Here is a 288,358-nt window from a genome sequence, read left to right on the forward strand (position 1 = left end):
ATTGCAAGTGGGCCGCAACATCCGTTGCCACTGTCAATGGGGTGTTGCAACTACTTTGCTTGCCACAAGTCATCTGTATGTTGCGCGTGCAAATAATTTCCGCGAATTTGTTGTGTTGAATTGATTTATTGTACGTAAAATGGTCATCGCCACGACAGGACGGTGCTATGTTTGTACATGCAACATACACAGCAACTGTAGTTGTATTTATATCGCGACAGCAAAATCTATAGAAATTGGATTGTTAAATGAAATCATCCATTTTTGTTGTTGCAACATATAAGTTGATGTTGCAACATGTTGTTATTGTTAATTCGCTAGCGAAAAAAGTACATTGGTTTATAGCAAAGTAAATGGGCTGCTGTTCCAACTTACCTTTGTGGCTATAACGGTGATTTTCTCCTCTAAAAACTCATTTTACGCGCTAGAATCATTTGCAAGAACGAAACAAATGACCTTGGTGGCAGTTAATGCTTGCAACTGCGGAATTCATAACTAGCAAACAGCAAAAATAGCGTTTAATGGTGCCACGTAAAAAAATTCGTACATGCAACAATGAGTTGCATACATTTTCACATCAACAAACAAAAATGTGCTTAAAAAATTTTCAAAAAGTCAGCTGGGTTTTTGCAACAGCCAGCGAATGCCACTGATTTGCTTGCCGCATATCCATAGCCGCAGTAGCAAAGAAATAAATATAGAGTTTTATACTTGCCACTTGTAAACTATGTTTAGGGAAACTCAAAATACACTTGCAACATCAACAAAATCGCGACAGCACCAGAAATGTATACAGCTTTTCACCCTGAAACAAAAAAATCTTTATGTTCATCGGCATAACACTTAAAAATCTTATTTTTTCCACTTGCAACATCCGAAAATTGCTAGCAAAAACCGCAATGCTCGTAAAATATGTACGAGTACTTACTACTCGATTATCACAACAAAAAGGGAAAAATCCATACTCATGGCTATAAAAATCCTGCATGCCACATCGAAACCAGTTTGCAACAATCGCATTAAGCACACCAATCGCGCTTGCCACACATTAGTTACACCAATATTGCTAACAACGCCAATAATTTTAGGCCCGTTTGATGCATTGCCATTGCTGCCGCAGCCGCAGCCGCAGCCGCTGCAACCTTGCTTGCAACCCCCTACGCACATTGGCCACACAAGCAAGCAAGCTTGTGTCGCTGATCGCGATCTGATGTACACTGTGTTGCTGTTTATGTTGTACACATATTATTGTTGTACTTGCATTTGGTTTGGTTTTTGCTGCTATCGCCAATACTGCTGCTGCCACTTATCTTTACCGCACATCATTCTGCTGCGCCATCAACACAAGCCTCCACACAAAACTCAACATTACTTCGATTTCAATTGCTGCTATGTAGCTGCCTGCCGTATCCTCTTGCAGCCTTGTTGCAAGCAGCAGAAAAAATAAATTGCCTGTTGTTGTTGTTAGTGTTGGTGCGACGATTTATGAGCGTCTGCTGGCTGTGATGACTGTTATTAGTTGTGTGGCAGCCGTTACAACAGCAGCAACAAACACACTATGCCCCACTCGTCGACTCGACGGATGCTTGCCACACAGCCAACACAGACGCTCTGGAGCGCTGCGTGTACCCGTACGCGCTAGGCAGGCTGCGGCGCCTTTTTTGCCAACACCAATTGCAACTTTTTACCAGCATTTGTGCCCGAGCATTTTGGTGGCATTGTGCGCTCTGTTGTTGTAGGGTCTCCCGCTGTTTGCCACATGCGTGCAACGCATCCGCTGCGTCATGTAGGTGTTCGTGCGCCCACTCTGCCGGCCGGTAAGGCCAGTGTTGGCTGATCTTGTTGTTGTTATTTGTGATAGCGCGTTGTGCCTGACTCCTTTGTTGTTATTGTTTTTGCATGTCGCATACAGTTGGGGCCTCCCGATTGCTTTCCGTTTTCCGTTTTCGGTTTTTTCTTTCGTTTGTGCACTTTTTTCGTATGTTGCATATTGCACAATTAACAGCAACTGCGCATGTAAACGATGTGATAATATTGACGATGACAACAATAACAAAAACAAAAAATGCGAAAAACCCACATATAACTTGTTGCTGTTGTTGTTTCATGCTCGTTAATTTCTGTTCATCGATCGTCGGCGCTGATGAGATTCCGCAGCTCAGTTGGCTGTTGGTGGTCGTCTGTGCATACCTCGACGTCCTCCCCTTCTGAGCTCCATCTTGCTAGGCCACCACTCTGTGTCCTCCTGTTCCTTTTTTATTCATGCTGATATAGGTGATCGTGTCGCGGCTGTTTGGCCGCAGGCGCACCTGTAATTTTCTTTGAATTGCCCGGATGAGCGTTGCATCGCCCAGCGAGGTGCTTGCCACACCACATGCCAAAAGAGCCATCTCCTGTTTATCGATGTTGTTTTTGTTGTTTTTGATGTGCTTGTTGACTTTATAAATTTAGTCATTCGCTGCACTAATGCCAAATTACTGTAGGCCTGAGGCGTCGTGCCACAGTTGGGCATTTACATAAATTTTAATTAAAGCTAATTATTTGTTGTAATTTGGATTTGTGCGAAGTGTGGCGAGGTAGAGGGTTTCAGGAAGCTAAAACCGGTTGACTTGAGTGATGCGTAATAAATACAGCGGCCTTTCAAAACGTAAAATTGCATACTTTTAAAGCTTCTGCTATTACTGAGCGTTTTCCTGCTGGCATCAATACGCATTGTTGGTATGCTTGAGGGTAATTGCTGGCATGCGTGATGGTGATTGGTGGCTCTGTAGTGCTAAAAACAATCACATAAGTATTGAATGCGGATCGGAGCATAAAAACTGAAGTTTGTCGTTATAAAAAAACACCAAAAAGGCAAAAAAATGTGATGATTGATGATTGATTGATGGATTTACTAAAGCGATTTGTTTTTCTAACAAGCATTAAATGTTGGGTATGCAAGTCCCATGATTAATACTGGCTGATAAGTTTATTTTTTGTTTTTTTTTACGCTCACTACACCCCCAGTGAATCTTATTTCAATATCTAATGAATAATTAGGGATTGTTGAATTTAAAACCATTAGATAAGAACATTTTTTTTTATTTCCAGCAGAAAAATCAGCAGCGTATGTGAATTATGATTGACTGACTTTGCATGCTTACATCAAAATAGGCTTGCCAATTCATATTCGGGGATGAAGTTATCTTTATATCATAAAGTAATTTGAATTGATCACAAATTACTTGTGACTGACAATGATTGTGGGCTTTCGAATTGTTCAAGCTTGCTTTGCAATGACACAATTCACTTTGAAAAGGCTAGGTGTTGTAACTGCCGAAATTACATAGGTCACATGGTATGCGTTTGCTGTGATTGATGAGTCTTACAGCTTAGTTTAAAGCTGGTGCGCATTCAAACCGGCCTAGGTGATGTTTTATTATACCCCCTGAACTACTTGAAATGTTATATTTACATTAAAGTGAATAGCAAATTGGGCACAACTAACTAATGATTGATGGCGTTTAATTTGTTGAAATTTAATTAAATATTTGTATTAGCAAGTTTAATGAAAAATTTAGTAATAACGTTTACGGTTGTGCTATTTACTTAAACTAATACATGCTTGACAATTAAATACCGAACTAAATTTAATTGAGCTTACACTCTTCAGCTTTACAAAGACTTACACAAGCGATTTTCTTTCCATGATTGATGGTGCTTGAATATGCTTCAAGCTTTATTTTTGAACTATTTCGTATCTTAAAATGTGAACTAGCCGTCAGTACATGGAACTTGATTAGTTCAACCATAAAATAGCTGTGCATTGGTGATTTTGCTATGGTTGGCGTGCTTGAGATAGCAAAAATCAAAAACAAAATTATTGCATTTAAAAATCATTTAGCGTTTTTTCGTTGCTGAATTTAAAAATTATATAATTAAGTTGCGCCAAAATCATTAGCGCGCTACACCTATCATTTCGCCCTCTCCATGCTCTAGCAGATACGTGCAAAGCAATACTTTTTCCAACAAATCTGCGCTTCAAAGTCAAAAACTACGTATCAACAAAATTAGCTTTCTATCAGTGAATCGAATTGGATAATCAAAACCTTTACACATTTGCAGAAATAATGGTGGAGAAAACGAGTGAAAAAAAAAACTCAATTCAAAGCAATGAAAAAATTTACCACCAACAATGGGAAAATTCAAATAAATGGCAAATCACATAAAACCACTAGGCATCTAGCGCGAAAGTGAGAAAAAATATACCAAAGAAATTGAAAAAAAAAAAAATTTAAGCAAAATTCATTAACGTGCAACTTAAAGCACCACCCAAAAAAAAGCAACACGAAAGGCATTGAGAAGAACCATATCAAGCGAGTAAAAATTTTCAGCCAACTGAAAATTTGATTAACAGCGCACAAAAAAAAAGAAAACTCAACAAGCGGGCGAAAAATGTTAAACAAATACGTAAAAAGAATGTGAAAAGTGAGTAGAAGAAAAATAAACAACGAGCGAAAATGTTTCAACGCAAATGAGTAACTGCAAATGACAGGCAGTTTTTGAGCAGTGTGGAAGGAGATACCAAAGAGGGAGGCGCAAAGCGAAATGACACAAAATTAAATTATCATAGTGAATGTACTGAGAAAAATCATAAGTTGTTTTTTAAAGCAAATGTTTAGTCAGTTGGCTGTGCTTGATGAGTATTTGACTCGCTTGCTTGCAATATAAACGTGCTTGATGAGCCAAATATGCTTGCTGGCAATATAAAATCTAGTAAATACTCTTTAGAAATAACACTGAAACCATTTTTTAGCAAATTTTATTCACTCTGACAAATTTGTTTGGAATTTCGCGTGTACTTGAAGACAGTGTCTTGCAAGCTGGAATGCTATAAAAAAAATTCAAAAACAGTCATTGCGAGCACTGTTTGTATTGACTCAGAATAATGCTTGGTTAATTATATCGCACTGGAATATGCTTGGTACAATGATTGATGGCCCAAAATGTACTCAGTTGCTGCTTCGCGTAAGGCCAGCGTTTTTGTTATTATTCTTAACGTAATTTGTCCCATTGTGGGAACCTTCTGTAAGCCGTTTAATGTTTTTAGTGGAGATTGCGCTCATTTTTCCTGCGGCCAGCATCTCAAGCTCTTCGCATTCACGTTTTCCCATGCGCTCTTTTTTCTTTGAATGACGCAAATGCAGCGGGCCCGATTCCTTTTTTGGCGATGGTAAATACAAAATTATCAGAAACAACGAAAAATGTATGAAATAAATGGCCATGCTTGATGATACTTGAAAGTAAACCAGAAAAATGTCGTAATAGTTTGGAAATGTAATTTGTCTGTGCTTGATGATGTTCAGAGATACAAGTTTTTTTTAATAAAGTGAAATTAAAATTAAAATTTTTCAATGAATGAACCTTTAGCACTTTTTCATGCTTGATGATGCTTGAGAGAACAATTTAGCTTGTTCAGTCGCGAAAGCAAATGATTAGTTGTCAGGGAACTAATTCGCCAGTACTTTTGCCCAATTTTTCAGTATCCGAACATGGTTGATAATGATTGAGTGTGCTGGTGTTTCAATAAGTTTGTCATTGATTGAACTATTAAAAAATTCAAATTTATTTGAATAGAAATAAAATATTACTGTCAATTAAATTGGAAAAAGTAGAAAATAATGCTGAAGAGTATTTTACAAACAAAATTCTTCCATGTTTGATGATACTTGAGAGAACAATTTTGTTTGTTTAGTCGCGAAAGTAAATTTTTAGTTTTCTGGGAGCTTATTTCCTAGCACTTTTACTCAAATTTTTAATATTTCAACATGCTTGATTATGATTAAGTGTGCTGATGTTTCAACAGGCTTGTCAGGGATTGAACCATTAAAAACATTCAATTTCACTGAATAGAAATAGAATGTTATTGCCATATAAAATGGAAAAAGTAGAAAATAATGCTAGAGAGTGTTTTACAAACAAAATTTTTTCATGCTTGATGATGATTGAGTTGAGAAAATAATAGAATTCTTCTTCCCCAAACTAATATATTGTCGGAGATCATTTTACAAACAAAATTGCTCTAAGCTTGATGATGCTTGAGAGAACAATCTTGCATGTTTGGTCGATAAAGTCAATGCTTTTCTGGGAACTAATTCGACAGTACTTTTGCCCAATTTTTTAATGCTTGACATTTTTCAATATGCTTGATAATGATTGAACATTTAAAATTTTGAATTATTGATTAAAATTTCACAAAAAAAAAATTGCGCTTTTAAAAATTCTTACTGGACCAGCTTGAATGGTACTCAGCGTAGATTTTTCTCACAGTGTGGCACTTCATTTCATTTTTTCGCTTCAATGGCGGCTGCCAAAAATACGCGACGCGACAGATATGCCAAACAGCCAACCAAGCAGCCAGTCAGCTAACCAGCCACCCAACCAACGAGCCAGTCAGTCAAAAAAAGCACGAACAATCACAACAAAAACACTAACTTAGAGTAAGTGCTTACGCGACGTTGCCTAATGAATGTGCTGTGATGCGCATAGATATGCGTTAGCAACAACACAAACAAAAGCAACTAAAAACGCTAACTGTGCGCGCGAATTAAAAGCGACAAGCAGCGAATAAGCCAGCCAGTCAATAAGGCAAAAATACATGGCAAGCACACACACACAACTGAGCTTATCTGGCAGCGTTGAGCGTAAGTGTATTTGCGTGCTTATCAGTGTATGTGTTAAATTATTTTAATTTAATTTTTTCGGCTTAAATCTGTGTGTGTGTGTGTATGTATGGGTGTAGTTGCGCTCACAGTATACAGCAACAGCAATGAAGTGTATACATTTTTTCGTTCTCCTACGTGCCATACAGCATTAAATGTGCGAGTAAATTAAATTTTGCCAGCTATGGCAGACAGCAAAGGTATAAAGAAACAAGCTAAATCAAAACTAATACAAACAAAAAAAAAAACTCATGTGAATAAATATGTATGCATGGCTGCGTGTATGCGTGTAAATAAAACGCGCTGAAAACGAGAGTGAGCCTGCACTGCGAATAAATTGTGCTTGAGTATTATTTATGTGCATGTGTATGTATGCGCAGTGGTACATAGGTGTATAGTGTATGCTAATATACACGCATACACCCGCATGCACACATGTGCTTGCCTGGCTTTTATTTAAACAGATACTGGCATGGTGCACCATATAAAATATGCACACACCCGAAAAAGGTGGCTGTGCTATCAATTGATTTGTATATTTACATACCCATTTATGTATGTATGTCGGTATGTGCTTAAGTACATACAGATTCTATGTACATGCATGTGTACATATTCTTAAGCGCTTATGTACATAATGCGCACACACGGTACATACACTTGTCTGTCCGTGTGGGTGGTAGTTGAAGTGGTTGTCATGCGCAGAAAAGCGCAGCTTCCAGCATCCAGCAACAAAGCAACCAACAGATGCTGATATTTTCTTTGAAGAATTTGCTGGCTTTTTTTGGGTAAAGAGGTTTTTGGTACAAATTTTGCAGGTAAAAATTTTTTTATGAATTGTTTTTTTGTTTTTCAACTTCTTTCCCCACGCTATAAAGTTTTGCACTTTTTTTCAGCTTACACCAAAGTGGGTTGAGTGGCAACTTTTTTTTCGCAAGTAGCATTTTTTACATAGCTGTGCTTTTTATGCGACAAAAATGTGTATATGACACTTGTTGTTATGTACACAAACACAATCGCGAGCAGGTACATAAGTGTGTTCATTAAAGTATGTACATGCCTATGTAAATATATGTATATCAAGGGATGACTGCATACATACAAAGGCATTAAAAAGGTAAAGTCACTAATACCTAAAAATATTTCTATGTATGCACACATCTGATGCTGGCGACAGGTTACCACCCAAAATAAGTATGTGTGTGCTGATGATGGGAATAAGTATACGCGTATGTGTGTGTGATGGGAATAAGTATATACCTGCCGCTATATATGTGCATATATGTAGGTACATATGAATATTTTTTTTTAATTAGGGTCTTCTGTAGCATATCTGAATAGTTGTGGCATGTAGCACGGATGCAACTGAACACAAATGGCATATGGAACAAGTGTGCAAAATATATATATAATTTATTATATAAGTGTAAAGAAATAAATACAACAAAACAAAAAATAAAAATTAAAAATATAAAAAAATGAAAAAAATATCAAAAAAAAAAAACGGGAAAAAACAATTAAAATAACGAAAAAATTAAAATAAAAAAAGGCAAAAATTAAAAAAGAATTCAAATAAAGAAAATAAAAATAATAAGAACAACAAAACAAACAAAAACAGAACAATTGAAATAAAGAAAATAAAAAGAATGAAAATTAAAAACTACAAAAACCGAAAATGAAAAAAAAAGATCAATTAAAACAAAGAAAATAAGTATAAAAATGAAAATAAAACTGAAAATAAAAAAAATTGAAAAATTAAAATGCAAAGAATAAAAAAAACATTAAAATAAAGAAAATAAAAACAATAAAAACAACAAAACGAAAAATTGACACGAACAAAATATAAAAAAAATTAAATTTAAGAAAAATATAAAATATTAAAAAAACGTAAGAAGAAAAAAAAAACAATTGACATAAAGAAAATAAAAAAATTACCAAAACGAAAATGAAAAAAATTATAAAGAAAGTAAAAAAAAAGAACAATTAAAATAAAGAAAATAAGTATAAAAATTAAAATACAACCGAAAATTAAAAAAATTGCAAAAACTAATAAAAAAATTAAAATCAAGAAAATAAAAATAATAAAAACAACAAAACAAAAAAAATTAATATTATATAAACAAAATTTAAAAAGAGATTAAGAAAAAAAATTGAAATAAAGAAAAAAAAATTTACAAAAATTAAAATGAAAAAAATAATAAGAAAATAAATAAATTAAAATGAAAAATATAGTTAAAAAAATCTAAAATGAACAAAATAAAAATAATAAAGAATTGAAAAAACTAAAAAAAAGTTAAGAAAAAAATAAAGTAAAACAAAAAGTAAAAAACTTAGAAGAAAAGAACATACAAAAAAGTAAAAAAAAAAAACATAACAAAAACTTAAAAGAAAAGAACATACAAAAATGTAAAATAATCAAAAAAATAAATAAATAAAATAAAAAATTTAAAAAAATTAGAAAAATAATAAAAGAGTAAAGAGAAAACTAAAATAAACGTTAAAACATTAAAATAAGGCAGAAGAATTTTAAATAAAAACATTTGGAAAAAATAAAAATATATATCCCTACGTACCACGTAAAGCGTAGTGAATGCTAACTGGAATTTGTATGCAAAAAAAATTGTGCATTGATTTAATTAAAAATAAACAAAATTGAACTATTGACAATAAGTAACCTGAAATCGATTCACTTCCACGGATCAACACAAATTTTAAACCAAGAACAAGTACTTTAATCTATAACCCGTAACCTATCACATATAACCAATAGCCTAACCTAAAATCTATAACCTACAACTTGTAACTAATAACTTATACTATAACTACAAGGTGGTGCAAAATTAATCACCCTATCAGAAGATTTACAATTTCCGAAAGGAAGTAATGGAAAAATCGAGGACGACTCGGTTGGCTATACCTAAAATAGAGTTCCAGAAATGTTTCCAGCGCTGGATCACACGCTGGCTGAAGTACGCTGCAGTTGATGGGGAGTACATTGAAGGAAGTACAATTTTGAGGATTTTGTTTTTTGAATTTTCTAAACACATTCCGGGAACTTTTTGGTAAAGGATACATTCGAATATAATTTTGAAATAATTACATTTACTTAGCAGCAACTTTCTGATAGTTATCGATCTAAGTAATAAATATTCATCAGGTAAAATGAATGAATTGCTCGAATACTGTAAAAATTTAAAAACAATAGTTTTTGAAATCTTTTGCCGATCTCTGAAACAGAGTAGCTTTCAGAGTGGGCGCTCATTTCAAAAATACATTAAAACCTATACAAAATTTTGTTCCTCGGATACAAAAAAAAATGTATCATGGAAAATATGAGTGAAGTTTAAAGTTTTTGTATTTTAAAAAGGCGCATAACAATTCTTTTAGTTAAAACAAAAACATACTTGCATAATAAATCCCTCATGGCATCGACCTTAAATGCCGCTTGTCCCATAAACTATTACAGCGCAGAATTTACTTTACGTCAATGGCGAACGCTCAAATTTTTCTGTAACGCTCCTAAGTGCAAAATTACGCGTGCTAAGCCAAAATTGTTAATGGCTGCGGATAGCTGCTAAAATTTCTTCTCGAACTGCACAGTTTTAATGCACGACATTTAAGAAATTTATTCACTTTTCCTGACTCAACCCCAAACCAAAAGAGAATTCGCGCAGCATACGAACTGCCACTCACCTACCATCTCATAACGGCTAGGCGGGAGGTAGGACTATGGTGTGTCGTGTAGTGATTTTAATTATTATTATTGATAATTATAATAATTATTAATAGAATTTTTTTCATGCGCTTTTTTATGAACTCTTTAATTATTCAACGATCGCCAAACTCTCGCCTCACTGCCTACCAAATTGTGCGCAATTAAGCCACTAATTTACCTTGAATTTGCCAGTCAATGAATTTTTTATCAGCGCTCACACATACACGCACGCGAGTGTGCATATATTTATTTTACATATTTACTTCCGCATTTATGTGCTTTTTGTGAATTTCACAGCCCAAATGTTTTTCGTTTTTTTTTCGTCGCGCACACACATTTTTTTAAGTGCACTCAACTTTGTTGCAACTTTTTTGTTTTAAACACTTCATATATAGCCAACGTGCATACAAGACATACATTTATGCTTCCGAACATATTTTATTTTTTGTAACACCATTAAATTACGGATATTTTTATTTATAATTTAATTTTTTTTTTAATTTTTTGCAGACCACTTTTTTATTTTTCATAAACTATTTTTTTACGGGCTGCATATATTTACTTGACAATCTTTTTAACATTATTTTATCGCCATTTTTATGCGTGTTTCGCAAAGTTTTACACACCTTTTCACCCCCTTCGTTTTCTCCACTTTTGCCAGTCTTTTGTTGGCGCATCGACTTTTGCGCCCGTTTATGTGTTGCATATTGCGCGCAATTAATTAAATTGCACGCCTTGTTTGTGTTGTTGCTTTCCACAACTCTTTCTTTTATTTGCCATATTTTATTACCTCCTTTTTGTTTGTTGTTATTGTTTCAATATGTTTTTATTTGCCGGCGGCGCGTTTTTATTAGTTAATTTAGCATGCAAAGTTCTTTGTTTTTGTTGTTTTTTTTGTTCTTTTTTCTTTTTTTTTTTGTTTTGTTTGCTTCTCTCTGTGACAGTGTGTGATTTCTCACACACACTTGCCCAACCATATGGCTTAAGAGGGGTGTTATTGTTTTTATTTTCGCGCTGTTAATTTGCGCTCAGGCGTCAGTCAGTACGCCATTTTGAACGCCGCCATCGTTTACGCTCAATTGGCGTTAGTACGCCGCTGTTCGTCATGGTCGGCATTCGATTCCATTGCCATTTCTCACACATTCACACCGCGCAAGGCATTGGTTGATCAGTCGAAAACGCATTGACCTCCCCGTAGGAATTGTAGCTTTTGGCTTATTAAGCTGTACTCGTAACTAAAGTGCGTGGTGTGCTTTGCCCAGCCGCTCTGGCTTCCTTTTGATTTTATTAACTCCTTCCTGCCGTAATTTGTGCAACCGCGCCCCTCCTTCTTTGCTGGCGGCCTGCAGCTCGCAAGTCTTCATCAGTCGGCAATTTGACATTTCAGCCACTTCAGCCACTTCAGCGCCTGTGTGATTGTGTTGTTTGTCAAGTGTTGTCCGATTTTATTTGTTTATTTGTGTATTTATCATTTTGGCATTCCTTTTCCTTTTACTACATTTCATTTCAACTGATTTAGTTGCATATGCATTTGTATGCGTTTATTTTAATTTAAAAGTCACGCGTTCACCATTTGCCACTTGGAAAATTGCCGGTTTTTTCCACGCTGTCGGTTTTTTATTCAATTTTTTTCGCATTGTTTTGCATTTAAGCGCGTCAAAAAGTGTTTTCATCCTGTCTGTGCGAATTTTGACTCTTCAAACAGCCCTTTAAAAACAGCCCACGCCAGTGCAACAACAACTACGTATTTATATGAATTTATAGTTTTTATTTCATGCTGTCCCTTGTATCATAAATATTTCGCAGTCACAATTTATTTAGCTTTTTTCATGCACTCACATTTTGCCGCTTTTCCTACCTTTGCTACACTTAATTCACTTTGAAAGTTCACAAAAATTGCGAGTTGGTCTTTCATCGCTGCTTGAAACCAAAACAAAACAACAACAACTAGAAACATGCATGCATATAAGCGCCATTTTATTTTTGTGGATATTTATTGGCTCTTTTTGCTTCACAGTGGCTTGTGTGATTTTTCGCACAATAATCATCACCAGCAGCGTTGACTGGCAATGAAAATTTCAATTTTTATTTATTTCTGTTAACCTTTTGCACCTACAAATGCGCGCGCATTGCCACTTCAATGTTTTTTCTTTACTTTTATTTCTATTTTTATTGTTGTTTGGCTTTATTTTATCAGCGTCAGTTTATTATTTGCATACAAACTTTTTGCACTATTTTTTATTTGCTTGCAGATATGAAAATAGGGTGTTGAAAAATATTTTAATATCAAAAAATATTTATATCAAAAAATATAAAAAAATATGAAAATATTTTTTAGACAAAGCCAAAATTATTTACATAGAAAATTTGCTCATGCTCTGTGCTAGCTTAACTTTTTCAGTAGTGCTAATCTAAAGACTTAACTTTCTAAGGCTAAAGACATAGAGCCAATTTACACTATGACTTTTCACCCTCGGTTCTTTGCACATTTTCTTTTAAAAAAGCCTTTGGAAATCTTCGTGCACTTACACGATGACTTTCTGTTTTCGGCTTTCCTTGCGTCGTTTTGACGTCTAAGCGGACAATTTTCCTTAGTTATGCGGTCGTTGCGCAGTAGCCCAAAGTGCACTTGAATAAAAATACGGAAATGTGAATACGATGAAAGCGAAATGCCAAAATAACCTCCCGATTTCATTGACCGTTCATTCATATCTACTCCGTTGACTTTTGTACAATTTTTGCCTCTATACTAGACACTCATGACTTTCCAACCAGGATCAAAATCTGGTAAATTTGCTCTTATTTTCCTTAGCAAAAAGTCCCAAACTTCTAGTTTTTTTGCATATTTGCTTTTTTCACTTATTTTTATGCCATTCTGCTCGTAAATAGTTCGTGGGCACTACATATTTCGGCTCGATTGAGTTTGGTTTAGATTGTTGCGGTTGTCTACTATGACGCATAGCTCGTAAAGCCAGTGTGAAGTGATCAAAAATGTTAGAAGATCTCTGGTTTCCACAGTGCTGAGGTCTTCCAACTCATGGATGAATTACTAATTAGTTGATATAGTGCGGTCTGGTGGCGCATAGTGACTTTAGAAAATTATCTAGCTAAAATTTCGAATCTTCAGTTCAGTGGCCAGAGGGTACAAAATCGTACAATCTCGACAGCAACTGCAGAATTCATGTGTTTGCGGGTCTAACCTCTGAGCGTATTTGGCTTTTAGACAGTGCCTCTCAGTGCCTTTTAACAGAAATCTGAGTGCCAAGACTTTGCTCATTTGCTATTTTGGCTCAGCTGGAGTTCTGTGCATTAAACATTAAACGGCGGCCACAATTGCGGTCACTTTCTCTCTCCCTCTCTCTCTATCTTCGCCTTCTCTTTCTCACTCTAACTCTCGCTCGAAGTAAACGCTCTTTCGTTCTTACTTTCTCACTCTTTCTCCCTTCGTAACGCTCTCTCCTTTTGTCACCCTCTGCATCATTCTCTCTCTCTTTAGCTGTTTTACTAATGCGGGCGAGTATTTTTCTCCGTCCGTCGATCCCGTTTTTTCTTTTTATTTTATTTATCTTATCTTATTTGAAGAACTTAAAAACTGCTCTATAAACTTTTCGCGCACCTTGCTGACCTCCGGTAAAGTAGATTCGACTGTCGGTGTAATAGCATACGAGCCTTCTTTGCTGTTTAATCACAAAAAATTTTTCAGAGAGTTTACCAATTCATGGAGGTTTTGACGTATTCGCTAATTTCAAATATCAGGAAAGGTTCTGATATATATTTTATTTTATTTTACTTTTTGCATTTTCTTGCATTAAAGCATGCGGAGAATATTCTAAAAAAGCATATTTAAATTAAAATTATTTTTCTATAATAAATATTCATCCCCCTCAGCTACTAATTTTTGTAATATAGCTCTTGCGTTAATTATCTCCTTGTTCATTGGGAAATCGGCGAACCGCGTGCATTCAATTTTTTTACTGATATGCTGGTTGTCTACAAAGGAAATAAAAGTGGTTCGATGAACTTGGCTTACAGATAGCTGATGATGCATCCAATATTCAATTCATTGCAACTTTCCCGCGGGAATTAGAACCATTGCAGCAAGTCTCGGAAATCAGAAATCGAGTAATGGATTCTTGAAGCTCATTCGGGACCCACAGCTTTAAATAAAGAGCATACTGCAATGAAGGTGACGACTAGAGACGTGATGCTGAATACGAATAAAATTACATCGGAGTAGGCAATACCAGCATTCAATATGTATATGCTTGAATTGGGCAGTGCAAAACATTGCGATGCTATGACGCTGTAGAGGCTTAGAAAAATTTGAAGAACTGAGCAAGCGACTGTGTACAAAACAAAGCAAAATCGAAAATTTATTTAATTTCAAATAAAACTTATCGCTTTAAAGTGTATTTAATTAATATAATAAAAACAATTAAACATGGTTTGCTATCACTAAAAACTATTTTAATTTGTATGAAAAAAAGCCTCAACCTTGAAACTTGCATCGAGTCCGGTTTTCATCACGTGCAAGCATCGAGTTTCTACTGTATTTATAAGTGCGAGCGCACTGCTATCTTCCAGCGCCGTAAATCGCTAGCCGTGCAAACACCCTGTTAAGTGTCAAAATCGACGCTACGCTTGATTCATTGTGTGGACATTGTCCCATCAGCTACAATTTCAGTTTATTTTCTTTGATGATTTCACTATTTATTTATATTTTTGCGATTGCTTTTTGTCTGTTGTTTTTGTTTTTGCGCTTTTAACGCGTTTTATGAATTTTATACGCCATTTAATTTAGCTCGTGCAGAAAAAGTATTTGCACAATAAATGAAATATAAAAGAGTTTTGCCCTCCACGGAAACAAAAAATGCTGTTAAAAAGTTTTTAATTAAAGTGGCAGTTGCTAAGTTATTGAATGAGTGGATTTTTAAGAGAGGAGATATTCAAGAAGCTTAGAAATTGAAGTGGTATAATAAATTCAAACATTAGCTACTCTTAGGCACTTACGCATCCAGTAAGATTTTTATACGGAATTTCATATGGAAAATTTAGTTTTGAGTTCTTTGTAGTTTTTACATTTCTTACCATTCATCTAGGAGGAGGAAGGAGGCCTTGAGAAATTTTGAGAAATATTTATGGTTGGATTTGGTATATTTAAGGTACGTAACGGCTGCTATAGCCGAATGGATTGGTGCGTGACTACTATTAGGAATTCAGAGAGAAAGTAGGTTCCGAAATTTCCGTGACGCACCTAAATGAAGAAAACGTTTTTTCTAATAACGGTCGCCCCTCGATAGGCAATAGCAAACCTCCGAGTGTATTGTCGGCTTAAAATTTAAGGTTCTCCTATTTATGATGTTTTGTTGGGCTCGATCAAACGCCTAACAGAAGTGTGCATGTCAATTATTTATTTTTATTTTTTTATTGCTTACTTCAGCATTTAATGAGTTTTTGTATAGTTATTTTTGCAAAAACTGTGAGCGTGCTAGATGGCGGTGGGGTGAATTCTTAGCAAAATCGTACGCATAAGTCGATTTGGTTCGAATTTGGAATATATAAATACATTGTAGGAATTATTCTTGCGGAGTAGATCCTGCTAGATGGCGCTGAGGTTGAGACGATCACAGAAATCACATTTACGGTCCGATTTATTAGCAGGGTTTATAAAGCTTTTGTTCTTATTCGCACGAGTACTTTGCTGATTTTTATTTGGACTGTGCTATTCATCCATTCAGTCCTGTTAAGCCCAAGAGAAAGTTTAACTTATTTACTTATTTACCAAGAACCTGGTTGAGGTTGATGCGGCTTTAGCGAGTCCTCGCAGACAATAAAATGATGCTCAGTTCATATCACACCTTACGGAAGGCGCCTTCGATTCGCCACATCTCTGCTCGCTATATTTGAGCCCTGCTTGCTTGACCAAAAATTAAAAAAAAAACGAGTATGGCGAGTACCTCATAAACCTCGGAAATATGCTGTCCCCCTCGCAAATGCGAGATATTCTCGCTATTCCAGAAGCAGGCCAGATGGACTAACGCGGATATCTGCAAAACAACTAAACAAACGTGACCCAATTTCAATAAATCCAGAACTGACAAGCTGTTAAGAAACCCGCGAGCATACATATTCAGAATTACGACGACATAGAATGCTGGGGAAATTCTCGATTATTAACTTGAAAGAAATTGCAGCAAAGAAAATAGACAACATAGGCAGATTCACACGCAAATCAAAATTCTTTGGCTAATAAAAAGTAGTTCGGTTACAAGTCGTGTATCAAAAAGGCATCTTTAGTGCTAATGGGGTTGGGATGTGCCACGCAGACAACACCATCGGAATTCCATCCTTGTAGTGAGAATCTGGAAGAGCTGCAAAATATGCTGCCACAGCTATTATGACCTTATCATTTGATGAAAAACGCTTTCCACGCATGAATTTTTTTAGATCTAAAGGCAGATGGAAGTCGCTAGGCGCCAAATCTGGCGGATCCTCCAACAATTCGAACTTTTTGCAAACTGTCCTTTTTCACGAATTTTTTCCTTCAGCCGTTCCAAAAGGTGTCAATCATATTCAAAATTTATTGTTTTACCAGTTTGCAAAAAATCCACAAACAAAATTCCTTTCGCATCCCAAAAACTGATGCTAACAGCTTCTTGGCTTCTTGCCCGTTTTCTGGACACCAACTCGTTTCGGAGTTGAAGAACCAGGTTCACGCCACTCTTTAGCCTGTTGGTTTGATTTAGGATCACGGTGATGGACCCAAGTCTCATTTCGTAGTGATGAATCGACGCGCAAAATTCACTTTATCTTCTCCAAAACATTCTAAATGTTGCTGAGGAAGTCGCATTCGAATGCGTTTTTGTTCCATTGTTAGCGAATGCGGCACCCAATGTGTACACAGCTTCCTGAAACCCAATACTTCAGTCAAAATATTGCTTACATGGCCCAAGGGGAAGCCGAGGACTTTTACTAAATCTCTTTCAGTCACTCGCCTATTTTCCAATAAGATATCCTGTATTTTTTCTATGACTTCTGGTGACGTGGATCGTCTTCAAGGCTAGTACGACCACGTTTAAATTCAGACACAGACATAGCGCAGGGAGTTAAGTTTAAGTTCAAGCGGCTCCCCTGGCGCTGTCATGTCATGGAAATGGCTACAAAAGCTTCAGTACTGAAAGTATTCGATGCAATTCCGGCTGTTTGTGGTAGAAGAAGCGAGAGATCCCCTGTTTTTTTTTTTTGGTTTTTTAAAGGATGACGACTTATTTATTTTTATTTTATTTTATAAATGTTTACATAACAATAAAATTATTATATAAAGTGCTAGTAGTGCAGCGCTAACATCGGAGGCTTTCGGCTGGCAGGTTAATTATGGCTCGATTAGATCCGACGAAGTAGATTAGTGTGTTTGAGGTAGTGATGTAATGTAGTTACTATGTTGACTTCGGTTGGGTTTTTTATGGAGATGTTTAGCCGATGCAAGATTAGGGCATGAAGACAGAAGGTGATTTATACTCAGAGTGGAGTGGAGTATATGGGAGTGTGTGAGTATTGTGTGGCCTAGCCGAAGGCGTGTGTATGTTGTGACCATATTCGTTGGGATTGATTCAGTAAAACCAGGTTTTACACGCTTAGGATTAACTAAGGACTAGGGATGTTTATAGTTACTCCACTCGCGTAGGAGATCACTTAGCCTTTGTTGTTTTATGAGATTGCAGATGTCATGTTTAAAGATGATATTGGCTGTAATAGTAGGGGTGATTCTCATTTGTTTTGCAATTTGGTCAGCATGTGTATTACCATTAATATATGCGTGTGTATTACCATAATTTTTTTTTTTTTGTGGTTTGATAGTTAGTGTGCCTCTTATAAAATCAATTATGTAGTTAGAGTTGTTGTAGTTCTGGATGGCCAAAAAGTACGATAAGCTATCAGTGCACACTATGAATTTGCCCTTGTTTTGGATGTGTACAAAAAAGTGTTAAAAATTGCAACTGCTTCTGCTGTAAAAATAGAGCAAAATGGGAAAATGTGGCCCATATGTGATTATTTCGATAACGACTTTTGCTTATTGTTCCTAATTGTGGTCGGTTACTAATTCTCGAGTATTGATTTCTGACAAAATCCCTTTGCCGAAATTGCTATTAAGAATAAGAAACACAAATTCAGGGATTTCTTGAAAACTGACATATTTTACTAATCAGAATGCTCGTAAACAACTCATTCAGAATGAGGATTATGTTTTTGATTTTTTTTTTTTATTTTTTTTCGCAACTAGCGAATCGGAAATTTCAACTTGAACAATCAATAGAAACAAATTATTGCCAAAATAATTCAAAATTTATTTACGCACACATTTTTGCGAACAGTTTTTAAATTATTTTTTTTTTACAAAAATAAATGCACCTTGAGCTTCTTTAAATTTGTTATAATTCATTATGTGCCTCATCATTGTTTTGTTCGTATTATCATTCATTTTGTTTTTTTTTCGTGTCGTTGGTGTTTCTTACATTTTCGGGATATTTCTAGCTGATAAAGTGCCAAAAAATAACCCGGGATCAAGCGGTATAAATAAAAAAGACAAACCGAAACATGACATTGGCCGAAAAGCAGTTTGAACCGATAAACTCATAAATGTTATTTGCGCTCATAGCACATACATACAATATTGTGCAAAATTTTGGCAACATAACAAAATTTAAGTACATACATAGATGTCTTATATGTAATACAAGAGGGCGCAAAATTAATCACCCGTATAGTGGTTAATTTAAATTAATCACCCAAAATCACTGAAAGCTGGTTAACGGTCTGATGTTGGCTACAGCTCTGCATTCTGTACATCGTGCCGGGGCCGCCACAAAAGTACGAGCATCAAAAGAGATCTAAAAATGGATTTTTTTTTCATCGAGGGAGAACTGTACACCTCAAATACCTACATACTTAGTCCATAGCAGCTTTCATTGGACTCTCTCTCACCATGTAAACGACGTCCTCTCTCAAGTACACGAAGCCCTTCATGGCATCAAAATTATGACTGCCAACAGTGACGCGGTTTTTACACTTTGGTGTGTCACCTCAATGTGAACGAAAACCCATCAAAAATGTTTTCCAACTATTAAAACACTTGCCTATAATGCACAAATATGTAGTTGCTTATGTTAGGCACACTACTGTATATGTACATACGCACAGAGATCATAAATATGAGCTGACATTATTCATTTGCGTTGAAGTTGCACGTAATTAGGGTGGACAAGTGATGTTCGACAGGCTGTTCGGCGTTCTTATCAGCATTTGAGTGGACTGATCTTCGTCAGATCGTCTGCTACTTCTACTATGGTTTTTTTTTTGTTTTATGTACCCATTCTTGCACTTGCTGTAGCCAAATTACGCTGAAGTTGTTTGTTGTTGTTGTTAACGACGGCTGCTTACAATGATTTACGAGCTTGTAAACATGCGGCAAACGATTTGGTGTAAAATGTCTCATGTCACATACGCTTTTTGCTCCTTCTGTTTTTATTTCCTTATGTGAGTGCTTAGAATTTGGTGTTGTCAAAAAAAAAGAAAACGTAATTTTTTTTAATTTTTCTTAATATTTTTTATTTGCTTATTTTGTATTTAAAAAAGTGACAGTGTAGTTCAAAGGGCTAAAATGTGTTTTGTATTGCGTTGCCTCTCGCATGCCGGAGTCTGTCACTCGCTTATGTTTCTGCGTCGCGTTCTAGCTGCATTGATCTTTCGCTTCGTGTTATTCGTGATTTATGTGACAATTTTAATGAATTGTTTTGTGGATGCATTTGATAAGCACGTAATTGTTATATTATATTTATGTTTGCTACGCAATACTTTGCCCATAAACAAACGCTTTACAAGGCGCGTATTGTTCGCAGTTGGCAGCGATAACGGCGCAGAATTATTACTGTCGATAATTTGTACGGCGGCTGGAAAAGAAGGGACGAGTTACAAATTTCTTTTTAATAAATAGTTTATTGTACTGTATTTCCTTAAAATATTTTTATATCTCTTTTTGACCTCCAAATATTTAGTTTTCGTTATTGCTGGCGATAATTTGTATGGCTGCTGGAAAAGAAGGGAAAAGTTACAAATATTTTTATAAAAAAAAAACAAAAGTTTTATATGCACAAGTTGGCGCAAAATTAATCATTCAATTTTGATTTTGAATACCTTTTTTACTAAATAAAACAAGAAAAATGCTTAGAAGTGATGGAATCTTCGTTTCGTCCTTTACGCGCTTCTTTGCTGTCCGGTTGTAGACTGCAGCTGTTCAAAAGCGCCAAATATGATAGACGCACAACATCATTTGCAAAAATTATAAATCCTCCGATGGAGTGATTAATTTTGCGCCACCCTGTGTTACCAAAAAAAATTTTTTTTTTGGGAAATTCATTTATAAGGAATTTTAATAAATGATGATTTTATTAAATACATTTTTTTTATCAAACAAATGTTTTTGATAACTTTTGGTTTTTGTTTTTAGAAAATTTTATAATATCAGTTATATTTGTTTTAATTATTAATTTTTTAATTTTCATTTTATTAATAATTATTTTACTTCTTAAAGCTGCCAATAAATGGAGAAGGTCACAAAATTCGTTGAGATATGAGTTAAAGAAAATGTTAATAAATATTTTTTTTTATTATTTTTATTTTTATGTTTTTTCTGATTTTTATTAAAAAATATTTATATTTATTTTATTTATTAAATTTTTTAATTTTTAATTATTCGTTAAGATATGAAGTAAAGAAAATTTTCATAAATAATTTTTGTTATTAAACAAATTTTTTTATTATTTTTATTTATTGGTTTTATTAGAAAAAGTTATATCCAAAATCTAATAAATAATTTTTGTAATTAAACAATTTTTTTTTAATTATTTTTATTTGTATGTTTGTTTTTTTTTTTTTTTTTTTTTGGTTTTTATTAAAAAATATTTATAATATATTTATTTTATTTATTAAATTTTTTAATTTTTAATTATTCGTTAAGATATGAATTAAAGAAAATTTTCATAAATAATTTTTGTTATTAAACAAATTTTTTTATTATTTTTATTTATTGGTTTTTATTAGAAAAAGTTATATCATTTTTATTTGTTTTATTTATAAATGTTTTTAACTTTTAATTTTATTAAGAATTTATTTAAATTCTTAAAACTGCTAAAAATGAAGAAAAGCACACAATTCTTTAAGATAGTCATTTAAAAAAAATTTTAATAAATATTTTTTTTTTATTTTAATAAATTCTAAATAATTATTTGTTTTGTTAAACAATTTTTTTTTCAACATTTTTTTTTGCTTTTATTTGAAAAGGTTATAACACGATTTATATTTGTTTTATATATTATTATTTTTTTTAATTTTTAATTTTATGAATATTTTTGTTTTAATTCTTCAAGCTGCTAAATACAGTTCTTTTTTGTATTTTTAATTAAATGTATATGAACAAATATTAATTAAATATATGCATAAGTAAATTTATTCATTTATTTCTGTATACTTTTTTTATTTCTTATTAACTTTTTACTACAAATAATTTGTTGATTTAGTTATTTTATTTATTTGCCTTTGTTTTTAAACTCCACTGATAGCGTATTCCTATTATTAATATTTTTTATTAAATGTTTTTTTTTTTTTTGTTTTGTGTTCAAACTCCACTCTGATAGCTTCATTGTCTGCCGTGTGGGCGTCAACGCGCTCATTACAAGTAATTTTCAAACCCACCATTGCTACATTTCGACTTACCTACCTTAACGCACTCACCTTCAGCTTATTGCAAGGCATAAATCCTTAATTGTTATTAATTTTCACTTTACTCGTACAACCACCACCAAAACTAACAAGCGCCTGTCGTCAGCGTCATAAATTCATGTACAAGTACATACACACACACACAGACGCATATGCATTGTAGCATTCTTCGCCATTATCACTATCAGCATCTTGCATCATTATTATCGGCTAAGTATATCTGCTAGCCGCGCTGCTTGTGGCTTCATTTCGCTTTCATTTCACCTTCACTTCACTCATGCGGACATACACACACCTCTACACATACATACATATGTACACACACACACACACGGCATGTGCGCATTTAAGTATAATTTATTGCCTTTTATTTTGTTTACTTTGTTAATTAGCTGTGTTTTCGTTTGGCATCGTTGCCGTTATTAGTACTCATATTAACGTTGTTGTTGTTGTTGTTGTTCTTGTGCCATAAATATTGCAGCTGCATTTCACTTTTGAGCCAAACGCATATTTCGTACAAGTTAAACGTTTTAAGCCATGCCAAGCAAACGTGCGTGCGGTCTCAATAAAATTGTTTTCTTTAAAATTTTTGTTTTTTTGCTTTTTTCGTAACCAAACTGCAGCGCTGTTGGCTGCGGCACATATTTTATTGATAATTGTAAATGAAATTACCCTTTTTAGCTTTAATTTTATGAGTATCCTTTTTGGTGTAAGGATTTTTTCTTTTCAGTTCTTTCATTTTCTGAAATCCTCGACTTCGTGTCCCGCCCATGAGTCCTTAAAAGTGAACGTCTACGAAAAAGGATGAAGATAATTTATTTTCAGCTTCGTAGATATCTTTACATATTTCAAGATTTTATGCACCCAACGAATATGTTCTGCTACGAAGTGGCACAAAAATGTGGTAGATTTATGATATTCAGCTTCACTCCTTTTTATTGCTTTGTAATGTTCGAATTCTACTTAAACAAGTTGGAATTTTTTTTGAAAAAAAGAAGCATTGTCTAAAGCAGAGATATTAATTAAATTAAAGTTAGCTGGCAGTGGCTGTCACCGACAAAGGTACGCCAAAACTTGAGTCCCGTAGTGATAACCCCAGTTTGGCTTGCGAGCCCCCTTCTTCAACCCCTTTGGTGCCTCTGGTAAAGTTTATCAGTCCGCGGAGAACAGCGGCACGCTCATACAAAGACAGTTTCCTTAGGGTTTTACTTAGCTCGCTAGCCCCTCTTTATTTGGTTTTTGTTTTTAAATTTGTTGAAAGAGTTTTTTGTTTTCCCAAAGTTTTTATAATTCTTTTCTCTGACCGATTTAGAGTATCTAAAATAAATTTTACGATATACAAATACCTCTGCTTCTATACAGTGCGACGTAGTAATAATTAGATGAGAAATTTTTGTACTTTTTTCCGCAGCTTCTTCAAAAAGTTACCGCCAGCCTTTCCACAGATTTTTCTATTAGGCGAGTTCCTGCAAGAACTCTTATATAAAACTCTTGTAAAAAGATGTAATATTTTCTAGGAGATAAACAGTTCAATACAAATTTTTATTATTACGAAAAACCTCCGACTACTTCCTCTAGTTGCCTTTTGGAGTTCCTTCTGGAGAACTCCTGGAGTTGACTTCTGAGTTCTTTTTAACTGTAATACCTTCCTATTGCATGCTCTAATTCGACTTTTGTAGTCCATTTCGGGCGACTGGAGGACTTCTGGAGTGAACCAAGCGACTTCTCAGTTCCTTCTGGAAGATTGGAGAACTTCCGAGTCCTTTCTAACTGCAATACCTTCTGATTTCATACTCTAAGTGGACTTCTGCAGTCCCTTTTGGGGATTGGAGGACTTCTGGAGTAGACTAAGGGGTTTCTGAGTCCTTTCTAACTCGAATACCTTCCGATTGCATCTTCTAAGTAGACTTCTGTAGCCCTTTTTTTTTTGAGACTGGAGGACTTCTGAGTCCTTTCTAACTGCAATACCTTCCGATTGCATCCTATAAGTGGACTTGTGTAGACTCTTTTAAGAGTCTGGAGGACTTCTAGGTGGACTAAGGAGATTCTGAGTCTTTTCAAGCTGTAATACCTTCTGATTTCATCCTATAATTGGACTTTTGGAGTTCCCTTTGGATGGATTCTGTAGGGGACTAAGGGAAAAAGTTGTATATACCTATTAAAGAAAAAAAATATTTAGTAATTACTGCTGTGAATCAAAGGGATTTGCTTCCATGCCTCCTGGACTGTGTTTCATAGATCTGTGGAGTTTGAAGTCGCCTGGCCTCAATTCCCTGAAAATGGCTGCTCGTATCACTGCCAACTACCCTGCAAGCTCTTGACACAGTATTTGACTGGGTTCTTCAAATGTTGATTTCTGATATTAATTTCCGATTTTTTCCTCCCGGCTGGGTCGCTCGTTGCCTGCTGGCCACTTTTATGGCGCTAAAAAGTTAAGTTCATGTATCAAAAATTTGCAACAACATTCGCTGACCTTTTATTAGCATTTTTTCGAAGGTTCCTGGTAAGCTGAAGGAATTGAAAGCTCTCACGAAAGCTCCATTTTATGTGCTCCGATTGCGCAACTCGTTAGCGCAGTTTTCAAAAAAATTCGCAATTAGCAAAATTCTCTCAAGTCTCTCAGTAGCCATTGTGACATCTGTAGCAGCAAAATTTATGCCTCACAAGCTTATCTTTTTTTAATTTTTTTTTTGTATTCCATTGTTATCTGCATATTTCCCATTTGCTTTCTCATTGGAAATGCATTTTTATTGTGCCGCTGTTGCCACTGTTGCCACTGCTGTCGCTTTACCGCTCAAATGCAATGCCAATTTCCTGCTTCCTCACATACATTATTTGTCAAATAAATTTTTGCATATCTGCTTGCGTACCTTGACGAAATTGCTGGCTAAATTATCGCTGATAAAAATCCAATAAAATTGCAGCTGTGCCGATAAGCAAACAAAAAAAACTGTTAAACTCTGTCTGCTCCCCAACGAACGACGAAAAGTGATCTTCAGTCATTTGCTACTACACACAATTTGCATTACTCCCTCTGCTCTGCCGCAAATTCAAATTATTGTCAACAACAATTTAAACTGTTGCACTGTTGTGTAAGAGCCGCCAAAAAGCGAATCTGCATAACGATCTTTCGCATTGATCGCGACCCTTTACTTTTGCGGGTTCCAAAATAGCGACGTTGGTTCATCAACGACATTGGCTGCTTGACTGTTTGTGTCAAATTGCACACATTTTATTCACAGTTTGGCGAACAAGTGGCGTCAGCAAGGCGGAAGAAGGCTGAAAAAAGGTGCGACGCCAATTTCCGTTTTCAACGATCATGTGAGATCACCAATCACTTGTGACCTACGCTGTCCATTAACCTCCATCAATTCGCTGTGCTGGGTATTTCCGTCTGCATACATTTGCTTAACCCTAAGTGGCTGGCGATCACTGGTTGAACGCATTATGCGATCGCCATGGATCAACGTACTATGGAGCGATCATCATCATCATCATCAATAGCCAGCGTCTGCGCCAACAGTTTGTTGAAGTTGTTGACAAACTCTTGAGTGCATTACAAACAACAGAGAAAACAAAAAAAATAAACATTTGCTTTCAGCAAGTGCAACAATTTTTTGTGTTAACGGCAGGTGCATTTTGATGAGCGGCAGTTAAAAAAATATATATAAAAAAATAAAAAATATCATAAATAGTTACGCTCCTTTGTAGGCTGCTGCCTGACATTTTGTCTTAAAAGATCACACGCTGTACAACATGGAAAAAAATATATAAAGTAATAAAAAGAGAAAAAGAAAAGCTGCTTAACCGCACAGCGCATTTTGTGTATAAAACGCGCTGCTGATATTTGCGGCTCTCAAAATGATTGATCGCTTCATTTAGGGACATAGACTGAGCTGACCTTTATAGCGAACGCGGTTTGCTCAAAAACAGGTGTGTAAATAGTTTTGCGTAGGTTTTTGGAAATTGTGATCCCTTAAGCAGGATTAACAAGATCGTTCGCGCAAAGTGATCTATTGATGGACCACCATGAAATAGGTTGTAAAATAGTGCGTAGAAAATTTTTGAGAATTCGATAAGATCGGTGCCTTCGAAGAGTTTATGTGCAAAGTGATCTATCAACGAATCATTTTGAAAGGGCCACTTAAATAGCTTTTGAAAGAAAAGAGGATGTTGAAGATCATTAAAAAGTGATATGAAATTATTTGTAAAGTGATTTTGTTGTAGATATTTGCGTAGCTTTGGAAGGCGCAATAAGACCTGAGTAATCATATGGAAGATCGTAGAAAAAATATATGAAATTCAAGTTTGGTTTAGAAAGCTTTGCCAGCAATCCCCTTAGAAGCAGTGGGGCCTATAAATTGATTTTTGTAGCTCTTGAAATGCTTGACCAGATCTGAGTGATCAAATGACAGAACATTAAAAGGTTGTATGAAACTCAAGTGACTCGCAACTCTTTCCCTCTGAAGGCAGTTTTGAGCTACTTTAAAAATATAATTACTTATTGAGCATTTGATAATAAATGAAAATTCGAAACTCTGTTTCAATAGCCTCTTATAAACTCACACCCTTTCTGCCTTAGCCTCTGCGACCATACGACAATTCCTGCCTTTGCAAAATCTCCTATTTTCAACTCAACTTTCAGTCACACAACTACATGGACTTCTCCTTACCACCTCTCCATACAACATTTTCTCAGCTTTTTATTTTTATGTTTTCCTGATTCAAATTTCCATTTCACCTTTTGGACATCCATCAGCTCTGTGCTGCAACTATTTTCCCGCGCTGTGCTGTCACTGGTCGTCAACAACCATAGTCATTCGGACAAATGACAAACGTTGGTGGTCCTTGCGACCAAGTCAAATCGAGCACTGTTGAAGTCCCGGAATTTCGATGTCACTTTTGATTTTCAAAAAAAAACTGGCCAAATAAATAATTGTGCGCTGCAAAAATATGACTAGGCATACATACAAGCTTACATATATGCGTCCCTAGTAGCCACTACTGTGCAAATGCATGACAATAATGATTAGACAACGTTGATGCGCGGATGGTCACAGGTAGCAGCCAGTCGCTTGTTATTCCGTGGCATGCAAAATGTGTGTGAGTGTGTTTGCACAATGATTGGAAAATCGTGAACCCCTTAGGAAATGACAGCGGAAGGTGCTGAAAATGTGTGAAATGACTCGTTGCAGGACATGTCTTCGTTGGCGAATTAGAAAGGTTTTGTGGGCAAGTTTTTGCTCATTTTTAGAACTCCTGAAGGGCTATGAAAGATTTTTAAAGATAAATTCAAATACTTTGTTAAAAAAAACACAATACGGGGTGACTGCGTGCAAGACACGTCTTCGATGACGAAGCTCAAATGTTTTCTAGGCAAGGTTTTGCCCATTTTTTGAGCTCTTGAGGCGATATGAAATTGTTTTTAAGATAAGTCCAAATACTTTGATAAAAAAACCCAATTTGGGGTGACTGCTTGCAAGACATGTCTTCGATGATGAAGCTCAAATATTTTCTAGGCAAATTTTTGCTATTTTTTTAACTTTAGAAGGTTTATGAAAGTTTTTTAAAGATAAGTTCAGACATGGTAGAAAACAGTCTATTTGTGGAGACATGTCTTCGCAGAGGAAGCTAAAATCTTTTCTTGGCAAAATTTTGCTAATTTTTTGAACTCGAAAAGGGCTATACAAGATTTTTAAAGAGATGTAAAGACACTCAATAAAAAATATTGATATGTGGTGACTGTTTGCAAGACATGTCTTCGTTGGCGAAGTTAAAAGATTTTCAAGGCAAGCTTTTGCTATTATTTGAACTCATGAAGGGCTATGAAAGATTTTTAAAGATAAGTAAAAACACTAAAAAACAAAAAAAAATTGATATGTGGTGACTGCTTGCAACACATGTCTTCGATGATGAAGTTTAAATATTTTCTAGGCAAATTTTTGCTATTTTTTTAACTTTAGAAGGTTTATGAAAGTTTTTTAAAGATAAGTTCAGACATGGTAGAAAACAGTCTATTTGTGGTGACAACTTACAAGACATATCTTAGCAGAGGAAGCTAAAATGCTTTCTAGCCAAGTTTTACTAATTTTTTGAACTCGAGAAGGACTGCGAAACATTTTTACTGACATCGAAAGGGAGCCAATAAGTAGTGAATACTACCAAGACGCGTTTGCAAAATGTCTAGAAGGTGGGATTTGCCTACGCGTACGCTATGCAAGCCACGTCCAATGATGCTTCTTTCAAAAAATCCAACGCGCTTGTCATAATTTCTTGAGAAAGTGACAAAAATGAGCTTCAGCAGCCATTTTGTTTTTACCTTTTTTCTAAACAGCGCACATGCTGCATGACATGTCTCCTCAAAGTCATCTATGCCTAATTTTTATGCCGGAAAACTGTTTCAAATGACTTCAGTTTTCCATATTATCAACTTTTGCGTATCCACTTGGGTCGCTGCACACCAATGCGGTGCATAGGGGTGTCACACACCACCTACCATGCTGTGGTGAATTCTCACACATTTGGTATGCAATAATGGTTGGTTAGCTGTCGGTATATATGCGACTTTGTATGTCTGAATATCGGCTTGGGAGCGCACTACCTGCAACACATACGCAGACAGGACGCGCTCAAGCACGTGACCAGCATTTGAAGTTATGGAATATTAGTTTTTTGTTTATGAAGCAGAATTAAGATGAATGATCGCGCAGCAAGCGATGAGGCCAGCAGCGGCGCGCAGCAAATGGCAGTTGCGCGTTTTGTGCGAAGCTTTAAACGCTGAAGCGCGGCTTTCTACGTTAATTAATTTTAAAATATTTCGTTTTTACAATTCGAAAAAAAAATTAAATATAATAAAATAAACATTTTGTTTTTCTTATTTGCTGTTGCGAAATATTTGTCTGTTGTTTCTGCTTAAATGCGCGCTTTTTTTAATTTAAGTCGTTAGCTAACAAATAATTCCGAAATTAATATGCAATGCCATACTTTATAGATTTTTTCGAAAATCTTAAATTTTAAATGAATATTTATAAAAGCAGTGCATGAGAAAAGGAGATTTTATATTGTCATTTTGAATTCATTACTGATTTTTATATGGATTGCCATTCAAACTGTTGGCGCGTCGAAAAAAGTGAAATGCCACAAACGGCAACATTCTTGCAACGCTTGTCTCTCTTTGTGTTGAAAACGCCACGAAATTGTGCGACGAATGATGTCATATTTGGTTAATGGAAGAAAAAGTGTTGCAAACACACACACGCGCGCGCAACATAACAAAAAGACAATAAAAATGTTGCGCGAACGAATAAAGAAAGGTGCCACAACAACAAACTGGCCGGCCGGGCAGTCAGACGCCCGACAGGACAATTGAAACGTGCAACACGCAAGGCCAACACAGCAACAGAAAAAATCGCAGCTTGTTAACAAACCATAAACAAGACGAGCTTGAATGTGTGGCAAAAGCAACAAATCGATAAAAAAAAATCTTTAATGAAAAAATGCATAAAAACATCAACTAAGAGGCGCCTCTTTATTGGCATTCTTGTTGCTGTTGCTGCGGCAGCGACGGTGATGGCGCTGGTGGGAGCAACGTCGGCGCTACCAACTTTGAAAAGTTCTGCACTGTGAGCGCCTGTTGCCAACTGTTGTTGTTGCGCTTTGCTAAATGTGCCTGCAGCTTCTTGGTGCGCCCACTGACGTTGCTGTACTGGCATTTTGGTGGGTCAAAAAAAAAAAAAAAAAAAAAAAAATTCCAATACAAGAAAGTGTAGCGCTGATGTGCACGCATTTTTGATGAATTCCGTTTGCGTACGAAATTTCCGCGGCGCCTGCTACACATACACTGCACCTCGCAGCAAAAACAAAAAATAAAAAATTATAAACAGAGAAGACAAGTTGCGGATTGTGAAAAAATGACTTAAAAGTATAGAAAATAAATTGCGTATGAAATGTGCTCAGAAGAGGGGAGGAGAACTAGCAGAGAAGTGGAAGAATCAATTTATGTTAGCCTGAGATCGCTAGTTTAATCATTGATTGATCGAGATGCCTACAAAAGCAGCAGCAAAAGTCGCAAAAAATGAGTGGAACTGAGGTGCAAAAATATAGGTATTTAAAGGAAGTGATCGCGAGGTGTCACTTCACCCAAAAAATCGAGCGATCATGCCACTTTTAAGACCTTTTAATTAACTTTGGCGTGGGATCGCTAAACTCAGTGCCAATGAATGTTTTGCCATGGTAATGCAAAGAAGGGCAACAAAATTGTGAAAGGCTCAACTTAGCAGCTGAAAAAGTCACAAAAAATCAGATGTACTAAAATAAAAAAAATTTGGTAGTTTAAGGAAGTGATCGCGAGGTGATCGCAAGATGGTCACTTCACTCAAAACCCGGGCGAAACTTGGTCAGACATATTCTAAGTTTCTTCTATTCAGGTCCTGTAAATGAGTTTAGCTTCAGATCATTAAATAAACTGCATATATATCAAGGTTTTTGCCAAAATAATGGAAAGAAGAGCGGCAAAGAAGTGAAAGGATCAACTTAGACCCCGGTAGCAGCAGCTGAAGAAGCCACAAAAAATGAGGTGTTCTAAAATGAAAAAATATAGGTAGTTAGAAGAAGTGATCGCGAGGTGGTCGCAAGGTGGTCACTTCCCTCAAAACCCGGGCGAAGCTTGGTCAGACATATTCTAAGTTTCTACTATTCACACTCTGTAATGGATTTCGGCTTGAGATCTATAAATAAAATAAATACTTATCAAGTTTTTGCCAAGATAGCTAAATCGACAGCGTAATGATCTATTCTTCCATCTTATCTTCTACAAATTTTGTGATCTTTTGTGTTTGAGTTTTATAATATAATATTAACCTGAGTTCGCTAGATGAACTGAGGATCAACCAAGATCATGTCTTTAGTACCAGCAAAACTTACAGAAAAAGCATGGCTGATTAAAAGGAAAGGATTGAGAGATGTTTTCTTCTACTAAAACTTAGTGGAATCTGGTGGGTAGAGTTGCATTAAACCAAAAACTGTTTGCACAGGTTGCAACAGCTACTACTCAGTTTCTTTCTGCTCTGAATATGAATGATTTCGATTCATGTGCGGGTGCAGAACCTTTATTTTTTGACAGAGCCTGTGACTCTTTCTCTTAGTCAATATCAGATTGGTTTAAGATTCCTGAGTAACTAATGATCTTCTGATATTCCTCTATAAGTAAAACGATCTTCAGTTAAATTTTTGTTAAAAAAACCTGCGGCTGTATATGGAATGCTGAGATAGTTTGAGTTACAATACATGACCTTAGTAAAAAAGAGTTTACTAATATACTTTTTGATGACAAATGTTTTGCCAGCGAGGTTCTGTAAATAGTCGATCTTATCTCATATCACAACTGGCTATGATCATTTCGGGACAGTCTCTGAGCGAACCTCCACAGGAGATCCCAACATATGTAGCTGGCTCCAAAAGTTAAACGATCGAAGTTTTCTTCACTGTGTAGATAAAGATTTCAGTCAACCAACAACAGCCTCCGAAATGAAGATGCAGACCATATACCAAAATCGCCCACAGGTAAAAAATGGCCCGAAAAAAATGAACTGCATCCAGTTAGCTAGGCAACAAGACAGTCAAACGAACGGAGAGATAGACGGACAAACATACAAATGAACCCACAGCAGCAGCAGGAACGGCAAAGAAGCAGCAGACACCGACCATCGGTTGTGGCCGAGCGCCAGACTCATGAATCAAATTTAACGAACTAACTGCACGTGCAGCACAAATGATGACAACGGCAACAACAATAACAACAACAAAAACACGAGCAATACAACAAAATATAAGAAATATGCGGTGATGGCAACAAAATTAACAACAGAAACAAAAACGCGCGCCGTCGTCATCATCAGCATCATTATGAACGGTAACTGGGTTGTTCAATGCTTCGGTTGTTTGGTTGTTCGGCTGCCCGGTTAACTGGCGCTACAGCGCGTCGCGAGCGGCCCGCCCAGTTGACGATCGATGGGACGTAGATTTATGTGTTTGTGTGTTGTTGTTATGCTGGCTATTGCTGCTGAGGGTGATGAGGGTGATGAGGTTGATGATTATGAATGAGTTGTTGGGCAATGAATGATGCTGCTGCTCAAATTTTTCTCGGTGTTGTTGTTGTCTGTCTGTAGTTGTTTGTTAGCGTTTGTTCGCAATGTTGTTGCTTCCCTACATTGCGTTGTTTTGTTTTCCTTTTGGAGCAGTACTTGATTTGTTGCTGCTTGTGCTGGAAAACAAATAATGTCAGCCCACATAAATTTCAGCTTTCAATAACTTGAATTATGCTGTTCGGTACACAGTTTATCAATTTTTTTAGAAATATTTTTTTTTTAATTTTTATTTTTTTTTGCTTTTGGCAAAGAATTTCTTAAAAGTAGTCTTTAAATATAGATGACATTAAAGCACTTGAGGGTTATAGCGTATGATTAATAACTTTGAGTAGCAAGTAATTAGACGGACTTTTTTTTAAGTTAAAAGAAGCGAAGAATGCATGAGCAGAAAAATTAAGGGTTAATGAAGAGTTAAATGAAACATGTGGAGATGTAATCTTACGAAAAACGAACAAGAAAAATTGTTGATTACTGGTGAAAGTATCGAAAAGTACGGTTGATATGCCAGTATTTGTATGTATGTATGTTTTGCGAAGGTTTAAACAAAAACCGAATGTTGAAACTAGTCAATGAAATTAAAACAAAAAATTGTTTTAACTGTAAAAAAAAATATTAAACAAATATGAAAAATATATGAAAAATATGTAAAAAGGGTTACAAAAATATTTAAAAAAAAATAAGAAAAATTAAAAATATACAAAAAATATTAAAAAAAGTATAAAATACATTAAAAAAATATAAAATATGTATAAAAATAATAAAAAAAAAAAAATTTAAACAATATTGAAAAAATTAAACAAATATAAAAATTATGTAAAAAAGTATTAATGAAAAATATTAAAAATTAATTTTATAAATAGATATATCGCACCCTAAATACAAAAGGTTCACAACTCAAAATGTACTTCTGCTCAAATATGAACGAGACGTTATCAATAAAACGGTCCGCGGATGACATATGGCAAAAATAAATTTTTTGTTTTTTGGTAGAACTGTTATAAGCTTACATGGCAAATTTCAGCGTGATATGTCACATATTTTGTTTTCTGTGCTACTGTAAACAAATCAAGCTCGACTGTGGAAAATTTTGAGTTGTGACCCTTTTGTATTTAGGGTGCGATATATATATAACATATAAGAAAATATTGAAGAAAAATAAAAAAAAAATTAAAAGTATATAAAAAATATTAAATAAATATGAAAAAAAATTTTAAAAATATTAAAGCAAAATATTTAAAAAATATAAAATATATGTAAAAATGTAAAAAAAAAATATTTCAAAAAATATAAAACATGTATAAAACGATATATAATATAAAGAAAACTTATAAAAAAAAAAATATTTAAAAAATTATTTAAAAAAAATATTTTAAAAATATTGAAAATACATATGTATATAAAAAATATTGAAAAAACATAATAAAAATGTAAAAAGTAATAAAATAAATATCAAAAATATATGAAAAATTATTTAATAAAATCGAAAGAAACTCAAAAATTAATTTTTAACTTTTTTTAGTTTAAAAAAATTCACAGAATATTGAAGTTCACAACTTTATTAACTTCTGAAAAATGCAAAAATTAATAAAAATATTTTTAATTTTCTAAAATTTAAACATTTGTAGTTTACTTGGAAGTTGTGTCCAATTTTCGACCATTTTATTTAAGCTGCAATAAACCTCGATTTGTTTTCTTCATGCTTTATTTTTTTCTACTAGTGGTGTTTAATTTTCCAAAATTATATTTAAGCTGCAATTAGCATCGAAGTTTTTTCTTCTAGCTAATTTTTTCTTTATTAGTTCTGTTCAATTTTTCAAAACTATTTTCTACAATTTAGTTTTTCTCTATTTATTTGATTATTAATTATTATTATTAAATTATTATTTTTGCTTAAAAAAGTGTTAAAAATTTATATTATATTTGTTTCAATTTTCGAAAATTTCAACTAATTTCGAAACTTATTTCGATTTTTTCCTAACAACTTAAAGAAACTTTAAATGACTTTAAATGCAATTTTGTTTTTCAATTCAAAAGAAGTTAATTAACTTCTTTTTTATTGCAACATTTCTTAGATAAATTTTTTTTTATTTTTCTTTAAATTTATAAATACTTTCATTCACTCTTTTCTCTGCGTGTAGATTTTCTTTGTGGATTTTTGCCACTTCCATTGTTGTTGTGGTCGTTCTTACCCTGTTGCCCATTGCCGCTGCACAGATTGAGTGATTGCTGCCTAAAGTTATAATTTTCATATTTGTTGTAAATGGGCGAGCGCAAGCGCCAGTCCGCACCGCATAGCACAGCGAAGGGCTCGTAGGCTCCAAATATATGACTGTGTGGCGCATTATGATGAACTTGCAACATGTAGTCCAAATAAAAATGTTTGCTTTTGGATTTAATGGTTTGTTGGTTTTTCGGTTGGAGAGCGCCTGTAGTGGGCAACCGTGCACACATACACACACACAAATACATGCACGTAGTCACAACCATGCCACAAAGCTGCAACATTAGCGCGATCAGCCCACATAATGACCGCTAGCGATGGAGTGCCCTAACCACTGCCTGTTTGTTGCCTGTTTGCCTATCCAATTCTTCTGCGTCCTAGCCTTGTGTGGCATGACTTCCGATGGTGGCAGCATGCAATGATGTTATTGTTGTTGTGCTGTTGCTGCCTTTAGTGTGTGGTGGCAATTTTCGAGTTTGCAACTTTTTCTTCGTAGTTATAGTAGTTGTTGGTGTTGTTGTTATGATTGCTGTGGCTGCTGCAGCCAATTTCAATTTAGTTTGCTTCAAGCGAGAAGTAAACGTCGTTGACGTCTTGGGTGAAAATTTGTAAATTTGACTGGTATTTCGTGTGCTTGTGTGTATGTTTGTGTGGGGAATGTATGGTGTGTGGCGCCGCCAGCAGGCGCCATTTGATGAGTAGTAAGAAAAATTGTTGAACAGAAATTATAAAGCAAATTGAATGAGATTTTGGTGGTCGAATAATGAAAAAATGCAGATTGATAGAAAAACTTTAATTTGATGTGGTTAGTGCAAATATTTTTTCTTTAACTACGTATTTTACTGCGACTGTGCCTACAAATTTTCTAATTTAAAAAATGGTAATTAATTTAACTTTTTTCTTTCATTTCAGACAAATGTTTCCTCAAATGAAATTCCGCGTTTCGGGCCTGGATGCCAAGGCGAAATATATTTTGCTCTTGGATATCGTCGCTGCGGACGATTACCGTTATAAATTTCATAACAGGTGAGTCTTATTGATTTTTAAAATTAAAAAAAAAAAAAAAAAATTAAGCACATTTAAATTCGAAAATTTTCCCCTTTTTACAAATTTTTTTATATTTTCCAATGAAAACGAAGCGGAAGTGCCATTTTTCATAGACATTTATAAGTGTATTTCATTTTAATAAATTAATAAATAAATTGTTCGTACCGAGTATTTTTAACAGGAAATATTATTGAATAAACAAAAAAATTATTTAAATTTTTGTTTTCAGAATGTTTTTTGCTTACATTTTTCTCCACATTTATGGTTTTAAATTTTTTACTATTCTCTGACGGACTACAAAGAAAATTGTCTTATATTTTTAGTTCAAAATATTTTGTACAAAAAATAAAAAAATGCGTAGTCAAATTAGGATCAAAATTTATTATTAAAAGCTTACGAAAATTAATTAATTAAATTATAGAAATTTTCTGTGCTTTTCTTATATACAAAAAAATGTTCTAAATTTTCTGCGAAAGCAAGTAATTTTTGTAAAAAAAATGATAGTAAAATAATAAGAAAATTTCAAAATTTCAGAATTTTGTTTTGTTAACTTAATTTTCTTTTACCTTTGCTTGCGAAAATTTTTCTAAATAAAAAGATTATAATAAATAACAAGAAAATTTCAAGATATTTTTTTTAAATTTAATTTTTTGCATTCCATTTGCTTTTCCTTTTGCTTCAAAAATTTTTATAAATAAATATCTGTCGTTAGAGAATATTTTGCACTAAAATAATAAAAACGCAAAAATTAATACTCAAATTAAAAACTAAAATTTAAACGCGATTTTCTTTCTATCAAAATTTTTTTTTAAATAATTTTTTTTTGCGCGTGAAAATATATACTGGCATAGAATATTTTTTTATTGATTTTGTTTTTTTAATTTTCCTTTTAAACATTTTTCAAATAAATTTTAATTTTTTTCCTTTCCTCACAGCCGCTGGATGATCGCCGGCAAAGCGGATCCAGAAATGCCAAAACGCATGTACATCCACCCCGACTCGCCCACAACCGGCGAACAGTGGATGCAGAAGGTCGTCTCATTTCACAAATTAAAATTGACCAACAATATTAGTGATAAACATGGATTTGTAAGTACTGTACGTCTTCTCTGTTTACCGAAAATTTCATGACAAAAAAAAAATCACAAAAAAGAGCGTTCAAAGTCGAGTTATTTTCGATGTTGAAAACAGAAAATAGCCGCCTTACTGTTATACGAAAACAAAAGTTTGGGAAAAAATAAAGAATTTTCTCAATTTAAAATTTTCGGCATTAAAAAAAATTACAAACAAAAATTAAAAGCATTTAAGGGAACAATTTAAATTTATTACGAAAAAATACAGAAGAGTAAAATTAATTAATAGAGCAAATAATTCTTTTTAATATTGTATAATAAATCTCGCAGAAAATAAGAAAAATATTTAAATTATTGAAAATTGGAAATGTCATATTTTACCCAAATTTCTTGCGGTAAAATGTCAAAAAAGAAGGAAAATATTTAAGTTATTAAGAACTTCAAAATATCAAATTTTATACAAATTTCAAATGGTAAAATGTTAGAAATTTGTTTTATTAAAAAGTGTTAAATTAAAAAAGACTAATTTTTTTTGTTTTGCAAATTTTTGTTGTGTAAAAGCTTAGATTTCAGATTGAGAGAATTTTTTATCGGCTCATTTAAACATCTTTGCATTATCAATTAGTTTCCATATACCAATACAAACATATATCTCTTATTCTACATATTTATGTAATAAAATTTGGTGCTATTTTTTTGAATTTCTTATTTATAATTTATGTTTCAAGTATTTTTGCTATTCCTCAAACAATTTTTTTTCTCCTTTATTCATACGCCATTTCGTGGCAAAAAGCCGCTCATCAATCGCCGCCTCTGAACGGCGCCATTTTTGTCGGCAACTTCAATCGTTTTCTCGCTAACAACGCGCGTTGTTTGTGTTTGTTGTTATTGCTTTTGTTGTTTATACAATTTATTTATTGCTATAAGCGCTTAAAATGTGTAAAGCACCAACAACCACAGCAAACAAAAAGTAGCAATTGTGTGGTAAAAAAAGCTAAGAAATGTGAAAAAGAGGAAAAAATATATAAAAAATTCGCTTGTCTATATACATACATACATACATATATGTACGGGTGTAACCGCCATAGGCTACTCTTGCCACACATGTTGCACCCAGGCTTAGTGCGTCTAGTGGCGGAGGCAACCATTGCTGCTGTGATAGCTGTCGTTACAAGTCGATATTTATGCTGATCCCAGCATCAGGTAGTGATAGACCAACGCGAGCGAGCAAAAGCTACACGTCGGTGAATTGGCTGACTCGCAGATAGAATGACTTAAGCTCGCCAAGGAATTATTAACCTCATAATCCGTAGGTCGTAAAATCCGAGGAAAATCAGAGGAAAACTGAGGGAGTTATAGAACTTTGACTGAAAGAATTTCGCAGGGCAACTTATTCCTAGTGCGGCTTTAGGCTCATTTGACCGATTTTTTTTACCGATTTCTGTTTTTTTTGCATATTGAAAAAGCTTAACGCTCTCGTAATTTTGTGCAAAAGTTTCAAGCAATTCAGAGGAAAACTGAGGGAGTTATAAAACTTTGATAACTTTGAACCAATTTTTGTTTTCTGACTGATTTGCCAGATAATTACTGGCTCACCAAAAATTGCATCGCTCTATTTTTGGCTTCAAAGAGTCGTTGCATGCTTTGGCACTTTAAAACGTTAAGCTTAGCTCAGCTTTGGATAGCTTAAGATACCTAATGACAAGATTATGTGGAGCGTCACGGGACCAGTTCCGGTATAAAAATACCCATTTCATCCTGTGTGTTTGAAACGCATAGTTTCGCGGAATATTGTTATGACTGAAAGAGCAATTCACAAGTTTTAAAATAAATGCTCGAATGTTCGAATTCGATATAAGTTCATATTTTCCATATTTTATTTAATAATATTTTTTGGTATATAATAAAACCAACAATTTGCTATAGAAAGGTAAGTTCGAATATTCGAACATAAATTAAAAAAAATAATTGAGTAGTATTTGATTGGCACGCCTAATTTTCGAACTCGACTTAACTATGTTTTTTTGCGTCCTCCAGATTTATAAGGCAACTGCGTTCCAAATAGCAGTATTTGCAAGCTTTAAAATTTAAGTTCGAATTTTCGAACATAAATTTTTTTCTAAAATTTAATATAAGTACTTGCAAGCTTTAAAATATAAGTTCGAGTATTCGAACATAAAATAGTTTCCTAAAATTTATCACTCTTATTTAAGTATCAGCTAAAAAATTTGGTTTTCAACTACATTTTAATGTTAGAATGCTCTTATTGCTCTTTAGAAGCGTATAATTCTGAAAAGCCTATAATTCTTTCAAAATTAGAATAGCTCGCTATTTTTAATGCGCATTTTTTTCAAATAAAATTTTTTGATTTAAGCCTTGCATGAAAGATGATAAAGCAAATATCCAAATAACTTATTTGAAGCTCTTCATTTTCTCCTCCTTCAGTCTATTTTGCTTTCTTCACTATGCAATCGAATTTCCTGGTTTGGTATGCTCTACTGTGACTATCATTTAGCTTGCTTTATCACTGGAGTGGCACTTTGTTCCTGCTCGATCCCACCACTGTAAGTTTAATCAGTAAAAGTGTCGCCTCTTGAACCTTTTAGCGCATACGAGTATTCCAGCTTCCCTCATTCCGCCGATTGTATGCATGACTCATTAATATTACATGTGCGGCCAACTGATCAGCCGCAATGGATCATTGCGCGATCGAACGCTTCATTTAATAATGATTGCCATTACTTCCAACATGGCTTGTTACTTTTGAGTTATAAAAACGTCCACTTCCTCATTCATTTTCCATCCAAAGTAGGTATTACTTATTCATTAATTATCTGCGCACTCTCTTCATTTCCACTTCCAACTCCTGGCCTCCATACGTCCATCAATTGATATGAAGTACTAAGTTCTGTATTGATTATCAAAGTGAAGCGTTAATAAAAAATCGAAATAATCGCATGCCACTGCATCCTCAATGTGGCAGCGATGCGGCACGAAAAACGCAAGACGCCGCCGCACACACCAGACGCAGATAAACGATCGACGCTTGGCTGCCTGTTGGCTGCCTGCGATTGGACAGCGACAGTGGCGATTGGCGGTGGCGATGATCATAACGATTCATATTTGTCTGCACGCCAGCATCACCAACAGCAGCATCAGCTTGTCCACTCCACAAAAATGATCTCGCCTCAACAGCCACCCTCTACTGCGCACTCCATGTGCCCCATCGGACCACCACAAGGCCCCCACTAGCATGCGCCACGTTTTCTACTTGTTTTCCAATCAGTCTTTTGGCTAATTCCGCCTGCTTTTCGCAACGTCTTTGAACTTTGCCGCCAATGCTACAATAAACTACGAATACTGTGATGCTGTTGGCGTACAGCAAAGCTAGTGCCATGGTGGGACTGAATAGGTCCGGTTAGTCCGGCTATGTCTAGTTTATTGTGCGCATTTGCATGCGCGCAGCAAAGCTCAGAAGTATGAACAGCCACACGCTCGCCGCTTGATTCGATTGATCAACGTTGTAGGTTTTTTTTTGTTCCTACTCATTCGCTATTTCGGATTAAATAGCGCAATAAAATGAGTATAAAACAGCAACAAAAGGCGCGAGATTACCGCCGTTGCTGGCGCAATGATCAGACAAGAATTTATTTATTGATGTACGCCATCAGCAAAGTTGGCTGCTGCGCGAAGACGACTGGGCATTGGCGATGGCGATGGCGACGGTGTTGGCGGCAATTTGCAAGCGATGCTTTTGATCTTTGCGAATTGCATGGACGGACAAACGGTTGATATGTGCGACTGGGAGAAGGTGATGGTGGATGAGCGCAGGGCCAGCAAGTTGTAACTATGTATGTGGTGTCGCCACCACCCGTCGCGCTGAGCCTACGGCAGTGAAAGCCACTAGAAGGAGTCAAGGAGGTGAAAAAGGAAATTGACATATTGGCTTTTTTTTAGCTTGACAAGGGCATATACCACTTGCCAGTCTTTGCACGCTCTTCGGCCGCTAAGGAAATTCGCTCGTGGTACAGCTAATCATAACATTTAGCGGCATATGCCAGTAGACTGGTGCACGCCGAAGATGACCGATCGCTGCGCTAAACGCACGAACTTTGACACATACAAGGGTAGCGACGACTTTAGTAGGGCGGGGCGGTTCGTAAACCCATGGTAATGGTTGTGTAATTTTTCACGCGCTACAGGCGGAAAACCCGCCTGTAGTCGTAGGTGAACACTACAGGAACGTGCCACAGCAAGCACTACTAGCAAGTGCAGGGTAACCCGGAAAAGGGTTAGCAATAGCAGGACCTTGGCACCAACTTAACATAGCAAGAGTACCTATTACTACTTTTAGTTGTTAATTTGTCGCTTTTGTATTGGCCTTTACTTGACGCCCACCGTCAGTTGTGGCGCTTCACACGTCGCGTCCTACAACCACTCACGAGGGAAATACCCAAAATGTTGGTTTGCTACTGCTATTAATTTTTTGAGGTACGCGTTTGTTTGCGGTTTCTTGTGGCAAGCAATGGTGGCACGCCCCACGCATACACTCACGCTTACTCTCTATCCACTCCATATGTTTGCATTCCCAGTCACGGAAGCACCTACGCCCACTAGCCGCTAAGGGCTACGCCCCGTCGTGGACGCTACATGGCCGGCCAAAATGGTCGTTGAACTACACGCACGCTTCCTGATACCTCTCCAACTTTAACGAAATAGAAGAAAAATCTAAAAAACGTTGCAAACCGTTGAACTGTTAAACTATGCGACTGACTGCGTGTCAAAACATGTGACCTATGATGGAAGTGAAAAAGCGTAGCACATGAATTTGGCTGCCCACAAAGACACGCAACACGCGTCCGATACACCATATGGCCAATTTGGTCTTACTCGGCAAGCTATTTCTTTATTGAGTATCCTTCGATTTAAAAAAAAAAATGTGTGGTCTAATTATATTGAGATAATTACAATAATCACTTTTTCAGCTCACTTTTCTATTTTTTAGATTTAAATTTATAATTTCGTTAATTAATTCGTGTTAGAAAATCAACCAAGGCAGACGTGCAACATGAAAATAAGGCGTAGGTGATGTATTTCAGAGCGGGTGAAATGGTGTTCGACAGCTAAAGAGGTGCTTATGAGTCCAGCTCGATTAAGTGACTGTCTTCCTCCACCTCTCTTCATCTGCTCGTTGTGCACTTCTTACTTATCTACAGGCTATATGCCCTTCCTTACAGTGGACTACATGAACCTCTGCCCTTCAATGCTGATAGTGTTTTCCCAGAGCTTAATATCTTCGCCATCAATTCAGTTCATCTACAATTGGACATATTTATTTGCGCATCGAAATTTCAAGTTACCCAGCTTTTATTTTGAAGTTCCCAATTTCACTTGAACTGAAACCGGCTCTCCCTAGGATAGGATAAATGACTGCCAACGCGAGGAACCCACTTGCACACCGAATCAAAATCTGTCCATTGGGATTTCGTACAGGGGCAAAGTAGAGGGAAAAGAACCAACGAGGTGGAAAAGAAAAAGATGGGTCTTTGGATTAGAGGAGGCTGATTACCACTAGTGGCTAATTACATTTGTATTAACCACTTCAACCTGCTGATGAAATTCACAAAGCTGCAACATCCGCAGGTGTACCAAAAGACTTGAGAACCCAGATGTCTGACTATTTGCCCAACGAAAGCACGGCAATTGAGAAGAAGGGGCTGGGACGATTCCATCTCATCCTTCAGACAGCTTCTGCAGAAAATAATTGAAGCAATCGCAAGTCTCATTGCATGGACACCTATAGAGCAATGCCCAGTAAAGATGCCCAGAAAGTTCGAGAGCTGCGGCTTTGTTAGCCTTCGAAGTTCCCTCGAGCCCCGCTGATATACCCCTGGCCAGAAGGACCTCTCGATTTTTGTAGACTCAGGTTGCAATTTCTAATAAGTTTTGGAATTTCAGCTTCTCTACAAGTTATCCATTATTAGAACTTGTAAAACTTGCTGAGTTCTTCGTTTAGCGCTCCAAGCTCTCCTGTTCAAACCTCCAAGTTAGAATTATACATCTCCCTGAGTAGAAGCATCCACCAATTCCAATTGCTGCTTCTATCTGCTCAGTTTGCTCATCATTTCGTCGAGTTCAATAAAATGCTTTGCTTCTCGAGCTTGCCTGTCTGCTAGAACTGGGTTTTGGTTCAATTTTCTAGGCCAGTGTTAAAAGAGCGCACAACTTTTCTTCGACCAGGAATTCTACTAATGAAATCTGATATCCCTTCTACTCCATCTTCAGATTTCAAATCTATTAGCACTGATTTTCGCGTGGAGTTATCGACTTATTAAATACATAAGCTTCCTGCGAGCTTTGTATTCTTCTGCGATTGACCTGCGAGTTTCGTTCTGGGGTTACCAAACCGAGCAATCCGAAATTTGTTCAAATTTTCTTAGACTTTCTAAGACTAAGTTTTGGATTGAGCCATCGAGTTGTGAAATAAATTTATTTATTTATTCAGAATTATTGCTTCAAATATTCCATATTTGGGGTCTTTCATTAGTTTGTTGCTCTGGGTATTGCACTTGTGTAGTTGTTATTCTTCTCAGTTTCTAAGGTAACTATGGAATTTAGTTTTCTTCAAATTTCCGTCGTATGTTACACCTTTATATTTTGTGTGTTCTGCCCACAAAATTCGATGATTCCTTTTACTAATTTTTCTCTCCGTCTTGAAGTCTGCAGGAGTTACTACCAGGATAACGCAGGGTAAGCGGAGATCCCAAAGGAAGAAAGAGTGTTTGCCATGAAATTCATTAGAGTAGCCTAGTTTTGTTTCGGTTTGTGGCCGCCGTAGTTTGTGTGAGAACTATCCGGATTGCAAGAACTGAGTATTTACATCGTTACTCCATTCGATAAAAAAATATAAAAAAGCAAAGAACAGATTGTTCAATGAGCCGTCGCTCGTCCACTACAGCGAGGTGTTACCACCACATACTTCCTCGTATTTGTAAAGCCATAAATAAAAAATCAAAGCCACAAAAGCCGGCTGTCAAACTGCATGCGGAATTAAAAAGAATTTTAAATAAAACGCGCTCAGCGTAAAAACACAAAACTCCAGCAAATCATCGGGTCTAGGTGGTTGCGGTGTACGCTAAAAATAATCGTACTCGCACAACAAAGGGAAGGCCATCATTAAAAAATTACAAAGCAAGAAATTAAAAAAAGAAAAATAATGAAATTAAAAAACTACTCTCGCAGACTACCGAGAGCACAAGGCGCTCACCACAAAAGCAGAAAAAACGAAAAAACAACTACAAAAATCAACAATAAGTAAAGTGCATAAAATATACACGGACATCGCACCACAAGCCGCTAATAATGGTTGTTGTGCGAGAACGGCCATATTGATTTGCGCGTAGTAGGACGACTTTCGCACCCCTGTCTCTGTGGTTTTATAGAGCGAGCGCGCGCCCTCTCCACTGTTCTGCGCTCTATACAACTCCTTCCATTGTTACCCCGACTAGCAGCCATGCTGCTGCTTGCAACAGCTGGCGGTGGGGTTGAAATTTTTCCATGCATGTCGCATGCAACACCACAAACTTTGCATTTAGTTTTTTTTTTCATGCTCTTTATTTATTTGCTGGTATGAGTGCTCCACAGTGTCAATGTGTGTGTGTGTGAATGTGAGTGCTTGTTTGAAGCACACACTTCAACACTTCGTCGACCGGGCGAGCATTGCCGTTGAGGTGTGACGTACAACATATTGCGTCAAGTGTTAAAATTATTTCCTCTTGTATGCATTCGCACAATGCGCTCGAAATCAGTAGCTTCAGCTCTCACCTCTTATTCAGGCGCGTCAAAGAAGAGTTGTATTGAAAGAGACTCGCTGCGCTAAATTTCAGCCTTACCGCCCAGAGGTGGTTACGATCAGAATTCTTCTACTTTATTCCTTCATTATTTGCCGCATATGTTTCTTGCGCCAAAGGAAAGGAGTACCAAGCAATGAAACTGACTTCCGTATATAGTCGGAAGGTTTTCCACTTTGAGATGAAATGATTAAAAACACTTTAAAACTAAAGCCTTAAACGCGACTATCTAATTTGATTAGGTTTGTGCTGTGAGTCTTGTTTTTTCCTACAATTAGAGCATCTGTCTCAAAGCAGATGGTTTTTAACTTCTTGGCTTGGAACCTTCTTCATTGCTTATATACACAGCGACTTGCCCGCTCAAAAAGGCTTTCTCCTACGTGCTTGACTGTGCCTTTCTTCATATCAAAAACTCAGCTCCCTCCTATGATTTAATCTTTAACTGAACATGCAAAGGTCCAAAATTTTTCCGCAAAATCTTTCTCACAAGCACTACAAGAGACGCCTCATCGGATATTGCCATCGTCCAAGCTTTAGCTTTACTACTCAATTGCCTATTTAGTCCAAAGTAGCACTTTTTGAAAATAGAGCTTGTGCGTTGGATTTCGTCCCTGTAACACATATCTGAAATTTGAAAAGAAAAAAAGTTATTGGGAGCACCGACTCTGCACTGTAGGGTGAGCAGTAAATTTAGCTTTGAATAAAACAAAGCTCTTTGTTCACTTGTGTCTACTGTTTAATCATCAGTCGAGGCCACGGCTAGTTGGCATGATTTGAATAAAGTTTCGCTGAGACTATGTAACCGAGCCAGATAACGCGCTGTGAATAATCATATCTGAAACTGGAGCTTAATGTTCAGTGGAGATCTCGTCTAGTAGGGATAGTGTTATAGAGCATTAGAGCTCTGAAATTTGTTGGAACCATCAAGGTATGGAAGACTTACATGTCAAACATCATTAGTTTGGCTTATATAAAGTAATATCTGTTTCCATAATGGACCTGGATCGCAAAATAAGGCTTCCTAGAAGCCAATAGGCAATTTTTTCCTACCCAAGTAGGTATGCCTGTTGTCGCTTTTCACAGGTATGCATTGGATGAAGAAGCTTAAAAAGTTGTGGGTCTACTCTTCAGCAGAATTCCATTTATTTAGAAGACACATTTTCAAGATAATCTAATACTAGAAAAATTTCTACTCTCTACTTCACAAAAATTTAAGAATAGCTTTAAAAAAAGAGCTAAGGGACCAGCATCGCGGTGTCCATTCTTTTGCAATTTTCAAACGTGTCAGTCCAATATTTCCCAATTATTTTGAAATTAAGTGTCAATTTAGATTTTTGGACATACCATATTTCACTCTGAATCATTATGACCCACCAAAGGATATGTGGCGAGCGTACTTAAGCTCGTGTGTAACGAACTAAAACATTTAACAATGCGACACAAACACTTTTGATTAGTCAGAAAAGGCACATACACATTTCCAAACATGTGTTGCATCTCTAATGGCAACCTTTGTACCACTTTCGTATGTGTGTGGCATGTTGCATACGGTAAACTATGCAGTTAATGTGACTAGTGGCAAGTGGAAACTACCATTTCACCATTTTACCACTTACACGAAGACTCAAATAGTATTTTAATTTATGCTTATATGGTCAAAGAGCATTGAAAAGGTAGCGCAAAAGTGGTTGGTTGGTTGGAAAGAGTAAAATCGGTGGTATACAGCGAGTTCTCGCCTTTGGTACCGCTTAACGTATTGGTCGAAACGAACACTTAATTTTCTGCGTTTGTGCGCAATTTCATGAAATTTTACTCATACATTTTCCGATTTAATGCAGACTTCAAAGAAATTGGATAGTTCGGATGGACTTTTTGGCAACAGTTGCCCAATAGGAAACTCCGATGAGTTAGCGGCTGACTATCGATGGTGTTTTGTGACTAATAGCTAGGTTTGGGTTTCAAACTTTCGGTCAAGTTTGGGGCAAACAAGTGTAAGCACGAAATGCCTTCTCAATAGAGCGTAAACAGATATGTAGCGCTGGAGCCATTTCTTGCTTGAAAAAAACTTCAAAGTTATTTGTTGTTGATTGTTTTTAATTCCTCTGTTTTTTACACAAAATAGTCGACCACTCAATTAGACAGTTTTCCCAAACCCACCCGGACTTTTTTTCTGAGCGACTTCGAGCCACAACTTACGCTCTCAAAAAAGCTCTCTACAGGCCGAGAATCGACTAACAGCATAAGAAAAAAGAAGAAAAATGGACCGTTCGGGGGATCCACGGGCGCACTCGGGCGAGCAAAGAAATACACTGACTACCAGTAAGGACTACTGACTCCTTTTCTGTAATCACTGGCAGGTTTGAATACCATCTGGGAGCGTTAAAATACCTCTATTAGCGATTCCAGATAGCGCCTAATGACTTCTAAGAAGTTTTAAAAACGACTTTTTGTGAATGGTTCGCGTGAGAGTTTTCAATGGCTAGTGACACACTGACTTAAAAAACGATGCTTGGCTTAAAACCGCTGGTAGCTGTGATTTTAAAAGAAAGCGCAAATCGATCTAAGTGGCGCCAAAACGCTCAGCTTTTCATCCCAGCTGATACTTTTTCAGATAGTTTGGGGAACCTAAGGCACCAAACCAGATTTGAGCTTGAGCTTGAACCAGATTTGAGCTTGAATTTCGAGATAAAAATTTAACAGAGCCGCTTTTCCGCAATCGGCATTCCAATCGGGATTCTCTTGCTTTCTCGTTTGCTTTCTCGTCCACTCTGGCCATAGCTTGAGTGCTCAAATCAAATTAATTGTTGCCCAAAAGGCACACACTCACTTCACAGCCACACACACACCTTCATATTTCTTCGCCTTCTTGCACGCCAGAAGATGCTCATCCCTACCTTCTACCCTATCCAGCTTCTTTAGCACTGCTGCTGTCTTTAATATTGCTCAATCTATCCACACACCTTTCCATCTTCGAAAAACTTCGCATTCAAACTTACTCACGCTCATTCCAGCCATTATCCTTGTGTGTGCTTTCAAGTGTGAGCGTGCGTGTATCGCTTTAATTTCAGCCCACATGCACACAGACATGTTTTGTGCTTCCTCCTGCTCCACCACCTTCACAACTTTTGTGTCCGACGCACGCCTCACAACCGCTTACACCGCTTACTTGTTCATTTATAAGTAATATAGCTTTGTGAGTCCTTTCTTGTTGCTTGGTTCACCTTTTTGTGTCCTCCTGCGGGAGACTTGAAACAATTCAGATAGAAAATCAAAAGCATCTGGCCAATTTTCGTTTTTGGTTCGTTTGGTAGTTTCATGCGTGCGCAATGCATGAAAGTTAGCAAACACATACACGGGTGCATGACAGAGGGCGATTCATGGGATACTATTTTTCTTTGAGAGTGCAAGCACATACATGCGTAGCACATTTATTTCTTTCTATGTGAATTTAATGTGAATATACGTTACACTTAGAGAAATAAGAAATTGACAATGCGGAGAAACGTGGTTTCATTACCCGACGACGAATGTCCTTTACAAAATTTGACAAAGAATCTGTGTAAAAGGTGGTGCTCCTCCTTAAAGAATTTAAATAAAGTCACTTCCGCAGCTTTTGAGTTCAAGGACATTGATGTCCTTGTGTAAAAAAATTTGCTAAATGCTTTCAAAGCGCCCCATTTTTGTAAATATTGAGAATTTGCGTGCAAACACACCAAATTTGTTTAAAGGACATCGATATCTGTTAACAAATTTTGCATAAAACCTATAGTAAAGTCATTAACTGGTGAAGTATTCGCAAAGAAATTGAGAAATATAGTTTACGACTTCAAGGATCAGAGTGTCCTTGCAGAAAAAAATTAAAAATAAGCATTGTTATGGCAAAATGAGTAATTTAGTTTGCATAATCGTGAAGCGAACAAATTTCTCTATTATCCAGGTAGTTAATTGCACTTATGTATACTTTTTTGATTTTCGTGGCTTAAAAAAAAAAAATAAAAATAAAAGATTCAGGGCCTAAAAATTTGTTCATGTATACTTTTCAAAATATTACAAATATTTTTTTATCTGTGTGCCGCTGATATACTTAGTTTCCTCTATACATACATATATTTTATGTTTACATATTTATAACTTTGCTTGCCCCACAAACATCCTTATCTTGCTATTTCGCCTTTGATTACCTCGTTAGCTCACTTTCTTTCGTCCACCTACTTTCGAAGTTGTTAAGCCCTGCTCGCAGGACATGCGTAACCCTCTCCTGCTGCGTTTTACAGACGAGCAAAAATAGCTTACAAGTTACTGAGCTGGATACACTTCTTTTTGGTTCACAAGTTTTTATTTTTGCTACCAAAGATGCGTTGAATTGGAAAGAAACAAGTTCAGTTAAAAATTCAAGATTTTTGTATGTCTTAAAAAAGTATATTTTTAGTTAGGTCGTCGGTCTTTAAATTATTGAACAATTTCGAATCCAATCTTTTGCACCAACTCCTTCCTTTGTTGTGGTGCACCTGTTTCAAACAAACGAAAAGAAAAAAATTGGTCGCTAATTAGCCGCCCACTTAACACCTACATACAAAAACAATAAAAAATGGCTGCTGCACTGAAGTTTTTTTTTTTTTCTTGAGAAGAAATTATAATTGACTGCCATTGAAACGTGAAAACAAAGCAAAGGCAAGTTGAAGGCAAATCACGACTGTAGAAGGGTCTGCCTATGCATTGTGCATGGAAATCTGAAAGGGGTGGCAACAAATGCACATGCATTTGTAGATGTGTGTCACTTGAGGGCATTTTTCACACCACGCTTGACACTTCACAAATTGCGCAAACACCTACAACTTTGAAATGTATTGTATGAGGGAATTGGATTTTATAGAAAAATGTGAAAGTAATGCGCACATTCACAATTAATATGGAATGAAGAAAACAAAAGACGTGCTCATTTCTATGGTACAAAATTGTGTTCAACGACGAAGCTGAAGGTGCTTGCCACCCTCGCATTGCCATAAAATGCACGTATGGCGAAAAAATGCAAGAAATTATAGCATATCCGCAGGCGCTGTGTGTCATTGCATGGTTATAACTTCGCTAATGATTGAAATGTTTTAATAAAATTTGATTTGCAGCAAGCAGAAAACTTAAAGCATCGAGTGAGAGTGGAATTTCGCAGCAGCTTCGTAGAAAATTTCCGAGTAAATATCGCAAATAGAAACTTAAAGTAACAGCTGGAGCAAAAGTGGGTCTTTTTTGTTTATACATAAGTATACATTTACGAAATAAAATAGTCAAGCAGCTTAACATGCGCGCATTTTATTAAAATGTATTCCTGCGGCCGCCGTAGCCGATTGAGTTGGTGCGTGACTACCATTCGTAATTCACAGAGAGAACGTCGGTTCGAATCTCGGCGAAACACCAAAATTAAGAAGAACATTTTTCTAATAGCGGTGGCCCCTCGACAGGCAATGGCAAACCTCCGAGTGTATTTCTGCCATGAAAAAGCTCCTCATAAAAATATCTGCCGTTCGGAGTCGGCTTAAAACCGTAGGTCCCTCCATTTGTGGAACAACATCAAGACGCACACCACAAATAGGAGGAGGAGCTCGGTCAACCACCCAAAAAGGGTGTACGCGCCAATTATTTGTGAGTATTAGTATGAGAAATTGTAAAATATGTGCTCAGAATATTTTTATAAAATAACTTTTGTTTTTAATTTAGATTTTTTTTATATTAATTTTGTGTTTCATTCAATTTGCCATAACTTAAGAATTAGTTAAGTGAAAAATTCTGTATATTTCGTTCTACGTATTTTTTTTTATTAAATACATAATTGTAACGCAAGTTTGGTTTTAAGCACTTAAAGACTATTTAAATTACTTCTCTGACTTGTTCGCCTTTAAACTTCACTCGAGATTTTTGCTTCAATATTTTACAATTGCACTCGTGCGCAAAAATTATTGTATAAATTGTATAAAAATCCTGACAAGGCGCCTGTGAGGAATTTCATTATGACATCGCATTGCGCTTGTGCGTTTGTAACTGTATGTGTACACTTGTAACTTTTAAAGAAATTCCGACTAAAAACAATGAATAAGAATTCCATTTTTGCATCTCAAATTAAATGCGAAAAAATTCCATATCAAATACTCCAAAAACGAGAAAAAATACTTTCTCTTGAGTGCGCTGTTATGCAGTAAACTGTAAAAAGTATATGTATACAATTTTTATGCACACAAATTGTGGAGCATATTTTTTGTGAATTGCAAATTGTGTAAAAAATAAGCGGTAGTACAAAAACAAAATATAAATGGTTGGGGCTGCTTGCAAATTATTGAAGAAAAATGCGAAAAAATGCTAGTAACTACAGAATGCGTCACTAGCGTGGTTTGAATGTGTGCGTGCGACACAAGGAGTGCAGGAAATATTTAAGGATATGTAATTTGTGCTAATGCAAGCATATACATCCTTATACTATGTATTTACTTATATAAATGGGTGACTGAAAGCATTCCAATTGATCTTTATCTAACGCAACAACTGTCGTTTCGCAGCAGCAGCAGCTTCCTTGCGCCCATAGGCCGCTTCCAGGCTTATACTACGCTACCAAATGCTACCCTTTTACTTGTGTACATATACAGTTGTTGCAAAACAAATAATCGAAAAGTGCGCACTATTCAATGCGCTAACATTCAGGGCGTGTATACAAGTAAAAACCGCAGCGCCTGACGGGAATTGAATACGAAAAAAAACAAAATTCAAAATTTATTCCCAGCCATTATCTTTGCATCCTTCTACCCTTGCCTATTACACTTATGCTCGGCAATAACAATCCATGCCATACCTAGACGCATTCACATTTATGCTTGTATGATATCCTGCATATCTGCCCTTTTTTGATTGTATTACTTATCAAGATGTGCGGAAAGATACTCAAAAGGACCTTTGGGAGTATCGGTTACGATCAGTTTTAGAGATTAACGAACGGGCGATGTTGCACGCTGAGGTTAAGAGGCAAGAGAAAAAGTGAAAGGAAGAGCGTTAGGGTGCTTTCGAAATTTTTTGTGCTGGCTGTCTAACATTTGATGAGATGAAAATTTATGGAGGGTAGAAGGTTGGAAGTACTTTTACAAATATTCTTCAACATTTAATCATACGCAGATATAAACACTTAGCAGTAAAGAAAAAATATGTTTTTAGTTTTGTTTAGGGCAAAAAGGTGGTTAACTACCAGCTATTATTAGCGAATAATTTCTTACGCCTAAGGCTTGTATGCTACTTGTATGACAGACTTACCAGGCTCTCTAAGTATTTAAAATTAATGCCAGCACCGTTACTTTGTTTTCTGCGCAAAAAAATGCTATCGGTGACATGTTGCAAGACATGTCCGCAAATTGTCTTGCATCACAAGACATTATGCGTTTTATGTCGAAATAATACTTTTCAAGCCTTTCTAAATGTTTTACAAAAATTTCGGTTGTTTTAACACGTATGTAATTTGTGTTGTAGGGCTCAAATAGATTTAAATGAAACTCTTTCATTTTCTACGCTTTTTGTTCTAGTGCTTATTTTGAATCTAACATAAATGAAAAAACTTTCTACGTAAATATCATTTTTCTAGTTACTTCGACGTGAAAATTACAGTAATGCTATTTTTTCCCGTTTTTCTGTTTCTATAGGCCCGCTTTTTCTTGTACAGTTAAAAAAAAACAATTTTTCTTTTTACAATTTTCATTTATTTGTTTTGCCATTTATTTCATTTAATATTGTTATTCAGCAATTTTGGCCAGCAACTGTTGCAAACTGCTTGCGTGCATTGCATTTTCATGACTGCTTATTAAACCTCTAATATAGCACATTTATTTCATAAAATTTTATCTAAATTTCCATTATTTGTGGGTGACCCAAAAGTATGCGCTCAGACTACGCATAATCAACGCCTTTTAAAATTAATGAGGCATGTTCGGGTTTTATACCTTTGGCATTTCAACAGTACGCCTTAGTGGTGCCAAAACAAATATTCGAAATTGCATGACAGGGTAAAAAATAAAGTTGCCAGACTTTTTGAAAAGTTTAGATTGGTGCATAAGTATCAGAAGATATTAGAAATGCACTCACCTCAAGCATTTTTTTTGAAAAAGGTGCTCGCTATTGGTTTTTGCATTTAGTTTAAATGACCGCTTTTAGTTTTTTTTTCTAAATATCACTTTTTGAAATTTGTAAATTCGTTCTTTCTTCGAAAATTCCACGTGGCAAGATATTATCCTCTACCCATATGCGTGCTTGCCTTATCCGCTCGATGAGGGTGTAATAAAGCGCATAAATTAAAAGGCACCCCACACCACCGCATACTTTTAACTACTTACCTTCAAACCAAAAAAAAAATATATATATAAAACAACATTCACATTTGTTTTAATGGCGCGCAAATGGCCGACGCGGCGCTATAATACTACTAATGTCACCAACAATTTCTATGAATTTCCTAACAGCTCAACCCTCCATCCCTACCCAAAGGGTGCTTTAACACTACACGCTCGCGCAGTTTTCTAACGCTGATAGTGTCAAATGTACGCGCTAAAAACATTATGTAAATTAGATTTGAGCCACTTGGTTGAATGTTGTATGTATGTATGAGTATGTAAGTGCACACAAACAGTAGTTTCATTGTTGTTCTAACTACTAAGTCCTAATACTATTTTAGCGTTTTCCTTTTCCTCTTGGCGCGACTGGTGTCATGTCAGGAATTTCGGACCTCTTTAACTTGGCCATATTTCACTTAACACGCCGCCAAAAAAATAAAAAATAAAAAAAAGTAAAGCAAAGTAAAAGAGAGAAAATGCCAGCAGAAATGCTGCTGCTGCTAGACACATAAAAAGTTAGCTAAAACTAGCGTAAAGGTGTGTAGACCAAGTGGCAGGTAGTAAATAGTTGTAGATTGCAATAAAAGCTGAGGAATGGTAAAAAATTCCAACGAAAGAATTTCACGAACAAAACAAAACAAGGCGCAAAAAAATTCAAAAATGTTAGTTAAAGCAAAACATGGAAATATTTTCGCGCATGGAAAACTTTTCCACTAACACAAACATACACACACAAGGGAGGGTTTTCATAAAAACATCAAAAATAGTGGTATGGAGTAGAAAATGCAAACAACAACAACTCCTAGTTACAAAAAAATTGTAGTAGCCACCTAAGCCACTTACTAAAAAAATCCGAAGGCAGTACTTAGATACTGTTTCAGAGAACCCTCCCACCTGCTCGCCAATACAAGTACTTTTATTTTTTTGCTCCTTTTATAGACTTATAAACCCAACCTTCCAACCATTACAGTGCCACCGAATTTTCGACGCGCCTGCCTGCCTGCCTGCCTCGTCGGCTCAATTTACTGCATCTCGAAAAGTGTTGGCTGTGGCACCTAAAATAAGTCTCAATAAAACTGTAGAAAGGTTATTAATAAAAAAGTAGCCACACCAACTATAAAAGTATTTTTATGCAAATAAAAATATAAAAAAAACCTAGGTGTGACTTAGCTGAAAATTTAATTTTGTGCGAACTACTTGTTTTGCGTAATTTGCTAGCACCTTACTTCGTCGCCCGTGCTAAAGGCTGGTGCGGCATGCAAGACTATTTTATAGTTGATAAAAAGAAGTATTATATTGCACAGCAAAAGCAATAAAAATGGTCGTCAGGGTCAACATGGGGGTGCTTGCATACTTGTAAATATTTTAGCCTTTTTTGGCATACAAATTTCATTAGGTACTTGTATGCTAAATATAAAATCATTATCCTTTCAACAAATTTCGAACGCCAAATTTTTCCTATTGTAATTCTAATTAATTATTTGTGTTTTACCCTCAAATAAACCTGCGGTGACTTCCTGCAAGACATGTCCGCCATATGCCATGCATTACTAAAAATGCATAGAAACGCATAAATCGCGCTTTTAAGCAAAAATTCCTTTATGGTCTGCTATGTGTCATGCATTAATAAAAATACATAGAAACGCATAACTCGCGCTTTTAAGCAAAATTTCCTTTACGGACACCGTGCAAGACATGTCCGCTATGTGTCATGCATTAATAAAAATACATAGAAACGCATAACTCGCGCTTTCAAGCAAAAAATCCTTTACGGACACCGTGCAAGACATGTCCGCTATATGTCATGCATTAATAAAAATGCGTATAAACGTATATATATATATGCTTTACTAAAAATGCGTATAAACGTATATATATATATGCTTTACTAAAAATGCGTATAAACGCATATATCGCGCTTTTAAGCAAAAATTTTTGTGCGGATACCGTGCACGACATGTCCACTATATGTCATTCATTACTAAAAATGAGTAGAAGCGCATAATTCCCTCTTTTAAGCAAAATTTCTTGTACGGACACCTTTGCAAGACATGTCACAAATGAGTCACACATCGCCTAAAATGCAAGAAATATGTAATTTTGGGCTCTGCGTGAAAATTAACGATCATGTATATCATGCACAACATGTCCGCAATCATATAAGCCTGAACGCTTTTATTTTTTACGAAGAAAAAACCACATATACGCAGATTAGGTCTCATTCTGCGCCTTCAGCTTTTATACCTTGCTTGACTGCCTATGCATTTGGGCAACTGGTCGTTCACTTTGCCCACCTTAATTACCGCATCCATTACGATGCTGTCGACTTGTACTACAACTCAATTAGCAGAAGAGACACAAGCATACGAGCGCATAGTTGTAAGCAGGAACATCAAAGGCGGAGGCTTTGAAAGCATTTGACATGAGGATGAGCAAGAACGTCTTAATATGCCACAAACTGCAACAACAAATTACTTTTGCCATTACACACACACTGCTACATTTATGTGCATGTATGTGTGTGTTCTCCATAGGCGCCGCTTCCTAATAGCACCGAAAACAAATTTGATTTCACTGCGTGCAGAGTAATTGTTTTTGTGTAGGTTGTGTCAGAAGAAGAAAGTATGGAATGGCGAAAAGAACCGTAGATACTCTGCAACATATGAAAGCGGTTGCCAACAGGCAGGCAAGCGCACAATCAGCTGCTGCTGCTACAATAGAATTGAATAACCTCCTGCGGCTAAAATGCCACAACTGTCTGTCGCATGAGCAGCTCATTAAATGGATCCTATTTTCTATTATTTGTGCCACAAAACAAGCAGACCAAGTGATTCTTAAACAGTTAGAGCCGACTACTTGGCTATTACCGCTTACTCATAGACAATGCGGTTTATTGTGGTGTGTGTTGGGTAATTTTTGGTTGAACGAGGGTGCCTGTTTGCGGTCGCCGCTGATGAGTATCAACAATGGCTGAGTGATAATGAGTGTAGGTGAATAGTGAGGCTCAGCGTGAATGCGATGTATGATGACAGAAGAAGACAAATTCTTTGAATAGTTGGATAATAGGTAATAGGGGGAAAACTAATAAAGACTCTTCTGCGGAGGGAGCAGTGAAAGTAGAGAAAATGCATGCATACCTTAGAAACAGAAGGAAGTCGGCAGAAAACTGAGTACCGCATGCTGGGAGAAAATCCCTGCGCGCCCACAACAATAGCGCCAAACTGTGGCATACTTGGTTCGTAGTATCCTTGTAAATACAATAGCATCCTTCAAGACATATCTTTACCACAGCGTAATTATATGCGCGAGTTTACAAATATCGTGTCTCTAAATTGTTGCCCGATCCTGGCGCAATGAAGCGTGTGAACAATGCGCGCTACACGCCACTGAGTAGCGAAGATAATCGAGTTGAAAATAATGTTAAAAAAATAACAAACAGTTTTAAAAATTTTCTCTTTCGAGTTCCTTCAAAAAGCGGATGTGCCTACCTTGAAAGCAATTCTAATAAAAATTAAATTTCGAAGACGCATACTTAAAGGCGTTTGTGAACTTATTCCAGCTTACTCGTATAGTTAGGTAATACGTAATTGTAGTCACACGCACACACACATGTCAGCTGTATGTGTTTACATTGAAATTAAATGGCACAACAATAGAAATTAATGTCAACTATAGCAACCCCCTGTTGTTATGCGGTGGAGGAGTTACAGCCACTGAAAGGTGGATGGAAATTTTTGGGGTAAATCAAGAAAAAGGAAAAATCGAGTTAGAAAATTACGTCCCAAAATGCGCAACAAAGCGCAAGACACCAAAGGCAGTAAGAATTGAAGTCTCAAAGGCGGCTAAGCAGATTTTGTTGAGTATTTTGAAGGCGTTGCTGAAAGGCGGACGGCCACAATGGGATTTGGGATTGCCGGGGAAAAGTAGGAATAATTTCTCAAGAAGACAAATGGGAAAAGGAAGATGTAACACAAAGGCTGTAAGTAGTAGAAAAAGTGTGGCGTTTACTAGCGTCTTAGAAATTAAATGTGTATGCATATATTGAAGACGGCCGCCGTAGCCGAATGGGCTGGGGCGTGTCTACCATTCGGGAGTGCGTAGGTTCCAATCTCTGTGCATGAAACACCATAAATGATAGAAAAAGGTTTTTCTAATAGCGGTCGCTCCACGGCAGGCAATGGCAAACCTCCGAAGTGTATTTTTGCCATGAGAAACCTCCTCATAAAAAACGTTTGGCGTTCGGAGTGAGCCTATAACTGACGTACCGTAAAATGAATCACCCACAGATATTTACAATTTTTTTAAATATCAGATCAGACGTCGCTAATGCGTATTTTAAGGTATTGTTACACAAAAAAAAAGTTAGATGGTTGATGACACTCTGCAAGACATGTCTACTAAGTAGTCTTGTGTGACATTTCTAATCTTAAATGGTGAACTAAATATTCTGCAGTTGAAGGATTTATTAAAATTTGTTGAACTTTCAGCTTAGAAACATGAATGAGTATTTTAAAGGGCTGATTCGGAAAAACAAAGTTAATTGGTTGCTCCCATTCTACAAGACGTGTCCACTAAGTTATAGAACTTCTACTGCATGAAGTTAGCCATGACAGCTTGGTGCTAGTGAGACTTTAGATTCATTTGACCGATTTTTTTTAGAACCCATTTTTGTGCTTTTGCATACTTTAAGCTTTTTTAAGGCTTCCGTAATTTTGTGTAAAAATTTTAAGCAAATGAGAAGAAGAATGTAGGAAGGGAAGCTTGGTACTAGTGAGGCTTTAGGCTCACTCAGTCGCTCCACTCTTTTGTTCCCCTTTCACATGCAAATGTTGACCCAAATATGCTCAAGTTCAAGTATTTATTAAAATTTGTTCAACTTTCAGATCAGACAACTTTTTCTTCATAAATGGCGCGTTAACCGCTTAAGCAAATTTTTGCCGAGTTTAACAAAACGCGTCAGCCGTTTCTTTGTCGTGCTAACTGGCGTCAGTTGGGTACACCAAGTGAAATCAAATCCATCTCCAACTGATCTTTCCAATGTAAAGTAGGCCTTCCGCTTCCTCTCCTATCACCAGCTGGTACCGCAGCGAATACTTTCAGAGGCGATGAGTTTGTATCCATTAGGACGACTTGGACTGGCCAGCTGAGCCGCTGACTCTTTCTTTGCTGCGCTACGTTACTGTCGCTCATTGTCTTATCGCCTGCGATACTCACCGTCGCCAATGTACTGAGATCCATATTCTTCTGCAGAATCTTTCTCTCAAACACTCCAATGGACCGAGTTGCTGGTACAGCCCATTGCGCTACGGGTGATGCGAGTGAAAATCGTCTCTCATTATCGCACGTTTTTATGGGAATAGCTATTTGAATCATTAATAAATCATACACTTCAGCAATGCATCTTTTCGGTACAGTTCGAAGGCTTTGAACGCTGTGAACGCTTGACCGGCTTTGAAGACTTGACCGTTGCTCGAACTTCATATTGGACATTTTTGTTACCACAGATTTAATACCATGGGAACTTCCTCAAAATCTCCAACTAAGTCACTGCTATAAAAAATATAATTTTTCTTTAAATTTAGTTTACTTTATTTTGAATCCCAAACCGCAAATTTAAAATAATTGTATTGCTTAGTAAAATACGTTTCCTTAAAGAAAGAAATTTATGAAAAACCCACTAGAAGCTCAAAGCACAGAAATTTCGTGGACATACTGCAAGGCGCGTCTATAGAGAAATTTGCTTGCGATTTTTTAGCAATGTACAGTACTTTAGTAAACTCAACGCATGGCTCAGACAATATCCAAGTGTATTTTAAGTAAGAAATAAATAAAACACAAATTTTAAATATTCGCAAATTTAATGCAGTGTCAAAATTGTATGCTTACGATTTACTTTTTTCACTGAGTTCTTATCAGCTAAGCGCCCTCACTTTCTTTCGGTCTTACTACACACTTTTGTCTCACGCCATTTGGAGTCTTCCTCTGTTAGATTCTTAAAAAGATTTTCCCGCTAAGATGCTTAACTGTGCGGTTGCGCAGTTACCACAAAATAAAAACGAAAAAAAAATTCTTTTCCTACAATTTTTCTTTGAAGAAAATCTCTCCAAAAAGGCACACTCAATTGTCAATTGACAATTGACAGCCGCTTGAGTGCCAGCGCACAATGGCGAGCAGTTGTTGTTGGCGTTGACAATTGTCGGCATCGGCATTGACACTCGAGTACACGTGTACTGACAAATGTACGAGTCTGTAGTAACTGATATCTAAGATATGGGACTGGAAGTGGCTTAGCAGCTGGAAGTGGATTACGGCTGGCACAGAAAAACCAAAAAAACCAAAATAGTAATATATGTCAAACGTTTTTGTGTAACTGCTCATAGTTGTCGCCGCTCGGCTTTAGCATGCGCTGAAGCGTGTGAGCAGGTGTTAGACTACATTTTGGATATGCTTCGAAGGGTTAAGTGACAAAAAAGATTTTTGTATTAGACAAAAAAGGCAGCATTGTTTTGTTGGTTGAAAGCAGATTATTAGCTGGTAGCCTCTGGTGCTTTTAGCTTGCAGATATGCGCGCATACAAATAAAGTTTTATGTAGATACATATATTTTTGTAATACTATATTTTTTTATGAAACACACAAGTGTCAGCAAACTAACCGCAAATTAACGCTCAAATACAATTTTTTGATAAAAATGTCTAACTAAGGCGACGTTTGTTCGAAATCAAAAAAGTAATGAAATCACTTTGTGGTTAGAAAAATGGATGTGGCAGCTAAAAAGACATTCCAAAATTACACACACACACCTACATATGTACATATTCATACACACACTACACTTGTTTGTGTGAGTGCGTGCAAGTGTTTGGCAACTTTGTTGTTATTTAACAAATATTTGCATAGCCAGCCTGTTTACTTACAGTTGTGCCTGATGTTGTTGAGGTTGTGAAATTTAAGTAGCTTAATGGCGCTACAAAATCAGCGTGCCACAAACAAAAACAAAACGGTCAATAAAGCAAAAATAAAAGCAAAATAGAGGAGAAAAGAAGAGGCAAATACACCGAAATGGGGGGAAATGTCAGTGCACTTGCACGCTAAGCAAAGCAACGTTTGCATTTGTGTTGAATGAAGTTGGCTGCACGAGTGTATTGAATGAAACGCACAAGCAAATATTTGATGTATGTAACTAACAAAAGCGGCTTGGCCGAATGCGAAAAGTGTTTCGAAGCTGACGGTTTTATAGGTGTAGAAGTTTTCACCGACTCATAAGGGCGTAAATAAAGGCAAACATATTGTTAAAAATATATAAAATGTTATGTATTGTGAGTATGCAACGTTAAAGTTGCTTGCTATTAGATAAAACACCACAAAAACCATGCGAGACATTGCGCGGACATGTCATGTGAGATGTCATCGATACTGAAAGTTCATATTTTTAAGTGAAGTATCTAAAAACACATAAAAGACACATCGAAGACATGTCTTGCAAAGTGTCATCGAACTTAATTTCGCTTCTTTTTTAATAATATGACAAAAATGCCATGCTTAAAACTCTGCATGCGTGTCTTACAAGAAGGCAATAGCGCCAATTTTATTTACTGCTCAGTAGGATGATTGAAGAATTGGAAAAACAACAACACGCAAGGAAAAACAAAAATAATAATTATGGAAGGGCCGCTTTTCATCCGAAAATGAAAAAATGTGACCATTATTTAATTTTTCATAATTTATAGAAAAAATTTCTATTATTGCCGCCCATCCATTCATCAAGAATTGGTATTTTGTGAATAACTCTCACAGCCTTCCGGCTGAGGTGTAAAAAGTAAAGACCAAAGACAAGTTAGCGCAAAATTAATCATCAGGCTTGTGTGTGCATAACCTTTTTAATAAAAAAAACAGTATTTTGAGTGATGGAAATTTTTATTTTGTTCTTTCTGCCTCTATTTGGTCCGTTTTTATAGTGCCGCTGTCTAGTATACAAGTGTCAAATAGGATTGAAAAAAAATAGCGCTTGCGTACTATTTGGAGCGTGACGTACTGGTATTTTAACCATTTCACCTACCACGAAATTTGCAAAAATTATAAATCTCCCGATATGATGTTTGCGCCACCCTGTACTCATGCCAACTTAAGTAAAATAAAATATTTGCATGCAGCAACCATTGTCAACTACAATAAAAGCCAAAGACGTCCCAAATACAACAACTGCCTACATTTTCTTAACCAATACTTACCAATACAACAACAAGAACACAGTGGTAAAACCAAAGGCCAGTAGCTGTTAATGTTTAAGTGATTTTCGCCCCTTACCACGGTTAGACTTTAGGTAGTGAATGAAAGCGATTAATACGGTGAGGAGTAGAAGATGAGAAAAATTAATATACAGCAGCTGAACAGGCAGTAAAACCAGTGGCAATGGCGGCTAATAATAAACCACTGTGCATTTGCGGCCATATAAACAGTAAACGACGAAGGAGAAAAGCCAACAAGAATCTGCTGAAGAAGCTGAAACTTAACGACAACAACAAAAACAACAAACATCAAACAACAATAAAACAAAAAAATCAAAAATTAACTACAAAAGCGACATTAATGCGAACAAAGCAAATACCGCCACGCTGAGGTTGACATAAAAAGAGGCTGCAAAGCTGGAAACGGCAAAAAGTGTAGAGTAAGCGAAGACCAGAGGCGAAGAGCATGGGCAAGTGCAAACAAATGATGATGGAAGGCCGAATTACGACGGCGCCAACATCACCGTACCTATTAAAACAACAAAAAAAAAAAAAAAATTAAGTAAAAATCACAAATGTGTTTGAGCGCGCGCAAGAGAGGTGGTAGTAGCAGTGGATGTGTGCGAGAAAGTGATGCGCTTATTTACATATACATATACATACATACATATACATGTAAATATGTATGTTTCATATGGCAGACAGGAAATTTTTATTTGTCAACTATTTGCCCAGCAGATAAAGTGATTTCCCTGAGTGCATTGTTGTGCAGAAGGCAAACTAAGCGGTATGGGAAAAAACAACAAGTGACTAGAAACACTCACGGAGAACAACAAAAAATTGAAACGGTACAACAAATATGCCAAGCATTAGCAGAGCAAATAAAAACTTTGAATTTGAATTCCTTCAGGCACTTTTGGTTGCAACCGCGCAGCAGCTACCCATATTTGAAGAAAAAAAATAAAATAAAAAAAATGCAAAAAACAAAAAATAAAAAACAAGCATCACTGCAAATATTTAACTAGAATAATATTATTTATTTTTCTGCCTAATTCCGTAGTTTTAGGTGCCAGTGAGGCGCGTAAAGCCTGGTAGCCGGCGTGAAGGTGTCCAACTGTCACCTGAGCAGCGCTTTTTATAATTAAAAGCAAAAACAGGTGCACGAAAGGGAAACTGAAATGAAATAACTTTTATTATTTATGGTGGCACCATGTGAAACCGACTATTGTTTGATAATACGCCCTTTCAGGTATGCGCAGATGCTGTAATTATTTACATAGTTGCCACTCGCTTGGCCATAAGTCAATATGCTATAAGCGTTTGGCGCCACTGTCAGTTACGTAGCTACCACATTACACAAGGAAGGTTGTAAATACTATTTTAGGTATTTAGGCACATATTAAGTACCATTTAATAACTACTATTATGGTAAGGTAAGCCGTATAGTTAAAGTAGAATGTCTTTAACTCTCTGCGGTCGTAATTTTTTTTAAGTTTGGCGTAATACATTGAAAAAATTTGCAATATTTTGTATTTCACTTCTTATTGTTTACCGCTTAAAAGATATACCTAATAAGTTTTCAGCATTGCTAGTTTTATTTTTTCTAGCTTAAAGTGGGCAAAAATTGACTTTGATTATTGAAGACATGTCTTTCATGATGTCATCGATGGGAATTTCACTTGTTTTCGTCTCGAATGTCGAAAAATACATGCATGATATGTTGAGAACATGTCTTGTAAGGTCTCGTGCATAGCTTATTTGGATTGAATTTGTATGAAATATCGAAATGTCCATTTTGACTATTTCGAAACTGACGGAGAAATTTTTGGGAACATTGAGTGGAGATTTTTTCTGAAATGAAATGTAATACAAATCATTTATTTCCTTTTTTATGGAAAACTAAATTTAAAAATTTGCAATATATTTTAATTTCACTTTTTATTCCTAGATACAAGTATATGTGTTTGCTGCTTAAAAGATATGTGTAATAAGTTTTCAGCATTGCTAATTTTCTATTTTCTAGCTTAAGATGGACTAAAATTGCATGTGTGACATATTGAAGACATGTCTTGCGTGATGTCATCGATGCTAGTTTCACTTCTTATCGTCTTGAATGTCGAAAAATGCATGCATGACCTGTTGATGACATGTCTTGCAAGGTGTTGTGCATAATCTTTTTTGTTTAATGTATATGAAATATCGAAAAGCACATGCATGGCTAATTCAGAACTGTCAGAAATATATGCAGCAGTGAGTGGAGCTATTTGCTTAAAAGGAAATACAAGGAAAATATACGAATAATTTTTTTCGTTTTTTTTTTTAAACTATATTTAAAAACTTGCATTCACGGTTTTTAAACTAAATTTAAAAATTTACATCTTTTGGTTTGAAAGCGTTTTGTATTGCTACTATCGCCTCTTCTGGCCATGCCGCTTGTTATAATTTTATTTGCACTTCGTTCACATACGGAATGCGATACTTTTTCTTTAAAATTTTTTGTTAACCGCAAAGTACAATCAGCTTTGGCGTATTATTTTGCGTGCATACTTGAAGAGAAAGCTGAAGGAATAAGCAATTGTTGTTGGTTGACATTGACCACAAATACAACTTTTTTCGCTTCAAATTTATTTTGATTTTTTACTGCGTACATTGAACTTCCGGTGGGTAGAAAATAAAATGCAAATATTGAAATAACTAAAAGTAAGATATTCGACTGAAGGTGCGAAAAAAATTAATGAAATATAAATTTGCCTACTAAAAACTGCTAGCGAGCGTATGTGCTACGCTCTGCCTTTGGGATCACCCACTTTTTAGTAGTCGTAATCTAAATTAAATCACCTAAAAGTTCACTAACCCTAGTGACTGAAATTAATCGAGTTTAATTAGTTTTAATTTGATTGCATACTTATCAGCTGAGCAGTCGCATGAATCGAACGCAAGCGAGTGAAAATTTACAGAATGCCAAATAGCACGCAAAGCCAGAAGCAACAACTTTAATAACCTAATAAAGTACAATATTAACCGAAGTAGCAACAACAGACACAACAATAACAACAAAAACTCTAACACACAAGCATTTCAAGTTAATTAATTGAAAATATTCATCAAAAAAGCAGAAAGCGAAAAGCGAGAAAAGTGGGGCGATATGTGCGAGTGAGGTATACTTACGGGCGGCGGTGGTAAAGGGATTGGGTGAGCAGTGCAAATTAATTGCTGTCAAATCAACGCATTACGTCAAAACTACAGCGGGCACAACAACTACAACACGCGCTACTCAGGCGGCAAATCTTGATGTCATATCACTGCTATGCAACAATTTTTCCCCCACTCACTACATTCACTATTTGGGAGTACCGAAATTTATGCAACGCAAAATTTGCGTTGACATTTTTATTGACTGACAAATGTCATTTACGCGCAATCTCATGCATCCAAATGTATTCATATGGGGAGCACACAAATTTGTACTACAAAGCAAATGTGATTATGATTTGTGTTTGTTAGAAATTCTAGATAATTTTATGTGGGTGTATATGTGAGCATATATTTGTGTATAGTTATGCAGAAAAAAGAAACGCGCAATGTAGCTTTGACACGCAAAATTGATGTCAGAACTCATTAGCCTAGTAACGCATTAGGTGGCAATTGCGTAGTGCGCCCAGCGGTAAAGCATAAAGAAAGGCATATCCCTGGGGTGACTAACACTTTAAGACCCATAACTATGGCAATAATGCGAATATTTTGCTAAACATTTCTGAAAAATAAGCCTAATGCTTATGGAAATAGAAAAAGCTCGAAGGTGTCTGAATGCGTGGAAATGCATAGGCCTTAGTAATATGAAAGTAGGTTCAAAATTAAAATAGAAATAAAAAAATGTTAGTAATTAAAAAAAAGAAATTGAAAAAAAAATTGTTTTTGAAAATAAATTTTGAAAATAATTTTTATTTATTTATTCCTGATTATCCAATACAACAACCTTTCGCTATATTTTAGCATTGGATACAAAATTGTTGAGAGCTAGATTAAGACCTTTAATTTAAAACTTAAAATGAAAAAAATAAAAAAAAATTAAAATGAGGAAAATATTTGAAAATATTTTTTTATTATTTATTGATGATTATCCAATACAACAACCTTTCGGTACATTTTAGCATTGCATTCAAGAAAGATAACATAAAAAAAATATGTTCCGAATCAAATTAAGGCCTTGGTAATATGAAAGTAGGTTCAAAATTTAAATAAAAGGTAACAAAAAAAATTAATTTTGAAAAAAGATGTTGAAATTTTTTTCGAGTTACTCAAGGCCTTACGTAAGTAGGTACAGAATTACAAAAAAAATAATAATAATAATAAATAAAACTAAGAAAAAAATTTGAAAACAAATTCCTTAGAGAATAAGTGCTCAAAAGCTTGTTTTTATAAGAAGAAAATATTTTTTATAAAATTAAAAAAAAAAAACAAAAAAAAATCACGTAAGAAAAAATTTGGAAAATGCACAAAAAACATTAACAACGCTCTTTAGCGCAAAACAAAATAATCTGAATTAAAAATAAAAATTTTAAAAATTCTAAATTTTTTTTCGTAACCCAAAAGATGAGTAAAGATGCTTCAATTAATAAAAAAAATAAATAAATAATCGGCGCGTACACTTGTGTTAAATGTCCGGTCGAGCTCCTCCTATTTGTGACGTGAGTCTTGATGTCGAGGTCCCACAATTAATGCCACCTATAAATATGCACAAAAACAAAACATGTAATTTTTCAAAGGTTTTCTCAAGCATTTTCTCAAAGCCTTAAAATTTGATAAATCTTAAAAGCACAAGAAAAAGGCTTTTAAATAACTTTATTCAACATTAATTAATACTAAAATAATTAGAAAAATATTTCATATTTAATATAAAAATAAGAATTTTTAAAGAAAACAAAAATACTATTACACATCTAAATAATTTCTCAAGCAATTTCTCAAAGACGTCTCGAGCTCTACCTGGACTGTGCGCTTAGCACCGGAACTCACACATTAGCGCTTTTATTTTTAAATATGTTTGAGATGTTTTTCTACAATTTTGATCTTGCCTGTTGCCGGCAGTTTTGCTGTATTTTTGTTCTTTTTTTATTTTTTTATTTTTAAGCCTCAATTTTGTACGAAGCGCTACTGCTTTTGCTACTTCTTCTCATTATTTACTGTTTTTTTCTTTGCTTCACGAGCTTTTGACATAATTTTAGCGTGTCGGCTTGCACTTCGAGTGTAACAAAACAACTAAAGCAGCAACAACACAAACATATAAATACATACTTTAAAAGCGCAATTTGGCATCATGAAACAACAACAAAAACAATAACTGTATAGGGTAATAGCTAAAACAATTTGTGACATGCGCTTAGGCGTCGTTGCAAGGCGAGTGAATGCAACGAAGCGCAGCAAAATTCAACAAATGTGCACAAAATTTACAATAATATAAAAAAAATTACTTTACAGGCCTTAGCGAAAATTCTTGCTATATAACAAAATGTTTGCTTTATATAATAACAAACATTTTCAAGTATTAGAAATCCAATTGCCCTTCATTTTTTCGTAAACTTGTAGTTTTTTTTATTTAATCGAAATTAATCTTTTGTATCTAATGCAGTTTTTCTACTCTTATCCTTTGAATTTTACTCGCTACACTCCTTTTTTCCTCAATCAAACTTCATACGCCGCTTGAAACTTCAAAAATTGAAGCTTACGCACAGCCGATGCCTGCTTCAAATTGCAGCATCTCCCTCAATTCTACGCTCATATGCCTGAAATTTGTTCTGTAACTAATAGGAAACTTCAAGATTAATCTGGTATTCCTTGTTTAGTAGCTTCGTAGCGAAATTTGAGAAAATTATGACAGAAATAAATCGGAATGCATGAGACTCTAAAGACGATAATAATTTGATTTTAAAGTAGTGGTGGGTAGTGCAAGAAAAAACGGTAAATAAACATTACAGAAAGATAAACGTTAAAATAAAAAAAAAACAAACGTTAAACATTTATTTCAAAATGGAAACTAATACTTATTTCATTTAAGTGTTCTTTCCAAATTTGATTATTTTTTAAATTTATTCTTTTTAAATTTAGTTATTTTAAATTTTTATTTATTTTACTTTATTTTATTTTATTTATTCAAAAACAAAATATTTTGGTAACTTCAGTTCTTATTTTAATTTAAGATTTTTTTGTTTATAATTTTTTTTTTAATTTAATAATTTTTGGTATTTAATTTTTTTTAATTTAGTAATTTTTCGTATTTTATTTTTTATTTTTTTAATTTAAATCTTCTTTTAAAATCTATCTGTTTAAATTAATTACACTAGTTTACACCAAAAATGGTCCTCGACCAAAAGGCGTTTTTTAAACTAATTTGAGGTCGCTGAAACCAAAAATGAATTTTTTTTTTTTTTTTTCAAAGAACTGTTTCCGAGATTTTCCCAAAAAAACCTGTTTTTTGGGCAATAGTGCAGTTATTACCTGCAATCTCGTAAACAGTGCGCGCCATTTCTTTCAAGTGCATAAATTTCGAAAGGCACACATAGGTATAACCTACATGGCAATATATAATTCGTGTCAATGGAAGTCGTAGTTTTCGCAAAACAGCTGTTGAAAGTTAAACGTTTTTTTACTAAATTATCAAAGTTTATTAACTTTTTTCTAGAACAAAAAATTTTTTTATATCGACATAAGATAGGTTTTCTGAAAGACAATTTTGTCACCTACATTTTTTTTAGTTTGTGTTTTGTTTTTAATTTAATAAGTTAACATTTTTATTAAATCTAATTTTTTTCTTATTTTCGTTTTATATCTAATAATTTCATTAACTTATTTTCTTTCTTATTTATTGTAATTATTTTTTATATACTTTTTTTTTACTGTTTTCATTTAATATATTTTTTTGAATTTTTTCATTTAATAATTTTTTTTGTATTTTATGGTATTTATCTTTTTCCTTATTCCTTTTATTTTTATATTTAATTATTTTTTAAATTTATTGGAAATTGAATTATTCTTAAAATTTTAGTATGTAATAATTTTTTAATTTTAATTATTATGTCTTAAATTAAATTTTTTTTCTGTAATTATTTGTTTCCTTTTTAAATGTAATTATTTTGCTAACCAGTTTTTTTAATTTGATTAGTTTTTAAATTTTGTCATTGTATTTTTAATTAATTTATTTAAATTTTCTGTAATTTTTTTAATTTAGATTCTTGGTAAATTTAATTATTTTAAATGATTATTTGAATTAAAATTATTGAATTAAAATGTTCTGTGAACTTTTTTTATTTAATTATTATGTTTGTAATTTAATTAGTTTTATAATTAAATTCTTTAATTAAATGTTTTTTTATAATTTTTTTGTATCTTTTTATTTTTTTAAATTTATTTTTATTTTAAATAACATTATTTTTTAGTACATTTTTTCCAGAAAACAAAATAAAATCTTTTTCCTCCGTTTTTGTGATTTAAGTTTTTTATTATTTTCAATTTTTTTATAATATTTCTGATTTCTATTTTCCCCTTATTTGTTAAACATAATTTTCATGCCACCTAGCGTGTTGCAAGTGTGCTAAATTTTTTTTGCCACTATATTTTAACGTTATCTGCCTTTCGGTGTCACAAACATGCACAATCGCACTCACGCACACTCGTGCTGCACAAAATTATCTATATATCTAAATATTTTTGCGCGCTGAAAAATGTTTTGCGCCTGAAAGCGGCAGATAAAGTTGCATGTGTTGCATGTTCAACACTCTATCGTCGCGACAGAAATAGATCTACATACAAACCGAGTAGTACATGGACACCTGGGCGCTGAAGCATTGCAGTGTTTGCATGAAATTTTCCAAAAAAAGGCATGACACAAAAATACCCGAAAAAAAAAACAATCACAACAAAAACGAAAAAGTACTCTAAACAATAACAACTGCACAATGATTTTTGCGCGCGCCAAATGGAACGACAACGAAAAACACTTTACTTAATCACCTCGCTAATTAACGCAAATAACCGTGAGCGACAACACAACAGTGGCGATGATAACAAAACAGAAACAGAAACAAAAATGGCAGCGGTAGCAATAACAACATGCAGGCACACATTTGAAAAAACAAAAAATTGTAACATAAACAATAACACTAAGCTGGAAAATCGCAGAGAAATGAAAATCAAACTGAAAAAAATCTGAAAATTTTAAAAGCGGCATTGCTTACATGGCGGCGATTGGAGAAAAGAAAAGAATAATTAATGTTTTTTTTCTGGCATAAAGTCCTATTTTGTCAACTAGGTAATTCGTGGCGATTTCGCGTTCTTGAGGGATTTCGTAAACGTTTTTAGTTGTCAAGTGAAAGCTCAAAAGTTTTGGTAAATTGAGTAGCTGTGACTGAAAGCTTTTTGAATCGCAATTATTGCAAATGTGTAGTTCAAATGCATTAACTCAGCCTTGGCGATAATGAAAATTTGAAAACACGCAAAACTTCTTTTACTTAGAGTTAGTATTTGACATCTGAAAGCTCATAGTCCGATAGTTTAGCTGTTTTTATTTGTATTTATTTCCAGAGGTGCAATATTTGAGTGGTTTTAATGTGCTTTTCGAGAATAATAGTTTTACTTGTAACACGTCGTTGCTATTTTTACTCGCTCACTAGCGACTGCCGCTTTTCAATCCTCTCTATGCCTTCTCTCTTGCTCTTTGCCGTCAACCAGCAGCTGCTTTTATTTATGGATCCTTAATTAATTAACTTATTTTACTGCGCAGCTCGAACGAAGCTATCTTCCCTTTAAGTTGACATTTATCTCTTTTTTCTGTGATGTTAATGACTTTTTTAAATCACTGCACCTTTCTTTCTCTATACAAAAACAAACACCTGAATTCTCTACTTGTTGCCTGCAAGTCCCAAAGCCACTTGTCACACGACTATTTTTTCTTTTTATTTTTTTATTTTATTTTTTTTATGCTTTGCTTTTCTTTTGTCAATAAAGGTCACCTTCTCCGGGCACTTATGTATTTAGTCATAAATATTTAAATTTTCTTCCTCATAAGCTACACTAGGCTGAAAAACAACACACATTGAAAGAAATTTATAGATAATAAAACAGGCAGTTTACATAGATTTTCCTTTGTTCGCTGACTACCGTCAAATCATTTTCGTTAATTTGGCTAGCGATGCAGCGGAGATTATTATTAGTTGTGTTGCAATGGTATGTGGAACACACGCACACTAGTATGCATGTCGACCGCCGAGACCGGGTGGTCTTCATTAGTGGTTCTAAACGAAAAGTTATTGAAGAGGGTATAAATTAAAAAGGCAGTAAAATGTTGAGGTAGAGAAGGTTTCAGAACAGGTTTCAGCGCACTGGTGGTCAATCTGAAAGGGGATATCCCCCTTGGAAAATTTTTGTATTATTGAATTTTTGTATTTCACAAATTTTTGTTCATAGAAAAAAATGTATGTATATCTAAAATTTTTTACCAAATTAAAATAAAAATAAAAACATATTTATCAAAATAAAAAAAAATAAGAACATATAAAAAAATTAAATAAAAATCAAAAAATATAAAAAATAAAACAAAAATAAATAAATGAAAAAATAAAATAAAAATAAAAATAAAAAAATAAGTATTAAATTAAGTAAAATAGGTCAATAAAAAAAAATAAAATAAATAAATGTAAAAAAAAAATCAAACAAAAATATATAAAAAATTAAATCAAAATAAGTAGATATAAAAAAATTAGAAAAATATAAAAAAATAAGAATTGCGAATAAGTTAAAACATTAAAAGAATAAAAAAGTTTTTAAAAAAATTATTGGAAAAATTAAAAAAAATGTATATCAAATAAAATTAAAAAATATGGGAAACGTTTGTTTGCTTTATTTTAAAATATTTGGAAAAGTTAGAGGAAAAAACAAAAATTTGAATAAACCAAAATTTTATGTGAAACAAAATTTAGAAATATACGGCCTGTTTTTGTGTTTTGGTTTTGTAATTTGAAAAATTTAGAAAATTTAGAGAAAAAAACACATTTTTTTGTTAATTTGAGCTTTCTTTCGCCATTTTGAAATATATCTAATTTCGAATAAAACAAAATTTGATATGAAGTAAATTTAAAATATTTTTTTTTTATTTGAATAATTTTGAAAAGTTAGAGGAAAAAACTAAACTTTTTTGTTAAATTTGTGCTTTTTTTTGCAACTTTGCAATAAATCAAATTTTGAATCAACCAAAATTTTATGTTAAGTAAAATTTTAAATTATTATCTTTTTTTTATTTGAAAATTTTTTGAAAATTTAGAGGAAAAAACCAATTTTTTTTTGTTAAATTTGAGCTTTATTTCGCCATTTTGAAATAAACCAAATTTCGAATAAAACAAAATTTTATGTGAAGTGAAATTTAAAAATTTTTTTTGGTTTTTTGAAAAATTTAGAAAAGTCCGAGGTTGAACCAATTTTTTTAATTCTGTATTTTCTTTCGCTACTTAGGAATAAAGCAAATTTCGAATAAACCAAAATTTTTGTGAAATAAAATTTGAAAATATATCAAACTTTTGTTTTTGTAATTTGAAAAATTTAGAAAAGTTGGAAGAAAAGACCAATTTTGTTTTTAATTGCTTTCACTACTTGAACTTTTTTATTCTTTTATTTGAAAAATTTTGAAAAGTTAGAGGAAAAAAACCAATTTTTTTTGTTAAATTTGTGTTTTTTTGCCATTTTGAAATAAATCTAATTTCGAATGAAACAAAATTTGATACGAAGTAAAATTTAAAACAAATTTTTTTGTTCTTTTTTTAATGTGAAAAATTTAGTAAAAATGGAAGAAACAATCTCCTTTTTTAATTTTGTATTTTCTTTTCCCACTTTGAAATTAATCAATATTTTGAATCAACCAAAATTTCATAAGAAGTAAAATTTAAAATAAATATTTCTGTTTTTATTAATGTGAAAAATTTAGAAAAGTTAAAGGCTGAACGAATTTTTCGATTTTGTATCTTTCGCTATTTCGGAGTAAAGCAAATTTTAAATAAGCCAAAATGTTTGTAAAATAAAATTTAAATTAGAAAAAGAAAGGTCGAAGAGAAAATCCATTTTATTTTAATTATATTTTTTTGAAGAAACCAAAATTTCATGTGAAATAAAATTCAGAAATAAGTGAACATTTTCTGTTTTTTTTTTTGTTTTAATTTGTTTTAATTTGCATAATTTTCAACAGTTAAAAGAAAAAACTAAACTTTTTTCTTAATTTTGTGCTTCCATTCGCCATTTTGGGATAAACCAAACTCAGTTTTTATATTTCAATCTATTTGATTCTCTGTCGATACATTTTTTTATTACAATAATTTTGGTTATTAAAATAATTTTTTTATTCCATAACTTTTTTTTTATTAAGTTTTTTTTTTTTATTTCTGCTTGTTCCATTCTTTATCCCGGCATAAAAGATTTTTTTTTCCATTTCCAACTGCGTTGTGTGCAAATAAAAAGCAATTTTAATCACTTTTCATTAAAAAAATGTTGAAAATAAATTTATGAATGGAGCCGTACCTGATTTGTATCATGTAAATTTGTTTTTTGAAAAATAAAAGCTAGTATTTTTTAAATTATTTTTTTAATTTGTTTTATTTTAATTTTTTTTTTGTTTTGTAATTTTCAAAATCGTATTTTAAGAGTTTTTTAATTATATGCACATAAATATTTATTAATAAAAATTGAAAATCAATATTGGCTTGCTGGTAAATAACCTTCAATAAAATCATTTATAATGAAGTTATCTTCGAAGTCTTGACAATCCCTTAAAAAGATCCAGCCACCAATCCCTTTGCTGCCACCAATCCATCATCCAACTGCTCAGCGTACGCCCGCTGCACACAGCCCCTTAAGCCGCTGCCGAAAATAGGATTATCTGCCAGTACGGCTTGCAAAACGTCAATTAGTTAAGGCCATTCAGTTTATGTGATATTGATAAGATTGAAAACGAGATAATAATCGGCGTTGTTTAGTAAGAAAAAAGGTCAGTTGCGCAGAGAAAAGGAAAAATCAGGAAAAAGGTCTACTTTAAAGTAGGAGAAATGGTAGCGGGACAAATCGCTGGTTCGCTACCTTAAAAGAATTTTCTATTTTAGTCAAGGAAACAAAGGGAAATAATAATAAATGGAAAACTGGTAAAACACAAAAAAAGTGTACAAAATGAATCAGTAAAAAACTGTTGAAGAAAAATTTGGGCAAAACTCATTTACACGCATGAATGGCAGCTCAAATGCAAGTAAGAGTCCACACCACGCCATCAATGTGCGCTCCAGCTCGCTAGCTACCTGCGAGGCATTAGCCACTAACCACTCCTCCCCCCTACCTCTCTACCATGCACCACCACAGCTGTGCCATTTACGCGCTGACGTTGAAGAATCACCACACGCGGCCGCTAGGGCAGAAGCACCTTTTTGTGTTTTTGTTTTTGTTCACTTCTTCTATTTGTTTGCATTAACATGCGTCTCATTAATGATATAACTGCCATTGTTGCTGCTATTGTTGTTTGCTGTTTGTTGTATATTTATATATTCTTATTTTTTCTGGTTAAAATGCGATTATGTGGCGATTACATGCTGCAGCAAATAAGCGCCACACACGCCAAGTCACCTTCAATTGTTGCGTCGTCGCACTTTGTATGACTGGCTGTGTTGGCGGCAGCAGAGTAAGCAGTAGACTCATTTACAATGCAGCGCGTTGTTGTTGCTTGGTTTTTTTCTTTCTTTCTTGAGTGGTAGTAATTTTCTGTTATTCTACTTGGATCTCACATGTTGTACATGCAACATCGTCAATTCATAATTACCAAAATATTAATGAATTATTTGGAAAAAATTATGTTATCCATGTAAAGTAAGGGCGGGCATGGCGGTAACGCGCGCGTCCGCGTCTCAATGACGCCTCAATCCGCGCGCGCACGCTTGCTCAAATGTATGTATGGCTTGGCTGTCTGTCCGGCCCTATATTTATAGCTGGCGCTACATGCGCGGGCGTAACGTCCGTCTGTCGAGCGCGGTAGAAGATAGCGCGCTTGTCGCTCTGCCTGCGCGCCGCGTTATAAGCACGCGCAATTGCACGAGAAAATAATTTCGGGAAGCGCGCTCGTGGGAGCTTGTTAATCTGCTGATTTCGCTACTACGTGCATTTTGGTGGCGCCGCGCAACTAAAAAAAAAACAAAAACACAAATGCATTCATTGTTAGTCGTCGCGCGCGCTGCTATTGCACATATTAATTTATGCTCTTGTTGCATGCACAAAATATTTTTGAAATATTGCTATTGTTTTTGTTGTTGCTCATCACGTTTTTCCCTTTGTTGGCGAGTGCGTTATAAATTCATTAACGAAACGAACGATTTTTACCTTACCAAAACGCGCACTTCATTGTTGCCATCCACTTTCTATCTAAACCTGCAACTTTTTTCTCGTTTCATTTATAAAAACTAACTATTTATAATATATTTCCAATTACAACAATGCGAGTGGTAAATATGATTTTTCATACAAAAAACGCCGATGGCACTTGGCGCGTATATGCAATATATTTTTATGGCTTATTAAGTAATTGCGGCACGTCGCTTCAAATGAATTTTGTGCAACCGGCAGCTACATACATATAAAATATAATATATGCACTTATGCGTGCGTGTGTGTGAGTGCTTGGCTTGCAGATAGTGGAAGTTATATGCGGCTATGCTTACCAACATTCTCACCTGTACGCTTGTTGCACGTACGGGCACTTAACGATTATTACAAATTAGCAGAAATGTGTAATGAGAATTATTTTGTATGAGCAGTAAAAATGTAAAAAATTACTTGCTACTAATGACGAGATTTAAAATATACTTACCTGCAACTAAAATACAAGTTTATGATAAACTAGAGGAAGTCCAAAAAAGTCGACAGATTTGCACGTCATTTAAAATGAAACACCTTTCGAATAATGGGGCTTTTAAGGCTCCTAATTTAATAAACTAATTGCGACCGTCTGCCTTGCTACTAAATCAATCCCTCTTCCTCTTCTGGGGAGACTCAATTTCTGTTACTACTTTTTGAATTACTTCGGCAGGGCCCAGAACGACGTCGATGAAATGGACCAGTTCTATTCACTCACGCCTGGGTCCACCATATTTGTAGCCAGATTCATGCAATAGGCACGTCTTCTTATGTCTCTGTCTATGAGGCTTCGCATTCAAAATCCTTAGCAATCAGGTTTTGCTGAGCTTCCACATAAGCGTTCGATAACGAATAAGGACTCTAAAAAAGTGATAATTTAAAAAATATATTTATTACATCATACTGAGCTTTAACAGAGCGGCTTTCACATATGAAAGCTTTGCGAAATTGATAAAAACAACGAAAGTTTCTTTTTAAGGTTCCGAATTCTAAAATCGTATTAATCAGAATAAAACGATTAAAGCTAATTTCACGAAAATAGTAAGAGAACTTTCACCAAGTGAAAAAAGAACTTTCAGTTCGTAATTCAAGATAGCTATCAACAAATATTTATAATAAGATTTAACAAAAGTAGCTTTTACGTATGAAAGCTTTAGAAAATAAAAACTGCATAAATGCAAGTTTCTCTTTAAGCTTCTGAGTTCCAAATTCGTACTAATCAGTAAAAACAAAAGAACTTCCAACAACTGATAAAAACCATGGAATATCATTCATGATGTTTACCTAGCCTTTACTGAGCTTCCACGTAAGCTGTACAAGAACTTTTACCAACTCATAAAACGCATGCTTGATTTTGACCCTTTATTAGTAAAAAAAAATACTTCCCTCAAGTAATTGAATGCTTAAAACTATTCAAATTTCATCTTCAACTGCCGTGGAAGCTGTCACTCCCTTTGACACGCTTAAAATCAGCAAAGGCTCCGACTTAATTTTTGTGGAATTTCCTCAAAGCTTCCTAGTTTGCCGAAAGGCTTCTCCAAAGTGATAAAAATGTTAAATATTTTATTTGTAAGCTGATTATTTTTGTTTTCAAGCACGATTTTAGGTAGAAGCTTTTAAGCATAGAAAAAATACATGAAAGTTCTTCTCTAAGTGAAAGCTCTCTCCACGAAAGAGTTTTTAAACTGTTTTATGAAGGTTTTTTGCCTTTGAATGAAATGCGGGCGCCGTAGGCGAGTGGATTGGAGCGTGACTAGTATTCGACCATGCACTATAGGTTCGAAATCGCGGGCCTGAAACAACAAATGATAGAAAAAGTCTTTTTATAAAGCGATCGTCACTCGGCAGACAATGACAAACTCCCGAGTTAGGTTCTGCCATGAAAAAAGCTTCTCATAAAAGACCATCTGCCCTGCCGTTTAGAGATGGCATAAAACTGCAGGCCCTCCGTTCGTGCAAAAAAAATCATAGCGCACACTATGAATAGGAGGAGGAGCTTGGCAAAATACGCATTAAGAAAACATGAAAGCTCTTTATTTAAGTGAAAGCTTTCCCCTCGAATGAACTGTTGAACTGTTCACTGTTAATTTTTTGCCTATAAAGCTCTTATCTAAATCTGAAACTTGAGGGCCTTTAAATTAGAACTGAGCTCCCACCAAGGATTCAATTGAAAAATAATTTCTTTTGTGTAGTAAATCAGTAATTTTTCTAATGAATTTGCGTAGGCATTTATTTTAATTTATTTTATAATTTCCTGCAAGCCTCCTGCATTTATTTGAAGTCATAAATAATTTATTGTTCTCGAAGACATAAACACTTGTCAATGCGTTAGTAATTGTTTTTGTTTGCAACGAAAACTTCTAAACGCATTTACACACTCCCACACACACACACGCACACGAATCAATTGAAATTACATAATCGTCAATTATTGTTTGGCATAATTGTTTAGCCATGCCACAACTTGTCAGTACAACAATCAGTTATTGTGTCATTTGCCAGCGTTGCTGTTGTTGTTGTTAGCAGTATTGTTGCCAAAGTGCATGGCATGCTTGCGTTGCTATTCACAATGCTATGCTTTTTTCAGGAATTGTTTTTGTTTTTGTTGTATTTATTGTTGTTGTATTGTGCGTATTAAATTATTATGCTACGCAACGAAGAGTTGCAAGTGAAACGTTGTCAAAGCAATTATTGACAGCTGCATGCAACATATGCACACACAAGCATAAGTATGAGTGTTAGCTATGCATGTGGCATGCAACAGCCGGTAAACATGCACACATTTTAATATTATATAGGTATGCATAAGTATTATATTCACATTTACAAGTAATTGTTGCTGCTGCTGCCAGTGGCAGATGGCTAAAGTTTTATTATCCATTTATGATTGCGAAACTCTCGAACTTTGCCGCCTAAGTTGCAACAAACCCCAAACAGCAACAACAAAAACAAGTAGCCGAGGCCCAAAGTAGGCAAGTGGATTTATCAGTCGTTGGACGAGGGGTGAATAATGGACACAAACAATTGTAATGTTGCAAAGTTGTTAGTTGCACGAGTCAGTTGTGTCAAAGCGTTTTGCCTGCTCGAAATGGGGAATACCCCTAAACTATGGCATATTGACGTTGTATTCGTAGTTGCAGTTAGTTGCGAGCGGGTGCGGCATTCACCACATGAGGATATTTACTTGATCCAAATTGCTTTATAATTGTCATCGATAAATCAAATTGTCGTTAAACTCACTACAAGACATGTACGAGTAGTTGTTGTCATTTGTGCCGCTCAATTATGTAGTTACAGCACTGCTCTTCCTCTACCTCTTCTTCTTAGTAGTTGCCGCTGGTTTGACGTCTTCTACTTTCCGGCCACCCATTTTGCCAAATTGAGTTATTAAAACTTTAATTGTTCGGCGATTTTAGTTTCAAGTGGGCGTGTCCACTGTTTTGTTGCAACTTGCAGGCGTGTGCTTGCCAACTAATTGCTGACGATTATTGACTTTCGGCTTGCGTACACAAACGCATATGCACCGGGTGGGCCGCTATTAGTGTGCAGCAATGCAGTGGACCTGTATGTTTAAAGTGCTTTTAAAGTGGGCGTGTCTGCAAATTTCAAATGCCTATTATTTGTTGCAAGTTATTTGGCTAATTGAAAAATTTTATGTGAGGAGTGTCACAAAGTTTGTGCCATAATTCGTGGATACGGTAAAAAAGCGCTCTTAGAGCTTTTGCATAAAATTATATGCTGAAAAATAAATTTTTTCTATTTTAAATTTTGTGTTTTGAATAAATTATTTTAATTAGTAATTTCTTCAAAAAACTTATTACCAAAAAAAGCTTTCCTACAGCTTTTGAACACATTTATTTTAAGAATGTGGTTAAAAGTGTTTTAACAGATATTAGCAAAAAAGCTTTCATGAAGCTTTTGCACAAAATCTCATTCTTCGTACTAATTACTTTCAATTTTAGCCTATTCACCATCGAGTAAGCGCTTTGAAGAGAAACTTTTTTAAAAAAAAAGCTCCACTGAACTTTTTACCCCAAAACATACACTCTTTATTCTAACAAACTTCCCGCTATATTCATAAATACGGTTTACGAATGAAGCTTAGTAAAACAAGGTATTGCCAAAAAAACTCAACTCAAGCTTTTATAAAAAACTTTATTTTGCTCAAAACTAAACAAAACAGTATTTTATCAAACAGCTCTGCAGAAACTTTTGCTCAAAATATCATACGTCGCATAATTACTTTTGAATTTTAGCCTCAGCAACGTAGAGTAAACGCTTTTATGTGAAATATTTTTTCTTTATAAAAAGCTCTACTGCTAACTTTATTACTAAGCTCCAAAAACTAAACTATTTTATTCTAACAAGCTTTCTACTGTATTCTAGAAACGAGTTTTGGTTCAAATTTAAAAATTTCTTAAGAAAAAACATTGCCAAAGAAGCTCAACTCAATCTTTTATAAAAAATTTGTATTTTGCGCAAAAAAATTAATCAGAACTTTGTATCTGTATATTTTCCATACCAGATTTGTTATACCTTTTTTTGATGACATGGAATAAATAAATAAAAATAAGTAAAAAGCTCTCCTGAAGCTTTAAGAAATTAAAAAAAATTCCAAACTTCTTATTCCTTAATTTTTATCTATGCTACACAAATGGTTACTTGTGCTTTAAATATATGTCTTTTAACTTTAGAAATTTGGTAAGAAAAGATTTTGCCAAAAAAAGCCCAAATCAAGAAGAAAGGAAATTTTATATTTCTAAAAAAAATGTTATTACAGTTTTTTTTACAATAAATAAATAAATAAATAAATAAAGAAGCTCATCTGAAGTTTTTGCAATAATCATCCCAAAAAAAGGCCCCTTATTTTTTGTCTCATCTGCACAAATGATTAGCTGTGCTCTAAATATTTGTGGTTCAAATTTAGAAATATTGCCAAAAAAGCTCAACTCAAGCTTTTATAAACAATTTTTATTTCTCTTTAAACAATTCGTCTGAAGTTTGTATCCGTACATTCTAAATAACCCATTTGTTATAAGTTTTTTTTAATAAATAAACAAATAAAAAAGGCTCCGCTGAAGCTTTTGTAAAAATAAAAAAATTCCATACTACTTTTCTATTTATTTTTTTATTTGTATCCGCCTAAACGATTAGCTGTGCTCTAAATATTATGAAAGAAAGCGTTCTTAAAGCTTTTGTAAATACTTGCATTCCTCAAAACCTTTTTTTTGTAATTTTAGTCATTTCAATGCCCGATTGGCCTTGTCTAACCTCTTTTTTTAATATGCGCTGTGTGCGTGAAAGCTTACTTAATCAGAGTGAAAGCTCTCTTGCTGTAAGTGAAAGCTGCACTCTGATTAATTTTAAATATTTTTTCACAATTTAATAACCTATTTAATTTTCTTCATTTCTAGTTTTCAGCTATATTATATACTTGCCACATTTCCAAAATGTGCCACCTGCATAAAGTTAGTTTTATATGCAACAATTTCTAAGATTTCATATATTTTCAGTTTTCTTGCATTTCTTGGCACCACTTGCTATTTATTTGACAGCTGCAACATTTGCAATCTTCTTACTACCAAGTGCAAGTGAATTGTACTCGTATGCTGGCTAAGTGACAGCTGCCACACTTTACTGCACGCATAAAAGTCAAACATTTCTTTAAGTTTGCAATTTATTAGATTTTTGTTGCGAAACTCCTTCTTATAGTAATTTTGTGAGCGTGGATGTCTGTGTGCGTTGGAATTTTATGGCAGCTCAACTTTTTACCTAGCTAGCTTGCAACATTTTCGTGCGGCTGCTTTCGCTGTCAGTTGCAGGTGATGCTTATCGTAAAAAGTGTTCTACACGTTTCAAGGTGTTCGAAGGAGAAGAAGGAGAATATTTAAAATAGCATTAAATTGTGTTTTTATTTCCACATTCTGACGTCAAGTGCGGCTGATGTGCTACACGCAACGTTTGAAGTTTAAAGTTTTAAACTGACTTTCATTTCCTTCCAATACATTTATTTGCCTTTCCTTTTAATCCTTTACTTCGTTTTTCTTTGTTCTTTCTCTGCTCTCTTCCGCTCTTTTTCATAACAAATTCTGTACTCCTTCACTTTTCCCTTTCTTTTTCTGTTGGTAGCCATTTTGCTTTCACTTTCTTTGCAGACCTTTTACCTTCAATACCTTCCTAGTTCTTTTTCATTTTATTTGTTTTTAATTCCTTTTCGTTTCCTTTTTCCCCTCCTGCATCTACTTCTTGCTCCACAGAATTTCTGCTTTCCCAAACTGCGTCCATTTTGTGCCTTTTAATCCAGCCTCTCACCATAAAGCCAATATTCTGTGCGTGTCTGCCACCCATACTCGCTTGCAATACGTAGATTTTTGGCCCCAACACGCCTTCTCCAATTTTTCGCTTTTTCACCTCACTTGCTGCAAGCACTTCCTCTTTCTTCGCCTCTTCAGCTGTTGTTGGCTTCCTCTTATTTGCCACTTCAAACACGAATTCTTTCTCTCTCTTCTTTCTATTTTCTGATCTTTCAATACTACACTTGTATCACACACACACACACACACATGTTAGGCATGCCCGTGCACCTTCTTAACATGCAGCACATGCAACGCCAAATCACACCAACACTATCAACCAACTCCAACTCCACTTCGCAAGCTCACACTCTCATTCGTTCAGCATAGTTTGGTTTCTTGTTTTTGTTTGCATTTGTTGTTATTGCGCTAATTATCGCGCCTTCTCGCACTCAAACGCATACATGCAACACGCTTGCCACACCTCATCTGCAACGAGAAATGAAAAAAAAAAACTTGAACGCAGCAACTCTTCAACTGCATTAAGGCCATGCTGTTGCAATGGCCATCATCTGCTTGTTGTTGTGAATGTTGTTGGTCGCCATCGTGCAACATGATGCTTGCTGCGTTTTTTCTTCTTTCTTCATTCAACATACTGCTGCCATTTTTCGTATTTTGCTTTCTTTGCCATTGCAGCAATGACGCAGCGTTGCAAACACTGCTGTTGCTATAAAACAGTATTTTTTTCTACATTTGCTGAATGCAACAGCTACGTCTTCTACGCCTGTATACTGCAATTGCCATACTTGGTAGCGTTACGGCTTGTGTATAAGTGATATAAAACCGCGCTGAGGTACTTATCGAGGCTAACCGTCCCAGTAGAAAAAACAATGACAAGGCGCGCGCCGAATGTTAAACAAAAAATATTTTGTTTTTGGAAAATGTTTTACTAAAAAATTTATTTAAAGAAATAAAAAATTTATTAAAAAAAAAATAATAAAGGATGATTAATTTTTCGCCACTTATTATTTCGCTCTAGCTACTTAAGAAAGCCACTAATTTCTAATTTCTCTTTCAAATTAATCTAGTTTTATTTACTAAAAATGTTTTTTATTAAAAAAAAATATGGATGATTAATTGTATGCCACTTATTATTTCGCATAACTATTTATGAAAGACACTAATTTCCGCTACTCCCCCAAATAAATCCTTTTCATTTACAAAAAGAGTTATTGAAAAAAAAACAAGGATTATTAATTTTGCCCCACTAATAATTTCACTCTAACTACTTATGAAAGGCACTAATTTCCGCTACTCCCTGAAATAAATTTGAAATTTTTATCAGCAAGCCTCAGTCAAAATTAGGGGGCACATTTCCTACAGACCTTTTTGCCATCAAATTCTTAAAAATTTCATATGCAATTATGGCTGCATATTTCGGTGCCTCTTCTGCCTTCCCCTTGCTATATTTTGCATGTAACTTGACACCAATTCAACAATTCTTCTGCAATCGCCATGAGTGTATGTGTGTGTGTGAATCGGTGTGAGAGGATTGTGGTGATTGATGCGGGGTCAGGAACCGTAAAAAGTGCCTTTAATACAGTTGAAGATTACTTCATTGAGATTTTTGTGGAATAAATTGTGGCGTAGCCGCTGGCTAAGCAAATGGCTGAAATCTGAAATATTTATCAGGCAAAAGTATAGCTAATAAAATAGAAAATTTTGAACTGAAATCCCAACTCATGCAAAGGAGCTGCTTATACAAAATTTGCATAACGAGGCGAAGATGCTTGGAAGTAATTTTGATATTTCAATTTTTAATTTGCTTACGTCATTGAGCTTACGCGGTCTTCGCATCGTCGCTCATCATATCCAGTCTCTTAAATCTTAACTGCCTGCCACTACGCGTGGCCTTCAGCTGTTTCTTCTGTCTATAGTCCCAACGAACATACAAAATCCACTCCCTATCCATACAAAATATCTGAATTCGAATTCTTGAAGAATTTTATTGATTTCTGGAATATTTATATTCCTAATCTTTGCTTCTAAGATCTAAAATTAACTCTATTTGTTGAAATATTTGGTTGTAATACTCTTTTATATGACCCTTTTGCTTGTCTTTCTCCAAACTCGTTAATATCTGAAGCAAATGAGCGCTAAAGCCAATTCAAAATCACAATAATGAAAATTCTGAAGTACAAAAACAACAAAAAAAGGTGCAGCAACCTTGTAATACTGTTAACCATATCAACAACAAGCGAACGAGTGAGCTCCAAGCGCAAAAGTGGCGACAAGCTTGCCATACAATCCAGTATTGGCGTATCTTGCCGTTGCATGCGAAGTTGTTACATGCAGTGCTGGACTGCTAAATATTAGCGAACACCCAACGGGTGAGCACTAAGTACATACCTCTGCACATGCATATGTATGTAGATGCGAAAATAACTATTATTTGAAAACAACAAATTACTACAACAGCGAGAACTACAAATAACTAAGTAGCAGAAGAACAAGCATGGGGCGTGAAGTGAGCTAAAGTGTGAGAAAAAAATCTTGAGTTAGCAGCAAGGTGAGAGATGGCAATTGATGATTTGTTACTGTTTATTGTTTTTGTGCGATTTGTTTACTTTTTCATTTATACACTTTATTACCAACACAAAGTGTGCAAAATTCCGACAAATACAACATTAGCGAGCGCCAAAGTGCGAGAGAGATGAGAAGAGCATAGCAAAAGCGCAACTGACCAGACTCAGAGTGGGAGTGGGAGTGGGAGTGTAGCGGTTGGCTGTGGCTGTGTTCGTATATATGTGCGAAAATGCAAACAACAATAAGAGCACTCTGTGTAAATAAAACAACGAGTGTGTGGAGTAGCGAGTGAATGCGGAGCCAACCGACGACGAACGACGAGTGCCGCCGCTATGGTAGCGTAAGTCCAACAACTATTGGAATTAATGCGTAAAAGTACAGGGAAATATAAAAAAATGAAATAAAAACAAACCAATATGCTTATTGTAGGTGTTGATTTCACGGCCGCGCACTTGCACTGAGTGTGGCGGAATGTGTTGTATTTACGGCGAGTTGGCGCGTTTGAAATGGACGCCATTATTGTCGGGTTAATGAGAGCGAACGCGAATTGCTTATAGTTTGAGATATACGAAAAGTGACACAAAAGTTAAATAAAGTTGTTAATTTTATAATCATGTTTAAGATAAATATTTAGAAAAAATGCGTGGGAAATGCAAAAAGTAACGCAAAAGTGCCACAAATATATGTAGAATTGCTTGATAAATAGGAGAAAATATAAAATATCAATAAAAATGAGAGATAATGAAAAAATTATTGCATTTTTCAGTGAATTACTTCTCCTTTGAACTGCCTTAAACTTTTGAATGATCTTTTCCAGCTAACTTGCACCGATCTAGTTTGATTGTATGATTTCTTCTCTCTATACCAGCGCTAGACACTACGCTGAGGCTTAATAAATATCTTGGACGGCGGTATGCCTCTATTTCCTATATTGAAAACCTAGACTTTAAAACAATATTTCATTTCTATTATTACTTTTATTTGAGTTTAAATTTATTGCCCTATACTGCAAACATTTTTTTTTATTTCCTTAATAATTAAGGCCGTCGCCTCATTTCAAATGGTGTTTTTTGGGTGTTTCTTTAAAAGCGTGTAAAACGGAAACGAAAAAACATATTTTGAGTATTTTATATTGAGTATTTTATTTTTTGATTTATTGTTCAAACATAAAAATTTTTTTTTGGCTATACGAAGTTCGTTCACAAAGTCTTCAAAAACAGTCTTCACATGGACAATGGACACAGATATGACCCGTTCTACTGATCCGATTTTGATAAAATAAAATGCAAATGTCGAAGAATTGATATTATTGTCGTGTGAACTACAATCATTCGGGAGAAAAATTGTTAGTCTTTTTTTTCGGACCTTGAAAGTCACAAAAAAGTGTCAAAAAACGGGTTTTCATTTTTGAACGTCCGCCAAATTGTGAAATTTCTTTTTTTTTTAAGATTGTAGTTCACACGTTAACAGCATTCATACTGAACAAGAACCTTTTTGTCTTTTTGATTTCAGACACCTATGACTCCCTGAACCCGTGTCGCCTGCGACATACCTTGTTTTGGAAGATCATTTTTTAAAGGCTGACAACTTTTTGAACAAACCTCGTATGAGCAAAAACTTGTTTCTATTTTTTAACAATAAATCAAAAAATAATATACTGCAAACAAAATTAAAATACCTTTTTTCGTTAATACAGTTATATTCTTTCTAGTTAATTGTTTCTTCTTTGCCGCCGTATATATTTTTGTTTTGTTTTTATCTTACTAGCATTCATATTCGCTTATTAATGTTGTATTTTCATGCATCTGCGTGCTCAAGTTTTTCCATAACATTTTCTCCCCCACCTCTACTACTTGGCAGCCAACATCCGATTGCCGGAAATCCTGTTTATGAAAAGTATCAATAATCAAAACAATCAATACAATGCAATACAAAGTACAATAATAATATTTCACTTACTTACCTACCCATACATTTGGTTCAGCTAAATCTACTGCAGCTTCCAAACGAGTATCAGTCGATCACAATCCAATTTTCGCGCCCTTCAATTGCTTCACCTAATAAAAAAAAACACTAAAGTGAGTGAACTCACTTCGATTGCATTCACAATTCCACTTAACCGCACAAATGTAGCGGCGCGTTTTAAAATTAAAAGCTGCAATCCTCCATACCGTTTCCCTCACTCTCTCTCTCTCTCTCTTTCTCCTTCAATCAGTTCTACAACAATCGCAGACAGCTCGAGATTTCCAAATTCAATACTGGAAGCGTCCTGATTACTTTCATGCCTGCAGATTGAAATTTTCAAATGCTCCATCAACGTGCTTTCGTCATACTGCGTGAAATCCACCCTTGTGCTTATTATCCTTGCGCCAGTCACCCTGTTTAATGGCGCGCTATCGTCCGGGTCGACCCTCACCTTGCCTTTAAGTACAGCCCTTAAGCAAATACCCATACAACACTTGGCTTCACAACAATACGAGCGTAGTGTATCAGCTGTTTGGGTTCTGTGTGCAGGCTCTCGCCATCTTCTTCTCTCTCCGAGCGACTTTCTCTTTCTAGCGCGCTGCCATGCCCGAGGCTAGCGTTGCCGCTTCGCTTCAAGTGGGCTAATGTCTTTCGAGTGTCATTGAGTACGTTTTTGCACCCTGAAATTTCCTTCTTATGCCAATTTCCTCACTTAAATGGCAGCATTTTTTTGCGCAGCAAAGCTTTTGAGTAAATTTTTTTTTAGCGCGCGTCATTAATAGGATTCGCTGTATTATTTAGATAAGTTTTTTCTTTAATTGTACAATTCTTTTTAGCTGCCTTTAGGTTGAAATACTTCAACTGCGGAAGATGCTTTTGTGTTCGAGGGGGGGAAATTGAAAGCCCTAAATGGTGTTGGAAATGAAATCTAAGGCAAGTTGCATAAATTATAGAAAACCTTGCTGGGAGAGGCCAATTGGCTGAAGGTTAATGCAGCTGATTACAAAGAGTTCGCAGCTTCCTCATGAGTGCTATTTTCTAACAATGCAAAGAGGGTTAAGGCTACTTGGATATGAATGCTGGGTGTATATGAATCTTTTTATGCTGTCAGTTGTTAATAAATCCATATGAAGATTACAAGCTTGAGTGGTATTCGATATGCAGTCATCTCATACCATTTCACTCATCTTTAAAGCGCAGATATTGGGAGATTCCAATAAATAAAGCTGCCAAATGCCTTTTATTTCTAGATTCCATCTAAATCCTTAACGGATTAATAGGATCTTGATTTAATCCACTTCGCGACGCGATTGCAGATCCTCCTAGTGTGTTTCTAAGCAGATCCGCCTGGTTTCGTTGAACTACCTTCTGTTGTTAGATGGGCTCGCTCCAATTAAGAGAAATTTGAAAAGGTTTGCGTACTAGCTAACCCCGGCAGGAAGCTATTTCCGAACAAAAACCCAAGAACTTGCTTTCTTTTTATTTCCCCGTAGCTCTTATTTTCATATGTGTTGCCCGGAATGCTGCCGAAGTTAGCCAGACTCAATCCGCACTTACTACAGCGCCGGTTTCATGGCCTTAGCGACGATGGATTTGAGCAGATCCGAATAATATAACGGCACTCTACCGTACACTCGGGATCCCTCCCTAAGACTTAAGACTTAAAGTAGTCATCATCATCATCGGTAAACTTCAGAGCTCGGGGTGAGCTTTAGCTGCGTTCACTATTCGTTCCCATGCATCTCAATCCTCGGTAAGTGTTCTGTAGTTTCTAATACCTATTGTCCTTAGGTCTTTTTTCCCCTAGTTCACTCCTCTCGGGAGCATAGGGCCTCGACAAGACTCTTCCATCGTAAACGGTTCGCGACCTCTTAGGTCTCTGACTAAGACGTCCGAGACTAGCGTAGCTTAAAGAAATATGTACGTGAAAACCAAAAGCAGCTTTTAATTACTCCTCTACATATTTCGCTTAATTATCTTAAATCTGAAAGGAATGTCGAGGATACATTATGCCTTTCAGTGGTAAAACAAAGCGATTTGGCCGCGACTCTTTTAAGAAATATGCTTTCATTTCTGCCTAAGTGACTAAAAGGTGTGATCGGAGGCGGCTTCTTCTTCTTGATTAGCGGATCAGGCCAGTTTGGCCGAGTTTAGCAAATCGCGCCAGTCGTTTCTTTCTCGTGCTAACCGGCGCCAGTTGGACACACCGAGTACTACTTCACCTGATCTTGCCAAAGCAGAGTAGCCACCCTCTTCCTCTGCTACCACCATCTGGTACCGCATCGAATACTTTCAGAGCCGGCGCATTTGCATTCATTGGCAAGACATGACTTAGCCAACGAAATCGATTGCAATAGACTTATCTCGGAAAAAACGATGCAAAAGGAGGTTTCGCTTATTTACAGCTCTTTAAACTGTCCTGACTTGACTCCTTTCGGAATACGAAAAACCTAGCCAGAGAGAAAATACCACAAGCTTAGAGAAGAATGGAATTTAGCTGCGAGTCTTGCTTACGTACCAAGATTGTCTGTGTCCAACTCACTTCAACTCAGTGAGACGAATTGATTTATGTACCTTTGAGGTTGTATGCCTTATCCTTGTTTTTATTATATCTCTCAGTTTTGTGGATTAGCAATCAATTAGATTTCCGCTTCTTACACCGTTCGACGATGTGGTTTTTTTCATTGCTCACTTCGTTGCTTAGGCGTGAGCTGGTGCGTTGCCGTGATAGAAAAGGAAATTCAGTCGACTTCCTCCATTCAAACGAATGTCAAACTCAAAGAAATAGACCGATCTAGCTGAAGCTTGGTGTGTGCTCTTCACAGGAAAGCTATTAACTAAACATAACCTCGATACGTGCCAGTAGTGGCATCTCTATCACTTTGCACGGACTTTTCAAACGGCCCTTCGTATATCGGAAAAAATCGTAGCCTTTAAGAGTAAAATAAATTACTTACACTTCACACATGCAATTTTGTACATCTATGCAAGCAAAAAATCTGTATTAAAACTTCCAAGCCTTGGCTGGATCAACCTGCGCTCGTATCATCAGATTGCAACTTCAGGCACCACTACAGCGAACTTATTTTGGCGCGTCGGCAGAGGTCTTTGCACTTAAAATTAATTACTTATGTATCCAAATCGATAGCGCTTTCTCCTCATAAACATTTGCGAGCCATTTCTTTTTTAATTTTTTTTATTTACAATATAATTTTAGCTTTGCGATTTCTCACCATCAATTTCGAGTCTGCTCATTAAGTATGTCAATTCCACTTCCAAAAATATCTGCTCTTCTCCACACACCTGCTGCGCTTCTCATCGCCATTGCTTTGGCTTCATCAATCTTCCAGTTAATAAGCTCTTCAGTTGCTTGCCCAGCGCTCAGATCACTCAATTGATTTACTCATCATTTAAATTCATTTCATACCCTTTCATTTATTTACACTGATACAAACACACATGCACACACAAACACATATCAATGCTTTGTGACACTTTTGCCACAGCTCTTCAACGATTAGCACGCATATTGCCGGCGGGTAATTTTCAAAAACCAATAAGATTAATTAGTAGCCTTTAACATTTCACTGGTGCGCAGGTATCTTCGTTAATTCGCTGAGCTCCGGCGCATAATCCCTTGCCACTGCAAGGGAAGCGGCGGAAAAAAACAATTGGACTTATAAACTTATTAATCATAATAAATTGGACAAACAAATTAAAATACGCATAATTGCCGCCAGTGCTGTTCCAAAAATACAATCATAAGTATCACCAGCCTCGCTGGCTGGTCATGCCGTTTGCTCTACGGCGCCGCCTGCGGCTTGCACCGTTTTCTATTGTCAGGTGGGTTTGTTGTTGGTTTTTTTAATTTCATAAATTCGATTTTTTTCTTACCGCATAGGTGCATTCATACATGTGTATGTGCTCGAGGCTCAAACTGTTGCTTGCCCCTGGCTACTGATCGTTTACATTCGCCGCTGGCCTGTTGACTTGGTGGCCTGCCTGTCGAAAAAAACGATGCTCGTTTTAATTGTGCATGGATTTTGTATTTGTCGATTTTATTCCCACGAAGATTTTTATGAAATTTAAATTTTTTATTGAGCCACTGCTGCTGGCGCTGTTGGCTGTCTGCCGCGATTGTTTTCTGCCATACTCGTGCATCATTTTTCCTTCTTTTTTCTACCTTTTATTCCGATTTAATATATTTATTTTCACATTTTTTTCATTTATTTTTTCCAATTTTAGTTTGTGTTATTGACCAAGTTAAATGACCAATTTCGTTAGTGAAATTGTGCGCTGAAATGCCATAAATGTAATATTTTACAACTCTGTGTGCTTCCCCTTCGCTGCCTAATTTACTAATCTGGCGTTTAGTTGCCTTCCTCTTGCCTAATTAATGATGTGAGAATTTGTTAAGCCGTAGCCAACGTATGTAGGCGTACGTAAGGAGAAAGAAAAAAACATAAGTAATTATAAGATTACAAAAAATTAACATACAAAATGATAAATCTTAGCTGCCAACGCTTTTCTCTTGCGCTTGTTTGCCTAATGAAGTGATACCCGAACTTTCTCTCGTATCGCTTGCAGCCTCTGCACATAACTGAAGAACCAACTAACTGTGGATGGTGCACTAGAACTTGATGTTTGTGGCATGGCTGCATTGAAATAGGCGCCACTAGCGAGGGCAATTGCGGCATGTCTGTCAGTTCGGCTTTCATAGAACTCGGGCATGCAAGGTATCAGGGCTCTTCTAAGGTCAGGTAGGTAGGTAGGTAGATAGAAGTGGGAGTCGGTCTCTAAACCAACTCACTTAGACCATTGCCGATCTATTATGATACTACAGCAGCAGTTTATCGGCTCCTCCTCGTTAAACCATTTTGTTTTAAGTGCACACCAATTGATCTGGCTGACAATTATATCCATATCGTCATCAGTATCATTCAAAACGTTGACCCAAAGCATCTAAACCTAATAGCATGCCACGCGGGAGAGTAAAAAGAGAAGATGCCTGACGAAATGAGGTACGTTCAAACGTTGAGCATGTATGTCGACCCAGGAAATAGTAGCCTGTGATCAAGGCAACTAACAGAGACATTTTCCTTGACCGATTAAGTAGAGCCTTTGCGTGCCTGACGTCTAATTTTGGCAAAATTCTTTTTGTGTAGCATTACATGCCAGACTACTGAGGCTAATGAAGACGCAGTTCTCGTCACTGGTTAAGGTCTCAACTGAAATCTGCCCGACGGCAATCCATGAATTGCGACTCAACATAGCTTTTGAGTATCTTACGCTCTTCTGCCGCAGCTCTCTAATGGATGCCAGAGCCAGAGTTATGTCAGCAACTAGACAGGCCTCTATTGTGGTCTTTCATCGTGCATATAGAATGAGTGTTCGCCTTATTACCATCAGCCTCCTCTTGTTCTTGAAATTCGGGTCACCTCAGCGAGTGATTGGCGAGAATTCTGGCATGTAAAGTCTTACAATTCTTTTGGCCACGAATGTAGCAGAGAAATTGAGAGAGTTTCTAAGCTAGTAAAGTCGCAGCTCTCGCTGGCGCTGAAGGCCTCAACTGAACCCTATCCGACGGCTATACTTGCGTGGAGTTTCAACATGGATATTAAGTCACTTCAGCCGTTGCTGTGTGAAAAACGATGAGCTGCATTCAATTCAGCAACTAAACCTCAGCTGCACTGGTCTCGCGCGCCTAAGATTCAGACGTACTGGTTCTCACTTTAGTACAGGTTTTCTGGGACTTTAAAGGAATTTATAGATTAACTTTGGTTCTCATTTTAGTGGTGGTTTTTGTAAAAATGCATAGAAATTCATAGACATGTTTTGACTAGAATTAAAAAATTATTTCTGGAACTAGCACTAAAGGTATGCTGGGAATTACGATAATAATCCGAAAACTCGAAATATTGCCTCAGCAATCAAACAACTTGTTGCTGCCGAGAGGTTCACACGAGTAGTATTTACCCCCAAGGTTAGCATCTCCATACGATTCAAATTCACACATATTAAGCAGAACTCAATTATTTAGTGGGTGTTAGTTACCTTGAAAAGGAGGCTGGTAAGCTTCCCCATATAGCCATCTTTATGAGCTAATAACTCCCACAGGCTATCATCGCAGCTCAGCGCTGAGTTCAATGAAGAGGTGTGTAAGAACGATTACCCAATATTTTTCAAGCCTGATGGAAATTTAACTCGATGGCTCTGGAATTCTAGCAGTCCAAAGGTTTTTTTAATATGATGAAAATTGTAGACCAAGGGGTGAGATTGAAAAATAGCATTTGGTCTGAATAGTTTACGATTCTTTGTCCAACAGTTTAGCTCGATGGCCTTTGAATTCTACCTGTCCAAAAGCGTTTTCCTCTGCTGTATTTTGGTCAGATATTCTTTCAATTAATTCAACCAGCTGTCATTTGTCTTATTTTATTCGGCTGTAGTACGCTTTGCGGGTAGGCATTCAATAAATTTGATAAGTTTGTTCAGAATGGCAGTTGTATGATATCCGAAGGAAATATTAAAAACATGTGGCAGCCAACTCAAAGCAAGTAAAAAAGCAGGCAGCATTTTTTGACCAACCAACTCCCGAGCGACAGAGTCTAAGTGAATATTAGTTTTGCCAAGAAGCTGCAGTTCTCTATTTCCGGCAAAGCTTTTCCGATGATTTCGATAGCTTCCGATATTCTCCAATGCAAAATAGTTTCCTTCAAGAAGCCTACTAAGCTTGCTTATAAGTAGACAGTGGGATCCATAAGATTTACATAACCAAACGGATAGCAAAAGTTATCTTTTTCAAGCTGGTTACCTCTCAGGATGTGCTGCATAACCTCCGAAAGCATTTCGGTTGTAAAAAAGTTTCTCATAGAGGTCCACTGCCTTTCGGCATGAAATAGCATGGCATCCCAGTTCAACAATAACCAAGTACGGTTTGGAAATTACTAAAAATTATTACCGAAATTTTGAGTCGGTTAATTTTGTTTTGGGGGTGTGATCCCAATTTTTCGTATGTAGTTTCGCTTGGTCCTAATAATCATTCCAACAAATAGACTGTGAATGCTTTAGTGGACAAACTCGAGTCGACATATTCGTTATTGAATGTTCCTGTGAATGTTAAAGGACAGTCTGCAGGCTGAACTACCGGAATAGAGAAGATTCAGTTTAGTCAAATCAACAAAACAGTTGATTCCACGCCATTTATCAGAATTAATGATCTCTCAGCTAACATTTGGGGAAGTTTTGTGTGAAAAACTCGACCATCTTAAAGCAACAAAACCATTCAAGAGCATCACTTCTTGACTCTTGAAGCGACTCTTTGAAGTATCAAAGCTTTTTTACAGCCAACGCAATCGATTCCCTGATATTCACTCGAATTATGAACCTCTTAGCTAACATTGGAGAAAATGTTTGGTACAAGTCTCCACCCATAACTTTAAAAAGACGACCATTGAAGAATTGATGCTGCTCGTTTTATTGAAGCACCAAAGTTTCTTCACAGCCAAATCAATCGATTGTAAGCTGTTCACCGGAATTATGAATCCCTCAGTTCCCATTATGGTGAAATAAAATAAAGATCTTAACTTACACCCTTAAAAAAAACAAATTAAAGAAATTATGGCGTTTGAGCTGTTTCACAGTAAAATCAGTCAATTTCACACTGTTCACCGGAATTAATGTCTCAGTTCACATTGGGGTGAGTTTCGCTAGAAGATTTTCGCTTACACCTTAAAAAAACATTACATGAAAAAATTATGCCGCTTCTTCACAGCTAATTCAATCAATTATCAACTGTGGTGTATTGAAATAAATATCCTGACTTGAACCCTTAAAGAAAACACGAAAAAGTGTAGAAAGGATGCCGTCTGATCCTTTGAAGCATCAAAACTTCTTCAAATCCAACTCTGTCGGTTCCATGCCGTTGACCAGAATTTCGAATCCTTTAGAATCTTCCGCCAAGATCTTGTCTTAAACCGAAACACATAAAAAAAGTCATTAATCGTTTGAAGTTCCCAAATTTCGACGAAGATCTTATTTTAAACCCAAACACATAAAAAAAATCATTCATCGTTTGAAGCTTCCAAATTTCCCCGATTGAGCTCTGCAAACATTATCCTACCTCCCTTTTGAAGAACTCTATCATTTTGCCGCTTTTTCCTCCATCACCTCCCATTCATAGTTTTCCCACTTCGTTCCACTTATTTCATTCCAATACATTCCCTTTGATTTCACTGCCAACTTGTTCCGCTTCGCTTTTTATGCTACCATCTTTTTCTAAGCTCAGCGCCAGCAAAGTCTTCGTTCCGCAATTCAATTGGCAACACCCAAACACTCACTTACTCTTGCGCCACTGTCATCACGCCATCTCTCCCTGTTGACAATCAAAAATTCCATTTTCATACCTTAAACAATTTCATTTCATTCTTCGTGTTTACTTACCTTTGCCTTGTTTATTTTTTTTTTGTATTTTTTATATTTTTTATGTGTTTGTTTCTTTATTTTTTATTTACTTTTAACAACTGATTTCCAATTTGCGATAAGCGCGCTCGCTTCTGCGTCAATTGTCTTATTTTGTGAGCGTAACGAACGAATCGCAGCGCGCAGCGTGACAACTAAAATGGCCAACCAGCAAACCATCTAGCCCAGCCATTGTGGCATAGCACGCCCTCTTCCGTTGACTCGAACTTATTATTCGCATTTGAAATAGAAATAAAGAAATTATTACAATCGTGGTGCGACATATGTTGCAACACAAGCAACTCAAAAGCGTTACTGCTGCTGGCAGTAGCTGTTACCCATTTTGCTACAGGCATTAGACTTGCACCCGTTCGGCTGCCCAAATGCAGCGCCGTGGCCAACAAACTTGCCGCACAAATGTCACTTGTGCTTTTGTCTCTCGTTTTTGTTTTGTTTTGAAATTCGATTTCCATCGATGAGTTTCGCTACGTTTCAATTTTTTTTGTCTACTTTATTTTATTTGTACGTAGTTTTTTCTCTTCGTATTTCGTTTTACTTCATTTCATTTGTATTTCCATTTTCTGATAAGCATCTTAAATGCCTGTTCATTCCAATTTGTTGCCAAGTTGCTGCTGTGCTGTTTGGTGGTGGCACTGGTGCTGGTGCTGCTGCTGCTGCTGTTGTCCCAATGGTCGTGTGCTCGCCAACAAATTCCAATGAATGTCGAGCAGCCGCCGCCAGAGACGCCACAGTCGGTGGCACCAACAACCGGCGAGCGACCACCATTGTCACTGTCACTGCAGCCACAGACTGGTTTCTGCTGCTGCCACTGCTACTCCTAACACTCCTCTCTGTTGCTGGCTGTTTCTGCTTTTTTTCCTAGTTGCCGTTTACGAGCCGTTGTTTATCGCGCACTGCAGATATTAAAGAAGCCTCGTAAAAAAAAAAACAATTGTGGCGTCCCAAGCACGATTTGTCTAGAGAAAAGCAGATAAACGCGAAGCATGCAGTAAATAGTTCTATTGCGATTAGTTAGCTCGGCTACTTGCCGATACCTTCAAGTGACTTGCTTGCGCCAATAAGTAGCCGTTTCGCCCACTGCACCAGCTTGTTGAATCAGCCTCGCGTACCACCGGTTCGCCTTGCCCTTGGCTGCGTCTACGGCAGTGCCTGGCTCAGTGTGTGTATGAGTGTCTGTGCCAGCTTCTCTGCCTATGGCACTGGGTGTCAGCGCACTTGTTTTTTGACGTGCAGAGTTGACACTGTCGCCATCGCCTTTGGCCGCCTTGTGTCGTCGTCGTCGTCGTCGTCGTCGTCTGTTATCGCTCTGTCATCGGCGGCTCGAAAGGTCAGCGCATGTAGAAAACGTGGCGTTTTTGGCAGCAGTGGCTAGAAAACAGCAGCTGCCACCACCACCACAACCACCGATTAGCTGTTAAGATATCACCAGGTAAAAGAACGGCCAAGGGTCCTGCTTAGTTATGGGCGCAAGTTTAGGATTATTGTTTGCAGATGCATGAAAGACGCGAAGTTTTACAATGCTGAAAAAATCTGGAAAATGAGTGGCGGTGGGGGAGTAATCCAGAAAAGGGTAGCATTTGGAAAGCAACTCTGCTTAGACGCTCAACGGATTTAAGCCCATAAATTAGAGAGTCTTTTCTTTATGCCTCTTTATTTTCTTTCTTACACTAAATAATAGTCTTATAACGTTTTACTGCGTATCACTTCTCCCTAAAAATATAACCTCCATCATCGAGCTCAAGTTTTTACCCGTCTTGAGCTACTTGCAAGCTTCATGTTGATTGAACTTTTAGTTCACTTTCGAATCGCTTGGAAAGTTTTTAGTTATTGAGATACGATTTGTATAACGGGGAGTAGGGACTTAATGGGATATGGGTATATAAGTTTCTGCTCTTTCAGCTCCTGCGCTCATTTCTTAAGCGCAGATAGCTGGTGTCTGGTGTTGCTGCCGAAGAGCAGCCGGTTTGTTACCTGAAAGGCTAATAAGAGACAGTGATAAACACCTAAATTGTCACATTCGTATATCATTTCATCATGGGGACTCCCAGACAGAGCTCAGAGGTAAGCTCCCTAAAGTTTACTGAGTTATATGAGTTCTTAAAAAGAGTGCACTCAGTGGCTATAGGAACCCACTTTGTTGTTAATTAAAGATTTTCTCAGTCCCATCCCCACATGGGCCTAAATCATTCCGATCTTTCGGCGAATGTAATCAGACCATTCAACAAAACTCTGCATAAGCCTTCCACGTTAAAGATTCCTGAAAGTGGTTAGCATTAGTTCAGAATGAGCTGAATGAAATCTATCCCTTTTCAACTCTACAGCTCATCTCTATAATTCGGTTCACGGAGCTCCAAATCCTACGGTCATACACCTAATTGTCTAGCGCCCATTACGGTTCCCGTGAGAAACTGACCATATGTTCATTGTTGAGAGCCTCACTAAGTTGCGTGAGAGCATTGCAGATTGCCCAGTCATCTGACTTTTGTCGTTTCTATGATCAATCGCCGGTGACTTCAATACACCTTCTCCCGAAGTGTAACGCTATATCAACAAGAAAACTGGGACATCTCGGCTAATGACAGCCAGAAGAAAGTCACATACGCTCAATCCAACACAGCTCTATCTTAAGTTTCCTAAGCGAACTGGGCTTGGATGAGGTACTGCGATCAGTAGAGTCGAAGTGCAAGCACCAAATTGATTCTAATCTAAACTGAGTTGCATGTTCTTCCTTTATTGTGCAGCGGCCAAAGCGAATCCAATTTTCTGTAAGTGCCGAGTTGACTTCCCCTGCTGGTAGTAGCTTCTGCAAATCTCTACTCAATTTGCAAATACGGCTTACTAAACTAGTCCAACTGTTAATAGTAGCTTTCGCCTGAGCTTGAGAAAATAGGCAACCCTCTGTGGCTCATAATCTTCAGTCATTCGATTCATAACCCCATTGAGAATTGTAGATGCTTACAACAGCAGGCTAATGAAATGACAGCGCATAGTGAAGATAACTGGCACTTACTAAGCAGCTTATAAGTTGAGTGGGTAGGATTAGCTTGCTTTTAAGGAGATTTCATTGTCCAAGGATTTAGCTTAAATGCCAAGCTCGACCAACCATCGATAAAAAGAGGAATGTAGCATATTGTTTGGTTTTAGGTTGCCCGAGGTAATTCAGGTAGCCTCAAGTGGACCTTTAAAGCCAGCATAAGCCTGTTATTTCGTCTAAGTCCGCAGTCCAAGAAAATAAGCCATTACTAAGTCTTCACCTTTTTAGGATTCCAACATTATTCATTTCGCCATAAATGTGCTGAGAGTTGCAGAATTAATTAAATGAATTACTGCATGAAATATGAAGCAAATAGCGCCAGACTCATGCACAAGACTTCTGTTCAATTAAATTCTTTACCTTGGCACCTTTTTCTATTTCGCTCTACACTTTCATCACCATTCCATCAGCTCGGCCGCTTCAGTTTCCCATGTCACTTTGATTTCTCGCCTGCGTCTTTCGTCTTCAATTTGCGTGACAAGCTTGTCGTCAATTCAAATTTTTTCCTTACTTTACATTCGCAAATCTCAAACCTGATTAGCTTAGTTAGTTTCCGTCATTTGAGCGCCATCTCCAAAACAATGTCCGCATCACTTTTGAAAGCAACCAAAAACAAAAGACTTCACCTTTTCCGTCACACTTTTCTCAAACTAGTTTATATTCACTTATCCAGTAATCCTTTGCGCTTCCCATGTCAACCTTGTCTTTGCAAAGAGTTTACTCGTACGCTTTTTGCCTTGCTTTTTTTCGTTTTGTTTTTGTTTTTCGCTGCCCTTCATCCATGCTGTGCGCTGATTTCACTACGTTGTTCGTCTTCATTGTCGTTCGTTCATCTTCAAGCTCGCCCATCTTTAGCCGCCTTTATCTACGCTCAGCGCTGTGCGGCGCGGTTTGTTGAAAGTGTGTGCGCGTCTGCGCAACATTCAACGCATTCAATTCGCGCTTAGTTGCGCGCGCGCGCCTCAATTTGAATTTTGTGCGCCTCGTTTCGCAGATTTGGTGGTACTTTGTTGGTGGTTTGTCGTCTTTTCGGACAACCTGCAGACAATGCTCCGCACATAACAAACTTGTTGTTGAACGTTTGCAATCGTCACAATCATCGTCATCGTCGCTTCCTCCTCCTCCTCCTCGTTTCCCTTCCCTACTCGTTGTCTGTGTGGTGCACCCTTCTTGTTCGTGTCGCTGCTCCTATTTTCATTTCGACGGTCTTTCGCGCATCTCTACAGCTCTTGCCTGCCCGTACCGTCCTCACTGTCCATGTCTCATGCTCGTTTGCGTTCGTTCGTTCGATCTTCTTGCGAAATCTTTGCCTTGCTTTGCATGCGCGCAAAGACAAAAGTTCTGACCGCACATCTCATCAGACAATTGTCGTCTGCGCATTCAACTCGGTCTTTATGTACGTCCGTCCAACGATACGTTTGTTCCGTACTCTGAATTACTTCGGCTACAGGCTGGCACTTCCCTTGCCTGTTTGCCCATTCAGTTAGTGGCGCAGCACTCATCCTCGCCTTATTTCGTTTTTGGTGGCTGGCGTCTGCGGCACGTTTGCATGTCGCTGCTTACACACCACGTGGCGGCATCTTTCGCTAGATCGGCTTTTTGGCGACGCCACTTGTCATCATCATGACTAAGGCAAGAGTTGTGTATCGATCGTATGCATGTTCAGCCGCAGCCTTCCAACATTGTGTAAATGTTGTAAATGAGGCATCTTTAATTTTCCACTTGTGTCGGCCGTCTTCTAGGACGTGAGGAGTCGTTCGCGGCATGGTCTGCATTTCGCTAAGTTCGGCTACTTTTTGCGTTGTTTGTGGCGCCAGGACAAGCGCCACAAGTGCCGGCGTAGTCGCGGCCGTCACCAGCGGAGCTTACAACATGTCGTTTGTAGCTGTGAACTCCAGCAGCAGCCAGCCAACCAGTCAGCTAGTCAGTGGCACAGTCGTACAACCGGCAAACTACAGTCCAATTATCACTACGGCGAGTTGAGACAATATTAGTCGCATTGTTTGTATGTAAACCGGTGAATTTGTTGCTGGCATTGCCATCTATGGTAGCAGCAAATTTATGTCGATAAACTGCTTAGTTTAAGCTTCTTAAATATTACGACAAATATTTGTTAGTATTCATTGCCGTTTTTGAGCTTTACTGGTAATCTTTAAATACTTCTAATTATTTGCGAAATTACAAATTCTCATTAGTGTTTTTCAATCAATTATAATTTGCATTCTTAGTATTCCTTCCTGATTATCTTAAGTGCGCCTTTCACCACTTATTTGCAGCTTGATTGTGAAAAGGTGACTCGCATGGGTACGATTTGGTCCATCTAAAAACACGTCCACCTATATATTACCTCCAATGTCCAGTAGTTCAGTTCGAAGCATCTACTTTTTTCAAGAACTAGCTCACAGATATGTCTCCTCCCAACTGGTATTTTGAAGTAATACACACTTGGTTAGTCCGGCTCAATTATCTATGTTTTTCTTCAACTAATCCACAGATTTGTTACCTCCTTCGGTTTGGTCTTTTAAAGTATACCAGATTTTGGATTAGCTGTACTCTAAGTACCGACGTTCTTCTTCCATTAGTCTACATATCTAACATCTTCTCCACTCCAATGGTAGACAGAACGGTCTGAACTCAAAAAGTAGTTCGATTCAGAGCTGCCTTCCCAATGTTTCTCTTGCTCTTTCCTGTGGTCTGAATTTCGCCTGCTCGTTTCGCTTGTCACCATATGGTATGTAAAAATATTCCCTCAAGTGTATTAGTAATACCGGCGAGAGCTCAAAACTAAGTTCAGCATGTGCTTCACCACAAGGAAACACCCTAGGACGGCAATTCGAACCCACTTCATTATCTTTCAGACAAAAAATTATTTTACTTATAGCCAAAACACGATTAGAGCTCGTCGCAAACTTGGTGACATTGCCAAGCTTCAGTCTTAAATTGGGAGTCATTCCGTAGTATTGCACAAAATATTTTGCCTGCACTTTACTGATTAGACGTTCTGCTGGACTCGCTCAGTTTCTATGAAGAAATTAGAAGAGCTTACGTCTACCTCTCAGCTAGTCGAGTCGCTATTCTGGTGGTTATCGATGAAATAGGCAGACAGATACCTTGTTGGTTTCATGTGAATAACGGATTTCATATCAATTAGTAGCTCTGCAATCAGGAATTCTTATTTTAACCATCCTACAATCAAATTTACTTGACCCAAATGCAACTTGTTGCTGTGCTTGCTGTGAATGAAGGACTCTCCTTCAGAGGGCAGAATCTCATGTACTTAAAGACAATGGAAACGAGCTCCCCGCAGTTAAGCATTTTCTGTGTAGAGATCCAGATCTAGCGAGGTGGTGGCTGCTCATTCTAAGGCGAAGAATTTTAATATTTTAGAAAAGGACAGGTCTACAAGTGGTATAGATTCAAAGTTTTTCATGGCGAGGCAGATAAGAATTCTTTTTATAAAGGACCATACTTCAGCGCGACTGTTTTACAGAGGGAAGGGACTGTTTTACAAAGCCTATCTGGGACACCCGCTCTGAGTTGGGTATATGGAAATCTTCTACAGATATCACTTATCTCTTTAAAGTAAAAAGACGCCACTCTTACGCCTTCAAATTCCAGTTAGAAGCTGCAGCAAGCACTCCTAAATTCTAAAGACGATAATAAGCCACTTTAACGCACTAAATGGCCCGCCCATGAGGGTTGGCATGACAATGTTCAGTTGCCAATGGTGCCATGATTTTGCCATGAAATATTTATTTATGACCTGTACATATCAATCCGACAATTACAATCCTACGCACCTAAAAAAACCGGTCAAGGCTCCACGCAATCGGTTTCTCCTCCTGCGAGAGTGTCCCCATGAAAAGAGGCAATAAAAAATCATTACATACGATTGCTAGCGCCTGATGTAATTAATTTAAACCGCCAACCACTACCGTCACCAGTAAACTGTCATTTGGCTGAATAGGCAGCCGAGTCTATTAACGACCGCACGCTTGCCACCAACCGCGCACAACAACAACCACAACGGCGATAACCAACAAAGCAATGTTGCAGCCTAACATAAATTGATAGGCCTATCATGGAACGCTATCAGCAGCACCAACAGCGGCAGCCTAATGAAGGTGGATAATTTTACGAGCCTTGAGTAAAAATGATACAACCATTGTGCGAGCGTCAGTGTTGTCCTTGGAACACTGAACGCGGTACGCGTAGTTGTTTTGTGCGCTTGTCATTAGCAGCGCACAATCGCGCCGCCAAATCTACCGGTGTGATAGCGAACGCCGCGGCGTTATAGCGCGCGTAGTAAAATGGATATTTTTACGATTGTGCTGATGAGGTTGCGTTATGAGGACGAATGCATGGACGGACAGACGGACGAACGGATGAACAACATGAAGAACACAATACGGTGGCAAGGCCGCGTTCGTTGTCAACACGCTTTGTTGACAAATGTGGCAATCATATGCGAAGAAGATACAAGCGCGCCAAGAGTGAGAATATTCAACTACTGGTAATGTGAGGAATGCGTGTGTGTGGCTAAGCTATTCACATCGGTAAAATGTTTTACTTTAGCGCATTTTTATTCCTGTTTTTGTTTTTTATTTTTGGTTTGTGCGTTAATTACCCTGCCAGCCTGGGAATTGGTTATTTGAGAAGCGCGAAGGCTGACCAATATTGCGATTGAACGAACGCCCAAGCTGTGCACGAACACAAAGGATGTGCGCGCTTATAGCGCTTTTAGTGTACGCGCGGGAGAGATAAGCGCCTGCCTGTGCGCGCGCTGATTGTATGTGGCCTAGAAGAATAAACATGTCCTGCAGGCATTCAGATTGAGGGCTAAAAGGAAGTAGCAGCAATCGCAGCCACGCACAAACATAAAATAGCCGCGAGGCGCCGCTAAAAATGGGCAAGACAAATAGAGACGATGGGTTGGTTAGTGTGAGAAGGTGGGCAACTTACGCATTGAAAGCGAAATTTGTTGCATTGAACGAATGGAAGTGGTGGCGCGTATGTAGAGCAGTGGCAGTGGCAAAGTAATGTAATTCGATTGATGAGAAAATAATTTAATGCCATAAATGCTTTCCGATAGGGAGGGTCAATGGTGGACATTTTTAATGTACGAGTAAAGTTGTTGAAGATATTGTGGGGTGAAACACCAAACAACAGCTTTGGAGGAATACAGCTGCAGTGGACAAGTGCGAGGTGATTACATGGGTAGCCAACGAATTCGGCTTTACCGCACGCTGTACAAAAGCACAGTGGATTAAATCAGCACTTTAATCAGTGGCGCGAGCTAATTAGTCGTTAACTTTTCGCAGCGCGTAATGATCCCAGTGGCCAACTCGACAAAGTTGATCTAGCGCTGCATCGAGCTGACACATTGCTTCTGCTTGTTTGAATACAGCCTGTATGAAACTCCAAAAAGCACCGCTCCTGGTGGGCAGCAGCTGAAGTACATTTGCCTGTAATTCCCAAAACTATTATCACGAAATAAGCTCTTCGAATGCAGTAAAACTTGTGCGCTCTTCACAAATTTCAAACCAAGAAAATCAAACATTCACACTCGACCAAAATTCAACATCCTCTTAGCAAATCACAATTAAAAATTCAATAAAATATGCAATACCCAAAACGCCAAAGTCGAAGTAATCGGTAAAGATGAATCAAAAATGTGTAGCCATAAAAAATATGAAGTGAGCTCGCCCTAGCGATTGCATTTAAATGAGTTCACTACCGAACTGACCCCGAAAATCAACCGTGAGATGTGCCACTTCGAACCCCTCCTTCACTCATTCATTCATTCATTAGCGCGCTAAGCCATTCACAAGCATACACACACACACACTTTCAAATACACACTCATTAGCATAACTCCACACAAAAATGGATGTAAACCGTTAACCTCTGTTGATTACCATTAAACATTACCGATCACTGATCTCTGATCACCGCTAATCGGCTGATCTGTTTAATCGAATGATCGCCATAGTAATGAACATAAAAAGTTGCTACATATCCCATGCCACAAAACATACTCGCACACTGACAAACTTAATTAATTAATAAAATGTGGTAATTAACTATGGACCAACAACACCAAAATGTGATTTAATCATTTACAACATGCGATTTAAAAAACCAAGAGCAAAAAAAATTATATACATACATAAAAACAAAGAAGACAAATGCAGCTACTTACAAAATGAATTGGAAGCTTTTCAGTAACGGAATTCGAGTTTGGAGGTCGCATACGTAGCGCAAGACTACAAGACTACAGCTGGGAGAGTTGCAATAGCACTTGTGGCGGTAGAAATTTCAAAGCATAAAATGGAAATAAAATCTTGTTCATGGAAGTTCCAAATCTTGGATGGAGCACTGCGTGGATGATTTATAAAACCAATGACTGACTGCCAACTTAGCTGCGGAAAGTCTCAAGCGATTTAAGCAGTTTAAGAAAAGTTGATTATTGTGGCTGTTATGCTTAGGTGACTTTGGACCCTAAAATACTCGCCTAATTCCTGCACTTGTGGTGAAAAGCGCTTAGCTCCAAAGTGCCACTGAGATACTGTTAAGATATCTTCTCTGTTCTTCGGAAAACTTCTGATTCTTAAATGTATTTGAACACTTACTGTAATGAAAGATTTTAGGCATTCTAAAACATTTTTTCTCTGTTTCTGCTCAAATTTCTGATTCTTAGAAACATTTGAACACTCACACTTCTAAAACAAAGCCAAAAATGTTTGTATAATCAGGTAGTGGAAACCTCAAGAATTTGCTACTGGATCTGCTATCGAGCATATGCCTCCCTTTTTTCTTTCAAAATCTCCCTTTGCTTGTTTCGCATACTTCGCAAACTGCTTCCTAACTTTTAATTTTCATGAAAATCCTGCTGATTCTATCAAAGCTTACCGAGCAGAGGTAACCAAAAACTCTTGCCAAATGTTTGAAATGCCTGCCGGTATTCTCTTGAGTTAATAATTCCTATAAGACTCTTGCCGTAACTGAGTAGAGGTGCTCAGGAACGCCCAAGCTTAGCGATTCGATTTTTTTTTTTCCAAAAATTTAAAATTTTGAGGCTACCACGTTGAATTTTTTTTTTTTTTTTTTTTCCCCCTTTATTTTATACATCTGTCCATTGACATTAAGTACGTTGTTTAACAATTTGGCCAGGATTTACATACATCGCTTAATGACCAGTGCCAAAGCGATACAAATTAAAATACATGAAATAATACTATATACAATTAAATAATATTCAATACAAGTTTTACTCTACATAATTACAATTTTACAAAACTTTAACAGCAATTTAACCCCTTTGCACATTTATTATTTTCTAGCATTCATTAAGTCGCTTGGTCGAGTTCTCTTTAAGCGTCTTTCAGTGTTTTTTTCCCTTTCCAGAAGTTTGTTGATTTCTGCATTATTGTGTTCCTGTATTTTTTCAAAGTGGCTTCTTGCTATTTTTTTGGTCTCTTCTTCTACTGTTGCTATATTAAAAGTCCTGTGGATGTCATCATTTTTCGTGTACCTGTCAGACATGGTCAAAATTCGAAGAATCTTCGATTGCTGTCGTTGAATTTTTACTAGGTGAGACTTTTTAGCCGTTCCCCACACCTGTAGTCCATATAGCCAGATTGGTTTAATCATGGCTTTGTACAATAATAGCTTGTTCTGTATAGTAAGTCTGGATTTTGTGCTGACTAACCAATGAAGTTGTCGAAGTTTTTCCTTTATTTGTTTGACCTTTTGCTTTATGTGGTGATTCCAATTTAGTTTCGAGTCCAAATGTATTCCAAGGTATTTAGTAGTTGGTTTAATTGTAATTGCTTTGCCATTTATTTTTATTGGAACTGCAGTAAATTTTGTTTTGGTAGTAAATATAACCTGTACGGTTTTGTCTTCATTTATTTTTAGGCACCAATTATCGAACCATTCCTTAACTGCGTTTGTGTATCGCTGCAGTTTTTCAGTAGCGATAGTTAAGCTTTTATCCGATGCCAGTAGTATTGTATCGTCTGCGAACGTAGCAATTGATGAATTAGTTTCGTCAGGAGGTGGTATGTCTGCGGTGAATAAAACATATAGTAGAGGTCCAAGAACGCTTCCTTGCAGAACTCCAGCAGTTATTTGATGAATATCTGAACATTGATTGTCATATTTAATATAGAAACTTCGGTTAGTTAGGTAGCTTTTTATGATAAGATAGTAGTCAAAAGGAATCATTATTTTTATTTTGTGGAGTAAGCCTTTGTGCCACACTTTGTCAAACGCTTTAGCTACGTCTAAGAATACTGCCGCACAATAACGATTGTTTTCAAAGTCTGACTGGATTTTATTTGTAATTCTGTGGATCTGTTGGATAGTCGAATGTTTTTTTCCAAATCCAAATTGATGATCCGGTATTATACGTTTTTTCTCCAGAAATTGGGTTAGTCGATCATGCAGTAATTTTTCAGCAATTTTAGATATTGTCGGTAATAAGCTTATTGGTCTATAAGATGATACGGTAGTTGGATCTTTACCCGGTTTTGGCAATGCAATAATCTCTGTCACTTTCCAGAGTTTCGGAAAATATTGCAAGCGAAACATGGCATTGAAAACGTTTCGCAAAAATATATATGCCTTGGTTGGTAGCTCCACTAATGCTTTTCCTGTTATCAAGTCATATCCGGGTGCTTTTTTATGTTTTAGTCCTTTTTTGATGCAACCTATTATTTCGTGTGTATTCGTCCTTTTTATTTTTGTAAAGTCATAATGATAGTTGTTTTGGTTGTCAATTTTCTTTTCTTCGTCATTTGATAGAACCTCTTCAAAGTATTTTGCTAAAGTTTTCGCTTTTTCCTCTTTTGTAACAGCCCATGAATTGTCATCTTTTTTTAGTGGTGGTTGATGTTTTATTTGAGTTTTTAATTTTTTAGTACATTTCCATAAAGAGTAGTTTGTATCTTGATAGGGAGTCAGATTCTTCAAATAGTTTTCGATTTCTTTGTTATTTCTCTTATTTAAGGTATCCTTAAGAATTTTTGTAGCTAAGTTTAGTTTTCTCTTGTCGTCAGGTGATCTAGTTTTTTGCCATCTTTTTCTTAACTTTCTTTTTTCTATAATTTACTGTTTAATAGTAATGTCAGTTGTTGGTGTATTTGCTCTATTTGCTTGCTTTGGTGCCGATCTGATCCCTGCTTCTAGTACTACGTCATTAAAATGGATAATGGCATGTTCAATGTCAAGTTGCGTTTTTAATATCACATTTGGTATAAGTTGATCGTCAATATGGTGGCGGAATTTTTCCCAGTTGGTTCTGTCATTAAATATGCGAAAAGATGTATCTATAGATTTTATATAACTTACATATTCAAGTAATATCGGCGAGTGGTCAGAAGAAAGTTCACCACGTTGAAATATTTGAAAATTTCTTTGGAAAACTTTAAATTTAAAAAATTTGATTTTAAAGCTAAGATATTTGAAAATTTATCTTCTCTCAAATATTTAAATCTTAGAATATTCTGCTGTGAAATATTTAAATTGTGGAATATTTCAAAGTTTCTTACAAAAATCGTAAGTTTTGAAGCCATTGCGTTAATTTATTTGAATTTTTTCTTAAAAAATTTTAAATTTTGTAGCTATTACGCTGACGTATTTCAAAATTTCCTGCAAAAAAATCATGCTGAAGTATTTGAGTACTTTTTTGAGAAATTTTAGATGTCAAAAATTTTAATTCTAAGTTTTGATTTCAAAAGTTTTATCATAAAGCTGAGATATTTGAAAATTCCTACCGAAAATTGGAAATTATGAAGCTATTGCGTTGAAATATTGTAACTTTTCTCTTAAAATCGTAAGTTTTGCAGCTACTACGCTAAGATATTAGAAACTTTCTTTAAATATTTTTTTAGAAACACTTCTTATTTTGAAGTTTTTGCACTGAAATGCAAATTTTCTTTGAAAATCGTTTTGTAGCCTGGAGTTTATTTGAAACATTTTTTTTTAATTTTAAATTTTTTTAAATTTTTTTTATTTTGTTTTTAATTTTTTCTTAATTTTTTTTTTATTGTTTTATTTTTTTTATTATTTCTTTAATTATAAATTCTGAATCTATTACGCTGCGATAGTTGAAAATTCTTTCCAAAAATTTAAAACTGTCTTAAAAAAAAAGAGCATGTTTATTTATTTGAAATTTCTTTTTCAAAATTTTAAATTTTGAAGCTATTATGCTAAGTTATTCCAGAGTCTTTTCCAAAAATGTTAATTTTCAAAAATTTTGAATTTTTACAATAAATTAAAAAGTTTCTTAAAGTTTTTTTTTAATTTTTGTTTTATGTTTTTGTAATTTAAAGAACTTTTAAAATTTATTATAAAAATTCATTTTTTTTTTTAATTTTAATTCAAAGAACTTTTATATTTTAAAGCCACTATGCTAAGATATCATATTTGAAAATTTATTTAAAAAAATATTAAAAAATGTATTTCAAAAAAGTTTTCAAATATTGGAAATTTAATTTCAAAGCCACCACACTAAAATATGTAAAACTTTCTTTCAAAAACATAAAGTTTTGAAGCTGAAATGCTGAGACATTTGAAATTATTCTTTGAGAAACTCGAAATTTTGAAGCTATTATGCTGAGACGCTTCAAAATGCCTTTATACAATTGAAATTTTAAACCCACTTCACTAAGATATTTGGAAATTTCTTTCAAAACGAGCAAGTTTTGAAGCTACTGGAAATTTGCTTAAACAAGTTTTTTTGCAAAAATTTTAATTTTGAAATAGTTTAAACATTAAAAAACGAATCGTAATATTTGAAACGTCTGCATCGATTTATTTCAAATTGTGTTTTTGTTTTAATTCTACATTATGAAGATATTACGCTAAGATGTTTGAAAATTCCTACCAAAAATTTAAATTTCAAAAAGTTTGAATTCAAATTTTAAATTAAAAAAAAATTTAATTGTAAAACCGAGATATGTGGAAACTTCTTTAAAAATTGCTGCTTTTTATGTTACTACTGTCAAATCTTACAAATATGCTTTCAAAAACTTAAATCTGAAGCTGAGATACATGAATTGTTTTTCGAATTTTTTAAATTTGCTTTCAAGAATTCAAATTTTGAAACTAGTACGTTGAAATACTTGAACCTTCTTTTAAACATTTTTTAAATTGGAAGCTACTGAGTTCAGATATTAAAAAAAAATTAAACACTTTTCTTGAATAGGTTCAAAAAACCTATGAAGCTGAAATTAATAAACATTTCTTTCAAAAATTTTAAATTTTGAAGCTATTCGGCTCAAACATTGGACATTTTCTTTGAAAAAACTCAATTTTGAACCCACTACGTTAAAATATTTGAAACTCTCTTTTAAAATTTTAAAGTTTTGGCGTTGAAATGCTGAAATATATTAATATAGGTATATATATTATTTTGAATTTTTGAATTTTTTGAATTTTATAAAGTTTGAATTTTATATAGCAAAAATTTAAATTGAAAAGCTACTATGCTGAGATATTCGACAATTTCTTTCAAAAATTTAAAATTTCATAAATTCGTTCATTAATTTTAAATTTGGAATCTTTGAATTTTTTTCCATTTCATAAATTTTGAATTTTATAACGTGTGCCAATAAAGTAATATAGCTAGACAAATTTTGATTAAAAATAAAAAACCATACTACTGTTCAAAATTGTTTAATTTTTTTTATTTATAAAACATATGATTGTTACACAAAAAAAGCATTACTTGTATAGTTCTAAAGGACCATGGTCTTCTATTTTCCGAAGCTTTGATTTGATACCTCCAATCATCTTTTGGACGACCTTCATGTCCACTTTCCTTGCACATAATTTGATCCTGTTCTTCAGCTGTTGATTTGATTTAGCTTCCCAGCCATCTTCGTACACTTTCTGGCAAAGTAGAGTCCAAAAATTTTCAATTGGTCTGGCCTTTGGGATGTTTGGTGGGTTAGCACATTTCGGAACAAATTTTATATTATTTTCTGACATCCACTCTAAGGTCTTTTTAGCATAATGACTACTTGCTAAGTCAGGCCAAAAGATGTAATTACCATCAGAATGCTCGGATTTGATAAATTTTTTAAGTTTTGTAAGGCATTTTTGAATGTAAATGTCACTTCTTATGGCAGGAGCTGTGGAATCTTGAAGATAAAGTTGAGAGAGTCCTTTGGAAGATATGGCAGCCCAAACTAAAACTTTCGGTTCAAATTTAGCTTTAGGAGCAAACTTAATATTATCAGGAGTATTCTCTATGTTGTTTGTATAAAATCCACAGTTTTGGTCTCCGTTATTCCAAGCAAACGTAAAATATTTCTCATCATCGAGAATCACCTCAACATCGCCAACAAAATAGCTACGGCGGAGCAATCTACATTTCTTTGGTATTTCTTCTAGTTGTTTATCACTATATTTTGGAACCGTTACCCTTTTGTGATAATTAATACCACTTTTCAACAAATTTTTACGTACAGTCTCTTTAGAAATACCAAACTTTCGACCTAACTTGCGGTTTGATGCACCTTTTTTGTCAATAGCAGCTTTTTGCAGTTTTTTTAATTGTTTTGCGTTCAGAACTTTTGGGCGACCTGATTTTTTCACTCCTGAGGGAGCTATCCCACTATCAAAACGTTTAAAAATTGAATAAATTGTTGAACGTGCAATATTTTCCAGAAGAAAGTGTTGCAAAACCTCTTTTTTTGAATGCTGTCCAAGCATGTCATAAATGCGTTGACGTAAATGGTCTTGGTTTGCGACCTTCATGATAAAAAATTAATTTAAATAATTTTTTAATTAAAGGCCATAAACTAATAAATAATTTAAGGATTAAATGAAAAAGATATTATTCACCACTCTTAGGTTCTAATAAAAAGGAATTTGTCCAGCTACTTTATTGGCACACGTTATACCAAAAATATAAGTTTTAAACCCAAAAAATTTCTTTTAAAAATATAAAATTAGGTGCTACTACGTAGACTTGCTTAAAAATTTGTTGTAAACAATATAAAATTTTGCAGCTACTGAACGTAGTAGATATTATAATAGATATTTGAAATAAAAAAAAAACTAAAAAATCAACTACGCTGAGTGCTTTAAGACTATTATTTGAAAATAGGCTAACCGCCATATTTTAGTTGTGGAAAGGGTTTATACTAAAAAGGGAAATAAAATTTTAATTAACGAAATATATATTAATTATTGTATTATATTTACTAAATATACTCAGTAGGTCGTAAACTTTATTTATTTAACAAAAATTATTAATTACTAATAAAAAACAAAATTATTGATATACAAACAGGCAGAGAAAGTTGTGGGTACCCTCACAAAAGAGTTGTTCTGCAGCACAAATGCAGTGGTAGGGTCTGCAAGATACTCATACACAATCGTAGCGTGTATAAGCCCCAAAATTATAACACAACCATTATGTAGACTGAACGCACAGTCAAAAACTTGTCTCGCCACTAACCCAACAATCACAGCTGGCATCACATCTAATCAAGATCAAATTGTTGGCGCTGTATCTATTACCCATTGCATACAAAAACATTTCCAAAGTTGCGCGCATTTAATAATTTAAAATTTCGAACATGTTATTAACCAAATTAAAACAAATTCACATTCACGCTGCAGTGATGAAAGCGAAAGACTTAAGCAACGAACTTGGCACGTCTCGTCGCCGTCACCATCGCCTTTACTCCCTATTTGCTTATCGTGTAAATCGTGTACCAAAAAAGCCATTCGAACGAGATGCTTATCAGTCCGACGAATTTATTTTGCTGTCAATTTTGCGCTTCAATTTCTAGCTTTTCCCTCGCCGACTCGTTTCTATTGCTTGTATTGTGTGTTTGTTTTTGTTTCTGTTGGTTTTTGGCAAACAAGGTCGGACAGTAGCCGTCGTTATTGGTGTGGCGATAAGCATCAAATCAATGTTTTCATAGCTACTGAATAAATGAATGCTTGCATGTTTGTTTTTTTTTCTTTGTTCTTTTGTGTTTGCTTTTGGATTAAATTTGTATTAAAAGCTAATGCGGGCGCTTATCTAACGGATGCGCCTTAAATGGCGCGGCACTTTTACAAAATTCAAAACGCAATAAAAGCAATAATTTTAGTATTTTTTTTACTTGTTTAATTATTTGTTTGCATACTGAGTTGCTTATAAAGTTAGCCGCGCCAATTTGTGTTCATTAAAATGCGACGCATAAATTTTTACGCCAACACCATAAATGCCAAACGGGTGGTGGCAGAAACGAGGTGACAATAAAATAAAAAAGGCGACTGGCATTGCAATAAAAAAGGTGAAAAATTAATTTTGTTTAAATGAGTGACAACGAAAAATATGAATTTCAAAGAATAGCTAAGTAAAAATGTTTAATGAGTTTGAGAAATTGATTGGCATAAGTTTTGGTGTAGCCGAGAAGCGTGCGCTGGGAAGAGGAAGGAAAAAGTGTAGAAAAAGAGCAACGAACTTATGTCTAGATGTGCGATATGAAGTAAATTTTACGTCGTTTTTAGTAGTTTTAATCCTTTGTGCGATTTTCGTATTTGTAAGTGGAGCAGAAAGCAATCAATGGCTGGTGGACTACAGCTAGAAATGAGAATGAATCGAGGATTAAAAATAGAGTGCGCTTCCCATGCCTAGTTAGGCCAGTTTATTAGCTTAAACAGCTTGATCGTTTTCTGAGAACTACAAGATTAACGGATGGGCTATGGGTTGGCTTGCATTTGAAAATGTTAAAGGAAACTTTATCAGCGGAAAAATCTCAAATCAGAGTTGATTTGCCTGAATCGTGTCCGAATTGTCAACATAACATCGATCTTGAACGATGAAAGTTGAAAAGACAACGTCGCATGGTGTCAAAGTGACTGTCATGAGGCAAACAGCTGATGATACAAAAGCAGCTGGTTACATACATTTCGAGATTAATTTTAAATTTAAAAGAGTCAGGAAGCACCGAGAGATTTGGTAACTCCTAAAACAGATTAGTATACAAAAAAAAAATAATTTTTGTACCACTTGTACGGCTTGCTACAACTAGAACGCGCTTACATCCAAGTCTTCTATGTATTTCCGAGAGAAAATTGCTTAGCAATGCCCCTGTAGAACTCTCCACTCACTGCAACTTTTCTTTTGCCATCGAAGAAACTTGGATGAAAAATACTCTTACCACCGCTCCAAAGATCTCTCTAACCAATCACAGGCTCGCCACTGACTACTCTACGTCTACACATTTTGCGAACACCAATTTCGATTTTCGTGCTTATTAAAGTGGTAACCGAAATGGGAATGCGACTCAACCGCGGAAATTATTTTTTTAAGCGTAATTACCTGCACTTTCGAGCTATTCCAACGCTTTGCAGAGAGTTTGAATGTAATATTGGGACGGATGGGTATTCGTCTTCTTTTTCTGAGCTCACTGATGCCTATAAGTGAACGAGTGTCTATACATGATTCTTCTAAGTTCTAATGTTAAGTCGCTAAGGTCCACGACGAGTTGTTCTTCTCGGCTTCACAGGCGCACTCTTTCCAGCAGAACCAGCAATAATCTCTCTCACTGACGAACATGAGCACAAGTTATGGTTACTCAAATTTTTTTTTTGCAAAATATACGCCTTTGGCGCTTTATATTTATTGAAATTTCCTTTAAAAATTCACACTTTGGGCAACACAGCGCCTACTTTGGAAAATTTTTTATTTTTTGAAATATCGTTCAAGCAATGCATTTCATACGGCGAAGATGAGTTTATGGTAAAGTTTCAAAACAATATTGCGATCTGCCGCTTGTGAGATCTGCAATCCTGAGTTACTTTAGCTCAAATATACCCATTGCATCTTGAGTTTTTCTCTCACCTCCTTGGCTTTTAGTAAACCCAATATATAAGGCTAAGGAAGCACCAAACTAAGTGGCTGCGTCGGGCGAAGTCCGTTTACTGGGGTGGTACAACGAAAAGAGATTTAGAAAACTCACAACCCTTCCCCAGTATATTTTGAGAACTCTCACGGGCATACTCACAGGGCATTGCAGATTGAGCAGATATTTAGAAAACCGAAACCCTCCCAAGGATAAACTCGTGTCGTTTCTACAACGGATTTAATCATTCGAAATTCTCATTGAGTAGTGATCTTCTCTGCAAATATGTCGTTCGATTGAAGCTAAAACTGAAAATAGTTGAGAAAGACCGCCTACTGGTCGAAAAAAGTGCACTACTCTCACATCCGCCTCGTAAACTGGCTATTTACGGATTAAGATGCATTAAGCAACTAAGCTATGTTTCTTCTGAAATCCAAATTTGACAAGCTTTAAAATCCTTTGGTAATAAATTTGTGAACAGCAGTAAAAATTTGTGGTGGCTCTCACGCTAGTCGCCTCCAATTCAATATTCCATATACAGGCACTTCAGTTTTGATGCCTTTTAAAGTGCCCTGCAAGTTGTAGTGGAGCATCATCAAAACCCACAGACATCATCGGCCTTGCCGTTCCCGTGGGAACTTTCGCCAAATTAGTTACACACAACAAAGGAAGAAAGAAGAAAAGGAAAAAATAGAGTCTACTTACTTCCTTCATTAAGTAAAACTTACTGGGCCCTATAGTTTAATCACACGATCAATCGAATCAAAATCAACACAAACAAACATTAGGTCAGTCAATATTTTGCAAGCAATAAATGCGGAAAATCATTCAATCGATTGTTTTAAGTGAACCAAATCAATGACGATGCCGCCACCGTCGCCATGGCGGCACTCTTTATTGTAGCGCATTATGACTTTTTGATGAGTTTTGGTTGCCATATTTGTTGCTGTTGTTAGTGTGTGAATTAAGTAGGTTTTGTTGCTGTTGTAGTCATTGTTTTTATACACTTGTAATTCTCAGCGCTTTTATAGTGCAAGCAGCAGCAATTTAATCGTTTAACTGGCGTCTGTTTGGGGCGAGCGATTCATACACTGAGCGAAAATGATTGCGTTTTCAGCAAAGATAATGTTATGAGTGCACTGAAGCTCACTCAAGCTACATTACAGCTCTTCTTCAATGCCCAGAAACTTCTAGATCACTGCTTAGTTGCATTGGTACTGCGTTTCTCCCATCTTTGTGGGAAGTGACGTATTAAAGGATCCGCAATTAACTAACGCCAACGAAACTTCACATTACGAGTAGTGTCAGGGGCCTATACTTTCATACACACTCTTGGCGATATCAGCGATCAGCTCCGGTTTATTGATATCATTTCCAGTTGGTTACTTCGAGCGCTCCTAGGTCTTTTTCTATGTAGTCCATTAGTTCCTACGCGGCCGATCCATACTTCTTGCTGTCATAGCTTTGAGCTGTATTATTAGGTTTTGAACGCGCGTGTCTTCCATTCCTGTGACATGCCCACCTTAGCCTTTGCGCTTTGATGAATGTGGAAATGTCCTCGCCATCTATAAATTAGAGTAACTCCTACTTGTTTCGTATTATGTAATCACCTCTTTCGTTTAGCCTAGGGCCATATATCCTCCTGAGTATCTTTCCCACAAAAACTCTCAGAGATTCTTCTTCCAATATCTTCAAGTTTCTGATCTTGCAACGATTGAGCTCGAAGTGGATGTCGCAAGTTCCGAAACTGATAACATTTATCAAGATATTTTCAATTATCTAGCAGAGTACGTCACTTTGTTGAATCAAAATTTTGCTTTAAGTCCCCATACGTATAGTCAAGCCAGTTTATGTGTATTGGACACTTCTCTTCCTAGGTTTGATTCTGTGGCAGTCGGACCATATAGGTCCGTTGTGGTGCCACTGTGTAACACGGAAATCTTACTGTTTATTTCTCATGGAACCAGTTAGACTCTCTTTAGGTTAGGTTTCATCCCAACACCAGATAGTTCCTGTAAGAGAGTCTAAATGGTATTTTCCTAACAACCTTGCTCTATTCCTAGCTAAGGCTGGACAATTACAGCGAAAGTGTTTTACTGTTTCTTCCTCTTCCTCGTTTCTAGAGCTTCTGCAATATTCGTGCGAAAATATTCTTAGCCTAGAAGAGAACCTACCTAACAGCTAATGACCGGTGACACAAGCCACGACCTTCGAGATGTTCTCTCTTGAGAGGTTAAGCCATTCTCTTGATAGTTTCTTATCTATTTGCGGTCAAATTAGCCTGGTTGTAACACACATATTTTCCATTATTATATTATTTTCTATCCTTGATTTGCAATTTATATTAAGATTTGCCTTCCAATTCACAAGGCATGGAATCAAGCAGTCATCGACTCCGTAGGTACTTGTAAGTATTCTGCTTTATGATCAGTGTTCTCCCTTCTTGAGCTCTAGTAGCTAATTGAATACAGTAGGGAAAAGTCTATATAAAAGTACGTGGAAATATGGACTTAAACGTTTTAGCTGTTGTGAGTTAAAATCTCCTTTCTTGGCGCTGAGGTTTCTGAAAAATATTTATTGACATTCAAACATCTAAATTCTATAATACTCCCAATCGACGCCGATTTCTTGAAAATTAAAATATTTAGAAAAACATTTCTCTATGAAAATATACTTAGTAAATGCAAATAATTTTGCAAGTGTACGATTTGTTCATTCAACTGCAAACTGCTTGAATTTATAGCACATTTTAATTATAATATGCATGGCACGGCATTTTCACACACACACACACACACACACACACACGCGCGGACGAGCACTTGCTGTCAGGAGAACACACTCCTCTCACATACACTAATATGGTTGTAAGTGTGTATGCGCCTGGACATTAAGCAACTGACAAAGCAGTCATCAGGCTATCAGCAAAAGTAGTGAGCCAAGCAGTCCGCCCAAGCCGCGATTTCTTGCGTACGTGCGAGTCGAGTGTGCATGTATTTGTATTGCGCTATCCGCTCTGTCGCTACCAAATGAATTAGCCACTTTATGACCAATTTTACTTTGGCGGCAAGGACATTAACGCAATTTTATGACCGACATCTGCCGTAATTTCTTGGTGCGCCAAAGGTAGCTGCAGCTACCACTCACTACCACTGAAGTGGTTTATTTGTGTGCAAATACATACACCAACAAGTACTCGTATGTGTATATGTATGCATCTGCGTGTGTGGACGACAGCTTTTTGTGGGAAAGGGCTTTGGGATGGAAGTTTGCGCGCGCATAAAAGCCGTGCAACAAAAATTAGGTCAATCCAAGGAATCAAGGAATTGAATGCGTCGCGGGAGTGCTGTTTTAATGAGAGCCAATTTCTGTGGATTCAAGCTAGTTTTCCAAAGTAATTTTATTTTTTACTTTATTTATTTTTTTTTGTTTTTTCAAAGTCGCCAACAATTTTCTGTCTCACCAAAATTCCATGCAAATGCTTTTTTCATTTCATTCCAATGGAAATTTTTGCATATGGTATTTGGTGGCTATGAACAAATAAACAACCTTAACTCTAGCTGGCTGGCACACAATTGACGCCATGCTTTGACGCTTTTGGTGTTAATTAACAGTCACTTAATGTTGTGTCACAAGTAAAATAGACAAGCCAGATTTGGTGGCGGGCAAAATAGAGAAGCAGCACAAGTATGGGCCGCGTGTGGTGAGGTACCGGAAGCAATATACAAACAAATCAAAAGTATGTAAATATAAACGAAGTTAAAGTGAATTAAAAACAAACAAAAAAATTTTTAAATAAAAAATTAAAAAAATTTGTAAAAATCAAAATAAAAAAACAACAATTGAATGCAGAAAAAAAATTTAAAAGTGATAAAAATATCAAATAAAAGGGAAATCGTAAAAAATTAAAAAAAGGAAAACTAAATACAGGAAAAAGTTTTGAAAAGATATAAAAAACATAAATCCTTTTAAATTAAAATTAAATATTAAGAAATTTGATGAAAATTTAATAAGCAAAACAAAAAATTAAAAGTAAAAAAAACTATAATTAACTGCAGAAAAAAAACTAAAAGTGAATGAGAAACAAAAAAAAATATTAAATAAAAATTAAAAATATAAGAAAACATGAAAAAAATTAGAAAAAGTTAAATTAAGCGCAGAAAAAATATTAAATAAAATAAAAATAAAAAATACCTAAAAAGGCAAATAAATCAAGCAAAAACAAAAAAAAAAAAACTTGGAAAACAAAATTTTAAGTTATTCACTCTTCGCAAGAATCAAAAAATATTATATACAAATCAAAAATTAAAACAATTTGTTGTAAAGCAAAATAAATAAAACGAAAAATTAAATCAAATTAAACTAAATTAAAGTGCAGATAGAAAAATTTAAAATGAATAAAAAAAAAACGAAAACAAAATTTTAATTAAAATTAAAAATTAAACAAAAATATAGAAAAAAAATTAAAAAAAAATTAAAAAAAAAATACCTGAAAAGCCAAATAAATTAAACAAAAATTACAAAAAAAAAAAAATTTAAAAAAAATAATTAGAGGACAAAATAAATAAAACAAAATATTAAATTAAATGAATGAAACTAAATTAAGGTGCTGATAAATAATTTTAAAGTGAATATAAAACGAACGAAAAAAATTTTTAATAAAAATCAGAAATTACAAAAAAAAATTGCTAAAAAATAAAAAATTAAAAAAATACTTGAAAAGCCAAATAAATGAAACAAAAAATTAAAAAAAACCAGGATTTGAAAAAGAAACTTAAGAGTGAATAAAAGAGAAAGAAAAAATATTATACAAAAATGAAAAATTAATTGGAAAGCAAAATAAATAAAACGAAAAATTAAATAAAATCAAACTAAATTAAAGTACAGATAAAAATTTTAAAGTGAATAAAAAAAAAACGAAAAACAATTTTAATAAAAATCAAAAACTAAGAAAAAAATAGCTGAAAACCACAATATATAAATCAAAATATAAATCATCATTTAAAAAATAAAATATATTATTCTAAATAATGCGAAAAAAAACAAAAACTGAAGAAAAATTAAATGAATATTAAAGAAAACTAAACAAAAAAAGAAAACAAAATAAATAAAAGATCTAGAATAAACTAAATAAAAAAATTTAAACAAAAAAACTAAAATAACTTAATTAAAAAAAATACAAATATAAACGAATTAAAATTATTTAATTAAAACAAAAGAAAAAGAACCTCAAAAAATTAAATATGTAAGCTAAGAGGACAGATATAAAATTAATAAAATAATTTATTAAAAAAAAATAAATAAATTATTAAACAAAGAAACAAAAACAAAACAAAAAAATAATAATTAGCCCAAAAAGTAAAAATATATATATAAACTAATAGGCCGATATAAAATTAAAAAAATAAGCCTCAAAAAGTAAAAAAATTAGGTGAAGAACAAAACAAATAAATTAAATCATTAAGAAAGAAAATAAAATAATCTAAAAAAAGCGAAAAAACAGAGGAAACAATAAACGAAGATTCTAGAAAATTACATTCATTAAATTACCAAAACAAAAAAAAAACAAATCTAGAATAAACTAAAACTTAAAAATACATAATAAGTATTTAAAGAAAAAAAAAAACAAAAAATTATTTAAAAAAATAATATTTTAACAAAAAAAAAAAAATTAATTAATATGCACAAAAGAAGGAATGGCTCAAAAAATAAAATTAAATACATAAACTAATAATAGCGGAATTAAAATTTTAAAAATTAACCTAGCACAGTCAAGCTACGAATTAATAGTGGCTAGGGCAACTATTAACCGGACATCTGCTTATGTTGCTTTCAGAGAAAATAAAGAAGGACATGAAACTCATCATAACGGTTTAACAAGCGGCTTGTACAAAAATAGTTTTCCTTTAGAGATATCTCTAAAATTAATTTAAAATATATGTATATGAATATCTTTAGAGATATCTCTAGGACTAATTTGAAACATTTTCATTTAAAAAATACCAAAGTGTCGGATAACTATGGATCTTACAATGGCTATTACTTTATACAAAATATATTTTATTATTTTCGATTTTCTTACTACAAAAATTCCTGCTTCATAGGTACGTCGACAATTTTGCTGCTTTTTAATGCTTGTTGTTTTTTTTTATGTTCTTTTAAATTCGAATTATGTTTTTATATTTAATCTTTTCCGCAATTTTCAACTGTTTAGGCACGTTTACTATGTATATACCTAACTGGGTATAATTTACTTCGAGTTAAAAAAAAAATATATATATATTAAAAAAGCCAGCACACAACACAAAATAGTACGCTTTCTATCTATTAAATTAAAACATGCAGTTATTTGGTGATTGCTTGTAATTAATAGGAATTATAATGCATTAAAAGCTTTAAACACATTTTTTTAGTTTCTCTTTTCCATTTTTTTTTTCAATATATTTTTTTATCTTTTTTATTTTTTATATAAATTCACAGCAACAAACTCGCTAAACAGTTTTCCGCACAGCTCACCGTTTTGTGCTTTAACATTTCCCCCACAATATACACACACACATCAGCACTACAATCTACGCAACGCACAAATCAACGGAAATCCGGCGTCAAGCAAAAGACTTAAGACACGAACTTGACAGCGCACTACTAAAAATTGTCAAATTTAAGCTCCAAGTGTGTGGACAGTGAGGGGAAACAAAGAATGCTTCGCTCAAAAACAAGAAGTGTACGCCAACGCATAAATCAATCACTCAAGCAATACTTGGAAGCTAAGCGAAAAAAACAAAAGAGGCAGCAAATAATTTTAAGGCAATCAATACACGCTTAGCTAATACCTTTTTTATTTGAGTTAAGCCAGGCTGAAGTTCTCGTAAACTAACTCCGCGACTGTAGACACTTAATGCAACATAAATTATATGTAGGAAAAATTAAACGAAACAATGAAAATGCGTCCCTTTTAGAACATTTTTTATGCAATTGATTGATCGCCCCAAATGACTCAGCGCTGCAACTACTAATGAGTTACTAAAAAGGGGTTTAATTAAAAATAAAAAAAAAATGCTTATATACTTTTCATTGCTTTAAGGTCTCGCTGGCAACATACATATGTACATACACCACCACTAGAGCATCTCCCTATTTGCCATCACTGCCCACACTTGCGGCACTTAATGCTGATGAGCTATAAAAATGTTGTCACATCCGCTCTCATTAGTGCGACAAGCTAAAATAAAAGATGTTCAAGAAATACTCAAAACAAGAACAACACAGAAATACGAGTATAAGCATTTCGAAAACCAAATCAACGCCGCCGCAACATTAATATTTCTACTCGAAGCAATGTCAACAAGGTAAAGGTAGAGGCAAATGCAAAGGCAAAGGTGGGCAATGTATTTGTATGTAGTAGCTGACGAGTTGGCAGTTAAAGTGCTACTGTTTCTATAAAAATCTTTGTTTTGTTCTCATTGTCATTGTGTCTTTGATTGCTATTTAACTTACACGCCCTTCAAGCTGTCCCCGCACAACTTCCAACTGTATCAATCGTTCGCATTAAAACTTCGGGTTTGTTTTGTAAGGCGGCGGCGTCCAACACTTCTCCCACCAAATGTGTCTGCATGTGAATGTTCTATGTGTGTGTGTGCGTGTGATTTTGCTTCTTTGTAGCTTTCACTTTGTCTACGCACACCTATCGGTTGGTGTCAGCGCCAATTTTATGGTGCCATATTGCTGCCAACACTGTGGTCTTTGTATGTGTTTATTGCCCGCTGCTGCTGGTGTCCGGCTGCTGAGCTGGCTCCACTTTAATTCTGGTATTGCCTTTGACACAGGCGCAGACGTTGGCTCTTGGCATAAAAATAATTTCCATACGACATCGTTTATCTTAAGTGATCTTTTATAGTGTCACCAACACAAACACACTAACATGCATATATTTATATGGTATACTTAGGAGAATAACTATAGCTTAGACCTTAAGCAAATATGCTGATGTTTGAAAAAAATTTTATAACGACTTGAAAGTTTATTTTAAAATGAAGTAAAAAAAAAAAAATAAAAAAATTAAACTAAATTGTATAAAAAATAAATAAAAGGCTTAAACAAATTTTTTTTTTTGGAAATTACAATTAACATTTCTTGATAAATGTATTTTCTGCAGTAATTCTTAATATTGGGTTTTCTTAAAATTTTATTCACATCTTTGCACCCTTTCCAATATCATTCGAAGACAAACTCTCTGTCTTTGTCAGCTTAAAAGCTTCCGAAAAGCCAAGCAAAACAAAAAAAAAACTAAAACATTGAGTACTGAATAAATAAACGCATTAAAACATCAATAAATTTGTAAAAAATAAAAAAAAATATTCGAAAATTTGACAAAAACTGGCTACTGCACGCCGCAGTCACTCGAACTTCAACTTCTCCCCAACAGTTACCAATATTAGACCTAATGAGTGAAGCAAAAACAAAAATAAAACAAAAAAAGCTTAAAAAAGCCAGACAGTGGCCTACGTCTGCGCGTTGTGCGCGGTTAAAGCCGTAAGAAAAGCTCGAATCGACATAAGTCGCCCGATGGCTTGATTGGGTTTTGTTCACTTAACTTCAGTTGACTTGGTGGCGAAAAGTGGCACCTACACAACAGTAACAACTAACAATTACAAAGGCAAGCAAGCGAAAAACATTTTACTAAAATAACAACAATATGAGCAAGGAGCAACAAAACATGGCAACAGGTTAATTTATTGTCACTTAATGTCAAAGCGGCATTTCGTTTCAATTAAAGTGTTAAGTTGTATGCCAATGGTTGCAGCAGTAGCAACAACAACAACAACCATGACAGTAACCGGGGGTGCAGCAACAATGTACGAATACCAAAACAGGTATAAATGAGTTATAAAGACAATGGGGAGCATAAATATTCAGTTAATGGCGGCAGAAAATTAAAAACTAAATTTAAAAAATATCTAAAAAAATTATTAAAGACTCTTCAAAAATTATGGAAATTTTTTTTTATGACCAAATACAGATTCGCAATTATCTTTTATTAGAAAAAATACCATTTTATAAAAACTTGTAAAGAAACTGTAGGCAAAAACTAGATTGAAAACACAATTCGGAATTTTATGCGTAGAGTAAAAGTGCATCTTTTTCTTGCTTTTTATAAATTTTTTTTCATAAATTCAAAATTTGGTATAAGATATTCATAAAAAATTAAAAGAAAGGCGAGCACACACAAATAAAAAACCAATAAGTATCAGGAACTTTCGTAAAAATTCCAAAAGTAGCTACAAATTTATACAAAAATTAAATCAGGCAGTCAAAAATAAAATAATTAAAATTTAAGATTTGAAAACTTTAGATTTCAAAATTGAAAATTAACGCACTTTCCTTCTTAAAAAAAAATATCAAAAAAATATTTAAAAATAAAAAAGATCACAAATTAAATTCAACTTAGACTTAACCAACCAACCAAAATCAGCCAATTGCGAAAAACAAATTTCAAAACCTTAAAATTTGAAATTTTAGATTGAATAATTGAAAAAATAAAAAAATTTTTTTTACAAACATTCACAAATCAATTATTTAATTTAAATTCGTAAATACTTCTTAATAAAAATTTTCAAAAAAGAAGTAAAGGGTGTTTTTTTTAGAGGTTAGGTTTTCAAGATGAAATAAAACGTATATAATTTAATGTTATGGCCAAGAATTTAGCTTTGTTATAAAGATAAGGGTTTGCTATTATGTTTTAAAAATGATTTCGGGCAAGTGGCCGCCGCGGCTGGCTCGAATAAATTCCAGCCGAGAGGCCCAATTTTCGACCACTTTTTGCAGCAATTGGGGCCGTATGTCAGCAATAACGCGCCGAATATTCTCTTCCAAGACGTCAATCGTCTCGGGCTTATCTGCGTAGACAAGCGACTTCACATAGCCCCACAAGAAATAGTCCAGCGGTGTTATATCGCACGATCTTGGAGGCCACGCCACAGGTCCACGGCGCGAGATAATGCGCTCACCAAAAGTTTCCTTCAATAAATCGATTGTTGCGTTGGCTGTATGGCATGTAGCGCCGTCTTGTTGGAACTAAAGGCCGTCCACATCAACATCGTCCAATTCAGGCACGAAAAAGTCATTAATCATGGCTCTATAGCGCTCTCCATTGACTGTAACATTATGGCCGGCTTCATTTTTAAAGAAATATGGACCAATGACTCCCTCTGCGCATAGAGCACACCAAACAGTGACTTTTTGAGGATGTAACGGCGTCTCAGCGATGGCTTGTGGATTATGTTCACTCCAAATGCGACAATTTTGCTTATTGACATACCCATTCAACCAAAAGTGAGCTTCATCCCTGAACAAAATTTTCTTGTGAAAATCGGGATCGGTGGCCATCTCGTTTTGGGCCCAAATTTGCACGATTTGCAAATGTTGTTCAGGTGTAAGTCTATTCATTATGAAATGGCAAACCAAACTGAGCATAAATCAAGTGACAGCTGTCAAAAAGACCATCACGAAAAAAGTAGTGCCAACTTGAAAACCTAACCTCTAAAAAAACACCCTTTACAATAATAAAATAAAAAACCAAATTTGATATCACAAAAAACCTCTTAAAATATCACGAAAATAGTTAAAAATAGATTAAAAAAAATTAGAATTAGGACAGAAAACTTTATATATAGGTAAATTGAGCATTAATTTTTTCCAAAATTAAATCGCACAAATAAATGCAAAAGATAATAAATAGTGAATGAAAATGATGGGAATTTAATTTTTTGTGATACCATAAAAAATCCTACAATTTCTATCCTAATCCTCAAAGTTAAAATAAAAATAAAAAACAAAAAAAAATTAATAAAAAAAATAAAAAAATAAAAAATAAATAAACAAAAAAAAAAAAACAAACAAAATTGGGATTAAAATATTATTATTAACTTCATACATTTTTTTACAAAAATTCACCAACCAATAAATTACATAAAATTTATAAGAAATTATATATACAGATGGTTCAAAACAAGACGGTAAAGTGGGATTTGGAATCTTTTCCATCACTCTATCATTTAGATTACCCGACTACTGTAGTGTATTCCAAGCGGAAGTATGCGCTATCTGGTATGCTGCGAAAACTCTTTTAGAAAGGAGAATATCACTTGAGGATATCCGCTTTTTCACCGACAGTCAAGCGGCCCTTCGAGCACTCAGCTCCTCTTATACCCACTCAGATGTGGTTCGATCCTGTCTCTTATCTCTTAACGAGATAACTGTTCAAAATTCTGTCCAAGTTATCTGGATACCGGGTCACAGTGGATTCGAAGGTAACTGCAAAGCTGATGCGCTCGCGAGAGCTGGAGCTGCGCAATCAAATGTTAGTAACTTACCCACTATCCACATTCCGCTCGCAACATGTAAAATGATCATTGATCGAGAATTTCACAGCATTGCTGATCAGAGGTGGCGAGTGGAAAGTGCTTGCGTTACGACCAGACAAATCTGGCCATCCTACAATCTAAAACAGACAAAAACCCTTATAAGTCTTTCGAAACACGAACTAAGGCATATAATATCTCTTATCACTGGCCACTGCCTTTTGGGCACTCACGCACGCCGACTCGGGGTTCCTCAAAACGACCTGTGCAGATACTGCGAGGACGAAGATGAGGAAGTATCGAGCAGGCATTTGCTGTGCAGTTGTCCCGGTCTAGCCAGAAGTCGACTCGCTCTTCTAGGCTCTCCAACAATTGACAATCTTTCAGTACTCTTGGACGTGAAAATCGAATCTCTCATTAAATTCTCGAAACGAATTAATATCTTTGATCAAAATCTACAATAAAAATCTCGGTTAGGTGGGGAAATCATATAACATAATGAGCTCTAGGGCAACACAACGGACCCAACTTGCGGTCTATGTGGCACTGCGATGCGGGGTCACCCTTAAACCAACCAAGAAATTAATAAAAATATAAAAAAAATTAACAACAAAAAAATAAAAAATAATAAAATAAGAAAAAAGAATAATGAAATAAAAAAGTAAAATTTGATAAAACGAAAAATTTAAAATCAGACAATCAAAAAAAAAAATGCAAGTCTTAAAATTTAAAAAATTTAGATTTAAGAACAAAACGTATAAATAAATACTAATAAATACAAAATAAACATTAATAATAAAAAATAAAAACAACAAACTTAAATTTGTAAATAACAACCTCATAAATTTCTTTTTAGAAAAATAGCAAATCACTCGAAAATTAAAAGAAATTGGCATGAAATCGTTAATAAAAATTAAAAAAAAAAAACAAAATAAAATATAAAAAAAATAAAAAAAAAAATTTAAATAAAAAAATAATAATAATAATAAAGGCTTGTCATAAAAAATTCATAAGAAGAGATAGAAAGAGATATTCCTCCAAAAAACAAAAAATAAATAAATAAAAACGAAGCACCTAGAAAATTAAAAAACAAATGAAATTTAATAGTAACAGAATATACAATAACGTTGAAAAGCTTAGTATATTATAAAAAAGACGTAAACAATATCATAAAGTTTTCTCAACTAAAAAATTGTAAGGAAAAAAAATGTAAAAATTCGCAAACACTTTCCATACCTTTTTCATCGAAAACACAAGAAAAAGACAAACAAAAAAACAAAACAAAAAAAAAAAATAAAAAGGAAACAAAAGAAAATGAACAACAAAACACTAGACCAAACAAAAAAAAACCGAAAACCAAAATTTTAGGTTTTAGGTTTTAGTTGACCAACTTTATTTTATTTGATTTAAAAAAATACACAACATAAACTTCTTTACCACCTTTGGAAAAAAAAAATTTTGGCCTCACCATTCACCACCGTCTGGGCCAAAGCAAAAACGAATTCAAATTCATTTCCTAATTGATTTGATTTTTATTGCATTTTTGCACTGCACTCGCACACCGTAAGCCACACACCCCAATGTTTTGCAACGTGCAACGTTCTGGGTGTTTTCACTTGCCTCCACACACCTCCGATGTTGTTGTTAACACTTGTTACAAGTGTGGTAACTACCGCAAAAATATTCAAATTAAATGACAAAAACAAAAGCAAAAATTTTATAAAAATTAAAATGTGCATTTCCTCTACACCACCAGGGACCCACAGACACCACACAACACAACAACATACAACCGTTTTCCGATTCTCTGTGCCATCGCTTCTTGTGCGCTCTGTAACTTTTCTGTGCGTCGTTATATAAATAAATTTGTCCCGGCAATAATTTGCCACAAATACCGACACCAGCAAGCACTTCAAAAACGTATAACAAAAAAACAAAACCAGAGAAGAAAAAAAAAGAAGCAAAGGTGCACCAATCAACGATAACAACAACACAGCAATGTGCCGCACTGAACGGTGTCGCCGCCACACAGTAGCGCTTCACTGTCATTAGCACCCGACGACGTGCGCGCATTACTTGGCCGGCTACTGCAATGCCAATTCAAGGTGTTTGCTGTTGCTTTTTTGTTGGGCCACAACCGCTTAACCTCTCACATCCCACCACAGCTGAACTCACTTGCTGCTCCTGCTCTTCTCACACCTGCTTGTGTGTTGACGATTTTAAAGTGGCAAATCGTCATTTCGTTTGTATTGCCACTGTTTTGGTAATCAGCCACAGAGCCACACAGCCACTTGGACTCTTTCGTGCGTTTTGATTGCCCCTAATCTCCTGGCCCGCCTGACTTCTCTCCGCATTGGCATTGCTACTTTAAAATGCTGGTTTCGGTGCCAACAAAAGGAGGAGAACTAAGCTTAGTAGCTGCGACACACGCAATGCGAATTAGGGTCGAGGTGATGCGGGTCCATTAATTCAATCATTAAAGTTAGACGTAGAGAGTCATGTAGAGAGCTGCAAGCTTGGGTAAAAAAAGAGTCTTCCTTAGGAAAAGACGTGGAAAAGATTTACAGGAAGACTTATTTTTTCATGGAGCAGGCAAGAACTCTTAACAGAAGCAACAGAAAGAAAGTTCACAACGGATGTCACAGATGTTTATAAATCAAGAAAATATTTATCAGAGTATGCGAAAGCTGCTGAAAAAGAACTTGAAATCTCGTGGCTAAAGTTATAGAGACTTGCATAGGAAGGAAAGCTTTCCCAGAAATGGGAAATTCTTTCAAATCAGCGTTCGTTTCTTCGTGATTGAAGTTAAGGAGACTTGCCGTGCAGAGATTATTCAATTTCCATTCTCGAAGCAAGACGCGCTTGATATTAAGAACTTCTAACCGACTCTTGCCACTTCAAAGTGCTACCTTTTTGGCTGAATACTCTAGTTGAAAAGCCGCTGGCTGGGAAGCAAAGGTCGACAAATGAACTGTAGAAACCTAATCTCCCATAGCTAAATGAAACAACTATGAACAATCCGTGGAAGAGCTTTTAGCTCGATCAACCAGTCTCACTAAACGAATTGTAATTTATCAGCCAATAGGCGACCGAGTGTTCAGCTAAAGCCCATGCAATGTGAGGAGACCGTTGATTTGCCGGAAGCTGGGAATCGTTTGTAGACAAAAGATCTCTTTTGGTTGTTTACTACACAATCGGCACTGAGTTTCAAAATATCAACAAACATTGCCATGCTTCAGTTGAGTCTTGCATATAGTCTACGAAAGAAGTTCACTCTTTACTGCTTGCTACGCATTCAAAATGACACTTTAGTGGTACACGGTGTGGTACTATTGGTACATCAATCGCAGTAAATTTCTCTCTAAATACGCCAACGACGGAATATCAAAGCTTACAATACTGCTGAAGAGTTTTGAGCCTTTTTCCGTCAGAAAATTTCAAAGCCATTCATTTTCCGCCACTCATCATCCAATCGGAATGAGTGTCTTAATCAAAGTGCCCACAATGCAGTACTAAAAACCTGAAGTAGCAATGACTGCATCCATCTACAACTTAGCGGTGACCTATGTCTATTCCTGGCAGATCAGTTTAAGAAGCTTACTTATCACAAAAGCGGGCTAAAGTTGGCATTTAAAAAGTCGACGAGTCATGAAGAAGGTATGAATATTCCACGCTAAGTTGCATCAATGCCTTCAATCTATTCCAGAGAAATTTACTAACGATCGCGCACTACTCAATAGGACTGAGCTTTTGAAGCAACGAAGGAAACATCAAATCTGTGATGGAGTCATCATCTCTCTGACTAAACAACAGTTGATTGGTGCTTTCGCTTTTATCTTTCGAGACAGTGAAGAAACAATAGATCTGTAAGAGATCAAGGAATAACAGTAAACTTTCTAAGAAACTTGAAAAATAGGCACAAATTAGGAAGACGACTCTTCAGTGAGGTTTAATTACCGTAATTTTTTTGGAGCTGCGCTCATAATGCAGAACCAATCTTGTCGAAGAAGTAGAGCGAAGAGTTACACTATACTTACTTCTTAGTCTAGGGTGGGTTAGAGAATCACTAAGTGAAAGAACTGTACAGGGTTTACGAAGAGTTCGAAACTACAGGGCTTGTAACGTAATTACGAACGAAATAATCAATAATATAATTAGGATGAGACGAGATTCCGGGAAGAATGATGATCAATAAGGAGAGCCAGAGACCTTAAAAACAAGTTGAGCTCATGGAACGAGATGAATTACACAGGCCGACAAAATTTAACCAACATTCAGACCCAGAAACCAGACTATATATTTCCGAAGGTTTATGATGCGCTGAATCCAAATCTGGCCTCAGAATTGCTCTATTAGTTTGAGTTTTCGAGATATCCTAACCTAAAAGTGCAAAAAACACCATTTTTGCCCATATTTGAGGTTATGTAGCCTTGCAGATGTTTTCTTTCACCAAAATTAAAGGATGACATCTTTAAATACAATCCTTCTTTTTTCAAATGGCGTTTTGTTTGCTCAAATATCATTTTTTTTCGCAGAGATATCGCATTTTGAAATTTTCATGTTTCGAAATTTTCCTACACCTGAAAATCGATTAAGATAACATAGACATGATATAGTCGCTTACTAATTTTCTTGGGTTTGAGGGCCTGAAATATATGGATTAATAGTATGTAAATTTGGAGTTTGTGGGAAAGCCTGCTTGCGGTTATGTGGGTTAGCCTGCTCGCGGTATGATAGGGGTGGTTTCTAGGGGTTAGGGCTGTGTGTGACTCGGTACCCAAAGGTTAGATAGTGTAGGGATGTGGTGAGTCAGCACACTTATGGTGTGAGACAAAATTTTAAGAAAAATAAGACTCAATTCAAGAAAATTAGTAATCGAATATATCATGTCTATGTTATCTTAATCGATTTTCAGGTGTAGGAAAATTTCGAAACATGAAAATTTCAAAATGCGATATCTCTGCGAAAAAAAATGATATTTGAGCAAACAAAACGCCATTTGAAAAAAGAAGGATTGTGTTTAAAGATGCCATCCTTTAATTTTGGTGAAAGAAAACATCTGCAATGCTACATAACCTCAAATATGGGCAAAAATGGGGTTTTTTGCACTTTTAGGTTAGGATATCTCGAAAACTCAAACTAATAAATTAATTTTAGTTATCAATCCGAATTTTGCATGGACAGAGAAGCAGATATTAGTTTAAATTATTTCGGATACTTTTCCTTGTAGACTAGTGTTATTGGAAGTCAGAAGATATCAAAATAGTCGTAAGGTAGACACATGCAAACCGATAGATTGCGATCGATGAGGTAAGTACTGAAAGGAGACACAAATATTCTGAATTCTCAGCATAGCGACTAGAAGCCGTTGGGCTTCATATTTTCTTCCTTAAAATACTCATTAGCCGCAGAGTGCTAGTCTTGGAATCAAAGGCGATAAATATTAAAAAAATTGTATTTTCCTTCGTTAAGATACTTCCTTAAGAGACTTTCTTAAGAGACTCATGAGTCGTAAAGTATTAGTGTGGGATCAAGAAGAAACAAATAAAAAATTGCTCAGCTTAGCGACTAGATATCAACGGCTTCATGCCTCCTTCCTTAAGAGACTTCCACGAATTCATCATGAATGAACCAGTTGACCAGGAAAATCACCAAACAAAGTTGTAAAGTTTCTGATTAAGTCTGAAACTCGCTTGTAGCTCACGCCCAGGTACATCAAGGAGCTGCACCTGGAAAAAATATCAAAAGTGTACAACCCAAGAACCCCAATACGCAACCCTATTTCCTCCTCTTTGGCAACCATACGCTCGCGCATCGCATGCCACAAGACGTTTATGCCACAAATCCACAGCAGCAGTTTGATGTTATTTCGCACTTTGCCCAGCACAATAAAAATAATAGCAGCAAAGATGAGCGTACAACAAAAGCAAACAGCAGCCACTGCGCCGTCGGTGGCAATAAATGCCTGTCGCACTGTACAATCGCTTAATGGCTCGCCTTGCTACATGAAAATATACTCAAGTGTTATCGATTAATGTCCACAAGCAGCAGCTACCGAAACACTGATGATGGCGAGGGGCTATCCTCACCATCACCGTCACCAACGCCACAACCAAGCGGTACGAATGTCGTTCGAATATGGCTGCTTTTGAAGTTATGCCGCCGCCGCCGCCGTTGTTGGCTGGGGTGGCTGTGTGCGGTCATTACGAATGCATACATTCAAGTGTGTGTGTGCGTCGCTGAAGGTGCTGCCACCTTTGGCCTGGCATTCAAGCTAGCTATCTCTTTAAACTATCTGCCTGACTTACTGCCTGCCTGCCTGCCTGGCTGCTCTGTGGTGTTTGTATCGTCGTGTATGCGGGCGCTAATGTCGCCGGTGCGGCAAACACCTTTATCAGCGCTTACTCACGCTCACTCAGCGGCATCGTCGATCGGCAGTCTCATGCAATCAGGCGATTGCCACCGTACGCTGAGAGTGTTGCAACCGCTGCCACTTTGGCTATCAGCATTGCTGCAACTCAGTAAGTGAGTATGGGCTGATAGCGCTGGAAGTGAAGATGGACACATGAAATGTGTGTGTGATGTAATACATTTATATGTGTGCGTGTATGTGTGTATTTAGTCAGTCTTTGGCAGCAGCACAATCTGCGACTTCCTTGGTGGTCAATGAGTTGGCTGTTCGTCTCGCGGGTAGTAGTACACATTTTGTATGATATTTACGTAAATTTATAGCTGAGTGAGAGTGGTGCAAAATTTATTCCGCACTTGTGGCGTGAATGGCATTTCCTATTATATATTTTTTCCTAGCATTATTATGAGTGGTTCGGCCACTAGACTTGTCCCTGTAAGAGTTTTTGTTGCTGAATTGAAACTGATTTAAATGCTTTAATGGCTATGGAATTTAGGCATGAAATGAAGAATTGACTTTTGAAATTTTTAAAGTTAAAAATTTCAGAAACTAAATTTGCGAAAATTGGAAGAAAAACTCGAAATTTTTAAATGAACTGGTGAATTCTGTGAAAATTTCTGAAAAATATAACAAAAATTAATATTTGAGCTGCAGAAAATAAATTTGCGTACTTGGAAAACAATTTTTCGATTTTCTAGCAAATTTTTAACAAATATTTTTCACAAATTTGATTGGTAGAAAATAAAACAAAGGAAAAAATAGATAATTCGAGGAAAAATACGCGGTAAATAAAATTTGGTAAAAATTCGATATTTTAAAAACTTGTAGCAAAAAAAAATTAAAAAATATTTTTCAGACATTTTATTGGTGGAAAATAAAAAAATAGGTAAAAATAGATAATAAAAATTGGAAAAAAATTCGCAATGCATGTGACAATTTATTCAAAAATTTTCAAAGTATTTTTCACCATTTTTATTGGTGGTAAAAAGTTGGAAAAAAATTCCACATGTTAAAATAAAGTTGCGAATTTTGAGAAAATTTCAAAAAAATATTAAAAACAATTTTATATTTTATCTGCAGAGAATAAATTTTCATGATTGAATAACCATTTTTTGATTTTTTAACAAACTGCATGTGAAAATTTTTTGAAAATTTTAAAAAGTATTCTTCCAATATTTTCTTGGTAGAAAAAAAAAAAATAATAATAATAACAATTGGAAAAAATTCGACATTTTTAAGTAAACTTGCGAACTCTGTAATAATTTTTCAAAAATATAAAAAAAGTTTAAATTTTATCTATAGAAAATAAATTTGCCAACTAGACCCATTTTTCGATTTTTTAACACATTCCAGTATATGTGAAAATTTATGGAAACATTTTTAAAGTATTTTTGAGTCATTTTATTGATAAAAATAAAAATTAAAAAAAATAGATAATAAAAATTGGAAAAAGAATTAAAAAAATAAAAATTGGAAGCAATTCGACATTTTCAAATGAACTTGTGAACCCTGTAATAATTTCTGAAAAATGTCGAAAATAAATTTGCGTACTTGCGTAAAATAAATTTCAAATATCTTTTTTAAGATTTTATTTATTGAATATAAATTTTCAGTTTTTGAAGTAATGAAATTATTTTTCGGCCAGTCAAAAATTCGGCAAATAAATAAAAACATGCAAAAATCGAATTAGTTGTATTTGCTTTTTATGTATTTTTTGTTTATTGTTGTTAACCCAGCCTTCCGTATATGGATAAAATAAAAGTATGAACATTTTTTGAAATTAATTTTTTTTTTGTAATAAAGCTCAGTGACATTAAGAATTTTCGTTAAAAAAATAAATCACATAAAATACTTTACTAAAGTGTGCTTTTTGCGAAAAAAAATATTTGTGTGATGTAATATTTTTTAAAATTTTTTTTTTATAATTTATTCATTTGTCGTAAACGCCTGTGAAAATTCAATGAAAAATCGAAAATATTTTTAAATAGTTTCATCTCAATTAACTTAAAAAACACAAAAAACCCATAAATATTTTCCGCTTTTGTAGATTGGAAAAAAAGCAAGCAAAAATAATTAAACAATACCAAAATTTGATTTAACTTCATTTCCGTCTTCACGCTTCACTTGTGCCCAGCAATTACAGCTAACAAACTATGGCAATGTAAATGATACTCCAATAATGCGCAGCCCTATCGAGCACTCTTACCGATGTGCGCGCATTCATGCACCTCCATGCCATGCCGTGCTGCAGTCGCTCAATGCATCAATATGCGCCTCAATGCAGAATTTTTGCAATTTTGCCTTCAAGTGTCGAAGCGCCGCTTCAATGCTTCCAGTCAAGCGCAAGCATGAGCCGCCTATTGATTGGCAATGGTGTGTACGCGCCTTGCCCCTACCGCTCGCATACCCAGCAGATTCATTATATTTACTCACCCCCTTGGCATGCCGCCCGCGTGGGTGCTTACCTTCCGCATTTTTTTCTACAACCGCAGCTCGCAGTTGGCTCGCGCTCGATTTACCTGATTTGTTGTTGGTTTTGTAAATTTGCAAATTTTACAAATGCAGCGATTTGTTGCAACATTTTATGGCTGCATGATTTTGTGTTGAGCGGCAATAACAACAAACATGGTGTAGCTAGTAGAACAATAAATGAGGCGAAAGCAAAGCAACAAAAACAAGGAGAAAAATAGCGAAATTGGATGCAAAGCTGCCATTTAAGGTGAAGGCGGTAACGTTGATATTAGTAGTCGTGTTAGTTGTTGTTGTGCTTGTAAGTGGCATTGTTGTTATTCGGTAGTCACCATAACTGTCAGCCAACCAACCAACCCACCAGTCAGCCAACCAAGTTGAACGAATTAAAATTGATGGCTCATTGGTTGTCTGTCCTTTTGGAGCGCTGCTATGCACAGCACTGTGTTTGTTATTGTTATTGCCGTTGTTGCAACACGCCTAATAGCAGCTACTAAATTTTGCATGCTGTGCATTTTTTGCAAATTTTTCCAACAATTCTAGTTTTGATTCGGTTTTATATCGTCCAACCTCCGCAGCCTCGTAGCTATATTACTTAGCTGTCGGCGGTGTTTTGGTGGCGCCGCCGGCCATCGCCAGTGAGCGCGCTCAGCCAATATTCATGTTGCAGGCGCGCATGCGCAACCACCAACTCAGCTGATACGTACAACATGCCTCATTAGTGACGCATATGCAAATGACCAAAAATACCACAAAAACAACCAATCACAAAAGCAAACAAGCAAACAAACAGACACACAGCCAAACAAATAAACGCGCAAACGAATGCTTAGTTGCATGTGGCATGAAGTAAAACTGTTAGAAATTGCCTGTGGCAGACAGTAGTTGCTTGTAACTATGGCATGCATAGTCGGCAGCCAGTAGCCGGCAGCTGTGGCAACTAAATACATTCAGTGAGTTGCTGCCACACGATTTGTTGTTCGGCCAAAGTGAATTTGAAAGGCAAATCGGCGCCGTTGCCATTTCCACTTAGCCAATGCAGCGGCTATGGCAACAAATTTTTCCGTGTTGCAACAAGCGCCAGTTAGCGTGGCAGGTCTGCAGCATGCGGGTGTTTGTGTGTGCCACAAACAGGAACAGCAAAGCACAGAAAACAATAAGAAATCGATATGTGCAGCAAAACGATTTGAGCCCGGGGAAGTGATTTTAAAAAGTTGGCGCAAAATTTAGAATTCACACAAAAACAGAAACAAAAAAAAAAAAAAAAAAAAAAAAAATTATAAAATTTTGAAGCTTTTAGTCATGGTGCGGCACTTTGTACAAACCCACGTGAAATTCTAAGCATTTCTGTCTATAGTTCTTGCCACTAAATTGAGTAGCCGGCCATAGACCAGTGGCGCTGGCTGGCAAACATCTCATAGAGCAGGTCATGGCGTTCCAAGAGGTACGTTAGGTTACGTTTAAAAATACAAAAAAAAAACAAAAAAAGTAAGAAGATAGAAAACTATTTTGTTTTTGGTAAATAAAAAAGAATATTAAGAAAAAAACTAAACAAATTAAAAAAAATAGAAAAACATATTACAAAATATAATTAAAAACATAAAAAAGTATAAACCAAAAATTTAAAAAAATTAGAATTAAAAAATGTATCCACCTCTTCTGCTTCTTTGTTGTCGTTTTCATTGGGGAAGGATTTTGACGAAGCCCAAACCCAGCGCTCAACCAGATTTCCTGGGATACTTCGCCTTCTCTCATTAGCTCCCTCTCAAACGGATGTTCGGGAGCCACGCAGAGGATATTCAAGTTGTAAGCAGTTTGGGCCGTATGAAGAAGAATCGTCCTGGCCACTACCAAGTGCATGGGAATAAGAGACTTTCCCCACGTGTGTGGACTTCTACATGTGGAACCATCGTCCAATGTACCCACCAGTTTAAAAAAATCTGTGCCTATTTTGCGTCAAGACAGTTAGTATTAAGGACCGTGGGGACCTCATACGAATGGCCACCTGTAGGAAGATGCCTCTTGCTGCTGCTGAGCTGCTAAAATACGGCTCGTTAATTTCTAACACCAGACATGTCCCCAAACTGTTTCATAAATCTGTTGAGAATTAATTGGCGCGCGTTTTAAGCTGGCTTCGAACGGCAAATGGTTTTTATGTAGAGATTTTTCATGGCAGAAATACACTCGGAGGTTTGTCATTACCTGCCGAGGGGCCACCGGAAATGCACGAAGATTGGAACCTACCCATTCCTGGCTACGGCGGCCGCCTTCTAGACTAGTTACCTCCTTAAAGAGATCAGAAAGGTTTAGCGACTTAGCTAGGGGATGGAAAATAAATGCTGTGATACCTGATACGGGCCTTAGGGCCACCGAGTGTTCTGTCTTAGCTAGGCAACACGGCTAACCTCTTCAAAGTTCTCTCACTCCGTAACGAATCCGCGTTGTTTAATAGATTTGTTGACATTTTCTCACTAACTTCTCTTTTTTTCACACTTTACAGTCGCTTTACGATTGCTTGAACGACGCAAATGCGTGCAAGTCGCCGTCACAACTCAATTGTCGCCTATTGTGATTTTTTTTTTCTTTTTTCAATTTCTTTTTTTTCAAATTTTTTTCCACTTTTTTTCCGCAGAGTTGTATTGTTGCTGACAATTTGGTCGCGTAATTGTGACAAATGACCGTTGCGAGGAGCCATAAATTTCACAAAGCGCTACTTCTCTAGCTGACCTGCCAACCAACCATACGACGACGACTCACTTACCGCCTTACCTATTAATCAGAAGTGGGTACCTACTAATGTGGCTGACAAGTTGCCTGACGCATGCAGCGCATATATGGAGCAGCAGTTGCTCGCTAACTAAACAAGCTCTGCAATTTCATTCTATTCCATTCCATTATTTTATGATTATTTTTATTTATTAGTTGAGAATGTTGTGCAGCAGAATACTTGTAACACGAGCCTTTGTTTGTGTGTGTGTTGGTTTTGGTTGTGCGGTACTTTTATGTACATACGGTTACTTACTCGTTCATAGCCACTTGTGTAGTACGCACTTACCCACTCCTACTGTACTTAGCACCAAGTGCGCACTCGTCAACGCAACGCGACGCACTGCCACCGTTGATACTTTGTCGGCGGTGCTGTACTTAAATGGGAGTGCATGTGTGTCCACATGCATTTTCACGTGTGTGTGTGCGTGTGTGTGAGTGTTTGTTTTGAGTGAACATAGCATGCGAATACTTGATTTGACAGCGCGTGTTATTTATTTTTATTTATCCTCTTTTCTAATTGATTATATTTTTCAAATATGGCATGCAAGAATTCCCGCACTTATTAAATGTTTAGTTTTGCTTTGGATTCGTAGAAGAAGAAGAATAAAGCGTAAGAATGACTTTTATATGCATATGTGTGTGTATAGGTAACGTCTGTCAGACTACTGCTAGAATTTCCTACACTTAGATGTAGAAATATGGAATTTAATAAACACCTACATACATACATACATACATATGCACATATATTAGTTTCTGTTTGAATGAGGATAGCATTGCGAGCGAAAATGCTGAAACTTGTTTTCCTGCGCCTTCGTTGAAGCGTTAACATTTCAAAATACTCATCTTTAAGCGTTCAAAGAAGAAGTTGGGGCTATTTTGTTTCCGGTTTTGACTTCAGTGTTCTAAAAGGCTTGTTGTTGTTGGTCTATATGGGAGCATAAAACATTCACCATAATTCACTTGAGGAATGCTGCTGCAGTAACAATTATTGACCGCATGCGCGCGCATCCCAGATGGGGTCGGGTTAGGAAAAGTTTGAAGGAAAGAAGCGGCGAGCCAAAATAAAACTTTAGTTTTTTTTTATATATTTGTTATAATTGTTTTTTTGTTTTTTATTTCTATGCGACTAAATGTCTTTATGCCTTTATTTGCCCACTGTGATTTGAATTTCAATAAATATTGTTTTAAAAACATAAAAATTTAAAAAAAATATTAAACTTAAAAAAAATTTGTCTTAAAATTTTTTTTATCAATTTTTTTAAACTTTTTATATATTGTATATACATTTTTTTTATTTGCTCCATTGTGACTTGAATTAAAAAAAATGTTTTAAAAATTTTAAAACTAAAAAAATTTAAATATTAAAAAATTAAAAAAAAAAATTTCTTCAAATTTTAGTTTTTTTATATATTTTTTATATAGTTGTTCTTATTTCTATGTCTTTATTTGCTCCATTGTGAGTTGAATTTAAAAATATTGTTTTAAAAATTTAGACATAAAAGAAATTTAAATGTGAAAAATTAAAAACGAAATTTGTCTTTAAATTTTAGTTCTTTTATATATTTTTTTTATATATTATATATATTTTTTTTTAAACTTTTTTAAATTTTTTAATTTCTATGTCTTTATTTGCTCCATTGTTATTGGAATTAAAAAAAAATTGCTTTAATAATATAATTTAAAAATAAAAACGTTTAAATTCTAAAAACTAAAGACTAAATTTGTTTTTGAATTTTCGTTCTTTTATATATATTTTTAAATCTTTTTCTTTCTATATCTTTATGACATGTATATAATTTTTTTTATTTCTGTTTTTATTGGCTCGATTGTGATTTGAATTTTAAAAATTAAAAAAAAATTTAACTTGAAAAATTAAAAAAAAGGTGTGCTGCAAATCTTACTATTTTTCATATATATTTTACATATAATATACAATATTTATTTTTTTTTCTAAGGTTTTATTTGCTCCATTGTGATTTGAATTAAAAAAATATGTTTAAAAATTAAAAAAATATATGTATATTACATTTGAAAAATTTATAAAACAATTTTTTTCTTAAATTTTTACTTTTCTTAATGTTTTTTTTAATTTTTTTTATATCTCTTTTATAGGTTTTTATTTCTGCGTCTTTATTTGCTCCATTGTTATTTAGATTAAAGAAAAAAAAAATAAATTTAAAAATTGTAGATCTGCTGATAGAGTGATTCATTTTGTGCCTACTTGAGTATAGTTTAGTTTAACGACATCGGTATTTCCAATTCTCCAAATTTCTGCTTTACTATCTCAACGTTTACCTTCAACCATCCCGCGCTTTTGACGAATCCAATCTCCTCACTGCGTCTCAACACTTTCTTAAACTATTTTGAAAAAGGTTAGCCAGGCATTAGCACAGGAGTTGCTGAATGCACTTTAGCTTTAACTGCTCTCTAAAGCTACTAAATAAATGATTTTGCGTACAATTGAGCCCACTATTAGCTCAGCGCCCACTTAGTATCCGTGAGAACCCGAACCGGCTGGTATTTTATGGTTGCATGCTTACTCTGGCTTGAGAAAGTTCCGCTTGTGGCTGTGCCGAATGTCAAGTCATAATCTTGAGAGATACGATTTTTAATTAAGTTTTAACTTTTATCAGGGAATGTGCAGGTTATATAGCTATTCAAGGTGAGAAATCCATTATTGAATTTGTGGTACACAAGCCTTATCTCTCTGCATATCAGAAGCCTAACTAACCTACCAACCAAGCAACCAACCAACTCAATTTACCTTTCACTATTTTTTATGTGCTTCATATCTTATCTACTTCGCTATTGCCTTCTGTTAATCCCAAAATTATACTCTTTACATAAATAGTCAACACAATTTTTATGCATAACACTTCATTATGGTCACCACAGACACATCAGTTTATTAACATCTTCTTTATTAAAATCGGTTTCTTCTTATTTTCTATTTCTCCGGTTTTATAATTATCGACTTCCATTATTATTGTTTTTCTTTTTTATATCTGTTGTTGTACTTTTTACTGTTTTCAGACCACCTTTGTCGCATCATCTAATTTATGCCTAGCACTTGCCTCCAAAGCTGCATATGTCTGTGTGTGTGTGTGTGTATGCTTGTGGTTCACCAATAGCATCAATCGCGCCAGCTACTAATTCGCTTCTGAACTAAGTTTACGACCGCATATGCGTCTTTTGTTTTTAAGTAATTTAAAATTCAAAATAGTTTTGATTTCAAAGCGGCATTTGTATAATTTTCCCACAAATTTGGTGCTTTGCAATTTACCTCACACCTCGAACGGAATGTTTGAATGAGCTGCGAGCTGCGTGTTTGGTTTTTGGCTTGATTATGAGACATATTTTTTCAGCAGAGCAGCAGAGGTTCAATAGTGGCCATGTGCAAACTTAACGGCGTATTCGGGTAGCTGGCAATAAGGTAGTCAGCTGTCGGTACAAAATAGTCAATAATCAGCAGTCAAAAGTTCAAAGCAGTCAGTTGCTCTTCTGGCCCTGCAGTGAATAAATTTGAAGGTCCGCATATTTTGTTAAATAAATATGCAGGGCTTTATAGCTTTGTAGCTGTTAGTATTAGAATTTGTGTTAATTGTAGCCGCCAGGTCTCCTCCCTTATCCAAAAACTCATCTTTGTCAAATTTATGATTTCATTGAATTCTATTGGCGAATTTTCCTTGCCTTTTAAGTTTATTAACTTCTTACGAGTGTTTAGAGGCAATCTAAAAGTTTTCTATGTCGGATTTTTATTAAATTGGAGTCATCGATTCCAGGAGCTCAGCGGGGATTTTTATATTAAGGCCGCCTTTCGACTCAGAATCAACGAACAACCCCACGTTGTTGCATCACCACAAAAGTGGAAAGGAAACCTTTTTACCCTCTTTAGCACGTAAATTGCGAACTTGAATTTCTTAAATGCCCAGCTCAAGCCGAAAGGAGCTTGAAAAAATCAGAGTCCGGCAAGGAAAGCGGCGAGTTTAGCTAAGCGCAATCGAGCAGCGTTTAGAGATCATTTAGATAAAGCAGCTCTACAGCGCGCACCATAGGACCAACAGGATTCCAATTGTGAAAGCAAAGAAGATGAGATGTCCGTTTATTCCGATTAGAATGACGTCTCCGCGCTTTGATTCGCTCCTGAGTATCTACTTGAAAGTACTACATTAAATCGTGTATAGAAAAATTTTGTCACCAAGGAAAATATTTTCTTCGGTGGTAGTCGGTGGTCATTCATAGGTAATCACAGTAGTCATAGGTAGTAACTGCAGTGACTTCCTCGGCCTCAGCAAAATTTTCCTCGGCCTCCGTTTTACAGAGAAGAGGTAGTCAAAAGTGTCATCAAAGATCACAAAAAGCCCTCTTTGGCTCTCCTCAATCACGAATCAGTTTAATTCTCAAACTCTCATAATTCTTGGTTATCTTCTAATCGATCCACCTGCTGCCATTATTCCGCTGCCATCTACTCATTCAGATGTGTGTCATGGTGAAATGAAACCCACTCACCGGGAGAAGAAGAGCGCCTGACAGGCCAAAGGAAACCTGAAAAAGAACTGTGGATCGCGAGACGTCACAACTCGGTTTAAGGTGGCAGCAGGTGAAGGCGTTATCCAGTAATCGGACTAGATGGTGCGTAGATGTTGGTGCTGGTGCCCCATGCCCGGCTAGGGATTCACAGAAACAATGATGATGATGAGTGGCGCGATAAAATGTCGTTTAGCTGGCTCTTCGCAGCCTCTTCTTCGATTCTGTAGACGAGGTCGGGATGCATAGCCGCAAAGTGTGCGATATGTGAGAAGTTTCCTTTATCTATTATCTTTCCCGGTATATTTTAGAGACACATTCAAGTTTTTTAAATTCGAACTAACCAGCTTAGTAGACGTGTAACCGCTGATGACACCATCGAATCGAACCAAGTATCCCCCCGTGTCTTCAACATCATCATCATTCGTAGAAATTGGCGACAATGAGTGCTGATAAAAGATGGTCAGTGTCAGTCTTAGGAGCAGTCCCCTCTATTAGCGCCAGATCACCCACTTCTATTGTTCCCTTTCCTTTCACTGGTGTTTCCCACTTTGTGAGGTATCTCGTCTCTGGTTGTGGTTAACAGTTTCACCGCTAGAGGGATCCAAGTTAGAAGATTGACAGTGCGAGTTGATATGCATCAGGTCCCAAGATCAGTGTTCAAGTAGCTCATTACCGCCCTTTATGAAACCAAACGGCCTTGCCTTAGATGTACGCAATTTCTGGCCGATCCTCATCTAATCGGACGATACTTGACCTCGTCTGCCCGCTTATAATCTTCAGCTAAATGCGCCTGCCGCTCTCACATTTAACCACTCGAAATTTTCCAAAACCGCATCGTCCATGACTTATAACATCACTGGCTGTTGACATTTGCAGTTGCAGGGCTTTTATATGACGAAAAATATTCGAACTCACTATTACTTGCAGAAGTAGAATAGAAGCAATCAATGCATCTTCCGGGAAAAGAGCTGCCGTGCTACTCAGTTCCAGGTATTATCCGGCCAATTATCCCACTTTCCTCGTGCAGAGGTGCCGATTGGTTTGCGTGCCGTCGCTTGACTTTGGCATGATTAGAAATTTCAGAATCCGTTTGTGGATTGTAAACAAATTATGCTTACAATGAGCTTATAAGCAAATAATTGCGGCTCATTTACGCATGTGCGCATGATGGAGTGGGAACTCCATTGGGACCGAATTTTTGTGCCGTTTACATGACTGTGTTGCAACATCATTGCGGTTGGCTAAACATCTGCGGCTCACTCTTCGCTTTCCTGTGCCTCGGCTGCCTTTTGTGCCTGTACTTCCTTTGTCTCTACTTCTGCCTCCACTTCCACCTCTGCATCTACCACTACTTGCCACCTCCATTTCTATTTCGCTCTCCATCTATGTCGCTGGCAGGATCTCCCCAACATTCCACTCACTACCAATGTCTTAATTAATACGCTGTAAATCTTATATTATCGCATTTATTGATTTGCAACATTTGCTGTTTTAATTCTTTGTGCCAAATTGCTGCGATCTAACCAAATATGCCACAGAACATGCAACAAGCATTTGGCGCATTCAAAGCATTTTCGTTACATAGCCAACATATGTTACGCTGCTCCATGATGGATATTTATTATTTGTATTATACTCGTGTTGTTGTTGTTTGTGTAATAGTTGACATAGTCACACGTAGTCGCGTAATTGTCATGCTTGCAACACGGTAATATTGACGATTTGCGGCGGCCGCATGAGCGTCACTGGTACTTTGCTTTATTGTTGTTTTTGTTGCTTTTATCTGCTTCTTCTTCTTCTTCTGCTGCTGCTTGCAGTAGCCACTTTTTGGTATTAAGCTTAACCCAAATCCATTAAATTGCCCCCAAGGTGCGCGACACTTGCCGCGCTCCATGCACGCACTACCTTGGCTACTCGCGATTGTACAGCATGTTGTCATTACAATAAATTACAGCGCCGCGGCGGCAACAACATCATCAACATCAGCCAGCGGCTTGCCCCACCGTCCCACTGCAGCTGCAGTTGCAGCGCTTAACAGTTACGCGCTACTTGACTGGCTGGCTGGCTGCTTGTTTGTTGTTGGCTGCTGTACATTTTGTGTTTGTGGCTGTTGTTGTTGCTACATTTGTTGTGCTTATTGTGGCCTTACCAAAAATGGTCAGAGGCGCACGCATTTTACTGCTGCGACCGCGCAACCTTTTCGCTTTAAAAATTTCTCCTGCTTCGCGCATTGTTGCAACACATCAACGGCTTGTCGCTGCCTCTTGAATGTTTCAACTTCATTTGGGGCGCGCAACAACATTTTTACAACGCATCGTACATGACTTTGTTGCAACGTAGCACGTCTTTTGCTGTTGTTTGCCTTTTTTCGTAGTTGTCTTTTTTGTCTGCTCTTTTGGCTTTGTTTTTGTTCTTTGCAACAACACAATTACGGCCAACGTGTTGATTACTTCATGTTCAATTGCCGCGTTTACCACATGGCGCGGCACAAAAAACAGCGCACAACCTTTCGGCCGATAGCGTATGCTTTGGCAGCGGCCGTTGGCTTGATGTTTGTGCCGCACATTTATCTGCATTGACGCGGCTACAAATGACACTAGCGCATCAGTGAATGCGCATCTACAAATCGATCACATCAGCGCGCTGGCTCCTTGTGGCATGTGAAGTTCAGCGGGGAGCGCGCGTGCGCGCGCTCTACATCATTGAGTGCCACATTTGTGCTTGCAGCTTATTGCCTGCTGTTGCAGCTAGTCGCAGTTCAGTTAGCTGGCTCTGCGGCGCCTTTTTAAATGCCTTTTTGTATTGTGCGTCTGCTGTGTTACTCCGTGCCGTGCGGTGAGTTATAGCATTGCAATGGCTTAGCGGTTTTATTTGTTGCAAATTCTTTCGATTTAATTGAACTATCCGTTGCAAATTGCTGCAACTCAGTCGCATTGTTCCGACAATTGTCATGCTCGTCTGCGCGGCGTAGTTGTTGTCTTCGCAGAATTGGCGTAGGCGCTTATGGTCGCAGCCAAATATGTGAGGTTGGCTAAGCCTCGCCGCCGCTAATAAATAGGTGCTCTTCAGCGTGTTTGATACCGCTTTGCGGCTCCATCTTTTTCGGTAGGTATGCACGGCAGATCAGAGTTATTCTAAGAAGATTATTCTACTCAGCTATTTTACCCATCCCGCCATCGCCTTTCGAACTAATTTAGTTTGTTTTTATGTCTTTAAGCGAATATTTAATGTTTGTTATTTTATGAAAGGTATTTAATAACTTTCTGTTGTGGGGTGAAGGCTGCCAAGGCACTGCTCGAGGTTCGCTATACGTATTGATTTCTGCTTACTTTTGATCAATGAAGTCACTCACTTATTTTAGTCACTTGAAATTGTAGGCTAACTCCTTTTCTGGCACTTATGGATTAAGTTCAGTTCTATTGGGCAAAATATTTTTTGGACGGTTGGATGACGTGGCAGTCGTGTAAAGTGTGGGCATTGGTTGCAAATCACGATACTTTTGTTATTGTGATTATTTCCATGATTTTATTTAATTTCACTTTGATCTTCCTCAGTTTTTTGCACAGTTTTATTCAATTTATAGTGACTAAGCCTTTTTAAAACCTCACTCACTTGCGACATCTTAAAACCCAGTTGACGAAGAAGATTTTTCGGCTTTCTCTGCTTCGTTTTCAACAGAGAGCCCAAAGACTCTCTTCAATTGTCAGAGCCATTGAGATTTGCAACACTGCAATGAAAGCGATCTACTGAATTTATTTTCGGTAGATACAAAAAAGTGGTGGAGGAGAAGCCACAATACTTGGAAGCTAATAGCCGAATTTCCAGAGTTATTGTTGTTGTTGTTGTTGTAGCAGCTTGAACATTCCTCATAAATATTTCTGGAAATCTGACAGTTTTTGGTCGGATATAAATCCGGGTTATTCCGGTAACGTATAACCGGCTGTCGTGGGAACGAGCTCCAAAGCCTACTGGACAAGTGTAATTTACATAAAATCGCAAGTCTGATCATTGCATTTCTAAGCTTTACACTCTTAAGTGCTCTTAGAAGAAAGGAAACTACCTGCGTCTATACAGATGCTTCACAAATCGATGGCAATACTAATGAGTTAGTGCGAACCGGTACGAAACTTCCTGTGCTGTTGTTTTTGCACCGCCCCATGAAATGTCGACATCTGCTAGTTCGCGCAACATCGACCTTCTCCAAGTTGTTTTTGGTGGACTGCGACCTCTGCCCCCTTGCGAGTTCCAGTCGTGTGCCATTCTCGTGATGCTATCTGGAGGTTTTCTCAACACGTGACCTATCCATCGTCACTTTCTGCATTTGATTTGCCTAAGGATGGAATAGAACTAGGAATACCTCGCGGATGGTAGAAGTCCACGTTTGTGGGGCAAGTCTTTGTTCGCCATTTACCTGGGAATTACCCAGAAGATTCGTTTGCGTACGCTTCAAGCAGCTTTCAACTTCTGAGCCTTACTCAAATGTCCTCCGGGTAGCTGTCGAACACGCGGTTGCGAGAAAGCGAACCGAGGCAGGAAGTCTGATTGCGTTCTAGATTTCGGATCCGCCATGTAAAACAAAAACCCCCACTTAAACCAAAAATAGCCCTTCGGATGAGAGTTCCCTACTTCGATGACAATCACCGGAGACAAACCTTTGCAAATTTCTTACATATTTACGGAAAACACTTTAGCGAACTTGACATTTAGTGTCAAAGCTCTATAATTTCATTTCACAATCGAATATGTGAGCTTTGGGCCGACTCAGCAAGCGCCGGTTAGATGGAGGTACGTGTTAAGCCCATTAGATGGCGGTACTCAGTTAAGCCAGTTTTGTGTAATATCCAAGTTTTGGTGTCCAAAAGACCAGTTTTTTTCAAAAAATATTTACTCGCTTCCCCCTACCTCAGTTTTCTGCTTGCTTGAATTGAATACTCAAGGGACATGGTAGCATTTTCAGGTAGTTAACACCGCATTTCTCTGAAGTTCATACAGATCTCTCTATCCGCCAACTGGAGTTTGAGCGTCGTGCCAGGGCAATCTTTTCATGTAGGCAGGATTGGAACGAGGGGAAAATCTGTGTCGAGGCTGGTACCTCTGTCTTTACTGACGGTTCCAAGATAGAATCGTGAGTCGGAGCAGGTTTTTTTTCTAAAACAGCCAATTTATATACAATATTTCTTTTAAACTACCGAATACCAAGCTTCTTCTGCTTCTCAAACCAAAAATTTTGCGATCCCGTAGGCACGCAGAATGCTGCGATCAAGGCAGTGATAACGCCATGGTGCAGAACCAAACTGGTGAACTCTTGTAATGAAAATGCAGATGAGATTGCCAGAAAGGGGTCGACTGAATTGGTGTCGGAGGTCCCCTACTCAGACATCGGCATCCTTTTGATTGTTGTTAGATGGGAAATGCTCGCCTTATTTCTCCGCAAACAGGCGCAGCACAGATGGAGTTCCATTTCTTCATGTGCTATTTCGAAAACTCGTTGGTCGCAGAAAGTCTTGGGAACTCAGCGCCATTCAATTTTCAAACTAGTAGCTGTGTTTGGACGATCAGGTTTACCATTTACCTCATTGCAGAAGCCGTAAAGTGGATCTTTCAGAGAAGAGTCTGTCAAGCACTTTCCCTGTAAATGTCCGGGATTGGCTGCTAGACGATTAAGGACAATGGGAGCTCCTTTCTTCGACAGCCTGTAGCAGTGCGCCAACTTAAATTCCAACACTCTCTCCATCAACAGCTCTGTTTAGCTGTAGTTATCTTCCCTTTGGAGGTCTCAAAATCGTTTCAAAACGGCGCTTGAGTGCTACTTGGGGAGGGCCAGACTGGTACTTTAACCATTGCACCGACCTCAGCTACCTTGAATACTCAAACAAAAAAATTCTCCCGCTAGCACAGCAGCTTTACAGACCACCCAAACTTAATGCGCGCATTATCTCCATCGGCCAGTGCCGCCGCTGATGGTGTTGTCGACGCATTTATTAGCTTTAATACCTTAATACAAAGAAATAATATATGCCAATAAATATGCCTGCCCGTATATAGCGCACCACACTCAATTTAGTCACACAGCCTCCTCGAATGCGGCGGGCACATAAAATATTGATTTGATTCGTTAATAGCTGTATCTTGCAGCTACGAGCGCTTCGAAAAGGTTGGCTGACAACAGCAAACGCAACGCATGAACGGCGAACCACTAAAGAATCGTTACTTTAATTGCTTTATGCCTATGAAATGAAACGAATCGAATGGGACAACAGGCGACAAACAAACGCATATATGTACCTGTGTAAGTATGTAGGTACTTATGTGTCTGCGGCTAGTGGCAGCGACCGGTGTAGTTGCTGCCTTTATGGTAGACTCTAAGTAAGCGCATAAATATGAGATTTGGCTGCCTGAATCCGTTTAGACGCTGTTGACTTGACTGTTGGTTGTTGGCTGATTATGACTTATAATGTTGTTGTTGTTGTAGGTAGTTGATTGTTGTTGTTGTAAGACCGCACAGCGTGCACGACAATTTTACAACGCTTATATCAATCGACTACTCCTGTCGACGCGCCACCGCGTTCGTTCCCCACCACTGCTGTGGCCTGAGTTGCCATGAAGCGATCAGACAATTCCCAAAAGCGACAAGTAAAAATTCATAATCAAAAACACTTTTATATACATATATTTTTCAAGCTCATTGGGGTTTCGCTGTTTTTAATTACCATAATTTTTTCTGTCCGTCGAGATGGTCAGACAAACCAGCAGCAAAAATAAAAAAAAAAAAAACAAAATGGGAAAACAAAAAACCGAAAAAAAAAAAAAATAAAAAAGTACTTAACACAACTTCGACATTTTAGTCACAGGCGTTGGGATTTAAAAAGCGCCGCATTCATGCTGTAGACAGTCGATAAAAAAAACAACAACAACACTTGACAGAAAAACCGAAAAAAAACAGTACAAAAACACTCAATGCAACAACTACAAGTAGCTTAGCAAAAACTACAAAAAAAAACATGCAATTGATTTTATAAATTTATAGCCTCGCCTAGTCAACTTAAAGTTATGCGCCAGCTTCCTCAGCCATGCAACGAACCAATGAACCAGCCAGCCAGCCAACCAACCACGCCACAGACTTGCCTGCACGCCTGTCTATCTATGCCTGTCCTTTCTATACCTTCTTAGCGCGCATACGTTTCTGCATTCATGACTCTCGCCACATCAACGTCACCACCCATTCACTTTTAGTTTTATTCATTTTTTGTTGTTGTGTTGTGTTTTTTTTCATTTTTTTTGCCTTTGCCAGTCAGTTGATCACTTTATTCGTCGTGGCGGCGAGTCACGTAACGCCATACAGCCAACAACGCCATTGTAGCGCTAGAGTGGTTCATATATGTAAGAAAGCAACAATAACAACAGCAAAAAAGTAACAATTGCAAGCTTACACCACGAACCATGGACCCCACACGCGCGTTTGCCACCACACTGTGCCGGCACGCTGCACTAGTACTAGCATTTAGCAGCTTAGGCCACACCGGGCGTCTTAGGCACTTGGACGCCTCATGGCTTGTTGGCTGACTGGCTGGTTTGCTGCTTCTTTGCTGAATTGGCAAAGCCTTGGTTAAGGCGTACGCGTGCGTGTGTGTGATGATCTAGCACGCCATTGTTACGACGCGTCAGTGGTAGCGTCACTGGCATTATCACAGCGCGCGAAAGACGACGCCACGCCATTCTTACCTACGCCGGGTGGCGTTTAATGTCTTTGGCATTTTTTTACAGGCTGCGCAGACCCACAAGTGTGGGCCGAGCGCCTTTCTGTTGGTCATAGTGTGCGCCATTTTGTTGCATGCCTGCATCACAGTAGTCACTAAACTATCGATTGATGGCGCTAAGCCTTTTATGGTTGAGGCTTTCGAGCTCACCAACTCTAAAAATTTTCTGCTTCATATGAGAATTACCCTTCTGTGGTTTGCTAGCTCTTGTCGCTTCTGATTGTATAGATTTTAGGAAAGCAACTTATTTTTCCATAATTTTGTTGGCTTGTTTTCTATAAACTATTACTTAAGGTCTCTAGTTGCATTCGGGTTTCTGCTTTTGGCTAGATCTCTGTATCTCTGATGCAGGGCTGTTCCAAATGGTTGTTATTGTTTTTGAAATAGTAGCTGGGAATTCAGCTCAAGTGGCGGTTTTCGCGCTGTCTTTAGTGAGCCATATCTCAAGACATATACATCGGATCGAGTTCTACTGCACGACGTTTAAAGATTATATTACACTACAAAAAACTTCCACCACAGAAGGAATTAAAGATTAATTACGCTACAAAAAAGTCCTGCTTGGACTTCATGGAGCCAGTTGGGTGTTGCAGCATTGCAAAATAAAGATAAAATAATGGAGAATTTTTCAGTACTACTACGACCAAAGTGAATTGTCAGAGCAGGAGGACACAAAAATGTGTGCTATTTATGGACTTGTCTTGCTTCCATGAGATGCACTCTATTAGGCGAATAATCAAAAATCTCTATGAAATCATATAACTTATCGCGCCACATTAGTGGGTTTTCCATTGGTAAAAGAATTGAATACTAGTCAGAAAATTTTCTGGACCGATTTGCACAAAAATAGTTTGAAAGACGCCCAATTCTAAATGCTGCAGGAGTTGACATCGCAAAAGCTTTGGGACCGTTTCTGCACCGACCTGCAAATTCTCTACCGAAACGGAGCAAAGTCGACCAATTTTTGAAGCGGATAGTAGCTGGTGATAAAAAATAGCTACATACGAGGATAACCGTCGAAAAAGGTTGTGATTAAATTGCAGTGAGCTGGTCCAAACGTTCGCCAAACTCGGACTCAAGTCGGCGATTTGCCAAAAGAGGCCATTAATAACGAATCGGGAGAGTATTGTGTTCCATTACGTTAACAGCAGGCCGCACACATTTCTAACGATACACTTGAAGTTCAGAGAGTCCACTATAATCCCGAAATATCTGTTGATACTAAGCGACACAGATCTGTTGATACTAAGCGACTATCACCTTTTCAAGTATTTGCAAAACTTTCGAGCGGTCTATGAAAAAGAGTTAGACGTTCCTTTTATCAGTAGTGACTAGGATTTTTTTAATTGCAGAATAGAATGCAATTGCCTTAAAAATTTACAAAATATATTGAACAAAGTGGCATATAATTTAAACTAAATTGGATAACACGAGCCGAGAAAACGATGCTCGAATATTTTACCAAAAATCAGAGCATATTTTTCAAAAGGCTTTTGAATCTCCCCTATTCTCCAGACTAGGCTCCCTCCGATACCTCAAATTACTATTTTTCGCCCAATTTGAAGAGTTTATTCAAACGAGGAGATTATAGCAGGAACGAGTGGCTATTTTTTAGACTTTCCTATTATTTGGAAGCGATTAAGAAATTAGAACTGCGTTGAGGGAAGCGTAGATGCCTAAAAGGATGCTAAGTCGAAAAATAAAAAAGATTTACCCCAAACAATTCAGCAGCTTTTATTTTTGTATGAACTCTTCAAACGACCCTCGTATCTTTGCCATTCCATTTTCAGCTCGTGTAATTCCTTCGCCACCGTGACCGCTTTATCTATTCACGACGATGCAATTTTGTGTCTCACATGGCGTTCACAATATTCCCATGCCCAGCCAAGCCGTGTTTATTTTTTTTATACATAAAAAAATCAAAAAATAAAACAACAAAAATGAATATATGAAACCACACACTACAAATATTGAATGTTGTCATTTATGCTTCATCAATACGAAACAATTCTTTATTGCATGTAATTTTTATCAGCCACTTAATCGCACATTCATTAAGCGCTACACGAAGTTTAGTGAGTTGCTTGCGAAGATGTCGCTGCTGCTGGGCTGCGCTGCACTGCTCCACATGAAGATCGCGGCGCGCTTGGTAGCATTTAAAAGGTTGTGTGCGAACACCAAACAACATAGAAGAACAAGAGCTCGAACGTGTAGCAACACAGCCACAAATGCCAATGCGACTAGTGTGGCAACAGAAAAATAGCAGAAAGTAAAAAAAAAACCGGCAAATAGCGCTAAAGCCAAACGCGAGCGGGTGTTCGCCTGCTGACTAATTAACATTTCTGCAGCAGCAAGGCAAAAATTATCAATAAAACCAAAAAGGTAGGAAGACAAGTTTGTGCTGAGGATCTTTAAAATGTGCACATACACACACATGCATAAATATTTGATTATGTGTGTGTGTATACTCTCCATGCATATCACTTCATTTGCACGCGCGCGCGTCAACGGTGGCGATGACATTATTTAGAGAAAGCGTTAAATTATTAAGGCGAGACAGGTACACTTGAGGACGCCACAGACCGCCATGCTAGCTGAGCTGAGCGTGTGAAACCGGCATTCCTGGCTGTTGAAGAAGTACAGGACGACGATGTGTCTTCGCCAGTGCGCGTGAATGCGGGCGGTCCAGCAGATATTTCAAAGAAGTTAATAAAGTGAAGTAAAACGAAACAAAAAATATATATGAAAATACAATAAATTTGCGCTACCAACAAACACACTGGCTGGATGGCTTATTGTGTTGCATTGACGGACCGACTAGTAGTTAATCTGTTCCGCCTTGCGCTGCGTAGCTTCAATTGAGTCACCTTGGCCGCCACTGCAGCTCCTATTTGCTGCTAATTATTGGATTACGTGTTCCTTGGCCATTTTCCCCCCGCCAGATACCACAGTATAGCAAAACTGCGATGAGGGACTAGCCACAACAGCGAATCGCCCAAATAATGCATAGACATTTATGGCTTATTGTTTGTTTTCAGCAGTTAGCAATTTTTTATATTCTCTTCTTGCTTTGCAGTTGATAGTTTAACGGTAGTGAAATCGGGTATGCTTGAATATGGGCGGGGCGAGTAGAATTTCACAGGTTATTGCAAATAAATAAAATATAAAAAAAAAACACTGTTGACTGAGTTCGGCTGCCCTAAGGCACAGTGGCGCCATTCAAGGCAATATAACAGAGAAGATTTGATCGGCTGAGGTTTAACGGTCTGTTTAAAAAAAATTCACTCGATGCCCACAGATTCCCACTATGGGGAACAGGAAATATTGGCACCCTTCTATACAAAAATGTCTTAAAACTGGCACTTGGCCTTGACGTATCCATTTCGGACTTCAACGAGATTGTGTTGAAACTCTTCGGCTCCACAAAAAACTGGTTTCTTATAAATCTCAAGCGCTTTCTTTGAAGTGCAAGGCATTGGCTCTGGAAATGCGGAATGGACGTCTTAAAAAGGGTTTCCTAAAAATCTCAAGCGCATTCTTCGAAGTGCGTGACACTCGAAGTGCTGAGTGGAGGCTAGTTCCACTTAAATCTCTGCAGCCTCAACATAAATCGTTGTGCATGCCTTAAAATCTGGCCGTTGTTTAGCCAAAGGTTGAGTATGCCCATGGGAAACCGTATATTAGAGAGGTACAGCAATTTTCAAGCTATTTTTTCAACGAATACCAAGTTTTCACCAATGCAAAGGCGACACTCTGCAGGTCTTCTGCTTAGTTCTACTAGTTGCTACTCTAGTCTTCTTCTCAACTTGCGAAAACAGGAAACTGGGCAGGGATGGTATGCTTCTATTTCAGTTCTGTCTCAGACGATTCCCTCACGCACTCGTCTGTTGCCTCTCTTTCCAAATAAGTACTCCGTTCCGGTGCTCTGCACAGTTTGACGCTGCATTGTCGAAGAGTCTGTAGGGATCTTTGACATATTTGAACATTTTCTACGTCTTAAGGGTCTCCATCATAGCTTGATGAGTTCTGAAAGAACGAATTTCAGAAGAGTTTTTGATAGAGTCAAAGCGATATAACTCAGACCCGCCCCTGGTGTGAATTCATACTGTTTGCACCTAAGCTTTCTCTGACCTTAACCAAGTATCGTCGGAAAACCGCTTTGGCTGATAAGTGAGTGGAGCTACCTCGACATAGTTTAATTGGAAAAAGAAAGAAAAAAACCGCTTAATATATTTGAGGCAAAACTTCTACGGCAATTCTTGGACCGGTGCGGATAGATCACGCCAATTATCGCCTACGATGAAAGCCTAGCTGAGCTAAACGACTTCCGCATCGCCGACTACATCAAGCTTCAGCGTCTTAAGTTTGCTGGCCATATTCTGAGGATGGACCCAAACGAAATTGTAAAAAAAGATCTACAATAGTAAGCTATGTGGGACTTATAAAAGGAGTCGCCTAAGGAAAAGCAGTTAACGACGGCGCTATGATCTTCAGACTGCAAAGTGGAGGATGTCTGGATCGCGATCGAGATTCTTGGTCGAAGTTATTGAGGGAGTCCAAGGTTCAACCCGAACCGTCACGCCAACAATGATGTTGAAATCAATTGGAATAAACTAGAGCGGCTGGAGTTAAATTTTTCCTCTATTTTTTACCTAAGAGGGCCTTTAATGAAAAAATCGAACAAAGAATCTTAATAATAGCAGAATCCGCCGCTGCACGTCGTGAAGTGCTCGCGGAACGATGCTTCAACGATTATAAACTCAAAAAAAATTAGAAAAAGTAGCTGTTTCAATATTTTGATTTCCCGAAGACTGCGACATTTTCCGCTGAATGAAGATTTGGTAGCTCTGCTGGATACAGTTGCTTTGAAAAATAATCATGGAAAACGAGCCATGGAGAGTGAAAGGAGAGTTGGCATCCAAAAGTTGCATCAAGAAGTACAAAATACGATTGCAGCGGAAGATGTAATGTCTGAACTTTACGAAGACTTCCTTTTAGTCTCACGAACTCATACTCAAAAGCTACTCAAAAGCTATTTAGACCCTTATTTAGTCTGAAAAGAAATATATACATACGACCGGCAACGCTCATAATGTTCTATGAGCTGATATTGGTGAGTTGGTATGCGAATAAAATATCTGCCCAGCGCTGGATAGACTAAGTGGAAAAGATCAAGGCATTTCTAGTTGGCGACTCTTTTGTGGACAAGAAACGCAAATCGCCATTTGAGAAAAAATGTTCTGCGATTTTCTGCAACCTTTGAACAAATTGGTTGATGAAAGATAGTAAAAGATTCTACGATCGACAGAAATAAGATATTTAAAATGAAATTCGGCCTAAGTGTGCGACTCTGTTAATTCAAATCATCTAATTGTTCTGTCTATATAATAAATCGTAAGCACCTAAAGCATAAATCACCTGTTGAAGTCGTCTTCTGACTTTTTAGTTTGTACGAGTTTCCGTAGTTTGCTTATGCCACTCTACTCTGTACTTTTCTTTAGATTCATTCGAGCTTGCTCAAAACTTACCATAAATGTGGCCCACTGTCTTGCTAAAACCGATTATGACTTCATATGTGCGCCCCCTGGACGAGAGCTAAGAAGTAGTGAACACAAACACGGTCAGCGTGTGGTTGGGGGCATTTATTTATTAGCCTGAGAACTAAAGTCCGAAATCCATGGCAAAGTATAGCCTTGCAGAGCACCGAACGTCAGGATAATTGCCGGTTAGCCGTTGCGCGCGCGATTTCGTTGATGGTTTGTTGGCGCCAGGCGTGCGGCGTACAAACAAACACCTACTCGAGCAGCAATCGCAATCGAGTTCGAGAGCTTGTTTGCTTTAGCCACAACTACCGATTGCTCATAAGCTGAAGTACATACAACACTAGTTAGTTGCCTGTTGTTATCGTTATTGTAGGTAGTTAGCCAGTTATGCTTGTGCATACAACATGTTGATGAGTCTCATTTCATCCCAGACACCACTACACTCTTCGCCGCCGCGCCGCCTTGACTCGGCGACGACGCATCCATTGAATGAGCTGGGCTGGAATCAGCATCCTCAGTGAGTTTGTACGTATATGTGTGCCTGCCTGGTATTCTGTATCTGTTCTTTCTGCATTTGTCTGTCCGGATAACTCGTTTCGTGTATGATTAACAAGCGTGCTGAGTGTTGGGCGGTCTCGACGATGGCGATGATGGTGATGGTGACGGTGACGGTGAGGGTGACGCCGACGACGGTATTGTGGATGCCACGACCGTTGCTGGTTCTAATTTGCCTGGTGATTTATTGAAATCAAATGCCAAACAAGGCGCCAACAACCGCACACAGTCACATGGAGCGTGAGGTTGTACATACAACAATAATAACACCAAGAACAACAATTTCAATAACCACAACGTACGCGACACGTCTTACCAAAAACGGTGCGCTCCAAACACGAAATGTTAGTGTACACAAATAAGTAAAAACGCTTTGCAAATTAAGACAAATCGATCAGACTGATGATTAACCTTTGTTGTTAAAGTTGACTGCTGTTTGTTATTTGCTTGTTTGTTTGGCCTAAGCCCCACCCTTTCATCAGTGCCAGCATCATGTTTTGGGTTCTAATTGCCATTTAGTTCAGGTGTGTGTGAGATCGAGGCTGAGGTGTTTGTGTTTTTTTTTTATTTATTAAGAAAATATAACATCGCTGAAAGGGGGACGGGAAATACTTCTGGGGCATCATATTTTCATACGAGAGAGAAGCAGCACTGCCACATTCCTGGATTATCTTATGCGATGCTTCATTGTCTGCAGTGTTAAGCGAAAAAAGCTCTATGCTGTGAAGATAACAATTTTTTATTTTTTCTTGCCGAAAACTAAAGAAAAAACATACATTTTGCGGGATAGACCTCAGAGAGGCAAAGATTATTTACAATTTTTAAAATTGAAATTTCGCGTTTTATATTTCCAATTTCCTTCTCTATGCTGCTACAATGGGAGTTAAAGGAAACGCTGATGATATAAAGTTCAATGATCGCCGAGGATTTTTTGGAAACACCTAGTTACTCTTGTTGTTATTATATAGGCGAAACATTCCCTATAAATGTTTGGAGGAAGAGCAGCTGAAATCACAGTCCTTGGTAATGATAAGACCAGATTGATCTATTGTGCGCCCTTAATTACTTAATTATAATTACTATACCGAGGAATCGAACCAGCTCCTTGGGAGGGAGCAATTCTAGGATTCTGTGTCTCCTGTGGCCTAATGCCTCACAGTTCGTGATTAAGTGTTCCATATACTCCTCTTCATCACAGCAGAACCTGCATAACCTTGTGCTAGCTAATCCTATTGTGTTAAAGAGTTTATTACAGGCAAAAGTGATCATTAAGTGCTCGACAGAGTAATATGAATGCCTTTGTATCTAGGGTTAGAGCAGATTTTGCTCTGTTGGCATTGAAGTTCAAAAACTCTTTGGAGTGATTAAGGCCACTTGTGCCGTTGCAGTGTTCCCTGATTTTAGTTTGGGTCCATTTTTTAGTTTCGTGTTTTAATTATTGTATATTATTTTTGTTAAAGTCGAAAAATGGGGTTAGCCCAATAAATAGCCCTTCTGCCGCTTTTCTGGCATAAAAGTCTACCTTATAGTTTCCTTCGTGTCCCTCATGTCCTGATACCCCAATCAGTGAGACCTGATTATGAGTGGCCAGTTTGTTGAGTGCATTGTTACACTCTATTAGGACTTTTGACTTGAATGTGAAGCTATTCAAGGCTTTGAGAACCGATTGGTTGTTCGAAAGTATTTTAATTTTTTCTTTCTGGAACCCTCTTTTGGATATAATTTCCACTGTTTCCCTTATGGCGAAGAGCTCCGCATGCAAAATTGTGGTAACTGTACTTAGTGTTAGAGATTTGTGTGCTCTTGGCCCCACTATTCCTGCTCCTACTCCTTGGAGCGTTTTGAAACCATCTGTGTACCATTTTTGTGAGTCATCATTTATCCATGTTGGGTTAGTGTTCCACTCTTCCCTAGACGGAAAGATAACCTTGTATCTCTTTACAAAATTGAGTATGGGTTACGTGTGGATATTCGCCTGGGTTATGCATACTGCATGTTGAACCCTGTTCAAAATATTGAGGTGTCCAGTAAGAGCTCCTGGTTTAAGTTTTTCTTTCATATGAAAAGAGAGTGCTTCCTTCCTCTTGTGCTAAATGTAGCGGTGGTAAATTTAAAAGCGCTGCCAAGCCTGCAGTTGTGGTAGTTGTCATGGTCTCTGTTATGCTTAGGCACGCCAGCCTTTGTAGTTTACACAGTTTTGATATAGCAGTAGTTTGATTTGTTTTAACTCACCATACCAAATCCCCATATAGTACAACGGTCTTATGATTTGGGTATAGATCCAGAAGGTCATTTTAAGGTTCAGACCACAGCATTTACCCAACAGTTGTTTTGTTGTCCAAAGGTTTTTCGTTGCCTTTATTGTTACTGAGTTGGGGTGAGCCTGCCAAGTGAGTTTTTATCCAAGATAATTCCTAAATATTTAACCTCTTCCTTTAGAGGTACGTGTATTCCATTTATTCCCAGGGTGGATATATTTAAAACCCTTTTCCTGGTAAATAGGATAGTAGTGGTTTTGGAAGGGTTTATTGACAATCCCTCTTTTCTACACCACTCCCAGGCATCCTGCATTAAGTCCTTTATGGTCCTTTCATGGTTACCTTTAATTATTGCAGAAATGTCATCTGCATCACAGTCCTTAGCCGGATATAAGTCTGGGTCATTCTAAAAACGTGAAACCGCCTACATTGAGAACGCTCTTGTTCTGCTTCTCTACCTCTTCTCATTACCTCATCCGCTCTCGCTCTATTAAAAGTTCCATTGCCTAGGGAATAATCAGCTAATAGTATTTTCTCTTTTATTCCTTATGCATTCAATTCATCGACAATCAAAGTTATTCTGATTATATCGCATACGTGCAGCCTTATCTCAATTTTTTTTCGCTCGTTTTTTTTTTATAAATTTTATTACCACATTTTTAATGTCAATTTTAATTTGAAAATGCACAACTCCATACTTTTTGCCTTTTAAATAATAATAAAATTGTTTTGCTACTTTTTCATAGTTTTACAACATCATTAACCACATTCATTCAATCATTCAATCGCCTCACATTCTTCAGGCCAGCGTGTTGTCATGTATGTGTGTGTGTGTGTGCATTTAAAAATCACAAATATGGCAACACTGTCAGAAACATAAATATTTCAATTTCATTTCAATAACCGTTGTTGTTATCGTCTATTATTCGTTAATGACGCTGGATTCAATGCTGTTAGAGTCAGTTGCGATAATTAATGCAATAATAACTACGGCTATAAAAACAACAACGAGCCGAGCGGCATGCACACTGACAATCAGTCAGGTAATAAACGCTAATAATTGTCATTTAAATGATGGCATAAAAAACTACTTACGGGTGTATGTGGGGCTGGTAAAAATCACTCATTGATCAGCTACTGCAATAGCAACAGCAACAGCAACAACAAGAACAGTGCCAATAATAACAAATTGTAAGCTCGAAATGTTGAAATGTTAAAATCGTACAATAATAATAATAAAATGATTGGCGCCCTGTGAGATTATCGTAAAATACTGACACATTCATGCACACATATTTTTATATGCATACACTTATGCATGTATGTATGTATAGAAATGTGGCACCTTTAGCGGCAAAGCGGATGGGGTGGCGGAAAATCTGAAACCTAGTCCAATTAGACTTGAAAGCGGTTTTATATGAACGCCTTGTGGCTTGCCACTTTTGCGTTACTTACTCATGACGGACTTGAGGCAGTTGGAGTAGCGTTTGTGGGTAGTTGGTGGCGCACAGTGCGCCGAACGAGGATTGGCGGTGAACAAAAATGTATGAATAGATTATTTGAAGAGGAAATATTGTAAACAGGCGGTGCTTTGCAATATTTTAGAATTGATTGAGTTCATGCGATTATTTTGGTTATAAAAAGTTGTCTGAGTTGTTTATTACAGATTCTTAAGTAGGCATATAATTTTTATATTAAATAAATTTTTAGCTATAAAAATTACTTATAAATAGCTCTTATTTTTTCATATATTTAAAATTTTTATCTCACAAATTTTCAATTTTTTTCTTAAATTCTTAATTTTATACTAATTATTAATTACCTTTTGCATACAGTCAATGTCAAAGGAAAATGCACTCCACATATCTATAATTATTTTACAAAAGCACGTTCACACTACAACAAAAACCACATAAAATAAATTTTCAAACTTCGTACAACATTTGGAAGAATTGGCCAAACTTTCGTCAAAATTTCAGTCTCTTTACTTAGAATTTCTGAAGAAATTTCAAGTGCGCAATTTTATAGCTCATTGAATTTTAAAGTTTCAGAAGCTTGCCTGAAAATATCAAAATTTGTACTCAGAATTCCTGGAAAAATATTTCACATATGCAGTTTAATAGATAATTGAATTTTGGTATGGCAAAGTGCAAGTTTCAAGTAACTCCCAAATCGCACTGATTTTTGAGAACTTTTTTTCGGTCGCAGCCTTGCGCCTTTTCTCCATTTAGCGCCTACTCAACATTTTTTATATGCATGAAAATACACAACACCACCAGCAGCAAAAACTGTCAAAAATCGACGCGATTTTCAATCCACTTGAAGCTTACATTTTATTGTACTATCAATGGGCTGCAATTCTACTTACAAGAAATTTTTCCAGAAATTCTTAGTAAGAAGTTTGAAGTTTTGAGGAAAATTTGTCGAATTTTACAAATTCTATACAAAGTTCGAAATTTTGCTTTATGTAGTTTTTGTTGTAGTATGAACTGTATTAAACAAAATAAAAAAATTTTCAAATTAAATAAATAAATAGTTAACACATTAATGTCCTTCATATTTCACACCTTTTTTACACTTTTCTTTTTAACCTATAAGATTTTGGTTTTTTGTGTTTTTTTAATTCTCCTAAATCAACGCAGAATTTTAAATAATAGTATTTATTTAATTATAGATTCTAAACATATATATTTTTTTTTCAAAAATTATACTTTAGATAGTTTTTTAACATTCTGTGGTTGTTAAAGGGGTCCCATTGGTCTAGAGCTCGAAAAAAAATTAAAAACGATATTTAAATTGTTTAGGCTTTTTATTTAATTTCTTTTACATACAAAAATGAAAAAAAAAAATTTTAATTTTAATAATTTTAAGAATTGTGCTGAAGTTGACTCGTTTCAGTTTTTTAATCAAAAAAATACGAAATAATTAAAATAATAATATGATTCTAGTACGGCAATAGCCATTGATGTTGTGAAGAACATATTGAAATTTCAGACGACTCGGTTGAATAGTTTTTTTTTTTGTTTTTTTGACAACACCAGGTGGATAAAAGTTGTTTCAAGATAAATGGGTTTAAAATTTGAGGTACAGGAGCGCGCGGACCTCCATCCCACTGTAAGCAAATTTAGTTAGCCCAACTACAAACCACCGCTGCCACCTCGTAGCCCCATCACATGGACAGTTAGCACTTAACTAAGTCATCTACTCACTTTCAGTCGGCCGAACTAAAACAAATATATTTAACCATAATTTTAAGCCAACTGACGATTTAGGCAGTACTAAAATGATTTTGGCAGCCAAGTGTTAACATGACGCTAAAACAACAACACCAACTACAGCGTATGCATATAGTATGTATTTGTATTTGTAGGTGCACAAACAGACATCGCATGCAATATTTTGTGTTCGCCGCCACTTTTGTTTGTGGTACACAGGAATCTAATACTAAATACTTATTTATGTATGTGTAATGCATTTGAACGTACGTGCGATTATTTATGGGAATGCCTGTGAATTGAGAATGCGAGCACTGTCTTGTATTTTTGGCCACATATTGGGTATAAATAATTGCCAATTCATTGCAGTTGTCAATTGGTATTAACTCGCGAATATATCTAACTACCCTCAATGGTATTGGTTTCTGGGCAGAAGGAATGAGAAAAGTTATTTTTGCGAGCGCAGAAAAATGTGGCAGATAACGACACTGATATGCTCAATTTTTTTCTTTTGACAATTACTCTAATGATTGTTTGGTAAACAAGTCACTCAGCTGTCGGCATTTGGGCAATTTTATATTATTTATATTTCTAAGTTGAATTTGTAGTCCATATTTGTTGACGGTGGGTGGTAACTTTTGATATTTCAAAAGTAAGTGAATGACTTCACTAAAAACTAATAATTTTCTTTTGATTGAATTGTTCTCCTTTTATTGTGCACACTTCATGAGAAGTAATAAATTAATACGAATAATTGTCTGAACCTGCCAATTAGGTCTAAGGCATAAATCACTCTAAGTGGCATAAATGTAATGTACCTAATTTCATAATATTTGTTCCTGTAAGGATTTGCTGCCACTGATCCACTTTCAGCTGTAAGAAATGAACTCAAATTCGCTTTCAATCATTTTTTTTATTTCTCTCTCTTTCGCTCGATTGTATGTAATTGAAGTAAATACCCCACTTTGCTGAGTCTCTAATCTTTGAGAAATTTGTGATTATGAAGTTGATATCCAACATCGATACTCCACTTCAATTGATCTAACAGTGGCTTGCAATTTGATGCAGATTGATTTTGCAGATGAAGGGCTTCAGAGGTATTTTTGAATTTATGAGCAATTTTCTTGGCATATTCAAAAACTTAATGCATAGCCAAAAATTTGTGATATGAATAGAAACATCGAACAAAAGCCTAATAAATTAAGGCTCTACCTCAAAAGTTTTATATCTATAAAGAACTAGCAGGTGGTATCGGCCAATGGCGAACATTAATCATTTTTAAAATATCGAAAATTGGCCGATATGACGTTGCGTATAATTGCTAGCAATTTTTTGAATAGACTTTTATTTTTATGAGACTATTTCTTGCTGAGGCCGTCGTAGCCGAGTGGGTTGGTGCGTGATTACCATTGGGAATTCACAGAGAGAACGTTGGCTCGAATCTCGGTGAAACACCAAAATTAAGAAAAACATTTTTCTAATAGCGGTCGCCCCTCGGCAGGCAATGGCAAACCTCCGAGTGTATTTTTGCCATGAAAAAGCTCCTCATAAAAATATCTGCCATTCGGAGTCGGCTTGAAACTGTAGGTCCCTCCATTTGTGGAACAACATCAAGACGCACACCACAAATAGGAGGAGGAGCTCGGCCAAACAGCCAAAAAGGGGGTGTACGCGCCAGTTATATATACATATATATATATTTCTTGCTGAGAAATCGCAGTTTCTTTTCTCGAATAAGGAGCTCTGATTGTTGATGAGCAAATTCTTTTTTTTTTTGTTTTTTTTTTAATTATATAACTTTTTGGTAAAAAATAATGCTTTACATTTTTTTTCTTCGTTAAAATTTTACGAATTTTCGATTACAATAATTTTTTCTCATTCCACTTGATGCTTAAACAATTAATTTAGTTGAAGTCTTAAAATTTTCATATTTTTTTAAATTTATTTACATACCCACATTCACACTTAAGTCATCTTTTCCTTTATTATTTTCTTCATCACTCACTTGCTCTAATATTTTTAATATAAATATTTTTTCATAAATCTGAATTTCCCACTCTAATGCATTTTTCTCTTTTCTCTGTCTCTCTCTCTCTTTCTCCCACACAGACGATACTCAATTCAATGCATAAATACCAGCCACGTTTCCATTTGGTGCGAGCCAATGATATACTAAAGCTGCCGTACTCAACATTTCGGACGTATGTTTTCAAGGAGACGGAATTCATAGCCGTTACAGCATATCAAAATGAGAAGGTGAGAAAATTTTGATGACGAATTAGTAAATAAAAATGTACTGTGTATATTTTACATTTCTCTAAGTTTTCCTGAAATCATTTAACGTATATTTGCTGCCTCTATATCACTCTATCTCGCTCTCACTCACTCTCTTTCTCTTGCAGATTACTCAATTAAAAATCGATAACAATCCTTTTGCGAAGGGTTTTCGTGATACTGGTGCTGGCAAGCGGGAAAAGAAGTAAGTATCACTAAAGTTTTTTAGACAAAAAATACAAAAACCAAAAAAATAAAAACAAAAAAAAACATATTAAAACTACGCTGCATTAAAAGTTGAGCTGCATGAAATTTAATCAAGAAACTCGACGGTACATACTTCCTCTACCAGTTTTTGGAAAGCCGCCCATTTTCACAATAAGTAGACCGCTGCTGACTAGTCAACCTGACTTTCCATTAAATGCGCTGTCAAAGCAATGACATTGCAAGTCGTACGCCTGCCTATGTCAGCAGTCAAATGACTAGCGTTTTTCAGCTATGCCATCTCTGCATACCCGCCAAAGTATTCCTCGTCGAAAAGTATAGATAGCAGTAATTTCGAATAACTGACACTAGTAGCGGTTACAATTTCGGTGAAAGCAAATGCCAACACCAGTCACGATGATTGCTCATTTACTTGCCAAGTGTCTTCCATGCGGAAGTATTCTTAACTCGCTCCATCGGCCATCAGCTCTCACTCCAGGTCTGCCGCCAATGCTGGCCTCTCACTCCTGTCGCACCAGTCACTGCACTTCTACTACTGTAAATGATATATCCAAGTCAATTTCTTAATACCTTGGCTGATATTTATGTGAAAGTGGGCGTCAACTGCTAGCCAACACGGCGAGTTTACTGGTTGGCTGCTTCGACTGAATTGCGGAATTTGTTGTTTGACTTTTCAGCTGTGGTTGTCTGCCTTACTGCCTGACAACTTGGCACGCGAAATCTGTGTTTGAGCTTTGAGGCGTTGCCAATGTTTATTGAGTTGTCATTTTTGTGTAGTGAAACTGAATATCATGACAGTTGACAGCTGCAATACGCCCACTCAGATGACAACAGCTGTGTTGGTGACAAGGACAGAGCGCGAGAACTATGGGTGGTTGTAGAGAGCGTAATAAAATATTTTGGAGAAGAGAGAAATAAAATTAAGAGGAACGAAGTTGTGAAGTGGAATGGAAGGAAATGAAATCGAAGGGAATGGAAAGGAAGATAATTAAGTGGAAGGGAATGCAATGGAAGGGAACCAATGGAATTGAAGGAATAGCACAAAAATGGAAAGAAATGAAATGAAAGGAAAGACGACAATTTGAACTAAAATTAAGAGGAATGAAGTTGTGAAGTGGAATGGAAGGGAATGAAATCGAAGGGAATGAAATGGGAGGGAATTAAGTGGAAGGGAATGCAATGGAAGGGAACCAATGGAATTGAAAGAAAACAATTTGAACTGGCATCGTAACTGGAACTGAACTTGAATAGGAATCAAATTGAAATGACCATTCTGGACTTTTGTTATAGAAACTGGCCAAGAGTGCAGCGTTTTGAATATTCGTTGAAATGTATTAAAGCAGAAAAGATAAATTACAATAGAAAAACTTGATAAGGTATAGCATAAAATGGTAAGGTACGAAGCGCAGGGGAATGAGTTGGTATGAATAAAATTTTAATGAATAGGATGACAGGTAATGGATTAGATTTGTGGGTACGCACTCAGTACTACACCCGGATGGATTACAGTGGAAGGAATAAAGAGACAGAATAGATAGGGTTAGTAGTATTAGATGCATTAATGAATCTTAAGAGATCCGGAAGAGGACGAGTATACATCGCACGCCAACAGCCTAAGTCTGATTCTAGAAAACGTCAGACAGCTACAAAGAAAATGCTCTTCCGTGTCCTCATTCCCACAACAGGATAGACATATTGGGTCGCCAATGATTCACATGATATGTCTATCATGACCACAGGCTAACCACAGGCGTTGTGCCCTTCCCTTGAGGGAAGTTCTAGGAGATAGGTCGCTAATTTCCTGTTTGGTTCTTTCACAAAGCACTTGTCTACTCTGCAGGAGCCCAACTCAGACCAACGTCTTCTATGAGTAGACCTCATGAAGTCGTCAATCGATGATGAAGAGTTGATTCAATGCAGAATTGACACTTAGAAAGGGTTCAGGGCCTAGTTGTATGCTTGCAGAAACTTGATTAGCCAAGTTAATGGAATGAAAAGGAATATGGTGAAGTGGTATGAAATGAAATGGGATGGAATAGGTTGCGGAAATATAGTAAAAGAAAGGAGTGAAATGGGAGCATTAAAAAAGGTATGAAGCGAAGAAATGAAAATAAGAGTCATGGGATGAAATGGAGTGAAACGAAGAAAAATAAAAGAAAATAACTGGCATGTGATGGTCTACATTCATTATACGAGGGAGGAGTTAAATGAAAAAAATTGAAATTGGAAGTGGTAAATAGGGGGTGTGAGGAGCTTTGAATGAACCTAATGTGGACTAGGGAGAGATGAAATGGAATCGGATAAAATTTAGTTAAATAGGGAGGAATGAAATAGAACTGGAAAAGATTGATATGCATAATAAAATGATGAAATTATATGAAAAAATGTTATGAAGCCAAAAGGAAGGTTGGAAAGTGGTACGGGTTGGTCTACATTCATTAGGCGTGGAAGGAGTTAAATGGAAAAATTTTAAATAAGATATTGAAAATGGGAAATGGTGCAGATAACTTTGGAGTTGGGAGAGGTGAAACGTAATCGGATAAAAAGTAGGTAAATGGAGAGGAATGAAATGGAAATGAAAAAAGTTGATATGCATAATAAAATCTTGAAATTATAAAAAAAATGTTATGAAGGGAGAAGGAATGCTGTGATGTGGTATGGGTTGGTATAAAATGAAATGGTGGAAATTTAAAGGGAAAGGAATGGATTAAAATGGGGTGAAATTTTGTGAAATGGGGTGAAAATTTCATGGAATATAAAGAAAACGCACTGAAATGCATTATTTAAAAAAAAAGTTTGTTTTTCGTTTTTTTGATACAAATTTGACGAGCCGATCTGGTTTGGGATGACAATGGTACCATTTTTCTCAAAAAAAAATAAAGCAACTTAATAATTGATAGAAAGTTTTTTCTAATCGCGATTGCCCTTCCTTAGGCAATGGCAAACCTCCGAGTGTATTTCTGCCATGAAAAAGCTCTTCATAAAAAATATCTGTCGTTTGACACTCTAGGTTGCTCTCATTTAACGATTGGCTGTTAGAACGTTTTTTAGAGAGAAATCCGCTCGAATGGGATTGATGGTCTTAATGTTCGAACTGGGAATCACAACAAAGATTTTCAGATTATTTTAATTATTTTTTAAACACATTTTTTAACACAATTATAATTTAATCCTCCGTTGGGTATCGGGTTCTGCCAAAGCTTTTTCAACTTTGGACGTGAATTTAACATATTTCTATTATAGCTAACGACTTGAGCTTCCAGGTAGCTTCCTAAAATTTAATTTTCTATCGATTTATGTAGACAACCTTTTAAAAAGGATTTTCGAGCAGAACGAAAAAAGGCCCGACCCGGGTGCGGAGGTTTAAATATAAACTAATTTTACTGTACTTCACATTCGCTTACTAATTTTGATCAGTGTCTACACCATCTTTGTCGCCTTAATGAAGAGCCGGAACAATTTGAGCATCACTGGTGCGGGTACTCATTCTTACGTGCAAAATCTATTATTCACTTGCTTACTTTACCAAAACATAGCATTAATCGCTGTGAAAACTCTTCCTACCGCCTGTCGCCTGCCCATCAGCATCACTGCTCTCCACTCATCCCATCCATTTCTGATTTGTCATTGCCTTGCTTCCTGATTCTCCACGCACAGCAGAATTGAAAAATCGAACCAAAAAAACCAAGCAACTCAATCACTTCAATACCTCCCTAACTGAGTGATTATTAGACTTTTTACTTATGTGTCTGACTGTGTGATTGACTGGCCAGTTGGCTGCAACGCCGACACACCGCCAGATAGGCAATAGCAGTGCGTGACGCTCGTACACACCGAATGAGTTCGCTAACTAAAGCAGAATCATGCATCCTGTATCCTGCAGGACTTAAGTTGGCTGTCATACATTTCAATGCTTCCGAGATTTCTCTGCTATTTTCTTTTTTTGGCTGCCATTGTCATTTCCACAGTTTATATGTATAAACATACATTCATTTGTATGCCGCAAGGCGGCATGAAAGGAGACTGCCACCCACCCGTTGAATTGCTGACACAGCTGCTTCCGTCACTACGAATTCTTCCGTTCGACTGCCATTCTCCCTCGCGTGGGTGGGTGGTTGTGAAATGATGCTACCACAGACAAATTTTGGACGTACATATATGAGTGTACATTTGTATATGTAACTACGTATATGTGTGTGTGTGTGCTCTGCACACAATCAAAAAGTCAAATTTGCAATTGTGCATGTTTGTTGTGGCAGGAAATTAAAATCAATCAATCAACATGGATTTCCGCTTCCTGTCACTGATACGTACAGTATTCCTTCGTTGTAGGATAATAAGAAACTAAAAAAGGAAAATGCCCAATGCTCAATGCTGGCATGAGAACTGTGAAGAAATTGTTTTTGTTGCTCCAAAATGCTATTGCTGGATTGGATTTAGGGTCATCTCGTCGCATTCAAAGTGATTGAAAGCTCTTGCTTACAAAATGTTTTCAGGATTACTGCGGTCGATAGCAGATTATGGAAGCACCAAGATAGTGAAATGCCGAGGTGTGGGCATAAAATTAAATGCCAATGATATGAATGTAGTGAAGAAAAATTTCTTTAAAAGTTTTAGAAATATTTAAAAGCTGCATAACAAATATTTTCATTTTGACGTAATAAATATTTTATCAAAATATCGAATGTGAATTAAGATTAAGAACTAAATTCGTCATTGATCAATATTTATTAAAAATTTTTTTACTTCAAAAATTTCACATCGGTTTTTGCAGTTCTGAAGTTGCAAAATTTTATTTTCAAGAAGCATTGATAGTATCAAATAAATTCATCATTCAAAAAAAAAATTTGAATTAAGAAGCACCAAAAAATCTTACTGGTTATATTTTTATCCGATTAAGCCGACTTTGGTTCTTCTTATTAGATCTTAATTTATTTTTTTAATACTTTCAATAAATCAGTGATTGATCACGGCATAAATTATAAAAAATCCAAAAATTCTAAATAAAAAATGTTCATCGAGAAATCCCTATTAATTAAAAACTAAAATATTTTCCCAGTGAAAATAATCTTAAAAACTAAACTAAAAACATTTTTAATATTTAATAAAAATAAAATTGAAACTATGACATTTTTTAGCCGAAATAATTATTAGATTTTTTTAAATTTAATAAAAATAAATTTCGAAATATTTGTATAGCCACAATAAAATTAAAAAAATGTTCAAAATTTAATAAAAATAAATTTCGAAATATTTGCATAGCGACAATAAAACTAAAAACTATTTAAATTTAGCAAAAATAAATTTCGAAATATTTGTGAGCCACAGTAAAACTAAAAAAAATTTAAAATTCTCCAAAAAAAATTTCGAAATATTTGTATGACCACAATAAAATTAGAAAATTTATTTAAAATTTCTCAAAAAAAAATTCGAATTATTTGTAAGCCACAGTAGAGATAAAAAAAATTTGAAAATTCAATAAAACTAAATTTCGAAACATTTGGAAAGCCAGAATAAAACTAAAAAAAAATTTTCAAATCTAGTAAAAATAAAAAATCGAAAAATTTTAAAGGCCACAATAAAACTAAAAAACTCTAAAATTTTATAAAAATAAACTTCGAAATATTTGTAAACCACAGTAAAACTAAAAAAAAATAAAATTCAATAAAAATTAATTTCGAAATATTTATTAAATTAGAAATTTTTTAAAATTTCATAAAAATAAAATTCGAAATATTTTCACAATAAACCTAGAAATTTTAGAATGTAATGAAAATAGAATTCGAAATATTTTATGACCACAATAAAACTAAAAAAGAATTTAGAATTTCATAAAAATAAATTTTGAAATATTTGTATAGCCAAAACAAAATTTTAAAAATGTTAAAATTTAATAAAAATAAATTTCGAAATATTTGAAAGGTCACAATAAAACTAAACAAAATTTTATAAAAATAAACTTCGAAATAGTTGTAGAAAAATTTTAAAATTGCACAAAAATAAAATTCGAAATATTTTTATGACCACAATAAAATCAAATTTTTTTTTAAATTTAATTAAAATAAAATTTGAAATATTTGTATGGTAAACATAAAATTAATGAAATTTTAAAATGTAATAAAAATAAATTTCGAAATATTTGCATATACATTACATACATTTGTATACAATTAAAAAAATTCAGAATTTAATAAAAATTAAAATAAATTTGTCAGCAATAGGTTTTATAATAAATCCCGTCATATATTTTGGGGCATAAATTTCTAGTTACCCCCACTTTTCGCTAAACTCGTTGCATGCGCTAACTTTGTAATACTTTTTTTTATATCTTATTACAAATAATTTACTTAAAAAAAATGAACTTATCAATCACTCGCTTGCGTCTGCCTCACACTGCTTCTTGACTTGTAAGTGACTTGTATGTGTCAACGTTTGACAAGTGTCAGCTGTCAGCGTAAGCATTGCGCATCAAAGCGTGCGCTTGCACAACTACCATGCCAATTGTCTACGCCAGCACAAACTCCTGCCTCTCCAGCCACTTTTCTGCCCTCTTAGTGCGCTAGCAAGCTGCAACCCCTACCCTTGTAAATCACGCGGCACTGCCGCCGCCACAACCAATTTGACTAGATTTGTGGCAATGATAGAGTCAACACAACCACAAATCAAGCGTTGGGGATGATGGAAAAGTTAAGGCAGAAAATTAAACTGGCATGCCAGTGAAGGGACAAATGCTCGAGGATGGATGCGAAATACTGAAGTGAATCGCAAATGATCAGCTGATAGTTAATTTCGCGCAGATTGGCCTTAAAAGCATTGCGATTGTCATATCAGTGGCAGCAAGAGGAGGGAGAAAGGCACTTCTTCGAATGCAAGTATACGCATAATACGCACATGCATATATGTATACATAGATATGTATGTGTATATGGTATATCAGGCATTAAAAACGCTGTAGATCTAATCTTCGTAGTCATGCCAGTCACTTTAGCGCTCCCTTTTGTTTGACTCTTGCGCGTATCTTTCGCCCTCGGCAGGAGCAATGCGCTGAGTCACTTAAAACGAAAGTGAATGAAAAAATGTAAAATAGTCTATCATTGACGCACATATCTATTTATGTAGAGAGTAGCCGCGTTGTTTGCCTTCCCCGCTTGCGGCATATCCTTAACAAATATCCTGCGTTAACGCCGCTAAGCGCCCTAAAGCAATTCATAAGCGCTTTTAAGTGTTTTCCTATTGTTTCCAGCACTCCATTACGACCCGTAGACTCTTCCACGACGTTGGCATCGGATTTCCGGTAATTTTTGATAGAGTAATCAATTGAGTTTGTCGATGGAGAGGGAAAGTAAAATTGAAAAGGAAAAATTTGGCGTCTATAGAAGTCTCGCGTAATGAAAATATTTCGTTTAGAATTAAAGTTTTTGCTAAATAGAAATTTCGATAAGCAAAACTGAATTTCAATTTCAATTCATGCACCAAATTCTTAGTCTGCTTCACGGCGCACGATTGCTGTTATTGTCTACCGGGTTTATTCTGGATTTCGACGATGAAAAATTTTTAGGAACTTCGTTGTTCGGTTTATGATGAATTTTTTGGTGTCAAATTGGTAAGGTGAATATATCTACACATTTTGAAAATATCTGAGAATGATTTATATATTTGGCACAAGAATGCAACTAAAGTGGCAATGTTCGTTATATGACTAAAACTCTATTGCTTAAGAAAATCTATAATGCGGTTGTTCAAAGAGAATTTGGTTTTGTATTTTAAAATCCATAACACAAAAATAACTTGAGTTCACAAAAAAAAAACACGAAAAATTACAAAAAAATAAATAAAATTTGAACATATTTTTTTTTACGCATTACAACAATTTTTTTTAAATTGTTCAAAAAAATTAGTAAGAAAAACTATGTTCTAAAAAATGTTTATATTCCGAAAAAAATATTTAATGACAAATTTAATCCAAAAACAACAAATAATAAATATAAATAATAAAACAAATACAAAATTGGAATGAATAAAATTTGAAAATATGTTTTTACAAAACTTCAATAAAAATGATACCAAAGCTGACATGATGAGATAAAATATTTGAATATGTTAACAAATTTGAGCTTTCTAAAACTTTAATTTTCAAATTATTATTATTTTCTTAATAAAGTTTTAGTATAATTAATAATTTTTTATAAAGCAAATCCAATTCAATTTTCTTTTTAAACACAAGCCGATACAAAGTAGTAAATTTTATAGAAATGTCTGAAATTTTGGAAAAAGAAATTTTTAATATATATTTAATAATTTTTTTTTGTAAAAAATTACAATTCTTTAATACAATTTTTTTTTTTAACAAGAGAACGAAATATTACTAAACAAGTAAGTTGTAATGAAATGTCTGAAATGGTGGCAATTTTTGAGAAAACCTAAAGAAGTAAATTTTATAGAAATGTCTAAAATTTTGTCAATTTTGAAAAAAATTATTTTTATTTAGAACATTACAATTTAATAATCAATTTTTTTTTTAACAAGAGAACGAAATATAACTAAAGAAGTAAATTTTGTAGAAATATCTGAAAACTTTCCAATATTTTGCAAAAATAATTTTTCTTATATACAATATTTCAAAATTTTTTTGGAAAGTAAATCCAATTTTTATAATAAACCGAAATATAACTAAAGCAGTAAATTTTATAGATAAGTTTGAAGGTTTGCCAATTTTTGAAAAACAGTATTTTTATTATATTTTTAATCTTTTTTTATAAAGCAAATCAAAATTTTTAATACACTTTTTTCAAGAAAGGATACCGAAATATTACTAAAAAGTAAATTTTATAAAAATATCTGAAATTCGACCAATTTCGGTAAAAATAATTTTTATTATTAAATATTGAATAATTTTTTATAACGTCCAATTTTTTATAAAAAAAATTTTGAAAAAAGATTAAAGCAAGAGACCCAAGCAGTAAATTTTATAGAAATGTCTGAAATTTTGCCAATTTTTTCTTAATTATTTTTATTACTTCTATTACAAATTTAATAGTTTTTTATAGAGCAAATCCAATATTTGAATGTAAATTTTGTTAAAATAAGAGGCCAAAATATAACTAAAGAAATTTTATGACAATGCTTGGAATTTTCCCAATTTTTGAAAAAAATATTTTTTATTATTAAATATTTAATCATTTTTTATGAAGCTAGTTTTATATAAAAAAATGTTGAAGCAAGATTAAAGCAAGAGACTGAAATATAAGTAAAGAAGTAAAGTTTATAGAAATATGTGAAATTTTGCGAATTTTCGAAAAAATATTTTTATAAAGATTTAAATACAATATAAAATAAATTTTTATTATTAAATATTTAATAATTTTTTATAATCAAATCAAGAAAATCAATTTTTTTATCAAATTCTGTTTTTTAAACAAGGGACCGAAATGTAACTAAAGCATTAAATTTTTCAGAAATGTTTGAAAGTTTGTCAATTTTTGAAAAAATATTTTTATTATATATTTAATGATTTTTTACAAATGAAATCCAATTTCTTAATGCTATTAGGAAAGTTAATAATTTCTAATAAAGCAAATTCAAACTTTTAATAATTTGTTTTTGAACCAAGAGCCGAAATATAACTCACCAATTTTTGAAACAAATTATTTTTATTTATCAAAACCAACTAATGCGAAATTTTTGCTTATAAAAATGAGTTTCGAAAAGTTTACTAATTTATTTTTATTTTGTTCAAATAAAAACATACTTGTTCTATAAATTTTTAATTTTTATTTTATTAATTTTTTATTGATATTTTATTTATATTTTTATTTTATTTTGTTCCAAATAAAAAATTTAAATTTCAAATTAAAAATTAGGACTGTTTTTGGGAAAGAAAATATTTCCAATTCTTTTTTTATTGTCAAAAGGCATTCAAATACTGGCAAGCGTGTGCCACCCTAATTTAAAGCTAAAAATAATATAAATTATTCTGAACAAACACGCAAAATAGTAAATTGCTGAGAAAAAGTCTCGCATATTTTTGAAAGTTTAATTTTTTTTTAAACTCAGACTTTTTAAAATTACTTTTACTTTTTACAATGAAGCAGCCTAATAATTTTTCTTTTATTTAAAAGTATTTTCTAAAACAAAATCATTAACAATTTTCCTTCTCTGACCAACTGCTCAGCACACACGCACACCCACCCACACACAAATACTGTTTTCCAACGCTAGAATTTAAACACCTCTCGCTAGCACTCATTTGCTCGCTGGCGCGAAATGACAACCCAAATCCGCTTGTAAAACGCAGCTCAGACGCGCCTACAAGCACAGGCATGCATATGCACATAACAACAACAAACGGCTCAACAAAGCTTACAGAATAACAATACACACATACATACGTACTTCGCAATTCTTCATGTGTGTATGTAAATGTAAATATGTATTTCCATGTGTGCGTTTTTAAGCTTGTCTGCATGCATGTTGCACGTGCTGCATGTAGCTAATAAGTATGCTTTGCAAAGCCAACAAAACTAACTAATACAAAAAGCTGAAAAAAAGAAAATATCTATATATGAACAACAAAAACATGCAACTCGAGAGCGAGCTTATCAACGACGGTGACAGTGGCGAGCATCGAGCGCCGAGCGTCGAAGAGCGAAAGAGGTGGCTAAGCATTTGGCACGGCATTGACCGTTGCGCACTCGAGTGCTTGTTATTATTACCATATAACTTTGCCACAGCTGGCTATATTTCATAAATTTCCATAACATTGTAGCATACTTTAGGGATTAAAAGCTCATATGTATTATACACTATGACCTCAAGCGTTTATTTAAATATTTGTGATGCTGTTTTGTGCAGCGCCGAAGTACTGCAAGCGTGGCGGGCAACAACAAAAATATTTGTTGAATTTACAATAAGTAATAAATGTTTATTTATGTGCATACGCACACACACATACACACGTACACACATGCCTTTATTTACTTCAAATATTTTGCCTTCGAAACCCCGTTTTGCAACACAAGCAAATTTTCCTGTGTCAAGAATTTAAATATTTCCTACCACAAATGGACCATCAAATTATTTGTAGCACGCGCACACGCACACGCACACATACATATATAGAGTGTAGAAGTGATTGAAAAATTGGCGTAAAGCATGCAAATCATTGCGTGGGCGTGCTTTTAATCGCACCAACGCCTGCAGGTATGCAAAGCTTATAAGCGAATCGAATGTTGATTAGAGTTGACTACTTCGAAGCGATAAGTGGGCAATTGAGTGTGTGTTTCTATTAATGAAACTAAGGGAAAAAACACGACAAAAATTTAATTTAAAAAATTCCAATTTAGTTAAATTTCTTTGTGTCCAAAATATTTTTCACGCCTGACAAAGCTTAACCATGAAGTGTTAATGCGCTCATTAATCTGAATCCACAGGTCCTCGAAAGAAGTATTTGTTTTGTTTCAACTTAGAATGCGATTGTTTTCCTTTGGAAAAGTTACTATATCTGGCGCACTCGAAGTAAAGGCCTGAAAGCGGCTTGTTGACCCTTCGGTGGACCTTATAAAGGATCATAGAGTGACGATGAGGCCAATCAGCAAATAGGCGACTCAAACGATGGTCATCTGGCTTGAATTCGAAAGCCAATATCCTTATTTAAAATGTTCCACCTAGTCGAAGAAAAAAGAGCGACAAGTTGAGAACGATGCCATTTCGACATTTCAATGTCGTTCAATGAAAATCACGAACAGAATTTTTTTTTTTCGAAGTAAATTTTCTCACTTTTGAAGGGCTGTTTTGGCGTTTAATGATTCATGATGACTTTTCAAATCGTACTGAACAGAAAGAAAAGTTTGCCATTCTAAGCTGTCAAAGTTATTGAGGTAGTTCTTATGCGGCTAGAAAAACACCCGATATATGTTTGCACTTAATTTTTTTTTTTTTAAATACATACATACAAAGTACATATATACATATTATTTGCGTTCTTAGTTTTTTTACAAAATTTTTTATTCGAACTTTTTTAAAAAATTTTTTTTATTTTTAGAAAAATTTGCCGCCTTTTTTGCTGAGATCGCCTACTTTCGATACACTTGTAGTTCCTTGAAATATGATTTTTTTTATATTCGAAATATTTTATTTATCATATTACAAGGTCCCATACTTGAAGTGTAACCAATTAAAAAGGCCATACATTTAGTTTGGAAAATTGTTTTTATTCAATTCAAAGTAAAAAATGTGTGAAAATAATACAAAATTTAGAATCAATTTACTTTTGCTCGATATGACCACCTTCTGCTTTAACTATGTCCTTGAGACGGTCCAGAAACGAATCGCAAGCTGGCCGAATGTGACTTGCAGGTATTTTGGCCCACTCGCTGACAATGTCTTTTCTAAGTGCCTCGAGACTGTTGAATCTTTTAGTTCGGAGCTTGCGCTCTAAAATAGCATAAAAAGAATAATCTGTTGGAATTTTTTTTCAATGTTCGAACATTGTTCATTCGCAAAATATTTTCTGAACAAATTCAAATCTTTTTGTTTTTATATTTTACTTAAGGAAGTTTTCCCCTTTTTTAATAATATAATATACATTTCTATAAAATCATATATTCTTTATATTTTATTTTTCATATTCAAAACCTTTTCCCCCATTTTCGAAATTTTTTTTCCCCATTTTCGAAAAAAAAATTTATTCACAAAATATTTTCTAAGAAAATTCTGCTTTTGTTGAAGCTACTTTTTATTTTGATATTTCACTTATTGAAGTTTACGCCTTTTTTCTATACATTTCCCGCTTACGATGTAGCTAAAGTCCCTTAAAATTTTAATTTTTGTTTTAAAATTTTGAAGAAAATATAATCATGGTTATTGGAATTTGGTTGGTTCTCTTTAAATATCTAGTTTTTATGTTCCAAATATTTTATTTTTTATATTAAATTTTTTTCCATTTTCGAATTTTTTTTCCATTTTCAAAAATTTTTTTCATTCGCAAAATATTTTCTAAGAAAATTCACTTTCCGTTGCAAATACTTTTTTTTTGATATTCTACTTATTGAACTTTTCCTCTTTTTCTATACATTTCTCGCTTATGGTGTCCCTTACAATATCAATTTTTGTTTTAAAATTTGTAAGAAAACTCAAAATTAGTAAGTATACATTTTTTTATATTCCCAATATTTTCTTTTTAATATTCACACATTTTTTCCATTTTCGAAATTTTTTTTTCCATTTTCGGAAAAAACTTTCATTCGCAAAATATTTCCTGAGAAAATTTCTCTTTTTTGCAAATATTTTTTGTTTTGATATTCAACTTGTAGACGTTTTCCCCATTTTCAACCCATTTCCCGCTTATGATACATCCAAATTTTTTGTTTTATATTTTTAAGAATTCAACGAATTTTTTTTATTTTATTTTTTTTGCAGAACTTTTTATTCATAAATTTTTTTACCATTTTCAAAATATTTTTTCGGAAGATTTAACTTTCATTCCTAAAAAATTTCATTTGTTGAAAATTTAACTTTCGTTGCCTACATTTTTTCGTTTTTTTTTCTTGCTTTCATTATTCATGCCCGCTCTCATTTTTTTCGTTTTCATCTTCCGCTCAATCGAATAAGTACTGAAAAATTAATTCACGACACGTTAGTGCAATTTTCACACAACACACACTGCCCAAACACACATGTAACTAATTCTTCAATTATCCTTTAGCTTGTGTGCCTCAAATTACGTGCCTTAGAAAAATAATCAACCGAAAAACAGCACCCAGTAATGATATCAAAAACAGCGTAATAAGCCAATTTTATATTAGCCACAACAGTTTTTTTTTGTTTTTGCGCACATTTTGCCTGCCTTTACTTCGCTTCCTATTAGGCTGCATCTCAAAAAAAGGCGTTGCATGCCACACTTCACACGACACGGCTTTTGTTGCTGCGGCCTCAATTGCTAACTTGCCGCTTCACTTTGTTTCAATTTATTTATACAAACACTTTCTGCTGCCGCCGCGGCTGCTGTTCACACACATCAAAGGCATTGTAATTTTATTTGGTGCAATTTTCTTGCCTTGCCTAGCTTAGCTTTATTGAGCGCATAGCGCTTTTCGTTAGCCTTAACGCAATTTTATTTTTTTAAATTTGGCACGTTAGCGAAATTTTGTGCGATAATTTGAGAGTAAACGTCACTCATGTTCGTCAAAAAAAAAGATAAAAAAAAATAAAAAAAAATATATAAAATTAAGAAGGCATTAGAAAAATGTATCGCTTGGCATACTTTTCGGCGTTTCATCGTTCTTCGGCTTAGCAATGTTAATAGGCACAGCGTATAACTAAGTGCGTCAGCTTAGGAAGTTCTACTGATTGCGTATGTGTATGTGTACCTTTTATGTTTGCTAAACGCATTGTAGTTTATGGGGAGGATATTTGGATGCGTGGGTGTGCGGAACAAAAATGTGTCAGCGTTGACTTAGGTCAGGTTGTTGTGGCTGCCAAATTGGACAAAATATATGGTCAGCCCTATATTTAGCTTTTAAAGGGAGGAAAGGAATTTTCGGCCCCCGCCGTCTAACTGCCGCAGTCAGTACACCAATTTAATTGCAATGATAAATATTTTCTGGAGCGAATTAGCTTGCTGTAGCTTCCCCACTTGTAATGATAGCTTTCCCAGTCTATAGTGGAAAAAGTCTTAGGTAACCGGGGGAGTGGGCTTTTGTATCGCTCTTCAAGGTCTTAATCCCTTTATTCCAGACTCCAAGTTCAAATCGACCACGTTCATTGCTTGATAACTCGATTTTGGTCGAATTTAACAAAGTGCGCCATTCGTTCCTTTCTCGAGCTAACCGTCGCCAATTGCTTCTCCACTTGATCTTTCCAACACACAAGAGACCTTCCCCTACTACCACCAGCTAGTACCGCATCGAATACTTTCAGAGCCGACGCGTTTTTATCCATTCGGTGGACACGACCCAGCCACCGTAGCTATTGGATGCACTATGTCTATGTCGTCGTCCATCGCCCACGATACTCGCCATCGCCAACGTGCAAAGGTTCAAAAATCCTCCGCAGAACCTTTCACTCAAGAATCTTGCTATGAAAAATCTTTCTATCAAACAGCTGCTTTTAAAAAGAGATCACTTGGTCTCCACAGAAGGTCATTGAGATATCTACCACAAGGTTAACTATCCAAATACTTTTACAATGGGGAAGAGTGACATCTTTGCACTTTTGGTGCTAACTTAGTTGAGTGGTTTTGACGAAATCCTTGCAGATAAACTCATTTAGGTTTAATCATAAAAGCAACAATCGCAATGAGAAAACACAGGCATTCCTCATATCAGCAATTCCCTTACCCACTCGGTTGCTATTAGCCTAGTGTTTTTTTTTTACAATAAAAAATGTCAGAAATATCATTAAATACACCATCGCAACATTGGAACGCGGGGCATGCTCTCACCTTCTGGGGACCGCTTTAAATATTTCATCAAGGTGGAGCCGTGTTTATGTCTATTGACAGTACCACGTACCTGCATCCAAGACCCTTTCTTGTGAACATATGGAGATTTTACGCCAGCGATAGCATCCACTTCTCTCACTGGTTTTATGAGTGGTTCTGCAGTAAATGAAACATCGGAAAATTTGCGATAGCGCAGTATTTATGAACTATCGCCTAATCTTCTGTCTGATGTTATTCTAAGTGACTGACTCAAATGTCTGATTTTGTCGTTGTCCTGTCCAGAAACATTTCATCTCCATGTCATACTTGTAACTGTAGCTGTTGCTGCTGGGCCGTGCGCTGTCACTCAATGAATTGAAATCGTAGCATTATTTTACCATTTTCCAGGAAACGCTCGATCCGCCTCCCACTTCGCACTGGATGAGCACATGTACCGTATGAGGTTGATAGGACAAGATGAGCGTCCCAAAACTCTTTGGTTACTATAAGCCTTTGTGGAAATAAAGCGCCAATTCGTAAGATCTTCAAAGTCGCAGCTTTGAATCAGTCATCGCTATAGAACTTCACTGCTTCTTGGTTTCTAAATTTTAAGTAGATAGTCAAGAGAAGACAGCTAGGCAACAGATGTAGCCCTAAAAGCAATGTCACTCTTCACCAAAAAGGCATTAGAACTGTTGGCCATAACTATAACGAGAACTGGTTGGTGTGGCCATCTACATTATCCGCGTACCCATAAAAGCACTGCCACTCAACAACTGGCGCGACCAAAGAATTAAGGGTCATAACTATTGATGCGGCACAAATTTTCCTTCTCTCATCTTCTATATATCTTTAACCAAGGCTGAGAACTTCACTCAACTGATAATCGTAATCCATTTTCATTTCGAGGCTTTTCTTGCCATTATGTAAACTTTTTTCTTCTCAAGTTATTTACAATTTGCATAAAATTGTTTGCTCTCACCTCCTTTCATTTACTTTTAACGCCTCTGCTCTGGCTTACAGCTCACTTTTGTGCATTTAATAAAATACATAGCAAACTTTTAGCTTACGCCCGCTTTTGCTCTGCGGTCTGCCCAACTAATTTAATATTAAATCAATTTAAAGCCCATCAGTTACCTACCAACCACCCACCATCCGAAATTCGCGCTGCTTGTGCCTTTAACGCCAACGCCACTCGTGCATCCACCGAGCCATTTGATAGTTGGTACGTACTCGTACATCCTGTACGTGCGACCCATATTAACCTCAACATGTCTGTTAGTTGTGTGGCATTACGTTTTTATTTTCTATTTTCTATTTTCAACATTATTTATTTGTTATGCAGACATGTGATTACCACACATTATCCAGTAGCTGTGCTATAATTTACGAATTATCCAATGCGAAACAGAAAAAAAAATCTAAAAAAATTGCCCTCTTCCTGCCTTCACGGGTCCTTGTCTATTTATTAGACATATTCATTGTGGTTTTCAAAGCAAGCGTTCGATGTGGGCGGCTTCTTTACACTTTTTATTATGTGTTACTTTTAGAGCGCGCGAGGAGGAGGGATGGTGAAGGCGAAGTTACGGAGTGTCTTAAGCTCTTTAAGCTAATAACGGCTGGCAATCATTACTTGCGCGGGTTTCGTTGTGTTAGCGTGCGTTTTGCTGCAAGCGGTCTGAAAAGATTATGCACATCGCGGGCAGCTTGCAATATTGAGCTTAAATTGTGCAAATTTTTCAAAGTACAACAAAGTCGATGAAGGAATAAAAGCAGTATTGAATTTTCGTAGTCAAGCAATTGAATTGAATTGAAAATATTTTCAATTCCGGTCCATTAAAAATCTTCAAGAACATTCAAGGGTAGAAAGAGCATTTTTCACATGCCAGTATTTCAGACTTGAATTAATGGATCAACAAACTAGAACAGCGTTGGACGAAGTGTATGAGTCTAAAAAGAGGTTATGTTGAACAATTAAGTAGGTTTTATTTTTGAACAAACTTTTCAACCGAACCTTACATTAAGATGCCTCACCAAAAAAGGTGCGGCTTTTTTACTGGAATTATAGAATTTATTTTATTGAAGACTTCCACCAAATATTTCAGAGAAATATAAAGATTTACGTGAGCTGAACGGATTTGAAAATACCTCCAAACATCGATTTTTTATAAATAAAATTAGCTTTAAAAATCGTTTTTTTTTATATAAAATAGTAATTTTAAAAAATATTTTTTTCACAATATTTCAGAAAAATATTAAAATTTACATAAGCTGTACTGATTTGAAAACACGTCCAAAAATTAATTTTTTATAAATAAAATTAGCTATAAAAATTGTTTTATTATATAATAGAAACAAGTAATTTTAAAAAATATTTTTTCCAAAATATTTCAGAAGAATATTAAAATTTACATGAGCTTAACTGATTTGAAAACATCTCTAAAAATCAATTTTTTATAAATAAAATAAGTTTAAGAATCGTTTTTTTTATACAAAAAAGTAATTTTAAGAAATATTTTTTTCACAATATTTCAGAAAAATATTAAAATTTACATGAGCTGAACTGATTAGAAAACACCTCCAAAAATCGATCTTTTATAAATAAAATTAGCTTTGAAACTATATTAGTTTTTTTACATAAAAACGTAATTTTAAAAAATATTTTTTTCACAATATTTCAGAAAAATATTAAAATTTACACAAGCTGAACTGATTTGAAAACACCTAAAATCGATTTTTTATAAATAAAATTAGTTTTTTAAAAGAAATTTTAATGTTTATATTTCATAGTTTTTCTAACATATTAAGATTTACGAGACCTGAACCGATTTGAAAATACCTCTAAAAAAAACTAGTTTTCAAAAATAATTTGTTTAACAATTTACTTCACATGAGTCCTTTAAGTTTAAAAGGCCTACATCCATACATAGAAATGTTTAAAAAATTTATCAACGGAATCAAATAACGAGAGTTTTGGATGTGCTTTCAAATGGACCCGCCTCACGTAATTCTTAATATTATATTTATGTTTCCTATTTTTGGCGAAAGTCGATTTTTTTATAATCTAGAGAGTGCACCCTAATGTACATATAGGCTGTCATAGATTTATATTAACTTAACGAAGCCTGCATCGTAAGAAACATTTTGAAGTTCTCTTAAAAAACTAGCCTGATGTACTACAGAGAAATGAATAACGTAGCTCTCCAACAACTCGGCTCCAGTATCGCATGTTCGTCGTTTTCCTGTGTTCTGTAAAAAGAAGGTTTCCTTTTCTCGCCGAATGTTATTATTCCTTTCTTTTTGATAGCAAAAACTTAATGCAAATATTTAAGCACATGTGTCTGTCTGAAAAATTCACACACCAACTCAAAGATCTACCCTTTTTTGTGTCACTTTTAAATTACGATTTTCCTGTTTTCCTTGCTTTTGTTTACCCGCCACACCCTTTTATTTACCATAATTATTCACTGCGCTTGCAACATTTCATTTACTGCTGCCTTCTTTTTTTTTTTTGGGAGTTTGCGAAAAACGTTTTGTCGCCCAGCATGCCACAGCATTTGCGCCAAAACTTTATTGTTTTTTTGTGTTTTTGTGCAAGTCAGCATATTTTCATGCTGCCAAATATTTTTTGTTTCTGCTATTTCCACCACACTCTCCCTCCCTCCGCTCACCCCAACCCAAGCCTTTTGTTGCTTTCAATCATGCCGCCGTTTAACACAGCAGCGTAATGTCCTGCGGGCGTTGGCTGAAATGCATTTTTATCGCACAGTGGCTTTTCATTTGTCCGCAATCAGCTGCTGCCACTGATTTTTTCCTTGCGCTTTTCCTTATGCGACTTTATAGTTGACTTTCTTTGTATTTTTCTGGCTGTGCTGCCGCATTTGTCGTCTGACAGTCGCACACATGCACCGTTACACCGGTGGTGTAGTTGTAAGTGGCATTTTGCAGTTTTCCATGTGGCGAGCGGAAATTTTAAACGTCACCAATTAGCGTATCCTTAATTGAGTTGAAGGCGCCTCTTTGTTTCCAAGCCGAGGTTTTTCATTACTGCTCTTCTTTTTAATTCACTTTTTATGCTTTTATTTTAATTTTTGTTAAATAATGGCACTCATTTTTATAGCATATCTTTCCTTTTACAAAATAATTCACTTTGCTCCTTTGCTGTCACTTCTCATTTGGTTGAAATCACTTTCCTGCAATGAGATTGTTTCGTTTGTTTTTAATACTTGGAATTTTAATAGGGGACATCCTTTCTGGTAACATCTGCCACTCTGGAATCTCTCTCGACCAACGGAAACACACATTTTTGCACACTAAGCATGCATATTTTTTCGATGCTTAAGGTACCGGATTTGGTATTTCTTTATTACAATGGCGAGATTAGTCACGTGATCTAGATAATCATAATTTTGCAGCATCTTAATTACAAAAATTGGTTCAATATCGGTTGAGAAGCCTCCACCAATTAATAAATAGTAAATAATATATATGTAAATGGGGTTATAAACAGAAGTAAATTTTTCTGTATTTAAAGAGAAAATTATTTCGTTCCTAAGAAAAGAAAACACAATAATTAGATTTATGTGCATTTAATAATACTTTAGCGCGCACATATCAAATAATTTAAAATATGTCGAAAAAAGATCGCTCCAAAAAACCTGAGGAATTGAACTGAATAATTTTACATATTTTTTTATTTTTTATATATTTTTTTATGAAGTGGAGTAAGCAGAAAGTAGCATATTTTCATATATATGTTATTCTCTATTTACATTTTTTATATTCAAATTCATTTAAGAAACCAAGCAGGTCAGTTCAAGTTTTTACAACAAAGCCTTTCATATTAAAAATTTAACAAAAACGTTAAGCATTCCACATTTGCAAAAAAGTTAAAGACAATTTTCCCCCTCCATTTGATATGCTTCGTAAAAAATTACAAATCTCGAAATTTTCGGGACTAAAAATGTATACTCATGTATTTTTCTGTCACTCCTGCTGGCGGTATGTGGTCACATTCTTGTAGTTGCTGTTTCACAGGGTTCTGTGTTTCGTAGGGCTTTGAAGTAGGTAGCTGATTGGGCTATCGCGCCCGATCCTGGTGAGAGGACTGCACTCGCTTGCGGGGCTTTAACTACATTAAATAAGTAACTGGACAATATTTGTGCCCGACTCATGTTCTCAGGATCATCATAAGCAGCGACAAAAAAACTGTTTTTTTTTTTCATCGAAGGCTTCACCTCCTCAGTGTGGAACTTTAACCCGAACTCAATCTCCTCCGTATTTCGTCGGGAGACGACTGTGGTCCACTTTACTTGCCTGTGTTACTTAGCTTTGCCTGTGTTGCTTGACTACTATGACTTGAACTTTTCGGAAAGGCCGACTAACAGTAATAAGCGATCAAAAGGAATACGTCAGTTCATCAAGCGGACAGCGATGCCTTGCTGCTTCTGAATGCTTACAAATTAGGACCTGCATCGTCACACACATTCTAGCAGCACTAAGGGCATATTTTCTTATAGTCTAATCATACATCTTGAGGGCGAGTCACAATTACCTTGAATAATGAAATATACAAGGTGGCGCAAAATTAATCATACATTTTTTAATAATTTTTTTTAAAGATTTTGAATGACTTTTTTACTAGTAAAAAAATGATTTTCAGTGATGAAAATCCATCATTTAGACCTTAGCGCGCTTCATTGCTTATCTGTTTGTATGCTGGCGCTGTCCAGTCCATAAATGTCAAATATGATTGAAGTACAACACCATTTGCAAACATTATAAGTCTTCCGATAAGATGATTAATTGTGTGCCACCTTGTATTTCATACAAAAACTACCAAGAAACGATTACTTGCATAAAAAGTTCGCTCAAGGGGGTTCCACACTTCATAAAACAAATCAAGTGGTAAATAAAGAATAAATGAAGCGCATTAGCTGGTCGCTATGTGGCGTTTGAGAGACCCAATTTATCGATTTGTGGAAAAAACTCACCAAAATGCGCTATCCTCCATACCAGGATATTATGATGCTTACTGTGCAGACGACTACTTTTACTTTTTTTACTTTACTTTACTTTTACTTTTGGTACTTTTGAGGCAAACTAAATTTAGCTATTTTTTGAAGGATTGTATTTTTAAGGGATTTTCATTTCACACGAAAACATGATGCGATTTCATAATAAAAGGTGATCAGATTAGAGGTACTTTTTTCAATAGGTTTTTTTTGACGATCACGCGTGACTACTGTCATACGAAATACGTAATTTTTTCAGTAATTACTGACATTTCATCATAGAAAGACTTACGCCTTAACAACGTTCACAAATTGTATTACGCGACTCGAGACCCTGTGGAAAGTGTTCATCGCAGCTTAATGGTTACGTCAATAATTAAAATTGCCGTATTTGGGCGGAAGAGCAACCTGAAGCCATTCAAAAACAGCCATTGTATCCATGGAAAGCCACCGTTTGTTGCAGCCTATGGGCTGGAGGAATCATCGACCCATATTTCTTCAAGAACGAGACTGGCACCAATATAACAGAGAATGACTAATGCAATCGCGCCATGATAAACGACTTTCTGGTGCCGAAAATTGAAGCACGTAATCTCCACAGCATCTGATTCTCCCCAGATCGCGCTACTTGCCACACAGCCCATTAGGCAATGGATTTACTGCGTCGTTGTTATGTCTCGTCTCGGCCCAATGAAGCGGCCACCCAGATGGTGTGATATCATACCTTCGGACTTTTATTTGTGGCGGTATGTGAAGTTTAAATGATTTGTGGATAAATCAGCTTCGATTGAGGCATTGGCAGCCAACATTACTACAGTTATTCACGCAGTTATTCATTAAGATACTGGCCGAAGTCCTCCAGCGAGTCTTTCAAAACTGGTGTTTACGGATGCCGAATTACGGCGATAGGGCTTATCTTTGAAACATAAATGTCATGAATGGTTCTACGCAAAAATAATAAAGATTGCCCAATCAATTTGAATTTTCGTTGTTTTATTTCAATTTAAAATACGATACCTCTAAATTGATCACCCTTTACTTAATTAGGTTGGTGTTAATTTTTTTTCTTTTTTTATTGCTTTTCCACTTTTCACGTTCATACATTCCACATCATTAATAGTCCTCCTTCTGAACTATATTCTGCGCACGAGGCTCCATGTAGCAAAAAAAAGTAAAAAAAAAAATAAAATTACTACCAAAGGCATTCCTTGAATATTTTTTACTTATTGGCACATTTGCTGATATTCCGCATCAAACTTCACTTCTCTCACTCACTCTCTCTCGCTCTCTCTCAGTGAATAATTTTTACTTGTCGGCTTCTAATTATATGCCATTTAACTTCAACTTCCACTACTACTGACTCACCCTTCGCGCTTCTCTTTCAGTTGTAAACCGAGAAAAGTCCCAAAAAAAAAAAAACGAATAAACTAAATTATTTTAAATCTGAACATTTTTTTGCGCTTCCTCACCTAGCAAAAATCAAAAAAAAGACTTCGATAATTAAAATTTTAATTCCAAAATCTCAAAATTTTCTACTCCTCACCTAGCAAAAACCAAAAAAAAAAACAAAAATAATAATAAAAATAAAATTCAATAATTTTAAATCTCTGCATTATGCGCCTCTTTCTCACCTACCGCCACTGACTTTTGTTGCGTGCGTTCTTTGGTTGATTTTCAAAATCATTCTCTATTTCTGGTAAAATTTTAATTCCTATTCTCTCCACCGCTTGCTGCTCTTAACTCAACTCTAACCGCAAGCCACAGTAATTATTGCAGGCATTTTTCGCGCAATTATTTGTCACCCGTCGCTTGGCTGATAGGCATCTCAGATTCTCAAATTCTTTGCCTAATGACTCTTTTGGAAAAAAAACCACATATAACGGCTTTCGGCATAGTGCGAAAGAAGGGTTACTGCCTCGTCATAGCAACCCTTTCTCCAACTCCTGCAGCAGCTCCGCGCAGCCTCGCTCACTAAATACTCTATCGTCATCAATATCAAACTCATTATCACTAATAACATCATCACCATTAATCCTGCCCGCCTGCCTGCCTGCCTGCTCGCTGGCCTACACTTCGAAGTGTCCTGGCTGGTGTTTCGAAACCACCCTAAAGTGCATTAACACGCTTTCCGGCCAACTAGTCGCAGCTTTCCCTTTGTCTTCCCAAAACGCACTAATAAATTTGTACGAATTTGTATACCGACTTTTTTCGTATTGCGTGCACATTTTCGTTAGCTCCTTCAAATTGCCCTTATTGTTCGCATTTGTAACGTTTATCCCGTGATTACTAATGTCTTTAATGTTTTTATTTGTGGCATCACTCACACACGCACCCAAATATTGGTTTATTTGTAACGCCTGTTATTTTGATTGTCGCGGTATGTTGCTCGCTGCCTATGCCGGCTACACTGCTCGGCACTTAATGCGCCTTATTTGTATTGTCCAACAAACCAAACAACAGCAAAGGGACTTCCCTGAAGTGCTATTGATATAATGGAAGTGAAACGAGAAACAACAACAGAAAATAACTCGAAAAAGAAATCAAAGTCGTCTATGTCAAATATATATTTGTCAAAGCCTCTAACCCTTCACCCAGTAGCTATAAAAATTTGTCATAAATGTAGCGCCAGCAGCAGCTTTCACAATAGCCAACCCTTTTTCAATGGGAATTTTTACTCAAACCATTCACCGCTCGCACTCACACCAGACAAACTATTTTGTGCTACAATCAACATTGCTCTGAAACACAAAAATCTACGCCACGCTGGTGTCAGTGACTTATAAGCTGCTGTGGTGGGAGAGCTTAAGTAGTCCACCAGTCTTTTGTATTGGCTTAGAAGATTATGTTTGAGTTCTTGTAATTCCAACTAATTACTGGAAAAAGTTGTTTGGTGAAGATTGTTGAATGCGACGTGGTTATAAAAGCATCAACTGCCGCCTAAGCTCAAAACTTAGCAGGTAAGCCACGCACTCGTATGCATGCAGAGCTTATTTAGGTGTGCCGTATTGAGCACCGGTCTAACATTTGTCCTAGAGACGGTTCCGCGTTACCAGAATTATCCAGATTTAACGGATTTATATATGGTCAAGAGCTCACTCTCTAGGTAAGAGATATGGCTGCTATGGTCTTAAGCTTTGTATGAATTTTTATTTTTTTGATATTACAGCAACAATTACCTTTAGCGCCACCTGTCGACGAATTACCTGAGTACAGCAAAATACGCCACTCGCCCAAACAAAAACTTCCAGAGTGGTCTACCCAGCGCATATAATTCCTTTGATACCCGCATTCCCGAGTATAGTAAGAAATTGTTTGAAAGCGCTCATCAGCGAGGGGAAGTTAGTAATTCCCAAACTAATTTCGTCTCTGCCACTGAGAAATACGATTTAGTTATAAAGCGAATAGAGCGCTGCCGCTACATCACTCAGTTCAAATTCCTTCAGCATCGACAAAGCCGTTAAAGCTTCAACCCTTTACACTTTTACTCCTTTCAATTTTTAAAGAGCTCGTGAAATTAGACACTTTTTGCTGCGCGATCTGAGGAAACATCGCGAGCGAAATTGCGAAATAAAAACAAAAGAGGAATTCAATAAATATATAGCTCGAAAAGGTTGTTCCGAAATTCGGGAAGATATGTTATGTCACAACTTCCTTGCCATTACAACGCTTCGATTTGTCAAGGTTCGAATCCTTTGAAGGCTCGTAAAATTTCTAAAATCCTGCCTGCCATTTCAACTTTTCGAAAAAGGAAATGAAAGCCAATTAACTTAGACAACGCTGGGATTTGTCATAGTTGAAATCCTTTGAGGGTTCGTATAATCTCTACAATCCTGCCTGTCGTTCAAATTTTTCAAAAAATTAAATAAAACGCAATTAGCTAGGCAATCCGAAGAAAAAGGTGCATTTCGGACTATACGAGTACAGCAGGTCTGAAAAATTTATATATTCTACAAACATGAAACCAAGTACATTTTAATAAATTTCTGGAAAAGACTGTACGGCATAGCTAGGATTTCAAAAATAACTTGAAATTGAACCAAATTAACGAGGCGACAGCAAGAAGGAAATGTTTTGGAGCCGTGAATTCGCAGTATTTATAAACAAACCTTACAGAAGAGATATTTCAATCGCAAACTCGTGCTGAAATTCTCTGAAAGGTCGGAAGTTTTCTAAGATTGGACTTGAGTAGAAGTGTGCTAAAACGGCGACTCACTACAATTTTATTATTTGTTAAATATTTGGTGGGGTTTCTGGGAAAGTTTGACGTTGTTCCGCAAATGAGTTGGCTTGCAGTTCTATGCCAAATCCGAATGTTAGCAGGTTTTTACAAAAACTTTTCATTCCAAATATGCACTTGAGGATTCACCACTGTCTATCGAGGGTCGGTCACTATTAGAAAAGACGTCTTTATCATTTCAGTAGGCATCCAACTCGCCGCTACACTAGAAACTAAGAACAGGAAAGTAGCCAAACTCACATGAGCTCTTGTTATGGGAAACAAGTCCGAAAGGTTGTACGCCTTTATATTTCGTTTTCGGTGGTTATTAAAGTATGAGACAGTCATCAGCTGAGACTTTTGAAAAGTCTTTCAATGGTTGTGAGATTTGTGCCATCTATCCCACAACGCAGCACGTACTGGTAAGCCGGCACTACTCATCTTTATGAGCTCTTACGACAAGTATACATTTCAGAGCAGGACCATCATGGCTGTCTTTCTTACAATAGCTAGCGCTCAAGCGGGTTCAGATTGATCAGATTGGTTAATCTTTAATTTTCTTCTTATATTTATTGCATTTTATTCTGAGCTTTTTCACCTGTACCTGGATATTCTAATTAGTATTTTGTCATTCTTCCAACTGTTGTTACAGGCAAGCCCTCATGTCGAATCGCGGGTCCGATTCGGACAAACTAAACCCAACACATGTCAGCAGCTCACGCGCCCCACTGCATTTGGGCCATACGGGGCGACCACCGCACCACTTGCATTCGCATGCGGCATTACACGACAATCAAGTGGACGATGAGGATAAACTGTTGGATGTGGTCGGACCACCGCAGAGTCCATTATTGCCTTTGAGTCATTCGTTGCAGCAGATGCATGCGCACCAGCAATCCGGTAGGTCTAAAGAAAGTTTATTTAAATAAATTTGTGGCGGTGTAAGGGGTGAGAAAAAAGCGGCACTGATTGCGGGACGCATTGCATTGAACTCACTAACAGATTTTTACTCACCCCTGTTCACACACATTCTCACATAATTTTTTGGGTTCGTAGCGCTCGAAAGCTGGACTGCATGTTACGTCCAACACTTTGCACGCTTCAGCTCATTCATTTGTTTTCTGATTTCACATTTTTTAATTTAATCTATTCCATTTTTCTAACCAATTTAAAGCCCTTGCAGCCTGGTTCAACCACTTGGCCGGTGCCGGTGATCATGCGAACGAAGAAGCTCTACGTCGTCGCCTACAATCGGACGATGTCGAACGTGATGGTAGCGATTCCAGCTGTTCGGAGAGTGTGGGCGGTAGCACGGGCGGCGCTTTCCGCCCCACTTCCTCGGGCAGTCCGAAAGAGAGTGCCGCTGGCGGTTTGAATGCTGCCGGCGCATATCCTTCACCGAATATCTCAGTGGGACCACCGATACACCCGTCGCCGCATCTGTTGCCTTACCTCTATCCACATGGTCTCTACCCGCCACCGCATCTTGGTTTGCTGCACAATCCAGCAGCTGCGGCGGCCGCCATGAACCCGGCCAGCCTCAATCCAGGCTTGCTGTTCAATGCGCAACTAGCGCTCGCCGCACAACATCCCGCCTTATTCGGACACTACTCAGGACATACGCCCGTCTCACCACTGCAGGGACTAAAGGGTCATCGCTTCTCGCCGTACAGCCTACCTGGCAGTTTAGGTTCTGCCTTCGATGCCGTCACGCCTGGTTCGAATGCGAATCGCGGTGGACCGTCAGGTGCGGGCGATGTCTCGACCCTAGGACCTGGCAGCAGCGGACCCGGTAGCAGTATAGAAAATGGACCACGCAGTCTTAGCTCCAGTCCACGACCACGTGCCTCATCAAACTCGCCACCCACGCGACCCATTTCCATGTCGCCGACGACGCCACCATCACTACTCAAGCGTCAAAATTCACCCTCAGAGCTGAAGAGTATCGAGAAAATGGTCAACGGGCTGGAAGTGCAACACAATGGAAGTGGTAGTAGCGCTGGTCTCAACATGGGCATCGGTATTGGCGCGCTGGTAAGTGGTGCCTTGGAGGAGTTGCAACGCAAGACGCCAACACAAGTGGATCAGTGACATTTGTTTGATCGGGACGAAAACGACCGTTCGTCCGTCATCGATCTCGACGATGTGTGACCGCAAGAGCAGGTTTTCCTGTTGCTTTAGTGGGTTCGTGCCGGAATCTATGTGACAATTTGCTGCGCGGTAACAATGAAGTTAAGGAGTTGGCAGTTAATATAGGCTGCGCCAAAATATGTCAATTGCTTGTGGATTGTGGAGTTCCACAACAACAACTCGAGTTAGACCACGGCTCTGCGCCAACGCACATTGTCTTGTCTTGTATATACCAATACACATACATATAGTTTAAGTAGTGTATAAAATAAACATAAATGCGAGTATATTAGGTTGAAAAAAAAACTATGTTCCACATATGAGATCCACATATAAACTTTGCATTAGTTGACATTAATTCAGTAGCAGATATGCAAGCACAAATGCGCCGGTATGAGAGATAGCGCAGTTGAAGTAAATGCCACTTTAAATTAGGTTCCACAAAATCTGAATTAAAAAAAAAAAAAACTATAGCAATGCCAAACCTTTTTTTTATTGTTTAAGTAGCTAAACCGCAGGTTTATTACTTAGTAGTAATTAATTTAGCCAAATTTCAATAAATTTATTTTTCATATATGAAATCGAGTTTTCTACATAAGCTGTTTTGTTGACTTAGCCAGCTTAACCCATATAATTACATATAATATTATTGTATGTACAACATTTTTCACTCAGCCACTGTGCCCAATGCAGTCTTAAGGCAGGTATTAATAGTTTTCACAGCGGCTTAATTCTTAGTTTTATTTTGCAATTTCTCTTAATACTTTGACATACAATCCTGTCTGTGTTTTATGCTTAGCTTTCAGTAGAATATCTTAAATGTTGTATCTAAAAATATGCAAACTTTCCTTACCTTCCACATAGCATATTTTTTATGCACTCTAAAGTTATACTCAAACATCACGTAGCTGTTAAATTTTTTATCAATCGTATCAGCCCCGCTACAATCCACTTGTGTTCCACATACGATCCACACGAATTGTGCGCTTTTTAGTTCTATTTACTCGTCACCAAACACTAACAAACTGTTTATTTCAAAATGGGTAAGTTCCACATTCAATCCACTTACGTTCCACATGAATTTTACTTTGAATTTTTGCTTTTAAATTGCTATCAAAACTCATCCTACCATTAAACAGTGCATCTAGAAATTCTGTCAGCTCTAAATAGAGTCCACAGCTTGCCTACTGTTTCTACTGTTTGTTTGCTTCAACTGGCGCATTTGTCAGCAATAACTAGCACTACATGTCGTAATAATTTTAGTAATTTCATTTTTCAATTTAAATTTAGTTAACTTCTTAAGTTCTCAAACCAAAGAGTTACTTTCATTGTAAAAAAAATATGAATTTTTCTACCAAACTTATTATTACTAAAAACCATTAGTTGTTTCTACTTATATGGTCAACCATATATTAATATTTGTATAAAAAAATAATAATTTGTTATGCTACAAAATGCGCTGTCAACAACATCTTCTCTAAACTGTTTCACACTAATACGAATCCACTGTAAAATAAGTAGGGAATCACCGTATCTTATCACTTTCTACTTAGCTTGAAATGTGAGTGGCTTGCCCCCCAGTAGCTAGTAGTAGTTTTAGGCGTGGGCGTGGCATTAAATATTCACGCTAAGAGTATTATAATTTAAAATAAGACATTGTATAGATGTACGATTTTTTGCAAATAAAATTAAAAAAAACAAAAGAATATTAGAAAGTTGCACTTTTAACAAATGCATGTGTATTATTTAGTTTAAATTGTTTTAAAAACTATTTTGTTTTTGTAACAGTTGAATATGTTCCTCACTTACTTATAATAATGTTATTATTATAATTTTTTTAGTTAAAGTATTGTACTTTCAATTAAGTTGAAAAAAAAACTTTAAAAAAATTAAGTAAAACACATTTAAAAGAAAAAGTGCAGAAAATGGAAAAAACACGTTGAAACAAAATGGGAAAGCAATATTAATTATAGTTAATTAATGCACTGAAATATTAAAAACAAAAAAACACTCATTTGATTTGTTTTTCGTTGTTCATAAATTTGGTGTGCAAGAAAAAAAAATTACAAAAAAATTAAAAAATTACAAATATTAGTGTTTTGAAGCGAAAATAATGTATACAAACATGTTAAAAAAATAACTAAGAATAGGAAGTTAAATAAATTTCAAAAACAAAAAAATATACAATATAAAACACGCACCCTGTAAAAATAAACATTTTATTATAATCGCAAGACAAAAAGTGCAAAAGTGCTGAAAATAAAATCGATAAAAATTGTATAACAAACAAATTTTTCAGCAATAGTCTAAATGTATGAAAATAACCAGCCCTATGAACAATTACACACACACATATATATATATACATATATATAAAATTGCTAGTATATATATTTATATATTCCTATAAAAATAATATAATATATATACAAAAACAAATAAAATAAATTCATTAGTGTAAAAATGCATAAAAGTCCCTCGTATCCTTTGCGTAAACTAAGACAAAGCAGGCAAACAGAAAAAACAACCAGTAAAAAAGTTTATAAATTAAAAAAATTATATAAATATTATTAATATATACTAATTTAATTGCATATAAATATATATAAAACTCACATTAATGTACATAGTTACAATTAAATTTATACATACATAAATATAAATATATAAATGCATATTGATTAGTAATAAAGACACTTCTGCATGAAGCATTAATAAATTCAAAACAAAAAAAAGGATTTATTTCATTTTTAAACCGAATGAGTGGAAAATAGGTGAGTTAACATCTAAATAATATATTAAACAGTACCTGACCATTGAATTATGACCGATGATAAAAATTACATATTTATGGCTTTGAGAGCGAATAAAAAGCAAACGGTATTAAAGCATTTAAAAAAGTTTACATATTTGTTTTTATTAAAAGCTTCTTGACATGTTTGCATTAAAAATATTTATTGGAAACTGATATTTCGTGGCTCATCCCTTTGCTGTTAAGACGGCCGCAATTCGTTGAGGCATACAGGCTAAGCACTGTGTTATCTTCATCTTAAGATTTTGATCATTATACTACACATCCTCGATGTATTCCTTAAGGGGTAACACCACTGTAGAAATTTCAAAAAAAATTTTTTTTTTTTATAAGCTTAAAAAATTCTTTGAACCTTTTAAAATGCAGAACAAAAAGTTTTATACGTTACCGAAGTTTATTTCATAAATATTTTAAGCTTTTAACCAAGCGTTAGTGACTGCTACCTAACGACTTCTCCAAATTTCCAAACTTTAAACGCGTTTTTCTCAAAACACGTTTTCTGAAATTGGCACGCAGCATAACTCAAACAATTTTAAATATTTTTAATCAGGTTTTTCATTACGTCTGTATAATAACCTTCTTAAGAGAAGAGCGTAGGGGATTTTCGATAGATTAATTTAAACGATTGTTATAATTATTTAAGTGCCGTTTTTTTAGTCCAAAATAGAGTTTTTTTCCTTCAAATGCTTGCTAATTCCACAAAAATAAATATTTTTTAAATCCCCTACGTGTTTCTCTAGCTATTCTTATCTAGATTAAGAAAAAAAATGTTTCTTTGTTCCAGGTTAAAATTTGCACCCTCTGTGCTGCGTGCCGCGGAGCTCCTTAAAGAGAAACCACATTACAAAAATATCTCCAATGCCGCCATTTTGTAAAGATTTTCCATCAAACTTTGTAGTTTTGTATTTTAGTATATAAGTAATAACATCCCAAATCAGAGTGATTGTTTTCCCTTTCCTTCTATACAAAAAAATTCTTTAAAAATCGTGTTTATTTTACGCGTGTACAGTGGTGTTACCCCTTAAGCTGTTGTTATTGTGCTATTATTCCGCTGGTATACTGTCGATTTGAGGTATGCCCAACAATTTTCGATGGAGTTAAGGTCCGGTGAATTGCCAGGCCCTGGCAAAACCAATATTTCCATTGAATTCAGATAATTCATGCTCATGCTGGATGTGTGACATGAAACTCCACCTTGCATAAAGGTGTATTCGTCTCTCGGACACTTCAGGGTTTCTAAATATAGCAGCAAAACGTTTTCCAGCACGTCCACTTACTGGACAGAGCGCATTGTTCCCTCAACAAAATGTAGCGGACCTGGTCCCTTTGAGGCTATACAGCTCCAAACCATAATACTGGGGGTATTTGACCCTTGGAAGCACACAATCTTCAGAATATCGTTCTCCGGCTCTTCTGCGAACAGAATTTGCTGTTTTTGTGACCGCTTCCAATCGGCATTCATCGCTGAAGGTGATCTGTAAGAAGAAAAACAAAACCACAAAAAAGTGGGAATACTCACATCTTCTTACTGCTATTTGACAAAGGAAAAAAATGTTTTTTTTAACTTAGTTTTTTCCAATATTCCGCGTCGAAGTCGATTTCGCATACACGGTGTCAGTTTTGGCTTTTGGCCGAGATATTTACTCAGATTCCTGAACCTCTCTTAAAATCATCGAACTTGAAGCATTTCTGTTCCATAGAACTGTTTGGACGATTTTGCGATCCTCCCTGGTTAAGGTGATGCGGTCTCGGCGATAATTTTGGCGATTGTTTGAAGTTACGGCTAAAATGTTGTTGGTATTTTTCCAGTTTCTGGCAACATTTACCACAGACGCCTTGGATATTCCAACGGTTCGTGCTATGTCTGCATACCTCAGGTTCTTTCTTGGCTACTGCAATTTGTTGCTTTTGTTCTGATGTCAAATCCGACTTTCGGCCCAATTTAAAAAAAAAACTGGTTAAATTGAAAAAAGTATAATCCACGTGGCAAATTCAAATAACAGTTTTTATTTTTCAAACGACTCTCGTTAAAGTGCCTAGACAGTGGCCTGCTAGTCTCTACACTTTACCACAATTCGAATACTTTAAGTGGCAGGGTTTTCCAAGAAAATCTTCAATTTCGGCTTGCGTTCCACATACAATAATCATGAACTTTTCAAGCCACCTTGGGAAATAAAATATCATCCGCGGACCAAAACCAGGCACGGCAACGTCTGATGGACAGCTGCAAAGAGAGTCTGTCCTGCATGAAGCGGGTAACTCAAGATGGCCGTCGCACCGTGCGAATAGGGACTTTTTGGCTCATTGTGCCCGAAAATGCAAACAATGTTTTGAATTCGGCAAAATGGTCTAACATACTGCGAGCCTTAAAACACTTCGAGGGCCTGGAGCTGGCACCCCAGAAAACGGAGGCAGAAAGCGGAGGTTTATAAGTGCACGGAAGCAAAAATGAGTTATGAGAGCTACTATTGGTGGGCACCAAATATTCTCACTGGAAGCGATTAACTATTTCGGATTTCGAGCTCGCCACGAGGCTAAGATTCAAACTCTATCGGTCAATGGCACCCTCACAATAATTCTGCCCGACATATGTGGCCCGCAAGGAAGGAGGAGACGACTCATATTAACTGTGGCGAACTCTATCGGGTTATACGCAGCGCCGATATGGGCTGAGGCTAAACATAGCCACATGCGTGAAGTGGTCCGTAACCACAGACGCAGCGCACTAAGCACTGCATGCGCTTATATTTAGAACGGCATCATGCGTTGTTGCCAGAAAGATACCAGTTGACATGCATGCGATGGAGCTTATCGCTTATATGGAGTGAAACCGACGGCAATAGAAAAAGCTGCAGAAAGAACGCGATCGATGTCCGCATGGCAAAGAAGAAAGATGAGTCAAACAAAGGTTGGTTCATACCAAGTCTTGAAGGGTGGATGAATAGGAAGCAAGGCGATATCGACTACTACCTAACACAGATACTTACCGGATATGACTGCTTTTTCCTATACCATTTGCAGCTGGCTGACAGCCCTTTTTTGCCCAATTTTTTTATACAAAGTGGCGCAAAATTAATCACTCCATCGGAAGATTTATAAGTTTCGCAAATGGCGTCAGCTGCAGTATGCAAACAGACAGGCAATGGAGCGCGGAAAGGTCAAAATAAAGACTTTCTCTACTACAAAATCACTTTTTTATTTACTAAAAACGTTTTTCAAAACCTACATTCGATGATTAATTTTGCGCCACTCTATAAGTTTCATAATAAGCTATGAAACATGTAAAAATTCATATTCGGATATTTTTGTAAACTCAAAACACGCTAATTGTACTTGGCTTGTATTTGGAACGTAAGTCGTCGATTCGGCAAATTTTTTGGAGGCTTGAAATATTTCAAATTGTTTCATAGAAAAATATATTTCCCCAAGGCGCACCGAAATTTGTAACAAGTGTTGTTGAAAAAAATTAAAGCCTGTCCACAGGCGCATTTTTCTTAGAAACTGATACAGCTTAGCTAATGTTAGGTTTGGCAGCCGCATCGCACATAGAAACAGCGATGTCATTTAAACCACGAAATGGGTCCGTTGTGAGCCGCAGTGGCTGGGCTACATTTCCCTTTCCGTATTGAATCATTGACAAAGCGTAAAAGTTTGTTGATACCTAAAGTGTATAGATTATATATACTCATTAAGAAGTAGGATCTTAAATATCGGTTCCTGCTCCTGGCTAGAGCCGAGCATGTGCAAAAAAGGTGTTGAATTGTTTCCAACTCCTCCTCATTCCCACAGCTACGACAGAAATAATGCATGTAAACGCTTAATCTCCTTACGTCATAGAAAATCATGAGACAATGCCCTGTGAGTGCCGCTACTAAGGTCCTAATTTGAATTCTACTCAGTTTTATAATATCTTGGATATGCGTCAATTTAGCCTTGGCACTGTTTGCCTAGCAATTTCACAGGTATTAGCACTAATCCATCTTTGATTTAGAGAATTTATTAGTGCGTCCATAACAAGGAGCGTACAAGTTGCGAGAGGTACCCTCATAAAATTATTTATGTTTGGAATACAGGTACCTTCTCTTGCAAGCTGAACTTGGTACAACTTCCCTGGTATAACTCTGCGGCCTGGAATCCAGCATAAGATAAAACGATACTGTTCAGCCATCTCATTAAGAATTTGGTGACAACGTAAGACACTCCTTGATGTTATTTGGAAAGCATCCAGAGCCCGTAGGGCAGCTTGGCTATCTAATAGAATTCCGATATCTTTTGATGATATTCTGTTTATCTCTAACCATCTTAAGGCTTCATAGCATTTTTTCGGCTTGAAAAACACTACAGTGATCCGGTAGTTTAAGGGGTTTCATACGTCCAGCAGCGCCAAAAATGCGCTAAAAGAAAAACTGTTTTTAAAAGGTATATCAATAGAAAGAAATATATAAAAAAATTGTATACATTATTTATTAAAACTTAAACTTTATTAAAAAAATGTATTTTAATTCTCCTTTACAAAAATTAGTATGTAAAAAATCACAGTACAATGAAAAAACGTTGCTCCACGGTCTACTTCATTTCTCCTTGAAATGTTGACGGATCTATAAAAAGTTAAAAAATTCTTTTAAAATAAAGTAAATTTTGCAATTTACGGCATTTTAAAAAAAGTTGCGTTTTGCGTCACACTTTCATTATGTTTATAAAATTTTTTAATAAAAATATCAAAAATCCGGCTCGACAGACTATAGAGGAAACACTTTCGAATTAAAATAAAAAATAGTTTAAAAAAACCAAAAAACACGCTTTTATTGCTAATCGAACTAAAAACTAGAAAATAAATTTTAATGACAAAGAGACCTATAATGAAGTAATAGCAAATCGAACGATCAGTCATAGTCAACTATCTCAGAACAGAATTATAACAAAAATTAAGATAAAAATATTGTAGAATAATTCAAATTAGAGTTAAAAGCGTGGGATGCTTGATATAGTAAATATTACAATCATTCTATTGGCAACTACCTATGTACAGAAGGTTATGAAAGTGAAGCAAAATGTATCCCACGCTTTTAACTCTAATTTGAATTATTCTATTTGTATCTTAATTTTTGTTATAATTCTGTTTTGAGGTAGTTGACTATGACTGATCGTTCGATTTGCTATTACTTCATTATAGGTCTCTTTTTCATTAAAATTTATTTTATACTCTTTAGTTCGATTGGTAATAAAAGCGTGTTTTTTAGTTTTTTTAAACTATTTTTTATTTTCTACTTTTCAGTTCGATTAGCAAAAAGCGTGTTTTTTAGTTTTTTTTTTTTTTATTATGAATGAAAATTATTGTTATCATTGCAGTCAGTGAATTAATGATTCGATATATTCGTGTTATATTTAATTCCTTTCTTATCGACTGTGAGTCTAGAGCTATGCAGTTATCGGCCGTGATAAAGAAGTAATCGGGATGAAGAACTTATTTCGTGGAGGGAGCCTGAGAAACTGATTTACAAGAATAAATAAAGATTTTTCATTTTACAACCAAATTCACCTTACTTTTTGCCCACAGTAAAAAAAAGAAAATATTAATCCTGGCAATCCTAATAAGAATAATGGAAAACTTTTATCAAATTATTGCATTGTCATCGGTCCTTGATAGGTGTCCAAATTTCAAGTCGATCAGATTTTTAGAAGCCAGTGAAAATTAAGCTCAAAGATTCCGTTACATACATACATACACACATACATACATACATACATACATCCATACATACATACATACATATATACATACATACAACCCGACCTAATAAAAGTGTGTTAAAAAAAACTGCATCAAAAAATATTAAAAACTGTATGAGTTATCATGCAGACCATGCCGGAAAAAGTATATTAGTTTCGAGAAAAACGAGTTTAACTTTCAAGTGGAAACGAAGAACAGCTACCTGTGTGCATTAAACTTTCGTCGGGCAGTCACATTTTCTACTATAATCTTTCCAATCGACTTCCACAGAAGTACGCCTAAAACTATAAAGAATAATAGTCTGTAAGAAAACAAATCGATTTTTTGAAAATTCTGGGTGTAGGGGTTACAAGTATTCACTGATATAACTTAGTAAATTTTTGAGATATTTCAGTGAACAGATAACAACACTGTTAAAAAAAAATTTTACAAAAATTTAAATTTATACGCCCACGACAATGTGGTTGGGTGTGAATTCCAAGTGGCAGTCAAAGCAATGCGGGAAGCATTACCTTTTTCAGCTCGAATAATTGAGGCGGCTTTATAGGTATTGAAGCAAGAATTTTCAGCAATGTGTGCTTTTGTCACATGCAGATTTAAGTAAATTTTCCGAAAAAAAAAACAAAACATAAAATCCAAGTAAACTTAAGGTGCAAAAATATGCAGGTTTGTACCATTTTCCGTGCACAATCGGTCCTATGTCACCGAAAAGAGCTGAATTGATGGTCAACTAAGGACAGTAAATTTATTAGCACATCTTATATATTTATGGAACAGAAATTCTTCTGCTACAACACCAACTAAACTCATGCACCTCCCCGCCTTTAGCCTCCTCTGCGCAGTTTACCCACCGACGCTTGGTAGCTAAGCCAAAACTAAATGTTTGATTAGCGTCAGTGGCGAGTAACAGCTATAAAAACCGAATAACAACAATAAACTAACAGAAATTACAGCCTATACTCCTCCGCGCCACCACCACCACCACCAGTGCAATTGACACTTCACTTTTGGACTGTGACAAATTGCAACGCTTGGGTCACTACCGGGGTCATTGGCTGACCCCTGCACATTTGCCAAGTACTGACCGTTACAGCGGCTGTATGCAGCTATTCACGTTGCTGCTGGTGTGGCATGTGGCACATATGTGCCTCACTATAAATGTGACTAACTTTCATTAATTCATTGGGGGTGGCAATGGTAATCGAAATCGTACGAGCATTGGGACCTCTCATCGATCTGAGCAGATAGTCAATGCGGCTCAATTGTCTGCGGCTGCCAATTTCAAAAATTACAACAATTTATAGCCTGAGAGTTGTGTGGACTAGTGGCATAGGGTGCACGAGGGGTCGACATTTAAGAAGAATGCGAATGCACTTTAGTTGATAAAGTTATCAAAACAGCACAAAAACAAAAACAGTAATAAGTGTGATGGTGCAGTGGCAATTACGAAGGGATGTGCAATGAAGTGAAAAGGGCAGGGTATGAGGCTACAGGACGTAGCATTTAGATAGGATGCATACACTGATAGGACATAGATGAGACGCACAAGCACACAGGGAAATGTTTATTATTTTTTTTTTTCATTTTTTTTTTTTTGTTTGCTTTATTTTTATTTTTTTTTTTTGCTGTAGGAAGTTAATTCAACAAAGCCCTTATTTTTCCTTTCTTATAATTAATATGGCAATGCCTTTTTCTCAATTTCCCAATCGCTGATAGTTGGTTATGATAATTGCGAGTGAGTCAAATGTAACTTTTAATCTCAGAGACAGTTTGTCTATGCCTCATAGTCGTGCGCTCAACTGCATCCTGCTTAAAGACTAGGCTTTACATATACAGTGAAGGACTTAAGTCTACATACAGCAGCATTTTTCCTATTTCCCAGATGGTATACAATAATTGAAAAAAATTTTAATACAGTTTTTTCGGAATTCATATTTATTCATATTTTTACGAAAATTAAATTATTTTACTTGCTTTTTAACAAGAAAATTAACAAAACACCAAATTAGCAGGATGACAAAAATCAACACACAGTTCATTTCATTTAATTTTGTCCCATTTGGCATTAGTCATTAAGCGATGTATTATTGGGTTGGGGAATAAGTTCATAGCGTTTTTATATTTTCTTTTATTTTACAACGACTTGTTTGCTGTTTGGCAAAGGGTAAGTATTCATGCGATACAACTCTTTCTGCTCTACAAAACTATATTAATTGTATTTTTGAGTTATTTAATTTTTTATTACTTTTGAGGCTTAGAAATGGAATACCCAGGAGGCAAAATTCAACATTCTCGACACCTATACCGGGACATTTGCGACGTGTATGGATAAGGTGTCATAGGCAAGTTCAAAAATGATGACTTTGAAGTCGATGACACGTCCCGCAGCGGGAGGCCTAGTCACAGGCCCGAAAAAATTATGATTTTCAATAATTTTTGTTTTTGCTAGTCAATTGCTTTATTTTACAAAAATGAAAGTTATCGCTGTTTGTGTGGAGCCCTTTTCTCTAGAAGTCGTTTGTGGTGATCATCACAAGTCCTTGAAGTTCATCTAAAATCAATCGGACATGAGAAATTAGCTTTATTAATAGATACTTTTTTGCCTGATCAAAGATTATTTTTTTTAAAACTAACAATATTGCGGCCTCAGGAAATATTTTTCAGATTTACGAGAAAAAAACCGACAATTAACTATTTAAAAAAATCTAAATTTTGAAACAAAAAATCCTTCGTTCAGGCACGATTTTTTTATGTTTTTCAAAAACAGTAAAGATTTTATTGAAATATACGAAGCGGTTTTTAAGTTACAGCGAACACCAGTTCAGAAACATAGTTTTGAGAAAAACTCATTTAAAGTTTTGCTATCTGCTCCGGAGCGCCCGAGCACCCTTTGTTAATTGTTAGAAAACTCGAAAAGTTTTCGTCGGATTCACTTTCAATTTTCACACAATATTTCTAAGGTAAGGTAATACCTTTAAGAAATGTCAAAAAAAAATCAATTTTTTTGAAAATTCTGTCTACCCCTAACTTCTTAATTTTTAGTCGAGCCAAGATGTAATATCAAGAAAAACGCAGCTAAGTGCGGCGTAGTGACCATAAAAGGCGGTCGCATCGGACTGATGTACAAAAATTCAAAATAAAAGTACTTAGAAAATTTCCCTATATTCGTGCTCTGAGAATGTGGATTTTAAGTATTAAGGCATCTCTCAAGTAACAGTACGCGATTTTCTGTTTTAAATTTTACAGCGCACTAAATCTCTCTAAAAAGTTACAAATAGTTTAGAAATCTCCCACAAGTCAACTTGCACTGAGAAGTTAGCGCTTACTCCATGTTTTGATAGTTAAAAGTTTGAATTATAACTAAAACTTATAATTGTTGTCAAGGTGATATTCTTCACCTCACTTCCTCACTTGGGTGTATATGCAACCCTTGCACTACCCCGTTTATTTGATCGTTTTATTTCACCCATCCCTAACCCTTTTTCCCGCGTGTTATTTCTGCCTTTAAAAAGTATATAAATCATTAAAAACTTAGTGACTTCAACATGTCAGCGAACGCATTTCCTTATAACTTTTCGAACATTAACACATTGTCGGCACTGACAATTCTCTGACATTTGATATTTTCCAGTAGTTTTTCAGTGGGTGGGGAAGGAAGTTGCGTTAAAGTTTAACCTCAACAAATCAACTGTAACCACCCACATGAAAATTTTGTTGCAACTTGACAAAAGTCAAGTCAAAAGCCATGAGCTATGAATAAATTTTCATAGAATATACTAAAAATAGGCAACAACAACAACATAGAATAAGGGAAAATAATCAAAAACGTTTACTAACTGCATCAATAATGCTAACAAACAAGCACCAGAAAGGACAATAAAAGCGCGCACGCACTTAACGAATGTATTGAGTAAAATATGCGACACCGAGGAAATGCGAGATGAGTGGTGCGACTGGCGGAAGTATTAAGGGAGCAAAGGGTTAAAACACCTACGTGCAAGTGTGTCGGCAAAGGAAACGTGGAAATGATTTGTGAATTAGTGTAGCACGCATTTAGGCGCGCAAACAAATCGCGCTTGAGTGCTTAAATGCAAGAAAAAAAAACACGAAAGCATAAAAACACAACTAAAATGTGAACCTAAAATAACCATAAAGGGGTTAACTGCGCAGTTTGAGTGCCGTCGTTGTATGAAAAGCCAAGACAGCTGCGTTGTTGGCGGCACTACAAAAATATATTTGTTGTATTTGTAATATTATAATAATATTTTTTTTTAGTTTTCATTTGCGCCTACTGCGCGTGTAAGCATATTTTGTCACGCATTGGCCACAGAAAATAATAATAATAAATTTTTGGAAAATTACTTTGCACGGTGGTAACGGGTTAAAGGCCAATTAATAATGGAATTAAGTACGTAGTTAATTTGTTACTTTGTTGAAATGAGCAAAACAAAGAAGCTTAAATAAATAAACAATTCAAAGTGGATGTTGAAGACAAAAGGTGTTCAAGCTCGCCTCTTCAACTGTAGAGTGTCCCCAGAGCCTCCTAGGCAGTAGAGTACTTTGACGTGGGCACGATAAACTGCCTGGCTATCATAGACGACATGAGTGATAAGCTAAATCGCTAACTCCACAATCTTCCAACCTCAACTGCGCCAGTCACCTCAGAAGTCCCTCAAATAAATATTATCCAGCCGCTGCAGCCGAGCCGAGTGTTCATGTGCGCGCTATGCCGACCATGGATTTCTAGATTCAAAACAGCATTTCGCATACCGAAAATGTAGTTCATTAAAAATCATTTCTTACTACATCACGGAACACTTCCTTCTACGGCTCAGCACACACCACCGACTATTAACCTCTTAAGAAACTAATGAAATCACAGGGCATTTCCTTCTCTGCCACAGCGCTCACTCCAACTCCGACTAACCACTTCAAAAAGTTGACGAAATCGTAAGAAAATTTTCCCTCTGCTTCTTAACGCTCACCACTGACATTTGCCATAAACTCTACAATATAATCAATGTCCTCAAGTCCGTAGCCGCAAGCACAAGTGGCGAGAAAAACTTTCTTCACTGCCTTCACAGCGCAGAGCTTGGATACGGTAGAATACCCCAGTCCAATGTGGGCAAGCAATTAGTGGCGTAAAGTGGAGAAACCTCCAAGCCTGCCCCATACACAGCAACCGGCTGCCATCTTATGCCCATCTAAAACTTGTCTCTTTAACGAGAACGAAGTACTCAAGACCCTTTTCTCAAAACAGTTCACGCAGTATTAGCCATCTATGTAAAGTTCCTTTTTTTGGTATAAGGCAGGCCAAAAATGGTCTAAATCCCCTTGAGCGGTTACTCTTACATCCGAGAAGAAATATATCCTACTCGCCTCGGAAATCTTATCACAAGTGAGCAATCCACTCACTGTACCCTTGAAGGTTACTAATCATATCAGTGCGTACACCTCCTTCGCTATGTGTTGAATAATGTCAGACTCAGCGGAAGCTCCAAACGCAAAGAAGGTACGGAGTTGAGTGTTCCACGAGAGAGATGTCACTGTTCTGCTCCTGTTGTACAAATGTGTATCCATTATAGTTTTAGAAAATGCTGCAGAAGCCACAGTTCTTCTGCAGTTATAATTCCTTGAGGCTGGCTTGCAATTTGAGAGACCATAAATTATGTGAAAACTCCGAACTGCAAAGGTTTTCATGAGAAATTTCTTCATGGCAGAAAAGCCATATAGAAAGAGGTTTGCGATTGACTGACAGCAAACCCCTTTTCTATTATTTAGGTCCCATAATACCATAGAAGTCACCCTCACAGCAGCCTCATACGGTGAACTCTAATAGAATATGGCATCCCGACTCTCAAACAGAAAAAAAATCGCAAGGAGCCATACCTGTGAATTCGATGGCTGTTGGTTGATTCATTCTTGGTCAGAAGTTCACGAACGGATAATGATGGCATTGTGCGATGCTGCGTTATGATGCTTCAAAATCCGCGAGTTGTTTTTCCACAACTCCTTCCGGTTTTGGTGAATTGCTTCACGCAAACGTCTCATAATGTCCAAATAATAGTCCTGTCTAATCTTTTACTGTCTTTTTTGACTGAAAACGACTGGTCTTTTTGACTGGCCTTTGTTTATTCGGAGCTCTCCGCTCTCCCACAAGCCCACGTCTCGTCTCCAGTAATTCGTGTGATGAATGTTGGGTCGGATTCAGCCTTGGAAATCAGGTCTTTGGCGATATCATTGCGGTCCCTTTTCATATGAAATTCAGCTACTTTAGGATCAACTTTTCAGCAACATTAACTATCATGTCCTGAACTGTTACATAAGCAATGTTCTAACCCTCTATCAGCTCTCTGATGGCTCATTTGTTGGTATTAATTAACTTTTCTTTCACTTTATTGCTGTTCATCAGTTTCCGATGTCGAGGGCCTGCCACTCCGCAAGCCATTCGTTATCATCGATGGAGTCAAGAACTCTTCTGAAACATTTATGCCACTCGTAATGGGCTGTTTTCTTTGAAATATCATCATCGAAACAGTTTCCCAACATTTCTAATCATCTCGGCTTGATGGGAGAGCTACTAGGGCTCCCAGCAGCGTGCAGGTGTGAGTCCAATGCATGCAAGTAGGAATGAATGGCTCCTACCATGACTTGGGTGATGTGCTTGCGATTCGTCCGCGGATACTCCAAATCAATTACTGATTTTTTCTCACTTTTCGCTAACCTTAATAAGATTTACCTTGTTTTTAACCAAAATTTATATACTTTAATAAGCAAAGTTCGATTGCAAGCCTTTCAAGTTTACAGCCACAATTTTCACTAATTAGGGGGAAAAAAATAGAAGGGTTTTCAAGATTATCAGCCACAAATTGGATTAGCCGAAAGTCGTGGAATGCAAATTCAATACTCAAATAAACGCCCACAAAGATTACGATAATCCAGGCGGGTTTAAGGGTAACTTGCTGTGTCGTGTGCTCACGAGATTCTTATCTTTACTCACCACCAGTTTTGTTAATTCGTTAATCGCAATGCGAGAACTGGATAATCGCTTGCAATGCTCGACCCCTGACGCGTCGAAGATGAGTGAGTGAGGTAAGTGGGCCGCTAGAAAAAATGTGAAGCAGTCACTAGCTTGGGCTGCTAAAAATCATAAAAAGTTATGCCTTTAACTTGAACAACTTTCACTTTTTTCGTCAACTTATGGAAATTGGGGTTTTACGCTTCAGTTAGCTGAGCCAATGCGTTGGTGGTTTATCGCAAAATTTAGCTCTTCAACAGCGCCTGTTCACCTGTTGTGAAGTCCTAATCCACACTCCAGCTCCGTCACAGTTACTTGGCTGCAAGCGTACCACTTTTAGCTTCAGCGCCTTTTGCGTTGTTTTTGTGTTTTTTGTATGTCAAGTGGCAACTCATTAGCTGGTGTTGCACTTCGCATGCGATTAACAAATCCATCTTTACACCACCCGCTCACAACCGTTCCCACACTCCTGCAGGTGGAGTGCTTTAATTTTTTATTATTTTTTTTTTTGACGACCATCACGGAAAAATAATTGGCTATAAAAAAATTAAGAAGTGGAAGGCAAAAAATAAGCAAATCGGGAGGGCAGGAAGTCAAAGCGGGTGGCAGTTGAGGAAAATACTCACGCACTTTGCTTATTAGCCAGCAATTTTAGCCACTTTGGCGCGCACTGAGGCCATCTACGGAAATAAGGTGCGAATTTATTGTTGTACTGGCATTGTATGGCCGGCACCTGGCACCTAGCATTTGATATTTGGCATTTGGCACCTACTTGGTTGTGCTTAGGACGCCGACTGGTGTATGAGCGTTCAGCGCATAACGTCAGCCGGTGGAAAGTGGATTCATGGTCTTTGTGCTCTTAAAGGGTACTTAATTTTAATTAGAAAACGATTGACGTCCTTTTTGGATGCAGTTTTTAGAAGGCATATTTTGATAGGGCATATTTAAAGTGGCGCTACTTTTGGCTGACAAACATTTTTCTAGCCCACTTACTTTGTTTCAGTGTTTGAAAAAAGGCAGAATATTGCAAGATATCTTTAAAGAGAGCCGGCAGCGCATTTTAAATTGAAGTCTCAATATATCTATGAATGTGACTCAGGCTCTGCAAGAAACATTTATGCATCTACAATCATCTGCTAGGATGGCAGGACTTATCATCAACGTAGGAAAAACCAAATATATGGAAGGTGCAGGGCACAAGGCAACAGATAACTTACAAATCGGCAGCTGTAGCTTTGAAATAGTCATTGAACTCAGGTACCTTGGAGTTGTGCTGAGCTCATATTGTCAGAAAAGACTGAATACAAGCTGCACATAAATCTTACTTCGTGCATGCAAAACTGATGAAGTTCGAGATTACTTTCTAGAAACCAGAAACTACGCATGTACAAAACTGTCATAAGACCTACACTCACATAAGGATGGCAAACTGTGGGTGCTGAAATCCAATGAAACCGATCAGAAATATTCTAAGAAGAGTATATGGATCTGTACGACTAGAAGACGGTACTTACAATGGTCGGTACAACGAAGAGTTAGATACACTTATCAGTGGTGCAAATGTTATCAGGTACATCAAAACGCAAGGGATTTGAACATTTTACGCATGAGCAATGATAAAGCTATAAAAATGATCTACGAAAGAAATCCACAAGGCACCAGAGGAAGAGGCGGGTCGAGAAAATAATGGAGAGATGTTATTGAAGGTGACTTTGAAGCTATGAGCATATCTGATATCAAACGAAAAGCTGATGACCGAATTGTACCGAAAGCATTGGTTCACCCGAACTGTGATGCTATGATGATGATGATGATGAAAGGAAAATTGTGTGTAATGGACGAAAGGTTGCATGTCATTACTATACTTGACAGGCATTTATTACGTCAAACAAAAAGTTCAGAGTTTTTGCGCTACACTTCGACGGCAAAAATAACATAGTTAGGATTTTAAATTAAAAATACGTCATCTTGTTCATTCTGAAAGCAATTCCATTTGTAAAATGAATGAAATGAAAAAATCTTCTTCTGTATTCATAAAAAACATCACCTACTTTTTTCACAAGCATGTACCACAAAAAAGTAGCTGAAAATGGTCATTTATAAGGACCCCTTAAGGACCACAAGTGACGCCTAGTTGTTAGTAGGGAATAATTCCTAGGCGGTAACTTTTTCCATATCATCTTTGAAATTCGCCAAGTAGACAGATGTGGAATTTTACACGATAGAACAACACGTTAAAATTATTGAAACTTATTATGAAAATGGTTGATCTTTAAGAGCAATATATCCCTCAGCAAACCGTTTCTGCTTGGGTGCTACCGCAGGTTTCACCCTTGCAGACACCTGCTTGAGCCAGAGCCACCTCCAAGGCATCTCTGGAGACACCTCCTCATTTACGCCGACGGGATCCAGGACAAAACGAACAGACATCTACTAGACCGGACAGTGTTTAGATAGACAATAAACGACATTTATCGAGAGACCATCGCCGCCTTCTTAAGCTCCCGACCCCCGAATGCCGTTATCGGAGTCCAATCACCACCCATCGCAGACGAAGAGCTCCAGCTTCCCCGAGAGTCCCGCGTAACCTTGGCACAATTACGTTCTGAATACTGTAGCAGATTAAACTCCTACTTATCCAGAATTTACCCCGACATACTAAACATATGGCCTGCATGTGAAGCCACCCCGCACGACACTAACCACCTTTTCGCATGCCCCATCAAACCCACTAATCTAACATCCCTCTCCCTCTGGACCCAACCTGTCGAAACAGCAAGTTGCCTGGGCCTACCTTTAGATGAGTTAGACGAAGATGACCGGTGATATACACCACACTGACAAGGCTTAGTATTGCTGCTACAACAATAACAACAGCAACATATCCCAATATTCGTGGTTTCAAAGGTTGGTAAAAAAATTTTGTAAAAATATTTATTTAAAATATCCAGTTAAAAAAACGTAAATGCTTTAAATTCACGTGTGCTCGTCCACAGGGCCCTCTTTTAATCATAATTAAATTCATATACATATACATGTCTTTTTCCTTTATTTAATTAAAAAAAAGGTAAGGTGGGATCTCTTTTAATTATAAACAAAATTAACTTTGATGATTAAAGCGCTTTTGTCTGTCAAAAAAACGGTATTGTTTTTCAAGAAAAGATTTTTTTTTTATTATTTTTTGGTTGTTTTTGTTTTTGCTTTTTGTTTATATTTTCCTAAGCCCCCCATAGTTCACGAAATTCCATCACAACTTGCGGCTTGAGCAATTAAAAGCCCATAGAAAATTAATAAAAATTAATTCTAATTAATTGCATCTCCTCCTATGCATTTGCAAACCCCATTCGCTCGCCTTCACAAACATTTTATTCACAGACTCATCAATTTTACTCATTACTTTAAACAATCCATCTAATTTTTGTATGCGCATTAGCATCCCCTAAAAAGTGTCAACCCACACAACGCACACCCACACACACACAAATTAAATTAACTGCTAAACGGCACGCTTCATTGGTCAATTTACGCACACACAGCGCCGTTTACAGTTAACCGACCAACCGACTCTTACAACCGCCTGCTGCTACTCGCTACACTGTCACATTGACTGGTGGTTGTGCCACACATACACACAAACTCAAGTGTTTGCTATACTCGTACGCGACTTTTTCTTGTCTTGCCAAAAGCAAGTAATGCTTTGTCAGCTGAGCAAGTCATAAATTTCCTAATCAATTGAGTGTTAAATGTCATTGCAACAGCAAGCGCATGGTTTTTTTTTATTTCGCCATAAACGACGGCGCAAAACAGCAGCAGTTATGGCAATTTGCGCCTTTCAAATTTGTTTGTATTTTTTCGCTTTCTCCGTAAAAAATTTTTTTTTTTTGGTTAATTTTGACAGGCGTTTGGGTAGATTGTTGAGCAACTTTTTATTATTACAAGACTGTAATTTTTTATTGTTATTATTGCCCTTTTTCGTTGCAAACTGGCTGGTCGGCTCAAGATGTATGCAAGTAGTAGCAAAAGCAATGAAGAAATGGGATTGAAATAATTTAATGTCCTGAGTTTATTTGAAGAGGCTCCTACACCTATGTCCAGATTAATAGCAGCGCGCCATATTGAGAAGTACTCAAAATAGTACTTATTAAAATTCATTTAAAATCATTACCCTATACTTCAGACAGCAGAATGAATACGCTGGGCGACAGTGATTTTATACTTTTATGGAGACCTAGTACAACTTGTAGGTATAGTAAAACTAAGAAAAATGGTATAGGAGAAATTTCCAATACACCCCCAAAATCTGGTTTTATGGCCATAAAACCTTTTTCAGTAGGTTGATGTGAAGAATCACTCCTAACTTCGCCAATTTCCATCCGATTTCGAATTTGTTTTCTTAGTTCGAAAGAACAAAAACAAGCCTTTTCGACAGTGTGTTGACAATTTTTCTGAAATGACAACTGACGAGACTGTACACGGAAGTATTTGGAATTTTTTTATTTTTTCTCTATTTTTTCAACTTTGACATAATTTTTACGATATTATCCGATATTGGGGATTTTTTTTAGTGCACTACTGTTATAGTAAATTTAACAAATTACTTATTTACAAAAAAAAAATAGGGCCGGTTTGGAATACAATTTTGGGGATGCTCTAGCCAAAGGTACATCACCTCTATCCAACGTCTGCAAACCAAAATCCGGTTGATCATGGTACACGCGCGATACTATATAAGGAATAGCGACCTTCATCGTCCTAGCTTTCAGAGACGAGACTAAACTACTATGACATCAGTCAGGCTGTACTCGAAAGCCTTAGCAGATATGACATTAAAACACTGTACCAATGCAGGCTGCAGTCACCGCAGTTGTTAAAGCTATACCGGTGGTAGGTTTTTAAAGCTGACTTGAAGAACTATTAATAAAGTCTTCTATTTACAATCTAAATCTTTGAAAACTTCAATTTAAAAATAAAAATCGGTCAGTCATAAATTTTAAAAGCGCGAATTTTGCAACAGACAAATTTTTTATGAACACCACAAGCTAGAAATGTCTCTTGAAGTGCTTGAGAGAAAGATTCTGCAGAAGATTTTTGGACCTTTGCGCATTGGTGATGGCGAGTATCGTAGGCGATTGAACGATGAGCTAAAGGATTTTCCATTAACAGGTGTTAGGTGTTAAACAGAAGAGATGATTATTGATTTGGACAACGTTTATTTTCAACAAGGCGGCGCTACGTGCCACACAAGCAACAAAACCATTGATCTTTTACGGGAAAAGTTTTCGGACCGAGGTGATCACAATTTGCCACCGAGATCTTGTGATTTAACACCTTGTGACTTTTTTCTTTGGGGCAACGTGAAAGAGAAGGTCTATTGTAACAGCTCAGGGTCGATTCAAAGCCTCAAAGATGAAATACGTGAGGCTGTCAAGGACATAGGGTAGTCACTTTGCAATTCGGTTATGCCCAAATTTCATGAAAAGGATGTTGTCATGTAAGCGTGGTCGTGGTGGTCATTTTCCCCATGTTATTTTCCACTATTAACGGTTATTTTCCACTATTATTTTCCACTATATTAAAAAATAGAATTTTTGTTTGAATATCAAAATAACACCTCTTATTGGAAAATCCTTTATATGAGCTTTACGACGACGCAGCGAATAAAGATCCAGCGGCTACGCTGGCTGGGTCATGTCGTCAAAATGGATACAAACGCTCCAGCGCTCAAAGTATTCGATGCAATGCGACATCAGCTGATGGTAGTAAAGGAAGAAGAAGGCCTCCTCTGCGTTGGAAAAATCAGGTGGAGTAGGACTTGGCTTCAGTTGGACACACCAAGCGTGCCGGTTAGCAGGAGAAAGAAATGGCTGGCGCGCTTTGTTAGACTCGGCCAGAATCGGGTAAGCGGTTATCGCGCCAATCAAGAAGCCAGAAGTGGCGGTCGGCGTTTGACCGAAACATACTTATAGCAGGTGCTGGGATGGTTTCACACCGCTGACGCAGTAATATAAATAATCCGTCAACCGCCCAACTGACACAGAAGGCGTAGTTCGCTTGACGTAGACTTTCGTTTTTCTTAAGCACCGAAATATCTTAAAAATGTCTCGTTCTAAGAGCGATCATCTTTCGATCACCTTTCGACAGGCCCTAAGAGTACATTTCTGCCATTTGAGGACAGCACAAAACCACAAGGCTCTCCATTTGTAAGAGAAATTCAAGAGGCACGCCAAAAATTGGTGGAGAATCTCGTCCTCCAAACTTGACCGGCATTCATTACTATTGAAACTTTTGAGGTAGAACAATTTAATTTGCCTCTGGTAGTGATTACCTCAAGCTTTATTACAAAATCCAAACTGCAGCACACAAACAAGTAATGATAATAAATGGAAAGAGTAGAAAAAAGGAAAAGCAGTGAAATGGAAGAGTAGAAAAAAAGCAATGACCGAAAAAACGCTTGTCCGTAGACCGCCAACATCGAGCCATATTGGCTTAGAAAATATTCTTATTGTGACAATGATGATTTACGAAGAGAGTTGAAGCTAAGAATGTGTTAACGGTCATGCCCCAGCACATGAAAGCGCCATTGAGCAACGAACAGACCTAGGATGTGAGACGCTCAAAGGCAAAAAGCTCCACCAAGAGACCAGATGCCGGTATTCAGAGGCTGAAGGCGGGGGAGAATAGCATAAAATGAATGCTGGCGGATTTGTGAGCGCCCAAGTGAGTGATTGCATGAATAGTTGAATAGATGCATGAACGACGACGATGAGAGTTATGCCAACTAGAAGCATATATACACATATAAACAGCATAAATAACGAAGCTCCGTATACACCACTCATACTGTCGCAACGCCAACGAGTTGACAACAGATGCAAATCGCACAATTTGTGTCCAACTACTTGCGTCCACCGAGCCGGCAACGACAATAGCCGAAACAACAACCAACTGATAACACATTCAAATATCGCTCGCAAACATGTACACAAATGTGTGTGCGTTGCAGGCTTCTCTTTTATGACGCACGTGCATATGTCTCACGCGCTCATGCAGAGGTCACCTTTGAGGCTGACTAGCCCACATTACTCACCGACACGCGCACTCGCACTCGCACTCTCATTGCTACTGTCACTATCGAGGCCTGCCGCTTGCGCCTTGCCATGTCAGTCTGTCCACCCGAACCGCCTCTGCCCGTTCTGTCAATCTATGCATGGCATTACAATTGACAAACTTCGACATCTGTTCCAACAATCCTTAAACGGGTAGTGGTGTCTCGCCTATTGGTCATATGCTTTTTTGAACGCCTTCGCCATCGCCTTCGCCTGCAACTTCATCGTTTGTGGTACGGAAATTTGACGCAAAGCGCATTCCCAGCACGCCTGAATACATCCGGCTAGCATCCTCTCGGCTCATTGCCGCAGTCTTATTCTCTGATATTCTTTGGATTACGTAGTTATGTTGCGCTAGTATTATGACTGTATTTTGTGTGTTTGAAGTCAATTTCATTTGGTAGCTCATCTTACAGAAAAAATATATAGTGTATGCACACACACATAAACACCTACATGCATACAAAACTGCCTTGTGTACAAATTTGAAGCATGTCTGGTGGATCCCACAAAGCTCTACTACTCCCCATGCATGTGTAAGCGGATGTCACAGCAAATCCTTGAGTAATATGAGCATATATGTATGTCTGTATGTATGTATGTATGTGTTTGCGCCATTTTGTCGGTTTTTGGCTAAGCCATCAAATCACTTTGCATTTCGTCCACAGACCAAAAGGCAATCTTCTACTCGTATACCAACGGTGGTACACTCAATAAACGAACCCAGTGGCTTTTTTGACAGAAGTGGATAGAATTCCGCTCTCTACATTAGAACTGATTTTAACAAATTGAAATAACTTCACATTTTCTTAGAAATTAGCGGGAGCTTCGTACAGATCTCTCCATTCGCAAACTGGGATTCGAGGGTTATGCTAGGGCAATCTTTCCAAGCAGACTAGATAGGAAGGAAGGAAGGTTTTCTCTAAGCCATCTAATATTTCAGTCTCCTTTAAACTGCCGAAAAGTAGTAGTGTTTTTCAAGCAGAGGTCTTCACGATCCTGCAGACAAGCAAAATGCTTAGGATTCGCTGTTGAGATGGAGACGTAAACATCTTTTCCGATAGCTGCGATCAAGGCCCTGTCGTCGCGATGTTACAGATATTTTCTGGTCAACTCCTGTAAGAAGGAGATCAAAAGTCTCGAATGTCCAGCAATAGTTTCTCTTATCTGGGTTCCAGGGCATAGGAACCTAGAGGGAAATGAAATTGCCGATAAACTTGCCAGCACCTCCTTCCTGACAGAACCGGTTTAGTTGTCCCCATCTCAGACATTGGTGTCTCCTTGACCGTTGTTACATATGACTCTGATTCATTTTAGAATAAATAAATTTCGGAAAAATCGCATCAGAGCCTTGTAGGTAAACGCATTCCATATTTACGTATTGTTGTTTTTGTTTTGGCAGCATATAACATACTTTTGAGGAAAGCTCACTCCCATGACTGTGGGCTATATGCTACCGGAGCGATCCACATTTAACTGAATACGGCCAAAGACTTCTTAATATCATCATCATCATAATCAGGTTGCGTTACAGCTCGAGGTGAACTTTAACTTGATCAACTAGCCTTCACCAAATTACACGATTCAAAGCAGCAGACCAGCAGTTAGTTATGTATTTTCAGTTCTTGATATCTTCGATGATGTCATTGAGCCAACGTTTCCTAGGTCTTCCATCACATCTAGTGGCCAGTGCGTTGTATTTCAAGAAGGATTTTTGGGGACGTTCTCATGCGCTTGAGATGACCTAACCATGTGGAGATGACCTAACGCTGTGATTTGACGAACTTAACACCTTCTTCCCTTTTGCAAATCCGCAGCAGATCCTTGTTATATCGGATTCTTTATGTATAGTACATCATCTTATCCGCCAGCATCCTTGGAAGACACTCAAAGACTACATACGAGGAGAAAAGTATTTACTTCATCTAGCTTTATTTCTTAAGCCTTTTTTTATTTCGTCGCAATCTCTAGCAGCATCTGCTCAGAAGTTTCTGCGATCTGTCACAAAAGCGTTACGAGTAACTTGGTCATAAGATAGGTTCGATTGCGGTTGTTGTCACTCGCCACGAGGGTGTATCGGGCCTCACTTAGGCCGGAGGGCTTCCCACACTAATTCACAATTTACAGAAAACACTTTGTACCTCTAATAAACAATGGGATAATGTGGATGGCTGCAGATTATACGTCTGCTAAACATCCAAAGAAAGGGCTCGAGTGTAAAGTACATTTTTTCCTCGTTTCTGCAGCAGCGGCAAACGACATTAGAGCGAAATTCCTATAGATTTCCCATGTGTCACACGATCGTATGGTACTGCAAACTTTTTCTTGCAGTCTGTCGTTCAATACAATCATACGCAGCACAGTTGTGGGTTTCGGGTGGTTTGAAGAAGTTGATATATTGCAAAAGTATTTTGTAAAGCGAATTCTGAAGCTACCACCACATATGCCTACATATGTACATACTTTTCTTGGAAACCGGTAAGCAAGAAAATCATTTGTTCACTTTAGAACTGTTCCTTATATATATGCACAGAATATTGTTCATATACTCGGAAAATCGGCTGCCACATTATCTGTCCAAAATTGTTATAAAGAAAGAAGTCTTCTGGATTAGAGATCTAAAGAACTTTTTTAGTAAAAACGATGTCATTTGGCGAATAGACAACATACAATCAGAAAGCTGGATAGAAGAGGCAAAATTGATTTTAACAAACCACAACCAGGCTAGGATGAATATGTACATACAAAAAGCCGTAAGTACTAGTACGATATATAAGGAATTAGATTGGTCAAAAGGTCTGGTTTATTTAAAAAAATATGATATATAGGGTGGACCATGTAAAATTTGCTTTTTGAATCGGCTATAAAAAAAACTAATCAATATTTTTTCAAACTTTTTTTTTTGATTTTGAAGATTGAACATTGTCATTTACGAATGAAAAATAATATCGTTCAAATGACTGCCACGACTGGCTTTACAGTAGGCCATTCGATCAACCCAATTTTTAAGCACATTTTCGATTATTTGTGCTCCAATTTCATGAATGTCAACTTCGATTTCGTGTTTTAAGGCATCAATCGTCTCTGGATGGTTCGCATAGCATTTGTCCTTAACGGCTCTCCACAAAAAATAGTCCACCGGGCTTAAATCACAGCTCCGAGGCGGCCAATTGATATCGGAATTTCAGCTGATTATTCGGTTTTAAAAACGGTAGCAAAAAGTTCGAGTGTAACTTTGGCAGTGTACCAAGTTGCACCGTCCTGTTGAAACCAAATGTTGTCCATGTCATCCTCTTCAATTTTTGGAAACAAAAACTCATTGAGCATGTCGCGGTAACGCTCGCCATTTACTGTAACCGCGGCTCCTCGCTCATATTCGAAAAAAAATACCCCGATGATGCCGCCAGACCAAAAACCGCACCAAACAGTGACTCGTTGTGGATGCATTTGCTTCTCTACAGTAACTTGTGGATTTTCTGCGCCCCAAATCCGACAATTATGCTTATTGACGTAGCCACCGATGTGAAAATCAGAAAAGAAGAAGAAGACTCACCACTTTGGAAATAGGTTTTCAATATTTCCCAATTTTGTTCAAGCGTACAGCGTCCCATTCGTAAATGTCAAACCTTTAAGTAAATTATGATTGATTATATTTGACATGTCATTTGTGTTACCATTCTCAAAAAAATAGGTCGTTCAAAAAGCAAACGCTATATGGCCTACCCGTAGAATCAAGCATGTGGATAATGAGGGCTAGAAGTGACATGGTAATTTTAAATAAAGATTTGGCACAGAAAATAAAACTTGCTCAATGTGTAATTTAGGGGAGCTTGAAAACATAGCACATTTCCTGGCGCGCTGCCCAATATTAAGAGAATACAGAAAAGTCTTTTTTATCCAACGATGAGTTTTATAAAAAATGCAACATGCAGCTAATGACCAAATGCAGTGGAGGTGGATAGGTCACAAACTGCGAAAGAAGGCAACGGAAGTCTGTCGGCAAGCTCTAGATGAACCCAAACGGACGACTAGTCGATATCGAGTGACTATATTGCAAGTTTCCGATGTCCCACTGGTCACAATAGCGGATAACGATAGCATATAACGAACCTGGACGCAAGTACCTGGTGGTGTCTAAAGGGCATTAACACGGCTCCACCTTGATAAAATACTTTTAGCAGTCCCAATGTGGAAGCAACCGGGAGCGGAGGAATGTTTTAAGCGTAGTGGAAGCGTGTCGCACATACCATGTATGTGACGGCACCTTTGATTATGTTTCTGACATTTTCGATTTTAACCTCCTCCGAACAAAGAAACCAACCCTTGGGGCCTTTTGATTGGAACACCCAAGCAAGCCGCAAGAGGAGCTGACACAAAACTACATGAAGAAGATCGCTATGAAAAGAAGTCGATGAATGCAAGAAATCGTGGAACGCACTAAAATTGCTAGCCAAAAACAGGATCAGGAAATGATAATGATTTCAGACACTAGACTTCTTCCATACAATGTAATTCTACTGTCCACTGGGACTTCGCAGTGTGGCCTGGGACTTCTACACTTCTCAGCTTGACATCCATATGCTTTCCTCCTGGCATTTCATGTTGGCCAAAATGGAAATGCGTCGTGAACACGCAAGCACATACATCGGCAAATCCTTCGCACTTTTGCCTAACAAACACATAAACAAATCGAGGCGCAAATGGCCAAAAACCATCATCGAACCAAGCACACACAGGCAAACTCAAGCAATGCGTAATTTACAAAACACAGTTCATCAGTTGATGTAGGATAATACGAGTACTCGTACAAGTGCACAAGTTAGAGTAGAGGAACGTGCCTCGCTCAACCAGCTGACCGATCGAATGAACGTCGTTTGGTCATTAACTATGCACATGCGGGTATATTTCGTGCGACGCCGTCACTATCAGAGCAATGATTTTTGCATACATTGGTGCGTGTGTGTGTGCTTGTGTGAGCATGTGCACTTTTGTGTGGGTTAAGGGCAAAGCATCTGTATGTGTGTTTGTGTGTGCGGCTGTGTCACTCGAGCTCGTGCTTGGTGATTTCAACGGAAATGGAACTGAATTGTGTAGTGAAGTGAAGTGAATTGAATTGGCGCTGCGGCTCTGGTTGCTGTGGCTATAAGGGATATCACAGAGGGCGCATGTGTACCATGTGTGTGCGTGTGTGAGTGTGCATGCATAGGACGCATTTTAGCATTAAGCAAATTGCCAAATGTATTCACCAAGCCGTCAACCATCAACATCACAAACATGCAACGCTTCTCCTGCCATTTAACTTAGCATTCTAACCTCCATAGCATACACGCGCGCATACATACACACACACACTCACACGAACTAGCGCACATGTAACAGCATTTTGTCCATCGACACATCCTTCAGTACATTCATTCGTGCATCAACAGCCATCACCATACACTGTTCACCATTCACCATTCACCAATGACCACATCACTCACCAACATTCATCAGCATCACTCAGTCATTCAGCCATTCACCCATTCAGTGTGTTGCCACATGTCTTGACCAGCGTCCAAAATAGCTAGCCCATATACATCAATACTCGTACACTGTGCTTATGTTCGTACGAGTACGTAGTTGCACACAGCCGACACGCCCACTTTATGCCCACTGCTTTTGATGGCATACATCTTCCTTTGTCGCTCGCCCCTCGCATGGCCACACGTACGAGTGCCTCTCCTCATCATCCTTATTGCCGCAGTTAAGCCCGTAATTTGTGGTACGCGCATACATTACGGTACGTGCCTGTTCACTTCATTGCTTCAATTGCACGAAATTTGTGGAAGATGCAAATGCAAGTGCCGTACTCTGAAAAATTTTAATTAAGTTGGAATCGAGAAGCAGATCGGATACAGCAGAGCGCAGAGGGAAGAGCAAACCCGGAGATTGCTTTTGAAAGTAACTGATGTGTAGTGGCTCTTCGCGATAGAAATTTTAAACAGAAGTGACCGGATATGCAGCCACTTTTGGGCCCTCAGCTTCTGGAAGAGTTTTTTGTACAATATTTTTTTTTATAAACAAATGCCCATAAACTTTTGGGTAGTACTGCTGGGAAAACAGTCCTAAACTGGATGAATACAAATTTACGTCCCATCGATATCGGAAGCCCAACAGGTGAGCGTAGGTTAGGTTAAGTTGAAGCAGTCCACTATGGGGGGAACTCAGGCTCATACCCCACTATGCTGCCGCGCGGGGAACTTGTCCCTATCGCGCCTAAAATCTAGAATTTAAATTTTTTTTTTTATTTTTTTCCAGATATGTTAATTTTAAGAGATGAGTAAACAAAGATTTTCTATGCATGAGAATGCAGTTGAAGTGAGAGTTCAAGGCCGGATATAAATCCGGGTCGCTCCGGTAACTTAGAACTAAGAATCGTGGAAATGTAGACTACTCTTTGATGGAAAAATTATAAGGGCAATAATTTAGTATAGCATGAAATTTTCTCCAGAACTATTTTAAAGAACCTCTGTTTAGTTTGGAGAGACAGCTCGTAAACAGCTAGATCTCAAGGTAATACCAGTAGACACTTGCGCCCCTTGATCTAGTTATCCCTTGGCACTATTCCGGTAGTTGTTGGAATTAGGAGATCTTTCACGGATACAAATCAAAATGCTTAAATGCTCAATCAGTCTTATTTCATCATTTCCTTTATCTCCTATCGGAGCATAGGACCTCAATAAAGCATCTCCACCTGATCCTGTTTTTGGCTAGCAATTTTAGTGCATTCAACGATTTCCCGCATTCATTGACTTCTTTTTGTAGCGATCTTCTCCATGTAGTATTCGATTGGCCTTCCTTCCTTCAAGAGCTTTTTGACGAAATTACTTTGCATTTTCTCACAGTGCGTGGCCTATCCACCTCCACTCTCGTAATTTTATATGGTTGGTCATTGGCTGCGTCTATTCGTGAATACAGTCACCCCCCCAAGAGATCTGCTTCAACATGGCATCTTTGAATAACGCATCTGCTTGATGTCCTCGCTCGGACGCATTCGCCTTGCATCCGCTTTGCGCTCCCATTCTATGTTTCGAAGTTTTATTAGAATCCTTCCGGCAAACTCTTTAGTACTTCCCATCTCTTTCGAGTTCAACATGTATGCTACCATTGTGTTGGTGTGGGGACGAAGCCGAGAACATTTACGAGCTCGGAGCGCTTCTCATAAAATATGGTGCAGTAGATAGTCGCGGGTTCAGTGCTCTCATCTTCGCTGTGGCATTCCGTACAGGTCGATTTATTTGCTAGATTAGAACGGTGGAGGTACGTAAGAAAGCCATCACGTCCGCTGAGAATCTGGATTAGGCAGAAATCTGTTTCGTCGTATTTCCTACTTATCCATTAATGTTGTAATTAGGGAATCAATGTATATGTCCAGCAATCTTTGCAGGATGATCTCGTCTTTGATCTCATCTATTTTGCCACTTAGCTAGCGAATATGCGCGCTTGGTTATCTTTTCTTCAGGCGTTGGTTTGTGTCCACGTGAGCGATACAGTCGCTGAAGTTTTTCTGGTCGTTTATCAAAGAAAACTTTACTCGCTATAAAGCAGATCACGCCATCCGACACTGTTCTGTACGGCCATGCTCAGTGGCACTGCGACTTAATATTTTAAGAGAGACCTTCCTCACGGACCTGAGAAAAATAACTTGGAAAGACTTAATGGCGCGCACTTTACAAGACTTTAAACCTCCCTATCGTTTTATAAGTTTATAAGGCACTGAAGAGTGGAGGATACCAAATAAAGTTGAAGAATCACCAGGAACTTTCGAGTGAACTACATTACGCAAGATATGTGGGCCTCTTATTAAAGTCGTTGCAAAAAGATTTTTCGATTCAATAACCACTGGTTAACATTGAAAGCGCCGTGAACGCACTGAAAGAACGCGGTTGAAAACCTACATCCTCCATTTGCTCACTCATGGCATGTCAGTCTCCATTTGCTTATTCATTCGCGTAACTTCACAGGCTAAGTCAGCTCCGTCCTCCGTCGCAGCCGACGAGCTGCAACAACATTTTAACAGGGACTATTAATAGTAACCCATTTAAAGAAACATGTCTCCTCCTTGCACTTAGAGAGCACATTCGCAATGGCCTATAATGGCTCCCGGCCGAGCTTTCAGCCTGATTCTCCATTAAGACATGATTTATGACATTGCATGTCATAAATTTAACCCTTTCACAACTAGCGCAGCTGCCGAACGCATATTAATTTGCAACACAGTATACCACACGCCATCAAGCACACACACATAGGTATATAACCACACACATCGCATGAGAAACAAATTTATTACCGCACTTCAACGCCGAAATGTATGCAATGCACACGAAATCAAAAGCTCAGCGTTAAAGACAACCGAAACAGTTATGTAAATATTAAAATTCACGCAGTTCACAAAATGTTGATGATGACACGACTCAATGGTGCTGCAGGTGCCAGCAGTAACAAGCGCAACAAAAAAAAACACACACACACAAAACCAAAAAAAGAAAAAAAATGTATAACAAATTATTACAATAAATGTAGTACAAGTGAAACGAATAATAAGTATAAGTAAAATACAAAGCGGGAATAAGAAGAAGAGCAAACGAAGCGGCCAGAGCAACTTCTGGTGTGGCGTAATTGCAACAGCGCCATTTTAAAAGCTGTGGTATAAAGGAAAGCTATTTGCATCTTTCTTTGCGTGCATGTGTGGGTAAATGTACGTCGCGCGCGGTGCCACTGTCTAACAAGTCATTTACTACAACTGTCAGCGGGTGTATTGGCATTTTTCGAATTCCACCAGGGTTGCCAAATGAAAGTGATCATAGTTTTGAAGAAATGCGTTTATTGTAAAGAAAACAGAAATCAACAACCGGAAAAAATAGAGGATATGATATTGGAAAATCGTAGAGTGACTGAACAAGATTTAGTAGAAGCCCTAGGCATCTCATTGGGCAGTGTAAGCAATATTTTATTTGAAGTATTGGGGTTCAGAAAGATGTGTGCACAATGGGTGCCGCATTCGCTAGCAATGGAAAAAAACTCATTTGAAAGCGAGTACTGCGCTGTGGTAACTCTGGACGTTAGAAAAGCTTTTAACACAGCTAGCTGGCAGCGTAAAAAAATAGGGTAGATACATATATAATCAGAATAACTGTGAGCTATTTCACGGACCGTAAACTGAGGTTCAGAAGTGACAAGGGCGTGCAGGAGTATATCGTATCAGCAGGGGTTCCTAGAGGATCAGTTATGGGCCCACTGCTATGGAAGCCAATGTATGACGGGATTCTAAGACTGGATATTCCAGCTAGAACTAAAGTCATTGGATTCGCGGATGACATCGCGGTGGTAATGATAGTAAAACATATCCAGGATCGTCAGCGAATCAGTAAACAGGATCAAGACTTTACTAAGGTCTATGAAGCTGGAATTAGCTCAGCATAAGACCGATGTAGTCCTAATGAGCAGCAGGAAGATAGTAGAAACCGTAAAGATAAATGTTTGGACTGTAACCATTAGTTCAAAACCCACTATTAAATACCTAGGAGTGATGGTTGACAGCCGTTTAAACTTCAAAACGTACCTGGAATACGCTGTGAAGAAGGCATCGAGTGGGCAGTTTTGTCTGTTGCGAATAATGCCAAACAATGGCGGACCTCGCCACAGCAAAAGAATACTATATAGCGGGTAGTGACCTCGGTTGTTTTGTATGCCGCACCGATCTGGGCTGATGCACTGAACTTAAAAAAAGTGACAGCCGTGTATCGGCTAAGCGCTTTGTAGACTACCTGCGGCTTCCGTACAATTTCGGACGATACTTCCTTCGTTACAGCAGGACTAGTCCCCGTAGACATTTTGGTGAAAGAAATACAGAGAGTGGATATAAGGTTAATGATCACGAGGAAATAGCAAGTCGTAAAACTATTGCAGAAGAAGAAAGGCGTCGTTCGATCGCCCACTGGCAAGACCGGTGGAACAGATCACCGAAAGGTAGATGGACGCAAAGGTCAATACCCATTCTTACGACGGCGTAAGAGAGGAACCATGGGGAAACAAACTTCCACCTAACACAATTCTTTTCAGGGCACGGAGTACTTCGAAAATACCTTCATAGATTCGGCCTTGACAATTCCCCAAACTGCCCAATGTGCACGGATAGGGAAGAATACGCTGATCACGTCTTGTTCCTATGCTCCCTACACTAAAATCGAGTGATAACTGGAAGCGAATCTGCACGCATGTAAAACATATCCACAACGATCTAACACGGGCGGAGGTTCGTAGACGAAAAAACTAGCAGCCTATGAACTAACCAGCCCCGTGAGGTAATTGCTTTTTGGACAGTTCCGCAAGGAGAGTGGTAGATAGTGGAGAGGTGTTTAGTACGTAGGTGTAGCTGTGAGGCTACAAACCGTGCATACTGTTATGTCGGTATAGCAGTACTCATGAGAGTTTCTTCTTCACAGCCGTCATCCCGGAAAAAATCATTCGAATGCAACTTTCTCAGCAACATTTAAAGTACAAAGTGGATTTTGTGTGTCACCATGATCCTACATCAAAACAGGAGACTCAAGAGCGGTGTAAGCCTGGTTCTTCGGCTCCGAGACGAGTTCGTGATTAAAAAGCGGCTAAAATGCATGCAGCTATCGGCCTGTTAGCATCAGTTTTTTGGGACGCCAAAGGAATTTTGTTTTTTTGGTTTACTTAGAAACTGGTAAAACCATAAATTTTGATTGTTATTGCAATCGTTTAAACGAACTGAAAGAAAAAATTCAAAAAAAAGAAAAAAATTATTTTTCATCAGGAAAAAGCGCCGTGTCGTAAGAGCATTTTGATAATGGCTAAAATCTATGAACTAAAGTTCGAATTGTTGACGCATCCACCAGATTTGGTCCCTAGCCATCTGCTCATAAACCTAAAAAATGCATGCGTGGAATGTGTTTTTCATGAAATGATGAGGTCATCACAGCTGTGGAAACGTATTTTGTAGCCTTTCCAGATTTCCACTTCAGGCACGGAATTCATATATTGGAATCTCGTTGAAAGAAGTGTATTGATGTGCAGGGAGACTATACAGAAAAATAAAGTCTATTTCAAACCATAAAATCGTGGTTTTCTTCCCGAACCGCAAAACTTACTGAACAACCTAGTAATTATCAGACCATCGGCAAACATACTCCAAGTCAAGCTAAGTCCTTCGACAGTTGATCTTTCTAACGCAAAGAAGACTTCGCCACTAAAATTCTTTACGCTGCACTGTGCCCATATCGCTGTAAAGTCCCCTACTAGTCTTATTACTAGTATTTTCCCATTAACTGAATGATTTTGGTGCTCCCTCTTTACCTCAGTTCAATTAATTCTGCAAAAGCCTTCGCAATAGAAATCTCCTATATTCAATTTTCATCCAATTTAATTCTCTTCAGTATTCTGAAGACAGTCGCCGTAGCCGAATGGGTGGGTGCTTGACTACTATTCGGGAGTGCGTAGGTTTGAACCTCCGTACGGTAAACAGAAAAACTATAGAAAAAAGATTTTCTAATAGTGGTCGCCCCTCGGCAGGCAATGACAAACCTCTGAGGGTACGAGTATTTCTGACATGAAAAAACTCCTCATAAAAAACCGTTTGCCGTTCAGAGTCGGCTTAAAGCTGTTTTTTTTTATGGAAGAGGCAAAAAGCATTAAAAGCCGAAAAGTGTAAGACTTGTCTTCCGACTCACCCCGTTTCCCTCCCGCGGGACGACCGTTAGGTAACACATCACTTTCTTCTAACTTCTTGCCATATTACTGACAGCGGACCAATGTTCTTCTAAGTCAAGCATGATACCAACTAGGTTACTAACCATTAATGGGTTCCCAATCCTATCACTCAAATATTCTCATTCCAGCTCAAAACGAGAGCAGACAAAGAAAGAGCGGCTTAAACTGTAGGCCCCTCCATTTGTGGAACAACAAGACGTACACCACCAATCGGAGAAGGAGCTCGGCCAAACAGCAACTGAAATGTTTACTAATTTTTTTGTATTTTTATTCACAAGACTTCCACGTAATATGGCAACTCTTAAGCAGTCCATATTGCACGCCCTGCTCTTTGACTTGTCGCTTAATAATTTCCACGCGAAAATCGCAAATGTCGACAAGCCGCCGAAGTCAAGCGAAAGGATAATCACGCTTCGAAAAGATACCATTGCAAGGATGGAACGGCAATTTGTCGGTTGAGTTGATGGTTAAATAGCCAAAAAAAAAGCAAGCAAGCGGGCGAAAAAAGGAATACAAAAAAAATTGCTGAAAATGAAAAATTATCATAAAGTCACTTTATTAATACCGAACGGTGGCGGCGATATCACCGTTGTCTACAGCCAGGCGTCCAACAACACCGTCTAGGCAGCCACTAATACAAGTATTGTCAACCAACGCTCGCGAAATGTTTCATGTTGCATGCGGCATGCGAAAAAATTATCAAAACCCCCACAATCGCACCTCGACCCGACTTAACCCACTTTTCCAGCTACCCAAAAGGCGTTTACTTTTACAAACTTTCACCGCTTCCGCTCCAAACTCTTCAGCTTACACCGCACAAGACTTTTATGTTTGTTTGCTTATTGATTGCCTGTTTTACTGTAAACTTATATTTTTAATAGTATAATAAGCAGGCGGCGCTGCTGAATATTTACCGCCCACCCGACCTCAGCGCCAAATAGTCGAGCCATCTGCTTCATTCTGCTTCCCGTTTGCCAAAAACTCACTTCACATGCAGCCAACGCAAGCAGTTATAATTGACAAATTGTTGGTGCTCTTCTTTTGGGTGAAGATTAGGAAGCACTGCATGTTGACTGCTGAATTCGATGTTTTGTGTTGAGTTGAGTTGATGCGGCTGTGTTAAGCGGTGGAAGAATTGGCTCATGGCATTCATTTCTATTCACATACAATTAGCGCATTCCTCCAACGAATTGGGAAATTATTTTTTAAGCTAACCACCATCTAGAGTAGGGAAGTGGAGCGCCATATAACACATGCGGCTCTCAACGACAGTTGGTGTTGTTTACGTGGATCTCAACATGGCTGGCAGGCACTTGCCGTAAGCGCCTCGTGTGTCATGCCGAAGATTTGTTTTTACTAAATTATGAAGCTGTTTAAGGTCCATTTACACACAATGGACACGGGTCAGTGCCTTGTGAGTCACACTATCGAAGTTCAGTGATACGAATTCAAATAATTAGTTGAAGTGGAAAGTTAAAGAATGCCGAGAAAAGAAGGTGGTGCTCGTTTAAATTGGTAGCTTCTTCTTCTTGATTGGCTCGATAACCGCTTAAGGAATTCGGGCCGAGTTACGATCACGATTAACTTGAGAGTGGCTACGACGATTCTTCCGCATACGACCCAAGCAGTTTACAACTTCCAGGCCTCGCCCGAGTATCCTCTGGTTAGCATCCGAACATCCGTTTGAGAGTGAGCTAATGTGAAAAGGCGAAGCAACCCAGGATAGCTGGTTGTGCGTTGGGCTTGGGACCCGCTACGTAAAAATCCTACCTCAAAGAGAACGAAACAAATTCATTAATCAACTTTTTATAAAATAAAACCCCAAATTAAGTGCATATGTAAGTCAATAACTATGCCCAGAATGACCCAACTTGCACAGAAATTTTTCTATTTTAAAACTAATCTCTCCTGCAAAGTTTTTTTCAACATAAATTGCTTGAACTTACAAAAGAGGCGTGCCTGTTAGCCAAAATGTTTTAAAAAATCGTAAAAATAATTTTCAAACTGCAATAAAACAAAAACGACTTAACCGATTGGAGTAATGCCTTTTTGCTACAAAATCTTGAACTATTCACTATTACTCTGCATTAATCAAATTAATCAATTTGTTCTTATTACCAGTAAAATTTAAAAAAAAAAGGAACAAATTTCCCAATAAATTGCTGCTTGTGTGTATTTTCACTTTTTATCAAACTCCACTAAGCGGGAATAAGCAGGCAAAGCACAGCTGAAAAATGTTTGCGCTCTGATTCTTATATCTGCTGATTTGTTCTTGTGTTGCTCACTGCTTTTTCGTACATAGTTACTTTGTCTGGCAGAGCAGCGCGTGCCGATTATTTGCTTTGAATTTTTCGAACCTTTTAAAGTAGAATCCGACTGAAATGAGGACGTCTACGATTCTCAACAAGTTTATGAAATAATTTGATGAAATAGTCGGCTGCCGTAACCGAAGGAGTTGGTGCGTGACTACCGTTCGAGAGTGCGTAGGTTCGAATCTCCCTGCGCAAAACAGAAAAATGATAGAAACAGTTTTTTCTAATAGCGGCCGGGCCTCAGCAGGCAATGGCAAACCTCCGAGTGTATTTCTGCCTCGAAAAAACTCCTAATAAAAATGCCTGGTGTTCATAATTGACTTACAATTTTAGATTCCTCCATTTGTGGAACATCATCAAGACGCACACCAAAAATCAGAGGAGGAGCTCGGCCAAACACCTAACAGAAGTGTACCCGCCAATTATTTATTTATTTTATAGGGTGCTTCTGAACTTCAGGCACAGAGGCATTTTATGACTTATAAAAGAGCGCCAGTTTCTTTTATAACCTCCCAGTCAGCAGATTAGCAGCCAGAGCTCAAGAGCTCCTATTAAATATCGAGCACGATTTCATATTAAGCGCGTATTTTTTCAACTAACTTCCCTATAACCGGCTGCAGGAAAGCATCGATAAGTGCCAAGCTTTCAGATCAATTTTGGGAGCTCTTATCCACGTACAGGGATTTATTGCGCAGAGCTGGACATCAGCCGGCCAATTAAGCTCCCTCCTCATTGCAGTATTTTTCAAGCAGAAGTCTTTGCGGTAGGTAAGGCAGCAGAAATAGCACTAGCAAGGACATCGAGCAACTCCAACATAAATATATACGTTGACAGTCAAACGGCAATAAAGGCAATAAACTCATATGAAATTTCATCTAAAAACGTAGGACCAGGGAAGCCATAGAGAGACTAGCCGCAGACAGACAGTTACAAATATGGGGTATCTGGACATAAGGGCATTGCAGGAAACACTTCGAACAAGAAAACGACATACCGAAGCCTTTAAATACGATATATGTACAATGACATCGCTGCGGACATGAAAACACGGATAGACAAGAGGTGGAATAATCTAACCACTTGAAAAACTGCGAAAATCATGTGTATACAGAATGCAGATAAATATGCCAGATTCGTACTAGCCCTGTCTAGAAAGGAAAGCAGAACTATCGTAGATATACTGACAGGCCACAATTTGTTAGCGGTACATGTATACAAGATGGGAATTGCAAACAAAGATAGATGCAGATGTTGCAATGAACTAGAACTTGAACACCTTCTATGTTCTTGCACTCTATAAGCTAGAACCCGAATGAAATGCTTAGCAGCTCTACAATATGAGAGCTTAGAATGTCTCTAGGGGTTAGAGCTTCAGAGCCTGCCTAAGATTCGCAAAAACACAGGTTTATTACAAGAAGCCTACTACAAGGAAGCGTAAGGGTCAAGCTCCATCTGGTGCCACTAAGGACCAATAGGTCTATGTGATGGCTTTCAGCCAGCCAGGCTAACCTAACCTAATCTATCCACGTACATACGCCTTATCATACAAATTCTTAAGAATTTATTCCCAAAAATAGTTCGATTTTAACTTTTTCTGATATAATTTCTTCCGACTAGTACCGACAGATCTAAAGCTTAAGACATTTGAATGCCACCGTCTTTATACTTCTGTTGACGTCCGCACTGTGATGGCTTTAAGTGAAACTACTTAGCTTGGAAGCCTCCTACTACCCTTCTCCTGGCAGCCTTTCCCTGTTATCCAATCAAAAGATTTCAAAATGCAAGCACACAAATCAAACATTGATAAAACACAAAGCACACTTACACACACACACACACTGTAACCGATGACGAGGACAATAATAGCCAAGTAAAAAGTTCGCTTGCTGGCGTAGAAGTTTTGTTTGGCGTGGCATGTTAATTGACTTGGAAATTTGTTAAACAAAACCAGCTGCGGCAAGTTTTTACCCGTGCTGTCATGCCATGCAAGGGATTTAAGTTTTTACTTCCAAAGAAGTAGTGACATACTTGTATATTAGTTGTAGTTGTATTTGTAGTAAAAGGTATGGCAATCAGTATTGGTATTAAAGTAATTAGTCGTCCATAAATAGAGTATGCACTTTTTGAGTATAGAAAAAGTTGCTCAAGCAGCGGTTAAAAGGTGCTCTGACTTGGATTTGTTCAAAGAAGGGAAGGAGAAATTATTCAAAGAAAAACTGACTAATGTTGAAGGAATACAATTTTTCGATCTAATAAAATTCCTTAAAAAAATAAATTGGATCTTATATATAAAATAAAGTCAACTTTTTGTGTGTGTTCGCTAACCGGCCGTGTCTTTGCACCGAATTAAACCAAACTTACACACATTGTTAAGTAGGTATTGAAGATGGTTTACGTAAAGTTTGGATGCCTATTGGTGGATAGGGCTCGAGATATAGGTCAAAACGTGGACCCGGGTAACCTTCGGATGTGTATGTACAATATGGATATGAAATGGAAGCTGTTGGTGAATGCTTTAGTTCAGAGTATTTCTCATGCCGCTCTGTGACTAGGGTCTCGAGATAGAGACCAAAACGTGGACCCTAGAATGTGTTTGTACAATATGGGTATCAAATGAAAGCTGTTGATAAGTGCTTTAATACGGGGTAATTTTCATACCTATTGATGACTAGGGTCTCGAAATATATGCCAAAACGTGGACCCGACGTGTCTTTGCACCGAATTAAACCAAACTTACACACATTGTTAAATAAGTATTGAAAATGGATTTCGTAAAGTTTGGTTGCAATTCGAAACACCGCCAACGCGTGCAGCGTTCTTTTGAACCAGCCATAATGTCGTTTACTTTTTTAACGCTTGGGGCGGAACTGAACTGTCAAATTTACAGTGTGAGTTACAATGTGTCAATATTTCTTTCTGATTTGGATGCCATAAGGGGAAGGATTTAAAAACAGTCTTCTTTTTTCCTGATTTTCAATTTATATTTTATATTTACTCAAAAACAAATAGAAAAACAAAAAATATTGTTTATGCCAAAGCGCTTGAATAAAGAATAAAGAAATAAATAATATGAAAACCATATCTTTTCTTTTCTAAACCATATCTATTCTATTTTAGTGTGCCCAGCGAAGCGGGCCGGGTTTGCTAGTTTTTTATAATAAAAAAAATATGCCATGTCTCTTACGCCCTTACCGCCCATTCGATATTTGCGTCGAAATTTGAATGCTTTACGGACTCGTTTTTGCTTCGACGTCGGGCCAAGAAAGTCAGGAGTTTGTTGAGAGTCCAAATTTAAAACTATGCAGCTAAAGAAATATGTAATTTGTCAACTAAGAAAATGTTAAAAACTTCGTCCATAGTTTGGTGATAGCGAATAGTGTCGTTTTTTTATTCTAAAGGCGATTTCGATACATCAAAAGTGCTTGCACGCAAAAGTTAAAACCTTCACGTAAACAACGAAAGTGGGAGAGAAATTTCCAACGTTCAGATCTATTTTGGTTGGGTGTGTAGGTAAAATTTCTCTGATCTGGGTTCCAGGACATAAGAACAAAGAGGGAAATGAAATTGCTGAGATCTCCTAACCGGTCATCGGCATCCCGCTGACAGTTGTTAAAAGGGAACTGCACAAATTATTTCGAAATCCTTTTGACCCCAATACGATATACGAAGGACTCAGAAAAACCTTTAGAATCCTCACCAATCAACTTCCAACCTCGTAGCTGTGTTTACCGGTCACTGGATGATCGGCACACACGCGGAAAAGCTAGGGTTACCGTTTAACCCCCATTTGCAGAAGCTGTGGGGACCTCTCAGAAAAGGAGACTGTTGAACACTTTCTCTGTAAATATCCGGGTTTGGCCGCTAGACGACTAAGGTCGCTCCTTTCTTCCACAGCCTAGGGTAGTGCGCCAACCTAAATCCAGTCAATCTCCTATATTATATTGTATCAACAGCTCTGGTTGGCTGTAGATATCTGCTTGTTGGAGCACTTCAGTTCTACTTGCGGAGTGCCAGACTGGCACTTCAACCATTTCACCTACCTACATAAGATCTATTGTGACTGCTCAAAAACTGAAGACATGTTCTTTAATCCTGCCATTAGGAGAAATTCCAGTAAGGAGCCTGAGTGCCCGCAGCTTATGGTTTCGTCCATAGTTAGATGGGTCACCCAAGAAATTTTTTTGCGCACGTACATTCGAGCTGGGCATTGCTCAAGTATGTGCCTCATAGTTCCGTTTTCTATCCTACAGAATAAGAAAATGTCACTCAAATAAATTCCGCGTTTAGCCAGGAGATAGTTCAGTCTAAAAAACAAACAAAAATAAATAAATAATTGACGCGACTCTACTGTAATGTGTTTGGTCTATTGTGGCTCCTCCTCTTCCTGCGAACGGCAAATTATTTTTTATGAGGAGCTTTTTAATGGCAGAAATGCACTCAGAGATTTGCCATTGCCTGCCGAGGTCGACCGCAATTCAACATTTTTTTTTTCATTTTGCTGTTTCGTGCACGGAGATTTGAACGGCTACGGCGGCCACCAGTTCATTGCTAGCTTATTCTCTTATAGGCTCATAGAAGTGGTTTTAGTTATAGGATCCCAAAAGTGTTCTAGAGTACTCCGAAATAGGTGAATTGTGCACTTCCTATAAACTTCTTACTCGTCTTTTGTTAAGCCCAATAGTACGCAATTATCTACGCTAGAGAAGTGCTCTGGGCCTACAAAAAGAAGCCATCCATACTCTTCCTTTCTTGGCGAGCTCATCAGCAATCCAATTTTCTTCAACGCCAATGGAGAATTCTCCGTCATCTGGAGAATTCCAGCTTGATTGGCAATGCCAAATATGTTCAGCTTACTTCATTACCAGTTTTAAGAATAGCTAAGCTGGCTGCAGCGGCAGGCTAATCACCGACCCTGTCAGAAATCAAAATAAATTAACGAAACCAACGCAAGACTGAGCCGTGTCGAGGCCCTATGCTCCCGAGAGGAGTGAACAAGACAAAAAAAATCTGGCTGCCCGAAAAGAATGTAGTGCACCGCTTCTAGTAGTTGGACTGGATATTGGAGTCTGAAAACGATGCTATTGTATATATGCTATTGTATATATACCGCATATCGAATTTCTACCAGTCAGATGAGTATACATTTGGTTACCTGTGGTTTCAGGAGAGTGCTTAAGTAACATATGGATCTCAGAATTACTTTTGTCACCGTTTTATTAATCAACGAATTGAAGTTGCTTCCATCTTTTCAACGCTCAGGTTACTTTTAGATAACTTCCACTAAATACCACTTTCCACTCAGCTGACTTTTCGACTTCTCTCTTACCACCCAACGTATTGAGCGCTTTTTTAAAGTCTCGCAGCTACCAATCGACCAAGCCCTTCTATCTCTTGCTTGTACTCTGCTTGCCTCTTTTTCCAAATCACAAATTTTACCACTTTACAGCTTCCGTTGCATCGCCTGCTGCGATTTTATGAGGCGCGCAAAATAAATTTCTAACAACTCAGCAGAAATGCTATGCTTTTTTTTCTTGGAATGAGAATACTTTTGCAATAACTTTGCGGTAAGTAAGTATCCCCTTTTATGGACTCATCAGCTAAGAGGAATATATACATGCGTAGTACTGTGTGTCGTAAGACCGGAAAACTGCAATAAATTGGGGAAAGCTGTAAGTGAAGCAAAATTGAGAAGCCGAATTGCCTCGTAATCTAATTCATATGTACGAATATCAAATACATCAAATTACTTGTATGAGTATAATAATTTTTCCCAGCATCTGTCTGTTGCTTGATTGACTTAAAAGACTGTCTAGTCTGGCGGTTTTTTAGTGGTTAATTTTTTAGCTCAATTTTTTTAATTCCGTAGTACCTTCGTAGCAAAAATTTGTTCACTTCTCTTTCTTCAGCATAACCCAAACTCAATTGGGTCTGAAACGTTCGTAGAGAACATAAAAAAATATTCAAAGTATCTCAGTATTTTTCTCAGGGATTACTAATTTGCCTCTGACCACAAATAAGAGATAATTTATGTAATATGGAAAATGTAGTAGTAAGTGAAGGTCACTGTGGATCTATGGATATGAAGTTCGGCATAATTCTACACCAAAGCAATCACGTGCCAAATTTTCTTCTTAGATGCATAATTTTAATATTTTTGGTCTACTTTCGATGACCGAGCCCAAGACTTATAGCTGTAAAGTCTTCTCTCGACGAACAAAACTAACACTCTACAAGGCTCTCTTCATGCCCCTTGGCGTAGAAGCGTGGACGATGACAATATCCGATGAAGCGTCGCTTGGAGTGTTCGAGAGAAAGATCCTGCGGATGATTTTTGGACCATTACACCTTAGGGACAGCAATTATCGCAGGCAATGAAACAATGAGTTGTATGAGCTTTACGGCAACATAGACATAGCGCAGCGAATAAAGATCCATTGGCTTCGTTGGCTAGGTCATCTCGTCCGAAACGGTTCGGCTGGTGGTAGCAGAGTAAGAGAAAGGCCTTTGGCTTCGCTTAATGTTTCTAAATGCCTCTGGTTAGCATGAGAAAGAAACGACTGGCGCTTTGTTAAACTCGGTCAAAATCGCTTATGCGGTTATCACGTCAATCAAGAAGAATGAGAAGCTTACACAGAGATTTCAGGTAATTCCTGGGAGTCCTCTTTGGGTTTTCTGCCTTCCATATATAGCTAACTTTAAAGGAAGGCAGCTTAGAATAGAAATTCACTCAGAGGCCTTGTCTATGATGACCGCAGAGATCACTGAGTGACCTCTTTGTAAGAGCAGTCCATCTAAAGCTGAATCTAAGCTAACTCAAGCCTAACTAACCTCACCTTCAATAATTCTGTATTGTTTATACCGAGCTGTCACCCAATTTGTGGGGTCCTTCTTAATCTCTAATGTCTTCAATAGATAACTGGCTTTAGAGGAAGGTTGCTTAAAATAGCAGTTCGCTCGGAGTTCTTGTCTATGATGACCTCGGAGATCATTGACTGAGCGCTTTATAAGTGCAGTCCGGTTCATACTTAATCCAACCTAAGCTCATCTAGCTCTTATATAATCCTCTCTAACTTAGACTGACATTCCATCCCATTGTGACAGTCTTTCGTATTTCATAGATAAGTGACCTTAGAGGAACATCAGAAATTCCTGTCCTTCATCAAGTAACCCATGTCATAGTCTACCGAGCGCTATATACACAGATTGCATGTCACATGATCTCATATTCCATTTAGCTTGAATTGTCTGCACTTTATTGAAGGAAAAGGCTCGTAAAGTGAAAGGTTCATCAAAGTGTCAGAAAACTAATGCAAGCAGATTTTCTCGCAGAACGCGCCAGTCGAATGCAGATCGGGTCTCAACAAACTATACCAATAAAAATTAATGAAGTGAGGGCCCTAAGTGGTTTTGCTGACTCCGAATGACCTATGATTTCCATGAAAAAATGAAACAGAGACGAGCAGGCGTTTACCGTTCGCTTGAAGGGTAGTAAGTCTCAAAAATTAATGCACTTTCGGCAATTTGGGACCGAAATTTCCAGATGCAGCCCTCCTTAGTGTGTTCTTCATTTCTCTGCTGACGACCTTAAAAAAACATTCTCCCAAGAAATCTTCTTTACATAAAATATCCTCTCAAAACTCTGCGCATTATCTCAGACCTGACACAAATGTTCTACGGCCATACAGTGCCCAGAAAGTATGCCAATCTCGCATTGCCCACTTGAGCTCTGATCACAGAGCAAGAAAATCACGTACACCGGGCTACTAAAAACCGCCAAAAAATTAGCACTCAATTCATTCTGACTATGCAATCGCTGTGTAAAAACACTGCACAAAAACACCCTGGACGAGGGTAGTTCAATACGCCCCGCTGACACTGTATCCAAATGCAAGTCGAAGCACAAAATTATCGACGGAAGGAATTGTAAATCGCAATTTTTTCGCCAGTCAGCCCGCCAGCGAACATTTGCAATAAATCTCAGCAATCAAAGCACGAACAACAAAAAAATTTAGCAAAGCAATAATAAACACACTATCATAACAACAATTACACATGTCTAACAAGCGCGCAGCGGATGTATTATTTCGACGCCTGTGGTGCGACGACCACGACGGTAATGGAGAAGGCGACGGCGACGGCGACGAATGACAACAAAACATCTACAAATTATCGCCGTCGCGCGCATTTTAGTCAACAAATTATTTAGGGTGAACGAGCATAGGGTGGGGGGCTAAAAAGATAAGCTTTTGTTGCAGAGGAATTACGCTGTGGCGAGATAAGCTGCTGAAGCTTTCGGAAACTTCTTTTGCTTTGCAGTTATATATATAATTTATTCGTAATTTTGTGGTTGAGCAACTTTGACAGCGCCCGAGTGGGGGGTAAGGCAAAGTAAGAAAACCGCAGCAGTGTCTTAGCAAGTTGACGTCACCAACAGGATGAGTCGGTGGATTGATATGTTTGGTTGATTTGGATGCCAGGGAAGGAGATGGGACGAATAGTTGCTGGGCTCTGACAGAGCGAGAGAAAGTTTGAGAGGTCGCGGTCAATGGCTGGGAATCTTGCGACAGTTTGGTTTTCTTAACCGCAAAAGTCACTAAGCCACATACTTTTGTTTAGCTCACTTTGCTGCTGTAAAACTGTGGTGGCCGCAGCCGAGAGACCGAGATGCCGGTGGGTGGTGTGCCGATAATGAAGTTAATATGCACGAATGCGCGTTTGTGGTGTCTGTGTGTGAGGGAATGCGTTGTTGGCGGTACGTGTGCTTCCGTTACAAGACGCCGCGTGAGCTCACTTTATTGCACTCACTCTCTGTTCGACGCTCACTTGACAGAACGCTTCCCTTTGCACAAAACAGCATTAGAAATCACTGAAAGTTATTGTCAATGTGGTGGCAGGGAATTTGTGTAGTGCGGAATTCTGCGGTTTTGTTTTTGTGTGTGTTTTTTTTTTACTTTTGTCACCATCATCACAAGTTAAATCTTTTATTGCATTGACAAACGAAATTGATTATGGTATTATGTCGCCTCAGCGCGAAGTGTGATTAAGCTGATTTAAACCTCGTCTTGATTCGTCCGCACATCTTCTCAGGTCACTCCACTCACTCTGATATCACACATTTTGAGCTCACCCACACTCTGTGCGAACTTTCGCATGCGACCGACCACCAGCTGCGTTAATTGTTGTTTGGCAGCATTTATTGCGTTGCGCTACTCTCCATTCTTATGTGGAAACAAATAAGCATATTTTTCGTTATAGAAATGCGAAAATGTTAGAGGATGTAATACAATTTTCCACGGTGCCGCGGTTGGTAGCACCTGCCATGTATAGAAAAATTATCAGCTTGAGTATTGAATGTACTCGCATACCTCAGCGATATTTCATTTTGTTGGTATTTCCTTGAGCACTTGTATCTCTTCCACAATAGCACAAAAAAGCGTGAGGCATTCAAGAAAAAATTGGCATAACTCAGCTAGAGATTGCAAAACGGCGGGATGCATGAGCTTTATGAGTTTAATAAACTTTCCAGATTTGCGGAATTCCGCTGCACTCCGTTCCGCTAGAGCAAGAGACACTTCTAGTGCCCACCAAGGCAGAACAATGGCAAAATTGAGGCTCGACACTTTCGATTTCTTCATCCCCACGGCAAATACAAATATTTGGCAGTTACTATTGATAATTCCGCTCCATTGACTAAACAGGAGCTCCAACTTCCTTGGCCCGGAGCCCGTTCTGCCACTCCCTTCTGCAGCCATCAAAGTCACGGTTAGCAAACGGGTTACTCTAACAGACAGGCTGAGAGAGGCTGTCGATGGACAAAACTGATGTTACCTGTCATGTCCGACCGACTATCACAGTTTCTCTTGACACTAAGCGGAGGAGTCAGTAGCAGGCTGGTTGGACTGATGATTGGCCACTTTCTATGGTCAAAGCACACAGAAAAGGTAGGCATCTCAGACAGTGCACTCTGCCCAGCAAGCGGAGAGAAGGATGAGACGGGGGACCACCTTCTGTGCATCTGCCCAGCCTTCGCTCGAATCGGGCTTGAGGTCTTTGGCACTGATGTGTTAAGAAGCGACCATCTTGGCTTCTTGGCATCACAAGATCTACTCAGATTTCTTCGGAGGTCGAGTAGATTTAAAGAAAATTAAAATGGGAATCGGAGTGCAGTACAATGGACTTTATTGTGTCTGAGTGTTGCACTTGCTAGTCTGTTCCGACAAAAAAAAGACTAAAAAGGGGCCATTCTAAGTGGGTGTGATTGTCGGAACTTTTCATGCCGATGTTAGGCCAGATGGTGTTGTCCCACAATTGGTTTGCACCAACCATCTATTGACCTGTTGGACGATGTTAGCTTAAGGTTGAGTTTGCAATACATTACCGAATTACCGGCACTCATGTCAGATAAGGAATTTCAGTTAGAGGCGTTGAATACAATACCCCGTGCCCAGAAAGAAATTGGGTGGGGTAGTAGTTTATTTCCGCATGGTTCTTTTCTAACGACGTCGTAAGGATTTGCATTAACTCATGCGTCCATCTACTCTTCGGTGATCTGCTCCATCGGTCTTGCCAGTGAACGTCTTTCTGCTGCTGCAATATCTTTATGCCTTATTCTACCATCGAGTTCGGAGAGCCTTATATATACCGTCTGCATTTCCTTTGCCAAATGTCTACCGGGATTAGCCCTGCACTAACGAAGGAAGCGTAATCAAAAATTGTATGGAAGCCGTAGATAGACCGCAAAGCACTTAGCCGATGGACAACTTTCAGTTTTCTTGTGCAGCTATTTTTGTTCAGGACATCAGCCCAGATCGGTGCGGCATACAAAATGACCGAGCTGACTACTTTATTATATAGGTTTCTTTTGCTATGGCTAGGGCAGCGATTTTGAGGCATTATTCGCTTCATCTATTACTTGTCTGCACTCGATCGCTAAGGTTTTGCAAAAGTTGTGTGCCTGTTAGATTGAAGGGGGAGCCCATCTTGTACCGCTATTCTGCTTTCATAAAATTTGACAGAATCGCTCTGTGATCATTTGTTGTTTGTGTAATTTTTTCTTCTTCTTCTTGCATTCTTGCTTGCAATTCTATCCATTCTATTTATCTCAAACAGCTGCATCAGTTTGACGTCGCTCCTCTGTAATGGACGCAATCTTATATCCCCTCATTCCTAACTGTAGAAGCTTCTTTACTGCTGCATGCTCAGCATTATCCACACTCACACATCAGTTTATATAGCAGATATATACCAAGCTTGAAATACCCTTGTAAATCGAAGTAGGTTCCATAAGAAACTAGTACGAAACGTCTTAATGGATGCCACCTTTTCAACTGTACCTCGATTGTATGCAATTTTTTTTTTAAGTTAGTTGTTCTTATATGCCTTCCAACTCTATCTGCTCTACCTTTCTAATTCTGCCTTTTCTGCTAAATTTTTCTAGCATTTTTCTCATTTAAATAGCGCAAATTTGCAGTTTATATATTTTTACACTATCTAAAACTAGTTTTATTGGAGTAATACTCCGAGTGTCTCCTCCTACTTAGGCTGCTCGAGAACTTTACTTTTCGCTTGGCAAATTTTGCAAATGTTTGCAACTTGCGTGAATTAATTAAAGCGGCAGTGCAGAGCGACAATACACAGCATCCAAATACAGGGTGCAGCAAAAGGATAGATGTAAAAAACATAAACAAATACTATAGTAAGAGTTTTGAAATATTGTTTTTTTGAGAGATGTTGAGTTAAATCTCCGTAGGGCTCCGGGTCTGGCCAGACTTTTTGACTTTGGACGTGAATTTTACATATTTCTATTATAGTTAACGACTTGGGCCTCCAGGGGTAGCTTCTAAAATTTTAATTTTCCATTAATTTATGGATATAACCTTCTAAAAAGGATCCTCGAAGAAGACGAAAAAAGGCCAGACCTGCCAGGAAGGGGTCGACTGAATTGGTGTCAGAGGCCATCAGCATCCCACTGACTGTTGTTAAAGGGGAAGTGCATAACTTATTTCTCAGATTTCGCAGCACAGATGGAGCTCGACTTTTTTGTGTGCTATTTCGAAAACCCTTTGGCTCCAGTACAATAGACACAGGACGCAGAAAGTTCTAAGGACTCTAAGGCATTCAATTTCCAAACTCGTAGCCGTGTCCACCGGCCATTGAACGATCGGCAAACACGCAGAAAAGCTAGTTTTACCATCTAATCCCCATTGCAGAAACTGTAGGGACCTTTCAGAGAAGGAGACTGTTGAGCATTTTGTTGGTAAATATCCGGGCTTATCCGTTAGACGATGAAGGTCACTGGGTGCTCTTTTCGGCGAATGCGACCTGTCGCAATACTCCAATCAAAATCCTATCAATCTTCTCCACTACATCAACAGCTCTGGTTGGCTGTAGATATTTGCCCGTTGGGGGTCTCAAAATGATATCAAAATGGCGCTTGAGTGCTACTTGGGGAGTGCCAGACTGATACTTGAACCATTTCATCTACTTACCCACCTGTTTATTGTTGTTGTAATAAGAGCATAACCCATTGTGCATAAATAATTTGGGAATGTCGCGGAAGTGACAACAATTCTCTGGATTTAAATCTGGCTATTTCGATTAGATTACTTAAAATTTTTTTTCACTTACCTTTTTTTAGTTAAATTTTTTATTTTTAACTAATTGTTTCTTATAGGTTTTGTTTAGTTTATTATGTATCAATTTTAAAAATGTTTCAACCAAACTCAATTGGCTCTAAAAATAATATATAGACAAAATATTGGGTCAATATATTTATTTTTTCGTTATAGATTTATTAAGGTGATCCATAGCATATCGAAGTGCTTAACGTTTATAGCGACGGAAGTGTGGATCCCCAATTTTTGTGCATTTTATAAAAGAAACGGCAAGAATTTTTTATTCTGAAATCGATTGATATTTAAAATATTTATATCGTTCTTTGCAAAAATTTTACATAAAGTCATAGATGAGCCCTTTCGATACACCCTATTACCGCTTCTCAGTCTCTGCTCTATACATACTTTCAGTTGTCTTGTATATATTTCTCTCTATATCTCTTTCACGTTAGCACTCTCTTAAGGAAACGTCGGAAACATGGCCAATGTGCCGGCTATTGCACGCTTGTTGGCAATAGTTTAACACCAAGTTTCAAAGTTGGAGCAGCGACCGCAAAAAGTGGAACCTGTAAAACAAGAGCAAACAATATGAGTCTAATATATAGTCATTTAAAAGCAAAACTTAAAAAAATAATATATATATGTGCGTGTGCAGAGCGCTCTGTTTCAACGCCTATATGTATGCAAAGTTTTTCCCTTCCGCCCCACATCTCGTCTAGAGCTACCAGCAACAGCAGCAACAGCAGCAACAGCAACATATTATGCAAATGAGCGGACAGTTCGGTGAAATAGTTGCAAAGTTCATAAACAATAGAAGGTCCAAACAATAAGCTTTGAAGTAGTTGTAGCCGAAGTTGATAGCCGCAATATGTTTTGCAGAACGAAAACAAGCTGGCGTATGAACACTGAGATGGGTTACGCTAGAGAAGCATGGGAAAAGCGTTTGGGATAGATTAGTAGCAGAAAGAAATAGGATGAGCAAAAATATGATAAAATAAGCATAAATGAGTACCCGAAAAAAAAATGTATAATATTATTCATGAAATATTCTCATCAGGACATCACGCCAGTACCATGAAAACAATGTATGTATCTATCAGACTTATGGTACGTACTGTGGTCTCATAAAGCTTATGTAAGAGTCCTGGCATACTTTATAGCCCATAGATAACAGGACAAACTGGATAGGTCATATTGCTCTACGAGAGCATAAGTACCCGTGTTTGATGACAGAGGGCGCTCCTGAGGGAAGTCTATCAAACGACGGGAAAACAAATTTCAGACTGATTGATAAGTTAATTGATCTTTGGCAGCTTTTCGAGTAAGACGTGTTTCGAGTTTTTCGCACAGATGGAAAAAGCTCAGTAATACGATTTCTGTTTTTGGATAAGAAAAAATGCGAGCAGATAAAAGCAAAGTTGGATGCTGTCTATGCGGACGCTTCGCCATCTACGACCACAGTTAGATATTGGTTCAACGAATTTAAACGTGGGCGAGCATCTGTTTTTGATGAGGAGCGACCAGGGCGCTCGGCAGACGGCGTTACCGAGGAAATCGTTCGGAAAGCCCGCGAAATGACTCTCGCTGATCGACGAACGAAATTGCGCGAAGTAAGAGAGGCCATAGGTGTGTCAACTCGGACGGCCATTAATATTTTTCATGATAGATAAGTTGGTGATGAAAAAATTGTCGGCCCGATGGGTAGCGCGATTGCTCACGCTGTACAACAAGCGGATGCGTCTGTTAACTTCGAAGCAGTGTTTGGAGCAATTTAAGCGAGATCCGCAAACATTTTTGCATCTTGTTGTCACCGTTGATGAAACCTGGATTCATCATTACACACCAGAAACTAAACAACAATCAAAACAATGGATAAATGGATAAATCTGCTCCAAAGAAGACGAAGACAGTCGCATCGGCAGGAAAGGTTTTGGCCACGATTTTTTGAGACGCGAACGGCGTCATCCTCATGGATTTTTTAGAAAAAGGAAAAACCATCACTGGACAATTCTCCAGCGAGTTATTGGATCGCTTTCATAGAAGAAAACACGGCCGCATTTGGCGGAAAAGAAGGAGGTGTTTCACTATTGCATGAATTGCGTTATGAATTGCTGCTGCAGGCCCCGTATTTATCCGATCTGGCTCCCTGCAACTTTTTCTTGTTCCCTAAATAGAAGAAATGCTTCGCGTGAAAAAATTTAGTTCAAACGTGGAAGTCATCACGGAGGCACAGGCGTATTTTGGAGAGTTTGACAAATTTGATATTTTGGAGATGTTAAAAAATGGACAGAGGGCTGGGAGAATGTATCTCTCATAGTCCCCTATGTTGAAAGATAAATTTCTTTTTTTTGAATGGTGTCTTCATTTCTAACACGGGTACTAATTGAACCCCCTCGTACTACCTCTCTTGATGCAGCTTTCCCCTCTCCCTAGTCCTAACGCGCTCACATTCGTTCTCCATGAGCTTTACATAGAGCTCTTCGTAGGTTAGGCTACGTTTTGCATCATGGAACCATTGCTACCCACGGTAGGCAGGAAGCATCGATAGGTTGCACAAAAATGTCGACAAAAACTGCAAGCTGGGTTGTATTTGTTGATGATTATAGGTGCAAAATCCGTTGGAATTGAAATCCTACCTGCTCCTTTTCAAAAGTTATTCATATTTTTATATTTCAGGTTGGGACAATTTGGAATCAATATCAAAAGTATAATCTCGTTTGAATTTGTATTATGCAAGAGAATACTAAAAAAAGAATCTTAGGGGGCGTCCATAAATTACGTGAGGTATTTTTTTCAATTTTCTGAACCTCCCTCCCCCCCTGGTGAGATGTCGTGAGATTTTATTCAACCCCCTCCCCCATCCCCCAATCTCACGTGAGATTTTTCAAAATGTAGGTTTCTTATGTAAACGCGTTGGATTGTTATTGTAAAAAGAAAAAAAATTTTCTTCGTGCTTTTATTTACGACTAGTTAAGACTAGTAATCAATATTGCTGAGAGTTATAAGTGTAATAAAAATTAAACAATAGAAGACTTAAATCGTAACTACTGCGATTAAAAAAAGAATATCTACTCTAATTCAGTCCATGGAGAATCATGCGCGGTTTCAAGAGAGACTATTGGGACCAACATGTCCATATGATTTTCCGTAAAATCATGTGCTCCTTCAACTTCGTTCTAATCTAGCCACTCTAAGCCGTTGAAGCTTGCGCACAGTAACTCATTAGCTCGTCTTGTGACAATCCGTGAGGGTCGCACTTTGCGGAACATACGCGCTTGCTTAGCTGGTGCAATGTGAGCTGCTCTCCTGTGCTCTGCAGCTCTTGTGATAGATGCGAAGTAAATACCGCATGTACTGCAGCATATTTTCTCTAAATCATCACGTATACTTGGGCAATAGAGATCAATAGGCGTGCTGATGAAGGCATTCAGCGGTTGAATCGGTACGCGTATTAGAAATGGAGCAAATGATTTTCCGTCATGTTCTTTAAAGTCCGGAATTGTCAAACGTCAACCTGAGTGATAGGGCGTTCGGCTCATAGTGGCGCGAAAACAACCGACGGGCTACACTGTACCGCAAATTCAGATTAAATTGAGCTATTTGGTATAAAACAAATATGGTGGTTTGACAGTAGTAATGTATAACGTCGAAGTATGAATGAAATTATTTTCTTTCGAACGAATTAGTGAATGATCTTAATCATACTACGATTACGCTTGAGATTAAATCTTAAGCATGTACAATGTTTTTGTTTCAATCAGAAAAAAAATTGCGTGATATTTGCCGAGACCCCCCCTCTCTCCAACGTAAGATTAGATGAGATTTGACTCGACCCCCTCCCCCCCTTAAACATCTCACGTAATTTATGGACGCCCCCTTACTTAAGTTTTTAGCCGATTGTAATCGTTTCCAAGGTACACCATGTGGAGGTAACTTACTTTGTACCTTTTTTTCTATTTTTTTTATGTTTTTTCAGTTTTTTTGTTTTTTTCAGATTTTTTGTTTTTTTAGATTTTTTTTTATTTTTTTATTTTTAGATATTAAGATGTGTTACTATTTCTGTATATATTATTTAGAATTTGTAAACTTAAGTTTGTAAATTTAAACATGCTGTGATGAAAATGTAACGACAGCTTTCTTTAAGCGACTTAAAAAAGATGGTTCATCTAGCAAATTTATTTTAAATCTATTCCAATATTTATTGAACTCGCTATGAACTGACTCTCCAGTCTGCTCGGACCATAAACCTAAGCCATCATTATTCAAGAATATGATTGCTTCCTCCAAATGCTCCAGGACAATATGAATTTTTAGTGTTTGAGAAATTTCAGTACTTTTTAAGGCTTCACGGAGTTCTTTTAAATTTTTTATTAACAGTTACCCGAACCTTCGATCCCAGAGTATTTAACACGAGCTCATCTTTATCTTCGTTATCATTGTTGGATATTTTTTTTTTTCAAAATTTTAGTTATTATTTGGTTCTGCTGTTTCTCGGGTAACTTTTGTACTATATTCAAAACATTCTTACGAGCATTAGAAGTAGAAGGACCTCTGCAAGAATGTGATATGCCTTTACCTATTTCTTGAAAACAACTGTTACATAACTCAGTAGAAGTTCTCGGTTTAGTTGCCTTTGCCTCATTTTTAGAAAGTAAATCTTTTTGTTGCGAAGTATCATCAAAACACTTGTTTACGTCAATATTTGTAGAGAAATCTCTAATTTGACCTCTACCTTTTTTTTGTTTTTTATGGCTCGTAACTCGTGCTGTTAGACAGATGTAACAATTACAACCCATCGTTCTTGTTTCTTTTGATAATTTAAGATCCTCGTAATTGGGCATAGTTGGACAAGGTCTTTTGAAAATATCATTTCCATATTCATTTATAGTTAGTCGGCAAGAGCTACATAAACTTTTTGGGAATTTACTATTATAAATATTAAATTCACCATTAATGTGCTTTTTTATAACTTCAATATGTTTTTCAGATAGCAAGAAATGATGGGAAGGTTTATTTTGGAAAATAATTTTTTTCCCACAAAGAGCGCATACTTTTGTGCGATTTTCTTCATGATCGCATTTATAAAGCGGATGCTGACTATTCACCCGACTATTCAGCTGACTATTCATTATTAAATAATCTTCTCATATAAGAATTTCTAAAACTAGAAAGTACATTTGCCAGAAAACACTAATATTAATAGTTTAAACTGTACTTTTTTATTGCGGGAAGCACTCGACTGCCCTCTGCCACCTAGCGGCATTTATCGTAACAATTATATATAATAAAGCTACATAATATTGATATACGTATTATATACCATGTATTGAGTATACAACACTTTTACATATCTATTTAGAAAATAACTTTTGATATTTATTCCAAATTGTCCCAACCTGAAATATAAAAATATGAATAACTTTTGAAAAGGAGCAGGTAGGATTTCAATTCCAACGGATTTTGCACCTATAATCATCAACAAATACAACCCAGCTTGCAGTTTTTGTCGACATTTTTGTGCAACCTATCGATGCTTCCTGCCTACCGTGTACCATTGTAATGAACCATACACGCCTCTTCCAGTTAAAAAAAAACTGACTTACGAAGAGCATCTGACACTTTGTTTAGCAAATTTCACTTAATTACTATTACTTACTTTTAAACCACTATACAGGGCCCGGCACTCGAGGTGTATCTTCAGGCCGCTCGCGCAGCTGAATCATGGGCATCAGCTGACTGTTAGTGGGATATATTGGTTGGTATTGTTTAAAAGCGCGCGGAAGCATTTTGCCGAGAGTAAGCGCGAAAAAAGAAAATCAATAATGGATTTCAAACGTAATTGCGTGATTGCATTACATTCGGCTGTAAAATCTCAACCAGCGAGCTCGAGCACCTTAAAGAAAATAAAGTGTTTGTTTGTCGCACGATTACTTGTTACAATGATACTGGTAGTATTGGGAAACGTTATGGAGGTGGTCATCAAAAGACTGCAACGTCTCGTGAAATGGTTCAAAAAGTGCAGAAGCGAGTTAAACAAAATCCCCGACGAAGTGCCAATCAATATCTGACCGCAGCATCCGCCGCATATTAAAAAATGATCTCAGAGTCAAGCTTTACGAGATCCAAATGGCGCATGATTTCACACCAAAGCAGCAACAAGTCGGACTTGAGAGAGCGAAGAAGTTGCTTCCCTTGGCCGAAAACGGTCAATTTCCGAACATTGTGTTTTCTGACGAGACAATTTTTCAAATTGAGCAATTTTGTAAACTCTCAAAACGACAGGGTTTAATTGACCGATCGTTCATACGAGAATTTGAGTCATCGATAGGCCACCAGGAGGCAGCACCCGCCTCAGGTAATGGCTTGGGCCGCTGTAACCGCAGATGGGCGCTCTCCAATCGTTTTCAGCGAGGCTGGCGTCAAGGTAAATGCGAAATACCATTTTGGAGAGTAAGGTCCGAACTAGAAGATTCACCAGTCTCGAGGCGCTAAAAAAAGCTATTGTCCGCGAATGGGCTAAAATACTTGCAAGTCACATTCGGGCAGCTTGCGATTCGTTTCTGGAACGTCTCAAGGCCATGAATAAGACAAAAGGTGGTCATATCGAGCAAAAGTAAATAGATTCTTAATTTTGTATTATTTTCACACGTTTTTACTTTGAATTGAATAGAAGTAACTTTCCAAACTAAATGTATGGCCTTTTTAATTGGTCACACTTCGACACACTTCGGCAACAATCAAGAGAGAGTACTACTGCCTCCCTGCTCTGAAGAACGATCGTGGACGTTGTACTAAACGATGCAATTGATTTAATGACTGCCTGACTATCTACGTAAAAGTTAATCTTGGAGTTGATTTCAGTAGAAACACAAGTTATGTCTGCTACATTTCCAACTGCGGAACCTCAGCCTAGAATAGGCAGCAGTAATCTGGAAGCTTATATGACTTCCTTAGGTGATTTGGAGTCAATTAGAGTTGGAGCTGGAAAATCATTTATTTCTCGAAGTTACCTCTTTGGCGCCCCCTAACGATCCATTCATAGAACAGGCGGTGTAAGCTCGCAGATGAAGAGGTTAGCCCTGTTGAACTGTCCCATACCTGAATTATGTGCCGATGGATCACTAGCACCATTACTTATACCTCATAAAAGAGGCGCTATTACTTATTCCTCTTTCAGAGGAATCCCCCTTAACCCCTGCGAGAAGGTGAATTTTTCTCTGAAATTAGACCTTAAATTGAAGATAAAAATACGCACCCTTTGCATCGTCTTTTACGAGCATTTATTTACATAAAAATTTGAATTTTTACAAAATTACGTATTTTACCTTATTTTATTGGATTCAAAATATGCAAATTCCCGAACCCATTGAATATTTGTGCATGTAAACGTATTGAATTAATTTTGTAAGTAACAATTGGCCAGAAAACGCAACTGACATTTGGTTAACTGCTTAGATAAATGACAATAATAAAAACGGTGGTAAGCATTTATGATAGTGATGAAAAAGGGGTGATCAAAAAATAGTGAAAAAAAAATGGGAAATACCAAAGAATATATGTGCGTAGGCAGTGGTAGTAAGGGCGAGGTCAGAGTGGTGAAGAGCGCATAGGAGGGTAGGTGAAAGAGTTAGAGGCCAGAAGAGCACAAACACGACGGCTACAACGGAAGCAGACACCTGTGACCACAGGTGATCAATAAAAACAGTCTATCAAAAAAAGCCAAAAAATAAAAGCCAAAAAAAAAAAACAAAATAGCGCAATAAATAACAAAAAAAAAACAATAAATGGCCTTAAGTTGTAAAAAATGTCAATAAAATATGTAAATCAGCAGCAGCCGAAAGGGTTGAGCTGAGCCGCCGTTGTAACTAGGGCGTGGGCCACGACAGGAAAGAAAGGTATGGAGACCAGACATTAAAATAAAAACAAAAAAAATAAAAAATATATTTAAATAAAAGACAAAAAAATGGGAAAAGAAATAAATTTAAAACAAAAATTCACTATAAAAAAGCCTTTGAAAAAAAAATGCATAAAAACCCAATTCGACAAAATGCTAATAAGCAACAGTATATCATTGCTGCTGTTGTGAGCTGACGCGAACTCACCAGCTTTGTGACTTCATTCGCCTGCGTCACTGGTTCGTCCGTTTGTTAAGCCACAATGTGACCGCAATAAAAAGCAATCGAATGTGACGCCCTCCCCCTCTTTTTTACGCACACGGCCAGTGTTCGATACAAATATAAATAAATAAATGAGTTCTGTACATATAAACAGATATTTTCACTTGGTAAATGGCATTTCATTGATCGGAAAAGCGCGCGCGATATCTGCTAACCTCGGCATGCATCAATGAGAACGGGCAAGGAAGGGCAGTCACAGCGCTTACACTGGGTATTCATAGTAACTAAAGAGCAGCTTAAATTAATTCGAAACTACATTGAGAGCTTTACCGATGACGTTGAATGAGTTAATTTAAAAGCAATTAAAATATAAACTAGAAGTCACCTACATATCATTGAGTGCACTTTAAGGTCTGTGAAAATGTTAAAAATTTATTCCCAAATACATCGCCGACTATCTAATGCTGGACGTTTGCTAAGATTTTGCTCGACTAACTTCCTTTCATGCCAACAGCTGATCCCAATATTTCTTTGTAAAATTTCCAGCCAGCTTACGCGGCTGCCTAAAGGCCAAGTAGCTCACGGCAAGTACCGCGAAGAGTCAAGGCCTATCAAGCTTTGAGTTACCGAAATTACTTATCTTATAATCAACGAAGCTTAGTTACTCTGCGTTCTGAGCCGAAATGTTGTCTAGACATCCAAATTCATTCCCAGCTTGAGACTTTCAAATGTACCGAGAAGTAGTTGATGGAGCAGCTCACTGCAGTTCTGCAACACGTAACCAGTCTGGTTGTAGTTTCAAAAAACTTAATTTGAAAAATGACCACAAAGAGTATTTTGAATTCAATATCCAACCATCACTTCTGATTATACTGGGATCCATAGCACCACATAAGAGATAAAAACCTAGCTTTGCACTTCGTTCTACAGGGTCCGGCACTCGAAGTGTAACCAATTAAAAAGGCCATACATTTAGTTTGGAAAATTACTTTTATTCAATTCAAATTAAAAAATGTGAACCTCCTTTTGCCTTGACTATGGCCTTGAGATGGTCCAGAAATGAATCGCAAACTTCTCGAATGTGACTTCCAAGTATTTTGCTCCAATCGCGGACAATGGATTTTTTCAGCACCTCGCGACTGGTGAATCTTCTAGTTCGGACCGTGCTCTCCAAAATGGCCCAAAGAGAAAAATCCATCAGATTCGCTTTTGGTCAATTTGAGAGCCACTGTGTGGACGTTATGAAGTTCGGAACGTTGCTTTTTAGCCATTCTCGGTTCACTCGGGGCTTGTGATCGATAAAAACGATTGGACAGCGCCTGTGGCGTGTGCTGCCTCCTGGTGGCCAATTGATGACTCAAATTCTCGTATGGTCAATATAACCCTATCGTTTTGGGAGTTTACGAATTGCTCAATTTGAAAATTTTTCTCGTCAGAAAACACAATGTTCGGAAATTTGCCGCTTTCGGCCAGGCGAAGCAATTCCTTCGCTCTCTCAAGTCTGACTTGTTGCTGCCTTGGTGTGAAATCATGCGTCTTTTGGATCTTGTAAGGCTTGACTTTGAGATCATTCTTTAGTATGCGGCGGATGCAACGGTCAGATATTTTCAGTTCTTTCGCCATTTTATTGACACTTCGTCGGGGATTTCGGTCAAGTCGTTGAGAGCAAAGTAACGGTGTCACTTCATTATTCTCTCGATTGTGGAGCCAACTGAACATTAGCGAAAGAAAGCGAAAGAGTAGCGGGGATTTGACATTTCCTGCCCCTGGATATAGGGAAAAAAGAAAAATGGCGAACCATATATGGTATCCACAGGCATTCAACAGTTCAGTAACTAGTGAATTTTAATACCGTTGATGATATTAAGCACAGAAAAGCAGAAGACAGAGGGAAGATAAAGCAGCTCCTAGGAAGAGATGGAAGGTAGGTATTCAGGTTAAATGCGCATTGCACTTCAAGCGCATTGCAGTTCAACGTGAGAAAGTAAAAGTGGTTAAGCAAAGGAGAAAAAGACAAACAAAAAACAATATATGAAGACACCAAAAATACCTCTAACCAAGTTTGTGCAGAAATCATTGACTTTCTGCCACTAAGCGGCTGCGATTTCAGACAGAGTCGCGTAGCGATTTGGTTATTTCTGCGGAATAAATACCAACTTACATCCTTAGTTTTTGTCTTTGTGTTTATTATTGCATTACATGCGGCGTGTAAAATATTTAAAATTTTCTCATGTACATTTGCAACAATTTCGTTGCAACAACAACAACAGCATACAAACTGGTCTCCAACTGGTAAGTTTAAAAACAAGCACGAAAACATTCTACATTTAATTCGCACTCGCATTGCTGATAAGTGATTTGTTGGGCTTGTTGCTATTGTTATTGTTGTTGTTGTTGCCAGCACACAATTGCTGGCAAATATGTGTTGCCAACATATAAGGATATGCAGTGACAATAATTGAGATATCAACAGCAAACGGCAGCGCCGCTGCAATTTACTCGTTCGTTTCCACGCAGCTCAGTGCACTGGCGATGGGTGCGTAATGTTGTTGTTTTCTTTTTTAATTTTTGTTTATTCTCATTTCTATCCACAGTTACTGCAGAGGCTTTCATGGAACGCCAAAATAAAAAATGAAACATTCGTTTTTAATTTATTGGCGTAGGAGCTCTGTTGCGGTTATTGCTATCGATTTCTTCGACCAATTGCGGAGGTGCAAAGGCTTTTTGCATTGATATGAAGTGGCGAGCCTGCACAAAATTTTAGTCGGATCTACAAATTTGGACCTTTAGAATTTTTCTAAATTACTAAACTTCGTAGTCAAAGGTATCCAGTTTTTTTCTGAAGGCGTTTGCTCCTCGGCAGGCATTGGCAAGCTTCCGAGTATATTTCTGCCTTGAAAAAGCTTCTTGTGCACCTGCCGTTCGGAGACGGCGTAAAACTGGAGATCCCTCCATTTGTAGAAAACGTCTAGACGCATACGAAAAAAAGGAAGATGACTTCGGCCAAACTCCGAACAGGGTGTAAGCGCCAATTATAAATAAAAATATAATATAGGGCATCATATTTCATGCGCTGTGAAACTCTAGAAGACTGTGCTTATTCAGCACTTATTTTCGACTGTTCTCCACCGCGAAACAAGCGCTCCACGTTTCAAGGACAGGACTCAAAGAAGAGATGCTGAGCAGGCTCCATATTCTGATGAGATGCGTGGACTGGCCTTACCTAAAAATCAAGATTGTTGGGTCAAGAAAGTTGAAATTTTGCTTTCATATGTTGCACTGTGTCTTGAGATACAAGACGCCCAAACTAACTGAATCTCAGTAGGCTTAGCTGTTATGTTTAGAGTACCTGGTTGACCCCGATGGGCCACTAGATTCACTAGTTCAAAGCTCCGTGATGAGCTACAGAGACGTACGTAGACATAGTTTACCAGCGGATCCTGCTGTATCCGATGGTTTATAAGTAGAATGCTGCAGGAATACCAGTTCTAGCTTCAATGGAAGAAAGTAGAGAAGAGAAGAACGAACCTGATAGTTTGCATGGGACTGACGAAGTATAATTTTTTTATCTTTGCCATTTGATAACCGCATCTGAATATCCCTTAACTGAGATTTTAAAATAGCTTTTGAAAAGCTCAGCTCGCCGATAAAATTCTAAACGAGAAGCTGCTTCAACCCAGTTACAATGTGAAGCCAATGGCTTTTAAAGGATTCGCGATAAAGGCGACTTCATGTTTTCGAATAACTAAAGTTACGTTAGACAGTCTGAGTTATGAAGGTGTTTAGTCGGTGGCCATCGAGGTCTACATATTGTGGGCTCAGAAAAGATTTATCCCAGCGACAGACGCAACTGAGCGAGTTTATCTGTGACTACCAGTAGGGCTCGCGTTCGAAACTCACTGCTGTCATAACAAATCAAATATTAGAAAAAGTTTTTTCTAACAGCGTGGACCCTCAGCAGGAAATATCAAAACTCTGAGTGTATTTCCGCCATGAAAAGGCTTCACACAAAAACCGTCTGATTCTTGGAGGCATTATATAAAGTATTAGATACATATAAGTATTACTATAGATACATATAAGTAAGTATCATGTCCTTAAAACAACCTTTGACCTTTTGATGAATCCAAATGAATCTCTTCCTAAGAAACTATCTCCAAACTATTCAGGTTCTCGGTTCTCCCCACCATCATCTTATTGGCATTACAGTCCGAGGGGCATAATTGGCTCTTCTACAATACGTCTCCATCCTTCTGGACAGCCCGCTTTCGCTCTATGTTGTGAGATTCTTCATCTGTCGTACATCGTCTTCTACGTCTTGCAACCATCGTCGCCTTGGCCGGCCTCTCCATTTTGCTCCTTCAGGATTTGATTTTCGGTCACTGCTCATTCTTAGCACTTTCTAATCTTTGCGACTTTATAAACCGCGTTACATTTCGACCCGCGATTAAAATACTGAGTTCGTGATTATACCGGTGCGGTATGTACCGCCTTCTAATCGTATAGGGCCGAATATTTTTCTAAGAAATTTTATTTCAAATCACATCAGTAAACTCACGTCATTAACTTTAAGGAGCCGTAGGTTAGTCTCGGTGCCCTCAGTGCGCGGCATTCTTGCAGAATTTTCATCTCTACAGCTGCTACAGAAATCGTTGTCTGACCTTGCGGTTATTTGTCAAACTGTTCAGTGTCCCTTTGGTATTGCCGAAAAAAGCTGTGTACTCCTTTTTGTGAAACTCAGTTGATTCCATGTTTTTTAGTCTTCGAATGTCAAAGTAAATAAAATATTCTGCTAGTGTCTGAATCAATCCATCCACTGCTAATAACGGCTCTAACCTTTCTGTCAACTTGTGAACATAACGGAGAACTCAACGGGACTTCCCTGATTCCAAATGACCTGCCTTAGATCCCTTCCTCGCACACTCGTTTGCCTACACATTTTCTGAGAAATTAAAGTTTTTGAGAAATATTAACCCGATATTATACTTAGCCCTGCCATAAGTTCTGTTACAAGTTAAGTCCGTTATAGATATGAAATTATAATAATATTAATACTTTTTTATTGAAGTAAATTTGAATTTTCATTCGAAAGGGTCACCATTTGCTTCTAAACAAGCCTTCAAATGAATAAGCCATTCAGCTATTGCAGCTATTGGTTATTGACGTCGCTGTTCGAACGAAATATTTGAGAGTCTCAATCGAAATTTCTGTGGAGTCTTCGACAGGCCATGTTCCCTAATTCTGACCACAAACTGTAGTCCAATGGATTCAGATCTGGACTTCCAGATGGCCAATCTTCTGCGGCTATGAAACCAGGAATATTGGTTTTAGCTACTGCTGGGTGGTTTTTGTCTTATGGGCTGGGGCGAAGTCTTGGTGAAAGATCAAACGCTCTCCATAGAAGAGCGTACTGCTGAACTGCTTCATCACGCCTTCTATGACATACTCCTGATACACTTTTGGCCCCATTTTCGCTAAAATGAAGAGACACTTTCCACCAAACCATTACGGAGGCTGGGTCCTTGGAACAACACGCTGAACCCTTGGAACAAAGGTTTTTGCGTCTTTAGAAATTTTAGCATAGATTTCGTCGTTTTGCTTATTAAAAACTTCTTCAACAGTGAATATTTTCTCACCCGTGAAAATAATTTTTTCAAGGCCGTTGACCGCGTGCCATCGAAGAAGCTGGTTCCATCTGTCGAGTCTAATTTTCTTCAAGCGCGTTCTCAAAAGTCGACCAGCTGAGCGATGGAAGGTTTTCATGTGAAGATCATCTCTAATTAGGCTTGACATGGAGCTAATCGATACATTCCTTTCCCTGGACATGATTTTCTGCGAATTCTTTCTCGAACGACCCAAAAATGTGCCCAACAGCGGCTTAAGTTTATCCCTGACATAGAGCTAACGCTCACTGCCATGCATTTTCATGAAAGCTTAACTTGTTTCTCTATTAAATATTTTTTGGAAAAGATCTTCCATTAAACTGTTTTTTTCCCCTGTTTCGCTAAGTTCGGTCTAAGGATTCACTTCATTTATTTTTCTCAATACCGAGAATATTTCTAAACATAACCCAAATCAGCTATGCACCTATCAGCACTTTGAAGCGATTGAGAAATTATTGTGACCGCCACATCGTCCCGACGGTGCGCATTTAAGTTGTCAATGGCAATTGCCAGTCTGACTGGTCGGTCGATCAATTGGACGATTGTGTCGCCAACTGTTGTTTGCTTCTACAGCCAACAGACGAGCGAACAATTTGGAAATTATCGACCAGTCTACTGCCAGCCCCACCGCTCGTTCAACTCACGTCCCACAACATACATACAAGCAGAAAATGCGCACTCCCAGCATCCGACTGGTGTCAAGCAAATCAACATTGGAATTTCGCGCAATCCAATTGTTTTGGTCAAAGCAATTTTGTTGTTTGTGCATTGGTAAATGGTGAGTAAAATTAAAATAAAATTTGTAAGGCAAGGAGATCGGCGGGCTATTGGCGTGAATTTCGAAATTGGCGTAGCACGGCAGCAACTTATCAAAGTGACACCAAACAACGTCAGCAAATTCCAGCAAATAAAAATTTCACTCTCAATTGCGGTGATTGCGACTGCCGGTATTCACGCATGCCACGACGATTAATGAGCGCAACAGCAGCGGCGAAGTAGGCGACAGTGTCTGCTGGCTCCCCTAAAGCCACGACAGTGCCAAAGGATGCTCGGTGCAGCCACAGTGGGTTGGGAATATCAATTGCATAGTTTCTAGCATTGATGTGCTCTAAGAATTTTAGAGCTGCTTCAAAGCGTGTTACACCCCACTGTATAGGCTCACACATTCGTGCCATGAAGGAAGTGTCGCTTTGAAAAGAAAGACATTTGAATGCTGACGTCGCTTGCGAGGTTTATAAATTTTTCGCTTTTCGGCTGGACAACGCATAAAATGAAACTGTCAGTGGGAACAAGCAATTGTCTTATTGAGCCAAAGCAGCCGCGGCATCGATAATACGGCGTTGCAATAAAGAATTAGTGGCAGTGTTGGAAATTGAGGTGACATTGCCATTAAGACGCGAATGCCGTTCGACGGCGGCAAGTTGCTAAGTATTGCACAGGTAAGTGGATGTGTCTCACTAACATTTCATTTTCCTCCTTTTCAGCTGTAGCCCGAGCTGGGAAAATACTGTTATACTTGTGCACTTCACAGCACGATTATTGATTAATTCAATAGCAACAATGGTCAGCACCACCTGAGCGGGACGCGCCTGGCAGCACAGCTGACACAGCAACCGCAAAGACACCCTTCTCAGACGCTCGCTAAAGGTAGCGCATGCGATGGCATACGGAAGTGCATAATAAATGCAGCCTTCAAATGAATAATACAAGGAAATAAAAAGAAAAAATGCAATGCAAATGGATTGCCACAATTTTAAATGTCAGCCGAAAAATGCGTCGATATAAATTAGCATGTTGCATGCAACGCGGTTTAGTGAATAGAAAGTTGTTGGGCGACGCATTAATTGATCGAAGGCGATGTGTAGAATTTAAAAATAATTTTTACTATTAACTGAAAGTTGTTGGGTAAATATTTCTCTAAACTGCATTGCCCTTGATCCTCATAGGTAAAGACAATCGTGCGAGTATATTTTTGCCACGAAAAAGTTAATCAAAATATCCAACAGACACAAATTGAAAGACTCAAGACCTATAGTACCCTCTACTCATCACAGTACCTCATCCAGACACAGTTCCCTTAATAAACCTAAGCTACAGCTGGGTTGGACTGAGCGTATGTGCCTAGTTTCTAGCGCAAAAACGACAAGAGTAAGTGGTGCATATCCCAATTATATGCATACTGGGGCCGATTCTGCAAATGTACGAGTTTAACCTGCTACAATATGCCGACCGTAATTCAGCCCAAGTTACGTAGTGCATGCGAGGCAGTTGAAGCTCTTCGTCTGCAATAGGTGATGGTTGACTACGTGAACGGCATTCGGGGTCGGGAGTTTACGAAGCTGGTAAGGATCTTCCGTTGAATGTCAATTAATGTCTGTCTATATACATACTGTCCAGTTCAGTAGTTGCAGTTGTATTTGTCCTGAATTTCGCTGGTGTAGTCAAAAATGTAGTCAAATATGTCTCCTGACTCACCTAGGAAATGGTTCGTGACTCCTACGGTAGAACTCTAACAGAAATTGCTTGTTGTGCTCCTTAACTGGGCATATGGAAGCCTCATTACGAATTTTCTGTAGAGGTAGCATCAGGAGGTATCCCGTGACTGTACTGATAGCAGTATTTTGACAGATCGGGAGATTTATCCAAGGCGAATCACTAGTGCCAGGCGACCAGACGGGAGCAGCGTTATTTGTTGCACTTTTGAACCTTAGTGGCAATTGCGGTTGTATGCGCTGAGAAAAAGAGCAAACTGTCGAAGGTGGCACCCAAAATATTAGGGTTGTTAACGGTCGGTATTGGTGCGTCATAGACTTTCATCTTTAGCTGCAGTTTAAACTCCTTCGTCCAGCTGGTAAAGACGGTCGCCGAGAATTTAGTTGGGGAAAAGCTGGAGATTCCTCGCGAAAAAAGAAAGCAACACATCGGATCGTACTACAAGGTGATTTAACGGTGGTATTACATTTCAAAATAATTTCGATTCCACTTTTGTTTTCGGGAAAGCCAGTCAGATGTTTAGTGTCTTCAAGCCTAGAGAAAAAGTGAAAATTCGATACATTCTTCAGCACTAGCGTAGTGAAAAAATCGGAAGGCGCGGCCGAAAAAACCTATGTTGTTTATGAATCCAATACAGTATTGGACAAAATAGCTAAGTGATTTCGATTATTTCGTTCCCGTAATATGGAAGCTCCATCATCCTAAGTGTCGAAGACAGCATCCCCAGCTGCCTCCAAGTGAAAGCTTGGTGACGTTCACTTCAGGGGAATCGAAGTTATTGCGACTAAAGTGTCAGTATGTTTGTATTATCGGTATAGAAATGAGTTTCACATAAAGAGCTAATATCAAATTTTGTTTTAAAATCGGTAAAACGTTTACTGTAACATTTGAATTGATGAAAAAAGTTTATGGCCATGATTGTCTATCTCGTGCCAGAGTTCATGAGTGGCTCGCACGTTTCAGAGATGGTTGTGAGGACATAAATGAGAATGAATATACCGCCCAAAATCAGTAATCACCCAAAACTTAATCGAAATTGTTCATAAGTTTATCAAAAATTAACCGAAATCATCGTTAAAATTCATGGAATCAGAGTTGAATATCTCCAAAACATCGATTTTTCGTACTTTAAGTGATCATTGGGCTTACGAAAGGTCTGTGCACATTTCATTCCACACAAGCTAACTGAGGACCAAAAATTGCTCAAAATTCAACATTCGAAAGAACTCATTAAAGAAGCGAGAAAAGACGAGAACTTCCTTTACAGCATTATAACTGGTGATGAGACATTATATTTCCAGCATGAACCTGAAACTAAGCGTCAAAGTGCCGAATGGAAGGCCTCAGACCAGCCACCACCCAAAAAACCGCGTTTGAAGAAGTCAAAAATCAAGTCGATGCTCATTTGTTTTTACGATTCCAAGGGAATTGTGCCAACTGGCCAATCCGACAAAGCGATTTTCTATCTTGGCGTTTTGAAGCGTTTGTTGCATCGCATTCGTCGAATTCGCCCTAAATACCGCGAAGCAGGAAGCTGGCGCTTATTGAACCCTCTCATTGATCTGTTTTGTGATTGATTTTTTGACTAGAAATCGCATTTTAACCATCAACCACTCATTGTATTCGCCTGATATGGCTTCCTGAGACTTTTGTGTGATTACATTTGGCCATGAAAGGAAAACGTTTTACGTCCGTAAAGGTCATCCCAAAGGCTTGTACCGACATCCTGAAAATATTTCGATCAATGACCTGAAACACTCTTTCCAAAAGCTTTTAGATCGCGCAAAACAGTGTATCGAGGCCAGAGGAGCCTATTTTGAATAAATAAACTCGATGTTATCAGAGCAAAGCTCCTGTCGTTTCTATTTTAACTGAGTCTTGTTTATTTCAGACTTCACCTTGTATAGGATAATCAAAACTATATAAAATTCACTGTCGAAATGAAGCGAACAAATTTTCAGAACTTTTTACTTCATCTAATATTAAAATAGCCAACATTGTTTGTCGCCAGTCAAATAATTTTTTACAAATCAACGAGTTCTGCTATTTTCGAAAAAACGTTCATGCTCTATTGGGTGAAAACACCCTCTAAACACCAAGCTACGCTCAGGTATGTGATGGCAACACACGATAACCACTCTTAACGCGAGTTCACAGTTCAAAAGCACACTGAGGCGTAAAGCTACAAATCTATCGGCGGCCAACCATCAGCCACATGGGTGGGAAAGGAAGTAAGGTGGAGTGCCCAAAAGAGTATTTCTCATGTCTACTCAACACTTCAGCGCAGCTAAACACAAAGTGAGTCAATTATGTGCCCACCAATTTGCATACAAAAGACATTAAAAAAAAAAAAAAACAAAAAAAAAACCTAGTCGTTTGTAGTCAGTTGGCGAAAAAATGCCAATCGATCGACGGCGATCGCGTTCGAGCTATCGATTTTGTGTGAAATGTGCGATCAACTGTATACAATATCCGGAGTTTGGAAAAAACAACGCCACACAAACACCACCAGCCTGGCAGGCGATCGGGCGCTGCCAGCATAGGTGTGACAATAACAAGAGTTGTGAAAAAATAAAGCACGAAATTAATGGAGGTGAGCGTTGCTAGACCGAAACCGCTAACTTATGATTCGATTTGTATTAGATTCGAGCGAAGACGAGGTAAACTCGCAAGCACCTAACTATTTCGGTTATTAGATGGATTTAGTAGACAGTCAAGCAGTCTAGAATCTTTACAATTGAGTAAGTGTGCGTATGGGCAGTCCAGTTGATCGGTAGTACTCTTCGTTATGTCACTCTTCGTGAGCTTTACTAGCTAATTTTTTAATTTTTTTTTTTGTGCTTAGGTAGCTCCTCTTACCCAGTCAACCGTTTGATCTGCTTGTTAGCGTAAACAACTGCAGTAAACAATGGCAATTAATTTAAATAAATTGGTCGCATATACAGCAGTCGCTGCCAAATTCAAAAGTGATCAGCGGTGGACTCAAGCAAGCGCTGCATTCCAAAGTCAAGGCAGCAGAACATAAATGCCAGTGAACAATAGACCGACACAATGGGTTGGACTGCCAGCGAAAGGGCTGTGGAGCGTAAGAGTAGACGTGTCGCTGTGATCAAAGTGCGCTGGCGATCTTGTTGGGGTGTCGATTGGAATTTTAAACGGTAATCGGTTTTTTTTTTTTTGTTTTTGCGCAGTTTTCGTGGTTTATTTATGGTTTGCATGTACGCAATGCGGCTGAGAATAAACGAAAAATTGAGATTTCACTTTTGGGGTTCTATTAAGCTGCTTTTGATTTTTTCTTTAAAACAACAGAGATTTCAAGATGAATGAGAGCTTAAGATGAGGTTTCGATCGTTACTAGGACGATCTATTCTACGTTATCGGAACGAACTCGATTTATATACGGCCAAGAGCTGACACTCCAGCTGCATTTTTTATATATATAAGAAAATTTTTTAGTACTACAAAAACAACAAAAACAGTAACAACAATGAGACATCGTTCAGTTAAAACATGCAATATCAAAGGCAGAGAATCCGGCTTGGAAATCACCAGTAGCTAAGGGGCTGAGATAAGGCGTGTAAACGACCTTTTTTAAGGTGTTGGAACTTCACACGCAAATAGTACTGCTGCTGCTGTTTCTTTTTTTGTTATTGTTATAATAGCATAAAGCAATGAGAGCTCGTCTCGTCTCCCTCTTTCGTCTTGATCTTCATAGAAGGCGCACGGCATCAGCGACTGTTGAGAAACTTTGACCCCGAACTGTAATAGCTCTTCACTTAAATTCACAATAAAGAGGCATTTAAATTCAAGTGTAAAGAGGCCTTATAGCTTTTCTTCATCAAATCGGCTCAGATATTCATTTAATGAGCCCAAGAGCATCTGTTTGATCCGGAGCCGTTTTGCGGCACACCCAATGGGAATATGAAAACAAGAAAATAAGAAAAGGCTACCCCCTAATTCTACGTCTTCATCTCCTGATATCAATTGCTGTTCCCAAAGAGGGCCTTACAGATACAACAACCTGAAATAAGCAGCTACATTTTAGTTGTAAAGAAAATAATGTTTTCCCATCAAAGAACTCAAGAGCTTGGGATTATTTCCCATACTAAGGCTCACTACCTTAAATTGGGATGTGCTCGACCTAAAGTTGCTGTGACTTACTCTTCTTCAGAAAGGAATGCTCTCTGATTTGCTCAAGTGGCCACCTCGTTGCAGGAATGCGTGGATGGCGAGCAATCCGAGTAAGATCTATCGGGAGCTGTTTGCTGCGGTTATTCAAAAGAGCTCTCTCTGCCTTACTTTACCAGCCTCTATTTGGTTGTGAAGCACAGCAGCCGCAAATTTGAGGCTCATTACCTGAAATTGAGATGTGGTCGTCCTGAAGCTGTGGTGGTGTTTTTAGCCGAGCTCCTTCTCCTATTTGTGGTGTGCGTATCGATGTGATTAATGCAAGGACCTACAGTTTTAAGCAGGGTTCAAACAGTAGATGGTTTTTATGAGGAGCTTTTTCATGGCTGAAATACACTCGGAGCTTTGTCATTGCCTGCCGAGGAGCATAACTTTTTCTATCATTTGGTATTTCATGAACGGATACTCGAAACTACGCACTTCCGAACGATAGTCACGCACCAACCCATTCGGCTAGAGCTTCCGAACTTCTTACTATTCTTCAAAAAGCGGCAGCATTCAGTAATGGCAAACACTTTTGTCTGGAAAACACACGCAAAATCAGGCAAAAGAATATATCTTCTTAGCATCAGTTAGAAGGCTGAGAAAACGTCAACCTCAACCACCCTTGTGAAGTCATCGATGTGGAAGTGTTGGTTGCGGGAAAGATATCTGTACGAGCCTGATCTCGATGGAAGCAGATCTCTAAGGGGTTCGCAGATTTTTGGGTTATACAAAATACTTGTATACTCAGTATCCTGCCTGATAATGGCATGTAAAAGAACAAGAAATCAAATCAAAAATTGTGGACAACGAAAACCAACTGTTCCGCTTTGTATTCGATTGCAACTAGTTTTTAGCTATATAGTACGAAACCAGTTTCTCGTAGACCGTGCAATTTTTTTTATTTTGTAATGAGGTTTCTCAAACTACAATTACTTCTTCATGTATGCTTACCCACAGGCACACTTATAGGCACGCATAGCCAACTGCATTTGAGTGTGTTTTACATGCCCCCAGAACTTAGTTGTCATTGCCATTAATCGCCTCCAAATACTAAAGTTAACTCCAATTTTGCATTTTGCTTTTTTTGTTCTGTTTTTGGTTGCCATATTGGTGGAAATTGTTGTTCTTGTTGTTGCTTTTGTTACTGCAAATAAAAATTATTTGTGTCGCCTAGATAATTTGCATTACCTTCACTTCATTGCTATTTTCGCCAACTGCTGATATTTGCATTTTGCTCGTCCACGTCTGCTTCTTTTTTTTGTTGTCGAAATAAATAATTCAATTTTCAATTGCAATCACAATTTTAACGTCGAATGACAAAATTGTTAAATGAAATTGAGAGAATTGTAAATGCAGGATTGCCTAACAGAAGCGCGCGCAAGCAGGCTCTGGTTAATAAACACACACACACACACACATGTTCATATGTATGTACATATGCACATATACGCATACAAGTTCACCATGCGCCACAAAGTTGACCGATCATCAATTTGGCGACATTTTAATGTCACCGTTTATGATAATCGCCACAAAATGTTGCAACTTGCAATTGCCACCAAAACCTATGGAATTACTTTGGATGGGTGACTGACTGACTGAGTTGGCGAACGACAGCCGGTCTGTCATGTGTCCGATATGTGAAATGTGTTGGAATGACTGCACTTGAATTGTTCAATTGCAAATAGTTGACAGTCAGCACTGAGACAACACCGAAGTACAGGGACGCGGAGTCGTTGAGGGGCGAGCGCGATATAAATGGAAAGGTGGCTGAAGAAAAAATAAAATAATTGTGCGTAAACGGGTGCTTAAGGATAATTTGACAATTGCGCAAATAAGACAAACGCAGACCATTTGAAAATTCAAAACAATAACAAATACAACGAAAATGAGGAAAATTGTTGAGTAATTCAAGGAAATCGATAAAAGCAGACATTGGCTGGCGAGAGAAAATGCAGGAGTTTAGGAAAGCACGGGTTTGAGTGTGTAAAGGCAAATGCCGCTAAATACGGCAGGTCGATTATACCAACTAAGAAATGCATAAGTTGGTATTTCAGCGTCTATCGCCGACAGATTAGTCCTGCATGGCTATTTCCTCAGTTAATCAGGGAACTATTCTCACACTGGCCTTTTTTGCAACCAAATCAAGGCTAGTTAACCAATACTGAACTCGGGTAATTAATGTTCGCAATGTCGAGAAATTCAAAAGGTCCCAGTGTATTTAATTTGTGTAACTGCCCTACAAAACATTTGAGAAATTGAAATTACCTATGAGTTAGCCAGATAGGGTTCTTTCATAATTCCATGTGAGGAGCGGGTCACGCTTCGAAGAGGAAGTATATCTGAGCGATCATTCTAGCACTGCTGATTTTTGCAACCAAGTCGAAATTGATTAAACTCTAATGAGTAACAGCTGCAATAGAGTGGTTCGAAAAAAATGCGAAAAATCGCTGCTGAAAAGCAAATGTCGGATCACAAAACAAAAAACAAAAATTAGATAAGAAATTTTAGTTTTTTTCTCCTAGTTCCCTAAGGCCTATTTTGCCTTAGAGGTAATAGAGTGGTTGCAAAATTTGTGAAACCCTCTTATTGAAAAGCACATGTAGAAAGTATTAAAAAAACACACAATAGAAACAAAATTATTAAAACATAATCAGTTTTTTAAGTCCACCAAAATGATTTTTTTTAAATGAATGGTAATAGAGGGATTCGCAAAATAGAATAAAAAAAACTGTGTGAAGGGGGGGAGCCAGACACGTGCTCGCGGACGCACAGGTAGATCCCTTCTGTCCACTACCTCCAGCTTGGCTCCCTCCCATACCTCTCCCACCAAGGCTACTGCCGCCCTATACATTGAGGCTGACCGTTCGTCAGCGCAGACGATTCTCTTGTAGGAACCGTAGTGCCATCCGGCACTTTCACAGCTTGGAGGTGGTCCAGGGTTTTCCCTCACTACCTTCATAAATACGGAGGAGATGGCGGACGCTACCCTATTCCACTCCTCCCTAGAGATAGCGCCGTCTTCTCTACCGCTGTCCATCACCCCGAGAATGATGAAGCCCGCCTGTTTAGCGACTTCGCTAAACGATTTTGGTGGGCCACCACCAATCTTGGGTCTCTTCTCTTGGGAGACATCCTCCTCCTGGGAGCGTTGCCTTTTTACTCCCGAGCCCAGGTGTGGCGCACTCGCTTCCACTCCCTTGCCGCTGCCCTCCTCTGCTCCTCTGATCACCTTCCTGGCCCACTCGAGCGTCTGAGAATGCTTCTCAGATAACTGAGGGTCATTCTGGCCATCTTAGCGCTCCAGGATCCTGGTAGCCATACGAAGGTCAGAGAGAACCGCTTACTCTGGCCTGGCTGCCGTTTAGGCCTAACGGAGGGTCCTCGAAGAGATACCCCCGAAGTCTCCGGAAAGCTAGGGGAAAGTCCTTTGCTGATGCTGGCTACCCCATCCAGCGCCACTGCTCTAGGAGTCGCAGACGGTTCCATCGGCGATCCGCTACCTATCAAAGGTGGGTTCCCACCTTTAACCCCCGGATTTATGGAGAAAGTCGGTTCCGACTTTCCCCCGGTGTCCCCCTTGGTCACTGCCCTACACGTCGATTCCGACGCCTTACCCCCACTAGAGACTACCCCCCGGGGCGTAGGTTTTTTGGGAGATGATTTCACTCCTCCAGTCCTGAGAGAGGTGGTTTTGGGGTTCGCCTCCGAACTCCCGCTACCCCCTGAAGCTTTCTGCAGGGTTATTGTTTTGTTTGTTGTGTTGTTGTTTGTTGTGCTTCTGTTTTTGTTATTATTCATTGTTGTTGTTGGGTCCCCACTCGAAGCCGCTATCCAAACCCGTAGTGTGTAGTCGTTCTTAAATGGTCCCATGATTGCCTGTGCCGTAGCAGGGAGGCCATGCGAGGGTTGACGCATGTCCTTATGGGAGTCATCTCAACCGCACCTACACCGCCAACCCAATGTCTACAGATTTGGAACGTACTCCGAGGCCTGCCAGGGTTTTAACGGGACGGGGGCAGTCATTAGCCCATCAGCCATTTCTGCTGAGTTTCACCTCAGCATACTCACGTGACAGAATGCCGCGACTACCAGCACAGGGGTCAGAAAAAGTCGAAAAAAATAGTGTGAAAAGAATTTGTCCAAATCCGAAAAAGCGAGGGGGTCGTCATCGTTCAGGAGGCCGTTGAGGCCGCAGATCATTTAGCGCTACCCAGGGTGCACCTGGGCGCACGCGGAGGCGATCTGCCCTACACCCCTAGAAAACAACAATATTAAAAGAAAAAATTTATTGAAATCCTATAATGAAATTTTTATCTTATGGTAATAGAGCGGTTCGAAAAACCGCGAAAAATTCCTGTTACAAAGCAAAGTAGAGTGTCTCAAAAAAAATATTATAAATACTACTTTTTTCTTAAATCTCCTAATGAATTTATCGTCTTATGGGTTCAAAAAAAAGAAGAAAAGAATCAAAGAAGAAAGAAAAGAATGAAAATCAAATGTTGAGGTTATCTAAAAAAAAAGAAAATTAGAATAAAAATGTATTACAAACACTTTTTTAAGCCCCCTGATGAATTTTTTGTTAGGTTAATAGAAAAGCAAATGTAGAGAGTATTTCAAAAAAAAGAAAAATAGTAAAAATATTACTAAAACAAAATTTTTTTGAAATACGCCAAATGGAGTTTTTATCTTAAAGGTAATAGAGTGTTTCGAAGAAAAGGAAAAAATTTGCAAACCCCTTAGTAGAGAATATCTAAAAGAAGAAAATAGAAAAAAAATATTAAACTAAAATAACTTTATTATAAAAAAATATATTAAGCATTTTTTTTCTCAAATCGGCTAAAATTATTTGTATATCTTAAGGAGCAAGACCTCTTTGACGTCATGAAAATTAGACCGATATAAAAAAAAAGTGTTTGTAAATTTTTTTTTTTTTTGCATTTGAGATTGAAAACACATATAGGTGTATTATAAAAGAAGTAAAAACGAAGTAAATGGCTGCGCATGAAGCTTAAAAAAGTTAGTATACAGAATTTACAAAAAACTTGTAAATTAACCAATCGAAAAAGTTCAAAGTGTAGAAGCATTTAAACCGCGGTGCTTAAATTTTTACGTCAATAAGTTGAAAACTTTTTGAGATGTCATGATCAATGTTTTGAAAAAAACACGTGGTATTGAAAAATTGCAAGAGTATATAACAACAGAAGGCTTTCTGCGTTCTCCTCCAGTGTTGTCTTCAAATAACATAATCATATAAATATAGAGATATTTTTATCGGAAATATCTTAAAATATTTCTAAAAATTTAATTTAATTTAAAACTAAGTGAAAACACTAATACATTTAAACAAATTTTTTTTTTATTTAAACATTTGTTTTTTTTAAATAATCAAAAAACTTTCACCACAACATGATTATTTTCGACATTCACGAAAGAATGCCCTACTAAGTCACTATCGGTTAATTACGGCATTATGGGTTACAATCAGGTGTGAAGGTTAGGTTAGTTTATTGTGGTATTCGGTCTGTACGACCAACTCTCTTAGATCCTACAGATCCATTGTGATACCACTTTGCGACAGGGGAATCTCATTTATTTTTCTGCGAGTAACCATTTGCGGCTCTTATGAAACGCAGGATTGAATCCATTCCCTTGCCAGACAGTTCCATAAAAAAATTTAGAACATATTTACCTAGAAAACCTGCTCTGACTTACCATAAGTTAAGGCTGGACAATAGCAAAGGAAGTGAACTGTTTCTTCCTCTTCCTCATCTCTGCAACTTCTACAATATTCATGGGAGAAAACTGTTAGTCTCAAGGAATGCCCGCCAAATAGCTAATGACCGTTTTTACAAGACACGGGCTTCGAGATATCCGCTCTTAAAGTCTAAGCAGTGCCTTTATCTTTTTCTTATTTATTTGCGGTCGGTTACTATGGCCGTAGCTGTTACGCATGTTATTCTTAATTTGCTCGGGGCCATAGATATCCGAATGGTATTTCTATCACTAAGCAGTTGAAGGGTTGGACCTTTCCTGGCTAGCTCATCGGCTTTACAATTTCCTCAATACCTTTGTGCCTAGGAACCCAAATAATGCTGACCTTGCAGACGGTGCTAATATCATTTAGAGCTGTCCGGCATTCCTGTGCAACCTTTGATCTTTGTATAGCCGCATTCATTGATTTAACAGCCGCCTGGCTATCCGAGAATATATTTATAGTAGTGGCAGTAGTAATAGGGGTGAAACCAAAAAATGATTTTATTACCGTTACGAATACAAACAATTTTTCCCAAAAGTTCGGTGGTTTTCCTCCAAAACCCGCTCTACCTTACCTTGGACGCGCTATGGGTATAAGGGAGTGGTGCCTCTTCTTTGTATTGTTGTGTGCTATAGTAGCCTAATTCGGCCAGCAGTCTGCTTTTTCAACTTCATAATTGGAACCTACGAAAAAGTGCTAACCAAGCGATGTATTTAACACACTTTTTTGGGTTTAATTTTAATTAGATTTCACTTAAAAAAAAAAATTAATTGTATTGCTATGTATATATTTAAGTATACATATGTACGTATGTATGTGTGTCCATATACACTACTTAGTACGAATGTATTCTTATTCTTAAATACATAGCGCTTTACTGAAAATAAAATTCCACCGAACTCATTTACATTTATGATTTGTATTTCGAATAAAAAAAAAATGTTTCTCGCATTATTATGCTGTTGGCGTTGCCATATCTTTGTGTCAAACAACCATTTACAATTATTACTTCCGTTCGCAGTTGAGGTGAGGCAAAGCAGGCATTATCATAATAATAAAGATAATGGGTTACGCAGGCAAAAGAGATATCCTAGATAAGGTGGTACGTGCCACAAATACTCGAAAAGCAGTAGGCAAAGGAAAAAAACTATACCCACGCAGCTGTAAATGGAGCTACACTGCCACTACCATCCTAAAGCATACAATAAAAAAACACTCTCACGTGCTTCTTTAGACCTTCTGATTGTATCTGAGATGTGGTTTACTATTGTTCTGCTCACTATTTTTTTATTGCATGCAGTTTGGCGCTTAAAATTTTGAAATTGTATTTACCTTACGCACTGCATTGTTTTTATTTTGATTTTTCTTCAGTTTAATTTTTTGATGTCGTTGTGCTACTTCTACGAACCCACACAATTGTCAAGTCGTGTCAATTACACCACTTATTCTTCACCTTTTTCTCAATGACTTGACTTGACTCAGGTAGTTTTATTATAGCAGTCATTTAGAGATCGACCTTTTGCCATAAGAGACGGCGCATGCGCCACTTGTTGGAATAAAAGTACTTCTGTCAATTTGTTTTTTGTTCCTACAAAATCTTTTGTTCTAATTTTATTCATGGTTACAGCATTAATTTAAGAGTGAAGTGGTCACGTGTGTGTTACTTTTCATAACTCAAATAAATGTTGACAAAGTAAAAGGTGGGTCGCAACCCACTAAAGGAGCCAAGAAACTGTTGGGAATTGAAGCCAGAAAAGGCCAAGATGGATGTGAGCGCCCAAGAGGGTCATGGCGACTGTTTCTTAGGATGTGTGCGGTGCCATTCGCATCGATCACCTCGAAAAAGGTAGTTTCGCAGTTCTCTTCTCACATTTTTTGATATTTAAAAACAAAAAACATGATTAAACGTTTTCATTTCCCTCGTACTTTCCTTCGTTTTCCCATATTTCAGAGGAAAACTGTAGAAGTTATAGAACTTCGACTGAAGGAACTTAGCCAGGCAGGTTGGTACTACTGTGGGTGAGGCTTTAGGCTCATTTAACTTCTTTTTGTTTTGCAACCGACTTTTGTGCTTTTCACATCTTTAAAAAGGTTAACGCTTCCGTAATTTTGTGTAAAAGTCGGAAACCTCCGAGTGTATTTCTACCATGAAAACGCTCCTCATAAAAATCCATCCTCCGTTCGAAGACGGCGTAAGACCTTACATCAACGTACGAGAACCCCTAAAGAGATTTTTGAGAACAAAAAAAAGTAGTTTCAGCGCAACTTTGACCGTTGAGGACGCATATTGTTGGAAAAGCAGCAATAAAGCTTTGACGAGGAAAGAGGGACACGAAAGTCGTTTGAAAAACCCGTGCAAAGTCAGAGAGATGGGCTACTTGCGCATGTCGAGTCTATGTTTAGTTAGTAGCATCTCTTGGAAGAACATACACCAAGTCTCAGAAAGATAGGTTTGGCATTCGTTTGAATCGAGAAAATCGTGTGATTCTCCTTTTCCATCTCGACAACGCACCAGCTCACGCCCCAGCCGTTGTGGTCGCAAAATTAATGCAAATAGGGCTCCATCCGTTTCACAACGCCCCAATTCCACAGACTAGGATCCTTCGCATCCCTCGGACTGCCATTTGTACCCCAATTTGAAGAAATGGCTGTCGGGGAAAAAATTTTTATTGAAACGAAGAGGTGATTGCAGAAACGAATGACTATTTTTCAGACTTGGACAAATCCTATCACTCGGAAGGGATTAACGAATTTCCGAAAGGGTTCTCACACAAAGTGTATAAGCCTAAAAGGAGACTATGTTGAATATATAAATAAGGAAAGCTTACCCCAAACACTTAAGTAGTTTTTATTTTTGCACGGAACTTTCAAACGACCCTCGTAGAAAATTGTATGCACTAAAAAATAGATGTTAGATTTCATTGAATCGAATATGGGATTTGTCCCCATATAGAATGGATGATTTGAGTATGTCTCTGTAGTACGTTTTGTGGCAAGCTCAAACAGGAAACTGTCGAACTTTCTTCTAAAATTTGGTGGAAAAGGCGTTCGGTTGATGGTCGGTATTATTACAGGACACAACCCATGGGGTCAGCATATGAACACCATTGGAATAATTGGGGACCCGATGTACCTGTCTTGCTTGGAGGAGGCTGATAGCACTGAGTAATTTCGCTGTGAGTGTCCTGCCTTTACAGACCAAGGCTACGAATTTTGGGCTCCCATGTCACGAGAACGAGTAATATTCGTATTTTCAGATTTGCCAAAGCACCTGGAAAACTCTCACAGGACTAGCTATGTCTATCTGTGCCTCTATCTCTATTCTATCCTATCTCTTCTTTTCTGGTCCCTATCTCTGTCTCCTGTTCTCCTTGACTATCTACTTTTACTGACCAGAGCTTTAAATACAATGAGCTTTTTAGCCTGAGTGTTTTAGGAGTTTCCAATATCTCGGTGCTCCTTGGCTCGAGTTTTTTTTTCAAATAAAAAATAATAATAAAAAATTGTCTCTTTAGACAACTCCAACCAGTTAGACAACCAGTGAGGAAACTTATGTCAATCCTATCCAGCGATAAGAATTTACGATTAATACTAGATATGGAAGAAGGCAGCAAAACTCACTGAATGGTTCGAGCTCCATACAACTCTTTGCAGCTGCTCCACTTAGATTAAGATCTAGATTAAAGATCTACTCATTACAGTACCTCAACCAGGCCTAGTTCCCATACTAAATTTCAGATAGCGCTCGGTTGGACTGTGCTTATGTGCCTTTCTGAAAATGACTGAAATGTTCCAATTTTTCCCGCGCTATAGCGCTGCATTCAAGAAGAAGGTGTATTGGAGTCTCCGGGGATTGGTCGCAGAAAGGGCAAGAGTCAGTGAACCCCATCCCAATCCAAAGCAGATAACTGCGCAGTCCGCAGTCTCAGTTTATCCTTGGGAAGAGTTTTGAAGTATAAAAATCCTCCACTCGCCAACTCTTCAGCGACCTTATTTCCATACATAACGCAGTGGCCAGATACCCTATGTAACGTAATTGATATTTTGTGTCCAAGATCTTCTCTCGACGAAGAAAACTAACACTTAATGAGGCTCTCATCATGCCCATCCTAACATATGGCGCAGAAGCGTGGACGATGAGAACATTGAGAAAAAGATTCTGCGGAAGATTTTTGGACCTTGCAGGTGGTGATAGCGAGTATCGCAGATGATGAAACAATATGTTGTATGAGCTTTACAATGATGCAAGGAATACCCCAGCTAGCAAATCGATATCATATTGCAACTTTCCGATGCGCCATTGGCCTCAATTCCAGGATGGAATCAACCGAGAGGGAGGAATGTTATAGTGTTAGTGGTTGCATGCCACACATACCACCGGAGTGGCAGTACCTTTGATGATGTTCCTGACATTTTCGATTTGAATTTCCTCTGAAAAAAAAACACTAAAGTGTTTCGATATTTTTCCCCCCTTCATGATTGAAAATGATTTCATCTGTAGTTGGTAATGCAAGATGGCGAACTCTCGAGAGACGAACTTCGGCAAGGGGGTGGGCTTTCATGTCTCCTTTTTAATATTGCCCTTGAAAAAGTTATGAGGGACTCCGCCGAAAACACAATTCGGTTCAATTGCTCGCTTCCGCGGACGACATATATATAATCGCATCCCCGCTGCCGCGTTTGAAAGACACCTTCGCCAACCGCTGCTATTTTTCGCTGTGTCAACACCTAGAGAGTCGTATCCAGACAGAAAAACAAAGATTCCACTCTATTGCTCAATTATAATTTCCATCTTGCTATATGGTAGTGAAACGTGGACACTCAGAGATCCAGATAAACAGAAGCTGCTGATTTTCGAGAGAAGAGTTCTGCGAAAAAATGTTGGCGCGATATGCGATAAAGGCGAGTGGCGAAAACGCTACAATCATGAACTCGGAAAACTATATACACACCCATCTGTGATAACCACATTCATGGAACAACAGATTGAGATGGGCAGGTAATTCAAGCGCTGCGCTCACAAGCCGAGAAGGCGATTTACTGACCGTGACAATAAATGTATGTATACTCTTCTATGCCATAATTTCCACACAAAATATGACAAAATTTGCTAGTGAAATGGGAAATTCTTTCCATTTTTTTGAATTAGTAAAAATATAGTCTGAAATTTTCACACACAAATCAAGCATACATAGCTGCATAAGTAGCAAGCTGATGTGTTGCAGATAAACATAAGCATGTGTGTATGTGTATGTGTGTGCATAAATATTCTATATATTCACATATTTTTATCTCTCCTTATTTATTACAGTTATAGTCTATGTCAAAGGACACTTACTCACTCAGCGCCCGAGAGCTGCATGTTACATTCTGTGTGCCTGTGTGTGTGTGAGTGCTTACAAGTATAAGATATGCATGGCTATGCTTACAAAGCTGCACTACAGCTCACACACATACGTTGTAAGCAAATAGTGGCACATCCTACGCAACAAGCTTCTCAATAGATGCGCACTAAACCAGAATATTATTATCATTATGCAAACGTACTTGGGTGGAAATCTACATACGCAAATGTACATAATGTAATGTTATTAGTATTAGTGGTGGTACGAGTAAAAGCCGGCCAGTGCGCCCAAAGGCAAGCTAATATACAAACACACAGATTGGCACAGCTCCGCACTCGTCCTGCCAATATTTTGCATAATAATAATGACTGTGCATGCAGTCAAGTCCAGTCGAGTCAGAATTTAATGGACTGGAAAACTGTCCAGTGCGAAGGAGCAAAGATTTAACATTACAACAATACCAGCCACGGCAACAGCAACCAGAAATTACAACAACTACAATAGCCGAGGAGCAACAATACAAACGTGCAATAATAATTCCAACACAGCAGCAGTCAAATTTTTTACGGTACATTCGTGTGTTTCCTAGTGAGTGTGGGATGTCCAAGCATGGCACATAAAGTTTATTGTAGCATGAAGCGTGGGCATCAAGCTGGTTTCCATGTATGTGTGTATGCTCTGTGGTAGTGGTACGAGTCTATGATGCAGGCATGCATACAAATTACTCGATGATCGCATCGAGCCACACCAAGCAACTCTGTGTAGCTAATGGAGCCAAAATTTTGTCCACAAACATTGTGAGTGGCCTGTGGACCTTAAATCACGCACCCACACATATAGGGCAGCATAAATATGTGCAAATGTGCATACAAATACATGCATACCACAGATGAGTATATTTTCCTAGGTCTATGATTTATTATAGGAAGATGTGCGTGGGTAAATGTTTTGCTCTAACTGCACGAAACTGTTGTGGATATGAGCAGGTGTGCGCAACCCAGCAGCGTAAGATTGCAAGCAGTTGGGAATTAAAGTCATTCAGCAGCCATTAGTTTGAGCGTGCCTGTTCAAAATATCCATTCAGCATTTATTCATCATCATTGTTGGCGTGACGGTCCGTGTTGAACCTTGGCCTCCCTCAAAAACTTCAACCGAGAATCTCGATCGCGATCCAGATATTCTCCAGTTTTTCAGTTCAAAGATCTTGGCGTCGTCATTAACTGCATCAATGCAGGTTTTCCTTGAGAGACCTATCTTATAAGATACCTACAACTTAGCATTATAGATCCTCTTTGCAATATCGTTAGGATCCATCCCCAAAACATATCCAGCCCACTTAGGACGCTGAAGCTTGATGTAGTCGGCGATTTAGAAGTCATTTAGCTCAGCTAGGCAATCATCGTTGTAACGTAGGCGATAATTGATGTGATTTATTCGCGCCAGCACAAGAATTCGGCGTACAATTTTTCGCTCAAATATGTTAAGATTTTCTTCATCCATCTTAGGCGTCTCCCTGGATTCAGATGCTCAAGTAACATAAGGCCTAAATACTATTTTATAGAGTGTCAGCTTCGTTCGCTTAGAAAGAAACGAAGAATCTAGAGCAGTGTATAGCGAAAAGAAGACCACGCCTGGAACCTCGCAATCACTTCTTGTTTGGCGTCCGTAGAGATGAAAGATCCAAGATATTTGAACATTGCCAGCTCCTCAAAAGTGTAACTGTCGTTCAATATAGCAGATTACATTAATTTGGAACTTTTCCAGTGCACAAAAATTTGGTTTTTGATACTTTTATGCAAATGCCTGCGCTCTCAAGTTTTAGAAATCCGTTTTCAAAGTTGCTGTACTCCAGCATGTTGATGTCATCCGAATTTGCGATAATTTTACCATAAAAGTGCCCTTCAGGCATATACGAGGCATCCGCGTATCTTCTCCAGAGCAAACACAGAAGGAGAAGAATAGAAACCGGACAGATGCAAAAGAGGAATAAGGGGCTTTGGATTAGAGGTAGTAGCTACATATTTACGTCCGTATTAACCGCTTCAAGGTAATCAGATATCACCAGATGTGTGATATTTAAGCTCGCAGTATCCGCAGGTGTAGCGAAAAAAGGGAGAGCCCAGATGTCTAAATCTTGGAACCGCCTGTACACCTAACACTAAAGATACCTATCAAACTCGAAAGCTGCGGCTTTATTAGCATTGGTAGTTCTCTCGAGCGAAACCGATCTATCCGTGTTCCGCAGGATCTCGTGACTTTGCACGTTTTCGCACTAGGCCAGCGCCCGCTGAGTTGACGCGTGACCCATCTTTCAAAGAGCGGGCCACAGGTTCACAAAGAAGCCCCAATACTCGCATTTTGTGATGAAACCGTCTATAGGGTACTCTGTGTAGCCAGCTCATCAGCCTAGCAGGTTTCCTCTATGCCGCTAAGACCGGGAGCCCAAATGCGCCTAATATCGAAGCACTCGGCTGAAATCGAGAGAGAAATCAAACATTCCCTGACTAATTTCGAACGCACACACAACGATCCCAAGACCCCAATTACCGTTTGTCTGTCGGAGTAGATGTTTACATCCTTTACAGTAATTACAGAAGTAAGCAACCAATCCCCTGCTTCCTTAATTGAGGCTACCTAAGCTTGGAAAACATATTTGCCATGCCCTGTCTTTAAATGTTGGACAGCGCCCACTCCTCCCTTGAGGGAATATGAATGGAAAAAGTTCCGCTCGGACTTAGCCAGGGTGTACAACTATCCAGCAAAATGGGGATTTTGATTTTCTTAGGTGTTTAATAATACTACTGTATCCGCAGCTTAAGTCTAGCTGATGGCTTGAACATCTCCGGCAGTTTTTCCTGCAAGGCCCACGGGTACCACATTCAGCACAGCGTTGAGCTCTAGAATAGGAGTCTGTCAAGGCGGACCTTCGGGCCCACTCTAGCTTCTTAACTGATGTTATCCTTTCCAGCGAAGTAACCCAGACAAGGACTCCGTACACCAAATTGGTTTTATAACACATAAAGCCAAGACATAACTTTAGGCGAGAGGTTCCATCTTTTGCCGGTAGCGCCTCTATAACCATACAAGGTGACTGTTGCCTTCCTAATTCTCCCCTCAATGTTAGGTTTCCATGTTAGCCCTCTATCAAGGATAAGTCCCACGTATTTCATCCTGCCAGAGAGCAGCAACGGAGCGCCCGCTATTGAGAGGAGAAAGACTCCAAGTATCTTATATTTCCTCCTAAATAAGACGAGCTCCGTCTTCAGAGAATTTATCGAGGGACCGCAATTTGCGGTGAGTGTATTTCTGTATTAAAAACCTTCTTATCAAAAAACCATCTGCCTTGGAGGCGAATTTTTATTACAATTTCGAGCTTATTAATCAGAATTTTTAGGGAAATTACGAGGATGCAGTTTTGAGGTCCATTGAACTTTGTTAAAGTAGAGTGCAAGTTTCAAGCGACTCAAAAATTACTTTGATTTTTGGCAATTTTTTCTGCTGGCGGTATTGGCTGGGGGCAACCTATTCATAAAAAACAAATTTCGAGCATTCGTTACGCGAGACTACAAAACTGCATACTCGAAATGTTTCCAGAATTTCTGATTAAAAAGTTTGAAGCTCTGACGAAAACTCGCCGATTTTTCATAAATTTTGTAGAAAGTTTCAAACTTTGCGTTATATGGTTTTTGTTGTAGTATAAAACATAGTTTTATAAAAAACATAGTTTTATAAAAACATAGTTTTCATCTCGTTTCAGATTTCCAATAGTCACTTCGATTTTCTTAGGTTTTCTTAGATTTATAGTAATCGCATAAAGCCGATCTTATATTAGAAAGTATTTTTTAGACAGATTAAGTTCCTTAAACCTTAAAACATATGAGCTTCAAACTCAATTGGACAAGAAATATCTCTAATGGGTAGCAGCACTCGCCAAACCTTTACACATCGCCGAGCAATCGCATAGCTTTGCTTAATTTTGAGTTGCTTGTATAGGTTGTGAGAATGACCATCAGCCGGCAGGAATAGCAAATGACTAGGAAGGCTATGCGGGATGAAAACAAGCACATGCTACACTACACATACACACATATCCATATGCGTGTATACATACATATATAAATATAGACCAACATGAAGTCGAGCTTTCGTTGCGGGCGAGAAAATTAAATTGGCCAAAAACTGTATCCATAACTTTTGGCTATAACCATTGGACGTGTGGTGTCCCACGGAATATCGTATGTGTATAAATGGGGGGAGATAAGAGCGCATAATACAAGGGGGCGGGGTAAGTATGTGGCAGTGCATAAGCAAGAGCGCAGTGAATGAAGCGGACGCAGAGGCATGAATAAGCGGCGAAACAATAGCTTTCGGGGACGTTGTGAATGTGGGCACTGTCAGGTTGTAAAAGGCTCTAGCACCAGCAGGCCACTTAAATAAGGCGCACAATATATTCATATACATACATACGCACATACACATGAATTTTAATATGCGTTTGTATATACAGTTACGGAGTTGGGCATGCATACCGCTTGGTTTGGCAGCTACAAGGGCCAACACAAAATTTCATGCCACGCAAACAGCTAAAACACATTGTCGAGTCGAGTTTATAGTGGAATCAAAAAGCAGCGGCATAGGTACACGCCTGTTACTTGGAAGCTGCAGTTGCGATTTTAAATGTGTTGTTGTTGTGTGTATGACTGTAAACACAGAATGCTGTGGGTGTATATGTGTGTATATGTAGATAGTCGATATTATCCTGCCGCACTGGTGCAGGTATGAGAGGCACCAAATGTGGCCAATATTGGTTGGCTTATTTCACTATTTTACACAAACGCACACGGCAAGTGGGGAAAAAGCTCAGATAGCAGCTTTGTGCTTGCACTAAATGTTATTTCTGTGCGCCCTGTTGTTGTGGCTGTTGTGGTATTTGCTCGAAAATCAACTGCTTTTGGGCATATTGGTCTATTGCTTGTTACCGCCAACTACTTCCTCTCTTATGATCCACTTAGAAATAAAAATCAAGTTGCCGCCTATTGTCGCTCTTTGTTTCCGTTGCTCAGTGAACTACACGAACACCGATGCAATCACCTTCAAATGCTATTAATTTGCTGCTGAAAACATTTTTTTGTTAGTTTCACGTATTCACTCCAACATCAGAGGCATCATCTTTGTACGGAGATCACTAAGCTCAGTGCCGTGCTAAGCCTTACAATAGGAATATCAGATGACAATCGAGTTGTTGGCATATGCGAGTAGTTTTTCCTTTGAGTGGGTGAGGTAGGATTCAAAATGCCTTCGCACTTACAGCGACCGTCGTCTACTGCGTTGAGAGGTGTGACCACTTAGCCAATCCCTCCACTCTTTCTGGGGAGGCATCATTCGCGGGACTAGTTTCTGCATTACTTCGGGAGGGCCCAGAACGGCATCCACAAAGGACCAGTTCTATTCATTTACGTCTTAGTCCACAATAGCCTGCTTCATGTCATAGGCTCGCCTTCTTGTGTCTCTGTCATTGAGGTTTTGCTTCGTTTCACTGTGTCGAGGCCTAGCTTTTTTCCATAGTACGTCTTCGATGCCTGACAGCCGAGAATTGCAAACTGTGTTAACATTTCTGCTTAGTGAAGTGTAGCAAGCCGTCCTGAATCGCTTAACGCCAGTGCAGCGGCTCCAAATTGTGTAAATATACTTCAGTTCATGGAGCACTGACGACATCATTGACCCTTATTTGTTTCGAAATGAAGAACGAGCTGCGGTTACGCTGAATGGCGAGCGCTATCGAGCCATACTGACTGCACTGAATTTTTGTTTCCCAAAATTAATCAGCTAAACATCGAGTCAAAATGTGATTCCTACAAAATAGCGCAAATTGACATACAGCTCACTTAGCAATCGATTTACTGCAATTTTCAAGAACAGACCACAATTGAACAGACTCGTGGCGTCTAGAGCCGTGGTGGCCATATGCCGGATATCTTATTCACAAAACAAATGTCATGAAATTTACTGCCAGAATATTTCTATTTGTGTTATCACTTTAAGTTCTCAAGCTTTCAAAAAACGCCCGATAATTGGAAAGGAGCTGCTAATGCACTGAGCAGCCAAGCAACTTCCCAGCGTTAATCAGTGAATTTCGCCGCTTAGTGCCATGGTTCAGTCAACAAACAAGACGTACAGAATTCAGATCGTTAGCCGGCTTTCAGCGGATTGAAGGCTGGATGACGTAAGCGGGTTCATGGCAAAGGTTCGTTTACCGAAAAAATGAGATTGTGTTGGTGATATAAGAAAAAACAACGCAGCCTTCACTCATATTACTACGTTGCCGTTTGATCAACGAATGATTGGTCGACGTGTGTCACGTGAGTGGGAATAATTCTGTTGCAGAAACCCCGGTAACAAGACAGCCAATGTTACTCTCACAATTTTTGCTTCGAATGGCCAAACGTGGTTATTATTATCCTTTGTCAGAAAAGTGAACTGTTTAATCGACGATATCAATACTCCTGAACTATTTTCTAAAAATATGACACGGAAAAGAAATCAGCTATTCAAGAGGACAAATTCTCAATATTCGTGGTGTTGCTATTAAATAGTGACACTTTTGAAGTGGCACACCCGTGTCAAACGCCAGCGACCATCAGCTGTTTAACGCGTTCCTCCTATTTCGAATGCAGGATTTCTCTAAGTATTCAAATAAGTAAAGCGGAAGCCTTTTTTGCTAGGTTGATTTGCCGTAAAAATGTTAAGAGCCACGACTTGTATGGAAATTTTACGTGTAACTTGATAAAAGAATCACATACACTGGTCAAACTACACTAACCGAATAACTAAATATATGGGACACTGAAGAAAAGATTTTTTTTTAAGTGAAACTTCTTAGGCGTCGATGGACGACCGAGAATGGAGAGTGAAATTTCAAGGCCATGCAACGTTTTGGGCATTTTCCTCCTGCGAGAGAGAAAAAATATATACGCGTGCCTCTACGAAGACATTCTCTGGCACATATGTAGCTCTGAGGCGTGGACCTCCGCCTGAAAAATGAAAGTCGTTTTCCCCATTGCAATTGCCTTCTTGAAATGTTGTCCGACAATTCCAGCGGGATATTTCAGTATTTTTCCACGCTGAACTACCACTGGGGATCACCTTGAAATTCTTGGAGTAGTCTAGTTTTCTTTCTATCTTGTCATAGACAGTCAGGCACGGAGAGTTCAGTATTGAATTCTTGCAGACCCTATAAGATTACCTTCTTTAAGACGCTCGCCTCATTTGGAATGGTATTTTTTGGGTGTTTCTTTAAAAACTTATAAACTATAAAAACTTATAATACTTTGCTACATTGCTAAACAATAAAATTTTTTTTTGGTCACGCAAGGTTTGTTCAAAAAGTTGTCAGCCTTTAAAAAATGGTCTTCCAAAACAAGGTATGTCGCTGACGACACGGATTCCGGCAATGCACAGCTGTCCCAAATCATAAGGATAAAAAGGTTCTTATTCAGTATGAATGTCGTTATCGTGTGAACTACGATTTAAAAAAATTGACGAAATGGCGGACGTTCAAAGATGAAAACCCGTTTTTTTACCTCTTTTTTGACATTAAAGCTCTGAAAAAAATAATACATTTTTTTTTTCCAAATATTCGTAGCTCGTACGATAACGACATCAATGTTGCGTCATTTAAATTTTATTTCATCAAAATCGGTTTAGTAGAACCGGATATGTCTGTGTTCATTGTCCATGTAAAGACTATTTTTAAAGGCTGACAACTTTTTGAACGAACGTCGTATGGCCATAAAAAAATTTTTATTTTTTAACAATAGATCAAAAAATAAAATACGGAAAACAAAAATAAAAACTCTTTTTTCGTTTCCATTTTACACGTTTTTAAAGAAACACCCAAAAAACACCATTTCAAATGAGGATGAAATAGATTAGAAATCCTTAGGCCTGCACTGGCTGCCTACTGTTTGGCTGCAAGGTGGAGTGGAATGAGTCCAGCGACCATTACTAAAGCCGTTGTGTTCGCAAGCTCCCGTTACGCCCAGACAGGCAATTCTGTATACTTGGTTAAGTGTCATCTGAGTCTTAATTTGGTCTACCTTTGGCCACTATGCCAACGAAGCGTAGGTGATCAGTGGAACTATTATTGTCTTATAAGTCCATGTCATCATCTTTGACCACAAAATAAGGCAACTCAATAAAATAGTATGCAGTTATTTTTTATATTGCTTTGTACCCTATAGCTATTTCGCTTAGTGAAGTTGCTAAAGTCACAGGATTCTTTAAACGCAAAATTGAAAAATATTGTGCCGGCCATACAATCATAAGCTTCAGCTCTACCTGAATTTCGTCTACTCTATACTCGACCACTTTAAACTTCTATCGTTTATTTATTAAACTCACTCCATCTCTTCCTTACCTTCTTGCACTCGAATTTTCCTTTAAAGTGCACTTTGGGCCCCACAAAAAAAGCTGGCCGGCAAAACTTCAAAGCCTTTATAAATTGTCTTAAGATTTTGAGTGGCATTTCTGCATAAGTGAAGCTACACAAACACTTATTTATATACGCCTATTTATACATACACACACATAAATGCCTAGGTAAATATATACATACATGCCTATATCTGCGGCTTGTCTCTCATGGCAGCTCCTTAAGTGTTGCTTAATTGTGTTGTTAAGCTGCTTGTTGCACATTTTAGCGCTGTTGTGGTATATTAAATAAATAAGGACACTCAAAGATATGTGAGCAGTAAGTTATAAATTCATGCATATCCACACACACACACACGCCCACAAAAGCAAATACTCTGCACACAGTTGTATAGGAACAAGAGTATATCTATGTGTGTGTGTGTGTGCATTTGCTTACTAGCCACAAAAAGGATATGCAGCAAATGCCATCTTCCTTGCACCAAAGCTGCCATATGCTAGCGCCAGTGTTGTCAGTGTTGGCGGCTTTCTTTTGAAAATCCTTTTTTGGTGTGAATGAAGTGGCACTCGAGCAGTGGAAATAGAAGCAAAGGCGAAATGCAAGTACACCAGATTATCACCAAATAGCTAAGCGTGGAAAAGTGCAAAAGTACTGAAGCTCTAAATTTCCGCATACATATACACCCGCCCCCCCACACACACATACGTTTTGGAATGATTTTCCTTGCAACGCCTTCAAGGCGGCGAACGGTAGCTCATCAAAGCGCATAATTTCAAGTAACCTTTCACTTCAAAGGTGCTCACTTATGAGTATATCTGTGTGGGTGCGTAGTTCAAGTTGCAGTTATGCAGACAGTGTCCGTGTGTACTTAGCGTGCTTTTAAGTATGCCATGTGTTGTTGGGGTCTTCCAAGCTGTATTCGTTGTGCGGGGTATAAGACACTTGGAGTGAAATGTAAAGGAGGAAAATTTAAAAGCAGCGAAGAGTAGCGAAACAAAAAATTGGTAAGGAAGAAATTTAAGTTTATAGTCAATGGCGTTAATATTTAAATCAAGGAAGTGCAAAATATCCAAAGATTTATAGGCACAAAGTGTGTGTGCGAGAACTCAGCCTTGCGGGTATGCAACGCCGAAAGAATAATAAAAGTTGTTGCTACGGGTTGCAGGCATTGAAAGACGACCAAGCATATTTTTTGTCGTAACTCACTAACTATGACTTATGCAAAATCGCATGTATAAAAAACTACAGAAAAATATTGGAAAACACAACATTAAAAAATTCTTTCTCAAATATACAATATAAAACCACATTCAGAGATATTTTGTTAAAAAATGTAAAAAAATTATAAAAAAGCGTGTTTGCCAATTTCTTTTAAATATTTCTTAATTTATACTTTGAAATATTGCTCTTAACAGATTTTTTTTTATTCCTTTATTATTCCACTTAAGAACATAGGGCTTCAACTAAGCATTTAAATCTTATTCTATTAACCGCTCTTCTGTTTACGACGTCCCACGTTTGGTTAACTGTTTCTAGTTCACACAGGTTAGAACGCCTTCAAGTAGTTCGAGGACGACCGGGTCGTCTGTGCCCATTCCAATGCAGCTCTGCTAATGCTTTCCCTGTCCATTCCATTCCTGTTCGCCATTTGCATATATTAATTATATTAAAATTTGTTAAAATTTTAATTAATTTGTTAAAATTTTATTTAATATTCTTTTTTAATTTTTCTTATTTTTTTCATTTTAATATTAAAAAATGTTTTGACGAAAAATTTTAATATATTAAATATTTTTTTCTTTAATTTTTTTATTATTTTTTTTTTTTAATTAAAAATTGGAAAAGTAATGAATTAATATACAATCAGAATGAATTAAAAGAGCATTAGCGGCTAGGCCATGAGCTTTTTTTTATTATTATGTTTTCATTTGTATTAAAATACTTATTGACGGAATAAAAAGTCAGTACGAATAAGTTTTTTATCCCCCACATTTGTTAATACTTAAAACAACTATGGACGGTAAGTAACTAATATGACTTATGCAAAAATATATTGTACAACTTTATGTTTTTTACAATAATAACAGTTTTTTTTAAATTTTTTTTTTTTAACTAAATGAATTTTCTAATTTTTATTGAATGTTTGTAAAACTTTATTGAGAAGTAATATTAGTTATTTCAGCACAAATTTCATTCAAATGAAATATATATTTTTTAATTCAATTTTTTCTGAGTAATATTTTAAACTTTTTTCCCACTTATTGCCCAATTTTCCATTAAAATGTTAAATAAATTCTTTAATGAAATTTTTTTAATTTAAACTTAATTTTTTTTTCTATAAATTCATTTCCATTTAATTCAATTTCGCCACAAAATATAATATAGATTTTTAGATAATTTTTTTTATTAAATTTTCCATATTTTTGGAAATTTATTTCAATTTTACATTTAAATCTAACATACATTTTTTTAATTAAAGTTCTTTAAATATTTTTTTTTTAATTAACTTCCATTTAGTGCTCAAATTTGCATTAAAATGTAATATTAATTTTTTAGTTAATTTTTTTTTATATATTTTTGTTTAACTAACTTCCATTTAGTGCTCAAACTTGCATTAAAATGTAATATTAATTTTTTAATTAAAAATTTTGTGTAATATTTTTTAATTTTTCAATTTTGCATTAAAATGCAACATAAATTGTTTAATTAAATTTATTTTATTTAAATATTTTTTTAAATTAATTTCCATTTAGTGCTCAATTTTTTTTTTTAAATGCAACATAACTCTTTTAATTAAACTCCTTTAAATTTTTGTTTTTTAAATTAATTTCCATTTAGTGCTCAATTTTGCCCCAAAATGTAATATTGATTTTTCGATTAATTTTTTGATCAAATTTTACAAAATTTTTGAAAATTTATTGCCAATTAGTGCGCAATTTTGTGTTAAAATGCAACATAAATTTTTTAATTAAACTTATTTAAATTTTTTTTTTTTATTAATTTCCATTTAGTGCTCAATTTTGCATTAAAATGTTAAATAAATTCTTTAACTACATTTTTTTAAATATTTTGTTAAGTTTATTTGCATTTAGTGCTAAATTTGTTAGTTAATTTTTTTAAATATTTTCTTAAATTTATTTCCATTTAGTGTTTTTTCTCAATTTTGCCAATCCCTTTTTCTTCAATAAATACTCTCATATGCAAGCATTCACATACATACGTATGGTTACGTATGGAAGTAAATATGTAATTCCCATCACTTTCTTACCAACTCCTTCAATGCAGTTGCCTAACGGCAGCCCAGGGCGCCCTCTATGTTCAATCCGCAGCATTATTTGTTAACTTTGCACTTCTACACCGTCTTAGCAGCTGTAGCCCCATCTAACGTCGAAATTTGATAAAGAAAGCAACAGACGCGTAGATGTGTATGTCGTCGAGTTGAGTAGTGAAGTGGTGGAGAAGTGAGTGAGAAAGAAAAGCACACAAACACCGACCTACCAAAGAAGCAGTGGGGAAGAAGAAGCATAGCTGAGATATTAATTCTCTGCTATTATTTTGAGTCACCTAACCGTTCACTAAGGAACTTCACTCCTATTGAAAGCGCATTTTGAGTGAGTTTGTGAAGTGAATGGGTGCCGTAGCATGAGCCGGTGGGTACTGGTTTCGCTGATGTATGAATGTATGTATATATGGATATAAGTAATGTATGTATATATGCATATAAGTACATTGCGGTCTTGACATTTGGAGCAGTGCGAGAAATTGGTAAGAAATAAATTGACACACACGTTAAAATAATATAAAATTCTTACAGCAATTAAAACAAATTATATTAAGAAAGAAATTGCATAAAAAATTATAAAAAATTAAAAAAATATTTTCGAAAGTTAAAAAATTTTTTTTGTTAATTTTCAAAGCTTAAAATTTTTTTTTTAAATATTAAATTCGAAAACAAAAATTAAAAAAAAATTACCCATATCACAAAACTTACGGATGCGTACAGTATTAGATGGCATGCATGTTTGTGGCTATAACTTCTTAAAACCAATATCTTTCTTTTTGCTCTTTTTCTGAAGGACTACAACTTAACTCATGAAATGAAAAGGCGTTGAAAGGCAGCCTCAAATCACAACGATCTACAAATCTCTAACTCTCTTAAGTGCCCCCGTTCATTCGTTCGTTCGTCAGGCGTCGATGCAGAATCTGTTGCAAAACGCAAAAAACACGAGAAGCGTTCTGGGACTGCCCGATCTGCAGAATTTTTTCAACAAGTGCAAGCGATCATTGACGAGGTTTCTTCAAAATCAACGAAGACCCTTGCGAAGGAGCTTAATGCTTCTGAAGATCCTATGCAATTTATCCGATCAAAACGCCTTCAATCAAGTTTGATAGATGGCTATGTTCCAGTTATCATACACATGAAGTTTCCAGCCACTGCTGTGGTTTAAGGTATTGTGAGCAACAAAGGACCACCATACTTCTATACTCAAGGGTTTCGAGTGAATTCTGCTGCATATAACGAGGTTCTAGAGACAGTAGTGAAACCCTGGATTGATAGAGTACGCGGTGACGCCCCATATATTTTTCAGTAAGAATCTGCTCCTTCACACAAGGCGATGGCCATACAGGTTTGGATGGCTGAAAATTTCCATGACCGCATAACACCGAACTTATGGCTGCCCCAACTCAGATTGCGGAGGTTTTTGCAGGTAATGGAAATATCATAAATAAAAAATAAATAATTGGCGCGTGCACTTCTGTTATGTGTTCGGGAGAGCTTATCCTCTTATTTGTGGCGTGCGTCTTGATGTTGTTCTACAAATGGAGGGACCTAAAGTTTCAAGCCAACTCCAGAGGGCAGATATTTTTTATGAGGAGGTTTTTCATGGCAGAAATACACTCGGAGGTTTACCATTGCCTGTCGAGGGCAAATGTGAAAATGTGCTCTAAGATCTTTTACAAATTTCTAATCGAATGCCGAAATTACTAAGGTCACATTTGACCACCTACCACCCATTTATCTTACAATTACTCTAAATTTAATTCAATTTCACTTCAATCCGCGAATTTTGTATTCTATCCATTTTAACCTTCAGTGATAGAAAGGAAGTGGGAAGCTTCCACCTAAATGGCTACAGAAATAAGCTGGAATGCCTCAGTAGCCATAGAACAATACATTGAGCTGGTTTATTTTTTAATTATTATTTTTTAAATTTTATTCAGTGTTAAACTTGAAAGAGTTGCGAGTAATTTTCGAAAACTGTAGAGAGACAAAGAGACACACAAACTAAATTTTTGTTTACGTACTTCCGCTCAGTTGGTTGGGGTTGCGTGATTTTAAAGACTCGATAAATCTGCACTACGACTTCACGGTGATTTCCCGTGGCACTAATACTTATGTACGTATGCGTACTTTGATTATTGCGCGTCTTATAAAATCATGAATTTTGAAGCAAAATGTTCGAGTTTTAAAATATTTATAGACCAGCAGGCCAATAAACAATAATTTCGTGATAAAAAAACAGCCGCTAAACGGTTATCTACATTTGGCTAAGTGTTCAACACAATTTAATTGTTAAATACGGAGCTATAAATACAGGGTGGCTAACGAACAGTATAACAAAAATAAAATTTAATAACTTTTTTCTAAGAGAAAAGGTTTAAAAAATTTTAATATTTAAGAAAAAAATGAGATTTAAGAAAATGGTAGTGATTTTGGCAGTTCACCAATAACTCATACCGTCGGTATTTATTTGTTCAGAGGAAGTTTCGACGCGCTTTTACCTTCACGCCTCCGAGCAAATGAACTTCCTTTAATGAGGTGGGTAAATTCTCGTTGCTCGGGAATCGGGCCACCTAAATCGCACTGCTGTACTTATTAATAGTAATAGTAATAATTTAGTATCTGTAGTGTGTCCAATGACAAACACTTCGACCTAAAATGCCTTCTTTTCACTTCTATATGTTTTAGAAGCAGTTAATACTAGTCCTATTGACTGGTCCTACAATCATTGAATGTATTACATCATTGGGGGAGCCCAACGTGCAAGGAGGATGCTTCTATCTACTGTGACAGACCCTATCCTCCTATTTGCCGCTCCTATTTCGTCCCAAGCCCGAGAAACACACCTACGTGAGGCCAGGTAGATTTATATGGTGAGTACTTTGTGAGTAGCCTGTGCTTACCGGATAGGACCAAAAGTTGGAACAGCGAATTGCCGCTGGGCACACAAACTCATCCCTAACCTTGCCACATGACATTACCGCACACTTTCAAAGTTCCATCTATGATACTTAAATCGAGATGTATAACCTCCATACGTCATAGAGAGAGAGAGCCTGGACGCAGGTTTCTTTTGTAGTTGATATCCACAATCACGGCTATACCTTCCATATAGTGCAAATGCGGTCCCGACTGGAAGTCAGCCGAAGAATGAAGGTCTGTTTTAGTGGGAGCGTGCCCCACATGTCATTGGCGCGACGGCATCACCCGAATGTTTCTGACATTTTTATCCTCCTCTTCCCAAAAACCAAAAATTACATCAGGTTCTATTTAACCTAGATTTTCCCGACCGCAGGCTAGAAAATATGTTAAAAAACCAAAATTGTGTAATCTCTCAAATGAAATTTAAAGCAAAATTATTATTAATTGCTATCGCGCCGACTTTGGGCGCATAGTGCCAATGCCCGAGTTCGATTCCATTTTATTTTATTTGATTCAGTTCCAGTAACAGATAAATTTAGGAGCAATAGGTTGGGGTCCCACGATGGGGCCGTCATCTTACATTTTGCTGATGGGATCAGCATTTCGTTTTTCAGGCGCTTGCTACAAGACAGACGATCTTTTGTGTTAAGTGCTTATTTAATGGCCCCACTTCTCGCCTTGCCGGTGATGGTTTTGACCTTCTAGCTTTTTTTAAGATTGTACAAAGCCCACTATTCACCCTACATCTGTATCCACCATCCTCTACTTGTGCGGGACTGCTTATTTGTTAGGAACAACTTAACCGTAGCTTATTTCCATATCTGAAGGCAGTTCACTATCTGCAACCTGTGACCCGTCCGATAGTATGCTGCTTGGCAACGGAGTAAAATAATCAACTTAAAAAAATTTGCATTTTTTAATTTCGCAAACATCATGAGCCTCCCTGTATGCAGGGCGAACAAGCGGAATTCGCTTATCGAATTTGCCAAAACACCAATACATACATGACGTAATAATAAAAATAACAGTTTGGCACATACATACATACATATGCACTTGGAACAGGCCCTTAACAGGTTTGGGCCCACTTTTGGTAATTTATGATGTCTCTTGGGGCTTTCATATAAACTGAAGACTTTAAAGTCTGCTTTTTTATAGCAAAAACATGGTGAGGGTACGGACCGCTCATAGGCGTAGCCTTTTATTTGCAATATTTGATCGGCAGATAATCCAAAGTACCCGCACTACTAAAAACAGACTTTCACTATAACCTAGGAAACGAACCCAATATCTGCCTCTTATCAGCTGTTAAGCCACGTACAAGCACACTCAGCTGCGATCGCCAACTCTTGTTGACACCTTTATCAATTTAGCGCGCCCTCCAGACATACGCACATATCTGTATGTTCATGCATACATACGCACTCATTTAGAAGCGTTTGATATTTTACTAATTCATTTAACTACCTGTACGAGCTCTTATCTGGAGTACTAAGACTTATCGCGGTGAGCACAAAAAAACCACCTAAACTTCACCTGCATTGTGTTGATGCATTGGACAATCAGTGCAATAATAGGTGCGAAAAGTGCAGTGTGAATGGAAGAAAATATTTCAAGTTTAATTTTATCAAGAAAAAATTTGACAAAAGCGCGAAAAATATCTCACAGATTCTGCCATTCGTTTGAATAAAACAACTCGTTTAAATATAACTTCCACTCTGTTAAATACTCAAGTACATAATGGGCAGTTCTTGCTCACGCAATAAGGAAATCCCAACTGTGAATGAAAGTTCCGGCAACGGCAATGTTAAGCGCACATACAACGACAGTAACAGCTGTTTATTGGCAGTGCAATTCGATAATGAGGTATTTATAGATACTAGACGATATTTGACTCCCAATAATACCTAGTAGAACCTTGATTGAAACCATCGCCTCTGTGATAAAGAAACTGCAAAGGAGAAGTAGTACAAGGGAAAACTTTAGCTGTTACTCTCAAAGCTCTATTGAACCTACTGGGCTTTAGAATTAAGGATCCTCATAACAATGAAGTGAGGCAACCAAGAATCATTTAGCCTTCTTTAGGCCGTCTGAATATGACTTGGGTACTGGGACTTGGGTTTTTTTTTTGCGAATGAGGGGGTTTAAAACGCCTATTACGCCATCAAATCCGCCGTCACAGCAATGGTATGTCCGGAGACTATAAAACTCCCCCTCGTTTGGCATCGTCGTCCACCCTGGAACCGCATTCCATCGCATTACTTCAGAGTGGCGTTCCATCTTCCTCATTACAGGGTGTATACCTATGTGCCTGCATCCAGGTCCCGCTTTTTTAATTTTTTCCGCGAAACCTCTAATGATCTACCACATTTCCTCGCTGCTTAGCATCTTGCCGACTACATTTTCAGTGGTTACGTAATCGATTGCATTATGCAGCGTTCGACGTTCTTATACCTAATGCGAGCGTTGGAAGAATGTGTGTTCTGGGTCATCTACGGCAGCATCCCGTATATGCATATACCCCACACGCTTTTCCTTATTTTGAATAGGTAACTGTTACTAACTATAGATCACCGCATTTTAAACCAAATACAGTTAGCCTATCTATAAAAAAAATTCATAATTACAGAAAAACTGCTAGTTGACAGCTAGCGAAAACGTTCTGATCCTTCTATGCTTTCTTTAGTCAGGCTTAGTAAGGCGGAATGGATAGTAATGAAAACTATGACACTCTAGTACCTTACCAGCTGACTAATTGGGAGCAAGAGCACCGGAATCTGCTATGAGACCAAGCTTGGTGGAAATATTCAGTTAAGTCCAGGATATTCTGAAAGAAATTCAAGTGGAAGGGTGCTACAATTCAGACAACTGCTAAAAATACTAGAAGAGAGAAGTAGAAGAAGCGAGG

At 37.1% G+C, this 288,358-nt stretch overlaps 3 protein-coding genes across 8 annotated transcripts in view; all 3 read left to right on the forward strand.

The window, feature by feature from the left end:
• The first annotated feature begins 35,473 nt into the window (after positions 1–35,473).
• Positions 35,474–135,708, forward strand: LOC128858999 (T-box transcription factor TBX3-like). Of its 3 annotated transcripts, none has more exons than XM_054095650.1 (3): positions 35,474–35,583; positions 36,540–36,702; positions 135,617–135,708. In XM_054095650.1, exons 1-3 carry the CDS (start codon positions 35,474–35,476, stop codon positions 135,647–135,649), a joined length of 306 nt encoding a protein of 101 aa, XP_053951625.1. In that variant the 3' UTR covers positions 135,650–135,708. The 3 variants fall into 3 exon arrangements, with proteins under 3 accessions (XP_053951625.1, XP_053951626.1, XP_053951627.1); XM_054095651.1 differs by having other exon boundaries at positions 36,540–36,693; positions 135,617–135,704; XM_054095652.1 differs by lacking the exon at positions 135,617–135,708 and adding an exon at positions 119,227–119,335 and having other exon boundaries at positions 36,540–36,693.
• On the forward strand, positions 120,011–192,603 carry LOC128858998 (optomotor-blind protein). 4 transcript variants are annotated; one of them, XM_054095647.1, is made up of 5 exons: positions 120,011–120,095; positions 161,724–161,870; positions 162,017–162,093; positions 188,405–188,661; positions 188,936–192,603. In XM_054095647.1, the coding sequence occupies exons 2-5, from the start codon at positions 161,739–161,741 to the stop codon at positions 189,850–189,852; spliced, it is 1,383 nt and encodes a 460-aa protein (XP_053951622.1). In that variant the 5' UTR covers positions 120,011–120,095; positions 161,724–161,738; the 3' UTR covers positions 189,853–192,603. The 4 variants fall into 4 exon arrangements, with proteins under 4 accessions (XP_053951622.1, XP_053951621.1, XP_053951624.1 ...); XM_054095646.1 differs by lacking the exon at positions 120,011–120,095 and adding an exon at positions 135,702–135,766; XM_054095649.1 differs by lacking the exon at positions 120,011–120,095 and adding an exon at positions 135,702–135,766 and having other exon boundaries at positions 188,945–192,603.
• Positions 192,604–287,000: 94,397 nt separating this feature from the next.
• LOC128859000 (kelch-like protein 20) overlaps positions 287,001–288,358 on the forward strand; it is a 15,734-nt gene continuing 14,376 nt past the window's right edge. Inside the window, exon 1 of the mRNA XM_054095653.1 lies at positions 287,001–287,316. Within this exon, the coding sequence (XP_053951628.1) occupies positions 287,191–287,316 (126 nt within the window). The 5' untranslated portion in view covers positions 287,001–287,190. The remainder of the gene's footprint in view (positions 287,317–288,358) is intronic.

Source organism: Anastrepha ludens, chromosome 3 (genome assembly GCF_028408465.1).
Source record: "Anastrepha ludens isolate Willacy chromosome 3, idAnaLude1.1, whole genome shotgun sequence".
In the NCBI taxonomy this organism is placed as follows: domain Eukaryota; kingdom Metazoa; phylum Arthropoda; class Insecta; order Diptera; family Tephritidae; genus Anastrepha; species Anastrepha ludens.

Excerpts from the sequence above, each read along its gene's own strand:
- LOC128858999 (XM_054095650.1), top strand. The coding sequence starts at position 35,474 with ATGTTTCCTCAAATGAAATTCCGCGTTTCGGGCCTGGATGCCAAGGCG. Across the intron at positions 35,584-36,539 it reads CGTTATAAATTTCATAACAG|CCGCTGGATGATCGCCGGCA; the intron begins GTGAGTCTTATT and ends CTTTCCTCACAG. Across the intron at positions 36,703-135,616 it reads AACATGGATTTGTAAGTACT|AGTTGTATTGTTGCTGACAA; the intron begins GTACGTCTTCTC and ends TTTTTTCCGCAG.
- LOC128858998 (XM_054095647.1), top strand. The coding sequence starts at position 161,739 with ATGCATAAATACCAGCCACGTTTCCATTTGGTGCGAGCCAATGATATA. Across the intron at positions 161,871-162,016 it reads CAGCATATCAAAATGAGAAG|ATTACTCAATTAAAAATCGA; the intron begins GTGAGAAAATTT and ends TTTCTCTTGCAG. Across the intron at positions 188,662-188,935 it reads GCATGCGCACCAGCAATCCG|CCCTTGCAGCCTGGTTCAAC; the intron begins GTAGGTCTAAAG and ends ACCAATTTAAAG.